This window comes from Armigeres subalbatus, chromosome 2 (assembly GCF_024139115.2).
Source record: "Armigeres subalbatus isolate Guangzhou_Male chromosome 2, GZ_Asu_2, whole genome shotgun sequence".
NCBI lineage: Eukaryota > Metazoa > Arthropoda > Insecta > Diptera > Culicidae > Armigeres > Armigeres subalbatus.
In genome coordinates, this window is record NC_085140.1 from 367,451,626 (window position 1) to 367,739,983 (window position 288,358).

The 288,358-nt window shown below is 40.6% G+C and overlaps 1 protein-coding gene and 1 long non-coding RNA gene across 9 annotated transcripts; both read right to left on the reverse strand.

Annotated features, from left to right (window-relative positions):
* Positions 1–17,499: 17,499 nt before the first annotated feature.
* LOC134213035 (serine proteinase stubble) lies at positions 17,500–223,304 on the reverse strand. 8 transcript variants are annotated; one of them, XM_062691520.1, is made up of 10 exons: positions 223,162–223,304; positions 162,335–163,356; positions 160,506–162,063; positions 126,956–127,059; positions 63,304–63,843; positions 45,939–46,050; positions 36,766–37,034; positions 35,793–35,931; positions 35,489–35,643; positions 17,500–18,683 (listed from the first exon to the last, which is right to left on the reverse strand). In XM_062691520.1, exons 3-10 carry the CDS (start codon positions 161,912–161,914, stop codon positions 18,571–18,573), a joined length of 2,841 nt encoding a protein of 946 aa, XP_062547504.1. In that variant the 5' UTR covers positions 161,915–162,063; positions 162,335–163,356; positions 223,162–223,304; the 3' UTR covers positions 17,500–18,570. The 8 variants fall into 8 exon arrangements, with proteins under 8 accessions (XP_062547504.1, XP_062547503.1, XP_062547506.1 ...); XM_062691519.1 differs by having other exon boundaries at positions 162,208–163,356; XM_062691522.1 differs by having other exon boundaries at positions 162,174–163,356.
* A 39,407-nt stretch (positions 223,305–262,711) lies between these two features.
* On the reverse strand, positions 262,712–263,383 carry LOC134217207 (uncharacterized). The gene is made up of 3 exons (XR_009980944.1): positions 263,074–263,383; positions 262,932–263,004; positions 262,712–262,868 (listed from the first exon to the last, which is right to left on the reverse strand). It is a non-coding gene; the product is annotated as an uncharacterized LOC134217207 (long non-coding RNA).
* Between the last annotated feature and the right edge of the window lie 24,975 nt (positions 263,384–288,358).

Consider the following 288,358-nt stretch of genomic DNA (forward strand, 5'->3'; position numbering starts at 1 on the left):
TTTCTTCTGGAGCCCGTAGTAGGCCCGACTTCCACAGACGATGCGCCTTCGAACTTCACGACTAATATTGTTATCTGCTGTCAGCAAGGATCCAAGGTAGACGAATTCATTGATCACCTCGAAGGTATCCCCGTCTATCGTAACACTGCTTCTCACAAGCATGTACTTTGTCTTTGACGCATTCACCACCAGTCCAACTTTTGTTGCTTCACGTTTCAGGCGGGTGTACAGTTCTGCCACCTTTGCAAATGTTCGGCCGACAATGTCCATGTCATCCGCGAAGCAAATAAATTGACTGGATCTGTTGAAAATCGTACCCCGGCTGTTACACCCGGCTCTCCGCATGACACCTTCTAGCGCAATGTTGAACAACAGGCACGAAAGTCCATCACCTTGTCTTAGTCCCCGGCGCGATTCGAACGAACTGGATTGTTCGCCCGAAATCTTCACACAGTTTTGCACACCATCCACCGTTGCTTTGATCAGTCTGGTAAGCTTCCTAGGGAAGCTGTTCTCGTCCATAATTTTCAATAGCTCTACGCGGTCTATACTGTCGTATGCAGCCTTGAAATCAACGAACAGATGGTGCGTTGGGACCTGGTATTCACGGCATTTTTGAAGGATTTGCCGTACAGTAAAGATCTGGTCCGTTGTCGAGCGGACGTCAACGAAGCCGGCTTGATAACTTCCCACGAACTCGTTCACTAATGGTGACAGACGACGGAAGATGATCTGGGATATCACTTTGTAGGCGGCATTAAGGATGGTGATCGCTCGAAAGTTCTCACACTCCAGCTTGTCGCCTTTCTTGTAGATGGGGCATATAACCCCTTCCTCCCACTCCTCCGGTAGCTGTTCGGTTTCCCAGATTCTGACTATCAGTTTGTGCAGGCAAGTGGCCAGCTTTTCCGGGCCCATCTTGATGAGCTCAGCTCCGATACCATCCTTACCAGCTGCTTTATTGGTCTCTAGCTGTTGAATGGCGAATCCACCTTTCGATCACCACACGTTCGTCCGTCAAGATGCTCCCATCCTTATCCTTTCACATTTCGGCTCTTGGAATGAAGCCTTTGCGAGATGCGTTGAGCTTCTGATATAACTTGAGTGTTTCATTAGAACCGCAGAGCTGGTCCATCTCCTCGCACTCCGCTTCATCCAGGCGGCGTTTCTTCTCCTGAAAAAGGTGGGACTGCTGTTTCCACTTCCGTCTATAACGTTCCACGTTCTGCCGGGTACCTTGCGGTTGCGCGACCGCCCGCGCTGCATCCTCCTCCTCCAGAATCTGTCTGTACTCTTTGTCGAACCAATCGTTCCGTCGACTTCGTCCCATAGATAAGACGTTGTTCCAGCAGTCCTCAAGAGGGGCCCCATCGAGCTCACCCTTTCCGGCAACGAAGTCTCGAGATGCTGCGCGTATGCAGTGGCTTCAGTCGATCTAGGTCGTACCGTGGCGGTCATCCGTACAGAACATTGTTGATGACGAATAGTTTTGGGCGCAGCTTAACCATAACAAGATAGTGGCCAGAGTCGATGTTAGTGACACGATATGTCCTGACGTTGATAATGTCGGAGAAGTGCCGTCCATCAATCAGAACGTGGTCGATTTGTGATTCTGTCTGCAGTGGTGTTGGAAGTAGGTGCTGCGAATGGCCATATTCTTGGAGGCAGCGAAATCAATTAGTCGTAGTCCGTTTCCGTTCGCACCATTGATCCCTTCCAACAAACCGCCTGCAGCGCTACGATGCCGAATCCACGGTCCTTGAGCACATCGGCGAGTATGCGTGTGCTAACGATGAAGTTGAGAGTTTTGCAGTTCCACAAACCGAGTTTCCAATCGCTAGTCCCTTTCCGTCGCGGTGGTCTTCGCCGATGGTTCCGGTCCGTACTCTCTTGTTTATTGTTTGTTGCTAATGTTTTTAAAGGCTAGCTTGCAGGGCCTGACACCAAACCCCCTAAATTTCCGGAGGACCATGGTGCACAGTTTCACTTAGAGTACCTCGCTGGCACTCGGACGATGAACAGCCGCCCCTAACATGGAGAACAGACGCTGTTGTGAGCCGATCCTGACATGGAGTGCAGACGCTCAATAAGATTTGCTCCTCCGGAGAGGAGTAAATCCCCCCTTCCCTGTCAGCATACGACCATAGTTCTAACCGAGGTTGAATACCCGATTTTCCCTAAGGTTGCTCGTATCCCCGCCAGCACCACGGGAAGGTAGGGATAGAAGTTGCTGAGTAAGAGGCTAAGGACCGCCAGTTGGGGTCTATTTTATTCCTTCAGGTACGCGAAGTACCAATGGTACGCTTTACCCAGCATTTGCCGTGCCAAATAGTTATCTACTTGTTCTTTATCGACCTTTTGTTCCTTTCGACTTTTTGTCATTTTGACCTTTTGTCTTTCAACCTTTTGTCTTTCGACCTTTTGCCATAGATTTCTGAATTTTTTACTGGGTGTGACAAGAATTTAAATTTTCAATAGTTTGCCGTAAAAAATTAAAGTTTTAATGAAATTGACAAATTGCTGGAGAGTTTCCGAGTCGATTGATATATAAATCTCCAAAATCCATCGAAAGATAAAGGCGCTAAAACGTTCAAAATAATTTCGTGACGATCCCCAATCCCCGATTTAGGTTCTGATTTGACACCTAGTACCTTCGGGTAAGACGTTATCCAACGTTAAAAATCAAATTTTCTGTGATTTTTCATATTTATTATAAACGACATACAAACTGTATCAACCTGTTGCCGCAAAGTTCTAAAACCACAGCATTTTTGCTGCAGTCAGATCAAATTCGACCAAAATTTCGCAAACACCCATTTGCTTCTAACCCCTCTTATTAAATAAAAATAAGATGTGTGAGCTTTGACATCAAGATTCTCTTTATCATGTCGTATTCGTATTTATTAACTTAATCTGGAATGCTTTTATTTTTTTTTATGCAAAGCAGATTTTAAAAATTCGATATTTGCGTGTAACTTCATTTGACACTTAGTTTCAGCTTAGTTTCAGGAGTCCGAATAGATAATTATTTAGAGCTTTTTATTGACTCCCTTCACTTGTCATAAGACGAGTAAGTGCTGTCCTAATTCCACCACTTGATTGTAACTACCTACAAATTCTTTTTTCGATTTCCACATCTGTGCCTCTACGCGCGGCTACAAAGCAAGACCAAGCTGAGGGTGACTGGGTTCGATTCCCGGTGACGGTCTAGGCAATTTTCGGATTGGAAATTGTCTCGACTTCCCTGGGCATAAAAGTATTATCGTGCTAGCCTCATGATATACGAATGCAAAAATGGTAACCTGGCTTAGAACCCTCGCAGTTAATAACTGTGGAAGTGCTTAATGAACACTAATCTGCGAGGCGGCTCTGTCCCAGTGTGGGGATGTAATGCCAATAAGAAGAAGAAGAAGAAGAAGCCTCTACGTAACACGAAAAGTCGAGTCAAGCATGAAACACTGGAGACGGGTTATTGTTACAGGTTATGAGGTTGAAATTAAAAGGGACATTGAAATATCTCGTTTTATGACAAGTTCAGGAGTTTAAATATTTAATAAGTTGTAAGTTGTAAGTTGGTAAGTTGGTGCGTTCTTCTATTTCAATATATGCCATAAATTTCCTAACAACAAATTGCAACCATGATTAGACATAAGTCTGTCGAAGAAATTGACAACTCAATCTGCTGGCTGAGCACCATCCGTCCATTACGATATTGATGGCAGTAATGATTGCACTTTTTTAATACGTGTCTGTCAATCATCAAGTTCGCCGTTTCATCTTATGTAGGATACCGAGGATTAAGTCATCATCTATCTTGTGACATGAGACACTCCGCTTGAATTCTGATTGAAAACGCAATGATGCATCTCTTCCCTCCGCCAAGGCCTAATCCAAACCGTCCACTCAGGCGAAGTGACGTTGATGGTCGACAGCATCACGGGAAGAAAAATGAGTGCTGTCTGCTTAGGAAAGTGCACCTGCAGTTTTTCCTCCTTTCATAGATCGACGCGCGGGAGTGAATAATTTCACTTTCATCCAACGTCAGACTTTTTACTGGGAGTCCGCCCGAGCAGCGAGGATAAAAGTCATAATTATAATGATTTACGCTATCTCCCACAAAAAGGGAACGTAAATAAATATTATCATCAATGGTCTGACAATCTTGACAAGCAGCGTACGATCGCTGGACAGCGGCAAGGAATTCGCTTACAATGATGTTAATATCGCTCGACATCAACCGACCAGCGCTAGTGTGGATGGACTATCGAGAGTCTTATATTTATGATCTGTTTGAATGGCTGAAGTGGCTACAAAAGATACGAGAGAAAACTGCAATTTGTAGCCAATGTAGGCTGGTCATTTTTTTTTACTTAGCACAAATTTTTCGAAGCGAAATAGATCAATGGGCGAAATTATGGAGATTGCTCTCTAGTGCCGTGCCGACCGAAAGGGGTCTAATCTCCATCATTACATGATTGACTTATTCGTGGATTTGCTTCTTTCACCGAATCTTTACGCTCGGCGATGCACCAGGCACATCACCACACTCTTACGTCAGGCTCATCTGAGGCCCCAAGCCGCCCAGACTATATGGCTATCATCATCATCATCATCTCCGCTTCTGGCACAGAATGCAAGCGTGTGGAATAAGTCGGATAAAAAGTAACATTGATGTTGATATGCGTTATTCAAGTAAGCCATATACATATTGATAAAAAGATCCAATAATTCTAATATACAAACGATGATTTAACTCGAGGAAGGACTCGATCTTCTTTACTCACTTCTGTTATTGTAACTTTCAGGAAAAAGCCCCCTTTGCGATTTTCTCTGCCAAAGGAATTTAAATCAATAAAATAAAATAAATAAAAGATTTCTTCTTCTGTTTGACAGAACATTCGTTTGAGGAAAAATATTATTTTGCTGATAATCGTTAGGAACGGGAATAAGTGGTCGATTTATTGTTCTTTTAATGTCTTTTTGTTGTACGTGCTTATATAATTTTAAAAGTTAACAATGTGCTGCTGGTGAGGCCAACAAACATTGCAAAAATCACAGGACTTACAATTTTCCATTCCGCTTTCGGTCACTGTGCAACGTGATGAGTGTGCATCAGACACAACAACCACTCGCGGCCAGTTCCGGTTACGTCCTTCCAAATTTACGAACAAAACAGCGACACCCATCCAAACAGACGAGGTGCAAACAGCTCCGGGATCGTCATCGGCACCGCCATCGACTTTTATGTCTCATTCCGTCAGCGCGCGTTTCTCGGGACCTCACGACGGTCGGCAGCAATTTGTGGTCAGTTGTTGACGAAATTAGCTGTAGGACCTGAAGTTAGGGGGCGAGGTCACCCGGCACCGACTTGGCTTAGGCTTTCGGTCGTTAAGCGCCGGCGTATAAGTGTCATAAACATAAATGGTTTCGAGAGGCGCTTAGGAACAACATGATGATCGATTTTTTAGGACCCCGTCGAGACGCATGCCCTGTACCTACTGTAGCTAGGCTCAATTTCCTGAACGATTTCGTGCAGCCAAAGTAGACGATGAAGAGAATAGGTGCCTCGGTGAGTTTGAGAGACTGCAAGCTCGGGATACGACGCAAGCGGAGGCAAGGTCGATGTCTGGTCGATCCAAGGTTGTAATTTGGTCGCTTTAGTGGATAATGCATACGACGCTGGCATAGCCTGTTGCCTACCATGGTGCTGCCCAGTGGGATTTGAGAAAGTCTCGTAGCCAACGGCAATTACGGCAAAAATTGAAATGGATAGAGTGGATTTCGAGGTGTACTGACCTGTGCTGACCTCGGTGCAAACGAACGGGGATCAGTATGGAAAGTGGAGTAATTTGTTTGGAACAGGTTTTCTTTCCTTCTGGGAAGATTCTTCGATACGAGAGTTGGGTGCTTTCGAGGAGACAGCTGCCATCATCGATGGGGTAGAACCACACTGCAATGAATTGTGGGCTTTATTATGTATTGCAAATGGTCAACCGTTAGGTGTTCTTCTTTGAGCAGCTAGTTAAAGACATTGCGCGCTGCATGGAGGTCATCACGAACATTACAACGGTAATGATCTTGTTTTTATGAGGGTTACAAGTTCGGTATGTATGTTGTTTGTTTTGTGAGCTTTTATGATCTTTAAACGAGAAGGTTAACCCTTATGCGGCCAACAAAAACACACGTCGATGGCCGATAGGTACCCGTGTCCCACTAAATTGATATTCTCATAACTTCAACAATTTTCAACCGATTTGGATAATTTTGACAGTTTTGGAAACATAAACTCATATACTTTTTGCCTATTGTCAAAGTTTACAGCATATGCCCATGGTTATAAAAGAAAACTTTGAAGTAAGGCTTAAGAGCCTACACGCGTAACCAAAGGCCATTCAGCCAGTTTCAAATATGCTACAAGCTCTTTGCGCTTCTTAGAATTGAAGGTGTTTACAGTATATGCTTCGGGTAATGCAAAAATCCCTGAAATGAAGTCTTAGTCATCCGAGAAAACCCTGGAGTAAAGCCTAAAAATCTACTCGCGTAACCAAAGGCCTATTATGCAAATTCAAACACGGTACATGCTCTTTGTGGTACTTAGCATAGAATGCGTTCACAGTATATGTTCCGAGTCATCCAAGAAATCTCAGGAGTAAAGCCGTAAGGTTTACACTCGTAACCATGGGTCTATGGACTTGTCTCAAAAGTGGTACATGCTCTTTGCGCATCTTGAAATCAAATGTGATCACTACATATGTTCTGCGCAATCGAAGAAATCTCTCGGATAAGTCCTCTGGCGCCTGCATTGCATATGTTCATGGTCATCCAAGAAAACCCTGGAAAAGGCCTTCAGGTCTACTAGGGTATCCAGAGATCTTTTAGATTGTTTCAAAACTGGTACATGCCCTTTGTGGTACATAGAATAGAACGCCTTTATTGCAAATGTTCATGGTCATCCAAGAAAACCCTGGAAAAGGCCTTAAGATCTACACGCGTAACTAAAGATCTCTCAGATTTTTTCAAAAGTGTTACATGCCCTTTGTGGTACATAGAATAGATTGCGTCCATTGCATAGGTTCATGGTCATCCAAGAAAACCCTGGAATAGGACTTTAAATCTGCATGGGTACCCAGAGATCTTTTGGCTTGTTTCAAAAGTGGTACATGCCCTTTGTGGTACATAGAATAGAATACGTCCATTGCATATGTTTATGGTCTTCCAAGAAAATGCTAAAATAGGCCTCAGGATCTTCATGTAACCTTTCGGATTGTTTCAAAGTGGCATATGCCCTTTTTGGTACATAGAATATACCGCTTTCATTGCATATGTTCATGGGTCTCCAAGAGAACAGCAAGAACTTCACGCGTAACCAGAGTTCCTTCGGCCTAGTTGAATAGTTATACATGCCATTTATAGTACGTAGAATAGAATGCACCCATTTTAAATGTTCATGATCATCCAAGAAAACCCTGAAGTAAGGCATTAGGATCTACACCAGAGATATATCAGCCTGTTTTAAATTTGGTACATGCCTTTGGGGCCCATGACTGAAATGCGTTCATGGCATATGCTAATGGTCATCCTATAAATTTATGGAGTTAGACTTCTAGGCTTACACGAATATCTAGATGGTCTTTAAGGTCACTCCTTACGGAATCCAAGTTTCAAAGTGCTCGCGTTTTCGGGGCACACCACTCGGCATGGAAGTAACGCACAACTGTCATTTTATTATTTCACGCATGCTGCGACGCAGCAAAAGCTAAATCAACAAAAATACGGTTGTGCGACGCCTGTATCGATTGGTGTGCCCAAAACGCGAGCACTTTGAAACAATTCCATGAGCCTTAATCTAATTTAATATGGTACATGATCTTTGCGATATTAGCCCGTTTTTTCCCTCACGTTCTCGGCGTGAAGTTGTATCGTTCCAATTTATTTACATTTTGCATTTCCAAAGCATAGACTTCATATTAGTGCTATCAATAAAGTTTGTATACTACCTGGAACCAACAACAACAAGACAACAATAACTACTTGGAATGCTAATATATCAAGATGAGGTTTCACATCTTGTTTATTCTTCAATAACTGTCCAGAGCTAATGCCAACAACTTGAACTACTTGAAATGCAAACATATATCAATAGCCTTCCGTTCGTGGGTTGATCTACAGATCATTCCTATATGGACTTCATAGACTACCTAGTACCATGGCAAAACAAAAACTACAGCAGACGTTCGATAACTGCAAGTCATTTTAACTGAAATTCGATAGTTGCAACAGTTTTACAGTTATCAGACCGCTAAACTTCAAACCGATGTCAGACTCAATGACAGCTGCATTGCGCTGCACATTTAGATGCACTTTTCTTGTATTTGACGTTCGATTGACAACCGTTTGACGTCTAGAAGGCGTTGCAGTTATCGAACGGCATTCGATAACTGAAAAGTAAACATTTTGCAGTTATCGAACGGCTGCTGTACTAGGAATGCGTATGTTCACTCCAGATGAGAGTTGTTGATTTTGTCACTCCCAGATTTTGTCTACCCCTGATTTTGCCTAACCCGATTTTATCACGTTTTCTACCCAATTTGCCGCAAACAATAAAGATTTTCATGAAATAACTTTCACTGCCTGTAGCTTATTATGAATCATTTATGAGTACCTGTTGATAAGTTTGTACGTCTCTTCAACAAAAATACGGATTCCATTCACGTATTCTGCCTTGCCTTCATTACGGAGCCCGACAATGAAAATAACTACTTAAAATACAAACATATACCAAGAAGGAGTCTCACAACTTGCTTATTTTCAAATAACTGCCTCTATTAAGGAGGTTGATCCATCGACCTTGACTCTATTTCATAGACTACCTGGAGCTCAAGACAACAACAAGAACTACTTGGAATACAAACATATATCAAGATGGGGTCACAAAACTTGTTTATTCTTCGACAACTGCCTCCATTACGGAGATTGATCTAGAGAACTTCGGTGGGGTTTGATCCAACGAAACCAGTACGCTAGACAGGTGCTTTCCCTACTAAACTACCCGAGCAACACAAGTCAGACTGAAAAGGTTACAGCGACTTGATTGTGACTGAATCTGGTCATTTATGAGTTGCAGTAACATATGTAGAACATGTGTGCTGCTAGGGTATGAAGGACCTCCGTCGTCCTCCGCAGCTTAGCGGGTACTGATGAAACCAAATTCACAGCACCGGGCATGTAGCCGAACTCTCGCAATGCATTCTCAAAACTAACTCTCTCATATATGTTTTTGTACAATGCCAACCAAGTAGGATGAGTATTCTGCCCATGATTTCATAGTTGACGTAACAACCAGCACCATCAATGTTGGGAAAACGCATTTTTATTAATTTTACCCGAATCATCATATCAATCAACAAAATACATGAACTAATCTGTCTAAATGGACAATATTAGTAGTTATTTTAAGGCCGCGGGGAATTGATTATTATTCCTTTGGTTGAGGTGGTCAAAATATGCATACGACAGTTTATGCGATCAAACAAACGTTTTGTGAAATGTTTGTTCCCATAACATGGCGTAAAAACCAGGCTACTACGTGTGGTTATAAAGCGGTAAAGAATAAATGAAGTTACAATGATATGGAAATGCTAATATCATCTTCCAAACTCGGACGTACATGTTCATGATAGCATTAGAGGCGAAAGTATAGAATTGATAGTTCCGTTAGGATACGGCAGGCATGAAGAATGTTTTATAGTAGTCGATTTGAAAGCGAGCGGAGGGCAATATTTGTGATGGCACATATCACACGACCTTCCTTCTGCCAAGCTCCCGTATGAAGGGAGGAAGAATATCAGTGTGGAAGCTGATATATCTCCACTGGCCAGTGGAGATATCAGCTTCAAATGAAAATCGTATAACTTCACGTAGAAGTAACACACGAAATCATTAATTTAGTGTAAATGAAGTTAGTTCCAACGATTTACTGATTGAGGAAAGGAAATCTTTTGAAAAGTTCGAGTTTCTGGGAAAGGTTTTTCGGATAGCTCTTTCCGTGAAAATTAAAATTATCTGGTAAAGATAAAATTATGTGTGGAAGAGTTCGTGTTGCAAAGAATTTCATCAGTACCGTACGGGGATTTTTGCACTATTACAGCATTAGAATGGTTCTGTTACAAGTATGCAAGCAGTTACCGTTTTCATGTATTGGCCAAAGCCCTCGTTCCAACCAAACGAGTAGACGAGGATTAAAAGTAAATCAATCGTGATTAGATTGCTTGATTTATATGTAGGATATAAAAGCACAAAATATCAGACGACAATATCCAAATTTGCTCTGAAATATCATGAGGTAATCAGTTACTAGTATTTGGAAGAAGTGATTAATATCTCGAGCTATTAGTTTGTTTTTATCCATAACACATCTTGGTATTTAAATAACACTTCGGTGCATTTTTGTTGTTGATATTTTTGTCCGCTCTTTTGAATCTTACATCAAAGTCCATATCATGTTTTATAATTCAGTCCTGCCCGGGCAAGGTAATGAAAAACATGAATAAGAATTGCATTGCAATTGTAAAAACTAACTCGGTAAATGTGCTCGAAATATACATACTAATATTATCAAGCTGAGGTACAAATAAAAAGCCATTTAACACGCACTAATTCTTATGTGTTAAGTCCTCAGTGGCAGACCTCTCCTGTCACGCTAAAAATGAAGCTAGATTTTGGCTCTGATATGCACTTTTAGAAAATACCCATAAATTACTACACTTCAGAGGAGAAATGGGGATTTAGATAAGTATGATTTCCCATACACAATTTTGATATGCTTCTAAAAAAAGTGACACAAATGGCTAATCATTGCGTTACATAATTAATGGATTTTCATTCTTCTTTTATATTATACTTCCTTTTGAATGATCGCGATTTTCGTAAATCCAAACTTTTGGCGACAATACTTGTCAAACAAACATTATTTTATTGATTCAAAAGAATGTAAACGTTTATCTCCAGAGCTACACCTCGATGGATGAAAGCTTATTTTGTCGGATTATACCGTGGATTTCACAAGAAATGCTTGCTTTAGCAGGAACTTGCATATTAATTTTTGATTACAAAATCAGTTACGCCCAAATCATAAAGTAGTCCTGAAATACGACAAAGTAAAACGAAAACCTATGTTGTGTTTAACTAGTGGATTGTGAATATCGAAAAAATATGAGACAGGTTTTTGCTCCATATTGCAGCAGGTAATGGAGGTACGTCAACTTATGCGACCAAATGATCATTTTTCCAAAAACAATTATCGCCATAACTCGAATGTTTCCGAACAAAACATGAATATTTTTTCATGGAGCATATATGTATATCCGTACGAAGAATCCATATCCGCAAAAAAGTGTGTTTTGGTCATTTTGGCTTATACGTCAACTATGTGATCATGGGCAGTTATTTAGTGTTATCTGGCTACTACACACTTGCTTCATCACCAACGGCGTTCGATGAAGTAGGGTTGTGTGAGATTGGGCCAGTCAGATCCCAATTCGACCACATAAGCGAAGAGAGATCGCCTTTCGAGTTCAGTACATTCAAAGTTAATTGCCTATGTTCCGGGTATTGAGCCACCCGGAGTGGAAATTAATTACTATGTCTGAAACTCGATTATGCATATGCACTACATGTAGTAGATTAAGTTCGGAAAAGGTATTGGAGGAAAACCGCTACCTTCCATCCCTCCCAGTTGTTCTTCAATAACTGCATCCGTTACGGAGGTTGATCCACCGACCTTGACTCTATGGAGTTCGTAGACTACCTGGAGCCCACGACAACAACAAGAGCTACATGGAATACAAACATATACCAAGAAAGGGTCACGCTACTTGTTTATTCTTCGATAACTGCCTCCATTACGGAGATTGATCCGAAGATCTTGACTGTATGGAGTTCGTAGACTACCTGGAACTCACAACAACAACAAGAAATACATGAAATACAAACATATACCAAGAAGGGGTCACGCAACTTGTTTATTCTTCAATAACTGCCTCCATTACGGAGGTTGATCCACAGACCTTGACTCTATGGAGTTCGTAGACTACCTGGAGCCCACGACAACAACAAGAACTACATGGAATACAAACATATACCAAAAAGGGGTCACGCAACTGGTTTATTCTTCGTTAACTGTCTCCATTACGGAGATTGATCCGAAGACCTTGACTGTATGGAGTTCGGAGACTACCTGGAACCAATGACATCAACAAGAACTACTTGGAATGCAAACATGTTTTAAGAAAAGGTCATTGGATGACCCGGAGCATATACTGTGAAAGCATTATATGCTAAGCACCATAAAGAGCATTTACCGTTTTAAAATTTACACGATAGACCTTTGGTTACGTTAGCAGACCATAAGATCTTATTCCAGGGATTTTTGGGTGACTTAGGCCTTACTCCAGGGTTTTGGATACCCAGAATGTATACTGTGAACACCGACTATTCTAAGAAGCGCAATGAGCATGTAATTTATTCGAAACTGGTTGATAGTCCTTCGGTTACGTGTGTAGACTCTTAAGTCTTACTTCAAAGATTTCTTGTATAACCATGGACAAAAAGCTGTAAGCCTTGACTATGGGCAAAAAAGTATATGAGTTTCTGTTTCCAAAACTGTCAAAATTATCTAAATCGGTTGAAAATTGTTAAAGTTATGAATATATCAATTTATTGGAATACGGGTACCCTGTCGGCCATCCACGTGGTATAAAAATCAGATGCCCCTCCCATGTCCCTCCTCACTGTATCAACGTGATTTTCTCAAAGATGCTACATTTTATGGAGTTTTAGATGGCACTGAGTTTCAGCTTTCAGCTATAAAAACTTATTGAAATATCACCACTTGAATTTGAAAGGAACACGGGTACCCTGTCGGCCGCATAAGGGTTAATAAGGGTTAATAGAATCCGTGATGCATTGTAGTAATCCTATTTTATATTTGGTTGAATATCTTCTCATTGACAATTACTTCGAATAAATTTGAAATGGTGGAGAGAAGAGCGATTCCGCGGTAATTGCGGGTGTCAGATTTTTTACCTTTACTCTCGGTATTAGAGATTATTCTAATTTATTATCCGTTTTCTATTATTTTTTTTGTGACATGTTGAGAAATCTCGTAATATATACGAAGTTGGTTGTGGAAATATATTTATACGCGGATATGTGGAAAGAATAATTTTGCCCGTTGTGCATATATGTTCAAGCTTATTAACGTTTGCAGATAAGTTAGAATACAGAAATTACAATATTATGGTCAAATTCATAACAAGGAAGTAAGCTCAGCTTCACCATTTATCTTTCACCATTTTTAGCTTTCACAAGCTGCCTTTATTGCCGTTTTTTGCGCCCACCCACAAAAGCTCACATCAAGAAGCAGAATAACGAAGGAAGGCAAGGAACACCAGAAAAGAAATAGTGCTCGTTTCATGCTGTGCGTAGGTATATTTTCTGGCGCAACCATGTATACATCAAACACGCTAAAAATGAGCCACTCAAAATTGAGTCGCATCCGACTTATTTTCATCAAAAACGAGACTATTCAAAAATTGTTTTTGATTTGAGCAGGGCTAACAATAGTCATTCTCGTCGTATTAAGAAAGCGAAAAAATATAGTTTTCGTCATAGCATTGCACGACGCAACACCTATTCGTTTTCTTTGCGCCGCATGCATGCGTACCGCGACAATAGTCGCGCAGCCAAAAGTTATGACTATTTTCGTCATCACTTCTTCACACAATTGATTGCACGTCATTACCCAAGTAACATTTTAAGATTTATCATGCTCTACAAGAGGTTTTCATGACCAGTTGCTAATAAAACTAGCAACTCCACCAAAACCTCTTCATAACATCATTAAGATAGCCTTCCGGCCTAATGGACTAATCTAGAAGATGTTATTAAAACCGTATTAAGAGTAGTAATAAAACTGCAAAAAAACATTGTATTGAATTTGTTGATACTCTATAAGAGGTTGGCGTGACCATCATAAGAGTAACAATAAAACTGTTTCAATGTCATATTATGGATTATGTTTATTGTCATTCCATTGTCTTTGTTTTTATTTTCTCTAGATAACAATGTGCCCTATGTAAAGCTGATGTGTGGAAAATAATGCTTCTGATTTTATTTGTAATGGTTGATGTTGAAAATGAAATATTATTTAAGTGTTTCATACAACAAAATGACATGCGCAACCAAATTTATCGTGAATATTGAGTTTGTAGAAGCTTAAAATCAACGCGCCTTTGAAATTATCGAAAAATCACATGAAAATAGGAAATTTAATAATTTTCCAAACTGCTCAAAATAATTCAATTTCAAATAGTTTGTTAAAAGTAACCATGCTTTTATAAAAAAAAACTCAGAAATTATTTAGTTCCACCAATAAATAGTGTATTCAATCGTAATTGATGTATTTTTCAATCACGGCTATGACGTTGATCATTATTTCAACATGGCGACATTCCTTTTATGAAAATAAAAATCTGGCGAAAAATAGCTCAATGGCTTTTGTGATTACCTCAATAATTCTCCTTGGTTACTTCATGACCGTTTTAAACTTGTTATAAAACTTTGTCATGGTTACACTTCCCGACAACAGATGGCCTTCGGTTCGATAACATGCAACCTAGTGGCTGAGGTGGGAAGCACTTTTTCATCCAACGGGCAACGATGCCAAATCTGTGGAAATTAAAGCTTTTGGCGGATTTTCGGATCCGTATAAGAAATCTACGAATGCTAATAATTTCCTGAAGTTAGTGAACCTACGAATATATGGAATATTACCCATTCGTATTTTTGGTGTAATTCGTAGGAATCAAATATGTGTAGGAGGTCATGTGCATGAGGAAAAATGCAAAAAATGTTTCCTTCTTCACTTTTCTAGAAACCGGAAAAATGATTCTTCGTCGCATCGGCTTTTCATGAGAAGCCGCAATCCAATTAAGTGCATATATTTAACAGCATTTCATATGCATGTGTCTCATATCCCAAATCAAAATTAAAACTAACATAAGAGTTACAGTTCAATAATTTTCAAATAACTCTGCTCATAGAACATAATTACTTTTAACAGAAATCGAATTGTTCTTGCCAACCTTTATTGGTATTATTGGATAACACCGGAAATTCTTATAACCAGGAGATTTTTTACCTGTCGCTTTCAAGTCATTTTTTTTATTTCGGAAATGAGAAGCATCTCTAGTTTATCAGAAACACATGTCACTCACATTATGTCGGTAAAAATATGCTAACCTCATTATGCGTCTTATTGCATGATTCACGTATAAGTTATACAGCAACACTGCTTTCCAAATTCAACATGGTGAATAGATCGAGTCACGTTGAGTAGTTTTAAAGCAGTGACCCAAACTGGTTTTATGACGCATTTGAAAGCAATAATAAAACTATTATTAAAACTTCAAGGGTAACAAAAGTTTAGTTTTAGAACATGGTTTATAAGGGGTTTATGGATATCTCAAGAGTGATATAAAACCATTGTTCGTTAGCATTGTTTATGACCACTATAAAACAATAGGCTTTAATTATTCCCGCAATAAAACCTTATTAAAATTCATATAAAACCCAACGGTCACAGAATTGTTACTTGGGTATAGACGAACTTGTTAAAACATAATGGCGACTCAAATAAACAAATAGTGGGAACATTGGTAACATAAATGTATCGATATAATTCATAACGCTTTCATACGTTGCTTCAAATTCATTATTACAAAAGAATAGTAAAAATCTTTGCATGGCAGCTGCCGTTTGAAGAATAACGGTATGAAGTCTTCCTTCTTCGATGTCATGACGATTTGGTTCCACGACGAAAGCCAACATGGTGTGCGTCATTGACGATGTGTAGAGTAGCAATGAAGACACTGCAACTCGTCGCTACTGTGGCATTTCGTGCTATGACGATGACTATTGTCAGCCCTGGATTTGAGTAAAGGATACGACTGATGGGAAACAACTTTATCTACCTATGTAAGTGCATTTTACATCAAACAGATTCCAAGGTTAAGCTCAATCATATTTTTATTCAAGTAACAATAGCTTCCTTCGTAGCTTAGTAGGGAAATCACCTGTCTAGCGTACTGGGGTCATGGGATCAAAGCCCACCGAAGGGGCGGTTACCCGCCAATGCCTTTTCCGAATTAAATCTATCACATGTTGTACATATGCATAATCGAGTTTCAGACATAGTAACATCTTGTACTCAAATTTTCCGTCCCGTCCCGTTCGAAGTCCCGTTTTTGATGAAAATTTATCGGATTTGACTAAGTTTTGAGTAGTTCATTTTTAGCTTGAATGCATTCAAACTCACCACGTGGTTACTACAACAGTGGGGTGCGTAAACTGGTCCCGCAGGGGAAAATTGGTAATTCTACATCTTTGCTCAAAAGGCTTACTAAAGAGCACAGGACGTTAGGATAAGAAATAAATTAAATTCAAAGTACCATATGACAGGGGTGTACCCGCCTTTCCTGCCGATGTCTTTACGGCTCCTGGTCCTATTTGATATGAAAGAGTGAAGTGAAAGTAAAAGATAGACGAAGATAGACGACCTATATATTAGCGTGGTTTAGAAAAACGATTCTACTACAAGATACTCATTTGATTCTGTCACATGTTCTAAGTGTCCTCCAAAAGCTTAAGGTGGTTTCAAATAAAACCACAAGCCGTTTCAAGTTTACATGGAAATTAGTTTGATTAAAAATTAAATTTTCCCTTGTTAGATGCAGACGAAGAAAGGACCCATATACCTACCTAAAGGAAAGCCCAAGAACTTTCACTCAATGTTTATCAAACATGATGAACAGTCTTGTAAGTCGTGGCGTATGGGTTGGTGGTGGAGTTCAGGAGACTCATACGGGACTGTCAGGTGAATTTCCAACTTTGGCCACTTGTAAAAAAACTCTTAAATAGGGGAACTGATTGGCATTTTATCTCATAGCTCCCATGTTCATCCCATCAAATCAAAACAATGAAAAGGAATTAGAGCTGTTTCTCATTTTTGTGATTTTTTTTTCAGCAATAGGCAAGTATGATATCAAAAAGAAGCGACGAGATTGGTACAGTACAGTGAGATGGAAAACGGAAAAAATCCCCTTGTTTGTTACGGGTTGTGACTTTCTAAAAATAGACAATTGAAACCAGCTTATTTTGCCAATAATGCATTGGACACCAATTCGTTGGAGTTCTTTGAATGCAATATTTTCAAAAATGGATTCGAAAAAACAGCAAGCTCGCTAAATATATACACGAAGACAGCAACCGTACAATCAAAAAAGTGATAGCTAATTTTAAATTCTTCAGATTTTTTGTGATGGCACAAAAATGCTTTTGTCAATATTCTGCAGAACAGTAAAAATACTCATTTCTTAACTCATTGTTTTATTGAATTATTCATTGGAATTTTCGGATCACACGATTTTTTAAAACGGTTCGTTTCGTTGTTTTCGTTTGTTTTCATCTTTATTACAAAATACCTATATTCATGCTGGTAACAATCTTAGGGCGTTCCCTGTCTCTACGCTAGTTGATAGCCATACGATTTTTTTTGCGTTGATTTTTTTTGTAAGTTTCAGTCACGTGGCTGTCGCAATCTATTTACTACTGTTTTTACCGCATTTTATTTAAAATCAACTAAACAGGTATACCTACATACATAAAGTTGGCTTGATAGAAGCCTTCCGGGAAGATGGTCAGAAATAATTAGACAGGTAGGGTACAGATAGCTTCATATTTACATAAAGAATAAATTTGATCATTTTCGGCACAGTTTGACTCGTGGGCTCCTCGCTCTTCTGGCCGAAGGCAAGGCCTGCACGGCTAATACTCTCAGGAAATTATGTGTAAGTAAGTGATAGAGTTCGTCTACGTTTAGTTTTGTTGGCTGTATTCTGTTGAATTACGTACAGGGCTTCAGACTAATTGAACAGTTTCACAGAAACATGTTATTAGTGTTTGTTTCATCTTTACTCATACTCAGATTCCTCGCTTGGTGGGTGCTTTGTTCAGTTTCACTATTTGTTTTTTACTTTATTGGCTATGTCACCCTGGATCCTCTCAACATCAGTACATATATCACAATCAGGTTTCGTTTCTCGCTTATAAAGTATATCTATCGTTACAGAAGCATTAGAACTCGCGTTACAGCAGGGCAGATCCGAAGGCCGGAGAAGGATTTCAGCATAAATACGTGTAGCTTTCATTTCAGTGCACTAAAGCCTTCACTTTGTTTTTCACCGGGAAATTAATAAATACATAAATATGTTTCGTTTTTGTTAAAGTTTCTCTCAAATCTTTTCAAGCTTCATAAATAGAACTAACACCGGAAAGTGAAGAGCAAGGATCAACAGCTCAACCAACTGGGCTGCTTCTCGTCGCGCTGAAATGTGTTCTGCAGTGAATGGGGTGCATTTTTCCTCTTCGTGTGACTCTTGGTGCTTCCTTCCCTTTCTGGTCATCTTCTCTTTTGTGTCTGCTTTCAAGTTTTGTCCACTAGGCGTTCCTTAGCTATTGCTGCGTCAACTGCACGATGTGCGAAATCCAGTCCACGGTATTGGCGACGCGATGATAGATACCGGGTTGACCTCGAGTGGCACAGGAATATCCCGCTGACACGATACCTAAAATTGAGAAAGTCGAATTACATCATTGCAAAGCAATTTTTTTTCTTCATCAAATAAATGCATTTTGAAATAAGCTTTTTTGACGTAGGATACGTCTTTGTTTTCAATACAAACGCTGGGGTTCATTTCACAAATTGTAAAAATGATAGGTTCCAGTAACAAATGAGTTTCAGATTTACTAACCTACATCTAATTTATGACGTAGGACTACGCCTTCGCTATTATACCATTTTAATTGTTCCACATCGAGACCGTTACGTTAGTTTTTGGCAAATTTTAACGTTAATAGCGTCCATCTGAATAAGGCGGTTTCCACAATAATTGTGGTTAATTATTAACCATCAATCCAAAGATAATAAATACACACTTCATATTCATTATTTATGAAACACGAAAAACTTGTTTCAATAACCCAAAAACTGTTGAAATGTTTAAATATGGTTGTCACCATTTGTTCACTAGGTCCAGATCAGATCCACTATCAGATTGGTCCAGACAGACAACTCCACACGCTATTGAACAAAGCTACAATAGCAACTGAGACTAAGGCATACGAAGCCAGCCTCGGGCTAAAAGTCGCTTTAATGAAGATTAAAAAACGCGGTCGATTGACCAGAAAACTTCATGGATCTTGTGCATGTGTTGAAATGTACCGATGAGTTTTGTGGATGTCGCTCTAAATAAGCTGAATCAATAATTCAAGGACACTATCACATTTAATTTAAATTGTGACAGATTTGGAAATGTCTTGTTGTAGAACTTCGAAGACAATAAAGTGGAAATGGAAACAGTTACTCTATTTCCGTAGGTCGATAGTTCGTTTGCTGTCTACTCCTCCGGGAGTAGGGACTGCTGCTGGTCATCATCGAACATGACATTACCTTAGGCTAGCAGGAAAATTTCCAACCACGACAATTAGCACACTCGACTTTAGAAGACTCCGTTACGTTTCTTCGAATGGTATCTCTCCTACTCCAGAATTCTGTATAAAAGTGCTCTGGTCATCCACAGGCTCACCATGGTACAATAGGTACAGCACATCGCGATAATTTTTTTCTTCAGTATACTTTATGAGGAACACTTTGATTTGCTTTATTAAGTGAAGAATTGAAATCATTTAAAATTTTACAGAAATGAAGGAATAAAAAATTGGATCCGCTTCAGCTTGATCACCTGTAACTAACTATACGATTACCTCGGAAGTAAATCCCAGAATCCCAAGAATGGTGACCTTCAGAGGCGAAATGAAATCCGCAACTGCAAAACCAAAGCCACTACAAACAAAATAATAGCCTTATCACGTAGAAACACATTTTAATGCAGAATTCAATACTGTTGCTTTCAATGTATCGAGTGCCTCCTGAGTCGATGTTCTGATTCCCGATACTCCAGATTTTCAATTTCTAGATTCACTAGATTCGCTAGATTCACATAAAGATGCACTAATCAACACGTTCTTTAGTTTGACAGATAAAACTTCGGATGTCCCCACTTCCGAATTCTAATTTGGTGCTACGCCGACAATAATGTGCTAAGGAACGAGCACTGTTGTAAAACGTCATTGGGGGCGGTTCAAATATGACGTCCACTACTTTTTGGGATTTCTAGACCCTCCCCCCCCCACCCTCTGTCACGCTTTTTTGTATACCTAGTACATGTACTGTCACAAAATCTTAGACCACCTCCCTCCCATAAAACCTGTGACATCATTTTTGAACGACCTCTTGGTACTATTTCCTCAAATGTTTTTTTCAGAGGCGCGATATAAAATTACGAGGAGTAACGAAGTTATGGCGCTGAGGTGTTCTGAACCTATAGCGCTATAACGTCTAACAGGATATTGCTCTTAAAATGTAGTCTAAGGAGTGTGGAAGGAAAATGTCATTCAAATGACTTTATGTCAAATGAAATGTGACATTTTGAAAACAAAAATACACTCTTAAGCCTCAGACGTTATATTTAAAGCAATGTACCTTCGATAGAACCACGCAAGTGCATTATAAATTATGAACTTACTTAGGTTTCTGAAATAAGTTTAAAACAAATAAGTCTTCAAATGACATGCAGATGACCTTTTACAACACTAGTCACAAGCAAACGAAGAAACGAGGAATTTTGGATCGCGAAATGGAAGAAACGTTTTTAATCGAAAAAATATCTAATCAAGCATTGATGGTAATTGAGCTATGACAATCCAGTACTATATCAGAAAATAGTTGGAATAAGGAAAAAGGAGTACTGGGAATCACTATGGAGTAGAACTGAATGCGGTAGAAGGTCAAGATAAAGAGCCTCTCACTCTACCGAATGGATAGTAACCAGCATGATTACGTGCGACAATCAGCATGCTTTACCTTAGTTTCGGCGAATTGCAATGCATTTGATTCGGACAATAACACCCTTGGAGAGCAAAATAGACAAAGTGTCGATCTCTCCGATTTCTGCCACAACTATCATGGGAACCACATGGCACGGCAAATGCTGGGTAAAGATACCATTGTTACTTCGCGTACCTGAAGGAATAAAATAGACCCCATCTTGCGGTCCTTAGCCTCTTACCCAGCAACTCCTATCCCTACCTCCTCGTGGTGCTGGTCGGGATACGAGCAACCGTAGGGAAGATCGGGTAACCAATCCCGGTGGGTACTATGTTCGTATGCTTACGGGGAAGGGGGGTTTGCTCCTCTCCAGAGGTGCAAATCTTACTGAGCGTCTGTTCTCCAGGTCAGGATCGGCTCACAACAGCGTCTGTTCTCCATGTTAGGGGCAGCTGATCATCGTCCGAGTGCCAGCGAGGGACTCTAAGTGAAACTGCGCTCCATGGTCCACCGGGAATAAGGAGGAATGGTGCTCCGGAAAATCAGGGGGTTTGGTGACAGGCTCTGCAAGCCAGCCTTTAAAAAACATACGCAACGAACAATCAACAAGAGAGTACGGACCGGAACCATCGGCGAAGACCACTGCGACGAAAAGGGACTAGCTATTGGAAACTCGGTTCGTGGAACTGCAAATCTCTCAACTTCATCAGCAGCACACGCATACTCGCCGATGTGCTCAAGGACATGCGGAAACACACACGAGCTGGGAACAGCTTCCATAGTGATGGGCGATATGCAAAGGCGCGTGATCGGGTGGTGGCCGATCAATTAGAGAATGTGCAGGTTGAGGATCAAATGCCGGTTCTTTATCATAATCAACGTCCATAGCCCACACTCCAGAAGCACAGATAAGGACGCATTCTACGCGCAGCTGAAACGTGAGTACGACAGTTGCCCAAGCCACGGCGTCAAAATCATCATAGGTTGGCCAAGAGGAGGAGTTTAGACCGACTATTGGGAAGTTCAGCGCTCACTGGCTGACGAACGAAAACGGCCTTCGACTAATTGATTTCGCTGCCTCCAAGAATATGACCATTCGCAACACCTACTACACCAACACAGCCTCCCGTATCGGTCCACCTGGACATCATCACTGCAGATAGAATCACAAATCGACCCCGTTCTGATCGTTCTTCTCCGACATTATCGACGTCAGAATATATCGTGGCGCTAACATCGACTCTGACCACTATCTGGTGATGGTGAAACTGCGCCCAAAACTATCCGTCATCAACAATGTTCGGTACCGACGACCGCCGCGGTACGACCTAGAGCGACTGAAGCAACCTGATGTCGCCACTGCATACGCGCAGCATCTCGAGGCAGCGTTGCCGGAAGAGGGTGAGCTCGACGGGACCCCTCTTGAGGACTGCTGGAATACAGGTAAAGCAGCCATTAACGACGCAGCGGAGAACAACGTCGAGTATGTGGAACGAAGTCGACGGAACGATTGGTTTGACGAAGAGTTCAGACAGATTCTGGAGGAGAAGGGCGCAGCGCGGGCGGTAGGTACCCGGCAGAACGTGGAACGTTATAGACGGAAGCGGAGACAGCAGACCCGCCTTTTTCAGGAGAAGAAACGCCGCCTGAAAGAAGCGGAGTGCGAGGAGATGGAACTGCTGTGCCCGCAAAGGCTTCGTGTCGCGAGCCAAAATGTGCAGGGATAAGGATGGGAGCATCTTGACGGACGAACGTGTGGTGATCTAAAGGTGAAAGCAGCACTATCCAACAGCTAAAGATCAATAAAGCAGCTGGTAAGGATGGTATCAGAGCTGAGCTCATCAAGATGGGCCCGGAAAAGCTAGCCACTTGCCTGCACAAATTGATAGTCAGAATCTGGTAAACTGAACAGCTACCGGAGGAGTGGAAGGAAGGGGTTATATGCCTCATCTACAAGAAAGGCGACAAGCTGGAGTGTGAGAACTTTCGAGCGATCACCATCCTTAATGCCGCCTACAAAGTGATATCCCAGATCATCTTCCGTCGTCTGTCACCATTAGTGAATGAGTTCGTGGGAAGTTATCAAGCCGGCTTCGTTGACGGCCGCTCGACAACGGACCAGATCTTTACTGTACGGCAAATCCTTCAAAAATGCCGTGAATACCAGGTCCCAACGCATCATCTGTTCGTTGATTTCAAGGCGGCATACGACAGTATAGACCACGTAGAGCTATGGAAAATTATGGACGAGAACAGCTTCCCTGGGAAGCTTACCAGACTGATCAAAGCAACGGTGGATGGTGTGCAAAACTGTGTGAAGATTTCGGGCGAGCACTCCAGTTCGTTCGAATCGCGCCGGTGACTAAGACAAGGTGATGAACTTCCGTGCCTGTTGTTCAATATTATGCTAGAAGGTGTCATGCGGAGATCCGGGTGTAACAGCCGGGGTACGATTTTCAACAGATCCAGGCAATTTATTTGTTTCGCGGATGACATGGACATTGTCGGCCGAACATTTGCAAAGGTGGCAGAACTGTACACCCGCCTGAAACGTGAAGCAGCAAAAGTTGGACTGGTGGTGAATGCGTCAAAGACAAAGTACATGCTTGTGGGCGGAACCGAGTGCGACAGGGCCCGCCTGGGAAGCAGTGTTACGATAGACGGGGATACCTTCGAGGTGGTCGAGGAATTCGTCTACCTCGGATCCTTGCTAACGGCTGATAACAATGTCAGTCGTGAAATACGAAGGCGCATCATCTGTGGAAGTCGGGCCTACTACGGGCTCCAGAAGAAACTGCGATCAAAAAAGATTCGCCACCGCACCAAATGTGTCATGTACAAGACGCTAATAAGACCGGTTGTCCTCTACGGACATGAAACATGGACAATGCTCGAGGAGGACTTGCAAGCACTCGGAGTATTCGAGAGACGGGTGCTTAGGACCATATTTGGCGGTGTGCAAGAAGACGGTGTGTGGCGGCGAAGAATGAACCATGAGCTCGCCCAATTCTACGGAGAACCCAGTATCCAGAATGTAACTAAAGCCGGAAGGGTACGATGGGCAGGGCATTTTGCAAGAATGCCGGACAGCAACCCTGCAAAGATGGTGTTCGCATCCGATCCGCAGCGAACGAGATGGGCAGACCAGGTGCAGAACGGCTTGGCGAGCATGGGGCGTATTCGAGTTTGGAGAGATGCGGCCTCGAACCGTGTATTGTGGCGTCAAATTGTTGATTCAGTGTTATCTGTTTAGATGTAGACTAAATAAATGAATGAATCAAGCAACAATCATACGATAACTAAAATATGAGTAGGATATAATGTGTTTGGATCCCAAAGTATTGCTTACTCCTTATCAGGCTTCGGAATTCTCACTCATATGAATAAAAACCCAGGATTGATCCAAACAGCGGAGTGCAATTTTTCCATATTCTCCTTTGAGCAAGTGTTCTCATACAATATTTTATCCGGATAGAAAGACGGGGGATAAACTCGCGAGTGCCGGCTTGCCGGATAATTTAATTTTGGGCCTCCAAATTCTCCACCTCGCCACTTTTTCAGATAAATTTTGAAAGCATATTCACAAAAATGTAGATCCGCGACAGGATTCGAACTCAAAACAATTTTAAAATGTGTAGAGTGCCCACTTTAACCACGCCACCTTACGAACCGATTGAAAGCAAATTGAAAAACTGCTGTCTTGAACCTACTACTTATCGTAGCGCATCGTCGTATGCAATCAGTTCGGAGAAGCAAAGTAAGCAGCATTTGATTTTCGAGAAACATGGGAAGAGGGATAACAATTTTTCGCACCATCGCTTGTGCCGGAGTTTATCGCATAGTAATTTATCTGGATCAAATGGATGGTGGAGCCATCTGTTGTCGCGTGAGTGAGTGAGAAATCCGAACCCTGCTCCTTATACACTAACATAAATAAAAATTAGCATTTCGAATATAAATAAAAATTAGCATTTCGCAATGGATTATGATGGCCTTTGGATTATGATAGCCTTTGGTCGCGTATTCCTTCAACTGGTACATAGTCCAGATGGTTAGTGCGTCAGTCGAGATACGCTAAGTGTGTGCAGGGTTCAGGTTCAACACCCGTCTTTGATCGATTTTTTTGTAAGGCTGCTGAGGTTGTCGAAGTATACAGCATTTCACTCCTTGATGGGAGCTTAAAATTTGATTCAATGTAGATACAAACACATAACCAGTTCTTATTTTCTCGTGACCAGGGAACTAATGCAAGGGCGTGCCGTTTACTGCAATCTGTGCATATGTCGCAAATTATGGCATTCTGTACGCGAAACTAATGCGAGATTGCGATAAAATGTTGCAATCTCTGGTTGGGTGTACAAGTGTCAGTCCCGTGATATCTATCCTCTGCCATTATGTGAACTCAGTGCTAAGTGCCTTTAACTTCCAATGGCGATTGAGCGTGTAAAGTTAAAAATAATTGCCTAACAATTGCCAATTGAGCTATGAAATGGTGAATTGACATCCGAGAAGGCGCGCCTAACATAGCTCTGATCTTCACAAGTTCCAATACAGCCAGCTAAGGGTTGTGTACTTAGCTTGTAGTGTAGGCTGGTTACTGTTGTCCTTCTGACATCAGCTAGAATGAGAGGGTTCGTCCTGTGGGATCTTCTGTGGGAACCTCTATAAAAAGCTGCATGTGTCCGCAAGCAGACCCTATCAAAGCGACCGTGTGCCGCTCAAAGCGCACTAGCCTAGTCCTGGTGTTGGGTGGGACTTTAAACGATTGTACGACAATTCCCCGAAAACCAATTCCCCGAATGCATTTTTCCCGAATGCAATTTCCCGAAAATCAATTCCCCGAATGTAACATTTCCCCGAATGTAACAAATCCCCGAATGTAACAGTTCCACGAATGTAACATTTCCCCGAATGCTTCTCCCATCTTTTTGAGTGCGGCACAAAGCGATGGTTATCTAGTAAGCCATGCGAGTAAAGGCGTATGATTGCACTTCGGCCTATGATGCTTCAGAATGGGAAGCTTTTTCGGCTTCTTGTGCATAGTGTATTTATTGAACTTGCTACACAAGACATTCATGCAACTGGCAGGCAAGAAAAACCTTTCTATAACTGTGAAAATGATAATAGAACACTAAGTTAAAAAACAGCCCAAGTTGCAATTCTTCTTTGAATGAACGCATTGGGTCGGTATAAGGCAAAGTGAGGAGATAATGCTTCCTTTAAATTAATAAGTTTTCTTGGTATGATGAACGCATCCTCGGTTCAAAGCAATGGGAATGTCTTCTTAAAATGAACGCGTATGTCCGGTATAAGACGACGGTACGAGATAATGCCTTCTTCAGATGAATACATCTCCCGGTATTAGAGGAAAAGAAGTGATATACCTTCCTCAAATGAACACATTTGCCCGGTTTAAGGTGAAGAGGATAGAATAGTCCCTTCTATAAATGAAGTCTTTTCTTCTAGAATAAAGTGAAAGAATTGCATTGTTTCTTCAAATGATCGCGTCTGCCCGATGTAATGCAAATGGAGAAGATTATGCCTTTTTTAAATAAACTCGTATATCTGTTATAAGACGTCTCGAAAGAGAATGTCTGTCCGCAATAATATAAGAAGAGTAGGTAATTCGTTTGCTAAAGGAGCGCACTTACTAGGTATAATAAAGGATTGATATGGAGCAATTATATGTTTCAAAACTGCTGCTATACTTCACCACTTATCTAAGAAAATGTCAATTTTCTGAACAGAACATTCTGGTTAAAAGGTTAAAAGGTTAAAATACTATTATTCTTCCATTTACTTCCACTATTAACTTTTTTATGTATCAACAAGCAGATACGTATTTCGTTTCCTACTTGGAAACTTCTTCAGTGTTTGTTATCGATGTAGTCGATAACAAACACTGAAGAAGTTTCCAAGTAGGAAACGAAATACGTATCTGCTTGTTGATACATAAAAAAGTTAATAGTGGAAGTAAATGGAAGAATAATAGTATTTTAACCTTGTAGCATTTCCCCTAAGACGCTCTAAAATAATTAATCATTAATCAGAACATTCTGAAAAACGGCGTTCTAAAAAAGATGTAATCCATCAAATGTCATACCGCGAAAGTTACATACCGCCTAATGCTGTATTGAGAAAATGAATTCGTTAAAATGTTTTTCGGTGAAATATTATAACCCCGAGCAACAAACCTGTTGTAAATCTTGTGCTACTAGGGACATTCAATTCGTATTGCTATAGGAGGGATCTTATATATTTTTCCTTCATTCTGGCCAAATTTGTCTGCATAAAAAAAAGATCACATTAATCCCTATTCTCATTCTCAATTACATATTTGCTTTTTTTCGAGCTAACGCCTATTTCCGAAGAAAGGACCACATATACCATTTCCTTATTTCATGAAAATGCCTTCTTTTAAAGAATGGACCACATCCCCCATTATCATATTCTGGGCAGATACATGTTATTGAAGAACAAATAATAACATTCGTTATCTGTGGAAACACCCAAAAAAAGGGACACATTTACAATTACATTATTCCGAGTAATGCATTATTTTTAAAGAAGGAATTACATTCACCATTGCCTCATTCCGGGCAAATAGATTGTTTTTGTTTACAAGGATTCACATCCACCATTGCCTTCTATTTCTTTAGAAGGTATATACAGGACAGGAGTTAATTTTTTTTAATACAATACAGCTGTTGTTCTTCTATTTTAGAATAAAAATTACTTTGGAAAACATTGTACTCTGATATTTTTATAAATTCAACAACACATCTTGGAGTATAAAGAACATCTGAAACTACCAAAGGATATCCAGCTGATAATCTCCAATAAGGCACTCTTGAACGTATCTTCAAACGCTGCTTTTATCGACGCATATAGTCGATTGCGAATATGTGTTTGCAAGAGGTACTATATTTTCGGGGAATTGTTCCATTCGGGGAAATGTTACATTCGGGGAATTGTTACATTCGGGGAAATTGCATTCGGGGAATTGTTACATTCGGGAAAATTACATTCGGGGAAATTGCATTCGGGGATTTGGTTTTCGGGGAATTGTCGTACAATCACTTTAAACAAATTGGGTTGTTGAGCAGAGAAAAATATGAGGTTTTTTATAGTTTAACATAAAGAGCATGCTTTTCTGATCTCCAACATATTTTTATTTTGCTTGTAAACCTTTTATTTTAATTTTTGTAAAGCAAACAATAAGCCATTTCAATCGGTAGAATGACAGTTGGCCCATGCAGCATAAGAACAAATGTTTAGTCCCATATAAATTTAAAATCCAAATTAAAAATTGTTCCGGGGCTCGAAAAATTCTGAAAAATTGAGGCTAGGCTCAGTTTTTTATGCAGATTCAGAATATGAAAAAAAAATATATACCCCTAAACAACCCAATTTGACCCGACTGATCGAGCGTCTGTTCACCAAGGTGGTGCGGCTCCAACAGCGTCTGTTCTGGCATCCAGCGACTAAGTATGAAATGCTAGTCTCCGGAAGCTATACCTAAGATGGCAGCCCAATCCCGGTGGCATTCTCGTGAAGAGTGCTGCACAACTGTTCCTCATCGTAATCGACGAGATTCTGGTAGCTGCGATTGACCGTGAACCAAACCGCGGACTGCTATGGCAGCCTATAACCATGGAGCACCTAAACGACTGATGACGTTGCACTTCTCACTCAACGGCGCTCTGATATGCAAAGTAAGCTCAACGACCTTACCGAGCGCTCCTCTTCGGCAGGTTTAGTCATAAACTTTTTTTAAATCTTTATTTAGATGTTTTTCAAATTAGCTTAGCTTAGCTTAGCTTAGACTGACTGTACATATCAATGATTGCTCCTCCGTTATTGATCAGAGCTGGTGCAAATTGCACTTCGATCCAAGTGAATAAAGGTTGGGGTTTACCATCTATTCTCGAAGTGCACATTTCAGCTCGCACATGTTGATCAATAACGGCGCCGGCCAAGTCCTTATAGTCAGTTGGGAAAGGAAGGGAGAGGAGTGTGTGGCAATTGTTGCTACTAGAGACCGAGAATACCTCTGCATCTCCACAATTACCAAGGGAAGGGAATTAGTTGGGTTGGTTCATCAGAAACATAGATCGGGATGCACCATGGGAAGTGATGTGACCTATGCAACTTCTATTCTACTAATTAGTTCGGATATCTTGAATATTAGCATTTCCTTACCTTGTTTAATTTATCATCCTTCGCGAGGATACACAATCAATCGCTCAAAAAGAGCGATTGTGTATTTGAGTTTCGAGTCGAGCACCCGCAATATAATTTCTTCTACGCGAGAAAAGTAGAAAAAGAGCGGGCATAAAATTGAAAATAAGGAGTAAAACACGGTTGTAAAGCCACATTTATAATTATCGAAAAGCCAATATCAATCAGCAACCATTATTGAATTTCAACTTTAAAAACAAGAATGCACAGCCAGACATATTTTGATATTATATGTTTATATGTTGTTGTGTGTGGATTATGAGTTTTAATTTAGTTTTATTTAACATTTATACCCTTCATGGATTCCATTAATGCATTAAGTAGTAATTAATTGTACAAAACCAACATATATTGCCGTTAACATAAAAGTAGAAGTGCGCTTGAACAAAACCGAAACAAAAGCAATAGAAAGTTTCTAATCGCTAAATGTGTAGCAATGACTAATGTCGAATTCGTTTTTAAACCTGGGTCAGTGCCAACCCGAACCCTGAATAAAAAACTAAATAAATACACCTAGCGGTGATGGTGCCTTTCTCGCGCAGAAAGGTAATAAATGTAGCCTTTACGCTTACACCTTGATGATGTACAAGAAAGGCAAAACAGTTACACCGTCCAATGTTATGATAGAATATTTACACTAGTAGACAACAGATGGCGCTGTTAAAAGTTTCTCGAATTTCCTATTTTCGAATTTTACTTTCGAACAATTTCATAGCACTATGAAACTGCACGATGAGCATACTTACGCCTAAATGCGTGCAACAAGAGCATCTTCATAGTACGATAAAACTGTTGTTGGGAGCAAGCCACGGATAAACTTCAAAAATGTTCATAGATGCAAGGCATTTTTATAACACATTATTGTTCTATGTGACTATGTCTCATCACTATTTTAATATTATCTTTTTTTTGCGATTCGCAATTATTATGAAATTCAATAGTGATCAACAGCGTTTTAGTCTCTATCGGTTGCAATTTGTTGCAAGAAAATCGGTTAAGAGTTACTATGTGAAAAATTGGCTAATGTTTTTTATAGCATTTTGTGCACACACATACACACACATACACACACACGGACAGACAGACATTTGTTCAGCTCGTCGAGCTGAATCGATCGGTATATAACACTATGGGTCTCCGGAACTCTTATAAAAAGTTTGTTTTCGAAGTGAAATGATAGCCTTTCGGTACAACTTTGTTGTACGAGAAAGGCAAAACATTTTCAGGTCCATCTGTCATTTGATATGTTGGTGTGCGTAGCATCGTGTTTGTTTTGATTTGAAACATATGATCCAGAACTTCCAGTGCACTAGCAGTGCATTGGCCTTGCCTAATCAGATCATGATAAATAAAAATGTTCAAGTGTGTGAACTGTTTTTGCAGATAATGGAATTTACTTTTGGGCGGCGGATATATGTATTTAATTATCTATATTCTATAATGCCGTGCACATTTTTATACAAAGAATTCCGTATCCAGTATTTTGCGCTCGATAATGGCGACCGAGTGAGTGCCGAGTTTTGACATTCAAGAGGTAGAAAATATTTACACTTTTCAATCAATGTAGGCCTTGACTCATTGAAAACATTGGCACTCATTCGGTAACTATAAACAGAGAATGTCAAATGTTTTGTAATTTGATATTCAAAGAAATGGTACCTAGTTTCCTCATTTGATTTTCTCATAATTATTTTATTTTCTAGGAATGTGAAAGCTACAAGACATCATGAAGTCTGTAATGATATGATCATTGTGTTTTTTTCGGATAAAAAATGAAATCATGACGAGGCGATATCCATCTAGTGTGAGGTTGGATTCAAAATTCTCTAGAATCAACTTCCTTTGCATTAGCCAATAGGACAATAGGACAATAGGATGCGCAACGTTCAAATAGTCGCTTCTTGTAATCCCCAAGTCCCACCTATGCACAAAAACAATCCAACATCACCTGTGCTGCAACACAGACAGATGAACTTGCAACATCTGGTTGGCTGAAAGCACTTTACTAACTTGATACTTGATGGGCTACAGGCAATTTACTGCTATTAAATAAAAGCCTTAAATAAAAACCTGAATATTATTACATTGTCTTGATTAAGAACCAAATTGCTCTTGATCATGTTCGCAGATCTGTTGCATATCCAGAGCGGAAAATATAAAATCTGTAAAACTAAGATATCTATCAAACTAAGATTTCTTGGAAAAACTTCCGGCAGAACTCCTCCAAAAACTTCCTGAAGAGCTCCTTCCAGTCCAGAGGAATTCCTCAAGGAACTTCCGGAAGAATTCTTCAAGGAACTCCCGGAGGAATTCCTCAAGGAACTACCGGGGGAATTCCTTAAAGACTTTCCGGAAGAATTCGTCAATAAACTACCAGAGGAGTTCCTGAAGGATCTTCCGGAGGAATCCCTCAAGGAACTTCCGGAGAAATTCCTCAAGGAACTTCCGGAGGAATTCCTCAAAGAACTCCAAATTAATTCCTGAAGCAACTTTTAAAGAAAATCCTGGAACAGTATTCAAAGATATTCCTAGAAGATTTTCAAAGGAATTCACCTCGAAGGGATTTCTTGGAAAAAAGATATGGAGGAATGCCTGAAAGATATCGCCAATGAATGCATACAAGAATTCAAGAAATAATGACTGGAATTAAATTCTGGAACGCACGAAGAGTTTTTGGAATAATTTCAAAAGAAATTCTGCATATTATTTAAGAAAGAATTCTATTCGGTATTCCTCAGATACATTTGTCTGACAATTCTTAGCGGATTTTGTAAACGGGATTCAAGGGGAATTTCCAAACTAATTCCATCCACCGACCTAATTTAGGACACAATCTGTGAGGAAAACCCTGAATGAACGTATGAATATCTTCCCTAACAATTATTTTTGAAACTGAATCTAGACAACAGTACCGGATAATTTTCATTTAAAACTACAAAAAATATAACGAAATTCCTGAAAACAAAATTTCAACGCGCATTTTATTTGAATAATAGACAGTTTCGTTTTACCCTTCTGCTTGTTTATGCCGCCCAGTCCCACCCACTCATATGGTTTTGACAGTTGAAGTACAGTTGTATTGGTGAACCCGGTGCGAAACCGTGAAACAAAGACAAAAAAAAAAAAAAACACAGTGCGAACCCGACAGCTTTGGGGTTGGAACTAGTGCGAACCTAGTTCCGACCTGAGCGAATAAAAAAACACATTGACAGCACTTAGGTTGGAACTGGTTCCAACTTAGGTTGGAACTTTTTAAAAACGAATTCGACATAAGATAAGCTCTTTTAGTGGAATAGCTTCACCTGTCACAAGACGAATCCAGTACCACTCCATTCAACTCCACCGCGCTGCAATTTCCACAGATACAAATACCGCACAGGAAAAGTCGTCCTCAGCGTTTTGCGCTTGAGCACGAGATACCAAGGTCAGCCCCACAGCTAAATCCGGAACACGCATCTGTAAAGACTACAACGCGGTGGAACTAAGCGGAATAGCATCAAACTCGTCTTATGACCGGTGATCACAATGTTGCTCCTGAAAAAATCTAATGTACTTATATCTATTGTATTTACTGTTTGTTCTTAAGATGCGTATGAAATTACCAAGATTACTTGTCCATAATTTTCTGATCAGTAAGCTAAACCATCCGGGTCACCACACACTTGAATAATATTGCCATCGAAACGAAGAAGGTAGTATGAAAAAAATCAAATTATTTTTAAGCAGCTCTGTTTGACGTATTTTTCACGATTTTCCCCTTATGCTAGGTGTTTTAGTTTAGAAATTTAGCTAAATGATATGTCAGGAATACGTCACAAGAGACTTAAAATTGTGAGTCAGTTTTTATTTTATTAAATAAAATCTACCGAATCTACTAAAATACTACATTAAATCGAGCATAAGACATGTTCCATTGTGAGAACCCTGAAAATGCAACAAAATACACCAAATATCGAACATCTCCACCGCTTCCACCTTCTCCCAATAGCATTCATTGGCCATTTATGCATGGATTTACTAGAATATGGAAAAAATACTCCCTTTTTCTATTCCGCGATATGAAATTTCACTATTTTTAGCTTCTATTGCACTACTTGTCACTAAAACATGAATGTATTTAAAATCAAATCAAATGTCCTATTAACAAGGCACCAGCCGAAACTATGAAAAACCGCCGATTGTTCCCGAACTGAGAAAAAAACACGGGAGCGAAAACTTGAACGTCATTATTCGCGCGCGGCACTCTGCGATCTGTCCTTTATTTAGATGTTTTTCAAATTTTAGATTAAGTTCAACACCGCTACGTCATCAACGTCAACAAAACCAAATAGTTGGATGTAGACACAGCGACCCTTCCAGCTTCACAGTAGTCGAGCAATCAGTGGATAATGTTAAAAGCTTTCAATATCTTGGTGGCCAAATGGCGTCAGACGACGATACCAAGTGGTGCTCCAAATAGGCGCACGGATCAAGAAAGCAAGGGCTGCCTTTGCAAGTTTAAGAAATATCTGGAAAAACAGGGAGATAAGTGAACGCACCAAAATACGAATTTTCAACTCTAACGTGAAATCTGTGCTGTTATACGCTAGCGAAACATGATGTGTATCAGTGGAGAACACTCAACGGCTGCAGGTGTTCATCAACAGATACCTGAGGTATATAATTCGGCCCTGGTGGCCTCACAACTGGATCTTAAACAACAAGTTCCATCGTTGTAGTCACCAAAGGCCGCTAACAACAGAAATTATTAGATTTATTTATTAGATTATTGGAACATTAGACTGGAACCCAGCGGGACATCGCAACAGAGGCAGACCCAGAGACTCATGGCGGCGAAGCCTCAATAAAGAAATAAAAGAAGTCGACCGAAATCTAACCTGGCAACAGGTTAAAGCGATAGCTGGACATCGCTCAGGATGGAGATCTTTCGAGTCGGCCCTTTGCACCACCGGAGGTGTATACACCTGTATACAGGATCCATAACTAACTAACTGTAGTTCGGCAGTGCTGGCAGAATAAACGATTTTTTGCATATGGTTTGAACATGCAATCTTTCAACGGTTATAACTTTTTTCGCAGACGTTCCAACAACGTACCTTCTTCAGCAAAGTTTTTTTTGGCATCTTTTGCGTTATACTTGAACGTACCCGAGCAACACAAGTCAGCCAAAATGGTTACAGCAACTTGATTGTGACTGAAGCTGGTCACATATCAGTTGCAGAAACCAATGAGGAATATGTGTGCTGCTAGGGTAATGTACCACTTGATTTACGATAAGCTTAAACCTCTAGAAGTAAAAATGCCAAAATATACGTTTTCCCATACTAATTTCCATGCAAATTTCAAACGCGATGCGGAAAGCGAGGAAACAATCAAAAGGGCCCAAATTCTGCACAGTTGTTTGGGACCCAGAATGGTTTTGAAAAACCATTGATTTGAAGAAAATGACCGTGATGCCCTACACCCAAAAAATCTGCATGTTGTTTCCACCTGAAAAAGTACGTAGATTTTTTTCCACCTGCAATTCACGTAACCTTTACCTGATTTGTCGATAGAATTTTCATTTTACGTGAAAATCAGGTAAGTTCTACCAGAGTTTTGGATAGAATTCACCGGACACGTAAGTTTTACCTGAATTTTCTGAAGCATTTGCAGTTACGTGTGCACGTAAAATGTACCTGAAAATTCAGGTGGAAACAACGTTTAGATTATTTGGAGTGTACTCTAATGCACACATACACTCAGACAGACAAACATATGTTGAGCTCGACGAGCTGAGTGTATTGAACATCATGGGTCTCAGAGACTTCTATAAAAAGTTCGATTTTTGAGTGAAATGATTGCCTTTCGGTACAACTTTGTTGTATGAGAAAGGCAAAACGCAAAAAAAGAGTTCATGAATTCGTGAACTGACAAGATCACTTTGCATTCTGAATCACGGTTTTGGGAACGACAGTCAGTTTTTTTTTGGAACGCTTAAATCACAATTCGGGCACACTTTTTTGCGTCTATTGGCATTTATTGATTCTTGAAAATTAAATAAATTTCCGTATATTTGCCTATAAATTTTACCTATAAATTTTTAAATTTTAATAAATAATAAAATAAAATTTAAACTGGTTCTAGTAAGAATAATAAATACGAACTTTAAATCGACGGTAGTCATATTTCAATGCTTTCATCTTCATAATCTCGTTGGTAAAGCAATAAAATAACAATAGTAAAAGGTTCAACCTCACTTACCTATCAGATACCATCGTCCGGTCTTCTCGTGCATCAGCGGCCCACCGGAGTCACCCTGGCAGGAATCCTTACCACCTCCCCGATAGCCGGCGCACAGCATCTCCGGATAGATGACCACATTGATTCCGTTCGACCGATGCCACCGCTCGCAAATTCTACGTCGGTCCATTCAATGCAAGATAAAGAAAGTTAAATGATTCCCCGTGGGCAAAACCCACCCCCATGTTTGATTGCGTAGTCTTTGTCGCACAAAAGTCTGTCTAAACTGGGCACATTGTTGTTAATCGAAGCTCACAGAACTCACCTGTTATCCAACACAGGAACGTCAACCGCCTGAAGCGTCTTTGGTCTCAGCCTCGAACCGGGATTGAGAGCACCCCAGCCGGCCGCCCAGCCGAACTTGCCTAGAAAATCTTCGTTCTTCTCCGGTAGACAGATGGGTGCTGCACGGGGACGGTGGTTTTCAGGAGGAGTGGTTGGTTGTTTTTTTTTCGTTGTTGTTTGTGGGTTGTTAGATTTGTTTTGGGAGGTATTCAACAAGACACGGGTGGTTTCGAGGAGATAGTGGTCCCGAAGGGGAAACACAAACACACCAGGTTCACACCGAGAAGAGGAAGGTTTTTAAGAAATATTCACAACAGTTTGAAAGTTTTTTTGTTTGGCGAGGTGTTGAGAATAAGTGAAATTGATGGCGGTTTTTTGTAATGCAAATAACAAGTGGAATGATGGAAAGTGCGAGAGTGAGAATGGTTATATGATTGATGAACATCGTCGTTTGAATAATATGGTGGTTTTAAGCAACATTTGTGTACAAAAATTTGGTAAATCCGTTGCGGAAATAAAGCGAACGATTGTGTCCCAGCTTCCCCCTAAGCGTTGATTTTTGATGAATTATTTAAATTAAATAAATTAAGAATTTTTGATATTTTTTGCTCAAAATTTAGGAATTTCATAACATTATTGTCTCTTCTTGCTGTCTATAGAACGTTTTCGGGTTACTTTTTACCCACAACAGTTGTAGTATTTAACTTGAACAGTCATCAAGTGGACTTACATATTCCTATAGTCTAACTGTCGTGAGCATGCGAATGATTAGAATTGTATGACTAACGGAATTATGTGTATTATTGAATACTAACGCAAATTAAATTAACCATAATGATGGAAATTTCAACAAAAATCTTGTGATACTAAACACTTCTGTCTAAATGCTTAAGATTCTGTTGATGATGTAGCAGCAAAAGAGGGGAAGCTGGGCCCTTCCGCGGGTGTCTTACCGATGTGTGGCATAAAGTGCACGGTTCGTTCCAGCGTGAGCACCGCCACGTCGAAGCGATCTGCCTGCGGGGTGAACTTGAAGTACGGATGGACGTTGATTGAGCGCACCCCGAACGTATAGGCCGGTAGCGGTTCGACGGCCGAGTTGATCACGTAGTCCCCGAGGGTCACGTGCACCTGACGCGGTGTCGCCCGGGCAACACAGTGTCCGGCGGTGACCACGTGGCGCCGCGATATCAGCGAACCCCCGCATCTGGAAAGCATAGATCTGTGTTTTAGACGTGCAAGGAGGTAGGATTTCGATTTCGTCGATGGGATCGAAATGGAAAGAGAGCAGGTGTTGGTGGCCCCATTAGAATTGTTCCCATGTCAGTCAAGTCGGGCCAAAATGGGGGTTCGGTGTATGGTCAGGGCGGAATGTATTCATCAGTGGTGATTGACAGAGGAAGGAAATGAAACAAAGAGGCGATCAAACCACCCGAATGGTGAATGAGAGTAAAATAGCAACCATACCAGGTGTCAAACGGAAAAGGGTGAACAAATCCCGATGTAAGTTAGAGCGTGATGAGTGAGGAGTTATCGTTGGATGGAAAGAAAAGGGGGGAAAGAGAATAATAAAAATCTTGTTAATGGATTAGTCTACGACGAGTTACGGAATAATTATTTGCATGTAATTGCCCGTTGCTGGCGTATGGCTTGACAGGGTCTTCGCTGACAAAATACTGACTAGTTAATCTATGTAATTGTTGACAAAACGAGATGTGAATTAAGATGATGTATGATGCTAAGGATGGAAAGGGACTTATTCTACTAATTATGTTAATTTTGCTTCTACTTGGACTAAGAATTATGGAGTACCATATGCTGCTTTTACAACTCATTGGCACTGAGAATTACACTTGATGTCCTCCTAATGCCCATACTACGTTAATTATGGTTGTTGAATAATATTTACTGGGACGGTATTATATGAGAACGATGAGTTTTATAGTAAGTTAAGATTAAGAAGTTAATTGAAATATTCGATTCCTTTCTAATTCAAATTTCAAACAAATTCACGATGCTTTGAAAAAAATATTGTTATATTCAAATTAATATAACCATTTGAACAAAAGTTATTGGAATATTAATAATATTTATCAAAACAGTGTAGAAAACTGAATCTATTACAAGTTGAACGTGGGTCGTGTTGTACAAATTTTGTCAAAGTGGAAACCTTGCGAATTTTTGAAGGGACAAACTTTTAAATTTCGGAAAAAATTAGTTTAGGAGATTCAGAAGAATTTCGCTTTGAAAATTGGAAAGGAAAATTCTATCGAATTTACGAAGGGAAATTCTTTCGAATTTTCGAAGGGAAATTCTTTCGAATTTCCGAAGGGAAATTCTTTCGAATTTCCGAAGGGAAATTCTTTCGAATCGAAGGAAATTCTTTCGATTTTCCGAAAGGAAATTCTTTCGAATTTCCGAAGGAAATTCTTTCGAATTTCCGAAGGGAAATTCTTTCGAATTTCCGAAGGGAAATTCTTTCGAATTTCCGAAGGGAAATTCTTTCGAATTTCCGAAGGGAAATTCTTTCGAATTTCCGAAGGGAAATTCTTCCGAATTTCCGAAGGGAAATTCTTCCGAATTTCCGAAGGGAAATTCTTTCGAATTTCCGAAGGGAAATTCTTTCGAATTTCCGAAGGGAAATTCTTTCGAATTTCCGAAGAGAAATTCTTTCGATTTCCGAAGGAAAATTCTTTCGAATTTGAAGGAAATTCTTCGAATTCGAAGGAAATTCTTTCGAATTTCCGAAGGAAATTCTTTCGATTTCCGAAGGAAATTCTTTCGAATTTCGAAGGAAATTCTTCGAATTTCCGAAGGAAATTCTTCGAATTTCCGAAGGAAATTCTTTCGATTTCCGAAGGAAATTCTTCGAATTTCGAAGGAAATTCTTTCTGAATTTCCGAAGGAAATTCTTTCCAAATTCCGAAGGGAATTCTTTTCGAATTCCGAAGGGAATTCTTTTCGAATTCGGAAAGGATTTTCTTCGATTTCCGAATGGAATTTATTTCAAATTACGAAGGAAATTCTTTTCGAATTCCGAATGGAATTTTTTTCGAATTCCGAAGGGAATTCTTTTCGAATTCCGAAGGGAATTCTTTTCGAATTCCGAAGGGAATTCTTTTCGAATTCGGAAGGGATTTTTTTCCGAATTCCGAAGGAAATTCTTTCCAAATTCCGAAGGGAATTTTCGATTTCGAAGGAAATTCTTTCGATTTCCGAAGGAAATTCTTTCGATTTCCGAAGGAAATTCTTTCGAATTTCCGAAGGAAATTCTTTCGATTTCGAAGGAAATTCTTCGAATTTCGAAGGAAATTTTCGATTTCCGAAGGAAATTCTTCGAATTTCCGAAGGAAATTCTTTCGATTTTCCGAAGGAAATTCTTCGAATTCCGAAGGAAATTCTTTCCAAATTCCGAAGGAAATTCTTCGAATTTCGAAGGAAATTCTTTCGAATTTCCGAAGGAAATTCTTTCGAATTCTTCCGAAGGAAATTCTTTCGAATTTCCGAAGGAAATTCTTCGATTTCCGAAGGAAATTCTATCAATTTCGAAGGAAATTCTATCGAATTTCGAAGGAAATTCTATCAATTTCGAAGGAAATTCTATCGAATTTCGAAGGAAATTCTATCGAATTTCGAAGGGAAATTCTATCGAATTTCCGAAGGAAATTCTATCGAATTTCCGAAGGAAATTCTATCGATTTCGAAGGAAATTCTATCGAATTTCGAAGGAAATTCTATCGAATTTCCGAAGGAAATTCTATCGATTTCCGAAGGAAATTCTTTCGAATTTCGAAGGAAATTCTTCGATTTCCGAAGGAAATTCTTTCGAATTTCCGAAGGAAATTCTTTCGAATTTCCGAAGGAAATTCTTTCGATTTCCGAAGGAAATTCTTTCGATTTTCCGAAGGAAATTCTTCGAAGGAAATTCTTTCGATTTCCGAAGGAAATTCTTTCGATTTCGAAGGAAATTCTTTCGAATTTCGAAGGAAATTCTTCGAATTTCCGAAGGAAATTCTTTCGATTTCGAAGGAAATTCTTTCGAATTTCCGAAGGAAATTCTTTCGATTTCGAAGGAAATTCTTTCGAATTTCGAAGGGAAATTCTTTCGAATTTCGAAGGAAATTCTTTCGATTTCGAAGGAAATTCTTCGAATTCCGAAGGAAATTCTTTCGAATTCGAAGGAAATTCTTTCAATTTCCGAAGGAAATTTTCGATTTCCGAAGGAAATTCTTTCAATTTCGAAGGAAATTCTTCGATTCCGAAGGAAATTCTTCGATTTCCGAAGGAAATTCTTTCGAATTTTCCGAAGGAAATTCTTTCGAATTTCCGAAGGAAATTCTTTCGAATTTCGAAGGGAAATTCTTCGAATTTCCGAAGGAAATTCTTTCGAATTTCCGAAGGAAATTCTATCGAATTTCGAAGGAAATTCTATCGAATTTCGAAGAAAATTCTTCCAAATTTCCGTAAGAAAATTCTTTCGAATTTCTGAAGGAAATTCTTTCGAATTTCCGAAGGAAGTTCTTTCGAATTTACGAGGGAAATTCTTTCGAATTTCCGAAGGGAAATTCTTTCGAATTTCCGAAGGGAAATTCTTTCGAATTTCCGAAGGGAAATTCTTTCGAATTGCCGAAGGGAAATTCTTTCGAATTCCCTAAGGGAAATTCTTTCGAATTTCCGAAGGGAAATTCTTTCGAATCTCCGAAGGGAAATTCTTTCAAATCTCCGAAGGGAAATTCTTTCGAATTTCCGAAAGGAAATTCTTTCGAATTCCGGAGGGAAATTCTTTCGAATTTCCGGAGGGAAATTTTTTCAAATTTCCCGAGGGAATTCTTTCGACTTTGCGGAGGGAAATTCTCTCGAATTTCCGGAGGAAAAATTCTTTACAATTTCCGAAGGGAAATTCTTTCAAACTTTCGGAGGGAAATTCTTTCGAATTTCCGGAGGGAAATTCTTTCGAATTTCCGGAGGAAAATTCTTTCGAATATCCGGAGAGAAATTCTTTCGAATGCCCGAAGGGAAATTCTTTCGCATTTCCAGAGGGAAATTCTTTCGATTTTCTGGAGGGAAATTCTTTCGATTTCGGAGGAAATTCTGAATTTCCGGAGGGAAATTCTACCAATTCCGGAGGAAATTCTACCGAATTTCCGGAGGGAAATTCTACCAATTTCGGAGGAAATTCTACCGAATTTCCGGAGGAAATTCACCAATTTCGGAGGAAATTCTACCGATTCGGAGGAAATTCTACCGATTTCCGGAGGAAATTCGATTTCGGAGGGAAATTCTACCGATTTTCCGGAGGAAATTCTACCGAATTTCCGGAGGGAAATTCTACCGAATTTCCGGAGGGAAATTCTACCGAATTTCCGGAGGGAAATTCTACCGAATTTCCGGAGGGAAATTCTACCGAATTTCCGGAGGGAAATTCTACCGAATTTCCGGAGGGAAATTCTACCGAATTTCCGGCGGAAATTCTTCCGAATTTCCGGAGGGAAATTCTTTCGAATTTCCGGAGGGAAATTCTTCCGAATTTCCGGAGGGAAATTCTTCCGAATTTCCGGAGGGAAATTCTTCCGAATTTCCAGAGGGAAATTCTTCCGAATTTCCGGAGGGAAATTCTTCCGAATTTCCGGAGGGAAATTCTTCCAAATTCCCGGAGGGAAATTCTTCCAAATTTCCGGAGGGAAATTCTTCCAAATTTCCGGAGGGAAATTCTTCCGAATTTCCGGAGGGAAATTCTTCCGAATTTCCGGAGGGAAATTCTTCCGAATTTCCGGAGGGAAATTCTTCCGAATTTCCGGAGGGAAATTCTTCCGAATTTCCGGAGGGAAATTCTTCCGAATTTCCGGAGGGAAATTCTTCCGAATTTCCGGAGGGAAATTCTTCCGAATTTCCGGAGGGAAATTCTTCCGAATTTCCGGAGGGAAATTCTTCCAAATTTCCGGAGGGAAATTCTTCCAAATTTCCGGAGGGAAATTCTTCCAAATTTCCGGAGGGAAATTCTTCCAAATTTCCGGAGGGAAATTCTTCCGGGATTCTTCCGAATTTCCGGAGGGAAATTCTTCCGAATTTCCAGAAGGAAATTCTTTCGAATTTCCCGAGGGAAATTCTTTCGAATTTCCGGAAGGAAATTCTTTTGGATTTCCGGAGGGAAATTCTTTCGAAATTCCGGAGGAATATTCTTTCGAATTTCCGGATGGAAATTCTTTCGAATTTCCGGAGGGAAATTCTTTCAAATTTCCGGAGGGAAAATCTTTCGAATTGCCGGAGGAAAATTCTTTCGAATTTCCGAACGGAAACTCTTTCGAATTTCCGGAGAGAAATTCTTCCGAATTTCCAGAGGGAAATTCTTCCGAATTTCCAGAGGGAAATTCTACCGAATTTCCGGAGGGAAATTCTTCCGAATTTCCGGAGGGAAATTCTTACAAATTCCCGGAGGGAAATTCTTCCAAATTTCCGGAGGGAAATTCTTCCGAATTTCCGGAGGGAAATTCGATTCCGGAGGAAATTCTTCGAATTTCCGGAGGAAATTCTTCCGAATTCCCGGGAGAAATTCTTCCGAATTTCGGAGGGAAATTCTTACGAATTTCGGAGGGAAATTCTTCCGAATTCCCGAGGGAAATTCTTCCGATTTCGGAGGAAATTCTTCCGAATTCGGAGGAAATTCTTCCGATTTTCCGGAGGGAAATTCTTCCGAATTTCCGGAGGAAATTCTTCCGAATTTCGGAGGAAATTCGAATTTCCGGAGGGAAATTGAATTTCCGGAGGGAATTCTTCCGATCTTCCGGAGGGAAATTCTTCCGAATTCCGGAGGGAAATTCTTCCGAATTTCCGGAGGGAAATTCTCCGAATTTCCGGAGGGAAATTCTTCCGAATTCCCGAGGGAAATTCTTCCGAATTTCCGGGGGAAATTCTTCCGAATTTCCGGGGGAAATTCTTCCGAATTTCCGGGGGAAATTCTTCCGAATTTGCGGGGGAAATTCTTCCGAATTTCCGGGGGAAATTCTTCCGAATTTCCGGGGGAAATTCTTCCGAATTTCCGGAGGAAATTCTTTTCCGGAGGAAATTCTTCCGGAGGAAATTCTTCCGAATTTCCGGAGGAAATTCTGAATTTCCGGAGGAAATTCTGAATTTCCGGAGTGAAATTCCTCCGAATTTCCGGAGTGAAATTCCTTCCGAATTTCCGGAGTGAAATTCGGAATTTCGGAGGAAATTCTTCCGAATTTCGGAGAAATTCTTCCGAATTCCGGAGGAATTCTGAATTTCCGGAGGAAATTCTTCCGAATTCCGGAGGAAATTCTTTGAATTCCGGAGGAAATTCTTCCGAATTCCGGAGGAAATTCTGAATTTCCGGAGGAAATTCTTCCGAATTCCGGAGGGAAATTCTTCCGAATTTCGGAGGAAATTCTGAATTTCCGGAGGAAATTTCGAATTTCCGGAGGAAATTCTTCCGAATTTCCGGAGGAAATTCTCCGAATCTTCCGGAGGAAATTCTGAATTCGGAGGAAATTCTTCCGAATTTCCGGAGGGAAATTCTTCCGAATTTCCGGAGGGAAATTCTTCCGAATTTCCGGAGGGAAATTCTTCCGAATTTCCGGAGGGAAATTCTTCCGAATTTCCGGAGGGAAATTCTTCCGAATTTCCGAAGGAAATTCTTCCGAATTTCGGAGGGAAATTCTTCCGAATTCCCGAGGGAAATTCTTCCGAATTCCCGAGGGAAATTTTTCCGAATTCCCGAGGGAAATTCTTCCGAATTCCCGAGGGAAATTCTTCCGAATTCCCGAGGGAAATTCTTCCGAATTCCCGAGGGAAATTCTTCCGAATTCCCGAGGGAAATTCTTCCGAATTCCCGAGGGAAATTCTTCCGAATTCCCGAGGGAAATTTTCCAAATTTCCGAATTTCGGAGGGAAATTCTTCAGTATTTCGGAGGGAAATTCTTCCGAATTTCCGAGGGAAACTTTTCCGAATTTCCGAGGAAATCTGAATTTCCGGAGGAAATTCGAATTTCGGAGGGAAATTCTTCCGAATTTCGGAGGAAATTCTTCCGAATTTCTCCGGAGGAAATCCGAATTTCCGGAGGGAAATTCTTCCGATTTCCGGAGGGAAATTCTTCCGATTCCGGAGGAAATTCGAATTCCGGAGGAAATTCTTCCGAATTCGGAGGAAATTCTTCCGAATTCCGGAGGAAATTCTTCGAATTCGAAGGAAAATCTTTCGAATTTCCGGAGGGAAATTTTTCCGAATTTCCGGAGGGAAATTCTTCCGCATTTCCGGAGGGAAATTCTTCCGCATTTCCGGAGGGTAATTCTATTTGCGGAGGGTGATTCTATCGAATTTCCGGAGGGAAATTCTTTGAAATTTGCGAAGGGAAATTCTTTCGCATTTCCGAAGGGAATTTTTTCAACTTTCCGAAGGAAATTTTTCCGACTTTCTGAGAGGATTTTTTTTTCGACTTTCCGAAGAGATTTTTTTCGAATTTCCAAAGAGAATTTTCAAGAATTTCTTAAGGAAAATTTTTCCAAATTTCCTAAGGAATTTTTTTCCGAATCTCCGAAGGGGAGATTTTCTCTATTCGAACTTCCAAAGGGTTTTTAAGTTTTTTTTCAAATTTGCGAAGGGGGTTTTAAAAGTTTTTATTTAATTAATTGCATATTATTCGGCAACTCGGCCGTACGAAAACCATTTTTTTTGTAAAATATCTTGGCTGTGCATATGCACAGCACATGTTTCGAAATGGACAAAATGATATGAAATTTGCGAAAAAGAATTCACGTGTGTTGGAGGGACTCGAACCCTCAACCTCCTACTCTCTAGATAAGCGTGATAACCCCTACACAACAAGATCACTTAAAGGTCACGCTTGCGGAAAAGCCATCAGAATCCGAGTACCAACCTCCACCGCGGTTAGCTTTCTTTTTTGAATATTGAATATCTTTCGGATGCACCGATTCACCGTCATTAGTCGTCTGATTACACGCGCCCGCACTCGTAAGGCAATCAAACTCATCAAATGCTTCAGCCAAGCAAGCCTTTGGCACAGCAGAGTGCGATTGATTCACATTCTATACCAGTCCGCCCAGCCCGTTGTTGGGGGGCATGGAGTGCGATCCTCTCTTGTATAATAAACAATGTGCACTCGCTGGAATGTGGATATACAACAGTAAAGCACATGTGGAGATTGGACAAATCAAGCATCCGAAAGATATTCAATTTGCAAAAAAGAGAGCTAACCGCGGTAGAGGTTGGTACTTGGATTCTGATGGCTTTTCCGCAAACGTGACCTTATCACGCGTATCTCGAGAGTAGGAGGTTGAGGGTTCGAGTCCCTCCAACACACGTGAATTCTTTTTCGCAAATTTCATATCAATTTGTCCATTTCGAAACATGTGCTGTGCATATGCAAGATATTTAAGTTTTTTTTGTTAGTTCTCCCGTATTTCTTTTCGCATATCTAAGTAAATTTCATTGGAAATTTGACGGGGAATTCTATCGAATTTCCACGGGAATGTCTTTTGCATTTCCAAAGTTATTCTCCTTAACTTCTCTGTGAAACTCTGCTGAATTTCAAAGGAAAAGTTCCCTTAAATATTTTGGGTTATTTATCCTATTTTCCACACGGCTTGAATGTTTTTTTGGGGACCGATGTATCAAATGAGTTTCGTGTTATTCAAAATCCTAATCCATCCACAGTAAAAGCATGAATACATCACGTTCTACAATACGAGGTCTACAGTTAGTCATTGCATAGGAAATACGTATGATACAGAATTGTACAAATTGTCTACAACATCTATTTTCTAGTTGTCAAATTTGTGTAGATAAATCTTCCAAGAAACGAAATGACTTGCACTGAGAATGTGCGTCCCAGTCTATTCTGACTTGTTCGTCAGCCGATTTTTCGGTTCCGATCCCACCTCGTCGTGGAATTCCCTGCAACACATTTTGTTCATCTCACTAAAAGTCCTGCCGTCCTCCGTCTATTGCACCGGGACGACGTGCGTGCGTCGTTTACAGTTCTGTTTCGTTACCACCTTACTGTCTTAGAGAGTTTACCGATTTCGCGGCGCGATCCTCGATTTTTGTTTTCGAGTGTCGGGTTTTTTTTTTCTTTTGCCAGTCCCACGTTACCTCGATGAGCCTATTCGAATATAGGCTTGCCAGGGGAACGAACCGAAACCGGCGTCGTCGCCGCCCACGATTCGCCGCTGGGCCGTTTGCTTCGCTAGCGAGATACCGCAGCCTGGAAATAGAGGGAAGAAAAAACGGTGGGGAATATCCGGTGTTAGAATTTCATGAATAATACTTAATTGATATTCGTCATTATAGTAACTGGAACTATGTATAATAAATAGAGGGGGGAAATAAGCAAACAAGCGAAAACACAAAACAAACATTCTGAAAAAATGGAACAATACAATGAGCTGAGAATGAACAGAAGCTGTTGAGTTTCATTTGGTTAGATGGAGTTGACAAGTGTAATGGTATATATGTGTGAGTGAGGATATTTCATGCAACAAGTGTGTTTGTTATAGTGTTACAAGTGTGGGTGTGTCAAATATAGTTAAGGTCAATTTGGTCAACTACTGAATCGAATTTACAATAAAGCCAGTTTTTTTTTGTTGTAGAATTGAATGTACATTTGTTTAAGGAGAATAATTCATATATGAACAATAGGATTAACAAGTACAAATTTGGAAATAATTGTACAATAGTAGCAATAGTTAACTAAGATATTAGAATAAATGGACTTAGTACATACCGTATTTGGGATAACTACCTCATTCAAGCATCCTTGCATTTACCTATAAATCAATCGAATTCTATAGATCAATCAATCAATTGCCTTGGGAAAGCGTAGATCTACAGACAGTGTAAACCAAATTGACTCGAAACTATTTGGTACCGGAAAGGTGAGTAAGAGTTCGTTTCCAAAAGTTTAACCGGAAGTGCAGGTAGGTAGGTGGGCAACGAACGCGCGTTGGTTACGGGTTCGACAAATCTTCCAAATTAGATTTAAGGCTGTAAGAACAAGAGTAAGTGGGTGTGTGTAGGGTTGGATTTTTAGTGGCTAGGATACCAAACGTTACGAAAGGTGGTAGTGGGGATTGTTACTCAGTACAACAGAAACAGAATCAGTGGTTTTGTGGAGGTAGACTTCGAAAATGCAGATAACCTAAAGTAAATCAAATGATTGAAGGTGTTTAATTATATTGCGAATCCGGGAAGTCAAGTCATTATTGTCCAATGGAACTTGTTTAACAGTAGGACATTGTAGAATAGAGCTTGGAATACAGCTCTTTAAAAGTTGAGAAAACCTCGTTTCGTAGGTAGTTGTCTGCTTCCTTTTACCACAGCATAAGACATCCAAAAGCTTAAAATGTTTATACGATATTTTGAGTATTAATTTAAATGAGATACAAACTGCGACAAAAAATTATTATAGGCCGATAGTAATTAGGGTCTTTTTCAAGCGTTCTGGCAATACTTCACTTCCATTTTGGGTATTCGGGAGAACCATGATCACAATAATCATTTGCACTTTCAGAACTACTACGCGTTAAAGACTCAAAGATAAAGATAGCACTATGTTGACAATGGTCATTCGTAGCGTCTAGAATACTGGAGTCGTGAGTACGAGTTCCACACCACCCAAGCAACCAGAAGTTCAGATTGTACTTAAATTTGTTGCTAACCGAACCAATTGGTTCACTTTTGGTTCACATTCACACCTAAAAATAATCCTGTAATTTTAGGTGCTGTGACACCAACATGCTCTGAGCGTCATTTTTGACGTAAAATTAGGTGGTACTTTAATTTTACATTACAACCTTATGGACAAAACAATTGATTGATCAGAACGAGAATCGAACATAAGTCCGCTGAGTGATAGCCCAGCACGCTACCACTCAGCTATCTCCGTTTCTTGAAAGAGGGATGATCGAAGTAAAACTTGTTCCACGATTTGCACTGAACAAGTATTTCACTGCATCAAGTCATTAACTGCTTGTGCGTTAGGTGCGTTGCAGCGGGTGCTGTGTTTAGGTTCCGTGACATGTAATTTTAAATCATCTGACATTGAAAAATATACGATTCTGTTTATGTCATGTGGTTTTGTGTCATTTTATTGAAATACATCACCTGTAATATTCATAATTTTTTGGTGTGCAGTTCAAAGCACCTTAACGAAACTTCAAAGTTCACTTTAGCGCTCCGCCATACAAAACATTACTTAAAATGCGAACTGATTAGCCAAAATTATTACTTCTCATTTATCATTCTTATTGCTCACTGTGGGAGGTTTAACATAAAAGAAGAAGTGATTTTTTTTAGTTAGACGTGAGAAGTAAGTAGTGAGTACACACCAAAAAATTATGAATATTACAGGTGATGTATTTCAATAAAATGACACAAAACCACATGACATAAACAGAATCGTATATTTTTCAATGTCAGATGATTTAAAATTACATGTCACGGAACCTAAACACAGCACCCGCTGCAACGCACCTAACGCACAAGCAGTTAATGACTTGATGCAGTGAAATACTTGTTCAGTGCAAATCGTGGAACAAGTTTTACTTCGATCATCCCTCTTTCAAGAACGGAGATAGCTGAGTGGTAGCGTGCTGGGCCTCACTCAGCGGACTTATGTTCGATTCTCGTTCTGATCAATTAATTTTTTGTCAATAAAGTTGTGATGTAAAATTAAAGTACCACCTAATTTTACGTCAAAATGACGCTCGTATATGTTGGTGTCACAGCACCTAAAATTACATGATTATTCTTAGGTGTGTAGAGTGAGTTGAAGAATGTGAAATGTGGTAAATTTTTATCAGGGCTTCAGTACATTCCGTCGAATGACCTTTACTCGAATCACGTTTCCCGTATGATTTTTTTGATCACCGTTGCACAATGGGAAAAAATGTCCATAACACGAATGCATTCAATATTTTGGTTCGGTATGGGCGGACTGTGCTAAAATTTTTACACAAATCGTAGAACTTTCTGGGGAATCGTGCAACGGTGGTTAAGCTCACTACACGAAACTGAAAGATCTTGGTTTACCACAATGCCCCTTATTTGTTATGTAATTTGCAGTGTTGGTAGAATCATGTTCAAAGCTCACTCACCGAATCCTCATGCCCGAGCTGACTCGCTTGCGATTCTGCAGGGAGAGCATCGCGCATGAGTTTTTCAAGCAAGATCGCATCGTTTTGCGCATTCGCCGAAAAAATGATTTCGCTCCAAAAAGTGTCAAAACCCAATCAAAGCGTAGTTTATTTTTACGTATGAATTTTTTATCCATTTCTTTATGTAAAGAAAGTTATTTCGATGTAATATGCAAATCGCGAGTCGAATCATGAACGATTCTCTGGGCCATGAGCAAGGATGTTATCGATCATTTAGTAATTTGCGTTCGACCATTTAGTAGTTTGTTAATAACTCATTCCAGAAGCAGAATTTCAAAATGTGTTGTATGGTGGACTTCTAGTGCGAAGGTTTCTCTACAATTCTGCCTAAAGGTTCGTTGTTTGAATTCCATTGGTAACGGAGTTACAACTATTGTTTCAGTAACTTAGACTAAAAGATAACGAAATTCCAACCATTTAGTTTAAGTTACTGCAATTAACGCTATAACTTTGTTATTAGTTGAATTCTAACAACGAACCCATAAGACAGAGTTGTAGAAAAACCTCCGCACTAGAAGTCCACCATACAACACATTTTGAAATTCTGGTTCTGGAATGAGTTATTGACAAATTACTAAATGATCGAACGCAAATTACTAAATGATCGATAACATCCTTGGCCATGAGTCGGGTGGGGTTTGCCTCGTGCTTGATTTGAATCGTGGATGAGATTTGAGAATTTGAGTTTTTACCAACACTGGTAATTTGTCAATAATCGACAAAACATGACCTCAAATTCTGCCAAAAATCGTGTTATATGATCTCTGTCTACAGCACGATGTTGGGAATTGAGATCTTGCTGATTTTACCCTATGTTCTCATGTTCCATAAATTGATTACTAATAACCTCACCCGGCCCTCTTTAGCCGTGCGGTAAGACGCGCGGCTACAAAGCAAGACCATGCTGAGGGTGGATGGGTTCGATTCCCGATGCCGGTCTAGACAATTTTCGGATTGGAAATTGTCTCGACTTCCCTGGGCATAAAAGTATCATCGTGTTAGCCTCATGATATACGAATGCAAAAATGGTAACTTGGCTTCGAAACCTCGCAGTTAATAACTGTGGAAGTGCTTAATGAACACTAAGCTGCGAGGCGGCTCTGTCCCAGTGTGGGGATGTAATGCCAATAAGAAGAAGAAGAACCTCACATTACTAGTCTGATTTAGAATTTTCCAGGGATTCGAGTGGAGTGGTGTTATTTTTGTTCACCGCACGACTAAAGAAGCTAAAATATTGCTCATTTTAACCCACGTTTTATTATTTTCTACTATTACCCAAAAGGCCAAGGTCTTCCGGAAAACACAACTAAAAGGGCCATTAGGGTAAAACGAGGTCTTGCAAATTCGTGCAGTGTGCTTAAACACCTTTGCACAATTCCCTAGAAAGTTCTTCGATTTGTGTCAAAATTTTAGCGCAATCCACCCATATTGAACCGAGATATTGAATTTATTCTCGTTAAGGACATTTTTTTCCCATTGTGCGTTGTGATATGATAAAACACATGTTTAAGCAACGGACATTGAAAAATGTCCATCGATAGATTCCGATAATCCGCAACAGTTATCAGTCAGCTTTCGTTTGCCAGTCTCGGAAATATTGTCGTCTCAACGTAATCCGAGCCGTTCAGAGGATTTCAATGCAGGACGTTTGGAAAAGAAAGCTGACTTATAAATTAACTGTTGATCATATGGCCATAGCTGAATTTCAAAAGGGAGTCTTGCGAACTTTCCTTTTTCGATCTTTTATTAGCGTTCATTCATCACCGATCATACCATAAGCAAATAAATCATCGAAGGGACATTTGGGCGAATGAACATTCGGTCGAATTAACATTTCGTCGAAAAGAACTGCAGCATAGAGTTTCTTATTATTCTCATTGATACTCATTCTTTTTTGCAGCACACTACGGGAATGTAACTTTAAACTACGCAGGCACCTGGCTTCATCAGCTACATTTATTTTTGACGATATCCTGTGACACTCGTTTGGTTCAGTTGTCTCCAGCAGTTCACTGACTCGTACCCCGAAAAGCTGACTATATTCCGATGATCAGAATTAAGCCAGCAAAGAACATCATCTGAGTCTGACCAAAAGAATATTTGTGTAGATTTACGTATGTGAGTCTCTATAATCTCGGTTGCAAACGGACTCCAATCACTGCCGCCTGAAGCTCCAGCCTGGGAACCGACACGTAAGTAAGACATGACAAGTAAGATAAGCAACCGCCTCAGATTTGTTTTCCGATGCATCAACGAATACGTGAAGCTGCAGAACATTGTGTACTCCGTTGCCGGTACTAAGTCGGTAACACCTGGGAACGCAGACAGTTTCCATATTCAGTAGAACTCGTACCAAGGCTGTCACTTTTCGCACTACTCGGGCTTGACACGATCATCCCATTCAACACCACTGCGCCAAATCTCCTGAAGAAGTATTTTCAGAAACATGAGAAAGTTTGCCAACAGTCTCAATGGGTCAAAAATCATCATAACAATGCTCAAGATCTACCTTTTTGTTGGTATGATCCGACCTTTAAGTGAATCGGCGTCGATTCTCGGAGAAACTTTGAAGGGTGTACACCGTTCCCATTTCACTCGAAAGGTTCATAATTTTCTCTCCAGGCTCCGCTTCTAGCTCACGCAGTACTCGCTATGAGTTAAACAGCCAATTGCGTATCTTGAAGCCAGCCGCAGCGTGTACAAAGCTGACATCTTTCACTAGCTCAACCGCATCTTCTTCCAACTCCTCACTAGACGACATATCATCTACGTTTATTTATTTATTATCAGACTAAGGCCGGAGTGGCCTGTGCTGCACATAAAAGTCTTCTCCATTCAGCTCGGTCCATGGCTACACTTCGCCAACCACGCAGTCTGCGGAGGGTCCGCAAATCGTCCTCCACCTGATCGATCCACCTTGCCCGCTGTGCACTTCGCCTTCTTGTTCCTGTCGGATCGTTGTCGAGAACCATTTTCACCGGATTACTGTCCGACATTCTGGCTACGTGCCCGGCCCACCGCAGTCTTCCGATTTTCGCGGTGTGAACGATGGATGGTTCTCCCAACAGCTGATGCAACTCGTGGTTCATTCGCCTCCTCCACGTACCGTCCGCCATCTGCCCCCCACCATAGATGGTACGCAACACTTTCCTTTCAAAAACTCCCAGTGCGCGTTGGTCCTCCACGAGCATCGTCCAGGTCTCGTGTCCGTAGAGAACTACCGGTCTTATAAGCGTTTTGTAGATAGTCAGTTTGGTACGACGGCGAACTCTATTCGGTCGGAGCGTCGTACGGAGTCCAAAGTACGTACGATTTCCAGCCACTATGCGCCTCCGAATTTCTCTGCTGGTATCGTTATCGGCGTTCACCAGTGATCCCAAGTACACGAATTCTTCAACCATCTCGATTTTGTCACCACCGATAAAAACTCGTGATGGGTGGCTTATATTGATCTCTCTTGAGCCTCTTCCTATCATGTACTTCGTCTTCGACGTGTTGATAACTAGTCCAATTTGTTTAGCTTCGCTTTTCAGTCTGATATAGGCTTCCTCCATCTTCTCAAATTTACATGCCATGATATCAATATCGTCGGCGAAACGAAATAGCTGGACGGACTTCGTAAAAATCGTACCACTCGTGTCAATCCCTGCCCTTCGTATTACTCCCTCCAAAGCGATGTTGATTGACAGACACGAAAGACCTTTCCGTAACCCTCTGCGCGTTTCGAAGGGAATCGAAAATGTCCCTGAAACTCGAACTACGCACATCACCCGATCCATCGTCGCCTTGATCAACCGTATCAGTTTATCCGGAAATCCGTTTTCGTGCATTAGCTGCCATAGCTGGTCCCGATCGATTGTATCATATGCGGCTTCGAAGTCGATAAATAGATGATGTGTGGGCACGTTGTATTCGCGGCATTTCTGCAATACCTGACGTATGGCGAACACCTGGTCTGTGGTAGAGCGTTCACCCATAAATCCCGCCTGGTACTGCCCCACGAACTCTCTTGCAATTGGTGTTAGTCGGCGGCATAAAATTTGGGAGAGTACCTTGTAGGCGGCGTTCAGCGGTAGTTGCTACAATCCAGCTTATCGCCCTTTTTGTAGATGGGACACACGACACCTTCCATCCACTCCTGCGGCAGAACCTCATCCTCCCAAACCTTGGTAATCACCCAGTGCAGCGCTCTAGCCAGTGCCTCCCCACCGTGTTTAAACAGCTCTCCTGGTAGTTGGTCAACTCCAGGGGCTTTGTTGTTTTTCAGCCGGCCGATCTCCCCCTGGATTTCCTGGAGATTCGGAGCCGGAAGTCACATGTCCTGCACGCGTGCTCCTAGGTTCATTATCATACCGCCACCGTTGTCTGCCATATCGCCATTCAGGTGCTCTTCGTAGTGCTGCCGCCACCTTTGGATCACCTCACGCTCGTTTGTAAGAAGGTTTCCGTTTATGTCCTTACATATATCGGGCTGTGGCACGTGGCCCTTACGTGAACGGTTCAACTTCTCATAGAACTTTCGTGCGTTATTAGCGCGGTACAGTTCCTCCGTCTCTTCACGGTCTCGATCTTCCTGCTGGCGCTTTTTCCTCCGGAAAATCGAGTTTTATCTGTTCCGCGCCCGTTTGTATCGTTCCTCGTTCGCCCTCGTGCGGTGTTGCAGCAATCTCGCCCATGCTGCATTCTTCTCCTCAACTAGCTGCTCACATTCGCCGTCAAACAAGTCGTTTCTCTGATCCGGAGTCACCGTGCCTAGTGCAGCGGTTGCGGTGCTTCCAATGGCGGATCGAATATCTCTCCAGCCATCTTCAAGAGATGCTGCGCCTAGCTGCTCTTCCGTTGGGAGTGCCACTTCCAGCTGCTGCGCGTAGTCTTGGGCTAGTCTACCGTCTTGTAGCCGCCCAATGTTTAGCCGCGGCGGACGACTCCGACGCGTGTTGATCACCGTCGAGAGTTTTGAGCGCAGACATACTGCAACGAGGTAGTGGTCGGATTCAATATTCGCACTGCGCATAGAACGCTTCTTTCTCGTCGTCGGATCTCCCTTCGTGTGGGCAGTGCACGTTGATGATGCTATAGTTGAAGAAACGGCCTTTTATCCTTTTAGCTTGCAAATTCTTGCGTTGATTGGCTACCACCCAATCACGCGTTGGCGCATCTTGCCCAGCTCTATGAAGCTGGTTCGTAGCTCGTTGGTGGTGCCACAGCTTTCGTAGAAGGTAGCCGCTCGATGCCCGCTTTTCCACATTTTCTGCCTTGTCCTGCAGATTTCCTGCAGCGCTACGTCATCGAAGTTGCGGGGATGTAATTCATCGTAGATTATCCTGTCGCAACCTGCGAAGCCTAGCGATTTGCAGTTCCATAATCCAAGCTTCCAATCGTGATCCTTTATTCGTCGCCTAAATCATTGCCGATTGTATCAAGTCGTATTATTTTCTGTGTCGTTCGTAATGGTTGTTTTTAAAGGCAGCTTATTGGGCCTGCGCAAACCTTTTGTCTCGTCGGAGGGCCGTCGTGTCAGGTCTGTTTAGCGTCCCACCTAACACCAGGACTTGGGCTTGTGCGCTTTGAGCGGTACACGGACGCTTTGGCGGATCCTACTTGCGGATTCATGCAGCTTTTTATAGATGTTTAACAGGGCCCACTGTCAAACCCCACCACATCCTAGGCAGGCGCCACAACTCGCAGATGGCCTGGGGAGGGATCGTCAGGCCCTTGGACATAGTCCCTGCTGCCCCCTCATCTACGTAGTGCTCTTGAATTATCGCTTCAGCCGCCCGTGGCAACTGTTCACAAAACCTTTCAGCATTATGATTTTTATCGTATTACGCACAGCTTGGCGAGCAAGTAGCTCCGAACGTCATCACCTTCATTCCTCTCGACAGCTCTTTCGTATGACCGTCTGCATGGTTTGCTCGTTTCGAATCGAGGTGCGCAATGCCACCCCAGTTTACGGTTTTGTTCACCGTCACGCCACAGGAACCTCTGACACTGTTGATCGATTTTGTTTACCATCACTTGGTGGAACATTTCTCGAATATCCCCTGTAATGGTGATCCGAAATTCGCGGAAACGGTGATCCGGACCGGCGAGTGAAAAGGAATTCAATAAAACTCCGGCCACCTTGGCAGCTGCATTCATTACTATGCGTATTTAGCCCGGCTTGTTCGGATTCACCCCCGGAAATATGGGAAGGTACCAGACACGAACGAATCTCTGTGATAATCGGCTCTCCGTCAGCTTCTCTATGTAACCACGGTGTCTACGTCGTTCTGTACACAACATGGACACATTCGCTTCCTCCCTCTCTGCTGTCTGCATGACCGAAACGAAAGTTGTGATGTGACTTGACTGGAAAATCGTTGAAGTGTTGATAGCGTCTTGTCAATTCATCCATTTCAAGAGTTTACCGAATAAAGCAAGATTGTTTACCGTGTGCACCTTCGGGATCCAATTTGCATTCGATTTTGCACTCCAGAAATTTCCAACGGCAGCTTAACGATGTTCGTTTCTGGCCGTTGGTGATCTGCTGTCCCTGTGCTGTGAACAAACTGTGTTCCATCAGCGTTGTTGATGATCTGTCGTCCAAAAAGGCGAAGGTGAAAACAAATTTTCTTCTCCCGTGAATAAGGACCGGAACGTAGACCATTATTTCATCTTCTCGGATAGTCTTAGTTCTATCTATTATTTTTCTGGTTTTTAGCCATTTTTTTCAGCAAAATCTACTAAAAAGTCATAGAATAAGCCCTCTAAACATCCTAGTATCAACCGGAGACGAGCCAGCCTCGGGCTGAAAGTCTCCTTAATAAAGACACAAAAAAAAAAAAAAAATCCTAGTATCAATGACAAAGTGGTAGGTAATAGTCTAAAGAAGCTATTCACGACTAATGCTTCTACTATGTGGAGTTAAATTGATGCATTCAGACGACATTTCTATGAAAAAGTCTTAAAAATCACAAATATCGTTTGATGCACCTCTAAATCTACATGGATTTGGCTGAAAATTGGTCAGGAGACTCCATTTAAGATACTCATTGAAATAGAGGAGTGGCACTTTGAATCTGGAATACTTTTGAAAATGGTGAACAGGTCTAATAACTACACACGATGCCTCCACAAGCGTACCAAGCCAAACACTAAAATCTGACAGTGTAATTACTAGCAATGTTAGCCCAGTCAAGCTTGATAGTTGGCGGCAATCTTTCAACAAGTTCTCGCAGCAGTGCCACGTTGCACAAGTGTTCGATAGGCCACGATAGTTGTACTCATATTCTGGACTGCAACACCAAAATCGATCAGAGTTCCAAGTTTCTCCGTCTTCGGCGCTGCCATCTCCCGAATTTTGTATTCTAGTGAGTGCACGATTATTTCTGGACGACCGAACAGTGTACGCAGCGTACTGATAACTCCTCCAAGTCCAGCTGGGTATAACACCCGACTCCTTACAACCTCGAGCGCCTTTCCTTTTAGACTTCGCTGAAGCAGAAGTAGATTCTACTAGTCGCTGAAGCCGCACATTCTTGTCGTGCTTTCATAGGTGGCAATAAATAACGGCCACTCCTTGCGATTGCCAGGGAAGAAAGGAAGCTCCTTCGCCACTGCATGACGTGCAGCAATTTGATTTTTGTCTAGCTTATTGGAAAAAGTTACTGAGGGAAGTCCATAGGGGTGACTAGGATCAAACGGATCTGCATCAACATTTAAACCATTGTTACTCCTCGATATTGGCTCTCTGGTGCTCGAGTTTCTCTCGACATAGCCTCCCCAATCGCGTAGTAAATGGATTTTTTTTAAATGTTGCAAATATTGCAACGAAAGAGACGGATTTCTGATTCTAGCGTTAAAAAATCCCTGGCAAATTACATAATTTGTAATGTAATATGAATGAGTATTTCATGTTGTTCATACCAGATTTAATATTCCACATTTGTAAAGAAGAATCATTCCTAATAATTGTACATATGTGTAATTCTAGTGCGACTTACATTTAGTGTCTCATTCAAGTTATCTAGTCCTTTAATCGGTGGTAGGTGATCTAGAGCTATAATTAAGGTATGCACTTTTCACAACAGTACATTATACACTGGAATACCTGCTTTAGATCCTGTTGCTGTTAACAGCTTTTGACTTTGCATTGAGTTTTCCGTATGGATTCATTCGATAGCTGTGTGATTTATGTTTAGTGTTAGAATAAGTACATACCATCATCTGTGTATATAAAATAACCCACCTGTTCCTACTCAACGTAGTACTAGATTAGATTTAGCTATCTTCTACCAACATGAGACCAATGCATGCCATGAAGTTCAATTAGAATAACCTATAGACTTTTTACTTGTAGGATGTTATTAGGTATAGCAATATTTTAAGTAGAATTAAGAAAAATAGGATTTTAAGTTAACTTGCGAACGCTCCTTCCTGCTGACGATTATTTGATTATTGACGATTAGACTCTGCCTTCCCTGACGTTTTGGTAATCCGACGCGTCTACTTCTGATGGTCCGTTGACACGAGCAAGGTAGTAAACCGTTTTCCGAATGTACGCAACATCATGGCGGTTGGATGTATGGTGCGAAGCAACGAGAAGTTGTCACAACGCACCACGTGTCACCTTAACTCTCAACAACCCAAATTTTTGTTTTCGCTCAAAATCACTACAGGCATACCTCGATAGTACGTACCCTCGATAGTGCGTACCCTCGATAGTACGTACCCTCGATTGTACGTACATTTTACCTCGATAGTACGTACAAAAAACAATTTTTTTTTTCTTTCAATTTTCTGTACGATTTTAGTAAAAATTTGAATATATATACTTTGATCATGGCACATGCGGGGTCCTTCATATGTTACGTAATAATTTCACAACTGATTTAAACACCATCGTAAGGTTAAAACGAATTTAGTAGCAAAACTTTGAAAAAAGCAGCGTGTCATAAATGTTTGCCAGTCTTACGTAACACATATTATACTATCACTTTGAACAATTGAAGAAACATCTGAAACAGCTGAGCGATGCGGAGCGCGTCCAAGCCCTCATAAAGCAGAATATCAGCAAGAGGAATTCTTTTATCTTGGACGCGTTTGCTCACGCACTCGCGTGAGTTTGTCACCGACGAGTGTAAGAGTGTTATCAGCAATAATTGAAATTTTATGGGTATGATTTTCTTAGAAAGCAGATTAGCTATCCACTTAGTTGAACAATTATTATGTTTATGAATTATTTTATCTATCAAGGAAATTAGATCAAGTTCTAGAACCCTTCCCCAAGCATTAGTTCATCTGATAGACCAGAAAATATTTCCCCGGGGAGTAAATTAATTCCATCATGGGAATGTTGATTCATAAAATTCAAGTTTCGGCAAGATATTTTACTATTTAATTATGTTTACATTAAGTTTAGTTCCACTATTTTTTCTTAAGAAACAAATTAGCAGCGTTATTAAAATGAGGAAAAATTTTGGTTGATAATTTCCTCTGAGACGTCTTACTGGGATTTCCGAAGAAGCTTATCCTGGAACAGTAGTTCCTCCCAAGGGTTCTTCCTGGGATATCTTGGTAGTTTGGTCGAAAATTCCATACATGATTTAACTCAATATTCTATCAAGACCTGCGCGCCGATTGAAATTTTATCGACGGTGAGGCGTGATAGACCATTTTCACCCAGTGGCAGTGGCGTGGTGGTGATTAGCGGCGGCATAAGTCGACGTGAATCAATTTCGTGTATTACAAGTCTTCCGGAATTTATCAGGATGTTCCTTATTTTCTGGGTAATTTCTTCAGCAATTCACTTAGGAATTCTCTTAGAAATTTCCATATCCCCTTTCTCAGAACTTCCACCAGAAAATCATTCAGAAAATCCCATGTAAACTCCTCCGCGCATTCTCTCTAGAGTAACTCCAGAAATTCCATCAAGATCTCTGCATTAATTACTTCGAGGTCTTTCCGGAAATTTTCATTGAATTTCTTCAGAAACTCACGTGGAAGCCCTTGATACTCACGCCCCGGGAATTCTTCCGGAAATTCCTGCAAGAACTCTCCCGGAAAATTGTTCCCGTTTTTTTCTTCGGGAATTCTCTTGGAAATTCCATGCAAAATTGGTCTGCAAATTCATCTGGCTACAAAAAATAAATTTCGTCAAAACCAGTGCTGGAAATACTCGCTTCACGAGTAAGAAAAGATTGTTCTTCTTCTTATTGGCATTACATCTTCTTATTGCATTCGTATATCATGAATGAGGCTAGCACGATGATACTTTTATGCCCAGGGAAGTCGAGACAATTTCCAATCCGAAAATTGCCTAGACCGCGCGTTTTACCGCACGGCTAAGAAGGGAAGAAAAGAGTGTTATTTACCAGAAATGCCATAGTCGCGCGAACCTACTGCCTGCATTTTTTCTAGCGCTTGATTTGTTCGCGTGTACGGGCAGAGCAATGACAAAAAGCAGGGCAGTATTTTTTTCAGGAGTAAAAATCACGATCGCGAATATTTGAGGTTACTTCGAATAAAATGTATAAATTTCACTTAACATAAACACAAAAACAATGAACAAATCTCGCGCTTAGTTTCATGGGGCGTAACTGTATTGTTCGATATCTCTTATTCGGTTTTATATTTTGTTAATAACTCAATTGTTTCAAAAGCTACAACCGTGATTATTGATTCTGGTGCAAGATACAATCATCCTTTAATTCAGTACAATAATAAAAAGAAAACATCGATGAAATTAAATCGATCTATACAGTTACGCCCCTTTGAAACTAAGCGCGAGAAATGTGATCTTGCTCGGACATCCGTGAGAATCATGTTCCGAGGTTGGTTTATGACATTTTGCAAATTAACCCGAATGACTCGCGAAGCTCCACGAACATTTTTCGGGGTTCGCTTTTCTGTTTTCTCTGCGAGTAGTAGGTAGGCAAGAAAAGGCAAAACAAGTGTTCGCGAGAATTTTGCATGGCCTACTTTTTGTTTTATGAACAAGGTTCACAGAATTCCACCACTGGTCAAAACTCTTTCGGAATTACCTACAAAAATTCCCCTAGAAATTCGTCTGGAAATTATTTAAGGGATTCTCCCGGAAGATCCTGCAGCCATTCTCAAAATTTCTACGGTACTTCAGTATTTTCCGAGAATTTTTTTCAGGATTTTGCAGCAATATCTTAAAACAACAACCCCGAAAATTCTTCGAGAAACTCTCTCACTTTTTATTCCAGAAATTCCTCCATGTATCCCCCAAAAAATCCGCCAATAATTTCCCCGGATATACTTGAAGAACTTCTTCAGAAATCTCTTTTAAAGTACCCCGAAAAGTACTTCAAGAATTATCCGGTAATTCGTTTCGGAATTCCCACAAGTTCTTTTTTTCAGGAAGAATATGAGTATCTGAAAGGATTTCCTGAAAAATTAAAGTAAAAAAAGTAATTTTTGAAAAAAATTCACGATGGATTTTTTGGTTTGAGTTTCGAAAAATTTTGATGGATTTACCTATGGATTTCCTGGAGATGTTCTCGGAAAAAATCGTAGAAGAGTATCTGAAACAAATCTAGGAGAAATTTGAAGATAAGAAATTTTTTGAATGAATTTCCTAAGGAATTTTCAGAGGAAAATATTTATGGATGTCAAAACAAATTTCAAATAAAGTTTTAAAATAATTTAAAATAAAAAGTCGAAAAAAAATTCTAGTAGAATTTCAGAGGGTGTTCTTGGAGTAATTCCTTAGTTTCCTGAAGAACAAACCCACATTTTCAGAAACAAAGTATCTTTATGTTTGGCAGAGAATGTGTTGAATAGTGGCCATGTTGCCAAAAATTATCCCACGTCGCACCTTTTGGCTAGAGATCCACGCTAGTTGCAGTTTGTGATTAAATCAACATCCAATGATTTAGATTCAAATACTTTATCGATAGACACCAGTGGTACCACAATTCATAAAAGTCGGCCCTCCAGGCCTCCTATAAAAAAATCGTGTTTGCAGTTTATAGCCTTTTCGTTACATATTGTTGTACGAGAAAGGCATAAACGATTCTACAGACGAGAAAATTAAAATCACTTTGGTAAGGAAGCGACAATGGAGCCAATAGAATCGCAACGACAGTTCTGGACAACCTTAAAGCTTTTCATTTACATAAAATCTATGGGTGGAATCCATAAAATACGTCACGTAAAAATGTTGTGATCAACCCCCATTCGTCACTTTTTGTAGTAACATGCATAATTATGCATGATGTGTAACATATCTTTGAAACGTCACGAATATCACGTAATTTATGGATGTTCCGAAGCATTAACATACAATATTTCATAAAAACAATAGCCTCAAATTTACAAGGGCGATGATTTTGCGCAATGCTACATGTAGGAACCATTTCAAGAAAAATCTGAGTCATGTTGGTCCGTTGTGTACTATATCAAATATAAATTTGCTTAGGATACAGAGCCTTCTATCGAAATTTTAGCTTCCGAACGGTTTTATAAACATTACACCACTCCCAAATAAATAGAAAGGTGAAAAAAAAAATTTTTTTTCGGTGTTTTTTTTTGCTTCGATAGTACGTACGCTTCGATAGTACGTACACTAAAACTACGGAGGTGTACGTACTATCGAGGTATGCCTGTATTTGCTTTCTCAAATCGATCTAAACACGGTTTAGGCATTAAAAATATGTAATTCGCGATTTTATCAATTTCACTCGTTGATTTTTTAGAATTTTGTTTTTCAAGTATTTTATCCAATCAAATTATTTCTTGAATCTATTAATCCTTTCTGATTTTTCAACATATTTAGTGTTGACTTATTCAATTTTCAAATTTTCGGAGTTAATGTTTTACTTGTATGGCTTTCTCAGTCTGATTGAGTCAAAACGATTAGTTTTGTTTTGCCCGACGTTTCGGCCTGCATATTTGGCCTTTTTCAGAGGTGAAACTATGGAGTTAATGATGAAGCATGGATTTCTGCACCATTCAGCTCATATCCTCCGCGAAGTATCCTAAGATTTATTGCTGATATTAGGGAATTTGCGTCTCATTCTCAGAAACTGCTGGAGCTGCTCAAAAAAGTTTTAAACTCACTTGTGCCACATAAGTGAGAAACCTTTTTTTGGAAGAAAGAGAGAAGATTGTCGAAGCTATTAGCACAAGACAGGGTAATGATGATCCAAAACAAAACGTCGAAGAGTTGAACACTTCATTCGATGGGCTGCCTATCACAAACATGTGGAATTTTTTAAAATATTGGATATCATTGGGTTGGTCAAAAAGCAATCTCAAGGTAGTGAATGATCATTCAGAGCTTACTATTAAGCTCATGCATGATTATAATAGGCATGTGAAGAAAAAATCGATTTCCATGACATGCGACTAAACACAGCATACTTTCGGAAGAAGCTACCGAACAAACAAAAGGCAACTCTACGTTATTTCGTAATTGTAATCCTGAGTGATTGCAACTACATTTTCTCCCGCACTTTTTTTTTCTTACAAAAGTCGTAGTAAATGTGTAATAAATCATATCATGTCAAACCCAAAAAGAAAATGTCATGTCTGATGACACGTTGGGGTAGCTGAAAAATGAAAGCCTATTTACTAATGAGTAGCATATCGATAGAGCTAGAGCTGATAAATATATAATGTTAACGTTCGGGATTACTGGATGAACATTATCTAACGCCTACAAAAAATGTGATCTCCGGTATGCTCGCCCAAAGTACTTTATCGCCACCCGGTGGTATCCTTATATACCCTCCTAATATATTATATGAATATTTGAGCTTTAAAATTACCCAATACCCAGCAGCTTGTTTTATCAGTTTACAGCGTTTTTATTTGGCATGCGATATAAACACTGTGCGTGCATTATGAAACAATCAAGTTTTGTGAAAATACTCGCTTTATAACAAACAACAATAAATATCGATGCTGAACCTATTCCTCTTTATAGATTATGTAATTCCAATAACTGAATACATTACCAATTGTGCTTTGCAATATGATTACTTAAGCATCAAAGTCCACAAAACCATTGTTCTTAAACCAGGAGAGCAACATAAGACATAAAATAAGATAAAGGTAAATATCGATAAGTAGGAATAACAAAAAAAATGTGAGTACAAAACAGTGTAGCGTTCGATTGTAAGGAAAATCTCTTCAACTCAACTCTCGAGCTTCCTCAGCATTACTTAAAAAATGTATTTGTGCATTGTAAGTGTGTTCAAGTGTTGCTTGTCAGTGTGTGTGTTCCTGTTTGGCTTCCGGTTAAACCCGTCCGTTAATACTTCTGTTTCCCGATTGATGTACTGTTCACTCACTGGGATCGTTCTGTATCGGACCGTAATCGTAATTTGGAAGATTTGTCAGGTCGATCGTGTTGCCGGTGTCGAGTCCGATGTTGGCCGATTTGGCTGTGCGATGGCAGCATCCTTTTAGCAGCCCGCCGCACGAGCCCTGCAGCAAACCGCCGGACATCCAGCAGAGCAGGAAGAACTCGCAGGTTCCGCCCTCGTGTTGGCACTGCATCTCCGATCGGACTCCGCCGCGGTATCCTCCAGGTCCTCCTCCGCCGTTGATGACGTTGCCGCCGCCGCCACCACCACCGCTGCCAACGCCGCCGTTGTTGCCCACGCTGCCGACGCCTCCGCTGCTACCACCTTCACCACCAACTGCATTATGAGTAGTAGTAGTAGTAGTAGTAGGACTTGCATAGGAGCTAGCTTTAGATCTAGATGCTCTTTTAGGAGGATAGATGACACGGTAGTTTGGCAGTTTGCTTACTGAGTGCGCTTTCGGTACGGGGTAGGGATTATGGATGGTAGGTGGGATTACATATGGTCTATAGATTGCGAGATCAACTAAAAACAAAAGCAGTTCATGAAATAACAAATGTGGAAAGAATAAAAAGGGGAAAATCTGGATTACAATTGGTTTCACAGGAAAAAAAATAAAGATACGAACAAAATATGTACAAAAGAAATGGAAGCAAATGATTCAGCCAAATAAGCTTGTAGCAAGCATAGAAGCATTTAGAAAATTTTGAAAAACCGAGCAAGATGATGTCAATATGATTTTTCGGAAAGTAATAAATTTCTTACGGATATGGTAGTTTTAAACTTTGATGCTCAAAGTTACTTACCTTTCGAGTAAAGTTTAATGAGCTAAGTTTTTTAATGAGACGAAACGAATATGGCAAACAAAACAAGGAATTGTGTTAAATTGCACTACATGCAGAAGAGTATTAAATTAACATAGGATGCTTCGTTTTAAATAACTGACGACCCATTCATGACCGCATATTTTATGATTAAACTTAGAACAAATATTGAATAGTTCTTCAAATAGAAAATATATACTTTCAATATCATATTTTGAAATAACAATAAACAAAGCTTGCATGGTTGCAAAAACATCCAAAATACAACATTTTTAAAAGAGTTCTTAAAGTGTCCAAAGAAAAACTTTCCAATTTTGACATTTTTAATGTACTTTTATTAAAAATTGTCAAAATTGGAAAGTTTTTCTAAAAAAAATAACAAAAAAAAAACTATTCAAATAAAAGTCACATTTGGCGCCTCCTCCTTCTGAGGACAACTGAGTTGTTTTAATGTTCCTGGTTCAGGCTTTCAGTCAGCCGAAGCGGAATCTGTTTGAAGGAGGTTTGACAGTGGGCTACGGTAAAATTCTTTGAAAATAACTGAAGCAGCTATGCACAAACGACTAGTACTGTTTGCAAAGCATGCCAGCTTGTCAATGCAAACTGGAACATAAGAATCGGTTCCATTGAGTTCTATATTACGGCTTCCTTAGTCACGACTACAACAGCAAATGAAATGACACGGATCACGCCCATGAACATAAGAAAGGCAGTCTTCACGAAAACATGAACCGCGTTTAAACAAGTGCAGTTTTCCCGTGTGCAAGTTCGTACTCAAACATGCATACTAGATCCAAACCGAGTTCATCATAAACCGAGCCAAAATCGCACCCAGTTTGAACACGAGTGTGCGCCCAAGTTCAAACACACGGGTTTGAGCATGGAAGTTTAAACCAGGCATTGCAATATCATCTGAGCACAGGATATCATCTTTGCTTGTGCAAAGATATTATCCCTAATCAAAGAGCACTCTGGAAAGATATTATCATTTGAGCATTTGATGATGATCCTGATAGCCAGCGCGGTTCGGGGTTTGTTCACGTTGCGAGGGCGTTGCTACAACAAAAGCAGTGAAAAAACTTTTCTCCATGGCGAACATTGCACTTTGTTTACTGAGCAGATAGATAACTTAGATCGATATCCCAATATATCATCAGTATCTTTGCTCAGAAGATCGAATGATGGGATAAATTGCAATGCCTGGTTTAAACATCAGTTTACACACAGCATGCTGTTAATCTGTTAATATTGGTAAAGCGATTTCTCTTCTTGAGTAGCGGTGATGGCCTAGTGGTAACTCGTTTGGCGTTCACTCAGGGCACTAGTGTTTGAATCCTTGTCTTTGGATTTTTTTTAGAAAGCGGAGGCCCATGCACAGATTGCATTAAGTCAATATAGGTCTCTGGTCACGAGAAAAAAGAACTAGGTATGTGATTGTGTCTACATAGAATCTATTTTTAACTTCCGTTGAGGAACATTGTTTTATACATACTTCGCCAACCTTATTTTGCTTACAAAAAATGTTGGCCTAAGACGACAATTGAACCTAAGCCCTCCACCAAACCTAGCGCAATTCGACTGACGCGCCAGCCATCTGGACTATACACCACACGAGAGAAGAAGTGATAGAAGACTATTGGTCGTTTGGTCGAATGACGTTTAGTCGTAAGGACACTACGTCGAATGGAACTATGGTCGTATGGACATTTAGTTGAAAGTAGATTTTAGAATTAAAAAGCCCCGTACATTTGGTCGAAGACCGTTTGGTCAAAAGAACATAAAGTAGAAAAGTGGAATAGACATACCAAATGTCCATTCAGTCGGAAGCAAATTTTCGAAAGAATAATCTTGGTAGATTTTGTTGAATGGCGTTTCGTCGAATAGTTATTGGAATGAAAGAAACTTTAGTCAATAATAACTGAAAGGATCGTAGTGTGCCGCGGTTTAAACCGCATGTCAATTTTTTTCTCGCGCGGTATTTTTTCCAGAATTTCGTGATTTTTATAATTTTTGGCTGATATTGTGTCATAATTTAAAAATTGTGTGTGTTTATAGGAAAATGTGTTTTTTTTTGTTCATTTAATAATGATAGTTTTGCGTCGGGAGTGGAGAAAGTCGATTGTTTCAACGCGATTAGATTCCGGAATTGTTGCCTTCAAAGTTTTTTAGATTATGTTTCGTCAGTGACCTGAATGGATCTGAAGAAAAAAAATCAAGCCAAATCAATACTCAAGCTAGACTAAGAAGACCATCTACATTCGACAAGGATTTGGAAGATTTTTTTCATGCCGCCTCTTGAATCTCAAGATGCAATTGATGGATTTGCAAGGTCCTAACTTAGCCTTTAAAGTGGAGCCATTTGTCGACGGAATCATGCAGAGTTGGTGATACAATTTGCGCTTTCCATGAGCGTCAAAAACGTTTCCGGATTCCATCATTTGTTCGTGCGGAAGCACTATGACCTTTTTCGCTCTTTCACTCGTCTGATGAGCTAATACTTGGTAAGATCTAACCAACTTGTAATAATTCTTTCATCAGCAGAAAACGCAAAATGGTTACATAAATGGTAACAGAAAGTAGTGACAGTTCGTGAAACTGTAAAAAGCTGAGCAGAGTAGATGCATTTGCGTGCGTTTGGACAGTTTTTTCATCTAGTACAACTGTTAAAACGCACGCGGGCGTATCTGGTTTGCTCAGCTCTTCAGTCTCTGAATAATGCTTTACATGCCACTAATATTACTACCAACACTCTCTGAGCATGGGAGACTGGTTAAACTGATTTTCATTTTTATTTTTAACATGTATCTTTACGGAATGAATATATATGATACGGTTTTGAATGGCATTTTAAAGTTCAGAAACAATTATAAAAAGTTTCTAGTTTCTAGTACTTTTTATAAGTTTTGTTTCCATAATTTTAGATTTTCTCGATACTCCATCAGTTTCAGTTTTTACTTCACATTTTCTCTTGATGGCTGATTACCCAGTACACCAACACTTTCTATTTTTCAATAACTTGGAACACAATAGGTGTTCTGCCGATACTCACATATCAGGAGCTTCAACGACATACCAAGATATGAGAAAAAACAATATGGTTCTGACATGGAATTACTATCAGTGTTGTTTCATACTAATCCAGAAAATTAATAAAAAGTTGTAAAAGCTGTTTATTATCAATTTTCGCAGCATGCAGTGTTCTATAGTATTTTATGTAGTATATTGAACTCTGCAGTGGTGTGCAATGACGTCAGGTGAAAAGGAGTTCAACGATGTTTCTTCAGAATTCTGTAGATTTGATTTCATTAGAACAAAGTTATACTTAATATATCCACGTCATAAACGCAAATTAACAAACTAAGTCTGGCTGTGCATTCTTATTTAACCTCAAATTGAGATAAAATAAGGGATGCTGTTTGACATTAGATTACTATTAATGTGCTTGAAGAGCCGTGAATGTATCCTTATTTTCGATTCAATTCAATTCCAATCCCGCGTTTTTTCTACTTTCCTTATGTTAAAGATGTGAGGACAAAGGCGCTTAATCCAAAATTCAAATCAACAATCGCTCACTTTGAGCGATTAATTGTTTATACTCGCGAAGGATGAACAATTGAACGAGATAGGGAAATGCTAATACTGTTGTATAGAAGTTACATAGGTCACATCACTTTCCATTGTGAATCCCGATCTATGTTACTAATTACCCCACCCAACTAACACAACTTCCTTCCCGTGGTTATTGTGGAGATGCAGAGGTATTCTCGGTCATTAGTAGCAACAATAACCACACATAAGCATTCATTTCCTTTCCCAACTGACTGTAAGGACTTGGCCGGCGCCGTTATTGATCAACATTTGCGAGCTGCTGAAACGTGCACTTTGAGAATAGATGGTAAATCCCAACCACTATTCATTTGGATCGAAGTGCAATTTGCACCAGTTCTGATCAATCACGGAGTAGCAACCATTGATATGTACAGTCAGTCTAAGCTAAGCTGAAAGACAAATGTTCACCATTCAGAGGTCACGTACAGTCGTGATTTATTTAGTAGGCAGAACGATTGGCCGGTCATGACATAATTTGTTCTGCTTTGTGCGGTTAGCAGAACGATCGCCCGATCAACGAAATATTGTTCTGCTTTGTGCGGGTGAGTAAATTTATTAGAAAGTGAAGATGTAGTTCGCGTCAGTAAGCAGAACGATCGGCCGGTCATCGAAAATATTGTTCTGCTTTGTGCGGTTAGCAGAGAGATCGGCTGGTCATCGACAATTTTGTTCTGCTTAGTGCGGTCGGTAATTAAAATAATTAGTGTTCGTTCGATAATGTTTTGAATTGATCAAACTACACGCTATACACGGCATAACGTTTACCAAAACGAACCCTGCCACAATACCTACCCCATATATCCAACATCCCAGTGATTTCTCGTGGAAGTGCAGATGACTCGTCGGCTTCTATCAAAGCGAGTATCATGTCAACATTTTCCTACCCATTCCTCAATTGACCTGCATTCGGACACGGCCGGCGCTGGTATTGTTTTTTTTTTGGGTCACCAGTTCTTACACATTGAAGATGATGTTAGTCCCAAACTTCATCTGTTGGTTCTCTGTGTAATTACAGCTGACCTGGCAATAACGGAGTAGCAACCGTGGGCGGTCAATCATGCTCATGCTCATGCTCATGAAAGAAACTTTAGTCAATAATAACTAAAAACTAATTGATTTATTGCAGTGTTCCAACAAGTCACATAATTATTACTTTATTATTGACCAAATAATGATGGGACCATTAAAACATATATAATAGGAAAACAGAAAACATTCCCGACAGTTTATTGGCATTGGCGAACCCATCCAACCAACTACGATGAATCTGTACCAACTGGTATTCGACTTTTGGTCGAATGATGGTTCGTCGAATGATACTTGGTCGAAAAGACATTACGTTAAAAAAATGAGGTCATATGGCTATTTGATCGAAATAAAGTTTTTAGCCAACAATTAACGAATTATGGTTGGAAGTGCATTTTAAATTGAACTAATTATTTTATGAATGATTGTGAAAGTGTAAAAAAAAGGATATCAATGTAAACAATAATAAAACCTATGCTGCATTTTACTTTTGATTAAATGTCCGTTCGACCAAATGTCCCAACGCCGACTACGATAAAGTATTGGCAAAATAACATTGATATCAAATAATTCAAGAGAGGGAATTTCCCCATATATGATATTTTGCTATTTCTGTACAGTGATCGCAGCACGACCTTGCCTCAATTAGCGAATGGCGTTCGCTAATTGGGGCGTTTCGACAAGCGTCAAAGTTGTTAACTTTTTGCATTGAACAAAGAAAAATTTTACGCGCCAAAAAGTATCGATCCCGCCAAACACGGAAACAAAACGTCAACGCGGTTATGACATCACATTTTGACGTTTAGCTGCTTTTAAATGGGTTTCGCCCCAATTAGCAAACCCCCTAAAGCGAACCAACTGAAAAAAAAACAAACAATTAGTGAATGTTAGCTGTCTGCCTATGACCGCATATTTGTAACACTCGCAGTTTTGTTCATTTTATAAAAGCTTGTGAATCGTTCAGAAAACTCAATCAACTGCATCCAATCCCACAAAAGTAAAATGGGCTTTACTGTCTTGCTTATCTGTGGTAAAGTGGAAAATCATTGATTTTATGGGAAGGATTGACAAACGATTTAAAAAACAACCAAAATGCAAATGTTACATTTATGCGATCATGGGCAGTGTTTTCAATTTTTAATTAGTCCATCAGAGTCTCCCGAAGTTTCCGTTTGCTCAGCCCGAATATCCTCATTGGCTTTCATTTTTGTTGCTTCCGCTGCTGATTGAACTTCCTCACGTTCACTAAATTCCTCCAATCAGTTCATCTATATATCTTGTGGATAATGTAAACAAATTAAATAAAAAATTCAACGAATAGCTATCCATTTTATTAAATTACCTATTACCGACCTATTATGCTAAAATTCTATTTCAACATTCGACTAAATTTTCATTCAACTAAATGTCCATTCGACCAAATGTCCCTTTGACCAAACGCCCTTTCGTACAAATGTCATTTGGCTATACCTCTTTCGTCAAAATGTCCCAAAGTGCAAAGACTTTAGACAAAGACAAAGCTGAAGCGGATATAGCTTTGTAAATCCGTGATGGTAGAAAAGTGGAAACAAACTGTTCAGTGATTTATTTAGTGTTTCAGTTTGATTTTTCAATGAAAAAAATCTAGGGTTAAGACAGGCATTTTAGTCTTTAGACACTGTTTTGCTAAACTCATCCGTACCAAATCGTAAGCTCAGGAAAACGTTCTGCGATAGTGGAGTTCTAGCAAATGAACGTTGCTTTCGTTGGTTTTAGCCCCTACGACCATGGTCGGAAATATCTGCCGTGTCCCTATATGTTCTCTTTCTCCAACGTTTCGATCCTCATTGGATCTTTTGGTTGGGAAAGAAAAAATATAGTTGTTTTTCATTAAAAATCAGGCTGAAACGCAAAAAAAATCACTGAAAAGTACACCGCAAGAAGTAGACATAATCAAAACGAAATAAAAGGCTGGAAAGGCTGGTGAGTTGTGAGAAGTAAGTGAAGAGCTGCGCCTTACTCCTTCCACATCAGCGTGACAAAGGGTTTTTTTTTCTGCAGCATACTCGATCCACCTAGCGCCGAAAAGCAAGAACGGAATGCAGAATGGTACCACTTTTGCCATGCAGGATGGCAAAATAACAAACGGACACTTTTTAGTAGACTCAAGTGAAAATAGAGGGTCAATAGACCCCAATTCAGTGTATGAACCAGAGGGAGCAAACGCTGCTAGAGGCCATGTCCACGTTGAACGTGATGCTGACAATCCCTGATGCCCTTCTACTGGAAGAGCCACATGGCTAACAAAACGGCAGTGAGTTATGTAACAAGCGTGAGACGCTAGCGTGTCCAGATAGGCCCAACCGAGAAGCAACAGACCACCGCACAGTGGCTAAAATCGTATTTTTAAAGCGTTTTATTTATAGTACCTTTATTATGCGATTTAGCGTAATAATGTCTTCTAGGCATTTTATCAGTCAGTTGTTGCCCTTTTTAGGTATTCAGCTTAATGATCAATCTCACTAAAGTTGTAGCAAAATTTCCCCTGAAAAACTTTGTCGAAGACGCCAATTATTTGCGTCTTAGGCGAAATGTTACACGGTTAAAAGACTATTGTTCATTCCACTAATTAGTGGAAGTAAATGGAAGAATAAAAGTATTTTAACCGTAGAACGCCAAGTTCGTAATTGCATTATTTTTGGAGATATTTCACATTTCATGCCAACAACCTCTTAAAATTGTTTTTTCATTAAATCTTTTCCATTATCATTTTTACATTTTTTGCATGTTCTATGAAGTTCTTGATAATATTAAAATACGCCATTTGGTGACTGTTGCGACTTTAAAACATGAAAAACAAAAAACTCAAAGGTGCAACCCAATCGGGTTGTACGCAAAGGTGACGTTGAACTACGTGACAGTACTGGTAGTTTTCGTGAGTGTCTGCTGAGATTGAGTGAGCATTACAAACCATGGTGATGTCATTCGATAATTGTATCTCGATTCGAAGCATTGGTAAATGCTACTTTTGAACTTATTTTCCTTATTCTAATAGATTACTAAGTTGAAAAGCAGGCCAAGTTCCAGTTGGAATGTAGTGCTATGGAAGAAGAAGCTTGCGATGCACTTACGAGTTTGACTGATTCACCAAAACCGATTGCTAAACTGTTAGCAAGTGTTCAGTAGTAAATAATCATACATAAATATTGTAACACACTGGAGTCAGCTTTTACGCGGAGGATATGGGCCGCGTAAATTAAAACAACGTAAAAAACCGCATAAATTCCAAAATATGTCTAAATGAATCACGTTAATCCCGAAATTCTAGTGAAAAAAATTGCATAAAAAGCGATTCGTGTAAAAATAAAACGCGTAAAAAACGACTTCAGGAATGAAGCGTTGACTCTTGCTTGATCGGATGGTCCAAGAAAATTAAAAATCCATCAAGAAACGGCTGAGATATTAACGATCAAAGTCTATCATATTTTCGTGACGTTTTCGATGTTTTGCAATCGTAAAGTGTACCTCAATATAGAAAAGACAGACGTAGTTCTACGTCAAAAGTTATAACAGTTTTTATTGATTTTTTAGGGATATTTGATATAACTGCAACTTGACAAGGGGCAAATTGTGGCAGACAATCTCATACGCATTTCAAAGTACAAGTAATTGATTATGATTTAATACTTAGCCGTGCGTCAAGATGCGCGGCTACAAAGCAAGACCATGCTGAGGGTGGCTGGGTTCGATTCCCGATGCCATGGATTGGAAATTGTCTCGACTTCCCTGGGCATAAAAGTATCATCGTGTTAGCCTCATGATATACGAATTCAAGAATGGTAACCTGGTTAAGAAACCTTGCAGTTAATAACTGTGGAAGTGCTTAATGAACCCTAAGCTGCGAGGCGGCAATGTCCCAGTGGGGGATGTAATGCCAACGAAGAAGAAGAAGAACTGTCGAGTTGTAAGCGGATGTAAGGTATGTTTAATCGAAAACCATTTCCTACTGTTCAAAGCAGAAATCAATCTTTTGTATTTTGCCATTATTATTGTGGAACTTTAAGTAGGCCTCAACATCATGGCAGATTTTTTTGATCATAACCTCATGCAAATATGCTCCCACTGGTAGGGGAAGGGGGGGCAATATGCCCTAGCTAAGCAAAAACTGCTCTATTGTCTTATTTGTAACGCTATTCATGGGTATTTTTACATTATGCATCAGTTAAATAAGATAGCTAGTTGATGCCATTCAAAAATTGTCAAAAATCTCAATCATATTGATAATATTCACATTTCAAAAAAGTAGTGATATTCTGTTGCCGGAAAACTCATGAGGCAAAACGCCTTTTAGCTGGCAGCTCCTAGGGAACAAAGTACCACGCGTCGGCGAATCAGCATTCTAGTATGGATAGTCCGTGGAGACGCAAGTACTTTGTAGGTTATTGCCACTAGGGCGTTTTGCCTCGCCAAAATGTTAGATGTTTCTTCAAAATGTGGAAATTTTCGGTTTTTCCGACCTTTCCATGCACTATTTTGAAACTTTCTTCGCCTATCCTACATAATTTAAGATCTAGTTTTGTTACGGACATCTTAATTACGGTAAATATGGGGGAAACCACAAATGGCGTTTTGCATCGGGGGGGCGTTTTGGGGCCTCTTCCCTATGCAGAATATTATAAACCGTTAATTGTTGCACAAAAAGTTGAGTTCCAAGGAGCTGATGTAACAATGCACCATGCGTCTCCATATACCTGTATTCGAATGTGATAAACATGTTCAAGACTTGTAGTCATAAATAGTAATATATCACCAAAAGTAATAAAATTACGTACTTGGCGTCTTTGACAAAGTTTTTCAAAAGAAGTTTTGCGACAACTTTTGTGGAGACACGAACCCCGTATGTTGTAAAGTGAAAAACTTATTTTTTTCATATCACTTTTAGGGACATTGATCATTGAGCGAATACCTCATCACTAGGCTAAATCATATCGAATAAGACATCACTAGGCTAAATCAGCCCTTTGCCGAACATGCTTGTGGACCAAAGGAAGGATGTAAGGAGCACACACACAGTGGAAGCCAGGGAGGAACGGAATAAACGTTCAAAGCGGCGAAATTAGCATCATTATGGCAAACAAAAATGCATGCTTCGACAGAGTTTGCCAGATTGACAATCTAGACGCAAAACGAACTCTGGTGATTACCGCTTCTGCAATTATAAGCAGAAAGTCGTCGATTGAACCCTAGGCTCGTCCTTTTCGGTGCACATATGGTGCAAGGTTAGACTTAGCCTGCGGCGAGCGCTTATATGTATGTAGGCTGACAAGTGAAGTTTTTCAAACCACATAATAACGTAGGATCAACAGTCCGCCTCTAAAATAGATTTATTTTTAGCGACTTCCCGCTGAGAACAAACACATGGGACATGCAACAGGGACACCATACTGAAGAACATCATCCAGATGATATGCCACAGGTGACTTCAACGCGTCGGCAGTGGATTGCGCCTCTCGGTTCACTAACGCTAGAGGTCATATCCTGCTAGAGTCTCTAGCGGTACTGAACGTGGGCCAAGTGTCTACGTTCAGAGGACCGAATGGCGAGTCATCCTCCACAGAAGCCTGAATGGAGGGTTCACGAAGGGTATACTGCTAGTGATTATCAGGAAATACGTTTTATGGTCAGCTATACCCCCAACAGAACCACAAGGCGGATCCGTAAAGCTGATCTAGGATGGCGTACCTCGCAGTTCGACCCAGAACTGCTGGAAGAATCACTACGGTGGGAAAGTCGGACTATAGGCCTTAGTGGTGATAAGTTATCTGATGTCCTAACACGAGCATGTGGACTATGCCAACCGGCAACCGCAAATCGGTGTACTGGTGGACGAGCACGATAGCTGGTCTTCGCAGAACCTGTCTTAGAACTAAAAGAAGGTTGCGACGTGCTAGAACCGAAGCGGACAGACTAGAAAGACGCCAGGTGCTCCATACAGCGAGCAGAGCTCTGAACTACGAACTCAAATGTAGTAAGAGAGCCTGCTTTGAAGAGCTGTGTAGGATAGCCAATATTGGAATTTAATACTCTATGGGGGATGCATACAGGATAGTGATGGCTAGGACCAACAGCACACCTCCTGAGAAATCCCCGGAGATGTTAGCCAGGATCGTTGAAGGTTTGTTCACGAAGTATGACTCATCGGACTGGCCCGCCACACCGTACGAGTCAGTGAACGTGGTATCGCTAGTGACTAACGATGAGCTTATCGCCGTTGCAAGAAAACTTAAGCAAAACAAGGCACAAGGGCCGGACTGTATTCCTAACCTGGTCCTTAAGCACGCGATTTTTGCCGCTCCAGATATGTTCAGGAGCTGTCTCCAACGTTGCCTGGACAAAGGAAACTTCCCAGATCGTTGGAAACGGCAGAAGTTGATGCTATTGCCTAAGTCTGGGATCCCCGGGAGAGCAGGTGTCAGCAGGTGTTCCATAGGGATCGATCCTTGGACCAGTACGCTTGAATTTCCCGGCTGGTGTGAAAATAGAAGGCTTTGCGGATGATGTAATGCTAGAGGTCACAGGCGACACTCTGGACAAAGTTGAATTGAAAGCTTCGTACGCGATTAGTAATGTCGAAGCATGGCTCAACTCAAGGAGGTTGGCGTCAGCACATCACAAGACTGAGGTTGTTGTAGTACATGGGTTGCAGCAAGCGAGGATAAACGTAGGGACCTGCACAGTTAACTCCGTGAGGTCATTAAAGCATCTGGGCGTGATGATCGACGATAAGCTCAATTTTACGAGCCATGTCGATTATGTATGCCAAAGGGCATACCATGTCGCCGTCGCGGATATGAAATAGCTTAGGTCTGGGGCGCCCAAACAAGGCGACTGCGATGGGATACGGACTTAGTCAGAATGCCGGACACAATAGAAATTGAGACCATTGTAGTGATTCTATACGTACAAAAAGGCGAAGTGTATCGAGCGGGTGGAAAACTGCTTGCGGACCCATCGAATGTATAAACTTTATTTAAAGCTTATAAAAACGTTGCAAATAACTATCTGGGAATTGACGACTGAAGTTTTGCTATGAAGATTGAATTTCTTTCGGCGATAGCAGTCTTAATAAGTAGCAAATACTTTGTTGCTCCTACATCCGACGTTTCGGTTAATTTATTTAACCTTCTTCAAATAACTCATCTGCGCAATATTGCAAATCAACACCATCGACAGATAGACGTCTCCTGCTTTGTATTGGTTGAAGACTTCCCTACCTGTATGGTGTTGGTTTGTGAGGGTGTACTAAATCTTCGTTAGGAAAAAATATCGTAAAAATATGTTTATGCTTCCACCACATTTACGGACAGTTTCAACTTTCAACTTTGTTTTTTCTTTAACTAGTATTCATAACGCAAGACAATTGATTTGAAATTCCTTAAACTTTTATTTTGTCAAATGGCAACACTATACTGTACTCTGCTCAAACAACTAAAAGTTAACCCAATGTACAACTGCACCGCAGCTTTTACGCACCGCTCCCATCATCGTTGTTATGTCGTGGATCATTAGACTATCTTCTTCTCTTCCATGGCTCTACATTCCAACTGGAACTTAGCCTGCTTGTCAACTTAGGATTCTATTAGCATTTCCTCTATTATTAATTGAAAGCTTTTCTATGCCCGAACTGAACTCGCTATTTTCGTATTGGCAATCCTACGCCTTTGCTCGCAACGCTTACTGGAGACCCTCAATACACTACATAACACATAATTGTACATTTATTTTTTAATATAAATTGAAATTATAATTACCACCGTCGGGGGTGAGAATGGGTCACTGTTTCAACTACATGGAATGCTTGTAGAATTTATTTAATGTATCTGAGTACCGACGTCCAGACTGAGGGCGATGACCCATTCTCACCACCAGACCCATTATCATCTTCGACGACGGTATAAAGTTTCAAAATATATTAAGATTTATTTTCCAGAACATGTATGTTTTAGCATTTAGCAGAAACAGTAATAATTAACCGTTTTCTTCAAACATGTAAGTTTGTTCAATGTGTGCTTTTACTTAGTTAAGGTTGGGTCTATGACAAATGCATTGTTCGGTTGATAAATTCAGACACAATTCCGTTTTTATTGTGACGATGAAAACTTTTTCAAGCTGTAGCTCAGTCAAATAATAGCTACTTCAGTTAATAATCAGTGCCGTCATTCGACGGGACAGTTGATAAATTTGGCCAACTAACTAAATTTTTAAATTATCCTATTCGACTATTTCTACACCATTGGGTGGGTTCAATCGGGATTGTTCAATCGGCCTGTTCTATTCTCAGGCCTTGTATCATTCGTTATACTTGGAAGTTTATTCGAATTTCATTCCGTGGCAAATTCATTCGAATCTCCTTGGGAAATTCATTCGAATTTCGTTGGGAAATTCATTTGATTTTCCTTGAGAAATTCATTTTTAGATTAATCTAAATTTCTACGGGCAATCATCCAAGTAATAAATTCGAATTTCAATGGGAAATCAATTTAAATTTTTACTGGAAATTCAGTCGAATTTTGGCGGGAGATTATTTTTTTAGAAAATTCGGTATTATTCTGTGGTTTAACTCTTAACAACTACCACTGAACAATTATAAATCTGAAACGAACTTCTGGAGAGTTTCAGGTTGCGGGTTAAATTTATTTTTACCCACGGAATTTTAATCACTTCTGCAAGTCCAAGTTCCAAAATAATATGTAAAACATTGAATTCGGTTTTTACGTGGGGAATACGTTCCGCTTCAATTTAAATCGCTTAAAAAAGAATTGCGTGAAACTTTTGTGTTACAAAGAAAATCAGATACAACGTTTTAAACATTCAACACTCCACCAACTCCACCTTCACTTATTGATTTCGTAATCAGCAAAAGCTTCCCTCATTTCACTTCATACAAGTTTTCTGCTGCACCCTCATCCTCTCAGCCGTACAATCCCCGTGAAAGGTGATCGTGACCACCATTAGCCGAACGAGGTGATCCCAAGCTACTTGAACCTGTTGCAGTAAGTGCTTGCCCGCCTCCTCAGCCGGCAGGTTAACGATTTTACATCATATCCACTTATCGCCCGCCGATCCCTTGCTGCCCAGCTGGGGGAAAAGCAGACGAAACCTTTTAGCGAATGGAGCGACAGCATGAAACACGATCCCTTTTGCCCTCTCGTGCCAGGTTCATTTTCATCGTGATGATAGTGAAATGGTGATCGGGTTTAACCCCTTTCCTCCCTGTATGCATTTTTCAGGCATTTTAGGACCTTTTATGGCTAACGAACATGAACGATGTTGCATGATCGCATTGATCACGTTCAGCAAGCCGGCTTGCGAGCAGCACGGAACCGGTTACCGCTTGTGGCCTGCGAGGGCTTCCACCGTTTACGCCGTGGAACCATCTAATGGGCAAGATCAGGTAGACGCAAACTGCATTCGACTCCAAGTCTGGCTCGAAGCCAAATTCAACGACGAGCAGAAAAGGGAAGAGAGGCCATAAATATCGGCGCAAAAGGCCAAACGAAAGTGAGAGTCTGCTGGTCCGCAATCGAACATCGCGCGGAGCAGCCCACTCATCGTGGATATGGTGAAAGAAAGTTTATGTAATATGTGATAACGGGGGTAGTACCGAATCGGGTACGGCCGGCAACCGGGTGCTACTTTTTTTTCTTCCTGTCCGAGCCACTCCGCAGACAAGACGACGCATGGTGGGGTACTGTTTTAGAGCTGGTTGGACAGAATAGTAGAGTAATTATTATAATACAAGAACAATGAAAATTACTTTCTATAATTATGAGAAGCATCTTCATACTTAGAGATTTGCGATAATATAATTAGGGAGTGCCACAAAGTACACTAAGTTTGAATTTAGAACATCCCAAAAGTCAAGTTTGGAAACTTAATGTTTTCACATATCAGAATTTTTAATCAGAATCCCAATAATTTTGACCAACTGAATTAAACAAATATCTGCCGGTGTAACGCATCGATATATTTTTTCATATGAGGTGGTGATTTATTATCGCTTGACTGCAAACTCTGCCGGGACGCGGCGTCGGCCGGCGGAGGTAGGTATTTTGTTTTGTTTTTCTTCGCCGATGTTGCCGGGGGAGTGTTGCTCTTTCGGGGGCCTTCGATTATGACTTTATGGCACACAGTGCTCATCGTCATCGGGGAGTCTCAGGCCACGCCGGTCGTCTGTAGGAGCCACAGACGCGACGAAAGGAGAAATGATAATGGTGTTAATAAGTGAGTCAATTAAATGCAGCACACGACCGCGATTTTTTTTGCCCCTTGCTCGCGGCGGCCTGGTTTGGCCATTCACGATGTTGATAGTGGTATGCTATTCCGAGTGTTGCGTCATTTTTGTTATGAACATCGTGGAGGACCTTAGGAAATGTTCGATACGAGGGAAGTGTGATTGGAGATGGTTACGTACGAGGCTTTCTTAGGAAAGGTTATGAGGTAATGTGATGAGAAAACCGGCAATGCAGTGGTATAACTAAGTGAAGGATTAATGTGATGCAATAGCTTCGGAGTGGAACGGAAGGAAAGATAATTGTAAAATTAATTTTAGACACGATAACTATCTATTTGCACCTTTAATCAATGTATTATGATAAAAAATTAAAAAACATGCGATAAAATATTGATGCTCAGAATCTATCGGTAGTGGTCGAAGTTTCCTATCAAACTAAAGTGCAAACTCCTAAAACAAGATTGCGTAACTGAGATGAACAATTTATATAGTTCATCTAAGTTTGAAAAACTTGTTTTAACTTATTTTACATAATGTATAAAAATCAATTTATTGGTCTTGGTTGATCGTCCGCGGTTGCAAATTTAGATTTTGGAACATTTATTTTTAACTTTCCGTACTGCAAAATCAATGTAACTATTTTATTTAAACCATTCTTACGATGAATAAAAAAGCATCGTATTTGTTTTGACATGACTGGAATGTCCTCTTCTAAACAAATCAAATTTCAGGACCGAATATTGCACCTCTATGTATATGAGTGAATTCTAAGGACCTTGGAAGTAGAATTCGACAACTATAGAATTAAAATCTCTCTAATAAAGATATAAAAAAATGTAAAGATATATTCATTCGAATTTCCAACGGAAATTCATTCGAATTTTCAACGGAAATTCATTCAAATTTCTAACGGAAATTTATTCGAATTTCCAACGGAAAATCATTTGAATTTCCAACGGAAATTCATTCGAATTTCCAACGGAAATTCATTTGAATTTCCAACGGAAATTCATTCCAATTTCCATGGGAAATTCATTCGAATTTCCAACAGAAATTCATACGAATTTCCAACGGAAATTTATTTGAATTTCCAACGGCAATTCATTCGAATTTCCAACGGAAATTCATTCGAATTACCAATGGAAATTCATTCGAATTTCCAACAGAAATTCATTCCAATTTCCAACAGAAATTCATTCGAATTTCCAACGGAATTCATTCGAATTTCCAACAAAAATTCATTCGAATTTCCAACGGAAATTCATTCGAATTTCCAACGGAAATTCATTCGAATTTCCATCGGAAATTCATTCGAATTTCCACCGAAACTTCATTCGAATTTCCAACGTAAATTCATTCGAATTTCCAACATAAACTTATTCGAATTTCCAACGGAAATTCATTCGAATTTCCAACGGAAAATCATTCGAATTTCCAACGGAAATTCATTCGAATTTCCAACGGAAATTCATTCGAATTTCCAACGGAAATTCATTCGAACTTCCAAAGGAAATTCATTCGAATTTCCAACGGGAATTCTTTCGAATTTTCAAAGTAAATTCATTAGAATTTCCAACATAAATTCATTCGATATTCAAATGGAAATTCATTCGAATCTCCAACGGAAATTCATTCGAATTTCAAATGGAAATTCATTCGAATTTCCAACGGAAATTCATTCGAATTTCCAACGGAAATTCATATGGATATCCAACGGAAATTCATTCGAATTTCCAAAGGAAACTCATTCAAATTTCCAACAGAAATTCATTCAAATTTCCAACGGAAATTCATTCAAGTTTCCAACGGAATTCATTCGAATTTCCAACGGAAAATCATTCGAATTTCCAACGGAAATTCATTCGAATTTCCAACGGAAATTCATTCGAATTTCCAACGGAAATTCATTCGAATTTCCAACGGAAATTCATTCATATTTCCAAAAGAAATACATTCGAATTCAACGGAAATTCATTCAATTTCCAACGGAAATTCATTCGAATTTCCAACGGAAATTCATTCAAATTCAACGGAAATTCGTTCGAATTTCCAACGGAAAATCATTCGAATTTTCAACGGAAAATCATTCGAATTTCCAACGGAAATTCATTCGAATTTCCAACGGAAATTCATTCGAACCTCCAACGGAAATTCATTCGAACTTCCAACGGAAATTCATTCGAATTTCCAAAGTAAATTCATTCGAATTTCCAACATAAATTGATTCGAATTTCAAATGGAAATTCATTCGAATTTCCAACGGAAATTCATTCGAAATTCAAATGGAAATTCATTCGAATTTCCAACGGAAATTCATTCGAATTTCCAACGGAAAATCATATGGATATCCAACGGAAATTCATTCGAATTTCCAACAGAAATTCATTCGAATTTCCAACAGAAATTCATTCAAATTTCCAACGGAAATTCATTCAAATTTCCAACGGAAATTCATTCAAGTTTCCAACGGAAATTCATTCGAATTTCCAACGGAAATTCATTCAAGTTTCCAACGAAAATTCATTCGAGATTCCAACGGAAATTCATTCGAGTTTCCAACGGAAATTCATCTGAATTTCAAGGGAAATTTATACGAATTTCCAACGGAAATTCATTCAATTTCAACGGAAATTCATTCAATTTCCAACGAAAAACATTCGAATTTCCAACGGAAATTCATTCGATTTCCAACGGAAAATCATTCGAATTTCGAACGGAAATTCATTTTAAATTTCAACAGAAATTCATTCGAATATCCAATGGAAACCCAACTCATTCGAATTTCCAACAAAAATTCATTCGAATTTCCAATGAAAATTCATTCGAATTTCCAACGGAAGTTCATTCGAATTTCCAATGAAAATTCATTCGAATTTCCAACGGAAGTTCATTCGAATTTTCAACGGAAAATCATTCAATTTCCAACGGAAATTGATTCGAATTTCCAACGGAAATTGATTCATGTTTCCAACGGAAATTCATTCGAATTTCCAACGGAAATTCATTCGAATTTCCAACGGAAATTCATTCGAATTTCCAACGGAAATTCATTCGAATTTCCAACGGAAATTCATTCGAATTTCCAACGGAAATTCATTCGAAATTCCAACGGAATTTCATTCGAATTTCCAACAAAAATTCATTCTAATTTTCAACGGAAATTCATTCGAATATCCAGAGGAAATTCATTCGAATTTCCAGAGGAAATTCATTTAAATTCATTCAAATTTTAAACGGAAATTCATTCGAATTTCCAACGGCAATTCATTCGTATATCCTAAAAAAAATAGAATTTCCAACGGAAATTCATTCGATTTTCAAAGGAAAATCATTTCAATTTCCAGCGAAAATTCATTTGAGTTTCCAACGGAAAATAATTCAAATTTCCAACAAAATTCATTCGAATTTCCAACGGAAATTCATTGGAATTTCCTAAGGAAATTCATTCGAATTTCCAAAGGAAATTCACTAATTCACTAGATTTACCAACGGAAATTCATTCGAATTTCCAACGGAAATTCATTCGAATTTCCAACGGAAATTCATTCGAATTTCCAACGGAAATTCATTCGAATTTCCAACGGAAATTCATTCGAATTTCCAACGGAAATTAATTCGAATTTCCAACGGAAATTCATTCGAATTTCCAACGGAAATTCATTCGAATTTTCAACGGAAAGTCATTAAAATATTCAACGAGAATTCATTCGAATTTCCAACGGAAATTCATTCCAATTTCCAACGGAAATTCATTTCAATTTCCAACGGAAATTTATTTCAATTTCCAAAGGAAATTCATTCCAGTTTCCAACGGAAATTCATTCGAATTTCCAACGGAAATTAATTCGAATTTCCAACGAAAATTAATTCGAATTTCCAACGGAAATTCATTCGAATTTCCAACAGAAATTCATTCGAATTTCCAACGGAAATTCATTCGAATTTCCAACGGAAATTCATTCGAATTTCCAACGCCAATTCATTCGAATTTCCAACGCCAATTCATTTAAGCTTTCAACGGAAATTCATTCGAATATCCAACGGAAATTCATTCAATTTCCAAAGGAAAATCATTTGAATTTTCAACGGAAATTCATTCGAATTTCCAACGGAAATTCATTCGAATTTCAAACGGAAATTCATTCGAATTTCCAATGAAAATTCATTCGAATTTCCAACGGAAATTCATTCGATTTTCCAACAAAAATTCATTCGAATTTCCAACGGAAATTCATTCGAAAATCTAACGGAAATTCATTCGAATTTCCAACGGAAATTCATTCGAATTTCCAACGGAAATTCATTCGAATTTCCAACGGAAATTCATTCGAATTTCCAACGGAAATTCATTCGAATTTCCAACGGAAATTCATTCGAATTTCCAACGGAAATTCATTCGAATTTCCAACGGAAATTCATTCGAATCTCCAACGGAAATTCATTCGAATTTCCAACGGAAATTCATTCGAATTTCCAACGGAAATTCATTCGAATTTCCAACGGAAATTCATTCGAATTTACAACGGAAATTCATTCGAATTTCCAACGGAAATTCATTCGAATTACCAAGGGAAATTCATTCGAATTTCCAACGGAAATTCATTCGATTTTCCAACGGAAATTCATTCGAATTTCCAACGGAAATTCATTCGAATTTCCAACGGAAATTCATTCGAATTTCCAACGGAAATTCATTCGAATTTCCAAAGGAAATTCATTCGAATTTCCAACGCAAATTCATTCGAATTTACAACGGAAATTCATTTAAGCTTTCAACGAAAATTCATTCGAATTTACAACAGGAATTCATTCGGATGTCCAACGGAAATTCATTCGAATTTCCAACGGAAATTCATTCGAATGTCCAACGGAAATGCATTCGAATTTCCAACGGAAATTCATTCGGATTTCCAACGGAAATTCATTCGAATTTACAACGGAAATTCATCTAAGCTTTCAACGAAAATTCATTCGAATTTACAACAGGAATTCATTCGGATGTCCAACGGAAATTCATCGAATGTCCAACGGAAATGCATTCGAATTTCCAACGGAAATTCATTCGAATTTCCAACGGAAATTCATTCGAATTTCCAACGGAAATTCATTCGAATTTCCAACGGAAATTCATTCGAATTTCCAACGGAAATTCATTCGAATTTCCAACGGAAATTCATTCGAATTTCCAACGGAAATTCATTCAATTTCCAACGGAAATTCATTCAATTTCCAACGGAAATTCATTCGAATTTCCAACGGAAATTCATTCGAATTTCCAACGGAAATTAATTCGAATTTCAACAGAAAATCATTTCAAATTTCCAACGCAAATTCATTCAATTTCCAACGGAAATTCATTCGAATTTCCAACGGAAATTCATTCAATTCAACGGAAATTCATTCGAATTTCCAACGGAAATTCATTCGAATTTCCAACGGAAATTCATTCGAATTTCCAACGGAAATTCATTCGAATTTCCAACGGAAATTCATTCGAATTTCCAACGGAAATTCATTCGAATTTTCAACGGAAATTCATTCGAATTTCCAACGGAAATTCATTCGATTTTCCAACGGAAATTCATTCGAATTTCCAACGGAAATTCATTCGAATTTCCAACGGAAATTCATTCGAATTTCCAACGGAAATTCATTCGAATTTCCAACGGAAATTCATTCGAATTTCCAACGGAAATTCATTCGAATTTCAGACAAAAATTCAGTCAAATTTCCAACGGAAATTCAGCCAAATTTCCAACAGAAATTCTTTCGAATTTCCAACGGAAATTCTTTCGAATTTCCAACGGAAATTCATTCGAATTTCAAACGGAAATTCATTCGAATTTCCAACGAAAATTCATTCGAATATCCAACGGAAATTCATTCAGAATTCCAACGGAAATTCATTTGAATTTCCAATGGAAATTCATTTAAATTTCCAACAGAAATTCATTCGAATTTCCAACGAATTTCCAACGGAAATTCATTCGTTTATTCAGCTTTGCTGCGTCGCAGCATGCGTGAAAAAATAAAAATGACAGTTGTACGTTGCTTCCGTGTCGAATTGTGTGCCCTTGAAAATGCGAGTACTTTGGAAATTGAATTCCGTCAGGAGTGACCTTAATGGGTAAAAATATAACTTTGAGCGCTTATAACCAGGTAAGTAATAAATCCTGTGCGTAGTTCTTAGTTTCTAAGTGGCTGTGTTTTAGGGTGAAATCAAAGCTTTTTTGATATGCTGTAATGTTTGTCTGCGACGTAAATACAGACTTTCAAATATCTGCTTTATTCAGACTTTTAAATATTATGGACTTTGAATGCCTCAAACCAGCGACATGCACTTCTAAACACATCTGGTTATGTATGAATTCCCTTCAAAATTTGTCTTGTTGTAACTAAATCATTTTATAATGGGATCCTAGGAATTGATGAGAACAAAAGAGCATACATGTTAGTAAGACTCGGATTATACACTTATTTCTGTGCCCTACAATCATTCTATGCATTATCCGCATGGGCTCCAAAAATGTAGATAGCTCTAAAGTAGAACCACACTCTTGGGCACACCTAATATTTCAAGAGCTTTCAAAGATAGATTCTAGAACATATACCGGTTTAATAACATTGTCTGAAACGTTATCACTTGTAACCAATGAAAAAAAAAATCAGGATGATTAAGGCCAAGCCTCCCGGAATCATAATTTAAATCTACTCGCGTTTTTATGGTGAAACCATTCGGCGACTATGAACACATTTTATTACCACTCCACAACAGACAGTTGCCAATAAAAGAATAAAATTCTTCAGCAAAGGCTAGTAGAACGAGAAATAAAATTGATCCTTGCAGTTACACCTCATGAGATGTGAATGGTATCAGTAAGGTCAAAATCTGTAAATTTTGGAGAAAATCATTTAGATATGTCTAAATAGTAATCTATTTAATCATAAACAGACAATCTACATTGCCCAGTCATTAATTATAACCCTACTGTCATGTAGTTTGAAAGCATATTTATTTTCCTTAATGTAATATAATTTATATTACATTAGGAATTTGCATTCGGAACGATTAATTTCAAAGCACAAAGCAACCATAAAAATTTCTACTCCCCTGGCAGATTTTCAACATTTTTCTCTGTAACTCTAACGAGCTCCAAACCGAAGGCATGAAGCCAACAAATTTACATTCGTGCCATAACTGCCGCAAATTTTAATATTCCAAATCCCCAACAATGATGATTGTGAATCTGGTCGGTTTACCATCGGATGCAACAGATTGGGGCTACAGATTAAAAAAAACCTCCCCAAACAAAAACATCCACTTCAATACTGATCTACCTCAACGATAACAGATCTCCGTTTGGAATTCAACAGCTACAACCGTTTTACGCATTCCACCCCAGGGTGTTTTCGGGGGCATTAATTATACCATCGTATCGCCCGATTTCTACATCCCTTTTCGGTTTTCAATACGCTTCGTATAGAGTAATGTGGGGCGCGTGTCGCATTGAAGTAAGTCAAGATACAAATTGGATGAAATTCAGCACAATAGCCAAAAAAATTTAAAATTACACACAAATTTAACCCCCAAATTGAAGTAATTATTCATCTGCGATAATTAAATATTTATGCTCAACTCACTGTATTATCGTTGTATTATGATTTGTCATGATGATCTCGAACTTTTACCCCTCGCCCCCCTACTAGACCGAGTCACCTGTTCACGCCAAAAACAAAAGCAAACCCAACACAGCGCGAAACATCGTCGCGTCGCCGTGCTCAAAATCTGATTGGACCCGCTGCTTATTATGCAACATCCGACCGAAATTTACGATCCGCGGTCTGTGTCTGTGGCTGCTGTTTTGGGGGTCTGCTTCGTTCGCGTCGCCACAGGTCCATGGATAATTGGACACTCATGCGGTGGCTCATTGGCATGACTTGGTTTGGATTCGTTAATGACCGACCGATGCGACCGTCCATGCATGCACCACCGTGAGTGTGTGTGTCGTTTCGTCGTCGCCCCAGAGACCCAAAGAAAAGCGCGCAGAAAAAATAATGTTGATTGTTGCTTGAGCAGGGATGAGGAGAAGGATGGTGGTGCAATGTTTTTCGTGGGGCAAGGCTATGCTTGATAATTTTGGGGGCCCGAATGATGTTTGCAGAGATTGACGTGTGTGATAATCAGCAGAATGGATTCGGTGAGCTCTCATGGAGTGTTGTCGATTTGTATGCTTGAGTAACTTAAATTCGTTTGTATTGAATAATCGGAAAATTATGCAGAAGAGCTGATAATGAGGGGAGTTTTCTGTTTTGAAGAAGAAATTAAAAGGAGACTGCGTTTTTGCAAGGCAGATTCATAGCGAGTAGCTATTCGAACACAATAAAGTTCTAAGTACATAGAAGGTATCTGTATGACATGCATGGGCTTATGTACTGCGATCAACTCACTAGCACTAACTTGTTTTTCGGGGAATCGTTATATTCAGAAATATGGTTTTTGGGAATTGTTTTATTGAAAGAATTGGTTCTCATCGTAGAAACGTTCTATGGTATTGCGGATCTTTTCAAAATTTTCCATTTTGCGGATTCCGCAAAGTTCTACCGCAGCTGTCAAAGTTCTACCGCCAGCCTGCAAATCTTCAATACACTGAAACAAAAACCTGGTAATTGGCGTTGTCATCGTAGAATGCCATGCCAAATAGCAGAGAAAAAGTATGAAGTGACAGCTGCGGTAGTTTGAAAATTGAACCGGAAAAAGGAAAGTTTTCTCTGGAACAGCAATATAATAGACCAACATTTGAAAAGGGCGTAACAGCCAAAATTTGATCTCACCAGTACTTTGTCTATGTATATAGCTATGTATGTAGATAAGGAATCCGAAGGAATAAATTTTGGCTGTTACGCCCTTTTCAAATGTTGAATCTAGATATTATCTAACGTCAATTGTGACTAACGTAGTTACGCCTACTTCGATTATGCCTAACGGCGTCTAAACGGCCATGGGGTCTTTGAAAAATCACTTTCGTAATTAGTGTTCGTGTACATCCTCCCATTACCGGGAGGATACCTTAACTTGGTATGTAACGCTTCTATGCAGCAAGAATGGAGGTCATTGTTAAAGTCTAGTAAGGTGACGGAACTGAAGATTAATCTTATCACTGATGAAAATAGGTTGTCAGAGAGCCACTCTGCGGAGCTTCAACGACGCATGGCTATAACCGGGGCAACTCCTAAATAAATTAAGGCCGTGCTTCTGAAACGAGCTTGGATCAAATCAGGTGAAGGCTATGAGAGGAGATGAAAAGTTCTCTGGCCTGGACGAGGATGAAAACTGCATCTACAAAAAGCAGAAGGGTGAGATGATTCTCGTCTTGAAGTGGGATGCTGTGCGTAAGAGTTCGGTGTATGAAAAATTGACAGAGAAGGCTAGAGTTAGTACAAAGCACTGAGAGATCAGTGTGCCGTCGAAATCCAGGATATGGCGATTCGGCTGTGAAAAGGCCGAAAATATCACCTTTTGACCACGATGTTTTGAGAAATAGAAGTTACCACATTGTTGTAAAGGAGATTCTCCAGCAAATAGATCTGCTTACTCGACACAACTGTTAAGTTGTTAGAGAGGGTCATCCTGAATAGACTAGAGAGGCTAGAGAGTTTGTAAAGAAAAAGCTAGTGGCTTATCAAGCCGATCTACTGTCGAAGCAATTCTGTTAGCCCCGGCTAATAAGCTATTACTCACTTCCTTCCTCACTGTGTTCCAGAATACCTCGGTCCGTTACTGTTCATTATCATTACAATGGAGTACTACGTTTGAATCTCCCATCCGGTATAAAATAGACGGGTACGAATACGAAACACTGAAACTTGTCTTACTGTTGAGGTTGAAATACGTATATATATATATATATATATATATATATATATATATATATATATATATATATATATATATATATATATATATATATATATAAAGATTACATCATGGTGAACTTAAATTAACTAGTTCGGACAGCTAATGGTATAGCTTTCCCTTATAATTTTCATTTCTACAGAAAGAAAAACTTTTTTAGAGGTTATCTGCTTCATTGATTATATTTGCGAGCAGTATAATCGGAGGAATCTCATCAGATGGTAGTCCAACTATGCAGGTAAATATTGCAATGATGCAAGGTACTTCAACCTAAAGGGTCATTTAACTGATAAGACCGTTTGACCAATAGACCATTGAAAAGAACGATTTTTTTACTTTTAAAAAGGACGATTGCTGTCAGCAAAATTACTCTGCGTTAAAGTTACTTTTTCAGTGAAATCACTTGGCACTTTCAATATGTTTATATTTCTATTTCCTTTCCTATTTCCTTGTGGATTACAAAGTTTGATACCCATACTGATGAGATATCTTTACGAAAGTGAACCATGTATCAGAACACCAACAAGATTATGGTTCGATCGCAAATGCCCAAATGCCAAAGACCAGGGGTGGCATTGCGCATCTCGATTCGAACGAAATTTTATCGAGTCGAGCATGTTTGGTATTACGGCTTTCGATTCGATCTGGAAAACAACTCATCCTTCGAGTATGCTCGATGAGGTACAAGAATAACGAGTTGTTTTGGCATTATGGAAACACGATAGCCCACTGGAAAACGACTCAAGTCGAATGAAAAACACTCGTCACCTTCCTAGCTTTCGAATGTTGTTCGAGAGTAGTTTCTTGCTGAAAGTTTTTATTTATTTGAAAAATCTATGGGGGAAATCTGCGTAAAAACGTGTATATTCCAAAATTGACGTAAAAATAGTTGAGTCAAATAAAAAAACGCGCACGCGTCAACGCGTCTCAAGTGCATTTAACTAAAACACATAGAAGCATCAAAGTAATTTATTTTCGAATCCTTCTTTGGCTTTAAATTATTTAGCTCAAAATTGGATCTGTGGCATAAACTCGAATAAACATAAAACTTATAATTAGTATCGTAACAATATATCAACTTACAAAACATATTGTATCGGCATAATTTTCAAATTGGTTGCAACTGCTCAATAAATAATATTGCTTTTTATAGTTATTGAGCACAATTTGCTTGTTTAAAAATTAAAACTTCCAATTCATGCCCTGAAGGATGCCTTTCCAATAGGCAACATTGCTTGAGCTTGCTGACGTTTATTCATTCTTCTCTTTCAAGCGCATGAGGAGGATAGGATTTGTTTTCATCGGGAAACGCTTCGGAAGCGCCCGTATTACAAACGCCCGAATAGACCAGCCGCTCGAAAAAAAAAACAAACTCCCGAAAAGACCATTTGCCCGAATTTACCATTGGGCCGAATGTATCAAAAGTCGAATCAATTTTTAGTCAAGTTGAGTTGTTCTCCGATTTGCATCATGTTAAACGTGAAAGCACATGGGAATTCGGTTCCTTCTGCACATACCTAGAAAAGAGTGCAATGCAATTTTTCAACTATTTCATCGTGATAGTTTTCCGCTTAGCATAGAATCAAATTTCAAAGGAAGTCATTTACTCTTCGCATTTTCTGAACTAAATCGTGTTTAAGAAGGAGTATTTAATTTATGGCATACATCATTATGTATAAAAGACATCTCTAAAAAACAACCTAAGCAACCTAAGGCATTATGCCGATAATGATCTACCTATACCAAAAGGCCTTTGTCTAATAGTAGCTTTTAGTTTTGATACTTCTTCCAATCCCGCATTTACTCACATTTTTTATTGCATTCGGTTGCATGACAAAATAGGTCAGTAGGTCAAAACTAATAAAAAGATAATTGGGACGAACCGTCCAATGCACCAAAGTCGGGGGTTTTGTGCTAGATTTTTTAATTATCGGCTGTTCTTTTAAGTTTTGCAAAATAATATTTTTTTCCTTTTCACCTGATAATAATTCAAACTAGACTGTTTCCTTTTTTAACATAGGGTGTTCTTTGGAAGTAATACATTTTTATTACTATTGGACTTTAAAGTGTTAATATTGCATTTTGAAATTTATCTCAAGATTTTTTTATGTACAGGTTATCCGACTTCGTCAATAGATGGGAATAACCAGCGCGGGAAACATACATTTTTAGTGCAAAGCGTAAACAAACGAGCATAAATTCCATACAAAAATCCAAGATGGCTGAGTTGGGGATATTGACAAGTCGGATAACCTGTACATTAGGGTGGCTCAAATTAGTATGGGAAAATCTTTTTTCAATTTTTTGATGGGCCGCCCTCTTATTCGATTCTATTTGATGCCCTGATGCTCTGGACAAAATTTCAGCCAAATCGGTCAACGTTTGGGTGGTGCTAAACTCGTTGGAAGTTTATATGCAAAAATGTATGCAGAAACATCCAAAAACAGTGAATTGCAGTTGGACGGCACAAGTTACGATGAAGAACTATGATACTCATTCAAATCTTGAAGAATTAAATACAGAATGTTATTCAGAAAACCGCGAGAAGATTAGATTTTGCCCGGCTTAATTATTAGCATTTCTCTGAAGTGGGGTTTGAGCAAATTTCGTTTCTTTTACTCCACTCCAATATAATGCTAATATCTTTGCCTAATAAACTCTAATCTTCTCGCGTTTTTCAGCATAACATTCTGTATTTAATTCTACAAGAACTGAATAAGCATCATGGTTCTTGATCGTAAATTGTGCTGTCCAACTGCAAATCACTGTTTAAGGACGGTTCTGCATATATTTTCCATATAAACTTCCAATGAGTTTAGCACCACCCAAACGTTGACCGATTTGGCTGAAATTTTGTCCAGAGCATCAGGCACCAACAGAATTGAATAAGAGGGCGGCCCATCAAAAAATTTGAAAAAGTGTTTTTGAGCCACCCTACTGTACATAAAAAATCTTGATTTAGCCTTCTTTCAAACATACACTGAAAAGAGGGAGTTAGAGAAAATGGTTCCTTCCTTATTCATCATTATGCTAAAATAAAGGAATTATTATATCTCTCTTGTTTTTCTCGTGATTTAAGAGAAGAAGCCTTATGCTAAGTATGTGGCCCAATTCCGCCGAACGAGTTATCCGTTGGCGTGCGTTGCCCGACGAGGAAAGAGGCAAATTCATGGCCTTCTATTCACTAGTTAATGTTGGCAACCGAACCGTTATACAAATGATATTTGCATATCTGTCATCAATGCACGCTGGAAGTGGATTACCCATTTTCTAAACAACTTTTACCATCAAAAGCTACAACAATCCGATACTCTTCCAGAGCATCTTTGAAAACAGCAGAAACCGATGAGAAAATAAATAATTTATTCCAAAAACAAATCATGTTAAGTCAAAACCGATAAGAACAACAAATCATTCAATCTGGCACTATGGACATTACAAGTGGAAACCGATGAGAAAACGAATCATTTGCTTCGGCGCTACTCCAGAGTTCTTTCGACATCTTAGCTCGTCTAAGTCAAACCGATGAGAAAACAAATCTCGCTTAACTTTTCAAAAGGACCTAAGTAACATTTTTTTCATGAATTAATTTGAATAGCGCAATCAACAGAACAACATGAAAGCTATTGATTGCTGTATTCAAATTAATTCATGAAAAAAATGTTACTTAGGACCTTTTGAAAAGTTAAGCGAGAAATCATTTATGCTGGCGCTCTTTCAGAGAGCCTTCAGTTTTTTAAGTCAAAACAGTTGGGAAACTACACATTTTTCAATCCGACCCTTTTCCAGAGCGTCTTCGACATCACAAACCAAAACCGATGAGCAAATCATTCAATCCGACATCTTTGACAATATTTCACCCCATAACTTAAAGACAGGGCACCCGGGTACCCACGTTTTTGGTATGATCATAACTTCGTTAGTTTTCAACCAATTTGGACGATTTCGTTTGCTATGGAATCAGAAATTCGTCCATAGTAAATAATATTGATCCATGCCACATAGAACCGATTCGGATTACCTGGTTACCGGAATTCCGGATTTACTAGACCATGTCTCAAAAATGGATAATTTGATGTTATAGAAACCAAATCTGCCCATGATCTCATAGTTGACGTAACAACCATTGCACTTTCGCACGTATTTCGAATAATTTAGGGACAAACATCGCACATTTAAAACATTCCAACCCGTAAGCACTTGAATGAGCTCTGGAACAAGCAACGTATCAATGTTGCAACGGTCGAATCACTTTAGTAAACACGTAATAAATCAAATTCGCTGAAATTTCGAATGGTTGATACGTCAAATATGAAATCATGGGCAAAAATGATGATTACTAGTATCCTGAGTTACCAGTTTCGTAGAAAATTCGATTATGACTTCACAACGTATTAGGATTAGGACCACCTGATAATTTGACTTAGGAACGGACATCCCGGAATAGGTTCTCGTGGGCTAAATTCTTTTTGAAGAAACCCTGGCAATATGGTTATCCAAATTCATGAAAATGTTTCGGAAACATGTTTTCCAAGTAGTTTTGACCGGAACGACCATCCTGGAACAGGTTCTCGTGAGGCCTAAAATGGCTACAAACTCATTTAGAAGAGACCCTGGCATCAACATTCTTGGAAGCGTTTCGGAAACATGATTTTCCACTTGTCATAAGACGAGTTTATACAATCCCATTGAATTCCACCACTTAATTGTATCTCGACAGATACGTATTTCGACCTCAACAGTAAGGCCGTCTTCAGTGTCTTGTACTTGACTCGACTCGAAGTCGAGTCAAGTACAAGACTCGAAGTCGAGTCAAGTACAAGACACTGAAGACGGCCTTACTGTTGAGGTCGAAATACGTATCTGTCGAGATACAATTAAGTGGTGGAATTCAATGGGATTGTATAAACTCGTCTTATGACAAGTGAAGACATTCCACTAAAAAGCTCAAAATAATTTTCTTATCAAAATGATTTTCCAATAAGGTGGAACCGATGCTTGGCCGAACGGACATTGGACCGAACGGACATTAGGTCGAATGACAAGTGAGGAGTGAATAGTGAGAAGTGAGCAGTGAGAAGTGAATAGTGAGAAGTGGAAGTGAAAAGTGAAATGAAAAAAAAATGAGAAAAGAGAAGTGAAAAGTGACACAGTGTTGACCTGATTCTGTCACTCCCCGATTTTGCCTACCTCTGATTTTATCACGTCCCGTTTTTCACCCATTTTATCACCATTGTTTTTGTAAATTATTCCGAAAATAACAATGATTTTCATGAAATAACTTACAGCGCCTGTGATTTATTATAAATAATTTCTGAGTACCCTGCCAAGATTTTTTAAAGCATTTTTGACAAGAAAAAACGGGTAGAAGGAGCAATCTGAGCATTGCACAATAGGATAGCCCCATATAAATGAGTGGCCAAAACTACCAAAAGGTCAATTTTAGATTTGGGCGTGTAGAATATGATGAATACACAGCTTATAACCTATATTTTTATAATCAGGGGGTTTCTATTTTTAGATTTTTTAGGGAGGGGTGGGGTCGTTCCAATTGGCCCCTCTTAGAAATGACATTTCATCGTTTTTGGGAAAACGGGCATCTTTGCCATATTTTCGTCTCAAAAGTAACATATTTATATATCGTTGCAAAGCTCCTTAACAGATCTATCCAATAAGGTTGATAATGTAATAATAGCTCCGTCCATAATTTAGTTTTTAGCATATTTTACGCAATATTTAACTAGCAAAACAGTTTGGTACCTCGCAAACCCCGCAGCAAAATATCATGCACTACACTGTTGAATTCTTAAGCTTTTCAGGACCATGAATAAAATGTTGCACAAATTCTCGTGTACTAAGCATACATAGAAGCTCTATGATCGCTCCAAAAGCATTTAAAAGAAAGCGCGAACACCCATAGTGTTGTATACCGATCGACTCACTTCAACGAATCGATGTGATGTCTGTGTGTACGTGTGTGTGAATGTCTGTATGTGTGTGAGCAAAAATGATCTTAACTCTTTTTTTTGGCACTTACCCTAAACTGATTTACTCGCAACAAGTCTCATTCGTCAGAGAATCTTGTTTGATTATTTCCTATTAAAAAATAGTTGTTAAAAGTTATGACCAAAATATAATGCACGAGAAAGGCAACATTACCGTTAGGATGATTAATCAGGTTTTTTGGTAAACAATTTTCATCTGAGTTACTCAATAATGCCACTTTAATTGAATTTGGCGACGAACACAATTTACATAACATTTTGAAAGGGAGGGTTATGTATGTCTTAACGTTGCATCTAATTCAAGAAAAAAAATCATCTATCATATAAATAGCGTTACGCAGTGAGAAGGGAAGTGGTTCAAAATTTACAATTTTGACATTACTAGATAATAGAAGCGAATTATACATTTAATCATTACGAGTTGGATGGATAATGTGTTGAATAACTCCTTGCCACAAAACCTTTTTATAATTATGAACGAAATCTTAACGAAATATCGAATAAATGAAATTCTATTCTGTTGATGTCACAATATGTCGCTTATTGAATCTGTTTTACCTTTCTTTTTTAGTTAAATAAGTCCTACTCAGTGAATTTTCAACACCAGAAGTGCTTTTTTTTGATCATTTTAGGAAATCTGCATTTCGTCCATTTGCCCGTGACACGAATATACCGTTAAGCCTTTATATGACCATAAGTATTTTATTCAGCATCATACAAGCCAAACATTTACCAATTTCCGTTGGTTTTGTAAAATATGACAAAAATTTATACTATGCCGAAAATTGGTCCTATATCCCATTGAAGCCTCAGAAAAAATATTTTGTTTTTATGATAAATACCACCATTTATTGCAGGATTCATAATGTTGGCCAAAAATGTCTCCTTTTTTTCTATTGTACAATGCAGCAAATAAGAAAGTGTGGATCTATTGCATCCACAGTCTCTTATTTGCCACATTGTTTAGAGCTCTCAGAGCACGGTTTACCTGCCGGAACGTCAAATGTGAAACAATCCAGAGGCAAGTTGACGGCCGTTATCGCTCGCTGGATAAGTATCAACATTTTTTAAATTGTTCCGGAAGCATGCTTTTATAGACCGTTCCGATAATTATAAATACACTAAGAAATAATCGGCAATAGGAATGGCCAGGGATTGAATCCTAAAGAGAAAGAGCATGTGTCTCACTTATCACCTCTGTATACATGTAGCATACCGCGAGAAACTTTTACGCCAGCTGTCATGATAGAGAACTGATTCGGGATGTTATACCCAATGATAAATTTCTTTAGAAGGCTCCAAATGTGTGGAGCACTGACTCTGATGATGCATTTCAACTTGTTCTACACAGCTGTGCAGTAACCAACACGAGAGGATCGAAAACAAAGCAAGAAGCACATTTTTCTGTGGGGCTGCCTATCCGATTCTGTTTTTTCGCACTTGTATACAAGTTTGATAAATTTGTTATCATGGCTTGTTATGATTCGGAACAGTTTTTGCCTCTCTTTTATCGTTGTTCGTTATCTATTGAGAGCGATTTCTGCAAACCCTGGGAATGCACGCTTAAAATCAATAACACAGAGATATGTTTGCTTCACACAAAACGGACCTAATGCAGAACATCACCTAGATGAGCGACAGTTACACAGCCACAAAAATAGCTCATGGGATTTTATTGAAGCTTGAATTTCAATATTTTCAACAGTATTTGATTCCTCATGAAACAAGGAATCTGTACAAACGTTTACATGTTGGATAGGACCGTTATCACGACCGTACGAGGCATTTTTGTGCCTGCGTAACTGTCGCTCATCTAGGTGTTGTTCTGCATTAGGTCCGTTTTGTGTGAAGCAAATATATCTCTGTGTTATTGATTTTAAGCGTGTGGCGCTTTATATTTCGTGAGAATGTTCCTCTTAGAGATTACATCCTACTTTTTCACGTGATATATTAGTTCCGATTTTTTTTGCTGAAAATTATAAAAATATGAAGGTTTAATTTTCGGCCAACATTTTTTGTTTGCACAAAATGAGTTATTTTTGGAACGCGTTTTTTGGTAAATTACCTAGAAAAAACGTATAACTGGTAAATCAATATAATTTTCAATACAAATACATAAAAATTTCTGTCTTGTCGCATTAACGACGAGATCTGGTTGAAAAATTATTTCAATGACCTAAACATTCCGAAAAACCTAACCAATCAGATGATTTTCAGGTACGGAATATCTTGGCTATATTCTGCCCATGATCGCATATTTGTAACACTCGCATTTTATATCATTATGTAGAAAGCATGTGAATCGTTCAGAAAGTTAAATTTACTGCAACTAATTTCACAACAATAAAATAGGCTTTACTATCTTGCTTATCTGTGGTAAGCTGGAAATGATTGAGTTTGTGGGGAGGATTGACAAACGATTTACAAAATCAACCAAAATGCAAATGTTACAAATGTGCGATCATGGGCAGTATTGCTCCAAACAGTAAAATCTGGTTGCATTAGTGAAAACGAGAGCTTGAAATAATTTTTAATGTTTTTTGAGGCTAGTCGCTGTTAATTTGATTTTTTTCTATTTCTCGTCCGATTGCAATTATTTGATTTTCAAAATCCATAATGATTGTGAAATGAGTGCCACAAACAGATCGTATGAAGTAAGTATAAATATTTATGGAAAATTTCGAGTAATAGCTGAAAACATATTGTGCAAAATCCTCAAAACAATGAGAAGTAAAAATTCTTAAAACATGAAAAATATTCGAAACATTCTCGTATAATCGATGCTATTTGGAAGTAAACAAAATTTTGGGACATATGTAACCATAAAATAATAGATTACTTACTTAAAAAAAATTGGAATTATTCAATAAACAAAGTGTATTTATTATTATCGGAAAGGTCTATCTAAGCTGATGGGCCTTGCCATCGAAACGGTAAACCAGCAAGAGTGATTAAAAATAGTCGGGCAGGGAGATTTTACTTCTCTTACTCGATATTTTCAATATAGAATAAGAACGAGCCTCCATTGAGCTAAAGAATATTACTGGTTCAGAATATCGAATCTAGAAAATTTAGGTTCCACTAAAATCTGTTTCGTTCTTGTGGGAAATCACATGACTGCTCTACTTCTTGTGGAAACATGTTTCCGAAACAATTGCTTGATTTTTTTAAATCTATGTTGCCAGGGTCCACAGTTATTCTTGTAGGATTACCAATCCGCAGATGCCAAGTTCGATTCTCGATCTAAGATGCTTTCGATTGGGAAATGTGCTCAACTCTATGGGCATAATGAATCCGTTGTGCTCTCCACATAAGACACACAGTTAAGCAATTGATCGGCATTAAAAAGCTTTTTATTGATTTACTGCGGATATACTAATCGAATTGTTGAAAAGCAGGTCAAGTTCCAGTTGTCATGTAAAACCATGGGAGAAAAAGATTATAGCCAAGGTTTCTTCTTAATGAGACGTAGTTAAGTTATTCAGTGTTGACCCGATTTTGCCACCCCTCATTTTTTTTTGACATTATTTTAGAGGTTTTCAGCTCCGGGCTAGCTCACCTCTTAACAACTCCCCGATTTTAGCACGTTTTCGACCCGATTTTGTCACCCCAAAAATATTGAAATTTTTTCGATCTTTTTATTTTCGTAAATAATACCGCCAATGGACCGTCCACAAATTACGTAATACTTAGAGGGGGTGGGGGTTGAGCGAAGTGTGACCATACCAAATGTTGTTATGTTTCATACGAAAAGTGTGACGTAGGGGGAAGGATCGTAATTAATGGATCTTCCCAAACAACAACGATTTTCATAAAATAACTTTTACCGCCTGTGGTTTACTATGAATGACTTCTTAATACAATTGAAGGAGTCTGTAAGCATTCTCCACTAGAAATAACGGGTATCGTTTACGCAATTTGCCTTTCCGAAGCCTAAACTGAACCATATTTATGAAACTAATAAAAAAATCGAAAATATTTTTTTTACATTTTTGTCACATGCCTTATTTCTTTCTTTGTTATCTTTTTATTGTTAGGTATTTATAAGTTCATCACGTATACATGCCCTATTTTATCACGGTTTTTTTAGTGTAACGAGTATGTTATTTAAAAAAGTGGACTTAATTATTCGCAAATAGTATCGAATATCCCCTCATCTCATAACTGAGGATATCGTACATCAAATATACGTATAAATTAATATGAAATTACAAGTCAGTCAGAATCTCTTTCTCTTTCGTTCTTTATGAAATTTGACGTTTACTGGCCTTGTTGTTTTCTAATTACTTTGCAGCGAAAAAGAGACAAAGCAGTCCGTGCAGTTCCCTTTTGATAGGACCATCGAGATTGGGATAGATCGAGGAATGAAAGGAAAATTGAAATGGGTACTAGATCCAAAAAAGCTCGTTGCTATGAAAAACAAATGTCATTTCTTGTGGTTGATATGTTTGTTATTGTCCAAAAATGGTATGGGGCACTGTACGGAAAAATATCTTTCTCGTTCGTTCTTCATAAATTTTGACATTTACTAGCCTTGTTGTACGTCAAACGTCAAACGTCAAAATTTATGAGGAACGAAAGAGAAAGAGATGTTTCCGTGCAGTGCCCTATAAGAAGAGTGATTCCAGAACAAAATATGAACAGAAAATATCGAGATAGAAAGATATCGAGATAGGGAAGTTATTTATCAAGATGTAGAGTGCCCAAATGTATGTAAATTGAGGGTATCGAGAAAACCATCGACATTAGAGTGATTCAAATTTTGACTTTTTTGCCCCTCGATGCTTAAACGATTGCATTTGCCATTTTAATAATCCTAAGTCAAATTACATCCAAAATTGCTAAAAAAATTAAGAAAAAAAGATATCGAGATTGGGAGGGTATCAACATGTAGAGTGCCCAAATGTATGTGAATTGAGGGGATCGAGGAAACCATCGACATAAGGCGAGATATCGAGATACAGAACATAGAGATGTAGAGAGTCGACTGTATAACGATTAGATACATAATCGGAAAATATGCACGGATTTTTTATAGGCACAATGTGATGAGTGGCAACTAAATGCTGCAATGGAGGCGCGTTGTAGTTTACTCTACTATACCGAACCGACCCACCGCCACCACATGTTGTTTCAGTTTTGTATGTGCTTGACTCGATTTAAGTCGATAGGGTCAGTACTAACTCGTCTTATAACAAGTGAAGGCATTGCACTAGAAAGCTCTGAATAGTTTTTTTTTATCAGTGATTTATTATTCATTGTCCATTCCAGACAGAATATAAAACCAATCTGCATTCATCTTGGAAAACGGCAATGATCTGTACCTAATGATCTGTCTATTTCCAAAGAAATCACTTGATTGCAATTTTAATACGAAATTCCTTATTCCGTGTGCCAGCAACTAGCACAAAAGATTTCTATTCTTCGGATAATCACTCAAAATGAACTACCAGACAACTTCAAACACACATTTTAATTTCACGCTAATCTTCAGCAGAACAATCGACCGTGCCACACCGTCATCGAACGGTTGCTTCCTCCTGACATGCACTAACCGACCGCGAACCGTGGTGACACACAAACCCACATTTCGCTGGAATTAGTCAATCGTATGCCATGCCATCCGATGACGACGACGGTTGCCTTTCTCTTGTTGGGTCTTTGATGGAAACATCTCACACGCTTGCACAAAACATTCGTCTTGTTATCGCTGTCTCCGCGCACTTTCGGGGTCGAAATTCGAAATCCATGTCAATATCATCGTACTCCCGCAACCCGCCGTGTCGCGTCGATGGCACCTGTCACGTAGCAGTTTACAGTTGCGGAACGGCACACACAAACCGTGCGTCGAATTATTTTCCGCACTCGAGCAGAATATTTCTAATCAAAATGTTGTTTTTACATTGCTTATTCATTTGGCTGAATTTACATCAGTTAGTCATTTTTAACTCAAGACCAGAAAATAACATTTTTACAATTCTTATGGCTTTTCATTAAATAAACATTTCCAATCAAAGTTTATTTTGCCTAATATTTTGATTTGTTGTGCTGATGTTTCACATGCTATTTTAGGACTGCAAACCAAACGACAAGCAATCGGTGGTAAATATTCGCATTCGTCACTTTCTTCGATATTCGCAATCATTAGCATCTTCGAACGTCGTCCTACAGCCAATATGGCAAGTGATAATTTTCCGCAAGCTCATTTACCAATCGACATTTCACACGTAAGTTAGTTATCTTATGTAACTATTTTCCTGTTTGCTGGAGCAAGAAAAGCAGCTGCTCTTAGCGTGTGAAAACTTCCAGCTTCGTTTGGGTTGGCAGCAGCTCTTTCTTACACCGACCAGAAGGGTGATCTTTCGGAACGAATCTCGATAATTGTGGCTATTTAAGAGGGATTGCATTTTGAGGTTTCGGTTTCATGCTCTGAAAACTTTTCCATGGGCCCATCTACGGACTCTATTCAAGGGGATGGGCAGAAGTTGTTTGGCGTTTGTGGTTGTCAGCAGCTTAATACGACTTTCTCTTTGGTTAGATTTAGTTATGAGGTAGTTGGATCGTAGGGTTCAAAATTCATTATTCAAAAATTATGAAAATGATATATTTTAATAGTATCTCTTGATTTTTCCGAAAATCTTAAATCTTAGTTATCTACATACAATTATTTTACATAATTTATTTACATACAATTTTTTTTATCACTCTTAAGAAATAACCTCTTTCACTTTCAAATAAAATTTTATACATATACAAGAATACAAATTTAGATAAACTGCAGGTATTTTAACTATTTTGATTCAGTCCACTTACCTAAAATGGAAACCTTATCGTAGTATTCCGTTTTAATAAGCTCTATCGTAAATTTTTGAGTGAAAACGAAGGACTATGTTGAAGTTTGGGCAAAATAATATCTTCATCATTACCGCCTCTTCTACACAGACAAATACAAAATGTTTTAGGGGAAATCGCCAAATGTTAACTTTTGCCTAGTGTTGAACACGCATGAAGAATTCGCGGGTGTTCAATCAAAGGTATTTGCCTATTTTTCGGGTATTGAATCACCCGACGTGGACATTGATTAACAATGTTCTGAAAACTCAGATGTAAATGCAGTGGGTTCTGTTTTTACACGATTCACATTTTCCTAATTTTGCACTCATCCTAAATGTTTAACACATATCAATTAGGGGAAATGACGGCTTTGGCAGGTTTTGTTCTATTATTGTCAGGGGGTTTTCTATAACTAATTATGCTCAAATTTAGCCTAAACATTATTTGCATATCAAAGAATATTGTGGCCAAATTTCATAAAGTTTGGTCAACAAAAACCCCCCTGACAATAATAGAACAAACCTGCCATTTCCCCTACCATGTGATTTTTCTTTGAATTATTTAGGATTTTTTTAAACATGTTGCAAAGACTTTGGTGGCAAATTGAAGTGACACGATCAAAATTACGAGCAAAAAAAACGTGTAAAAACAGAATCCTGTACATGTACATAATGTGAAAGATTTTGATTTGAAAAAGGTATTGGAGGTAACTGATTTGCAGGTAATATTCCGTCGGCATTCGCAACTTCGCAAATCGACTCCGATGGAGGTCCTTCGTAGCTTAGTTTGTTAAAAGCACTGAGGGTCGTGGGTTCGAGTCCTATGGAAGGAAAGTGGTTACCTCCAAAACATTTTTAAATCAAAATCTTTCACATTATGTACATATTCACATCTGAGGTTTCAGAACATTATAAAAATATGTTACTTAGTTTTGCCTACAGGTGCTCAAATAATCTGATGACAAAATATCCAAAAATTTAACATCATTTTATACCAGTGGAAAACTCATCAATGATCTTTGACTCTTTCCCGTTCGGACGATGACTCGTTCGAACCAGCCATCAATTCATTATTTTCCAATCTGACGAAGAGGTATGACGGACAGCCACACAAGCTGATGGCAAGCTGCTCATGAGTGTCATTGATTGCTCAGCACTATTGCCGCAATGGAATTCGTACGTACCTGAAAGACCTCTTCAACAACGTATGAAAGTATTCGAGTCAATTCGAACAAACAGCTTGCGCTTCATCGAGTTCTTGGACATGCATGGCTTCGAGTTACTAGTTGACATGATTCGTCATCGGCTTCTCGATTTTTTTTCCGTAACGCTGGCCGCTTCAAATTAGTTGAATTTTTATTCATTTGGACATGTATCATCTAGACCTGTGCGCCGATTGAAATTTTATCGGCGGCGGCGTGATAGATCATTTCCAGCCAGCGACGGCGGCGTGGCGGCGGCGACGGCGGCGCAGTGGCGTGGGTCGGCGTGGGCTAATTTTATGCATAAAATTCTGCGGAATTCTTTGGAAGCTTCTGGGAGTTTCCTCGTAAGTCCTTCCAGTAATTCCTCCGAAAGTTCCACTTGGAATTCCTCCGGAAATTCCTCCAAGAATTCGCCAGGAAGTTCCTCCACGAATTCCTTAGGAAGTTCCTCCAGGAATTTCTTAGGAAGTTCCTCCATGAATTCCTAAATGAATTCCTCCGGAAGTTCCTCCATGAATTCATCTGGAAGTTCCTTCATGAATTCGTCCTGAAGTTCCTCCATGAATTCCTCCGGAAGTTCCTACAGGAATTCCTCCCAAAGTTTCTCCCGTAATTCCTCCAGAAGTTCCTCCTGGAATTTCTCCAGAAGTTCCTCCCGGAATTCCTTCAGAAGTTCCTCCTGGAATTCCTCCGGAAGATCCTCCCGGATTTTTTCCCGAAGTTCCTCCCGGATTTCCTCCCGGATTTCCTCCCGGAATTCCTCCGGAAGTGTCTCCGGAATTCCTCCCAGAATTCCTTTGGAAGTTCCTCTCGGAATTCCTCCGGAAGTTCCTCCGGAAGTTAGAGGTGTGCGCCGGTCCGATATTCGTCGGCGGCAGCGTTTGTCAGAATTTTGGTCGGCGGCGGCGGCGCTTTCGGCGTCACGCCGAAAGCCATTTTAGTCGGCGGCGGCTGCGTGAATCAGTGCGGCAATTTTTTACGTTTTTCTAAGGTTTTTTGCATTTTTTCGGGATATTTCAAAGACATTAAAAGAAGAATCTTTTGAATTTCGCATGTAAAATCTAATGAACTTCTCCAGAATAATCAACAAGTTTTGCCTTTCTCGTACATCAAAGTTGTACCGAAAGGCTATCATTTCACTCCAAAATCGAACTTTTTATAGAAGTCTTGTAGACCCATGATGTTATATACCTATCGACTCAGCTCGTCGAAATGAACAAATGTCTGTCTGTCCGTGTGTATGTGTGTGTGTGTGCACACGAAAACCGAAAAACATTTGCCACTTTTTCATTAGTAATTCTTAACCGATTTTTTCGCAACAAGTTGCATTCGACAGAGGACAAAGCCTCGATCATTGCGTTTAAAAGTTATTAAGAAAATGGAATCGAACTATATAAGCGCCATATACGGTTGGTGTTCGGTTGACTAAATGCGAGAAAGGCAGTATCACCACTCGGCGTATTAAGTTGGTTTTTTTTTTCCAATATTTGAAAAATATTTTCAAGAAATCTTTGGAATTACCAACAGAAGCTCTTCCCAAATAAAATTGTTTGAAATTTCAGCAGAAAATTACAGTATATTTTAAAGAATTTTCGCGGGAGACTCTGAGGAGTTTTCAAGGAGTTTTCACTGGAAATTGTCCGTAAGTTTAACGGAAACTTCTTTAGAATTTCCGCGGAGGAATGTCTCAACGAAATTATTGGATTTCTACGGAAAATTCTTTGTATACAGTAGACGTTCGATAACTGAAAGTCATTTAACTGCAACGCTTTTAACTGCATTTCGATAGTTACATCAGTTTTGCAGCTATCGGACAGCTGAGCTTCAACACGATGTCAAAATCGATGATAGCTGCATAGCGCTAAACAATTAGATGTACTCTATTCTGACGTCGCCTGACAGTTGTTTGCCGTCTAGGGTGCGTCGCAGCTATTGAACGCCATTCGCTTGGTTTGGCCGAATAGGTCATCAGCCCAAAAATGCTGTTCGGCCGAAATTGTCGTTTGACAGAATGGAACATTTGTCCGAAAATATCGTTTAGGCCAACAGGTTATACGGCCAAATGTCAATAACTGAACGGGTAATTTAATCCAAAATATCCATCCGTTTGGCCTAATGACATTTACGTTGAAAAGGCCTATTCTCAAACGACCGTTGAACGAAATTTCGTAACCTCTCTACTTTTTAAGTCGATACTGGCCTTTAAGCCAGTATCTAACCAAATCCCATTAAGCCGAATTGAACGTTTATCTGAAAGTCAAAAATGGTTTGACCATAGAGTAGAGTGGGGCAAGAGTACGCACTTAGTTTTCAATCGATCATGTGGCCCTTATGAAGCAAGCTTCTGTATATCAAATCAGTGTCGATGATTCATATACTCCTCCTTTATGTTACCCAGTGGAAAAAATATTGAAATTATTGAGATTCGTTTTAGTAGAACCCTTTTTGCAAGACAAGTTAAAAACGCACTCTTACCCCACCGGTGGGGTAAAAGTGCGCATCGGGTGGGGTAAGAGTACGCATTTATCCAATCATGTGCTTTAAGTAAATATTAACACAAATAAGAGTTAATAACATTTAATTGATGTTTAATGAGCATATATTAGGGAATGTTTAAAGATTACGTAACTCTTAAAGGGGAGGGGGTGCTAAAAATGTGCACTTTCATACGAAAAACCTTTGCTTTTTATAAATACAAAAAAACTACAAAAGTAAAAATATATATCAGGTTTCGCGTGGCGTATACAAAGGCATTTTCCTTAAAGAAAGTCCACCAATCACGTAACGTAAAATTTGGCTATTTCATTACCCCTCCCTCCGTATCTTACACTATTTGTATGAATCCTCTAAAAATTATATGGATCGTCACACATCTCACAACCCCTCCCAGCTAAACGTTGTGTAATTTATGAATGTTTCTTTTGATTAAATGAAATTATCATTTAGATGAAATTGTGTTTTCGTACTATGTTTAGGTGTACAACAAGTCCTAATACAATTTCATTATTTCGCTTCAGTGCTTTGTTCGCTAAGTGCTTTCTAACACCGAATTACTTCAACTTATCCTAAAAACTTGTGATAATTTCAAATTCTGTCCCTTTTCTCTTAGTTGTGGATCTTTACGCTTTGGAAGAAGTCTAATTTCGGCCGGAGATACCGGTTTGACATCATAACTTGAAAATTCATATGCGTACTCTTGCCCCACCGATTCCTGCGTACTTTTACCCCACAGTCCCAAAAATTATTCAAGTAATGGTTTTGACTTCTTGGAAAACCAACCGGATTGGTGTTCTGTACCATAAAGTACGCTATACAATAGGTTATCGAAATGGTATAATGTTCACCTGATTGAATGTATATATGGTAATAAAACACTAGTTGCGGAAATCCAATTATTTTTAGCAAAACGACCAAAAAGTTATCTAACTCCATATCTCCCTTGTTGTTTATTCAAATCGTTTACAATTACACATGATAATAGTTGGCCCGAATACCTGTCAAACAGATGCAGTGCTGCTAGTTTATCTTTTTTATTACTTCAAAAAATAGAAAACGTACTCTTACCCCACGCGCACTCTTGCCCCACTCTACTCTAAATGTTTATAGTTTGACCGAAAACGACATACAGCAGAAATGGACATTCAGCCAACTGGTAATTTGGCCGAAAAAAAAGGTTTAACCGAATAGATCATTTGACCGAAAATGCTATCTGTTAGGAATGCTAATTTTGCCCGAAAATGTCCTTTCTGCAAAACAACCCTTCTGGCTGAACGGCATTTTACGTCATTTGACCTATTCGGATAAACGTCTTTTTGGCAAAATGATTAATTCAGCCGAACGACACTTTTCTAAGAAGGTTGCAGAAAGTACATTTTTGGGCCAAATGGCATTTTGGGTCAAATGATCAATATTCAGCCAAATGACCTGTTAGGGTAAACAACTTTTTACAAGTCCGGCCAATTTTTTTTGACTGTACATTGCTTTCGGCCAAACTACATTTTTGGTCAAACCAGTTTTGACCTGATAACAGTTTCCGTGAAACGTTTAGTTTTGCTAAATGGTACCTGGTTAGATGTCTTTTGGCCAGGCCAGTATCGACTTAAAAATAGAGAGGCCACGGAATTTTGTTAAATGGCCAATAGACAAAAAGACGATTTCACCAAACAAATTCTCCCTGCGAAAAAAATCATTCTAATAAAGGATAAAAAAATAACCGTCTTAATTGGGAAAGTCAACGTTAAAGCATATCTTTTACCAGTCACAATTTGCTGTGTGAATTTCAAAAAATACTCAACAGAAACTCAAAAGGAGCTTTCCGTGGATATTCCGAATATTTTCCTGTAGAAATTTGGACCAACTTCCCGTTAAAACTCTGAAGAGATTCTCATGTAAACCCCAAACAATTTTCCTTGGTAAATCCAAAGAGTTCTCCAAACTTGAAAGTAGTTTCCATGGAAAATCTGAAAATAATTTTCAAATGAATATTCTGGAAATTTTCCAGGCGAAATTGGCGAAATTCGAAAGATTCTCCCGTTATTGTCTTGAAAATATTCAAAATGACCAATTCAGCCGAACGACACTTTCGACCGAATGTCCGTTTCGGCCAAATGGCCTTTTCGACCAAACGACTATTTCGGCCGAAGGACATATTCACGATTTTTTTCAAGAACTGTTCGACCAAATGACATTCTCGGCCAAATAACTTTAGGCTAGATATCCTAGCAAAGCCTTAAAACATAATGAGATCATATAGAAAACATAGTTTGATTTTGACATCAAATTGATTCATAATTTGTTTCCAAATATGCAGGGTTCGTATCGCTCACTCAATCTCAGGAGCACAGGATGCTCCCTCACGAAAATTTTCGGGGAGAAATCGCTTTTCGGGAAAGAAAAACAGCCTGGAGAGTGATAATAATTTTTCGCTCACTTCGATTGCCGCCAAACGTTGGTTTGCTCTTTTTCTTTCATATTCGAGTCTTTTCGTGGCATCTTCAATGCAAATGGTAGTAGCTTATGTAGAACAAAAAAACTAATGCTTTCATGCAGATAGCGTGGTGGTGTGGCTAGAGTAAGCGCATCCCTGCGGCTATTATTGTTACTATTCTGGGTTCGAATCCCGGCGCGGCCATACAATTTTGTAATTGTTCTGCGATAATTCTCGCGAAAAGTGAGTGAGTGGGAAAAAGTGATGAAACGAAAAAGGATTTTCATCTAATGGCCAAGATTTTCGTTTATCATCTAAGGGTAATTGTAGAGAAAAATTGATAGGTGAAAGATGATCCTCAACATAAACAACGAAAAAAGATTCTCCCTTGGCCCGAGAAACGCTTGCTTTGGTCTCATTGAAACGAAAAGTTGAAACCCTGCAAATATGTATAAATCATCTTGATTGATTACATATTTTGATCTCATTTTGCTGTAGATTACTAAATTGAATGTTATGACATCAAACTGTGTACTTATTTTGTTATCGGAAACCAATATCAAAATTAGTTTTCGATCGACAGCAAGAATAGTTTTTGATTGGATGTCACAGTAAGATATTTCTGCTTTTATCATCATTATTATTATTTTGTTATTTTGACCGTTAAAACGACCAAAACAGATATCAAATTAAGTAAGCATAATCGACGATTTCACAACATCAAAACAAGTTATCGATTTGCTCTTAAGGTTTGCTCGGGTAGGCTTCTACCAAATAGTCTTTTCGGTTAAACGACATATTCGGCCTAAGAACTTTCAGCCTTGTGGCTTTCTGCCGAACGACTCTTTTCTGTTCAACAATTCAATTTTAATTAGATTTTTTTGGATTTCAACGGGAATTTCTTCGCAATTTTCACGCTTAGTTTTAACGGAGTGCTCTTCAAAATTTTAACAAGATATTGTACGAAATTTTCATGGAAATAATTGGTATATTAACGAAAAATCTCTAGAGTTTCAACGTGATGTTGTAGAGATCTAACAGGAAATTTTTTTAAAATTGCACTGAACCTTTGGAGTTTCCACTGAAGCGGCGTGACAAATTTTAAACGGCGGCGCGCCGATGCAAAAATGTCGGCGGCGGCGGTGTGCCAGAAACTGTCGGCGGCGGCGGCGTGCCAGAAACTGTCGGCGGCGGCGCACACCTCTACTCAGGGGAAATTCTTCGACATTTCCTCGGGAAACAGACTATTCTCAGGAAATTCTTTGATATTTGATCGGGTAGTTCCTCGGAATTTTCTTGAAAAATTCTTAAGAATTTCCTCGGAAAATTCTTCGGCATTTCCTCAGAAATTTCTTCGGCATTTCCTTGGGAGAATTTCTTCGAAAATTTCTCAAGAAATTCTTGGGCATTTCCTTAGGAAGCTCCTCGGAAGACCTTCAGGAAATTCTTCGGCATTTCCTCTGGAAATTCTTCGGAATTTCCTCAGAAAATTCTTCGCAATTTATTCGGGAAATTCTTCGGAACTTCCTCGGAAAATTGTTTGAATTTTCCTCAGGAAATTCTTCGGCATTCTCATGTAAATCCCAAACTATTTTCCTTGGTAAATCCAAAGAGCTCATCTTGGTAATTCCTAAGAGTTCTCGAAACTTGAAAGTAGTTTCCGTGGGAAATCTGAAAATAATTTTCAAATGAATATTCTGGAAATTTTCCATCAAAATTTTGAGACGAAATTCAAAAGATTCTCCCATTATTGTCTTGAAAATATTCAAAATGACCAATTCAGCCGAACGACACTTTCGACCAAATGTCCGTTTCGGCCAAATGGCACACTTCAGACTATTCTCGTGACATTCTTCGATATTTGCTCCGATAGTTCTTTGAAGTTTTCTTGGAAAATTCATAGGAATTTCCTCGAAATTTTTTTCGGAATTTCTTGGGTAAATTCTTCAGAATTTCCTCGGCAAATTCTTCGAAATTTTCGCTGGAAATTTTCCGGAATTTCCTCGAAAAATTCATCGGCATTTCCTCAGGAATCTTTACGACATTTCCTCGGGAGAAATTTTTCTGAAATTTCTCAAGAAATTCTTGGGCATTTCCTCGGGAAATTAATCGAAATTTCTACGGGAAATCCTCGTCACTTTCTCGGGAAATTCTTAGGAATTTCCTCGGAAAATTCTTCGGAATTTCCTTGGTAAATTCTTCGGAATTTCCTTGTAAAATTCTTCTGAATTTCCTCGGGAAATTCTTCGGAATTTCCCTAGAGTATTCCGAAGAGTTTCCCGAATGAATGCCGAAAAATTTCCTGAGAAATTTCCGAAGAATTTCCCCCGAGGAAATTCCGATGAATTTGCCGAGGAAATGCTGAAGAAATTCCCGAGGAAATTCCAAAGAATTTCCCTCGGAAATTCCGAAGAATTTGCCGTGGAAATTCCAAACAATTTTCTGAGGAAATTCCTATGAATTTTCCAACAAAATTCCAAAGAATTTTCCGAGAAGATTACAAAGAACTATCTGAGGATATATCGAAGAATTTCCCAAGAATAGTCTGAAGAGTTTCCCGATGAAATGCCGAAGAATTTCCTGAGGATATTCCCGAGAAATTTGCTGAGAATTTACGAAGAATTTCCCGAGAAAATGTCGAAGAATTTGCCGAGGAAATTCCGAAGAATTTTCCGAGAAAAATCCGAGGAATTACCCAAGGAAATTACGAAGAATTTCCCGAGAATATTCCAAAGAGTTTCCCGAGAAAATGCTGAAGAATCTTCCAAGGATATTTTGAAGAATTTTCTGAGGAAATTCCGAAGAAATTCCTGTGGAAATTACGAAGAATTTCCTGAGGAAATTTCGAAGAATTTCCCAAGGAAATTCTGAAGATTTACCCGTTGAAATTCCGTAGATTCTCCCGAGGAATTTACTTATTTTGCAAAAGTGTGAAATGTTTTGGTTTCGAAGCTGAAAAACAAATGTTTCGGACCGGAAGGCGGACGGTAAAATGTCCCTCAACGGACTTGAAGCAATAGAAGAATAGATCACCCTATATACAGCATCGAGCCCGATGCTTTATTGTACGCGCCATAGGTATCGATATGCTGCTCATTAGTAATAAGCTTTCAATAACCCTGACGTGTCATCATACATGATTTGGTTTTGAATAAACTCCTCTGATACTACTACTACTAATGTGAACTTTGGTTAATACAATAATAGTAGTTGAAAAAAAGTCGGGAGAATAATAATATTTTTTATTTATTATTCAGGATGGGAAAATTGGTCTGCTGCATGCATTGAGCGTTAACTAGAATCGAACCTCTCATGGTTGCCCTGCCGGCACCTTATGTTGGAGATCGTCCTAGGAAGCATGTATAACTCAGTTATGGAACCTACAGCTACAACCGGACCTGATGTAACAATTGTTCAAATATTTCAAAGCAAGTAATAGCTTTTTGATAAGAATACATAGGAAGTACCACTCACATATGATTTGCCACCTTTTTTGAGAAATAGTGTTTCTATGATTGTGAGTTTTGTGAAAAATCAATCCTTGTAAGTAATTTATCAGATCAGAAGAATAGTTTTATATGAGGATGTTTCTGACTATTTTGTTTATTTCTGATTGTGATTTTTTTACTCCATTAGGAAAAAAATACAAGAGGGTGCTCGCGCTAAGAATTAAGTAAAGAGCGAAGTATTGTGTAAAACTTTTGCTGGTAGATTGGTAGAAGAAATATGCACATGCATGCATAAGATCATGAAGTAAGAAACGGAAATGGGATATATCTAATTTAATTTCCACATAGTTCCTTCCTTATTGAATACGCTAATACCAGCGTCAGGGCAGCCCAACACCCAGTAATAGTGGCATGTTTACGAAGCACTAATTGAGCCTAAAGTAATGATTCAACTTCACATACATCCATGCCAATTTACGCAATTATTCATTCATCACTGCAACGCCGCAAATCACGTGTTTGTCCGTCCAACCGTCCAGGCCTATAATAATTTATGGGGAACGAAACGCCATAATGAACTAATTTTCCCACTTCCTTGTGTCGGGGTCCTAACTGATGGACAGTGTGCACTCCTTACATGACCTTTCCCATTTGCTTGCCACTTCAAGATCTGTTTGCAAAGATGAAAATGGAGTGAAAGTTGTGCATCATAATATCGTATTACCCAAGTGCGTGTGACCGTTACTTGTTTTTAGGGTAGGCTCAATCATTTTTAGCTTTTTCTAGCTCATTTTTGATTTGACCATTTACTAGTGAACTCTCAACGTGTAGTGTCGCTGTATACCACGAAAAGTGCCTAACACGGCCACACTCTGTTCAACATTGAATTGAAGAAAATTATTTTGAGCTTTTTAGTGGAATGTCTTCACTTGTCATAAGACGAGTTTGTACCATCCAATTTAATTCCACCACTTGATTGTACCTTGACAGAAACGTATTTCGACATTAACAGTAAGTACTTGACTCGACACTGAAGACGACCTTACTGTTGTGGTAGAAATACGTATCTGTCAATTTACAATCAAGTGGTGGAATTAAATGGGATGGTACAAACTCGTCTTATGACAAGTGATTGAATTGAAAATGGTCCTCACTTTAAATATTAAATGAGTTCTATTTCAGATATTTATTTTATGATATACTCTGTTTTTCTAAATCCTTGCAAAATTCAATATAGAAGAATTGAGAAAATTGCTAGAAATGTGGAACACCCTAGAGGACTGTAACGCCACCGGCTTCTTGTTGTCATCGCCGATGACAACGTCATACCCGGACCCGTTTGTCTTCTCCACGCAGCAGCTGACGGGACGTGACGACGGTGTATGGGCCCAACTTAAACGTAGGTACTGCCTACGGACGGAGAAAGAAGGCCACTCTACGATTATGTCACTATCGGCTCGCGGACAAAACCGTGCAATCGCCTCGTAATGTACGCCGAAACACTCGCACGCACTCGGAAACGAACAGCGAAATGCATCGAGCGCGCGTGTCCGGCCAGTTACGAATTGCCCCGCAGGCTAGCGACGTCGCGACCGAGTGGCAACTCCGTCAACATTTTTGGCATTTATGTCATGACAGGCATAGGGGAGGATGGTTTAATTTGAACCCTGTATCTGTATATTCTGTTTGGATTCGCGAAGCAACGATAAAGTTGCAGAATTTTAACACAATCAACAAGTACCTAATCAATTATTCAATCATTTTTTTATTGGCTGCTACGAATGATTTCACGCATTAATATCTAATTCCATTTCAGACCATTTTCTCATTTAATATTACGTATGAGCACGTCTTGGCCGTCGGATCCGAAAAAAGGCCAACTTCCCCGACCGCGCTCATGTGTTATTGTTGCGCGAAAGGGAAGCAATTATCTCCGCAGCTTATTTCCTCATGCTTTGGCTGTAATGATGCTGGCGGGGTGAAAGAAACCCCCACTACCAACCGACCAGCTGATGTTGTAATAATCCACTGACCTATTGTTGAATTTGTGGCTTTCGCTGAAGTTTGTTGATGATACACACATGTTTTTGGACAGTGGAGCATGGTTTTGGTGTCGTCATATATGTAGGTTGCGCCATTGATGGTCGGTTCGAATGTACATAACTTTGTAGCGGGGAAATGGATGCCCATTCAAAGAAATATTACATTAGAGTGAGGTGTGATTTTTTCCGCCCGATGATTACAGCTATCGTGACCAAAGGAAGCTTGATTAAGTCAGTTTTCAACATCTATTAGTGGACTAAAGTGCGTCTACTTAAATCTAGAGTTTGTCCATTGTTGAATTTCAATGTTTTTAAAAATGTTGGCTAACCAACTTGAACCGGACCCCTACATGTATACTGTATGTTCCCATTCTCTTCTCACTGGCCATATATTCGTCTAACCACGAAAGAAAGAAAAACACCACCAATCTTGTCGCCCTTTTTTCAAACATGCTTGCGCAATGAAATGCATATAGAAGCTTTGAGATGAAGTCCAGGAGCGGGGTAAACCTACCACTCCGAAAAAAATCTTACTGAGTTTTTTAATACGTCGAGCCAGATTTGCGGCTTCTCATCGGAAGCAAACATGCTGAGATTGAGAAAATGCCTATCCGGCAAGGCCTTGGAAGTGGTAAGATATTGTCTATTGCCGAATGTCGATGCCATGATAACCATAAATTGGTGACTCCATCTACAGTCGCGATTCGCTGGTTGGGCCACGACCTCGGCCCAACTAACGAATTCGGTTTTTAGTTGGGCCAACTGACAGCCATTTGAACACGTGTATTTCGACTTGAACATCACAAATGATGTCCAGTGACGCCCAATCCCGTTTTCCGTGTTTACATTGAATTTTGACGTACGGTTGCTTTTTAGTTGGGCCATGGCCCAACCAGCGGAGGCCCAACTAAAAAGTGACCCAAGTATTAAAATCCCAACCAGCGAATCCCGACTGTACAACGTATCTTTTCGGTTGGAACAGGTAGATCGCGAGTTCTAGAGATTAGATTATGGACATATTTTGCCTCCCAGCCTAAAATGACCTAAATTTTTCAATTAGTGATTGTCATTTGTATGCATGTTCACTGAAAAGGCACGCTTTGGTTGGAAATAATTATAAAGCCACTCCGCTTGTATAGAGCCCGATATAAAAATTGGCTTTATACTTCAAACTGAAACGTGCCTTCTCAGCAAGCAGGCATACAAGTAACCATCACTAATTGAAAATTTAAGTAATTTCAGGCTTGGTTGAAAAATAAGCCCTTATTAAAAACAGCGATGGTGTTAAAATTATTTCCGGGGGTTTATTGAACACATCTCTAGCCGATGAGCTTGAAGTGAAAGGCACCAGGACTCCCTTGTTCGGTGGTTCCACGAGTATGAAGGAACTCCAATCTGACGGGACTCTTTTTAGTGTCGTTGTGGAATGGGATCGTTACAAACCGCAGTGATCAAATGCCAGTTCCGACATGACAACCAAGCAGCCAACATGTGTCAACTGCGAGAATGCACACACTTCGACCAGTCGAACATGCTTCAAGCGAGCCGAATTCAATGGTCGCCGAAAAATGACAGCCAGCCAAAGCAACAAAAGAAGAAGCCACCTTTCATAGTCCTGGACATCGTATTTTCTCCAATTCCCACTCCAAGAGCACGTGCCCCAAACCTCCAACCCGGAGGGCAAAACAATGGAAACTCGATACAAGGCGGATCGAACAAATCTCCACCCGTCTTCTGGAGAAGCCATCCCAGCTCCAAACCACCGATCCCGTCAACCGATGGTTTGGAAGCTCTTTGACTTCATGCAACAATATTAAATCGACGTTGCGTTTTTAACGGAGACGCATCTCACACCACTAGTCAACGTCAGCCTTCCCAACCGCGCAATAACCAGGCGCGACCCAACCAACAAGGGGCGTTGTCATTGCCGTCAAAAGAGGATTACACTTCAGGATGCTAACTGACTTCGCTCAATGGTCCCATACCAATGATCGCCATGTATGTAAAATGATGACATCACAGTGTCATCATTTTCCGAGTCAAATGACCTGCAAAAGCTGACTCTTCAAAATGGTGAGTTTATTCTTGCCGGGGTCCCTTTGCGCGACATCCGATTTGGGGGAATCAGAAGCCGGTCAACAACCTCCAGGCGAGACATTACATGGTAATTCATCCGAATTCGCCTACTTTCTACTCATCACGTGGTATCGGATCCACTCTCAACATCGTTCTCACAAACATGGCGAACGATTACTCAATACTCCGTGCTATCATCGAGTTGTACTCTGATCACTCTTGGTGGTGTTTGAGGTGTACCAAACCATTGAGCTGAGGCAGCTGTCTCGATATGGAGGAAACTGGCCGATCCTTCAGCGGTTCGTGGAAGATCGAGTGGATAAGAATCCTGCACTTGAGTCGACCGAAGACAACGACTGAGTGCTCCATGCCCTCTCTGAAGATATCGGCGAAGCAGAATAACGTTTCATCTCCACAACCTTGACAACATGTAAATTAACTACCTCTACAGCGAAACTATAAGAGAACAATTTCCCTTAGAAATAATATCCGAAGTCAGTTCCAAAGAACGCAAAATCCGTTCGAAAAATCCTTTATAAAAAGCTCAACAAAATCATTGCTATTTGTTTAACCAAAATTAGAAATAGGCAATTTGCCAAAAACCTTAGGAACATTCCTAATTACTCTAGGCCCTTCTGGCGATTAACAAAGGTGCTCAAAAACAAGCCAAAACCCATCGTTCTCCTCAGGGTAGCAAACGATTGAAAGTGTCCTCCAATTTTCTACTATACGCCTAGCGAGCTTCCGGATGAACACATAATCACGCTGCATGAACTGGTGAACACAATCCAGCCCACCAAAAACATGAAAGCCCCGGGATTCGACGGCCTCTTCAGCATTGTCCTGAAGAAGCTCACGCCAAAAGCGCTCAAACGTTTTCAACTGTTGCCTTAAGCTCGGCTACTTTTCAACTGCTTGAAAGCGTTCTAAAGTGGTGCCAATATTGAAGCCGGGGAAAGACCCCACTCTTCCGTCAAGCTATCGATCGAGTCTGCTTTCTTCGATCAGTAAGCTGTATGAAAAATTGGTCTATGCCACATGCTACCAACTTGAACGATATGCTCCTGAAAGAGCGATTTGGTTTCCATAGAAGGCATTCGACGGTGGATCAACTAAAACGGGATCGAATATGATCAACCAGGCCAATCAGTCTCGAAAACTACGACAATGGACATTGAAAAGGCGTTTGATAACGATGGATTGGTGCACAAACTCATCCATTTTGGATTCCTTCCTACCTGGAAAAATCTCAAACTACCTCGATGGTAGGACATCTCAAGTCTGCATTGTCAATGCATTTTCGGATCCGTATGCGGTTACGCCTGGGTAGCATCCTGGGACCACTTTTATACAACTTCTTCCGACATTCCACCTCTTCCAGAAGGTGCTTCTCTATTGCAATTTTCCGACGACTCGGCAATAAGCTTCAAAGGACGTGTAATCCGTACTCTTGTATCCAAGCTCCAAAAGGGTCTAGATGCCTGCATAAAGTACCTCAGCGATTGGAAAATCTGTGTGAATGCGGCCAAAACGCAAACCATTGTTTTCCCGCTACGTAACACCGATCCACTCAAACTTGCGTCGAAGGTAAGGATCTCAAAAACAGAAACTGACTGGTCATCCCAAGCACGTTAACTCGGCTTAAATTTTTACCCATAAATGTGTACAATAATTGTTCGCATCGCAGAATGGCAAAAATGCAAAATTATACCAGACAACGGCTCAAGAACTTGTAAAACTAAGTATGAATAACAAAAATGGTGATCACTTGAAATGTTTAAAGTTGAATGAAAAACAAAAGATTTTAATAAAAATAAATTAATTGTAAAGAAAATGTAAAACATGTTAGGAAGTCAACACATCATGTAAACTATCATAACGTCAAGGATTGTCATTGAACGACAACGTTGGGCTACAAGACTCAAAAGCAACGCAAGCAGTACAGGGGTTTCTGTAACCTGTATGCAACTAAATTTGGCCACATTGGAGCTGAAGCAATCAACTCGGTCAATATTGTGCTGCTAGGGAATGACTCTGAGACGAGGGAATTGCTAAGATCGGCGCATGAAGTATGATCTGTCTCTGGCTAAAGCCATTCGATCCAAGATTGACGACAACGTGGCGAAGTCGATTATATTCGGAAACTGTATGATCAAGAGCTTTCAATTCCCAAATCTTGTACTTGGTACTTGCGAATGCTCCCAGTCTGGAACCCGAACAAACTGGGCAAACAATATTAGTATAGGATGCGGTAGCTAATGCATTCGGAATATTCCTAATCTTCGTATGGCGAAACCTTAGCAGCACACATATTTCATATAGGTCACTGCAACTTCAAATCGCAGAAACCATTTTTGTCTGTTTTATTCTACTCGGGAAGGGCCCAGACCATTTGACATCGCTGCTTACAGTGGCCATTAAATTCCGTGAATACAAGGTAGCTATTTAGATATTCGGAACATGTATGTACCATCAAGCACTCGTGCGGAAAGACTGCCATTATTGTCAGTGTTTCTTTTGGAAATAACAAGAGTCACATCCAGGGCCTAGCGCCAATATTATGAAAGTATTGTCATTCGGAGCAAACTGCTCGCCCAGCATAGCGCAACACGACAAAAACTTACAAGAACTAACGTTGACAGGAAAAGACTTGAGCATCAACCAAGTGAATATGACTTAAATTGTTCTTGATATGTGGTGGGATACAAATTTAGACTGTTTCATGTTAAAGCTCTCCCCGACAATACGATTTGGAACTTTTGAAGGGAGTTCGGCGTCCATTTGGAAATTACATCAGAAACTCCTGCAAGATTTTTTTTTTCAGGGATATATGAAGAAGGAATCCCTTCGATATTTTATCCTTGAGTTCCTTTGAAAATCCGGACAGTAGTAAAACTAAACACTATTTTGAATCTGGAATTAGGACTTCATGCCAAAAAGAAAAAAAACCAAAAATATCGTGATTGTAGTCGATCCATCATCATACTTCTTCGAATATTCTTAAGAACTCCTTAGGAATTTAATTTGCTTTGATTTTTTCCCAGGTGATACTTCATGCATTTATCCAAAAGTTCGCTCGGAACGTCCTCCACACATTTTTTCGGAAAAAAATTCCCTCAGGAATTAATTTGGTTAGTTATCCAGAAGTTCTTTCAGGCATACTTTAAAAAATTCCTCCAGTTGTTCCATCGTAGATTTCTTAAAGTAATACATTGGAGATTGCTCCAGTGATTCATTACTAAATTCCTCAAGGAATTTCTTCAAGAATGCTCCGCAAATAAATCTATTATTCTATTATTACCTCTAGAAATTTCTTTGGAAACTCCTTCGCAATTTCAGGAATGTACGAAGAGTTCTTGGGGAAATTGCCTTAATATCGAAAATATCTTAAGGAGTTCCTTTGGAAATTCTGATTTCTTGCTGGAAATTCCGGAGCAATTATTGAAGAAATTTTCGAGGGAATGGAATTTCTGATGATATCCGAAGGAATTCCTGAAATAATTTTCCAAGAATTTTTTTTTGGAAAATACCCTGAGGTATTTCCTAAAGAATTATTTAAATTATTCACGAAAAAATGTCAGGAAATAATTCCTATGGTATTCTTGAGAACATCCGAAGAATTCTGGTCAGTAGTAATACTCGGTTTTGTATCTGGAATTGCTTTCTAGAAACTGACTATCCACAATTATAGGCTATCCATTATCACACAGGAATTGTAGATTTTTGGGAAAAAAATCTAAAAAAAATCCTAGTGGCCTTTAAAAAATTACAGATGATAAAATGCTCTTAAATGTTGTAATACTTGATTTATAACAAGACTAATTAACGCCTCCATTTATAGTTATTACTACGGACGCCAAACTATAAATGAACCAATTATGCTCTGGTGGTGCCCAACCATTACCAGAGCTCTAGCGCCACCAGTCACTGATGCCTTGTCGTCCATTTCATAATGTGTTTGAAGGTTCTACTTGAAATTTGAAGATCCAGAAGCTCCATTAACAGTACAATGAAAAAATAAATTTCCCCATGCTAATTTGCATGCAAACTTGAAACGGCTTGTGCTGAATCAGTTTTAATCCAAATGAACTCAAATTTTCAGAGGACGCTCAGAACGTGATACAGATAAACGCTGTGGAGCAAAATTGATTTTCTCAACCACCCTAATAGACATTCAGTTCCATGTTTTTATGGACGCCACTGAGAATGGGTCTGCCGTCACTGGATATCTATGGCCCCAGAGAGAAGGACTGGTCGAATGCTCACTAGTAGCCGCCAAAGCACGAGTTGCGTCTCTGATTTATTTTTTTTAATTCGGTCTGCAATATCATCATCGGCGTTAGATTAATTGACAACATCCTGCAATCACTCTCGGTCAAGGTATTCAAGCAATGTTTGTGGACAGATTCGATAGATATCTTGGCTGAATTCAGACCAGATTTGTGGCCCATCGCATCAGCGAGATCCTAGAAATCTACAAACTTTGACAAATAGAGTTGGATTCCAACAAAAAACAACATGGCCGACAACGGAACTAGATGGAAGCAGACGATCAACTTAAGCTCTTACACTTACTGGACCAGAATTTCTTTTGAGAAAAACGGAAACCTAGCAGGAATGGTATTACTGAAGAGGAGCTTCGCGCACATCTACTGGCGCACGTTCTTGAACAAACATGGAATTCTTGGAATACGCGAACGTAATATTTCTTGTTGCACTTTCTACTGGCACTACAACCACACAAGGAACACATTACGAAATTGATAGTGTCGGACTTCCACTGCAGGTTTCTACACCACTAATAACGCTACTACGATGAACGAGGTTCGACAACGTTTTCATGTTACCCGACTGAAAGCAGTATACCGATCTGTTCGTAAGGAATGTCAGCAATGTCGTATTGAGCGGACCGAATTGTCACCACCTATAATGGCAGATCTACCACCATCACATCTTGCTGCATTCACTCTTCCGTTCGGCTAGTAGAATGTTTCGGACCGTTTTTCGGCACAGCTGGTCGCCGTACCGAGAAGAGATAGGGCGTATTGAGAACATGCCTGACGATTCGCGACATTTGCACAGAGATTGATCACACTTTGAACACCAATTCATGCGTTATGGCAATACGCAATATTAAGGTATGGATGGAGTTCCCGTAACCATCTATAGTGACCAAAGGACAAACTTTCAAGGTGCCAGTAAGGAAGTTCAGCAAGAAATGTACAACCAACAGGATAGTTTGGCAGCCGTGTTCACTACATCCAAAACCGAATGGGTTTGAAATGCGCACGCTTACTCACGGGGTACAGCCGTTTGGCAGAAAACCATCCGGCTGAATTCCACTTGGCCGAAGGCCACTAGGCCAGAAGTCATTTGGCCGAAACCCATTCAGCCGAACAGATCATTTGGTCGAACAGGTAATTTGGCCGAATAGATCAGTTGGCCGAATAGGTCAGTTGGTCGGATAAGTCATCAAGCCGAATAGGTCATTTAGCCGAATATGATTGAGCCGAATAGGTCATTTGGCCGAACAAGTATAAATATTCGGTCGAATGACCCGTTCGGTCAAATGACTTTCGGCCAGATGGGTTTCGGCCTAATGGTTTGTTCGGCCTAGTAGCATTCGGCCAAATCTTCATATGGGTGGAGCGTGAGGACGAATGACCCGCACAGTCAAGCAAAACTTTAAAAAGTTGCAGTCTAACAGATTCTCGAGCGACGAGGACCTGAGGAATTCTATGATGGAGGTGGAAAATATAATTAATTCACGACCACTCACAGAAATGACTCTAGACGATGATCGATCACCCGTGTTAACCCCCAACCACTTCTTGGTTTGATCGCAAGCTTGGTTCTTGGTTCGCTTGGTTCGAAGGCGAGCCATCCCAGGGCTAAAAACCTCTTAAATAAAATCATTAATAATAAAGGACTCAAGCCACGAATACTCTTTGACGATACTCCAGATACTCAGCCCTGAAGTTTGGTCAGCAACATTCTCAGGTCAAGGCCAACAAATATTGATAGAATTGGATTCGTGATTATCTTCCAACTATAATAAGATGGAGCAAGCGGTTCACCAACGTGAACCCACCTTAGTCAACGACATCGTGGTAATAGTAGACCCCAACCTGTGTCATTACGGGCAGCAGGGACTATGTCCAAGGGCTTGACGATCCCTCCCCAGGCCATCTGCGAGTTGTGGGGCTTGGCTAGGATGTGGTGGGGTTTGACAGTGGGCCCTGTTAAACCTCTATAAAAAGCTGCATGTATCCGCAAGTAGGCTCCACCAAAGCGACCGTGTGCCGCTCAAAGCGCACAAGCCCAAGTCCTGGTGTTAGGTGGGACGCTAAACAGCCCTGACACGACGGCCCTCCGACGAGACAGGAGGTTTGCGCAGGCCCAATAAGCCGCCTAGAAAACCAATCATTACGAACAATATAAGAGATAATGCGACTCGATATAATCGGCAAAGACCTAGGCGACGAATACAGGATCACGATTGGAAGCTTGGAACATGGAATTGCAAGTCGCTAGGTTTCGCAGGTTGCGACAGGATGATCTACGATGAATTACATCCCCGCAACTTCGACGTCGTGGCGCTGCAGGAGATTTGCTGGACAGGACAGAAAGTGTGGAAAAGCGGGCATCGAGCGGCTACCTTCTACCAAAGCTGTGGCACCACCAACGAGCTGGGAACCGGCTTCATAGTGCTGGGTAAGATGCGCCAACGCGTGATTGGGTGGCAGCCAATCAACGCAAGGATGTGCAAGCTGAGGATTAAAGGCCGTTTCTTCAACTATAGCATCATCAACGTGCACTGCCCACACGAAGGGAGACCTGACGACGAGAAAGAAGCGTTCTATGCACAGCTGGAGCAGACATACGATGGATGCTCACTGCGGGACGTCAAAATCGTCATCGGCGACATGAACGCTCAGGTAGGAGATAAGGAAATGTATAGACCGGTCATCGGACCGGATAGTCTGCACACCGTATCGAATGACAACGGCCAACGATGCATAAACTTTGCAGCCTCCCGCGGAATGGTAGTCCGAAGCACCTTCTTTCCCCGCAAAAATATCCACAAGGCCACATGGAGATCACCTAACCAAGAAACGGAAAACCAAATCGACCACGTTCTAATCGACGGTAAATTCTTCTCCGACATCACGAAAGTCCGCACTTACCGCAGTGCGAATATTGAATCCGACCACTACCTCGTTGCAGTATGCCTGCGCTCAAAACTCTCGACGGTGTACAACACGCGTCGAAGTCGGACGCCGCGGCTTAACATTGGGCGGCTACAAGACGGTAGACTAGCCCAAGAATACGCGCAGCAGCTGGAAGTGGCACTTCCAACGGAAGAGCAGCTAGGCGCTGCATCTCTTGAAGATGGCTGGAGAGATATTCGATCCGCCATTGGTAGCACCGCAACTGCTGCACTTGGCACGGTGCCCCGGATCAGAGAAACGACTGGTATGACGGCGAATGTGAGCAGTTAGTGGAAGAGAAGAATGCAGCATGGGCGAGATTGCTGCAACACCGCACGAGGGCGAACGAGGCACGATATAAACAGGCGCGGAACAGACAAAACTCGATTTTCCGGAGGAAAAAGCGCCAGCAGGAAGATCGAGACCGTGAAGAAACGGAGCAACTGTACCGCGCTAATAACACACGAAAGTTCTATGAGAAGTTAAACCGTTCACGTAAGGGCCACGTGCCACAGCCCGATATGTGTAGGGACATAAACGGGAACCTTCTTACGAACGAGCGTGAGGTGATCCAAAGGTGGCGGCAGCACTACGAAGAACACCTGAATGGCGATGTGGCAGACGAAGATGGCGGTATGGTGGTGGACCTGGGGGAACGCGCGCAGGACATAATTCTACCGGCTCCGGATCTCCAAGAAATCCAGGAGAAGATTGGCCGGCTGAAGAACAACAGTTGGTTGACCAACTACCAGGAGAGCTATTTAAACACGGTGGTGATGCACTGGCTAGAGCGCTGCACTGGGTCATTACCAAGATTTGGGAGGAGGAAGTTTTGCCGCAGGAGTGGATGGAAGGTGTCGTGTGTCCCATCTACAAAAAGGGCGATAAGCTGGATTGTAGCAACTACCGCGCAATCACATTGCTGAACGCCGCCTACAAGGTACTCTCCCAAATTTTATGCCGTCGACTAGCACCAACTGCAAGGGAGTTCGTGGGGCAGTACCAGGCGGGTTTTATGGGCGAACGCTCCACCACGGACCAGGTGTTTGCCATTCGCCAAGTACTGCAGAAATGCCGCGAATACAACGTGCCCACACATCATCTATTCATCGACTTCAAAGCCGCATATGATACAATCGATCGGGACCAGCTATGGCAGCTAATGCACGAACACGGTTTTCCGGATAAACTGACACGGTTGATCAAAGCGACGATGGATCGGGTGATGTGCGTAGTTCGAGTTTCAGGGGCATTCTCGAGTTCTTTCGAAACCCGCAGAGGGTTACGGCAAGGTGATGGTCTTTCGTGTCTGCTATTCAACATCGCTTTGGAAGGTGTAATACGAAGAGCAGGGATTAACACGAGTGGTACAATTTTCAATAAGTCCGTCCAGCTATTTGGTTTCGCTGACGACATAGATATTATGGCACGTAACTTTGAGAAGATGGAGGAAGCCTACATCAGACTGAAGAGGGAAGCTAAGCGGATCGGACTAGTCATCAACACGTCGAAGACGAAGTACATGATAGGAAGAGGTTCAAGAGAAGACAATGTGAGCCACCCACCGCGAGTTTGCATCGGTGGTGACGAAATCGAGGTGGTAGAAGAATTTGTGTACTTGGGCTCACTGGTGACTGCCGAAAATGACACCAGCAGAGAAATTCGGAGACGCATAGTGGCTGGAAATCGTACGTACTTTGGACTCCGCAAGACGCTCCGATCGAATAGAGTTCGCCGCCGTACCAAACTGACAATCTACAAAACGCTAATTAGACCGGTAGTCCTCTACGGACACGAGACCTGGACGATGCTCGTGGAGGACCAACGCGCACTTGGAGTTTTCGAAAGGAAAGTGCTGCGTACCATCTATGGTGGGGTGCAGATGGCGGACGGTACGTGGAGGAGGCGAATGAACCACGAATTGCATCAGCTGTTGGGAGAACCATCCATCGTTCACACCGCGACTGCGATGGGCGTTCGGACGACTGCGATGGGCCGGGCACGTAGCCAGAATGTCGGACAGTAACCCGGTGAAAATGGTTCTCGACAACGATCCGACGGGCACAAGAAGGCGAGGTGCGCAGCGGGCAAGGTGGATCGATCAGGTGGAAGATGACTTGCGGACCCTCCGTAGACTGCGTGGTTGGCGACGTGTAGCCATGGACCGAGCCGAATGGAGAAGACTTTTATATACCGCACAGGCCACTTCGGCCTTAGTCTGAATAAATAATAATAACCTATGTCATAACCAGTTGCCAAGGGGATGCATCATTGGAGTGACAAAATCAGCGAACGGCCAAGTAAGAAGTATTTTTGAATAGAAATCCAAGGGAGGAATTTTTGATCGTTATGCTTGAAAGCTTGCAGTGCTCAAAGTTGGCGTTTCAAAGACTATACTTTCGGAAAATCCTTCATATACTCAAGGGAGGACCTACCGAACAGTAAGCCCCTCGGTTGATTGATCGATCAACGCACGCCCGTGCCTATCAGTAGGATCTTCGCTCTGATAGATACAACAGCCGAACGAGAGATAACAGAGATGAAATAGAACAACAGAAAAAAGAATGCACAAATGCACCTAAATATTGTTACTAAAATCTATCCAATTTTTTATATAATAAATTCTTTAAAATTGATAATCCGTGCTTAATCTAGATACCTTAAAAGCGAGTGACTTTCAGATTGACTAAACTCAATAACTAACTTGTCATAAGACGAATTCGTACTATTCCACTTGCAACCGAATCCATTGTTGTCCAAATTTATAGGAGGTACTGGTTAGGAATATTTCAAGCAGTCTCCTAAATTTAAGATTGAAGTTTATCACCAAAAGTAAGCCCCAATATTAAATTACTTCTGTTGAATACATATAGAGTAACGGTATGCAATAACACACATTTTCCTGGCGAAACGAAACGAAACTAAATTTTAAATGTCCATGTTAGTTCGAAACGAAAGGAAGCAAAATATAAATTATTTCCGTAACTTCGAAACGATACGAAATCAAAGTCCTATTTGACCCTCAAAAACAATCGGATTTTTGAGTAAACTGAACGTAGAGAAGTGTACAGAATTTCAATAAATATTGGTTTTTGTCATGCCAAATATAATTAATGTCTTAACATCAATTACAAAGTAATTGTCTATAGAATTACGACTACGTCGGTATGTGCAATTAACTTGCACTGACTAAACTCAACGAACCGAAGGAGCAGACTTTAAAGTCTTGCATTTGTAACGAATTATGCAACGCTGTTGCCGATGCTAAGCCCAGTGGTTTGTAACTGTGGATTAAAACAGCATAAAGTTTGCAACCTTAATGCAATGCGGAGCAGACAGTTTTGTCCGAATGCCGTAATATGAGCGCGCATAAATCTCACAAAGGCATTAGGCATTATGCATCCTCGCCCAATGTCTTGATTTAAACTGTTTTGATCAGCGCGCAGAAATCAGCTTGCCGTTGCATTCTTCTTTAAGATGCACTAATTCAGTAAATGAGTCTGACGTAAGTTTCTTGTACGTAGGGTACCTATGAGGAAATTTGATACAAATTATGCATTTTCCAGTCATTATTAGAAATGTTACAAGTTACACCTTACTTAGCACACTTAACTAATCGAATTATATGATGGAGATCGAACCTAATTATAATAATACGAGAGCAGAGACAGTCAGTAGCATTGCCAATTTGACCACATTAAACGTCGGCGGTTTTCTATTAATTCTCAAAAAGCGCGGAAACATAAAACACAAACACCCTGAAACATAAGAGCTAATTGATTAAAAGACTTCACTTTTTCCCCTGCTCTTTGTTTCAAAACCGAACGAATCAGTATAATCCTATTAGCTGGAGTATAGAAGCATAACAATAAAAGATGAAATTTCATGACTGCTGAGCAACTCAAAAATATGGGATGAAAACAAGAAAAACCATAAAACGGTTACACGGTCTCAGCCTATTATAAATGGTTTGAATTGAGCGTAGCGAAATAAAAAACAAATGCAAAAAAAATACGATTCGAAACGAAAGTGAAAAACGCGGTGGAGTGGTGAAATGCCAAACAACAGCAACCACAAATGTGAGGAATATGGCATGGCTCAATACAGACGAAATAAAAAATAATGAAATCAAAAAATCAGTAACGAAAAAAAACAACTGTTGAGGTATCCAATATGGTAATGGGTGTGTGTGTGTGTGGTTGGTTGGAGTACACGAGTGGGAAAGCAGCAAACCACCTACTTACCTCGATCTTTGCCATTCGATGGCTCGTCGGTGATGTCATCCTGGCTGAACTCGTTCCGCACATCCTGGATTGCTGCCAGTTCGTTCAAGCCGAAGTTTTGATCCCTGGAACGGAGACAGAGGAAAAAAAATGTGAATCAGCACCGAGTGAAAGGTAGAAGAGATTGAGAGCGTAATAAATTTGGGTAATTTGCGGTTTGATGTGAGAGCGCCGAAGGTGGGTGGTTTCTTGTTGACATGGTTGCTTGATGATTGACCTCATTACGAAAAAGAAATCGTGACAAACTGTTCGTGGGTTCGAGGCTCCCTAGAATCTGTTTGGGAGTATACTGTCGTCAATCGCAATTCAGTCCCATCTGTATATGTCAGGCTACGCAGTTTGACATTCTTAAGAAAAATTGACGAAATCGATTGAAAATTTAAAAAATTCCATTGGTACATGAGTTTTAATTGAATTAACTGAAAGCGATGATTTTAGTTGGTCTCTCATTTTTGTCAGACATAGTTTATGGAAATTGAATAGATTTCAATAAATAGCTTCATCACGATTGCTGATAAGTACGTAAACGTAAGTTCGAAAAAAAAAATCGATTTCGTCACCACCAATTCAAACACGTGGTGGGTGGCTCACATTGTCTTCTCTTGAACCTCTTCCTATCATGAACTTCGTCTTCGACGTGTTGATGACTAGTCCGATCCGCTTGGCTTCCCTCTTCAGTCTGATGAAAGTTACGTGCCATAATATCTATGTCGTCGGCGAAGCCAAATAGCTGGACGGACTTATTGAAAATTGTACCACTCGTGTTAATCCCTGCTCTTCGTATAACTGCTTCCAAAGCGATGTTGAATAGCAGACACGAAAGACCATCACCTTGCCGTAAACCTCTGCGGGTTTCGAAGTGACTCGAGAATGCCCCTGAAACTCGAACTACGCACATCATCCGATCCATAGTCGCTTTGATCAACCGTGTCAGTTTATCCGGAAATCCGTGTTCGTGCATTAGCTGCCATAGCTGGTCCCGATCGATTGTATCATATGCGTGCTCGTGCGGCAAAACTTCCTCCCAAATCTTGGTAATGACCCAGTGCAGAGCTCTAGCCAGTGCCTCATCACCGTGTTTAAATAGCTCTCCTGGTAGTTGGTCAACCCCAGGGGCTTTGTTGTTCTTCGGCCGGTAAATCTCCTCCTGGATTTCCTGGAGATCCGGAGCCGGTAAAATTATGTCCTGCGCGCATTCCCCCAGGTCCATCCCCATACCGCCATCATCGTCTGCCACATCGCCATTCAGGTGTTCTTTGTAGTGCTGCCGCCACCTTTGGATCACCTCACGCTCGTTCGTTAAAAGGTTCCCGTTTATGTCCTTTCACATATCAGGCTGTGGCACGTGGCCCTTACGTGAACAGTTTAAATTATCATAGAACTTTCGTGTGTTATTAGCACGATACAGTTGCTCCGTCTCTTCACGCTCGATCCTCCTGCTGGTGCTTTTTCCTCCGGAAAATCGAGTTTTATCTATTCCTCGCCCGTTTATATCGTGCCTCGTTCGCCCTCGTGCGGTGTTGCAGCAATCTCGCCCATGCTGAATGCTTCTCTTCCACTAACTGCTCACATTCGCCGTCATACCAGTCGTTTCTCTGATCCGGGGGCACCATGACAAGTGCAGCGGTTGCAGTGCTACCAATGGCGGATCGAATATCTCTCCAGCCATCTTCAAGAGATGTTGCGCCTAGCTGCTCTTACATTGGGAGTTAAGCTTCCAGCTGCTGCGCGTATTCTTGGGCTAGTCTACCGTCTTGTAGCCGCCCAATGTTAAGCCGCGGCGTCCGACTTCGACGCGTGTTGTACACCGTCGAGAGTTTTGAGCGCAGGCATACTGCAACGAGGTAGTGGTCGGATTCAATATTCGCACTGCGGTAAGTGCGGGCGGTCGTGATGTCGTAGAAGAATTTACCGTCGATTAGAACGTGGTCGATTTGTTTTTCCGTTTCTTGGTTAGGTGATCTCCATGTGGCTTGTGGATATTTTTTGAAGTGATAAACAGAATGTGTTGTCGAGATCAGTTTGAGCTAAAGTGTTAGTTCCACTCATGGGTACCTATGTGATGTTAGTTTAAATTGATAGTTTCTCACAAGTCATAAGCAGCACAAATCAGTCTACAATGGTTGCAGTATTTTTAATTTGATCAAATCTGGTCAGAGGCCGTCTATAAACCACGTATACTTTTAAGACTAGAGTGTTTCCCTTTTCACTAGAGTGTTTCCCCCGGCCCACAATTTAGCAATACTTCCGGAGGGTATGCTGGAGAACGCGCACACTTAGGCATTAGAAAAAAAACACAAAATCTCCTCACCAGACTCCTATTGATTGCAAGGCGTGACAGTAACCTAACGGTATCTGCGGTACTAACTCACGCGTGGGAAAACCACCCCGGCAACAACCACCGCGCATGAATCGCAAACACCTCTATATTTGCATTTAATAAGGTCCCCGCAGCTACGTAATAACAACGTTACAGCAGGCTCTACTGCAGCCTTTGATTGTGTTCAAGGTGCCACCACCGCTGCTGCTTCGACATGATCTGTTGAGCTGCCGTGTTCACCATATTCCAAATAACTTCATCTCGGCACATTCTCTCAACGAAGTTGTTCAGGGTTGTGTCCATGCCGCTGGCAAAGCAGCATGTCATTTCGCTCAACATCGAATCGCGAATATGCAAACATCACATGCTCCGCCGACACTTCCACGCTCATGCATTCCAGGCACTCCCAAACCTATGCAAGAACTTTTTAAAACAGTCCTGTTCAGACAACACCTTTTTTTCTTGAGCAAGGGTAAACTAAAATCTACCAACAGACACCCGAAGAGGTTAACTCAGGCAATGTGGGGATGGGATCACCCGACCCACTAAAACCAAAACCCTTTCGCCAGTCCGTATCCCCCGGCCGGCAATTGAGCAATACATCAGGGGAGGACTATTGAGAACGCTCACGCCTCAAACGCACTCGACGTTATAACGCAACATCGACTTCAAGGGTGGTAACCTCACCACCCGTCGATTGCAAGCTATGATAGTAGGCCACTCCGGCCTTAGTCTGGTAATAAATAAATAATCTCCGGTTTGGCAATCCTATGCCTTTGCTCACAAGGTTAACTGGAGAACCCAGCTATCGTTATTAAATGCATTCCCCACTAGAAGAGCATAACAGAAACTGAACACAATATTAACATATTGTGATATTTCTAACTTTTTTTTTTTTTTTTAGCTTTAATAATGTGTTTTTGCCTTTCTCGTACAACAAAGTTGTACCGAAAGGCTATCATTTCACTCCAAAATCGAACTTTTTATAGATGTCTTTGAGACCCATGATGTTATATACCAATCAACTCGGCTCATCAAACTGAACCAATGTCTGTCTGTCCGTGTGTATGTGTGTGTGTACACGAAAACCGAAAACATTAGCCACTTTTTCATATAGTAATTTTTAACCGATTTTCTCGCAACAAGTTGCATTCGACAGGGGACAAAGCCTTGTTGATCACTATTGAATTTGATAACGATCGACCATTGCGTTAAAAAGTTATTAAGAAAATGGAATGGAATCGAATAAGCGCCATATAAGGTTGGTGTCTTGGCTAAATGCGAGAAAGGCAGTATCACCACTCGGTGAATTAAGTTGGGTTTTTTAATTCTAGGATTAAGTTCAACACAGGGATGAAAGGGAACTGGAGGAGTTCCCTTTGCGGGCCAACCTTGGGTCCCGCCGATGGTGATTTAGTAGTGCAGAATATAAGAGAGGGTCGACCGGAGGGGCCGCCCTGCGTGCCAGCCAAGGGCATCGCCATTTGTTATTAACCTATTTAATCCTAACATTTTAAAATTTTGTCGTAAAGTGAAATAATAAAAACGTATGCACAGATGAAGACAATTAAAATAAAATAGAGACACTTAAGATGATGGTACACAATCCGAGTTGGATACGGGTGATCGACGTGGATAGGGTCATTTTGGTCCTGGTCAGACCTGTGGGGGTTGACTTCCTACTTTGCCTTCCTTAAATATGCATTCCCCTGGTTCCTGTAGATCCGTGCTATGATGTTCTGCTGTGATGTTACTGATGCGCTGTTCTCCGGTGGTAATGTTTTGCCCCTGAAGGGTTGAAGTTGCAGTTGAGGCCTTGTCCGTTAAGTCCTCGCCAATATTTGCCAATTTGACAGAGATCCTTTTATTTTTCGACCTTTCTTCGATGAAAGGATCAGAACGCCACTTGTTGAGTGTGACGATATTCAGAATCCGAAAAATTCGGAGGGAGCCTGAAAAATGCTCGAAGGCTTTTTATCGATGTCCTTCAATAAAGGAGTGGACAAAAATTCGAATGCGAATTGGCATGGCATGTCTGTTGGTTTGGCGAGGTACAGTTACAGATAGGGAAGGTCGAAGCCCCCCCAGCCGAAACAATATTTCTAACTTATTTTGATACAATTTTGTTCTTAGTGGCCATTATCTTTCAAATGTTGTAACAGGATTTTATCATAATATGATTTAAAAAATGCTTAACACCGAATTGCCCAACAGTAGGCAATTAAAATAGATGTAGCAAAGTCTTCCAGCCATATAGATATCACAACGCTGATATAATTTGCAAAGGTTGCCTTATTTGTAATGTTGTTAGTTTCATGTTCTCGAAAAATATTCTTGTTCAAACAAAAACAAAAGTTTTGTATTGTTGATCACAATCTGGAGACCTATCACGAACTGTAAAAATCTGCAACTGCACAGAAACAATATTTTTGTATCTGATTCTGTTATAAATTTCTAACAAAATATGTTATTTTTATGATAAAATTGTAACAAAATTTGATAGTTTTTTAGTTTAAAGTAGTGTAATTTAGTGTGAAAAAGTTTAGATATTTTAACAACGTCCTGCACCAAGTTTCTAACAAATTTTGTTATAAAAATTTAGAATAACATAATAACATAGGTTGATATAATTTTGATATGACCTTCTAATCGGGTTTTCACATCTAATGTGGGGTGATTCAAATATGACGTCCACTACTTTTTGGGATTTCTAGACCCCCCCTCTGTCACACTTTTTTGTATACCTAGTACATGTACTGTCACAAAATCTTAGACCCCCTCCCCCCTAAAACGTGTGACATCATTTTTGAACGACCCCGTAATCAAATGCACAGTACTTTATGCCTCTCCTATTCGATCCACGCGCTATATTAGCCGTGTCCGTTACCGTTTGAATTCCTTCGATGGTAGATCGGCTTTACGGAATCCATTCTGGTTGCTTGGTAAGCCATCAGCACATTCCGTATGGACAGAAGGATCTCCCAAGATTTCCCAGGCTTAGGCAATAGCACCAACTTCTACCGTTTCCAGCGATCTGGGAAGTTTCCAGGAAACATTGGAGGCAGCTCCTGATCATATATGAAGCGACGAGAATCGCGTGCTTAAGGACCAGGACAGTTAAGGACCAGGGTTCCCGACTAGAAGGTAATATCAAAATTATATCAACATATGTTATTATGTTATACTAAATTTTTATAACAAAATTTGTTAGAAACATGGTGCAGGATGTTGTTAAAATATCAAAATTTCTATAAAAAAATGCACTACTGGAAACAAAAAACTAGCAAATTCTGTTACAATTTTATCATAAAAATAACATATTCTGTTAGAAATTTATAACAGAATCAGATACAAAATATATTGTTTCTGTGCTGTTGGAATTTTTACAGGTCGTGGTAGGTCTCCAGATTGTGATCAACAATCATATTTTTTTGTTTTTGTCTGAACAAGAATATTTTTCGAGACATGAAATTAACAACATTACAAATAAGGCAACCTTCTCAAATTATATCATCGTTGTGATATCTATGGATGGGAGACTTTGCTACATCTATTTTAATTGCCTATTTTAATAATAATCTATTTTAATTGTTGGGCAATTCGGTGTTAAGTATTTTTCAAATCATATTTTGATATAATCCTGTTACAACATTTGAAAGATAATGGCTACTCAGAACAAAATTGTATCAAAATAAGTTATAAATATCACAATATGTTAAAATTGTGTTCAATTTTTGTTATGCTCTTCTAGTCGGGTTGTTATCGTTAATCAACGATTCATGCCGTTAACGTTATTTTTTAATCAAGGGCGTTGCGTTGAATTTTCTGCAAACAAACGTCAACGTAAACGAAGTAGGTACGTTGAATCAACATCAACGCCAACGATAATCACATCGATGATTTTCAATCATGAGTGAAACATTTGTAGGTATATCGCTACTAAGAAAGTGTTTTTAGCATAAAAACTAAGCTATTGGCGATCATCAAGGTAAAAGTTATGAAATTCATGAATTTGAAGTAGTGCAAAACTACTACGAGCTACGTTTACGTTGTCGTTAAGCAGAGGCTTCAACGCACGAACGAAGTTTGCGTTGAACGTTAAAGTCAACGATTCAACGTTCACCTTCCATTTTTGATTAACGCTAACAACCATGATTTAGACCTGGTGCCTAATTCAGCTTAAGTTTTCTTGCAGCGGCAATAAACTCATCGTTAGTCATTAGCCACGTCCACTAACTCGTACGTAGTGTATCATACTTCGGTAAAAAAAAACTTCGACGATCCTGGCTAACATATCCGGGGATTTCTCAGGACGTGTGTTATTAGTCGTAGCCACCACTATCTTGTATGTATTCCGCATGGAGTATCGTTGGCCATCCCACACAGCTCTTCAAAACAGGCTCCATGATCACATTTTTTACCAACGCGATAGTAAAAATTGCGGGACAAATTGTGGTAGACAAGCTTATCCGCCTAACAAAGTAGAAATTAATTGACTTTAATACCTTAACTGTCGAGTTTTGAGCGAATGTAAAGTATGCTAAATCAAAAACTATTCCCCAACGCTCAAAGCCTTAACCTCAGGCCAGGTTGTTTTTGATCTTAACGTGATGCAAATGGCTCTCACTGCACTGATATGCCGAATATTATAGTTGGTGAAACGAATCTGTGTCAAAATGTAGAAGGTCAAAGGGTCGAAGAACAAAAGATCTAAACGAAAGAAGATCCAAAGGACAAGTCGAAGGGACAGACAATGCACCATGCGTCTCCATATGCCTGTATGATGACATGTTGAAAAAGCTTGTCGGCATAAAAAGTAATAAATCTCCAAAAGTAGGGGAAGAGGCCTTAAAATGCATCTCACTTTTCGGCGAGGCAATGACTGCGACTGGTATGACGGCGAATGTGAGCAGTTAGTAGAGGAGAAGAATGCAGCATGGGCGAGATTGCTGCAACACCGCACGAGGGCGAACGAGGCACGATGCAAACGGGCGCGGAACAGACAAAACTCCATTTTCCGGAGGAAAAAGTGCCAGCAGGAAGATCGAGACCGTGAAGAGACGGAGGAACTGCACCGCGCTAATAACGCACGAAAGTTCTATTAGAAGTTGAACCGTTCACGTAAGGGATTACCAAGGTTTGGGAGGATGAGGTTCTGCCGCAGGAGTTGATGGTAGGTGTCGGGCGATAAGCTGGATTGTAGCAACTACCGCGCAATCACATTGCTGAACGCTGCCTACAAGGTACTCTCCCAAATTTTATGCCGCCGACTAACACCAATTGCAAGAGAGTTCGTAGGGCAGTACCAGGCGGGATTTATGGGTGAACGCTCTACCACAGACCAGGTGTTCACCGTACGTCAGGTATTGCAGAAATGCCGCGAATACAACGTGCCCACACATCATATATTCATCGACTTCTAAGCCGCATATGATACAATCGATCGGGACCAGCTATGGCAGCTAATGCACGAAAACGGATTTCCGGATAAACTGATACGGTTGATCAAGGCGACGATGGATCAGGTGATATGCGTAGTTCGAGTTTCAGGGGCATTCTCGAGTCCCTTCGAAACGTGTAGAGGGTTACAAGGCAAGGTGATGGTCTTTCGTGTCTGCTATTCAACATCGCTTTGGAGGGAGTAATACGAAGGGCAGGGATTGACACGAGTGGTACGATTTTCAAGAGAGGTCAATGTAAGCCACCCACCACGAGTTTCTATCGGTGGTGACGAAATCGAGGTGGTTGAAGAATTTGTGTACTTGGACTCACTGGTGATCGCCGATAACGATGCCAGCAGAGATATTCGGAGACGCATAGTGGCTGGAAATCGTGCGTACTGTGGACTCCGCAAGACGCAACGATCGAATAGAGTTCGCCGCCGTACCAAACTGACTATCTACAAACGCTTATTAGACCGGTAGTTCTCTACGGACACGAGACCTGGACGATGCTCGTGGAGGACCAACGCGCACTTGGAGTTTCCGAAAGGAAAGTGTTGCGTACCATCTATGGTGGGGTGGAGATGGCGGACGGTACGTGGAGGAGGCGAAAGAACCACGAGTTGCATCAGCTGTTAGGAGAACCATTATAAAAGAGATTATAAAAGACTGCAACGCCGTTAGAAGTAGTTCCGGTAAATAAAAACTATTTTGAAAAATTTCTGATGGAGTTATTGAAAAAATTTGAGAAGAAATGCCTAGTGGAATGTCCAAAAGAATCTCCAGAGGAATTCCTCGAAGATGTTAGGATGGAACCCAGGGATAAGTTTCCTAAGGAATTCTAGTGGGTATTTCCAAAAGAATTTCTTGAAGAATTTCGATGCAGTTCCCGAAGTAACTCCATGAGAAATTTACGAAAGAATTCATAAAGGAATTTCCGAGTCAATTCCTGGGGGAACTTCATAAGCAACATCTGGAGTAATTTCCAAAGAAATTCCCGTAAGAAACTGAAAAGGATTTTTTGGAGAAATATACGACGGAACTTCTGGAGATATTTCTGATGAGGTTATTAAAGAAAATTTCGAAGAAATGCCTTTAACCCTTAAAGGCGCAAGGCGATTTTTTTAGAAATCGTCGGAAATATTTTTACCGTAAATAACCATGGAAATCATGAACAATAAAAGTATTTTCGGTTTGTTGTTTTAAAACAACATTGCGCATTTAAGGGTTAATTACAGAGTAATAATGTCAAAAGGTATTTCTGTATAGATTCCTGTAAGGCTTTATGAAGGAGTCCATGGATGGGTTTCCTATGAAATTTCAGGAGGTATTTGCCAAGCAAGGAATTTCAGAAAGAATTCCTTGAAGAATAGCTATTCGAAGAGTTTCCGAAAGAATTTCCATCGCAATTCCTGAGGGAAGCTCATAACCAACATTTGGAGAAATCTCCGAATAAATTCCTGGAGGATTTTATTGTAAGAAATTCCGAAGAAATTCCTAGAGAAATTTCAGAAGTAACTTTTTAGGAACTTAATAAAGGATTCCTGGAGAAATTCTATGGCAAACTATGAGGTAAGTTCATAAGCAACATCTGGGGGAATTTCCGAAAGGTTTTTGTAAGGAATTCCCGAAGGATTTTCTTGAGATATTCTCAATTAAATTTCAGAAACAATTTCAGAAGGAATTCGAGGAGGAATTTTCAAAGATTTTTTTGGAGAAACTTCCGAAGTAACTTCTTTGAGGAACTTCCTTAAGAAATTCTGAACAAATTTTCGAGGAAATTCCTGAAGGAAGATAATAAAACCAACATATCGAGCTGGCTCGGCAAATGCTGGGTAAAGCGTACCATTGGTACTTCGCGTACCTGAAGGAATAAAATAGACCCCAACTCGCGGTTCTTAGCCTCTTTCCCAGCAACTCCTATCTCTACCTCCCCGTCGTGATGGCCGGGATATGAGCAACCTTAGGGAAGATCGGGTAACCAACCCCGGTGGTAACTATAGTCGTATGCTGACAGGGAAGGGGGGTTTGCTTCTCTCCGGAGGTGCAAATCTTACTGAGCGTCTGTTCTCCATGTTAGGGGCGGCTGATCATCGTACGAGTGCCAGCGAGGGACTCTAAGTGAAACTGTGCACCATGGTCCACCGGGAATAAGGAGGAATGGTCCTCCGGAAATTTAGGGGGTTTGGTGTCAGGCCCTGCAAGCCAGCCTTAAAAAACATAAGCAACGAACAATCAACAAGAGAGTAAGGACGATGCTCGTGGAGCCATCGGCGAAGACCACTACGACGAAAAGGGACTAGCGATTGGAAACTCGGTTCGGGGAACTGCAAATCTCTCAACTTCATCGGGAGCACACGCATTATCGCCAATGTGCTCGAGGACCGTGGATTCGGCATCGTAGCGCTGCAGGAGATTGCGAACGGATCAATGGTGCGAACGTTTAGAGGTAATCATTCCATCTACCAGAGCTGTGGCAACACACACGAGCTGGGAACAGCGTTCATAGTGATATGCAAAGGGGTGTGATCGGGTGGTGGCTGATCAATGAAAGAATGTGCAGGTTGAGGATCAAAGGCCGGTTCTTCAACTTCAGCATAACCAACGTTCATAGCCCACACTCCGGAAGCACTGATGATGATAAGGACGCATTCTACGCGCAGCTGGAACGTGAGTACGATAGCTGCCCAAGCCACGACGTCAAAATCATAAGGGTATGCGATAAGACACTTTTCCTAACGAAACGAAACGAAACGAAATTTCAAATGTCTGTGTTGATTCGAAACAAAACGAAACGAAATATATATTTACTTTCGAAGCTTCGAAACGATACGAAATCAACGTCCATTTAATTCGAATTTTTTCGAAACGAAACGAAATTTTTTTTTTTTCCGCGAAATTTTTATTGAATTGATTTTACATTATGTACGCAATTCTGATTTCATTTTCTCAAAGTCAAATAACTGCTTTGCGACCAATAGAATTATAGTAACAGAAGAAGCAGTCTGTGATAAATCACCGTGTTCCCGTTTACCATTGGCGATAGGGCAATACCCCAGCATTTGTGCCGCTTTCAAAGGAATTCACCGTGGAGTCCGAATCTGATCAATTTTATATTAGTTCAGCTTTATATCAGTAAGTATTTATATAAAAGTATGGGAATTGTGTTTTTTTTCCTAATTTAAATTCTATTTAAACCCTTATTTCATTGAAGACTTATGTGATTATGCTGAAGCATACTTCATATTCATTTATCAGCGTGGTTTTATGGTATTGACCTAATTCAAAACCAGAATATAACTAGACCAACATTTGACTAAATTTATTCCTTCTGATTATTTGTCCACATATATAGCTATATACATGGACGAGGATTCAGAAGGAATAAATTTTGGCTGTTCCGCCCTTTTCAAATGTTGGTCTAGATAAGAATATAGTCTGCGCAGATAGAGAATTGTTATTAGCATACATTTGCTCGCAAGATGAATCCTCTGTTCATTTTTAAAATGCATAAAGATATGTCTTTCAGATTGCATTTCAGATATGTGATCGCAAAGTTTTTACGGCAGCAGTTGCCAGGTATGAAGAAATATTTTTTCTTTTTTCATACAAAAAGTTGTACCAAAAGGCTACCATTTCCTTCCAAATTCAACCTTTTTATAAAAGGCTCGGAAACCCATAGTCTTATAAACAATCCACTCGATGAACCAAGCTATTGTCTTTTTTGTCCTTGTATATGTGTTTGTGCATATGAGGTATGCAAAAATTGTTGTCGAATTTTCATCCTCAACCGACTTCAATTGAGTAAGAAACAGCTGCTCGAGCGATATGAGCCTGTTACGCCCTTACAGTCAATTTAGGATTAGGAGAGGAGAATTACTTTGATACTCATTATTATAAGATTTTAAGAGGAATGCTCTGTATCTCCGTAAGCGCCACGGGAAAGGAATCTTTGGTTTGTTGAAAAGGTAATTCATGTGAAGCCACCTTGGTAAGCGATTAAATATTTATTGTAAACGAAGTTATTTTGAAAACTCGAAGACAAAAACCGTGGTTCAAATCAATCCAACACAAAATCACCCTTGAGCGGTGCTTAGTCATGCGCTTGAATCTGGCTTGAGCCATAAGAGGTGAAGAAGTTGGCCTTTACTAAAAAAGAGGCGCTCTAAAAATACTTCATAAGGGCCTCAGGAATCAACGCCACGACTTTGCCTCTTTGACAAAGTTGTACTGATCTGATTCATATTTGATTACATTTACACTCTGACCCTGACGTCTTAAATATTGAGTCGGATCACTTTTGAAAAAATGGGATAGAATAGTAAAAGATATTTTTCGTTTTCTGTTGGACATTTCTAACAAAACACCGAAGACGTTTTATAGAAGAAAACTGAATACGTATTTGTCGACTCAGAATGGGATTTTGTAGTAGGCGGTAATAGAACAATTTGTATAACATTAGGTTTTGAAAATAGCTTTATGATTTTGTCAGCGGCGCAGCCAAAATTTTTGATAATACACGACCTAGAAGACAGTATGGTTTGAGTCTAAATTTGTTTCGAAATTCCGCGGAATTCCGTTAAATTTCGTTATGAGCTAGTTTTTTGAAGCGAAATTTTTGTGATTTTACGAAACGAAACGAAATCAATAAAGCAGATTTCGCCATGCTTAAATTCCGCGAAACTCCGCGGAATTTCGTTTCGAACCACCTGAAACGAAATTTTTCGAAATACCGCATATGCTTACCAAATCATCATAGGAGATTTGAACGCTCAGGTTGGCCAAGAGGAGGAGTTTAGACCGACTATTGGAAAGCTCAGCGCCCACCGGCTGACGAACGAAAATGGCCTACGACTAATTGATTTCGCCGCCTCCAAGAATATGGCCATTCGCAGCACCTACTTCCAACACAACCTTCTGATCGTTACACCTGGAGATCACCACTGCAGACAGCATCACAAATCGACCACGTTCTGATTGGACGGCACTTCTACAACATTATCGACGTCAGGGCATATTGTCGCGCTAACATCGATTCTGACCTCTATTTGGTGATGGTTAAACTGCGCCAAAAACTATCCGTCATCAACAATGTTCGGTACCGACACCCGCTGCGGTACGACTTAGATCGACTGGAGCAACCTGATGTCGCCACTGCATAGGCGCAGCATCTCGAGGCAGTGTTGCCGAACGAGGGTGTGCTCGATGGGGCCCTTGTTGAGGACTGCTGGAACACAGTCAAAGCAGCCATTAACGACGCAGCGGAGAACAACGTCGGGTATGTGGGACGAAGTCGACGGAACGATTGATTCGACGAAGAGTTTAGACAGATTCTGGAGGAGATGGACGAAGCGCGGGCGGTCGCGTTGTAGCAAGGTACCCGGCAGAACGTGGAACGTTATAGACGGAAGCGGAGACAGCAAACCCGCCTTTATAAGGAGAAGAAACGCCGCCTGGAAGAAGCGGAGTGCGAGGAGATGGAACAGCTGTGCAGTTCTCAAGAAACACGCAAGCTCTATCAGAAGCTCAACGCATCCCGTAAAGGCTTCGAGCCGCGAGCCGAAATGTGCCGGGATAAGGATGGGAGCATCTTGACGGACGAACGTGTGGTGATCGAAAGGTGGAATCAGCACTACGAGGAACATTTAAATGGCGGTGAGAGTACAGGCAGTGAAATTCAAGGCAGCGGAGGATATGACTACCTCAGTTTAGCGGACGATGGAAACCATCCTGCCCCCACCTTTGGGTAAGTTGAAGATGCCATTCAACAACTAAAGAACAATAAAGCAACTGGTATGGATGGTATCGGAACATAGCTCATCAAGATGGGCCCGGAAAAGCTAGACACTTGCCTGCACAAATTGATAGTCAGAATCTGGGAAGCTACCATGGAAGAAAGAGGTTATAGCCCCATCTACAAGAAAAGCGACAAGCTGGAGTGTGATAACTTTCGAGCGATCACCATCCTTAATGCCGCCTACAAATTGATATCCCAGATCATCTTCCGTCGTCTGTCACCATTAGTGAATGAGTTCGTGGGAAGTTAGCAAGCAGGCTTCGTTGACGGCCGCTCGGCAATGGACCAGATCTTTACTGTACGGCAAATCCTTCAAAAATGCCGTGAATACCAGGTCCCAACGCACCATCTGATTTCAAGGCGGCATACGACAGTATAGACCGCGTAGAGCTATGGGAAATTATGGATGAGAACAGCTTCCCTGGGAAGCTTACCAGACTGATCACAGCAACGATGGATGGTGTGCAAAACTGTGTGAAGATTTCTGACGAACAGTCCACTTCGTTCGAATCACGCAGGGGACTAAGACAAGGTGATGGATTTTCGTGGCTGTTGTTCAACAATGCGCTAGAAGCAGGTATCCGGCAGGTACGAGACGGCGTGGAGCGCAGCGAGCAAGATGGGCAGACCAGGTGCAAAACGACTTGGCGAGCGTGGGGCGTATTCGAGGATGGAGAGATGCGGCCTCAAACCGTGTATTGTGGCGTCAAATTGTTGATTCAGTGTTATCTGTTTAGATGTAGACTAAATGAATGAAATGAATGTCGGGCAGGTTTCATAAGAATGTCTGGAAAAAATCACGAAGAAAATTGAAAAGATAATTCCAAATGGAATGTTTCGAAGAAAAAAAGTCTTGAAAGAGAATCCCATTCAGCAGAGTGGCTAGTGAGTCGGGAAATCGTGAAATGCGTGAAATATGCGGTAATTGAAAGTCCATGTGGGAAATGCGGGAAAAGGTATGAAATTTCTTGAAATTATACAAAAAATCGGGATAAAAGTCACGAGGTGTTCATTTTATTATTTCAAGTAGGGGAACGGTTCGGCACATCATCTCATAGCTCCCATGTTCATCCCATCAAAAACAAAGCAATAAGGAGGTATTTGATTTGTTTCTGATTTTTGTGATTTTTTTCAGCAGTGAGCACATATGTTAGCAAAAAGAAGCGACGAGATTGATGCTGTATTTCTTTGATTTGCGTTAAGAATAATATATATTCGATGAGATGTAAAACGGAACAGTTCCCCTATAACAGCTGTTCTCAACCTGGGGTACATGTACCTCTGGGGGTACCTTCGTTAGCCGCAGGGGGTACCTTGACAAAAATGTGTAACGGCGGATGTATTGCAATTCCAATAAAAACTTATTGATAAAGTAACGATGTGACTGACTTGAGGTAAGCGACAGTATAAATTTAATCCTTATTGGAAAGTTTCACGGATTAACAAAAACTTCAGAAAATTTCTTAGAGAGCCATATATCCCGTTAAGTTTTCAGATCCGTTTTCATATATTTTATGAGTTACGGTTATTTCCATTTACAGCGAAACAAATAGAGGGTACCTCAATAAAGACAAAACTTCGAAGGGATACCTCTTAAGAAAAAAGTTGAGAACCCCTGCCCTATAATGAAAATGATACTGTTACCAGAGCACTGCTGAGGAAACCTAGACTCAAACTAGGATAGTGTTCGAAAATTTACAAAGAAACTGTATCATTACTGATTTGACTGCAAGAAGCCTTAAAAAATGACCTTAAATTAATCTAATAATTGACTGAAAGAATAAAATTCGATAAATTTTTCTTAGCATTTTTAGAATACGTAATGATCATTCACGTTTTTTTGCAAAACTTGAATATAAGTTTTTAATTGGAATCTTCTAAATTACATCGGAAATTAAATAAAAAAATATCAAAAGAAAGTCGGGAAATATGCGGGAATTTTAAAATGTAACTTAAGCGGTCACCCTGAAGTTACTGAAGAAATTTTCGAATGGAATAATTTATTGTTACAGAATAACTGTTTTAGCTACTGACACCAAATTATCACTTTATCGATTACGACAAAATGGCTGGTGCTTAACTATTTAGTACCTTCATCGGGGTGAGAATGGGTCATAGATCTTATCGACAGCCTGGAGGTCGGAAAATCATTGAAGTATGTCTCATGATTTTTGGTTATCTTACTTTCAGATACATTTAGTCTATCATACAGGCATTCTAAATAGTCGATGCAGTGAAAAAAAATTCAAAAAACGCTCTAGAAAATGAAAAACTGAAAGTGAGTCGAAGGTTTTGTTACCGCACTAGTGATACTTCAGAGGATTCAAAATAAAATTTTGAAAAATGATTCTGAAGTTGCCTCTATGGTATAGTAAATACCAATGAGCTTCATAGAATTTCTAATATTGAGACATTGCAACAAATGTTAAACAAAATAATTCCCAATTGTAGACAAAAATCGTTGCAATCTTCTATTGCAACGATTAGCTCCTTGTACCCTTTGTATAAATAAGGTTTAGTTTAGTTAAAGTTGAAAACAGTTTAATCCAAAAATTTAATTCAACCAGAGGAGAAATACTAACTGCCAGTAGCAATTGAAATGTATTAATAATAACTAAAAATGTAACATAGCTAATAAGGATGATAGTGTTAAGAAAACACGGAACACCCAATATAAGAGATGAATGCATGTATTAGATAAATTAGCAAATAAAATTAGTTAAAAAAAACGCTCAAGTGATAAATTAAGGCTTCATTTTAAATTCAATCATATACCACTACGAAGTAGAGAATTTATCTTTTCCATAATCAGAAACCCAGAAATCTTTATCTTAGTCTTTCATAAATCCTGTAAGCTTCCGGAAAGATAGAAAGCCGAAATCCCGAGAAACGCCTCAAGGATACCAGAATCTAAAAAACATAACTTGACTCAGACCAACTTCGAACCAATAGCATCGCGAACGAGAGGCCCTAACTATAACCACATGTCTATACACTTTCGCACTAGATGTCCACCATACAACACATTTTGAAATTCAGCTTTTGGTATGAGTTATTGACAAATTACTAAATGATCGATAACATCCTTGCTATACACGTTTCGTTATACAAGGAGAAAAATGTGCGCGATACACGGTGCTCTTTTTCAATCACACCTTAATTGAAATTTGATTGAACTCCTCTGAGTTCAAATAGTAAAGAACAAGGCCAGTAAAGACTTAGAAGAATTTTCCTTAGCAACCCGCGCGTGCAGTGCCCTATGGCCGCCTTGCTGCTTTTAGCACTTCCACAGTTATTAACAGCGAGGTTTCTAAGCCAAGTTACCTTTTTTGCATTCGTATATCCTTGGATTATCACGATGATAATTTTATGCCCGGGTAGTCGAGACAATTTCCAAGCCTAGACCATCACCGGGAATCGAACCGAGCGTCCCTCAGCATGGTCTTGCTTTATAGCCGTGCATCTTAGGGCCGATGCCCACGTAGCGGTTTTTCAACGCCACGTGCACGCAGCGTTAAAATAACGCTGGTGTGCATCGGCGTGGTGACGCTGCGTTACCGCTTTTTTCCGGTGCACACCTGCGTCTTTTTGACGCCACGTGCACTCTGCGTTGAAATGACGCTACGTGGGCATCGAGCCTTATACCGCTAGGCTGATGGGGGTATTCTTGTGCTGTGCGGTTGTATTTCCTCTTTGCTGGAGGAAGTTTTCAATACTACCCAAAGCTATTTTAATTTCAACAGTACTTCTTAGTGCGAACTTGCGCCGCGCCTGCCTACGTGCACGGAGGGGGATGCAGCGAGCACGCACAGAAGAGGAGCGTATTGAACGACAGGTGGCGTTCGTGGCTGCTAGAGCCGCTCTGAAGACTGAGATTAGATTAAGCAAAAAAGCCTGCTTCGAGGGCCTGTGTCAAAGTGCCAACGCGAATCCAAGGGGTGACGCCTATACTGCCGCTAACCGCAAGTCAGACTTATATGGATATGGCGTCCATATACAGATAAGTCTGACTTGCGGTTAGCGGCAGTATAGGGTCGTAATGGCCATGACACGTGGGGCGATGGCCCCCACAGAGCGGCGTCCAGAGATGCTGGAGAGGATCTACGCGGGGCTCTTCCCACGACATGACCCAAGTCCCTGGCCTCCCTTTGTGAAGCTGCCAGGGGCCAGGGTGGCCGACGAAGGAAGAGAAACTGTGGCGGAACTTGCGGGGATTGCACAGTCCCTTAGTGTAGGTAAGGCACCAGGAACGGATGGTATTCCGAACCTGGCCATCAAAGCGACCGTTGCTGAGGCTACCGAGATGTTCAGATCTGTCATGCAGAGATGCCTGGACGAGGGAGTCTTCCCTGAAGCATGAAAAAGGCAGATCTTGGTCCTATTGCCAAAGGCAGGAAAACCACCGGGAGATCCGTTGGCATATAGACCAATATGTCTGCTTGATACGGCGGGGAAGGTGCTCGAGAAGATCATCCTCAACAGGTTGTTGATACGCACGGAAGGTGCGGATGGTCTATCGAGTAACCAGTTTGGCTTCCGAAAGGGGTAAGTCGACCGTAGACGCTATCTTGATCACCAAATCCGCGGAGATACCTGTCCAGCGTAAAAGGAGGGGAGTTCGCTATTGTGCAGTAGTGACTCTCGACGTGAGGAATACATTCAATAGTGCCAGTTGGGCAACTATTGCAGATGCACTCCTGCGTCTTGGAATTCCCGAATACCTGTACAAGATTCTCGGAAGCTACTTCCAGAATAGAGTACTGGTATACGACACGGAGGCGGGTCGGAAGTGCGTTGACATAACCTCAGGGGTTTCGCAAGGTTCCATACTGTGTCCGGTGTTATGGAACGTCATGAACGACAGTGTCTTGAGGTTGAAGTTCCCGGTGGTCGTGGTAATCGTTGGCTTTGCTGACGATATTACGCTGGAGGTCGACGGCGAATCGATCGAAGAGGTGGAGCTGACTGCAGCCCACACGATCGCAATTGTAGAGGAGTGAATAAGTTCCAGGAAGTTAGAACTGGCTCACCACAAGACTGAGGTGGTTTTTGTTAACAACCGAAAGTCGGAGCAACAAGCGGTGATAAGGGCAGGCAACTGCGCGGTCACCTCTGAACGCTCCATCAAACTCTTGGGGGTAATGATTGACGATAAGCTCACCTTTGGTAGCCACGACAATTACGCCTGCAAGCGTGCCACCACAGCTATAGTGGCATTGTCCCGGATGATGTCCAATAGGTCTGCGGTTTATGCAGGCAAGCGCAAGCTTCTGGCTGGTGTCGCTCTGACCATACTGAGGTATGGGGGGGCAGCTTGGGGCACGGCCCTGCGTATTAACTGCTACAGAACGAAGTTCGAAAGTCCGTATAGACTCATGTGCTTAAGAGTTGCGAGCGCGTATCATACCATGTCGCACGATGCACTTTGCATCATCACCGGTATGATGCCTATTGACATCGTTATCGGTGAAGACATAGAGTGTTTCGAAATGCGCGGCACGAGAGGCATCCGTAGGACTGTCAAGTTGGCTCAATGGTCAAATGGCAGCGTGCGTGTTACAGTTCCACTAAGGGTAGATGGACACATAGGTTGATACCGGAGATAGGTACGTGGGTCAAGAGGCGCCATGGGGAAAACACATTCCACCTGACCCAGGTCCTTACAGGGCATGGTTGCTTCAGACAGTATCTACACCTGTGTTGTGTTGATTTTTTATATTCGGTTTTTGGCTCGGATTTAAGTCGCTTTTTACCTGTGTTGTGTTGATATTTTATAGTCGGTTTTTGTATCTGGATGTGATTGATTAACTTTTCTAGCCCTGCACAGTGTAAGTTTTCGTGTATCGGTAGAGGTAGCGGTGGATAATATTGAGAATAATATCGCGTTGTTACACACTAAAAAAATATCAAATTCACATGTGATCTAATCATTATTGTAAATGTTCTGTGATTTAACCTTCCTAGTGCATTGGAGTCAATTTCGACCCAAGCACACCCAAAACACCGCTGTAACTTTGTAACGCAACGAGATAAAAATCTGAAAAATTCTGACTTTTCCTAACTTTTGGAAATAAGGATTCCCTGAGAAAATCGACTTCCAGCGACATCTAGGAGAGGCGCCACAAAAAAAGTGACACATTGTGCATTGGGGTCCATTTGGACCCAAGATTTCATCTCGATCACAAAAACTCAAATTTCAACCGATTTTCGATCTTTAGGCACCAAACGAAAGCTGTAGGTTCCAATAACAAGCCCACGGGGTGATTCATCCAAATTGACCACTCTAGTCCCCGGGGAACCTGTGCTAAAGAGGTATTGTTTCAGCTTCTCAATTTGGCACCAAATTATCGAGTTTCGTGTTATGAAACATAAAATTGCTTGCAAATATGTGCTCTGATGATCCCAACTGTATTTGCTATATTGTATATGCCATTTCTGGGCAAATTTATCCCTCGAGCGGTCATCGGAAAGCCCTCTGGAAGATCCGGAACTACCGTAAAATTGGCCAATTCTAAAAGTTCATCCCAGAGCTTCGCGATTTTTTGATAACCATTCATTCTAGCAAATTGTGGGCGCAATCAATAGTTAAAGCCTTCTGTGACCTCCAAATGCCTCAGAAATGGTTCTTCGGAAGATCTGGAACATCCGTAAAATGGCCAATTCCAAAAGTTCATCCCAGAGCTTCGTGATTTTTCGTAAGCATCCATTCATCCAAATTATACGTGAAATAAATAGTGAAAGTCTTCAGTGACCCCTAAATGTCTCAGAAACGGTCCTTCGATAGATCAGGAACATCCGTAAAAATGGACAATTCCAAAAGTTCGTCCCAGAGCTTTGTATTTTTTTCATAATAATATATTCTGGCGAATTATGGATGCAATCAATAATGAAAATCTTCTGTGAGTCTTCTGTGGTCTACAAATGTCGTAGAAACAATCCTTCGGAAGATCTGAAACATTCGTAAAAGTGGACAATTCCAAAACTTCAGCACAGTGATTTTTTTTCGTAACCTTTCATTCTGGCAAATTAATAGGGAAAGTCTTCTGTGACCTCCAAGTTCTTAAGAAACGGTCCTCCGGAAGATCCAGTTCATTCGTAAAAGTGCTCAATTCCAAAATAATATCTCAGAGCATCGCATTTTTTTCGTAACCACCTATCCTGGCGAATTGTGTTTGCAATCAATAATAAAAGTTTTCGGTACTGTACGGTAATGGTACTCCGGAAGATCCGGAACATCCGTGAATGTGGCCAATTCGAAAAAGAATTCACGGAGGAACTTCCGAACACTTCGTTGAGAATTTCTGGAGGAACTTCCGGAAGAAGTTCGGTGGAGCTCCCGGAGCAGCTCCCCGAGGAATTACTTGATGAACTTCTGGAGAGTCTTGCGGAAGAACTCTCAGAGTTCTGAGAAGAACTTCTAGAGGAATACCTTTAGGAACTTTCCGAGGGATTACTTGATGAACTTCCGAAGGGATTACCGGAGGAACTTCTAAACAAACTTTCGGAGAAAGTTCTTGAATAACTTCCAGAGGAGCTTCTGGAGAAGCTTCGGAGGAATTCAACGAGGAACGCCGCCACGCCGCCATCGCTGGCTAATGATGATCTGTTACGCTAACTGTTGGAAATAGCCTCTTTTACGGATGCTCCGGATTTTACGAAGGAATTTTTATTATTGATAAGAAAATTATTTTGAGCTATCAGTGGAATGTCATTACTTGTCATCAGACGAGTTTGTACAATTCCATTTGATTCCATCAATTGATTTGATTCTACTATGTGTTTTGAAGATACGTATTTCGATCTTAACAGTAAGGCCGTCTTCAGTATCTCGTACTTGACTCGACTTTTATTATTGTGATTGCATATCACGGAGGATTTCGCTATTGATTGCGTACATAATTCACCCATATTAATGAAAGCGAAAATTAGAAAAGCTGTGGGATGAACTTTTGGAATTGACCATTTTCACTGATATTCCTGATCTCCCGGAGGACGGTTTTGTGCACATTCAGACGTCCTAGAAAATTCCAACTAGGGGAGACTGGGTTGACTTGATCCCATTCTCTGATTTCCGATGTATCACAACCAAGAATAAATAAACATACGCGATTTCCACACAGACTCTCTAAGAATTATCGAAATTTAATTTTTACATACCTTCTCGGCTACTTCGACATAAAACATTATTTTTAACCAACCACTGCCGAACAAATTACGCCGAATTTGGGCCTCTCAACCGAATGATGGCTGTTTACAATCAACACTGCGAAACTATTGACTTAACAATGTCTTGGCATAACAACAGACAACATTTTCAAAGAACAAACATTACAATTTCAGCAATAAAAATTCAAAATCAAAATTATACATCACTTTACTAAAAAAAGTTTATTTAATCATACTATAGCATTACAAAACAAACATGTATATAGACTAACGCAAAATGAACTCCCCCAAGAAATTATGACGTTTGAGTGGGTCGTATAATGAACGCAAAACGAATTTTTGTTTGAGAAGACGACCCGCTCAAATGTAAAAATTCATTGGGTAGTGAATTTGATGAACCCCTACACAGGTCTATGTATATGTGCTAGTTTACGTTGGTTGATGAAATAAAATAAATAAACTAATGGGGGATCAAGTGTCCTCATATTGAGGCAATAACTTCAAACTTTGATGGAATGTTGACATTGTCATCAGTACATTAAGCATATTTATGGCTTTGTGCTGTGAAAAAACGAAAGCATTTCGTCATTATTATGAAAAGTTGTTCAAATTTTGCGTGGCCAAACAAATCTTTGGGAAAGTCAAAACACACAAACCGGCCTGCAGAATAAATAAGGTTTGTGAATCCAGAAAACAACTCACCACATAAAGGTCATTTGTCTAGAGGATCTTTACTTAAAAATACGCTAGAACAAAACTTCTTTAGTTCTCGATAAAACAGGGGGTGATCAAGTCTCCCGGGAATCAAGTCTCTCCACCTTCCCTTATTGATTGCACAATCACTTCTCCGCTATGGATGTTTTCGAAATAAAATGTGGAGCTCTGGGAGAAACTTCTAGAATTCATACTTTTAGCGGATGTCCCAAATTTCCCGGAGAATCGGAGCCGTTAACAATGTGCATGTTAATGTCTCAAAAATCGAATGTGATTAACTTTTGGTAGGTCACAGAGGACTTTCACTATTTACTCCATATATGATTCACCATTACTACGTGAATGCTAACAAAAGTGCTCAAGTCTGGGATCAAATTTTAGGATTAACCTATTTACGGATGTTTCGGGCTTCTTAAGGACCGTATTGTGGTCATTTCGGGCCACAATAGACTTTCACTATTGATTGCATAATCCATTCGATGATATAAACAGTTTCGAAAATTTAAGATGAACTTTTGGAATTGGCCACTTTTACGAATGTTTCGGATTTCCCGGAGGGCCGTTTGTGGTCATCTCAGAAGACTTAAACAATTTATTGCGTACACAATTTGCCCGCATGAATGGTTACGAATTAAATAGCAATGCTCTGGAATGATTTTGTGGTATCTGCTCTTTACGGGAGCATTTCGGGAGCATTCGGTTATGAATGAATTGCGAAGCTCTGAGATGTATTTTTGAAATTGGCCACTTTTACGTATGGTCCGGATCTTTCGGATGACCGTTTCGGGAGCTTTTTGGGATTACTGAAAACTTTCACTACTGATTGCATCCACTATTCTCAGCATGGATGATTACGAAATAATGCGAATCTCTGGGATTATATTTTGGAATTGACCATTTTCACGGATGTTCCAAAAAAATCACAAATTTCTGGGATTCACTTTTAGAATTGGCCATTTTACGGATGTTCCGGATCTTCCGAAGGACCGTTTTTGGGACATTTTGGGGTCATAGAAGACTTTAACTGTTTGTTGCATCCACAATTTGCCAGAATGAATGGTTGTCAAAAAATCGCTAAGCACTAGGATAAACTTTCGGATTTGGCCGTTCTACGCATGTTCCGGATCTTCCGGAGGACCGATTTCTGAAACATTTAGAGGTCACAGAAGACTTTAGCTATTGATTGCCCCCACTATCTGCCAGAATGAATGGTTATCAAAAAATCGCGAAGCTCTAGGATGAACTTTTAGAATTGGCCACTTTTACGGATGACCCGGATCTTCCGGAGGACCGTTTCTGGGAGATTTGGAGGTCACAGAAGACTTTACCTATTGATTGCATCCACAATTTGCCAGAATGAATCATTACGAAAAAATCGCGAAGCTCTGGGATAAACTTTTGGAATTGGCCGTTTTACGGATGTTCCGGATCTTCCGGAGGACCGTTTTTGGGACATGTGGAGCTCACAGGAGACATTTAACTATTGATTGCACCCACAATTTGCCAGAATGAATCATTACGAAAAAATCGCAAAGCTCTGGGATGAACTTTTAGAATTGGCCAATTTTACGGAAGTTCCGGATTTTTCAGAGGGCTTTCCGATGACCGCTCGAGGGATAAATTTGCCAGAAATGGCATATACAATATAGCAAATACAGTTGGGATCATCAGAGCACATATTTGCAAGCAATTTTATGTTTCATAACACGAAACTCGATAATTTGGTGCGAAATTGAGAAGCTCAAACAATACCTCTTTAGCACAGGTTCCCCGGGGACTAGAGTGGTCAATTTGGATGAATCACCCCGTGGGCTTGTTATTGGAACCTACAGCTTTCGTTTGGTGCCTAAAGATCGAAAATCGGTTGAAATTTGAATTTTTGTGATCGAGATGAAATCTTGGGTCCGGTGCTTGGTGGCCTTGTGTCACTGCTTCTGCCTCCTAAGCAGGAGATTAAGGGTTTGATCCCTGGCCCTTTCCAATTTCCTATTAGATAATTTCGTTAATCATATAACTCAATCTCTTTGCAAATCAAATTCTCATTGCTAGCAATTATGATTCTAAATATAGAAGTGTTATAAAAAGCTGCCTGTTACTTAGTAGCAGTAAATAAAATGTAAAAATAGATTGGTATTCATTTGTACCCGCATACGAATGCTATATACGGTCGCTATGCTCGTGCAGGCCTCATACAAGTAAGAATGTGTGAGGTTGATGTGCGGGTAGCGATGGTGTGGTAGACGTGTGCGTGGTATTAGAATCCAATGGCATTCAAATTCTAATTGTAAAAAAATTAATCCCATTAGAATTCACTTTAATACTTTCTCATTGCTCTAGTACTTCTAATTCTCATTCATATATTCCTATCCAGAGCATTAGTGATTAATCATAGATTTAATCATGATTAATGAATAATGGGTTATTTAATCATTATTCATTAATCATAATCATACAAAAAATATGATTTAATCATTAATCATTAATCGTTAATCATAGATTTTTACATTCAATCATTAATAACTAATCATATTCATAATTGTTTAGAGTTTATTCATTAATCATCAATTTTAATCATAGCATACATCGCTTTTATTCATTAATCTTTAATCATAATCATATAATTTTTATACCTTTCAATAACCCAATTTGGAAGAAAGGTTACATGACTATTGATCATTATGTAAATCATTCAATTCAATTATTCATAATAATTAATCATTAATCATATCGATCGTTAATCATTAATCATACACATGTAGTGTCAACATTTAATCACGATCAGTAATCGTTAATCATACTCCAAACGTTTTATTCATTGATCATAATCGTTAATCATTGTGAAAAAATATTTTGATCGTTAATCATAATCATTTATCATTGTCAAAAATGAATAAATCATTAATCATAATCTTTAATCATAGAGTTGAATGATTTAATCATTACCAATTTAATCATTCATTGGAAGCTTTATTCATTAACGCTCTGTCCTATCCCATAGATCGCATCACTTACCAAAGTGAATCCAGATAATATATCCCTTCATACTAACACAATATCCTATCCTAAGACTATCGTGGAGATGCAGAGGTATACTCGATCTCTAGTAGCAACGAGAGTTGAACCAATAATCCTTGATGACCGTAAGGACGTGGCCGGCGTCGTAATTGACTTAGTAAAATGCATTGAATTTCCGAAATTTGCACATTGAGAATGATAGCTAAACCCAAGCTCCATTCAATTGGTTCCCTGTGCAATTTCGCAAGTTCTAATCAATCACGGAGTAGCAACTACGAATTGTACGGTTATACTGCTCATGCTCATGCTCGTGATGAAATCTTGGGTCCAAATGGACCCCAATGCATAATGTGTAACTTTTTTCTAATGCATTGGGAAGGTTAATTGAGAGAATGCAGAAATTTTATGCGCCTTCTAATGTATATTTGGAATCCGATTCTCAACCCACATTGAACAACTGCATTGCATTCAACTTAATTTTATATCCCGAAATACGTAAGTTTACATGATTTCTGATTATTTTTCTGCTTCAGTGCAACCTTGAATGCTGCTGCTGCTTCAGTCATTTTTCATAGCAGTGGTTGTATTTTGGTGGCGTTAAAAAAGTTTCACTGTACATTTGCGGATTGCTGCGACATTTCGGGACATAATTTTCATAGGTTTAATACTGTTTATCAATTTTATTGGTATTCATTTCCCGATATATGTCGGGTTAGACAAAGACTCAGCATTGAAGAAAAAATATTTCTAGGGTTCCAGTATCTTGAGCGCTAACAAACATTCGATATATTATTATCGGATTTGAATTACATGTTTTCATTTCTTGTATCATAAGCAAATGTTGTAGGTACCGTCAACTGGGGGGAAGATGATCATTGAGGTGAAGATGATCATTTAATGTGTCAGTCAAAAGTGTCAAATTTTTTTATGAAACGGTAGTCAACAATATTCTCCGTTCAAGTAATGTTACCGCTAAGTAGAAATCCGAGTTTTTCGATTATAATCATGAAAATGTATTTTGTGGAAGAAAGAGAGAGATAGTCATGAATGACGCTATTTTCGTTTCAAATATTGACTACGTAGACTTCTTTACGTAGTAAATTCAACATTCATACAAATAACCTAGTGTATTTTGACTACTAGGTCATAATGATTTTAGTAGAGCTGTCTTGATCAACTTCACCCCAAACCAGATTACTCAAAAAATGTGTGATAATTTAATTTATTCTAATAAATGCGAATGCATTTCAGAAAACTAAAGTTGTTGATTATTGCAACGTATAGCAGTACATGTTTTGAAAATATTTGTTTGGATTTAAAATGTAAACACACATTTTTATTGCATGTTTTGTCTTAAAAATGATCATCTTCCCCCCAGTTGACGGTACGCATAATAATGCGTAAGGTCACTCCTGACAGAATCCAAGTTATTGTCATAAGACGAGTTTTTACAACCTCATTGAACTCCACCACTTAATTGTATCTTGACAGATACGTATTTCAACCTCAACAGTAAGGCCGTCTTCAGTGTCTCGTACTTGACTCGACTTGAAGAAAATGATAGCAGCTTAAACTTGTCGCTTGTTGCGCTTAATGCTTAGGTATAAACTTGAAGAGCCAGGAGCTACCATTGTACACATGTATATCAGTTGTAACATTGACATTCACAGATATAACTTGGTATGAAAATTCGCTTTTAGATATTTACAGAAAAAAAACTCAAAGGTGCAGCCCAATCGGGTTGTACGCAAAGGTGACGTATGACTACGTAGCTATACGAAATGGAGGGTATTTTTCATCATAATTTGTGTAAATTTATTAGCATTGTGCAAACTGCTCGGAGGTCAACCGAATCAAGAAACTGAAGGTAGCTCCCAGTTGGATGAACCAGCCGTGGAAAAGGAACGACTCATCGGCCGCATCGCCACTGAAGGCATTCGTCTATCTTTCAGTGGATATCATCAGAATCCTAGAAGACATTATGCTCACAAATGTCCGGACGAAAGGAAAAAATACGCAGAATCGGAGGTGGCGCGAAACAAAACCAAATATATTAATTTGCAACGTTCAACGACTTCCGCCCGCGATGGAAGCGTACATGCATCGTTTTCTATAGCGCTGGTGGCAACGTGAGCAGGACTTCAAGAATAAATTACAAACAGTCCTTTTCAGGACTTAAACTATTTATCCAAGAAGAGGTTTTGACCGCTAGGAAAATTGTTTACCCAGACAAACAGACTGTTCGGCTGTTTAAACGACAATGACGATTTTGGAAAGATTTGTTTTTAATAATGCGCCATTTGAAAAACTAAGGCAGCTAAACGACATTTTTTCACTAAGGTGGCGTCTTCATCGATTTGGCCGTCGTCGACGGAAAGTGAAATTTTCTGCCAAGATTCTTTGGTTTTTGTTTCGTTAGTCATTAGAAATGAAATCGATTTTTCGGGTTACCATCGTTTGGCGACGACAGAAAGTTGCCCTTTGGTAGCACAACCACAAGCGCACTTCGGAGGGAGATGATGCAATGAGTTTGTTCAAATGGATGGCGTCAGTAGCAGTCAAATGGAATTTCCTCACAAGATTTTGATTATGTTTTGTAGTTGAGGATTGAAAAGCTCCATTATTTGAAAAATATCGGTTCTTTACAGTACCATTATTTTACACAAGGGTAGTTTAATCCGGGATGCAAGAATGTTCATCAAAGTCCAAAATTAATAGTTTGGCGTTAACAGAAGGTTTTTCTTCGATAGCAGAATGAAAAGCGCGCGTCGGTGAGTGACAACGCAACAAATTTGTTCGAATGAATGGAATCGCTTACAGCAACCGAACTATCACGCCAAACGCCAATTCCACCGAAGCAGTCCATTTTTGCAATCAGCCTTTTCTGTTCAGAAGATGCTGGTCCTGAGAAGGACCAATTTTGTGTCCCAAATGCACGTTTCCAATAACTAACTGCAACCCAATGCTTGTCGAAACGTTAGGGTTAGAATTCCACTTCGTGTTGTTATTGTTCGACGACCACTCGATGAGTTTTCGCTAAGACGCCACCATTTGGAATAAATTTTCAGCATCGCCACTGCATCGCACGGGATCGAAACAGACGTCATTTTTGTAATCAACTCTTTCTTCACATAAAATGCTGGTTTGTTGAGGTTGAATGACGACCAGCAATGCAGACTTCCAACACCAATTCGATGATTTTCCTTTGAAAATACTATCAGAGCGCCTTCGTGCTGCTGTGTTCGCTCCGCTGCGTCGGCTCTGCGTAAAATCTTATTTAACCGCTCTCTGCGAAATCCCTATCAAAATGGCTCGCGCGCTAGAAAGCAGCTTTCTTGTATTCAATAAATTAAGCCCGTTAGCTCCGCCCCTTTGTGGTCTGGTATAGGTGTAAATATAATGTGCACTCATAACGATTAATGAAGGGGCGGGGCTAATGAAATTACTTCATTAGATATAAGAAAGCTGGTTATCGACGCGTGAGCCATTTGATCGGGACTCCGCAGACAACTGCGGATGACAAATTTTAAGAACCTTATGAAATTTTCTCGCAAGATTCTGAATTTTGTTATGAGATGTTGTTTATCTAAGATGCGTATTGTTGCGAGGAATGACAACAGAAATTTGACTCAAGACGAAGTTTCTCCATACTACAAAACATTATCTTTCGGCATCTGTCTGTCCGAGCGACGTTCACCGATGGGTGGTTGCTGTAGAAAGTTTCCACTGAGGTGGCGTCTTCATTGATTTTATACAAAAGGCACCACTTTATACAAAGAAGGTTGATCCGAAATAAACTTTCTTCAAAGTGCAAAGCTCAATCGTAAATAGCAAATTTGATGGCGCGTCGGAGGGAGATGATGTAGTGAATTTTAATGGATGGAATCACTAACAGCAACCAAGCTACCACGCCAAACCCGATGCCACGGAAACAGTCCTTTTTCGCAATTAACTCTTTCTTTTCGTAAAATATTGGTCCTGAGAAGAACCAATTTTCTTTTCCCAATTCCCATTCAAATAACTAACTGCATCCAATCGCTTGTCGACACCTTGCGCTGCAACTGTCCGACAGCCACTTGATGATTTTTCGCTAAGCCTCCAAAGGTTGAAATAAATTTACAGCATTGCAACACTGCCACCCACTTCGTGCTGCTGTGTCCGCTCCGCTGCATCGAATGTCGAACCGCTCTCTGTGGAATCCCGATCAAAATGGCTCGCGCTCGCCGAACAGCAGCTTTCTTATATTTAATAAATTAAGTCCGTTAGCCCCGCCCCTTTGTGAGCTGATATGGTTGTAAATATAATGTGCACTCATAACGATTAATGAAGGGGCGGGACTAATGAAATTACTTCATTAGATATAAGAAAGCTGCTTTTCGGCGCGCGAGCCATTTCGATCGGGTTTCCCCAGACAACGGACCGTTCGGAGAATAATAAATTCTAAGAATCCTATGAAACTTTTTAACAAGATTGTTGCGAGGAATGACAACAGAAGTTTGACTCAAGACAAAGTTTCTTCATATTACAAAACATTTTCTTTCGGCATCTGTCTGTCCGAGCGACGTTCACCGATGGGTGGTTGCTGTAGATAGTTTCCACTGAGATGGCGTCTTCATTGATTTTATACAAAAGAAGGTTGATCCGACTATCCGAAATAAACTTTCTTCAATCTTAAATAACGAATTGGATAGCGCGTCGGAGGGAGATGATGTAGTGAATTTTAATGGATGGAATCACTAACAGCAACCAAACTACCACGCCAAACCCGATGCCACCGAAACAGTCTTTTTTCGCAATTAACTCTTTCTTTTCATAAAATGTTGGTCCTGAGAAGAATCAATTTTTTTCCCAATGTTCCTTTCCAACTAACTGACACCACAATTTGTAATAAATTTTCAGCATCGGCACTGGCGGTGCGGGATCGCCACAGTGCTATTTTTATGGTCAACCTTTTCTTCATATGAAATTCTGGTTCGTTGAGGTTGAATGATCTGCAGCAACACATCGAGGACCACCACCAATGCGATTGATTTTCTTTGAAAATGTTATTAGCGCCTCCGTGATGCTGTGTTCGCTCCGCTGCGATCGCTTTGATGCGTCTGCTCTGCGTGAAACCTTGTTCAAACTGAGGATTAGATCCAAATCCGCAAGTGATTGATTTTTGATGTCTGTGCTAGTGATGCATGAACGTGATTGGTTAGTTTACCTATTTCTAAACTTTTCATCAATTATCGATAATAAATAGTTGAAAATCAGTATTTACAAGTAAATACAAAGAAGCGTTGACTCATCCTTGATCGAATGGTCCAAAAAAAAATGAAAATCCATCGAGAAACGGCTTAGATATTAAAGTTTAAAGTCTATCATATTTTCGTGACGGTCCCCGATTTTCGCAATCGTAAAGTGTACCCCAATATAGAAAACACAGACGTAGTCCTACGTCAAAATATGGTTGCACGAATATGTTATCCATAATGCCACTGCCAGATAGTGGAAGTTAGATTGTAATAAAATAGCACAAATACGCTATTCCCGTCCGCAGCGTTTACTACTCTGGCGCATCTCAACGGAATGGTTTGGTTTTTGGTAACTTTCTGACTCAAATCCCAAATATGACTCATATTCCGAACACTGGCGTTTTAGCGCCCTAAAACTAAAACTGTTATTGATTTTCCGCACTGAGGATAAAGATAACAAACGAATTCAAACTCCTGTGGAGAAAATTACACGAATGGGCATTTAAAAGCTAAAGTTCGGAATATGAGTCTTGTTCGGAATTTGAGTCAAAACGGTACATGGCTAGTATTTGTTGATTTCTAGTTGGCGCAACCGGGTTTTATCGACATGCGCTTCTTTGTCGAACTCAACAATACGACTACTTATCCCTTCTCTGCCAACTATTCCTCGTCACTCCAAATAACAGAAGGCGGAAATTCTGCCAAAGGTCCAAGGCTCGTATTCTTCCACCAGTGATGACTCGATGCTCTGACTACCAGGGTTTCGACTTTTCGTTTCAATGAGACCAAAGCAAGCGTTTTTCGGGCCAAGGGAAAATCTTGTTTCGTTGTTTATGTTGAGGATCATCTTTCACCCATCAATCTTTTCTCTAGAATTAGCATTGGAAGATGAACGAAAATCTTGCCTATTAGATGAAAATCCTTTTTCGTTTCATTACTTTTACCTCTCACTCGCTTTTCGCGAGAATTATCGCAGAACAATTACAAAATTGTATGGCCGCGCCGGGATTCGAACCCAGAATAGTAACAATAATAGCTGTGAGGATGCGCTTTCTTTAGCCACACCACCACGCTATCTGTATGAAAGCGTTAAGTTATTTGTTCCACATAAGCTACTACCATTTGCATTGATGATGCCACGAAAAGACTCGAATATGAAAGAAAAAGAGCAAACCAACGTTTAGCGGCAATCGAAGTGAGCGAAAAATTATTATCACTCTCCAGGCTATTTTTCTTTCCCGAAAAGCGATTTCTCCCTGAAAACTTCCGTGAGGGAAAATCATGTGCTCCTGAGATTGAGTGAGCATTACGAACCCTGCTGACTACCATTGGACAGAGGCACCTGTTTGTCCGTAGAGATTCTTTGCAAGGTCCAGGGCCGATGCGTATCGTCTCGCATCTGTCGTGAAATCGCTAAATCGTGGTACACGCATTCACCAGTATACACCCCCAGCAACAAACATATTGCACATCGATCACAGTAACTTATATATGCCCGAATTCTCTCACAATATGGTTACTGCAACAAGATTGGCTCAACGTGTGCTGCTTGTGATATCATAATCATGTAACGCTAGTGAGTTATTTTTATTTCAGAATAGCATTATTTAATAATCATACTCCACTATTTCCACCTAAATATTACTACAAATAAACTAGAATAGTGGTCGAAAATTTGGAATGAAACTGAATCCCTACTAATTTTACTCTAAGTCGAATGCAACAGTTGGAATTGCGAAAAGCATTATAAAACTGAATTATAAGTGACCTTTTTGAACGATTTTGTTATCCGACCTCCAGACTGTCGGTGAGGGCTCGGACGTCACCCCTGACTACGGTATCCAACATTTTTTTATATTTTAAGTTATGGTAATTTTGTTCTAAATCAGTGACATAAGTAATCGAATGAATTATCTTAAAATATGACTACATTCCTCAATGCACCAAACTGTTCTACGTAGTTTACGTTGGGCGGTCGTGTCTTGTACTTAACCCTTCAGATTTTTATGAAACAAACATATCATGCAAGGACCGCAAAGAGCAAGTTGTATATTTGAAACAGGTTGATAGACTTTTGCTTACAGAATTCCAAGAGTCCCTTTACTTGGTATTCATTGACTACGGAAAAGCTTTCGACCATCTCAATCACGAGAATATGTGGGGCGCCATAAGACGCAATGGGGTTCCTGAGAAAATCATCGGCCTCATCGAGGTACAGTACGGGGACTTCTCGTGTGAAGTTCCGCACAATGGGGTCTTGTCCGACCCGGGACGTAGCTGGTATCAGGCAAAGATGTAGTTATTCTATCACTGTTACTGTTCCTCATCGTAATCGACGAGATTCTGGTAGGTGCGATTGACCATGAAATAAACCGCGGGCTGCTATGGTAGCCTATAACCATGGAGCACCTTAACGACTTCAATTTGGCAAAAGCCTAATTTTGAAAAACTAATCTTGTTTTATATTTTTAAAATGAGTGAGATTTATACAGTAGTTTAGAATTGGCACTCATACGCACACATATATGCAAATAAAGTATCTATTAGTGTCTCAAAACATTTGCTATCTAACTTCCACTGAAGAAATTTTTGAAATTCTTTTAAATTTTTACGTTTTTGCTTTCTAGGGAAGATTTTCTGTTACATGATTCTATACGTTCCTCAATAAAAATAAATTCGTTTCAAAGATTTATTGATAGATTAATACGTAACATACCTGCGTATCGCATACAAAATGAAATTATAGATACTTCCGAAAGAAGTGTAAAAAAACTCATTTTAAAGTTTATGATTTCGATTTTTATCAAAGAATTCAACTCACCTGAAAACAACATTATCCACGCCGAACCCGGACGGACCGGAAAGATCGCCCTGCGGGAACACAACCCTCGGTGAGCGCGACGACTTCCACGGCGGCTGATAGATCTTCTGGCTCGGCTCGGTGTACAGCTTCGATGGGAAGTAGGGCATGTTCGGTTGGTAGGGGCTGCTGACGAAGTAGTTCGGATCGTACGCTCGGTAGCGTTTCCCGTCCCCGTAGTCGATGTAGGGACGCTGAACCGCCGTTATGGGACCGTTCACGTCGCCAAACTTGGTCACGTCATCGCGAAATGGTTGCTTGACGTTGACCACTCCGGGAAACTCGACCAGCCGGCTTGCCCGAACAACGGATTCAGCCGGTCTCAGGTCGAGGGGGGTGGGTGATGGGCGCGGGAAGTCACGAAAGTACCGAGTGGCATACATATTGCGGGAAATTTCACTCTGATCGGATTCTTGGGTCGGGGCAGCCGTTGGAGACCGCTGCTGCCGGGTGTCGTACGGATCGGAATCATCGTAGTCCTCGGCAGTGTGCACCGGCTGATGATAGACGCCTAGGTTTTCAGCGAATGCAAAGTTGTCTTCGCTGTAACCCTGGGGAGTGAATGGGTTGGCTACTTTGTACGGACCGGGAGGAAATTGTATTCCGGATCTACGGGCTCCCAATGTGTTAAGATCAGATTGAGAACTGTTGGTTTCATGGGTGATGGCAGGTTCATTTTCGGGGTTGTCGGAAGGGAAGACGACATTGTGAGGTTCATCATTGTAGGTAGCCGTGGGGGGTTTCGCATTTTGAACGGGGGTTAGCACAGGGGGTGATTTTGGTTCTTGATAAAAGTACCCAATCGGAATCAGTTTGTAGCGCATAGAACGGGATTTTGATACATTTTGAAGACCGATTATGTAAGGATCTGCATCTTGGTAAAGTCCAAGTGCCTCGGGTAGAGGATCAGCGTTTGATTGGGGTTGAGACGGATCGGGTTGTACTAACCGCACGCCTGGCTGTTGGGAGCCATCGTCTGAACGACGGTTTTGGAAAGCTTTGGCTCTCCGCTGTTGGGAAACTAATGGTTGCTGTAAAGGCACCTGGTATGGCTGCGCTTGTAATGGTCCAGCAAATCTAAATGCTCCAAAAGTGTTTCGCAGCTGACGGCTATTTGCAGTTCGACTGTCAATGTATCGAACATTGTCTACGTTGGAGAATGTTTCATGAGGCACAAGTAGGTTACGCGAGGTTATCGTTCGACTACCCCAAGGTTCGATCTGTTCTATCCGTAGACCAAGATCAGGATTGGTGAAGGTTCGCACCTGACCCTTGAGTTTGTTGCTCTTGCTGTTTGGTGATTCAATGGCATGGGCGAGTAATATTCCGGCGACTATCGTTAGGAGTCTCCATTTGGTGGGACCTAACATTTTACTTCATAAGGGATGGTTGGAAAATTGCGGACTTCGAGTCCCCAAGAGCGCTAAGGTGCGGCTGGATGACGTAGACGAATTTGCAGAAACAAGGAACCGACGTTTCACAATTGCTTCCTAGCCACTTCATCAATAAACTTCAAGAGCTGAGGGGAAAGAGACAAAGAAGGAAGTGAAACGAAATCTTTAGGATTTTAAAACCTTCTTAGAAAACAGTTTAAGGGACTATAAATCTGCAAACTGAAAGGAAACCCACGAGAGGGAACTACCGCAACATAACGAGACTTAACTAGATGCGTGCTGCCCGCGTTGATAGTAATAGTGACACATGAAAGCGTGCAAACAACTCCGAGCACTTTAGATCATTCACCCACGGCTTTTTTTCTTCTTATTTTGCACCCAGGAATTAATCGTTACCTTGGTTCGCTCTCTCACTGGCACTGGCCTCACTCTTTATCATTATCATACACTAGAGGCATGGGAAAAGCATGTTTTCGAGGTTGATACGTATTTCCACACTTTATTAAATAATTTTAAACTCTTTCCGCGCACTCTTTAGTTAGCTTCTTTTTTTCTTCTTAATTCGTTTTGCTTCTGGTTTGGTTTTCTTCTTTTTTCACCCTGGCTGGGCTTGGTGCACCCCTTCACGTGGTTTTTCTTCTTCTCGGGCGGGGGAATTAAAATTCAATTCACTTTCTTTTTCATATTTTTATTTGTAATTTCACTCGTTTTTCTTCTGGGGTTGCTCGCGCACTTCGGCGTCGTTCGTTGGCCGGCCGTCCTATGTTATGATTACCATCACTTGCTATAATTTTTTCCCCGGCGCTTGTCTGATTATGTGTTCACTGTGTTTTGTGTTTTGCCTACGGTTTCTGCGGTCGATACGATTTGGTCCCAACTATGGTCGGTTGTAGGAGTTCGAGGCTTCGGTTGGCAGCCGAACGACGTGACAACCGTTTCTAAATGCTGCACGGTTCAGGAACTGTCCGCTGTCCGCTCACGCCTAACCGGAGTCCGTTGGGGCAGGCTGGGCCGTTTGTGTTCGATCACCGAATGGAGTTTTTCCACCCCGCACGATCTCACTTGTTGGTACTGGTCTGCCTCGCCGTCTCGGTCAATGTTGAACAAGAAGTATTTATCGCGGCAGCTTAGAAATATGCATGACACAGCTGGATCATGGTCCGTGACTGAGGAAAAGTTGGTCCGGAACAAGACTGAAGTACAAGCGCTTTACACTCCTTGATGGATGGTAAGTGAACGGCGTAAGCCTGAAGGGTCTGGTCTTGTTATGTTGGCAAATGGACACTTTTCCTACTTCCTATTTTTTTTCTTCAAAGCGGTTTAGTAAATCGAAGCGAGGGAAACAGACAGGTGCACTTTTCTGACCAAGTGGTGGAAACTGCGCGCGTGCCGGGAGATGGCGGGATGGAATGATGTTCCTGTTGATAGAAACGAAGAGAAAGAGGTATTTTTATTCAACTGACTAGGAAAATGGGTGAGTCTCTATTAGAAATATCCACATTTGAAAAATATTGTTTATTTCTAGAAAGCAACTATACATGACTGCAGTCGGATCACCCGAATTATGCTTTCTCAGGAATCCCGCAGTCGCCAAAAAGATAAAGTATACATTATATTGTCGTATTTTTGGTATTAGGAATGTATATTTTATATATACGTCGGTTGATGAAATTAATAAATAAAGAAATAAATAAATAAATTAATTAATTAATTAAATGGTGTAAATAAAAGCAGAACAGTGAGAACTATTTTTAATTCTTTCTTGCTTTTTATTTCTAAAATTCACTATCCCAACTTGAAAACATATAGCCGTACGGTGTGACCATATTATGCGAGAAAGTCGTTCGCGGCCTGGAATGAGGTAAGAGTGGATGGTCTTCCAATTACTTCCATCAAGATTTTTTACCGTTAGCTGTTAGATAAACCAGCTATGCATTATTTTGACTTTGTAGGGTAGTTTTATTTTGCATGGTAGGATATGCAGGAAAACATGCCCATTGCGAATTACTTCATTTTATTAGGGAAAGGAAACTTATTCTTTTCAGTTGGCAGAATATGTCATTTGGTCAAATAGGTCATTTGACGTCTCGCTTCTCAATTTTCAGTTCTCACTTGTCACAGCGAAAAGTGAGAAATGAGAGGTTAGAAATGATAAGTAAAAAGTGACGCGTCTCCCTTCTTACTTCGTTCTTCCCACTTTTCATAGTGGGAAATGAGAAATTTTGAGTGAGACTTGTGACGTCTCACTTCTCACACCTCACTTCTCTTTTCTTATTGTGAAAAGTGTGAAGTGCGAAGTGAGTAGTGAGACATCTTACTTCTCACCTCTAGTGAAGAGTGAAGTGAGAAGAGAGACGCATCTTCCTAACTCATCATTTCTTACTCCTCATTTTTCACTTTTCGCAGTAAAAAGGAAGAAATGATGATTGAGAAGTGAGTCGTCAATGACCTATTTGGCCAAATGACATATTCTGCCAAATAACCAATTGGGCAAAATTACCTACTCGGCCAAAAGGCCTACCCGGTAACCACAGATCGTATATGAAGTATACATTTAATCGCATATATTAAAGCTTATATATCGCACTGATTCAGAAAGTGAAAGTTTGTTTTTTGTCCGGTCGTGTTTCTCCAGTAAGCGGATGGGCCGGTCGTCAAAATTTGTTTTTGCTTTGTGCGGAAGGCAAAACGATCGGCCGGTGGCCGTGGTTTTGTTCTGATTTGCGCGGATCAGTAAATGAATCAGAAAGTGAAAGTTTCAGACAGCGAGATTGTTTCCCGTCCCATAGATCTCATCACTTACCGAAGTGAATCCAGATAAATTATCTTTTGTAATTAAAACGAAATCCTATCCCAAGACAATCGTGGAGATGCAGAGGTGTATTCGGTCTCTTGTAGCAACGAGAGTAGGACTAACAATCCCTTCCTTCCTATATGACCGTAAGGACGTGGTCGGTGCCGTTATTTACTTTAGATATTTGAGCTCCCGAAACGTGTAAATTGAGAATGGGTAGCTAGTCCCAAGCCCCATTTATTGTGTTCTCTGTACAATTTTTGCAAGTTCTAGTCAATCACGGAGTAGCAACTACGAATTGTGCGGTCTAATGCTCATGCTCATGCTCAATATTAAAGCTTATATATCGCACTCGTATATGATTACACTGGGGTCGCTTTTTACGCGGTTTTTTACGTGTTTTTTTTACGCAGGTTGCTTTTTCCACGACTTTTTTTACGCGGTTTTTGGGATGTACGCAGATGTTCAAAAAAACTTAATATTTACGCGATTTTTTTTTTGAAATTCTTGAAATTACGTGAAAATTATTAAAAGTTGATTTTTGATCGATTGTTGCAAAAGTCGTTTTTTACGCGGATTTTGAATTCTACGCGGTTTTTGAAAAAAGTCTTTTTCAAGGGAAAACACTTTGAGTAATTGATGGAGGTACGATGCTGGGTCATTAGAGCGAAGGCCGTCATTCCCGGAAGGTCATTTGGCCACAGCCATTAGGCCGAAAGAGAAGTGAGAAGGGAGAAGTGATAAATGAGAAATGAGAAGTAATATGTGAGATTTGAGAAGTGAGAAGCAAGAAGGGAAAAGTGAGAAGGGAGAAGTAAGAAGTGAGAAGTAAGATGTAAGAGATGTCAAGTGAGAATTAAGAAGTGATATGTGAGAAGTGAGAAATAATATGTGAGATGTGAGAAGTGAGAAATTAGAAGTAATATGTGAGATGTTAGAAGCATGAAGGGAGAAGTGAGGAGTGTAAAGAGAGAAGCGAGAAGTGAGAACCCGAGTAGACGACAATAGCTCAATAATAGCAAATGTTGATAAGATAGCAAAATGAGATATGGACATGATTGATATAAGAGATAAAAGATCAGACGACAATATCAATATTTTGCACTAAAATATCATAAGGATATCAATATATGTTATTTGTAATAAGTGATCGATATCAAGTGCCATTAGTTTGTTCTTATCCATAGCATATCTTGATATTTAAATGATATTTCGGTGCAAATTTTTGATATTGTTGCCTGTTCTTTTATCTCTTATATCAATCAAATCCATATCATGTTTTGTTATTCTGTTCATGGCTTCTGCCCGGGAAGTAAGAAGGGAGAAATGGGAAGTGACAAGCGAGGGGCGAGAAGTGAATAGTAAGAAGTGAGTAATGAAATAGAGATGTAAGAAGGAAGAAGGGAGAAGTGTAAAGGGATAAGTGAGAAGGGAGAAGTGAGAAGTGGGAAGTGAGAAGTGAGAAATTAGATTGAGAAGTAACAAATGAGAAATTTGATACGATAAGTGAGATTTAAGATGTGAGAAACGAGAAGTAAGAAGTACGAAGTAAAAAATGAGAAGTTTGAAGTAGGTGGTGTAAAGCGAGAAGTGAGGAGTAAGAAGTGTATAGTGAGAAGTAAGAACTGAGAAAACGGTAGCGAGAAGTGAGGTTTGAGATTTTGAAAGTGTAAAGCAAGGAATGATATGCGCGTAGTGAGAAGTAAAAATGAGCAGTGGAAAATGATTTTTGAATAGTGAAAAGTGAGAAGTAAATAGTGAGAAGTGAGATGTGAGGAGTCAGAAGTGAGAAATGAGAAGTGATATGTGAGTAATATGTGAGATGTGAGATGTAAGAAGTTAGAAATAAGGTAGAAATGAGAAATAAGAAGTGAGAAGTAGACCTGTGCGCCGAAGTATTTGAGAACGGTGGCGGCGTAAGGCCATTTTTACACCGGCGGCGGCGGCGTCACGCCGTAAGCAATATTCGGCGGCGGCGGCGGCGTGAATCGGCGTGAAGAACTTTGAGCATACTACTACTTATAGTGCTTGTATAATGGAGTGAATGTATCTGAGGCCTAGAAGACTAAAATATAAGAGCCCTTTTTGAACGATTTTGCTCTACGACCTACAAGCTGCCGGTGAGAGCGATGACCCATTCTCAAATTACGCTGCAAGCATATGATGCTTTTTATGAATTTAAGATTGTTTTGTACAATTCCTAGCTATAGTCAGACTGATGGGGTGAACATCCTAATAGCTATTTTAGGATTTTCGGAAATTCTTTCACGGAGCCTTTGGGAATTGGGAATTCGAAAACTTACCCATGAAAAATCTTCCAAGAATTTCTACAGGAGTACCTACCGACACTGTTATAGGAATACATTCAAAAATCCCTTTAGAAGAAAACCTTTGGAATTTGATTTAGGATTTATTTTAAATTCTTCGGGAATTTCTAATAAAAATTCTTCCAGTCATTCCTCTAAGAATTTATTCGGTAACTCTAAAAAGTTATTTTTCGTATTTTTTCGAAATGTTTCTCTGGAATTTATTTGGAACTTTCTCCAGGAATTCTTTCCGAATTTCCTATAGGAATTCCTTCGGACATTCCTCCGGAAATTCCTTTAGCAACTCTTCCATAAATTCCTGTAGAATGAAGATCTTCGAAAATTTCCTTTAAGAATTCTCTGGGGGAATATCTTCTGAAATTCTTTTGAAAAACCTTCGGAAATTTCGTTTATAAATTCCTTATTTTTCAATCCATCGTTTAAGTGTTTTTTGATTGAAAATAAGTTTAACACTCAAATACCTTTTTTTTCGAAAATTCCTTTAAAAATTTCTCCAAATCAGAATTCGTTCCGGAATTATTCCTGCAGGAATTTTGTATGGTTCACTGAAAAAAAAATCCTAAGAAAGTTCTATAGGGTTCCGGTGGGTTTCCTGAAGGAATCTTTAGATGAATGTCCAAATTAATTCCTGGTGACTTTTTCAAAAAGATTTTCAAAAAAAATCCTGGAGGAATTTCTGACTCATTTCTTGAAAAACCGTTAAAAAAAAAACCGGAAAAGATTTTCGAACAGAATTTTAAAATGAATTACTGAAGGAATATCCTAAGGAATTCTGAATGAAACTTACAAAGGAATTTTGAATGGATTTTGCAAACAAGTAGCTATTAGAATATAAATAAAAATTTCTATATTTCTCCAAGAAAAACAAACTCAATTTTGACTCTAGAATCAAGACTACATGCTAAAAAAACTCCCAAAATATCGAAATTGCGGATATAGACCGTTCCGATAATTATAATTACACTAAGAAAAAGTCACCAATTGAAATACCGTTTGTTATTCAATAAAAATGTCGATACCTCCTATAAATTACATCCTACTCTTTCACGTGATGTATGAGTTCCGAAGTTTTCGCTTAAAATTAGGAAAATATGAAGCTTTGATTTTTGACCAATTTTTTTTTTTGCAGGATGGGTTATTTTTGGAACGTGTTTTTTGGTAAATTACCTAGAAAAGAAAGTAGAATATAATTTTCAATACAGACGCATAATCATGTCTGTCTTTCCGCAATAACGACGAGATCTGGCTGGAAAATAATTTAAATGACCTGAAAATTTCGAAAAACCACAAAAAATATTTCGAAAAATGAATAATTATCATTAGTAAGGATATCGCTTTAGAATCAGACGATTTTCACGTACGGTTTATCTTGGAGTTTCATCTGAACACTAATGACACAGACCACATTGCTCCAAAAACTAAAAAAAAATGGTTGCATTGGTGAAAACGAGAGCTCGAAATAATTTTTAGTGTTTTTTAGGGCTAATCGCTATAAATTTGAAATTGTTCCAATTCTCGTCCGATAGCAATTACAGTCAAACCTCCATGAGTCGATATTGAAGGGACCATCGACTCATGGAAATATCGAGATGTGGAATAGAAAATCCCTGGGAAGCTGTTTGAAGGGACCATCACAGTAACCCAGAAAATATTTTTCAACATAGCAAAATTTGCTTCCATGAGTCGATATCGAGTCATAGAACATCGACTCATGGAGGTTTGACTGTATTTAAATTTTAAAATCTATAATGCTTGTTAAATGAGTAAAAAACAGATAGAATGGATTAAGTAGTAATATTGATGAACATTTTTAAGTAATAAGTAAGAAAAACACGTTGTGCAAAATCCTCGAAACATTGCGAAAGAAAAATTATAGAACTTATAGAATTTAGAACATTCTGGAAAACTCGATGCTGTATGAAATTAAATAGAATGTTAGGCTATATGTAACCATAAAACAGTAAATTACTTGAATTTTTTTGAATCATTCAATAAACAAAAAGTATTTATAATTATCGGAACGGTCTATATTTGGATTTTCTCAAGAATTTCTTGGGAATTTACTGCATGAGTTCTTTTGAAAATTTCAAAGAATTTTTTTCGTAAATATATTTAGGAATTATTTCAGTAAGTCATCAAGAAACTCATTTTAGTAAACCTTCAAAAATTCCGTGAGAAATTCGATCGGGAATTACTCTTCCTTAAAAAACTTCCACAAATGGAACCAGGTTTTTCTTTAAAATTTCCCTCGGGAATTGCTTCAGAACTTTTTAGGACCATAGGAAATTTCTTAAAGAATTCTTCTGGAAATTCCTTCAAAATTTCTTCTAAGATTAATTCTGACAAATCCATCAGGACTTTCTTTTTTTTTTATTGTCTTTATTAATGAGGTTTTCTTCAGAAGTTCTTTTAAAACATTTAAAAAAATTCTACCCGTGTAGATGGGTACATTCCCCCTCGATTGTAATGGCTGTTACGCGCCCTTCCTTAAAGAAGCCATCTCTCGGAAAGCTCAAAAAAGATTGCGAATCTATTTACTAGTCTGTTGGATTACACTGTTGAAAGGAGACTCTCTGTATCCCGCGGGCTTCGCGTAAGTGTCTCTGCTTACGGGTCTGCCACTTCCGATTTCGCCCTTCATACAGCAGTGCATTGAAAGCAGAATGGTGATTAAACTCGACTGTACTATTTGGTGGAACCGTATGCAGAGCAAGACTCAAGCCAGGATGGTGGATAACTGCATAAATACATAGGTAACTGTACCAGTTTTGGCCATGTTCCTTCCAATTTCTCCCATAACTCCGAAAATGAAACAGCTTTTCAGGGATTTTTCAGGGTTGCCCAAATTATGCACTAAGGTGGCCAAAACCGGTACACTTGCCCTACATACTTTTAAAAATGCCTACACAATTTCAGCAATTTCACTGGAACTTTTCCATGTATTCCATAAGATATTCAATTTCCTCGGAAATTCATCTAGTAACTCCTTCAGAATTTCTTCCGCCATTTCCTTCCAAAATTCTAGGATGAATTTTCATATATCAGATAAAATTTCCTCCAAAAGGAATTACTTCGGAATTTTCTTCAGGGGTTCCGTCAGAAAATCCTCCAGAAATTACAAAGGAGATAGATCCAGAAATTCTTCAAGACTCTAAGAATTTTCTTTATATGTTCCTGCAGAACTTCCTCCAGAACTTCCTTCGTAGATTATTTCAAGAAAACCAAGAAAATTTATATGGGAATTGTTTATCAAAATAAAGTATTTTATTAGTCTGTTGGATTACACTGTTGAAAGGAGATTACCTCTATCCCGCGGGCTTCGCGCAAGTGTCTCTGCTCTGCCTTGGTAATTCATCTAGTAATTCCTTCGGAACTTTCTCCGCCATTTCCTTTCAAAATTCTAAGACGCATTTTAGGATATTTCGAATTGCTAGAGCCATTTCCAAAGGCACTCCTAAAGAAATTACCGACATTTTTAAATTTCTTGAATAATTTCTTTGCTCATTCTTCCAAGAATTCCTTCAAAATTTTCTCAAGGGACTCCTTCAGAAAATCCTCCTGAAATACGGGGATAACTCCAGAAAGTCCTAAAGACTAAGAATTTTCTTCATGTATTTCTTCAGAACTTCCTCAAGGACTTACTTCGGAAATTATTTCAGGAAAACAAAGCAATTTATTTGAAACTTTTTCATCAATATAAATTGAAACCATTTCTGGCAATTTAAGTACAAGGAGGAGTGAAGTAAATGTTCAATTTGGTGGGTCACATGCCCCATCGTGCTGTAGCTTTTGCATCGTATATCACGAAGCTATCACAATTATACTCCATGCCCAGGGAAGTTTGGAAAAATTCTACCAGACTGGGAATCCAAATCCAACATTCATAGTGTTGACTTGTAGCCAAGAATATAAGCACTAGACCAATTAAGATATGTTAAATTCAAACCTTCAAAAAGATTATGAACCACCCAATGCGACCAGAATGAGGTTATTCCACATGAAGTTACATATGAGATCAGATGTTCATCGCTACGCTTGTTGATTTGTAGGTCTGTAGCCAAGAAGATGACCTTAGATGACCTAACATTTAACATGCTAATGCGGGTAAAAGTGACAGAGATAGTAAACAAATCTGCTAAAGTTATAATAGCTATTTAATTAATGCCTCATAGGTAGCCTTGGTTTTGCAGATGCAAAAGAACTGCATATTGTGATTTTTGTGTTGGCCAATTATCGGCGTGAAATACGAAATTCGGCGGCGTATGGCGCGCCGCCGACACCTTAACCGGCGTCGGCGTATGCCAAAAAGTGTCGGCGGCGGCGGCGCACAGGTCTAGTGAGAAGTAAGAAGCAAGAAGTGGGAAGCGAGAAGTAAGAAGTAAGAAGTGAGAAGCGGGAAATAAGAAATGAGAGACGAGAAGTGAATAGTGAGAAGTGAGAAATGAGATAAAGATGTGAGAAGTGAAGGTAAGAAGGGTGAAGTTAGAAGAGAGAAGTGGGGAGTGTGAAGTGATAAGTGAGAAGTGAGAAGTAAGAAGTGAGACGTAACACTGTAGATTTCTTTGACGTGGTGTGTTACGGGGTAAGATCTACCAAAAAGAGCCCTAGCTTAATCCACTTTTCGAGCTAGGGCAATAAGGGGTAATTAGGGATTCATCGTATTTAGTTCTCGCTATCAACAGCAGTGTTTCAAGTATAGCAACATTAACTTTACCCTGCAGATAGTTGAAAGACTCGACGACGAACGGATAAGTGCAATCAACGTTAGCGACAACATCAACGATCTATGGGAGTCGATCCATGGAGCGGTGAGCACAACAGCACGAGAAGTGGTAGGCACTGCACTGAGGCGACCCAGGACGGGTTGGTTCGATGTGGAGTGTCAGAGAGTGATAGACGAGAAGAACGTTGCCAGAAGCCGGATGTTGGTGTCGGGTACCCGATCGAATAGAGATCGGTACAAGGAAGCAAGAGCAGTTGAAAAACGAACCCACCGCAGCAAGAAGCAAGAATTTGAAGAACAAGTGAATAGCGAGGCGCAGGAAAAATATGGAGCATAACGATATGCGGAGGTTTTATGAGTCTGCCAATGGCGTGCGGAGAAAGACAGCGCCATCTCCCGTCATGTGCAACGACCAACAAGGGAATTTGCTGACAGAAGTGGCTGCCAGGTGGAAGCAACACTTTGAGACTTTGTTGAATAGTGGAAGTGACGGTGCATCGGTGAGCAGAACAAATATTAGCGACGATGAACAAGCTGTGGAGTCACCTACACTAGATGAGGTTAAAAAAGCTCTTAAAGAGCTGAATAACAATAAGGCTGCGGGGAAGGACCAGCTCCTGGCTGAACTTGTCAAACATGGCAGTAAGCAGCTTTATGAAGTTCTGCAACATATAATGTTCAAAAATGAGAAGACGAGGAACTGCCTGCTAGCTGGTTGGACGGCCTCTTTTGCCCTCACTTGCCCTCACAACTTGCAGACACATCATCTGTTTATTGATTTCAAGGCGGCGTACGATTCAGTGAAACGGAATGAATTATGGCAAAATATGCTTGAACATGGTTTACGGCTGATTCGTATAACATTGGATGGATCGAGTGTGCGGGTTGTGGATGAAATTTCGACGTCATTTGTTACCTTATATGGATTAAAGCAGGGTGATGCACTTTCGAATCTACTGTTCAATATAGCGCTCGAGGGAGCGATTAGGAGAGCTAGTGTGCAAAGAAGCGGTACAACTATCACAAAACTGCATATTCTCCTGGGATTTGCGGACGATATCGATATTATCGGAATTGATCGCCGTGCCGTGAAAGAGGCTTTTGTGCCTTTTAAGAGGGAGACAGCGAGGATTGAACTCACGATCAATACCAGCAAAACGAAGTATATGGTCGCTGGAAATCAACGTGGACTAATGGTACTGGATAGTGAAAAGTTAGAAGTGGTAGAAGAACTTGTGTATCTTGGAACATTAGTGACGTGCGATAATGATTTTACCCGCGAGGTGAAGAGGCGTATTGCAGCTGCAAATAGGGCTTATTACGGACTTCGTAACCAGCTTAAGTCCCGTAGTCTGTAAACGAAAACAAAACTCGCGCTGTATACTACTATGATTTTTCCGGTGGCTTTATACGGCCATGAAACATGGACGTTAAAGGAGGCTGATCGAAGAGCTTTCGGAGTGTTTGACCGTAAGGTGCTGCGGACAATACTCGGCGGTAAACAGGAGAACGGTATCTGGCGGCGCCGTATGAATCACGAATTGTACCAGGTGTATAAAGGGCTGGATATTATTAAGCTTATTCAACACGGCAGACTACGGCGGGCTGGTCACGTTGTTCGTATGCCGGAAGAACGTCAAACGAAGATAATATTTAGTAGAGAACCCGGAAGAGGCCACAGACTTCGTGGAAGGCCGCGTACACGATGGCTTTTTGCAGTTGAAGAGGACTTGAGGGCGCTCAATGTTCAGGGCGACTGGAAGCGATTGGCCCAGGATCGAGTTTAGTGGAGAAGGATACTCCATTCGGGGTAGCTTCTTTGGTTTTGTTTCTGTTAGTATTTGATTTTGTTTTTGTTAATCATTGGAAATGAAATCATTTATTTCCGGTCTACCATTTTATACAAAAGAAGGATGATCCGAAATAAATTTTCTTCAAATTGCAAAACTTAATTGTTTGGGATAACAGAAAGTTATTCTTGGGTAGCAGAATCACAGGCGCGCGTCGGAGGTAGATGAGGCAATCAATTTGTTCTAATACATGAAATCACTTACAGCAACCAAACCACTGATGCCGACGATCACCATCAATGCGATGGTTTTTCGTGGAAAATGCTACCAGCGCCATCGTGTTGATCTGCGTGAAATCTTGTTTGAACTGATGATTGGATCCAAACCCGCAAGTTGCTTGATTTTGTTTGTGCTTGCGATGCATGCACGTGATTGGTTGTTTTGCTGTTTTTAAATTGTTTACAATTTTCAATAATAAATAGTTGAAAATCTATATTTTTAGAACAATAGAATGAAGCGTTGGCTCATCCTTGATCGAATGGTTAAAAAAAATTGGAAATTCATCGAGAATTGGCTGAAATGTTAACGTTCAAAGTCTATCAAATATTCGTGACGGTCTGCGATTTTCCCAAACGTAAAGTGTACCCCAAAAAAAAAGAAAAGACAAACGTAGTCTTACGTCAGAAGGCTTCAAATTAGCTGAAAAACACAAAAGCTGCTGGGAAGGTCAAGATCCCGAGAAAGCTTCTCAAACTTAGAAGTGAGCAGCTGCTTCAATCGATCCCTCATATTATTAAAAAAAAATTCATGGGAGATGAATGAAGTTGAGGGAGTTGAATGGCCTCATTTGTCCAATCTATAAGAAAAGCACAGACAAGAGTGTGCCAATTACAGAAGGATCAACAATATGAACTCAGCGCAAAATTCTATCGAGTATTCTGTTTAACAGACTAAGACCGCTGGAAGAGATCTTCGTCCGCAAATACTTGGCAAGTTTTCGTGAGGGCTGATCAATGACTGATCAAATGCCTAACCTGCGGATGAGGAACGGTGCTATCGTCACACGGTCTCATATGCTCCTGGGCTTTGTGGGTGACACCGACTTTATTGGAATCAATCGCAGGGCAGAAGTGGAGGCTTTCGTCTCACTGAAGAGGCTTGACTATTCACTCTACCAAGACAAAGTTGCGGGTAGAGATAAAAGTAGACCTAGTGATGATGGTGCTGAGGCAGTGCTTGATGGGAATGAGTTTGAAAATGTTGAAAAATTTGTTTATCTTGAACGCTTGTAACATATGACAATGACGTTTCGTTGAAATGAAAAGACGTATTGCCGGCGCGCCGCCGATGAATTTTGGGCGCGCCATTGAAATAATTCAAATGCCGTAGCGGGGGAGTAGTTCTGAGAGTTCATACTCCACACCCCAATTCGTTAGAAGAAAAATTACGTTCAAACCCTTATAGATTTGAAAAATTTCGGCAGAGGTGCTGAAAATGTACACTCAAACCTCTTTTTATTAGGAAAATTATTTTGAGCTTTTTAGTGGAATGTCTTCACTTGTCATAAGACGAGTTTGTACAATCCCATTTAACTCCACCACTTCATTGTACCTTGACAGATACGTATTTCGACCTCAACAGTAAGGCCGTCTTCAGTGTCTCGTACTTGACTCGACTTCGTTTTTTCGACCTCTTTTTATGTCACTTTGTGGTTAGGATGCAAACATAATTTCTGTTAAGATTTCTTGTTGAGGGCATATTCAATTTGGTTCTGTTGAATACAAAGCACATTATCCATTTTGAAAAAGCGATAAAAGCAGTTTGGATACGCCTGCAGACCTTCATATCTAGACTTCAGGGAATTCTCGGATGAAGTTGTTGAACTTGGTTATGTGAAATTTACTCAAAGCAATAGACTTTTTGAATTTAATTTATGGAATTTTGATTTGCTCTTTTGTGGAAAGTCCAATTAAACTCTATGGATCACAGTCAGCACTAACGAATAAAAAAGCAAGCAGCTTTCAAGAAGCTCAAGGCCTATACTTCAGGCAATTATTGTATGGACTGGGATGCATATTTTTTCCGATCCGTTGCGCTTAATATTTTACTTGCTCAAGAGATGCTTAGAAAATGAAAAGATTCTGGATCATTGTATTTGAACGACGAAGGACACAAAGTCGGGCAGAAACATAATTTTTAGTTGCTTAATCGAACTCAATACAGAAGTCCCTCCCCTCTCCAACAACAAAATTTTCTCTTTACACCACTAATTTGTCAGATATGCTATCGTTTTTAAAGAAATCTGATTTTGTAACTGATGACAGACATGATATAATGTGCCATCAAATGGTTCGATACGGTGATCAGCATATCATTTATGGCAATGACAAAACCATAAGAGAGCAAGAAATATTTTTGAGCATCTTTTTACATAACTGGTACCAAACCAGGAAATCCTCCAGGTACATTTTTTGCTAACCCTTCCTAGGAAAAATTTCTTCTCCCGGAATACTGGAAAATCCATTTCTGGGATTCCGAAATTTTGGAAACTCCCCCACCAGTGATTCTTTCTGCAGAAGTCCTGGGGATTCAAGACTCCTCCTAGAATTCGGGAGTTCCCAAACTTAGAATTTTGAGGAATTGCTCCGTTAAGAATGTTGGACTCTTTAATTCTGAGAAAATCTCCTCCCAAAATTTTTGCCAAATTCCTTCTTTAGCAATTCTGGGAAACTCGTATTTCAAGAATACAGGGTTATACTTTCTCTAGAAGTTCTTGAGAATTCCTACCCAGGAGTTCTGATCATTTATAGCTTTAGAAATTATTGGGAATTCTTCCTCCAAGGATTTCAGGACTTTGTCCCCCTTGCAGACTGTTATTTTTCTTTAATTTTAAACAATTTCTCTAGTGTCCTACTAGGACAGCGGTTCTCAACCTGGGGTACATGTATAGCACGAAATACATAATGGCGGATGAATTACAATTTCAATCAAAACTTTTTCGATTAAGTTTTGATAATTTTGTATTTTTTTAAATTTCCTTTGTCTTGTGCATAATATGCATGCTCTATTGAATCCTGCCCTCTACAACCAGTACAATGAATGAAGGGCTGTGGGAAAAAAGATCAAAAGGACAAAACCTCGAATGAACAAATTTTAAAAATCTTCTTTGCAATCTACCAGGTCAAAACAGAATGTTGAATAATATGTTAAGAATATTATTCTTAACTAAAATCTAGAGTCTACAGATTCGAAAGCATCCATTTGAGATTCATGGAGACATTTTCCCGAAAAGCTCAGTTGTTTCGCTGCAAGAGAATTGTAAGCATCCTTCTACGCTTCTCGGAAGCCTCATTTTAAGAGGCTCGAAAACTTTCTTTTAAGAGGCTCGGAAATCAAGCTTTCTTTTTTTTTTGTTTCTTCTAAAAGCCTAGGATCTTTTCAAGGGGCTCGGAGAGGATTATTCAACAGGCTCGAAAGCCTCCTTTTAAAAGGTTCGGAAGCCTACTTTCAAAAGGCTCGAAAGCCTCAGTTCAAAAGGCTCGAAATCCTCCTTTCGAGAGGCTCGGAAGCCTACTTTCAAAACGCTCGGAAGCCTCCCTTGATGGGGTTTAGAAGCCTTCTTTCGAGCCTCTTGGCCTCCTTTCTAGAGACTCAGAAGTCTTCTTTTCTACTTTAAACTTTTTTTCTTCCTTCTTTTAAAAGGCTCGGAAAGCTCTTTTCAAAGGCCTTGGAAGGTTCCTCTCAAGAGGCTCGAAGCCCCCCCTAAAGAGGCTCGGAATTCTTCGTTCAAGAGGCTTGGAAGCCTCCTTTCGAGTGGTTCGGAAGCCTTCTTTCAAAAGGCTTGAAGCCTTCCTTTGTAAGGCTCGGAATTCTTTTTCTAGAGGCTTGGAAACGCCCCCCGGAAGACTACCTAATAGCACAAATCTTACTGCTTTGGTTGTAACAGCACTTATGTGACTCGATTTAGTCGTATATGAGTTAAAGAAATTCCTGTATGACAAGTGTGATACTCGGGATCTTTCAAAAAACTCGAAAGCCTCCTTTTAAGAGGCTTAAAAGCCTTTTTTCAACAAGCTTGGAATCCTTCCTTTAAAAGGCTCGGAAGACTCTTTTGAAAAGGCTCAGAAGGCTCCTTTCAAAAGGCTCGAACGCCTCCTTTCGAGTGGTTCTCAAGCCTCCTTTAAAAAGGCTGAAAGCCTTCCTTTAAGAGGCTAAAATTTTTACTTCAAGAAGCTTTGAAGTGTCCATTCAAAAAACTCAAATGCCTCATTTTAAGTGGGTAAAAAGCCGCCATTCAAGAGGCTCGGAAGGCTCAAAAGTGTTTATTCAAGAAACTCCGAAGCCTCTTTTCAGGGGACTCAAAAGCTCCATTCAATAGTCTCGGAAGCCTCCTTTCTTCTTCTTCTTCATTGGCATTACATCCCCCACTGGGACAGAGCCGCCTCGCAGCTTAGTGTTCATTAAGCACTTCCACAGTTATTAACTGCGAGGTTTCTAAGCCAAGTTACCATTTTTGCATTCGTATATCATGAGGCTAGCACGATGATACTTTTATGCCCAGGGAAGTCCCCTTTCAAGAGGCTCTGAAGCCTCCTTTCAAGAGGCTCTGAAGCCTCCTTTCAAGAGGCTCGGAAGCCTCCTTTCAAGAGGCTCGGAAGCCTCCTTTCAAGAGGCTCGGAAGCCTCCTTTCAAGAGGCTCGGAAGCCTCCTTTCAAGAGGCTCGGAAGCCTCCTTTCAAGAGGCTCGGAAGCAAGCCTCCTTTCAAGAGGCTCGGAAGCCTCCTTTCAAGAGGCCCGGAAGCCTCCTTTCAAGAGGCCTGGAAGCCTCCTTTCAAGAGGCCCGGAAGCCTCCTTTCAAGAGGCCTGGAAGCCTCCTTTCAAGAGGCCTGGAAGCCTCCTTTCAAGAGGCTCGGAAGCCTCCATTCAAGAGGCTCGGAAGCCTCCATTTAAGAGGCTCAGAAGCCTCCTTTCAAGAGGCTCGGAAGCCTCCTTTCAAGAGGCCTGGAAGCCTCCTTCAAGAGGCCTCAGAAGCCTCCTTTCAAGAGGCTCAGAGCCTCCTTTCAAGAGGCTCAGAAGCCTCCTTTCAAGAGGCTCAGAAGCCTCCTTTCAAGAGGCTCAGAGCCTCCTTTCAAGAGGCCTGGAAGCCTCCTTTCAAGAGGCTCGGAAGCCTCCTTTCAAGAGGCTCAGAGCCTCCTTTCAAGAGGCCTCAGAGCCTCCTTCAAGAGGCCTCAGGAAGCCTCCTTTCAAGAGGCTCAAGCCTCCTTTCAAGAGGCCCAAGCCTCCTTGCAAGAGGGCTCAGAAGCCTCCTTCAAGAGGCTCAAGCCTCCTTTCAAGAGGCTCAGAGCCTCCTTTCAAGAGGCTCAGAAGCCTCCTTTCAAGAGGCTCAGGAAGCCTCCTTTCAAGAGGCTCGGAAGCCTCCTTTCAAGAGGCTCAGCCTCCTTTCAAGAGAGGCTCAAGCCTCCTTTCAAGAGGCCAGGAAAGCCTCCTTCAAGAGGCTCGAAGCCTCCTTTCAAGAGGCTCAAGCCTCCTTTCAAGAGGCCCGGAAGCCTCCTTTCAAGAGGCTCAAGCCTCCTTCAAGAGGCTCGGAAGCCTCCTTTCAAGAGGCTCAGAAGCCTCCTTTCAAGAGGCTCGGAAGCCTCCTTTCAAGAGGCTCAGAAGCCTCCTTCAAGAGGCTCGGAAGCCTCCTTCAAGAGGCTCAGAAGCCTCCTTTCAAGAGGCTCAGAAGCCTCCTTTCAAGAGGCTCAGGCCTCCTTTCAAGAGGCTCAGCCTCCTTCAAGAGGCTCAGAAGCCTCCTTTCAAGAGGCCCGGAAGCCTCCTTTCAAGAGGCTCAGGAAGCCTCCTTTCAAGAGGCTCGGAAGCCTCCTTTCAAGAGGCTCAGGCCTCCTTTCAAGAGGCTCAGAAGCCTCCTTTCAAGAGGCCTCAGAAGCCTCCTTCAAGAGGCTCAGAAGCCTCCTTCAAGAGGCCTCAGAAGCCTCCTTTCAAGAGGCCTCAAGCCTCCTTTCAAGAGGCCCGGAAGCCTCCTTTCAAGAGGCTCAGAAGCCTCCTTCAAGAGGCCTGGAAGCCTCCTTTCAAGAGGCTCGGAAGCCTCCTTTCAAGAGGCTCAAGCCTCCTTTCAAGAGGCCCGGAAGCCTCCTTTCAAGAGGCCTCAGACGCCTCCTTCAAGAGGCTCAGGAAGCCTCCTTTCAAGAGGCTCAGAAGCCTCCTTTCAAGAGGCCTGGAAGTCTCCTTCCAAGAGGCTCGGAAGCCTCCTTTCAAGAGGCTCAGAAGCCTCCTTTCAAGAGGCTCAGGAAGCCTCCTTTCAAGAGGCTCGGAAGCCTCCTTTCAAGAGGCTCAGAAGCCTCCTTTCAAGAGGCCTGGAAGCCTCCTTTCAAGAGGCTCAAGTCTCCTTCCAAGAGGCCTGAAGCCTCCTTTCAAGAGGCCCGGAAGCCTCCTTTCAAGAGGCTCAGAGTCTCCTTCCAAGAGGCTCAGAAGCCTCCTTTCAAGAGGCTCAGGCCTCCTTTCAAGAGCTCAGAAGCCTCCTTTCAAGAGGCTCAGAAGCCTCCTTTCAAGAGGCTCAGAAGCCTCCTTTCAAGAGGCCTGGAAGCCTCCTTTCAAGAGGCTCAGAAGCCTCCTTTCAAGAGGCTCAGAAGCCTCCTTTCAAGAGGCTCAGAAGCCTCCTTTCAAGAGGCCTGGAAGCCTCCTTCAAGAGGCTCAGAAGCCTCCTTCAAGAGGCTCAGAGCCTCCTTTCAAGAGGCCCGGAAGCCTCCTTTCAAGAGGCCTCAGAAGCCTCCTTTCAAGAGGCCTGGAAGCCTCCTTTCAAGAGGCTCAAGCCTCCTTTCAAGAGGCTCAGAAGCCTCCTTTCAAGAGGCTCAGAAGTCCTCCTTTCAAGAGGCCCCAGCCTCCTTCAAGAGGCTCGGAAGCCTCCTTTCAAGAGGCTCAAGCCTCCTTTCAAGAGGCCTGGAAGCCTCCTTTCAAGAGGCCTCAGAAGCCTCCTTTCAAGAGGCTCAGCCCTCCTTTCAAGAGGCCCGGAAGCCTCCTTCAAGAGGCCCGGAAGCCTCCTTCAAGAGGCTCAGAGCCTCCTTTCAAGAGGCCTGGAAGCCTCCTTCAAGAGGCTCAGGAAGCCTCCTTTCAAGAGGCTCGGAAGCCTCCTTTCAAGAGGCTCAGGAAGCCTCCTTTCAAGAGGCTCAAGCCTCCTTTCAAGAGGCTCAAGCCTCCTTTCAAGAGGCTCAGAAGCCTCCTTTCAAGAGGCTCAAGCCTCCTTTCAAGAGGCCTGGAAGCCTCCTTTCAAGAGGCTCGGAAGCCTCCTTCAAGAGGCTCAGGAAGCCTCCTTTCAAGAGGCTCAGGAAGCCTCCTTTCAAGAGGCCTCAGAAGCCTCCTTTCAAGAGGCCTCAGGAAGCCTCCTTTCAAGAGGTCTGGAAGCCTCCTTTCAAGAGGCTCAGGAAGCCTCCTTTCAAGAGGCCTGGAAGTCTCCTTTCAAGAGGCTCAGCCTCCTTTCAAGAGGCTCAGGAAGCCTCCTTTCAAGAGGCTCAGGAAGCCTCCTTTCAAGAGGCCTGGAACCCTCATTTCAAGATGCCTGGAAGCCTCTCTTCAAGAGGCTCGGAAGCCTCCTTTCAAGAGGCTCGGAAGCCTCCTTTCAAGAGGCTCGGAAGCCTCCTTTCAAGAGGCTCGGAAGCCTCCTTTCAAGAGGCTTGGAAGCCTCCTTTCAAAAGGCTCGGAAGCCTCCTTTCAAGAGGCTCGGAAGCCTCCTTTCAAGAGGCTCAGAAGTCTCCTTTCAAGAGGCTCGGAAGCCTCCTTTCAAGAGGCTCGGAAGCCTCCTTTCACGCCGCCGCCGGTTCAAAGTGGATCGGCGTACAGGTCTAATCGCTGCTACAAATAAGGCCTTCTACGGATTATGTAATCAGTTTAGTTCCCACAACATGTAGAGGGGAACAAAAATTTGCTTTGTATAAAACTAAATATGTTAGATTATGTGTGAAGGCTTGAAAGCCAAATATCCAGAAAATGTTTGAAAGACCTTTAACATGTGATGACAACATATTATTATTATCTTGTATCATATTTATAAGTGTTTGAAGATCCATGAGTTGTGTAAAAACGTCTAATTTAAGCATTTTTTTCACGTCCCCCAATAATTATAATCCATCCTTATTTTGCAGATAATCATCCGATTATATTTTGGAAATCAAATATCGATTCAATTTCATTTGCTGTGTCTTTCTGTATCGGATACTATCTTTCACTTTTCTCCAATCATAATGCAAAAAAAAATATTGTAGGTTAATGTAAACTTTTACATATTAATTGATCAGTTTTCGGATTTCGGATACAGAATGATTTCCTTTCCTTCGCTTTACCTCCACCAGAAATTCGCAGGAAGCTTATGCACGTCGATTTGCATATATCACAATCCACAGCAGTACCTACCGGTGCCGATTTTATTACCACCCTGCAATGCTGAAAAAGAAAGTTATAATAAGTTGCTGGTGGCGCCCGGTGGTAGTTTCCATCAGCTCGATCCCCATCAACTGAACTGGTTGGTCAATGCGTGTGCTGGTTTATTATGTAGGTATTTACGGGTAAAGTAAGATATTCCGTGAAAGCTGAGAGTACTTGAGTTCAATACGGAAGCCGTTGTGATGATGACATTTATGATAAGCCGATTAATTTCTGCTCCCAGTCGCGTTTTTTTTTATTTCCTATCTGATGGTGTTCGGATACAGGAAATTGAGCTGAGAGGCAAACTGAAGTAGTACAAAAAGAACCGAAGCAACATTGTTGACATAGATATACTATAAGCTTGAACGACAAAGAGCAAAAGGTAAAAAATATATGCAAATAACGAATTGGTTATGCGGGTTTCCATCACAAAACGGAACAGAAAGCTTAATGCTGCTTTGATTTTTTTAAACAAAAGTTACAATCCAAAAAGTCAATTCTATTTTGAACTGATCGTTCTAATCGCACTTAATTCACAATCTTAGCATGTAGTACTTGGAAGAATTCTTAAATCAAGTTGTGTTGGTTAATTTCAAATTGTTCCGCTCCGACCGTCTCACTACGGGAATATGTGTGGCGCCCTGAGACGCAAGAAAGGTCCTAAGAAAATCATCGATGTCACCAAAGGCCCATCATAAATGAAAATCGGGAGTGGAAATGAAACAGAGGAAGAAACGATTTTTTAAACAAACGTCAGATTGGAACCCAGAGATATCTTGCACCATTCGGTACCCTACGTTCAATAAATTAAGTACGCCATTGCTCGAAGTTGATTCAAATTTTAACAAAAAATAGCTCGACATATTCCAGCTCCTGGAATGAAATATTGGCAATAAATGATTGGAGCTACCCGTTATTGTCGTTAAATTGATTTATTTCTTAGATAGCGGACAATGGCCTGATCCGGCGTATCACAACTCGGCGTAAAAATTTTGGAATTATTATGTACTAGCGGACCCGACGAACTTCGTTTCGCCTAAAATTGATTATTCTTTGATTAGATCTCGAGTTATGCAGACAATTCTATTTCATTTGTATGAGAGCCCCCCTTTCCAGAAGGGGGAGGGGTTTCAAACCACCACAGAAACATAACTTCTCTTCCAAAACCTCCACATGCCAGATTTGGTTCCATTCGCTTGATGAGTTTTCGAGTTATGCAAACATTTGTGTCTCATTTGTATGGGAGCCCCCCTTTCCAAAGCGGGGAGGAGTCTCGAACCATTTTAGGAACCTTCCCCGACCCCAAAAATCTCTGCATACAAATTTTCACGCCGATCGGTGCAATAGTTTCTATAAGGTTCAGACAGACAGAAATTCATTTTTATGTATATAGATATAGATATCAATTTTGTTGTTTCCATTCAATATATGTAAAAGGCATCAACACATTGAACATGATTCATCTGGGTTTATCTATACTCATCCGAATGCAAAACTATCATCGAATTTCCACAAATCATTGAAACCAGAACCACACCATCCGCCAAGGTCACTGAACTGTTTGTTACGCATTTTCGTCGCTTCTAAACCCTCCCCCGATCAGCTGTCCATCATACGCCCAGCGCGTCACGCACCGGTTCCGACCAGTCATATCGCTGCCAAGCGATTACGACATACGGCCCCTTGCTTTGGCTCACGCAATCATAATTATTAGCAGCTGGTCCACGGCACTGACTGACTGGTCCAACTAGATTTAGTGGCCGGTCGATGAACATGTTGGCGCGGCATCAGCAAGCCAGCCAGCCAGCCAACAGCGCCTTATAAGTGTAGTAGCAAGTCATGATGCGCACCGCACTCGGAAGAAAGAAAAGAGGATAATTTCACTTTTGATTTTCTGCGTGGCCCCTTCTCCTCTACCGCTTCTTGCGTAGGTTGGGTTTCGTTTCTGTTTCAACCTTCAGTTTTGCCGTCTCGGCCGCAGGTACTTTGGTGCCCTCAAGCAACAACGCATCTGGCCGCCCGCCGACGTATCGTTCGTGTTGTCGGTGCTTGTCGATTTGTACCAACCAGCTACCGGAGTTACGCGAAGTTGGATTGTTTTGGATTGGGACTCGAGAGATGATTGAGTAGGAAAAATTGATCAGTAGCGGTCTTGCTAGTAGCTGAGACTTACGCCCTTCATTTCTATGGTTCGAATTCAAATGGATTAAGTATCCATCATCGAATTTGAAGTTTCGTTGCGTGATGCATAGAAAAGACACACACAAGAATAATTACGTAAAAGTCTTGAAATCATAAGTGCTAAATTAATAAAATTAATAGTTAATTGTTTATTTCAAATCATAATCTAATTTTCATCATTAATCCGGTTGAAGTTGAAAATATCGATTAGACACAGTTCTTGGAATGACTATTTTTAATTACTCATTCACGTTTCCATTTAAGAATCACAATCTAACAAAGCCCCCAAAAGAGCACAATAGACATTGACCAGTTTCACACGATTTCAGTAACTCTTGTCAAAGGACAAACCATATTTCATAACCGAAAAGTAGCAGCCTAAAAGCTTCCTCAACTTACCCAATAAGGTTCCCCCGGTTTGACAGTCCAGGCAGCTATGAAAAGCCAATTAACGTTTCGCCGTATTTTTTGCTTTTCGTTACTGTCACGGTCATTCCCAGCAGCAGCAAAGAAGTGACACGTTAATTTTCACAAACTAAGTTAAATGGTCACCGCTCGTAACAAAACTGCCACTGAAACGACTTCATTGTATGCACATTATCCCCAGCAAAGTCACACGGAGCCATCAACCGACCCGCGCGGTTCAACTGTAAGTGCGTTTAGGTTTTCTACCGAAAATAGAAATTATCTGTCTGCTACAGTTTTTCCCATCACTCGAACAGCCAATGCCGCCGTTGCGTTGATGGCAAAGGCTCGAATAGGCTGGGCCTTTGCTTCATTGGGCGCTCAATTACTCAGTGCGTGAGTAGCTGTTTAATACAATGGCATGCAGTGTAAGTCGTGGACCGGCCACTGTTAATGAAAACATTTTCACAGCAAATTTTTGCATATATAATTCATACGATGGTGCAGTCAGTTTTGACAAACACAACACGGCCAACGAATGACGTGGATTTGAACTTGGACTTTGTAGAGCATGGACGTCTTAGAGAGCTTGATGATTAATAGGATTTTACCGTTAGCTATTTGACCTTACCATCTGAAATGATAAAAATTCAAATTTTGGAATGGATTGTTGCTCATTGTTGTGTACAGTCAAGTATGTTGATCGAATAACTCTGAAGGTTGATACTGATGCTGATCTACTGCTGTTTTCGGTTTACATGTGCAATTTTATCGAACATATTGTATTTTTGTATTCCGCATATCAACTGTATAAAATACGAAAAAATATACTCTTGAAATTATTGCAAATTCATTCACTGTACGGGGAAGGGTCGTGTGCCACTTGACCTATTGACCTATTCGGCCAAACGACCTGTACGGCCAATTGACTTTCGGCTATATGGGTTTCGGCCTAATGGTTTGATCGACCTAGTGGCATTCAGCCAAATGGCTTTCGGCCAAACGACCCTTTCCTTCACTGTGCGTCACCTCCGACAATTTATTATCGTAGCGCCGCTATACAAAATAAGTTACGTTTCCAGTTAACCACGACAATTCTATGCAATAGAAACTAAGCTCTAAATTCCAATTATATTCCGCACGAATTCTGGAAAAGTGCAGAGGTATTCTCGGCATGCAGTAGGCGAGTGGCTGCATCATTATTTCCTTCCCATCTCTAAATGTGCAGAGAAAAAATGGCCAGCGTCGTAGCTGACCATTCAAAACCATTGAGGTTGGAAGGCAAATACCATGCTCTCATCCCGCAATTAGATTGCTCTGGTTAACTACGAAGTGCACGGTCATCGTGATGCTCATACGCGTATAGAGAATGGCTCTGAAGCTTGAACAAGAATTTCCCCTGAAGGCCGGTGCTGATTAATTATTCTGGTATTTAAGTTCACTTTGAAGAGCAGATAAATCGTTCGACTCAAAATTTCCGATAAAAAGCACGCTTGCTGAACTTAGGTTGAACTTGTCCTCATGTTCTTAAAGTCTGTCAGTCATTCGATAAAGTTAGTTAAACGTTCCCCCTAACAAACGAGACGCGACTTTCGCTGTCGCTAAGTGACTGTCGTCGCGATTTTATCGCTGGGTCGCTGCATGGAAGATACCATAGACGCTTCCATACCAATAGCGCGATAGACAACTGCAGTGACTCAGACACAATCGCGTCGCGTGTGTTTGAAGGAACCTTAATTCGATAAATCGTTTTGTCTTTTGCTATTATACTCGTCTACTAGAATATCTTCACCCGCCATAGAATGAGTTAGTACTTTTCCATTTAATTGCACAACGTTGTATTTTTTTTTTACAAATACTTATTTCGATACCAAGTAATTTCGATTCATAAGGTGAGACGAGAACTATTCTTAACTTTTTTGGTTAGTTATAAACAAAATTCCATTTGAAGATAATGTGGGAAATTTCAAGAATTTAAATTAGAAATAAATGCAACTTCCAACTTTCAGTGTAAATTGCTTTGGAAGCTAAAACTATTTTTCGTGTTTTGCCGCCATTCTCCTTTGGAGAATTTTTCGTACATTTTCTATTTTTCGACGGAAGAGAATAAAAATCAGAAGCTGATCATCTGTGGAAAATTTCGGTCATGAAGTCAGTTCTCTTGAAAGATTATTTTATGTCGACAGTCAGGGCCGGATTTATGGGGGGGCCGGGGGGGCCGTGGCCCCGGGCCCCCACAAATCTTATGTACCAAAACCAACCTTTTTTGTACATTTTGGGGCCCCCACATACCGTCGGCCCCGGGGCCCCCCTCCGGCTAAATCCGGTCCTGTCGACAATACAAGCAGGGCTATACTACCCGGACTGTTTACAAATCTTCCGGAAACACAAACCAAGTGTAACGATACGTGGAATGAAACCGCGCGAAACGAAAATCGATGCTCGCCTGGTACCAAGCTACCAGGCTCATCAAAAGTAATTCCAGACATCGTTAACCTTGCGCCTCCATCTAATTGAGTGACCGCGTAGTAGGAGTGGAGCAATAGTGGAGTGGAGTGGAGAAATTTAACACAGTGAATCGAAATCGTGTGTGTAGTGAGATAGAATAATAGTTTTTTAACTAGTTGGGGAAGGAGGGGCAATATGCCCTAGCTAAGCAAAGACTGCCTTTATATCTTAGATGTAACGAATTTGATGGGTATTTTTATCTCATGCAACAGGTAAACAATTTAGCTAGCTAATGCCAATTAAAAATTGTAGAAAATCTCAATCATATTGATAATATCTACATTTCAAAGAAGTGGTGATATTTCGTTCCCGGAAAACTTATGAGGCAAAACGCCTTCTAGCTGGCAGCTCTTGGGGAACAACGCACGACGCGTCGACGAATCAGTATTCTGGTATGGAGAATGCATGGAGACGCGTAGTACATTGTGGGTTAGTCTCCCTAGGGCGTTTTGCTCGCCGAAATGTTAGATGTTCCATCAAAATGTGGAAAATTTCAGTTTTTCCAATTTTCCTATCTTTTATTTTGACACTTTTTTAGCCTAACCTATATAAATTTTGGTCTAGTTTTATTACGGCCATGCCAAATACGGTAAATATGCGGGAATACCCAAAAGGCGTTTTGCCCCGGGGGGCGTTTTGGGGCCTCTTCCCCTTCGTTTATTATTGTCAGTCGCGTCGTGTATGACACTTTGCGGAGCCGCAATTCTTTAGTATGATATCATCTTATCTTTAACAGTTAGTAGACAAAAATAGACAAAATTTCTTACGGCGAATCAAAGCTAGAAATTTGCAGTGCTGGATTTTTTGCTGGTGCTGGAAGATGGACAGAGTTGGGACATATATTTGAGGTGTTGGTGCGTAAGAAATTATCTTCCGGATGGTCAAAACTTTGCGGTACACAGAACAAAAAACAAAGACAAAGACGAGGAAAAAAAGCATGAATGACCTGTATATAAACCTGCATCCTCCAAAATACCTCTTAGGGCGATGCCATGCTTACACGTCGAGCGATGCGGAACGCGTCCAGAGCAAAATATCAGCAAGATGAATTATTTTGCCTTGGGCGCGTTTGCACACACACACACACATGTCAATATGTTATCAGCCTAACATTCCTGTAGGGTGTTTACCTCCTTCCACAAGGGTACCCAATACTCGCTTTGTAGAAGCGGCATTTTCCATGCAATACTAAACTATGTGGTCGATGTCGTCATAACCGATACCGCACCTTCATGAATTGCTGTCGACCAGGTTTATTCTGTAATGATATGCCTTTACTGAATAGAGATTGAACATAAGTCTCGACATCACGTGGATGAAGCATCGACTGAAGTCCTCACCTCTGAACCACGCTCGCGTAGAAACTTGAGGAACTAAGGAGAATAGCCATCGTCCAAGTTTATTGCGTGACCAATTCATTCGCAATTTTCGCACAGTATTCTGACGGACTAATGGGAAAAACTTGTTGTTCGAGATATTTCTATCACAAACTTCACATTCTTATGCGTTCACCGTTGCTAGCGAATGCTAGGATGGGACCTTGACTGAATTTTCGACCTAATCACGCATCTGCTCTCTTATGTTTGTGATAAAGTAAGATGCGTGCTTAACAGGCTTCATCGACCGGAGTGCCTCGATGGAACTAAGACTATCCGAAGTTATTTTTTTTATTTGACCAAAAAGTTTATTTCCCTTAGAGGCCTTTGGACAAAACGAATAGAGCTGAGATGGGAGAAGCTACACATCTAACTTCTCACTCCACAGTTTTAACAAATTACTTTATATACTTTATTTTTGTGAATTTTGATACAGGGATCAGTTCTTCACTTGAACATCTTACTTCGCACTTCTAGCTTTTCACAGTGAGAAGAGATAAATGGTAATTGAGGAGTTAAACGTCTGATTTCTCACTTCTGCCATTTCAGAGTAGCCATCGGGAGAGTAAGGACAGTGCGTGTGTTATTCGTTTCGGATGGAAGAAAATATATCTATTTGATATTCTGTGTATCATGCGCTTGTATTGCGATTTGGTCCGGTCGAGACAAGTGCGATCTTCTATAGCTTGCAGTGACCATCGGGAAAGTAAAGACAGTACGTGTGTTATTCGTCGCGGACGGAAGAAAAAATATCTATTTCATATTTGGTGAATTATGCGCTTGTATTGCGCTTTGCTCTGGTCAAGTAAGGGCAAGGAAGTACAGAATCCCGGGCAGAAACCATGAACAGAATAACAAAACTTGATATGGACTTGATTGATATAAGAGATAAAAGAACAGGCAACAATATCAAAAATTTGCACCGAAATATCATTTAAATATCAAAATATGCTATGGATAAGAACCAACTAATGGCACTTGATATCGATCACTTATTACAAATAACATATCTTGATATCCTTATGATATTTTAGTGCAAAATATTGATATTGTCGTCTGATCTTTTATCTCTTATATCAATCATGTCCATATCTCATTTTGCTATCTTATCAACATTTGATATTATTGAGCTATTTTCGACTACTCGGAATGCTGCACGTCGGTTCGGTCGTTCAAAACGCGATCCTTCACAGTTTGCATATGCCATCGGGCATGTATGGTGACTATTGTCCATGCTGGGTTCGAAGACACGTCGAACGATCTGGTAACGTTGTACTTAGTGGGATCGAGAAGTAAATCAATTGATATTCGTTTGATCGTGTTACTGCTCGGGTAGTAGCGGTAGGTAGCACAGCATGCTAGTTTGTTCTGCTTTGTGCGGCCGAATCTACCAACTAACTGAAGTCTACCAACTATCTGATAATTCTTCCTGTGGTTTTTGAGGAGACGCAGAGGTAAACACGGTCTTCAAATAGCAAAAACCACCTACTAATATTCCTTCTCTCTTCCTAACTGACTACAAGGACGTGGCCTGCGCCATTATTGATCATTTGAATATTCGAGTCACTGAAACTTGCACACTGAGAATGCTTGAACAATCCCAGTCAATCATTTAATTGATTCTTTGTGCAATTTCACCGATTCTGGTCATTCAAGGAGAAGCAGCCATAGATATGTGTAGTGAGTCAAAGCTAAGCTAAGCTAAGTTGATTCCTCACGTCTGCCATTTCATTTCTCACTTCTTACTTCTTTCTTCTCACTTCTCAATTATCATTAATCACTTCACACTTTTCACATCCACTATTAAAGTCCAAACGACATTTTCTACCGTATGACCCGATTGACGGTGGTAGACCAGTTCGGCCAAAGCACAATTTTAGCTGTTTGTCCCGTGAAATCAAATGATATTTTTGACCAAATGTCCCTTTCTGGAAAATGACATTTCGGCTCAACTTATCCAACCAAACGACTTTTTCGGTCAAACAACATTTTGGCTAAATGGTATCTTCGATAACATGAGTTTCAGGCAAACGATATACAGTCAACTCTCTTTGTCTCGATGTTCCATATTTCAATATCTCTCCCTATGTAGATGGTTTTCTCGGTTCCTTCAACCAACGTATATTTTTACTTAATACATCTATCCTATCCTATCTCGATGTTTCCTGATCAAATTATGTTTAGGATTTACACTCCCAATCTTGATATTTTGATTTCTAGTTGACTAAACCATCTTTGGACTATACCAAACATATCAACAACAAGAAATTGCATTTATTTTGTTGTCGTTTTTTATAGCAACGAACTTTTATTCATTTCAAGATTTCTTCCATTCCTCGATCTCTTCGTATCGCGATAGTCCCTGCAATATCGAGATGTGGAGAATCGACTGTATTTGTATTTATACAACCTTTGAAGGACTTTCGACCAAGCGGCTCTTATCCGTGAGGCACAATGTATTATATTCGTCTTGCGAAAAAGGTAAGCTCAGGTGGAAAAGTAGTGTGTAAAAAGTATTGAGTTTCGATTTCATTTAGGAGAGTGAAGAAGATATTGCTATTGAATTGTGCGATCAAGAAGTCATCGCAGCACGAATAGTTACAAAAAACTATCGAAGAAAGGCTGTCAAGGTTCTGCTGTCATCCTTACCTTCAACCATGCATTTTTTTCTTGAAACGTGAAAATAGCAAAGAAAACCGCTAGCATTTAAATAGTCGAACGTGCGATTACAACGCTATCACAAAGCAAACAAGCTTTATACTGGCTTTATAGAACCCCATTATCCGAGAATGCGAAATAGTGGTAAGAGTTACCTGGGAAGTTTGCTACGAATTAAAACACGTTTCTTATACCCGAACTTTTTTTCGTGCTTCGAATATGGTCATCTTTGAACAAATTGTAAAAAGTTTTAACTGTTCTCTCTGTCTATTTATTCGCACCTAAATTGACATCGAAACCCGCTCAAAAAGCCATAAAATTGAAAACAGAATTAGCGAACTACTTGAACAAATTCAAAATATAAATGAGAAAATCAAAAAATTAGAAGCGAATTTGAGAAAAATCAAAAAAAAATCCTGGTCTTGAACTTCAACACGGAGATGTCAACGTATCGCATGAAGTGTGGGGAAGCTTTGAATCAAACCTTCGTGCGAGATTATTGCTGGAGTGGGTAGGGGATTATCAGAGGCGCATCCACGTTTCAAGTCGAGGGTAGGACAAACAGGAGAAATGTCGATTTGGATGACAGTCCTGGTGTTGAGAAATCGATGCCCATTTTACATATAAACAATTCTAAGTAAATATAAAAATTAATTCGCCAATATTTTCTACAAGACGGATGGTAACATATTAGCCTTGGAAATTAACTAAATATTTCATTTTACGACGCTACTTCAAGACGTAAAAATGAAAACTATTTTCACCCAAACGCGCTATCAATGCGTATTTAAAAACGATAACGCGTGCGGTCAAAGTGTTCCATTTGATAAACGAAAGCACACTCCATCGCGTACACTGGGTTGCTTTTTACGTTCTAACCGGATTTTGGAATTTACGTGGATTTTTCGCCAAGTTTTTTACGCGGTTTGTGGGTGTTACGCGTTTTTTACGCAACTTCAACTTAACGCTCCAACGGCTTGTAAAGAATCACGCTTTTTCGACAGAAACGACGCGTTCTAGAAGTGCATGACCCATACACACTTAATTTTTTCGCCGAATTCTCAGCATAGTTTCAGCAAACATGATTTTACTGAGATCTCAGAGATCGTAGCAAGCTGCGAAAGAAGAATGTCGCAGATTTTTAACGTTCCGTCTGATTCTCGAATTTTCTTTAAATAAAAAAAATATTACTAATTATTAGTGCCCCTGTCAGTACCTTACAATAAAAACCGTGCAAATGAGAACATTGATGGATCGAGAATATTCAGATGGTTCGTAATTCAGGCATATCAAGTTTTCAAGAGCGGTTTCAGGCGATAGTCGTGTGGATGAGTTCGTGTTTAGATTCGTAGCTCCATCGAAATAACGTTTTATCTAACAAGATCGATCTCAAAACTCATCATTATGTATCGATGTAGCGGTGATAATTTGAGAATTTACTGTAAGTCAGGGACTCCAAAGGCTCAAGGTATAGCCCCGCGCGCAAGGTAGGTGGATTCTTTTTTTAGTTCTGATATACACACACAAAGTGATTAATTCGGGTATAACATGATGCGAATCACTTGTCATAAGACGAGTTAATACAATCCCATTGAATTCCACCACTAAGTGGTGGAATTCAATGGGATTGTATTAACTCGTCTTATGACAAGTGAAGACATTCCACTAAAAAGCTCAAAATAATTTTCTTATCAACATGACGCGAATGTTATCAAATGCCCAATATAACTGCCATGATGGACACATCAAACGAGGCGATGCGCACATTCCAAGCAATAAAAAACAAAGTTGTTATAAAAATCTGGCAAATCCAATTACAGCTACCCGTCACGTTGTGCAAGTACATGTTTGTTAGAGACAAAGTATTGCATATGGTGCTCTATCCTGTTCTTAAACGGTATCACTCAAACAATGTTTTGCATAGAATCTGTTTGAAAAGTTATAACTATTCCATATTACACCATTCTTCAGTACTTTCTTCCAAACAGATTTTTTTTATAAATATTGTCTACCGTTACAGAATGGGTAATGCAATAAGGTAAAGTTCATGGAAAATTAGCGTTTGGAATAATCTTATCATTAGTGTAATGAAATAATGAAGAATATATTGTTAACACAAATTGTATTCAACGCATTTTAACAATTGGTAGTTTAGAAAATTAGGCGAGTATAATTATATAATATTATCAGACCTACCAGACAGCAGGGATGAGAAAAAACAAATTTTCAAAAAATCGAGATTGATGAGTACTCACGCGATCACACATTTAAATTATCAAATGATGAAAACTCGCCAGCGAGTGCGTATCGTTAAAAAATCGTATCTGGATTTCAAGCATTTACCGTTACTTTTTGAACGCATTTTTCTATCTACCACAAAACCACAACGCCAAACAAAAGATTTAACGAGACTGTTGACATTTAGCTAGTTTACTAATGTCGAATTCGTTTTTAAACCTGGGTCAGTGCCAAACCGAACCCTGAATAAAAACCCAGATTAATCCACCTAGCAGTGATGATGCCTTTTTCGTGCATTATAAAATATATTGAAAGAATCACATTAGAAAGGTCAAAAAGCTCTTTAGGGGAATAGATCACATTTTTCGATCATTTTGCATGTTTTGCATTAGTTAAAATGCATCGCCACCATTTTCGGAAAAAATATTTTGTTTGGTTTTGAATTTTTCGAGTCAATTTTCAATAGCAAACAATAGGACCACATTCCCCATCGAATGCAACTTGTTGCGAGTAAATCGGATAATGCTAAAGTGTGTCTACAAAATTGGTACATAAACACACATACACACATACAGACATCACTTCAGTTCGTCGAGCTGAGTTGATCGGTATATAACACTATGGGTCTCCGGGCCGTCTATCAAAAGTTTTTTTTTTGAAGCAATCATATAGCCTTTCGGTACAACTTTGTTGTGCGAGAAAGGCAAAAACATTTCCAGTTCCATCTGTCATTGGATATGTTGGTGTGCGTAGCATCGTGTTTGTTTTGATTCGAAACATATGATCCACACAGCAAATAATTTTGAACGACGTGTAAAATTGCAGCTGGTCACAACAAACGAATAAACATTCGATATTCAATCAAATTTGATTGAATGTTACAAGCAAGCACAGTTTAAATTCATTTTGATTTGAAAGAACAGTAATATCAATTGAATTTTACGTTTATTTGCATGCTCCAAATATGTGCATTTAAATTCATTCAAAATCACAACATATTTTTATCTGTGCAGTACATCCAGTGCACTGGCAGTGCGTTGGCCTTGACTAATCAGACCATGATAAATAAATATGTTTAAATGCGTAAACTGATTTTTGCGGATGGTGGAATTTACTTTTGGGTGGATATAAATAGAGGGACTGCTCCTGGAATTCATCTCATGGCTCCGATATTCATCCCATCAAAAACAAAGCAATGGAATGCAATTTGGTTTGTTTACTATTTTTGTAATTTTTTTCAGCAGTGAGCACGCATGTTGACAAAAGGAGGCGACGAAATTGGTGCTTTGGTTTCTTTGTTTCCCGATGAGATGAATATATGTTCAGTGAGATGGATATCGGAACAGTTCACCTCTTTAATTATATTCAATAATCCCGTGCACATTTTTGTACTATATAGAATTTTTGTACCGTATAGAATTCATGTAAAAGAGATTTTCTATTCTACACAAATTCATCTATTTCTGCAAAAGTTTTTTTTTCGGAGGACACTCAGAAGCATGTAATAAAAATTCTACAGGACTCGCTAATTTTTTTCCTCGCTACCTCTCCTGATAAAGGTAGACTCACACCTCGGGAAAATTTCTTGTTGTATTTGCCCCGTGCATTTTCAATTTTCAAGAATCTCCCGGAGGAATTGCTCAAGGTACTTCCGGGGAAACTTATGTACGAAACTTGCTGAGCAATTCCTGGAGGAAACTTCGAGTAAGTTCCTGTATTCCAGTAAGATTTCCTGAAAGAATTATAGTAGGAATTTCCAAATTATTTCCTGGAGCAACTTCCAGAGACAATCCTAGAACAGTATTCAAAGATATTCCTAGAATAATTTCTAAAGGAATTCATCTCGAAAGGATCCCTTGGAAAAAATATGGAGGAATGCCTGAAAGATATCGCCAAAAATTCAAGAAAGAATTACTGGAAGAAGTTCTGAAGTAATTTTTGGCAGAATTCTCGAAGACAATCCTGAAACGCAGGAAAGAGTTTTTGGAAGAATTTCAAAAGAAATTCTGCATAAGAAATAATTCTATTCGGTATTACTCAAATATATTTTTCTGACAATTTTAGCGGATTTTGTGAACAAGTTTCAAGGGGAATTCCCAAACTACATAATTGCAGATAGACAGTTTTCCTAATTTAGGACACAATCAGTAAGGAAAACCTTAATTAACTTACGAATAACTTCCCTAAAAAATATTTTTAAACTGAATCTAGACAACAGTACTAGATTAATTTCGTTTGAAACTACAATAACAAATATCACAAAATTATCGAAAAAAAACAGATTTTCAACACGCATTTTATTTTAATTAACAGACAGTTTCGTTTCTCCTTTCTGCTTGTTTATTCCACCCAGTCCCACCCACCCGCGTGGTTTTGACAATTGAAGTACAGTTGTATTGGTGAACCCGGTGCGAACCCGACAGCTTTGGGGTTGGAACTAGTGCGAACCTAGTTCCAACCTGAGCGAATAAAAAAACACTTTGACAGCACTTAGGTTGGAACTTTTTAAAAACGACATAAGGTTTATTTTTAAATGATAATTCTGTATTTATTATCGTTTGATACCATCATTTATCGTTTGATATCTGAAAATTTTTCACGTGAAAACTGCAATCATTATCGTCTGAGAATGATTCAGCACAACACTGCCAGACAGTATTGCAACTAAAATAATTACCTAAATGATATGTTCTCAACAGAATCATGGGTAGGACAATGCCTTGACTGTCCCACCCAGGAAAATTCGTGCGTAGGACATGTCCTACTTATCCTACCCACTCCCGGCGCCACTGGGGATTATTGTAACTAATGTGACTGGTCTCAAGGTCTAAACTATAACCCACTGGAATCCCTGCTCATGTTACATCTGCAGCTACTGTTAACACGCAAGCTGGGACAAAGGAGAAGCATCCATAATGAAGTCAATCGAAACCAGGTTCAGAATGGAATAGCCCATCGTTAAAGATGGAGATGTCAACGACGTTAGCTGGTCGGTCATCCTAGGGGGGAAATTTGACAGTACATCATAATAGATGTTAATCCTTTACATTAGTCGAGTTTACTCTATCAAGCACCTAAGAAGCAGCAGAAACGAATCAAACTTTTCACAGAACGCATTCACTGCAGCAGCCCAGCAGCAGCAAATATTCTGAGCGCCTGTAGTTAGCAGGAAATAGATAGCAGAAAAAGCTTATCCAGCTAAAAGCCTGTCGTTGCTACAAAGAATTAGAGTCTTGCCGATTTATGCCTATCAATTATGGTTCCAAAAAAAATTTCAATCGCTGAAAATCATCCCACAGACAGAGTTACTACTAGAAAACTATTCGGTGCTGTTTTGTACTTTGTAGAAAATTCCTCTTGAATTAACTCTTTTGAATAAAATTTTGGTTTTGAAAAGGTTCGATTTATCTTTAATAATGCGTGTTTCTATCAATAAGAGCCGCGAAAGGAAAATCTGAACCTTGCAAAAAAAAAATGTCGCTTGAATCGTTCACTACAGACGCAATCGATGCAAATACATTTTCCACAGCGAACAGTTTTACTTGTGTGCTGCTGGAGTTAACGGCAGAAATTGGTTTCCACTGGAACCGCTATCGAACCTTCTTTTTGCAGTCAGTTGCTTCAACTGTCACTACAAACGCCACCGATGCTAATAAATTTAATGTAGGATCCACAGATGATAAACGCCACTAATCATTGAACGCCTTTGATACAGATAGTTTACCGGTGGGGTCGCTACCTACCGACGGAAGCATTACGATTGAATTTTCAGAAGTTGTCACTGTGCTGCCGTTTCTGTTCGTTTTAAAATCAGGATCAAACTGAGGATTATAACTAATCCTGTTAGTTGTATTAATTTGACCTAAACTGATGGCAAATTCTTAAACTGCTGAACTGATGGCAAATTGTGATTACTCGTCCTCCAGACACTTTATCAGGGTCAGGGTTGGATACCGATCGGGCATGCAGAAGACACTATTCTTACTGGTTACAGTATTTAATCTTTTGCTCGGGTACTTACAATATTCTGTGTATATGGTTTGGTAGCCTGGCCAAGGATTGCGGTGGGGAAAGATAAGATGACGTTGATTTGTTTGCTTATGGCATGATCGGTGATGAACGAATGCTAATGAAAGATCGACAGAGGAAAGTATGCAACGCAATACTGAAACTACTTTTGAAAATTGTATTGTAGTCAGTCCTGGAGTCATCAAATGGAGTCGAGGAGAAGTTGGAATGCAAACCAAACTAAATGTTAAACTGTTAAACTTCCAATATAAGCAGCGTGGATCCGAAAGCAGGACCAAAGCCATAGTAATCCGACCAAAGCATCATATCCCAGGCCTAATGTGAGGGGCTCTGAACCTGGTACGAAGTTTCCCTGGCCCGGATCCATCATGAAACATGCGTTCATATGATACAATTTTTCGAATTTCAGAGACGCTCTTGAGTTCCTTCAAAATGCACAGAGGGTTAGGGTGTTGGTCCTTTTGCGTCGATTAACATGAGTCGTTCGAATTTCACAAGATCTGTGGTACTTGGCAGAAAAGGGAGTTCATATGAATTACACAGAACATTGATTAGTTATTGGTTGAATGTTTACGAGCTTGGTTGTGTACATGCGCAGGGAGCATAAAAATCGTCAATTTTGACGTGACGTACTTATCGAATCATTCCTAATGGGAAACAATGGAACAAGATCCTTCGTCGTATGCTAAAACCCACTGGATATCGATTTTGAATGCATGAATATGATACCTAAGGACCATACCATTTTTAAAATATGTATCGTTAACAAAATAAACCCATGAATCACAATCTTATAGCATAAAGATGTGTGATGAAGCCCTAATGAAATGTTGTGTCTAGTCAAAAGACTGTCACCGGCACCAGCAGGGCATGTTACTATTGTTTTTTTTTTTATTTGAACTCATCAGTTTTATAATGCGTTCCAAGAGTTACAAGACGGATGATGGTGGGTATGCTTACAAATGCACTCCATTTTTTTCCACGTGGTCGTTGATCATCGAGTTGAACTCGTCGATCATGATGCGAAGGTATCATCAGAGGGATGTAATTCGAATGCGTTCAGACGATCGTGCGATTACAGGTGCGCGCGCTCGGAAAGATGATGGATGCGAAAGCATTCGTGCGCAGGGTAGTGGCCGTCGCGTCGTCGCGGAGGTGCATTTGATAATACTAGACCCCAAACAGGCTCTGTTGTTATGCTGCCGTTGCTATCTTCTCGTATTTCCAGTTGTGGAACGCGGCGGTAGGAGAAGGTAGACAGTGGAAATAACTATGCTAAGCCGATGAGATAACATACGTGTGTCTTGATTGTTGATGACAGTGGCGGCGGAGCAGGCAGTGGTTGGGCGTTGGTGTAGCCGTAGTTGAGTTCGTTATCCGCCTTGGGCGATTAACTGTTTTACGATGCGATGATTTGATGTTTGGGCAGAAATTTGTGTTCGGCTGCAGCGCGGAATGGCGGGAAAGGAAGAGTTGGAAATTATTGGAAGTAACGTGAGTCAATGTTCTTCGATTTTTATCGGGAAGCTTCGTATTTGTAAATCTTCTTCTATCTTCTTCTATCTATATATATAAAAACCAATCTATGTATGTATGTTCGCTAACTACTTCTGAACCACTTGGCCGATTTCAACCAAATTTGGTACAGACATTCTCTATCCTCAGAGGAAGTTAACAAAGGGGTGGGATGGTCATGTAGAAAAGGGGAGGGGTGGTGGGAGGGTTTTGTTCAGAAAACGAACAATTCTGTGTAACTTTCAACTCCCAGGACCGATTTCAACCAAATTTGGTACAGACATTCTCTATCCTCAGAGGAAGTTAACAAAGGGGTGGGATGGTCATGTAGAAAAGGGGAGGGGTGGTGGGAGGGTTTTGTTCAGAAAACGAACAATTCTGTGTAACTTTCAACTCCCAGGACCGATTTCAACCAAATTTGGTACAGACATTCTCTATCCTCAGAGGAAGTTAACAAAGGGGTGGGATGGTCATGTAGAAAAGGGGAGGGGTGGTGGGAGGGTTTTGTTCAGAAAACGAACAATTCTGTGTAACTTTCAACTCCCAGGACCGATTTCAACCAAATTTGGTACAGACATTCTCTATCCTCAGAGGAAGTTAACAAAGGGGTGGGATGGTCATGTAGAAAAGGGGAGGGTGGTGGGAGGGTTTTGTTCAGAAAACGAACAATTCTGTGTAACTTTCAACCCCAGGACCGATTTCAACCAAATTTGGTACAGACATTCTCTATCCTCAGAGGAAGTTAACAAAGGGGTGGGATGGTCATGTAGAAAGGGGAGGGGTGGTGGGAGGGTTTTGTTCAGAAAACGAACAATTCTGTGTAACTTTCAACTCCCAGGACCGATTTCAACCAAATTTGGTACAGACATTCTCTATCCTCAGAGGAAGTTAACAAAGGGGTGGGATGGTCATGTAGAAAAGGGGGAGGGGTGGTGGGAGGGGTTTTGTTCAGAAAACGAACAATTCTGTGTAACTTTCAACTCCCAGGACCGATTTCAACCAAATTTGGTACAGACATTCTCTATCCTCAGAGGAAGTTAACAAAGGGGTGGGATGGTCATGTAGAAAAGGGGAGGGGTGGTGGGAGGGTTTTGTTCAGAAAACGAACAATTCTGTGTAACTTTCAACTCCCAGGACCGATTTCAACCAAATTTGGTACAGACATTCTCTATCCTCAGAGGAAGTTCACAAAGGGGTGGGGTGGTCATGTAGAAAAGGGGAGGGTGGTGGGAGGGGTTTTGTTCAGAAAACGAACAATTCTGTGTAACTTTCAACTCCCAGGACCGATTTCAACCAAATTTTGTACACATATTCACTACGAGGAGGTAATCATATGGGAGGGATTTGGGAAAGGGGAGGGTCTGGAGGGAGGGTTTTGTTTAGAAAACGGGCAATTCAAAGTAAATCATGAACCCCTGTACCGATTTCAACCAAATTTGGTACACACATTCTACATCATAAGGAAAAGATAACAAAGGGATGGGATGGTCATTGGAAAAAGGGAGGGTATAGGGGAGGTGTTGTCTTTGGAAAACGAGCAACTCAGTGTAACTCCCAACCCCAGGACCGATTTCAATCAAATTTTGTACACATATTCACTATGAGGAGCCGATCGTACGGGAGGGAAATTTGGATAAGGGGGTAGGGGTCTGAAGGAGGGTATTGTTCAGAAAACGGGCAATTTAGTGTAACTTCTGAACCCCTGTACCGATTTCAACCAAATTTGGTACACACATTTTCTATCCCTAGGAGAAGATAACAAAGGGGTGAAATGGCCGTTGAGAAAAGAGGAAGGGTAAAGGGAAAGCGGTTGTCTTTAGAAAACGGGCAATTCAGTGTAACTCCTGACCTCCAGGACCAATTCTAAGCAGATTAAATGATTAAATCATTCAACTCTATGATTAAAGATTATGATTAATGAATTATAATTTTTGAAAATGATGACTGATAATGATTAATGATTAAATTCATTTTTGACAATAATTAACGATTATGAATAATAGATGAAAAAACCGTTGGATTATGATTAACGATTACCGATCGTGATTAAATGTTGACACACTATGTGTATGGTTAATGATTAACGATCGATATGATTAATGATTGATGATTATGAATGATCAAATTGCATAGTGATCCATAATCGAGTAACCTTTATTCCAAATTTTAAAAGGTATGATAATTATATGATAATGATTCAAGATTAATAAATAAAAGCAAGGTATGCAATGATCCAATGTTCCAGCATAACTTCTGTACCCTTGCCCGATTTCAACCAAATTTGGAACAAACATTCTTTTTCTTAAGAAGGCGAAGATGACAGGGATCGATCAACTCAACACTTCATCGAAATCATGGTTTGCCCAGAGAAAAGCAATGATTAAAGTGTTTCCTTCTGGACGGTAAATGTGATCATTTCTTTAAAAATAGACGTTTTTCCGGAATAAGGCATCGGTGTATGTTTTTCCTTCTTTAGAAATAGACGTTTGCCCGGAATAAAGCGATTTTGGGTTTGATCCCATTTTCAAAATCAGTCAATGTTTTCAAATGTAATCTACCTTCGAGTCAAATGATGAAGTATCAATAACCAAATACAATTATCCTTTTGACCTATTCCAATTCCGATGGTGAAAAAACTGCGAATTAAACTGGCAACTCCGAGCAAGGCCGGGTACATAAAGCTAGTAATCTATGTTAAATATCATTACAATAGGTATAACATTATATTATGACATTGAGTCCCGGTCATTTTATATGGTTTCCATCTTCCTCTTGTTGTTATTTTCCAAGAAACCGAAAACATGCAACAGCCATTAACTCATGAACGAAAAGCGGTTGACTAATAACTTCTCTTGAAAAAGGCCAAATACATTCTGCCGAAACGTTGGGTAATTCTAACAATCCATAAAATAAATATAATTTCTGTGGGTAATCAACAACAACAAGATGCCAGATATAGATAAAAGTGTTAATAGAAATTTCCCATTCAACTTTTGTTCGACTAGCTTATTCTTTATTTGTTTAAAATTCAACACTGCATTTGATTCTCAACGCAAAACAGTTAACATCATGGGGCACGTTGATAATAATAACTTATCAATGTTGAGTAAGTCTAACGAGTTCTTTATACGAATGCCAACTAATCACAACGCCTGTAAAACTCTTTGTTGCACAGATTTCCGTTCAAAATATTTGTTTTCAATGTCATTTGCATATCAAAACAAGCAACCTCTTTATCTGCCAACCATGTCCGACTGGAATTCACTTTCCGCCAGTTATTATATTTTGCTTGCATGTCGTCCCGCTGAACATAATGAAAAGTCTGTCTGTCTGTCTATCCAATTATTGACAATTATTTGAACTGTTCACCTGACGATGGCAGTTATTAATTTGTTTCTGCAATCGAGGCCACGAGTCGTCTGACTATCGACTCACAAATAAAACTCTAAGCCTCGTTGGGCTTTGTTTATTTTCAGACTCACCACACAAGCTTGTGTGTGACGGGTTTCATAAGAGCTCGGTATGCAAACATCCGACTGATAATGATATGTGCAAGAGACTTCAACGCCGCAGTGAAAAGTGACGACGAACTGGCCCAGCCCGGCTGAACTTTTAATCATCATTGCACCGCCGTCGCTTGATTCGGTTGTGGTCATCTGTTAGTTAGACAATATCCGCTAGGTCCAATGTTTGATCACCTGTACTAATCATATACTGGCTATTTATTGGACACAAGGTCGAACGCGGCACGGCTGTTGACCGGGCATGAAATTGTTGGTTGTTCCTAATGATGGGCTCTTGTGCGAATTTCTTAATCTATGAATCGATGAACAAAGGTTTAGTAGGGCCGATGTAGACCTTCAAAGTTCAAATGATGGTTTGTTTCAACATACATAATAATTGATTTAAAAAAGTGTTGGAGAATTCTATGAATCATATCTCGTGATCCAATATATGATCAATAGAACACCAACTCACAGGTGTGATCAATGTTGCTACAAATTAGTTAAACGATCGTGGAAAAAAGTGCTAATTTGTGCAGCGGATTTCAAGTTGTTCAAACATGTTTAAATCCGTCACACAATCCCACTATACAAAGGGATTCCTTTGTCAGAAACACTTACTGATGGGCGGGCTTAATGACAGCAGCACCATTTCGCGGCGACCTTGTGGTTAAGCTTTCCATTGGCCTCCAGCACGCAACCCGCAGGAGGTGAAGAAAAGTAAGTACGATTGAATGACTGATTATATGACAGGGCAGGGGTACACGCCATCACACGCCATGACACTGTCGTCATTCGCGCTTGCCAATTTAACATTTCGCCACAAGATCTGTTTTGTGTTCAGTGAAAACATGATTTTGCGGATCTTGCGGTTAATCGTAGAGCTGCTGTTGTCGGTTGGAAGTGAATGTGCGGGTGAGTGATTGAATGGTAGAGCAGAGTGCATCGAGTAACTGCCGCAACTATAGATGCAGCTCACCAAAGGTGATCCTATCTTGCGCCCACAATCGTCGACGACTGAGCAGCAGCAGCAGAAGTGCTGTAAAATCGTTGATTGAAGAATGGAAAGTTGCTTCGGCCGACAGGAGTAAAAGCAAACCAGCGCAGCGCGCTGACAGTTTACGGTTTTATGAGCGGCGGTAGTGATCTCAATTTGCCGGCACTGCGGGAGGGACTTCTGGCTTGGGAAATTTCACCAGGATGCAGATTTTGCTTGGGAACTGACTGAGCAAAAAAACTGCTGACGAATAATGAGGACACAATTTTCAAATCATGAATTTATTTTGATTCCAAATCCATACTTGAATCAAAATAAATATAAATTTGAAATCTAATTAAAATATAAAAAATCATAATAAAATTTCCATTTTGTAATATGAAAAGCAAAATGAACATGAAATATAAAAAACCAAAATTCAAATCCGAGTGCGAAGAAAGATTCAGATTAAAACACAATTTCAGCCAAATTCAGATTCAAATTCAAATACTAATTCAAGTTCCAAATCAATTTCAAAACCAAATCTAAACACAGCTCCTTTTCTGAATTTAATTCCAAATCAAAATCCAAATTGAAACCAAAATACAGATCCCAATTCAAAAACAAATTTCAGTCCCAATTATCTTCGGCCGAGTTGCCGAATAATATGCAATTAATTGTTTCGAAATGCAGTTTCAAATTCAAATTTCATTCCAAATTAGCATAATTAAATCTGAATGTCAATTTAATTTGATATTGAATTTCCAAAATCCAAAATCAAAATCCAAAATCAAAATTCAAAGTCAAATCCAGATTCAATCCTGAATTAAAATTTTATTATCCATACAAGTTCAATCTCACATTGCAACCCGATTCCGAGTTTACATCGAAACAAAATCTTAAATCCAAATTAAAACTCAAATTCAATTCCAAATCTTGATTGAATGTTGCATTCAAATTGTTATTGAATCCCATATTCATACTCAAAATCAATTTTATTTTTCAAATTAAGTGTCAAATTCAATCCCAAAAAACATTCAAATCGAATTAAAATAAATATTTAAATTAAAATTCCAATTCCAAATCCTTCCATATTCAAAAGTTCATTTCATTTATTTAGTTTACATTTAAACAGATGTAAAATGAATCAACAATTTGATGCCACAATACAAGGCTCGAGGCCGTATCTCTCCATCCTCGAATGCGCCCCACGCTCGCCAAGTCTTTTTGTACCTGGTCTGCCCACCACGCTCGCTGTCTCGTACCTGCCGGATCGGAAGCGAACACCATCGTCGCAGGGTTGCTGTCCGGCATTATTGCACCATGTCCTGTCCATCGTACCCTTTCGGCTTTAGCTACCTACCGTCTTCTTGCACCCCGCCAAAGATGGTCCTAAGTACCCATCTCTCGAATACTGGAGTGCTTGCAGGTCCTCCTCGAGCATTGTCCACTACCGGTCTTATAAGCGTCTTGTACATGACACATTTGGTGCGCTGACGAATCTTTTTTGACCGCAGTTCCTTCTGGAGCCCTTAGTAGGCGCGACTTTCACAGATGATATTCGAAGATAAATCAATCAAAATTCAAATCCAAATTCAAGTAAAACATCAAATTAAAATTTTTGACCCAAATTCAATCTCAAATGCTTACGCACAATGAGTGTCAAATTCAGCACGCAACTTGAATCCGATTTAAAAATCAAAATGAATTCAAATTCAAATTCGAATTGAATGTCAAGTGCAAATCAAAATCCAAACCAAATAAAAAACAAATCAGAAATCAACTTCTTTACTCCAAAGTAAAACCCAAATTCAATGCGGGCTAGTTAGTCAAAATAGATCTCGAATCTATCAAATCTATCAATCCAAATCAAATATCCATTCTACCTTAGATTTACACCCAAAATTAATCAAAATTCAAACTTGAATTAAAATTCTATTCAAAACAACATTACCAATTCAAAGTAACAATGTTATATTCGGATTTTCAATCCCAAACAAAAAACAGTTTCAAATGAAATCTAAAATTTCAAAACGAATTGAAATCCAAATTCGCATTTGCAAGGTGAGATAAAATCATTTAACATTTCAAAAGGGCGTAACTGCTTTTGTAAACAAAAGCTTCTCACGTCGCTGGTGGGTTAATTTGAGCCGACCTACGCAATCCAATACCACTAATGGAAGAATCGAATCCTCTTCTTTCATTTAATGGTGCTGGATTGCGTGGGTGAGCACTAATTAGCCCACCATAGACGTGAGAATTTCTTGTTTACAAAAGCAGTTACGCTCTTTTGGGATGTTGGTGCCGAAATGTCAAATTGAAACCAAAACCACAGATAACAGATATTTAAGCTAGAATAAATTTTATTGAAAATCTTGTGTAAACTTTTGTAGTAATACGAGGCATTCCACGGGGCATGTCAGTCGATCCTGAGCGACCATTTCGAAAATATTTGAAACTCTGCACAGTTTTTCAATTTCATCTAAATCGTCATTTTCGATATCAAATCTTCATATTGAGTCACGACTAACTTTTCAAAAGGGTGTATGTGAAAATGGTTCAAAATATTTAAAAAGCTGCACAGCAAAAACGGAATGTTCGATTGTTATGATTTTTTCAGCAAAGTTAGACAACTAAATGGTGATTCTTAAGAAAATGTGCACAGTAAAAAAAATTTGTTTTGCCTTTAAAAATATCATTTTGTCACAAAAACTCAAATATCTCAAAACCCTATCTTTTTTTCGAACGTAATTTTTTTAGGGAAAACGGTCCATTATATTAGCTATCTACCATAAAAATTTGGTGATGGTAAACTAATAAACAAAAAAGTTATGACATTTCAAACATTTCACAATTTTCACATTTAGTAAAAAAAAAATTTTTTCTGTTTAAGTTATTTCGAGAATTGCAGTTTGATGCAGATTTTATTGTTAAGGGACGTGATTTAAACAAGTTGTTTTCATGATATTTTGATTTAATTATTCATAGCATCTATAAGAAACTTAGACACGATCCAGTGTTGTGATCAAAAGTATTGATAGTGTCATAATTTTCATTGCACGTGACTGGCGAAAAATTCTTTTAATAGTGTTGAAACCTGTTGATAATAACGTTGATAGAAACATATCAGAAATGTTATTTTTAAGACAAAAGCTGCAAAATCAAAGATTTATATACACGTGTACGTCTATAGTTTACCTGCAAAAAATTTACCTCTTAGAGAATAGACTTTATGATCGGGAGGAAGCGGGTAACTTCAACAACAACAAATGCATGATAGGTACATACCATGACAATGCCCAAGAAAAAGCAAAAAATTTACTACCACTATAACCATAATGTTTGTTAAAGATCTTATAGTAATTTTTTTCTTCAGTCAAGCAAATGACACCAAACTAGTCAGTAAAAACTTAAAAGTGATTTTGTTTATTGAAATATTACGAACAACATGAGTAGCCGCTTTCTCAACTGTTGTAGGCCGTTTGATGGAAAAAAGTGTTCAAAAGAGTTACGAAATCTCACCGAAAGCACCATAGATAAACTGAAAGCGACTGGTTATGCTCCAATGTCCACATTGAATACAAATTTACGCATTTGCACGTCCTGCCGTCTAAACGTTGACAAAAGAGCAATCTGTATATCATCGGTTGAGCAGAGCGCAGGAAGTTCGAAAACGCAAGCAACTGAGGAATTGCCAGATGTATCGACAACAACTGAGGAATTACCAGAAGTATTAAGTGCTGAGAGCCTTGCCACCGTACCATCAGCGAAATCTGTTTCAACAAATCAATCGGAAGATGAGTGTATCCAAAAGGTCAACATCGAACGCTTTAACGAGGGCATAGCTGGGATAAAAGTGACTCTGATTAAATGGAGTAAGATGGACTACGTTTATTACCCGGAGAAAAATACCGTGAAATAAACGAAGCTGTACGAAGAAACCTCTTCAAATTAGGACCTGATGATGTGGAAAATACAGACTACGATGAGGTAATTATAAATATGAAGGAAAGGTTCTCGAATGCAGCCACGACAAGGAAAGAAAAATTATTGATTTTGTCGATGCTGCCAAGTTCGTGGTCTATTCAGGATGCCATTGATGAGTTCAAAACCAATAGAAATACAGTAAAAGAGGCAAAACAATTGAAGAATAACTGTCTTTCAACCAAAAATACTAGGTCTAGTACTGCATTAACAGATGAGACAAAAGAAATAGTAGTTCAATATTTTGAAGATGATGAAGTAAGCCGAGCTATGCCTGGTCAAAAGATTATGTATCAGTAAAAAAGATGGAAAGCGTCAAGCAATCCAAAAACGATTAATGATGACGACTTTGAAAGAAGCGTACACACGCTTCAAGGAAATTCACGATAATATTAAAATAGGTTTTCCTCATTTGCAAGCCTTCGGCCAAGGCAATGTAAGCTTCTTTCCACTTCAGGAAAACATAATGTGTGTGTGCACAACCCATGAGAATATTAATCTTATTTTACATAGTTTGAAAAGAATCAATTTAACAAAGGATATTAAAATGTTAACTGGTAGTCTTTTGTGTGAAAATACAACATCAAATTGCTATCTACGATCTTGTTCGGATTGTCCAGATTCTTCATCATTGGAAAATACTTTATTCGCTGAGTTTGAAGAAAAATATATTGATCAGTTATCATTTGAGCAATGGGTGACCACGGATAGGTGTGACATAGAAACTATTGTAAAACCTGTAGATGAGTTTGTGTCATATTTTTGCTTGAAATTAGAAAGTTTAATCCCTCACGATTTCATTAAAACAGAACAATCCAGCTTTTAAAAAATACGAAAAATACATTACAAAATGGTGAATTTTAGTCATTTGTGATTTTTCTGAAAATTACAGCTTTGTATTGCAAGATGAAGTGCAGTCCCATCACTGGAACGTACAACAAGCTACAATTCATCCATTCGTTATTTATTTTAATGGAAGTACGCAAATTGAACACTTAAGTTTTATTATAATTTCCGAAGATTTAAGACACGATTCAGTATCCGTAAACTTGTTCATTGAAAAATGATTAACTTTTACGCGTTGATAAGCATAAAGAAGTCAAAAAGATATATTTCATGTCTGATGGAGCAGCGTCGCAGTACAAAAATCGTAAGAATTTTTCGAGCCTATGTCAATTTAAATCAATGTACGGAATTGATGCAGAATGGCATTTTTTGCTACATCACATGGCAAAGGTCCTTGTGATGCTATTGGAGGAACAATAAAGCGCATGGCCACAAGAGCAAGTTTAGCCAAAGAACGTGAGCATCCAATTAAAACTGCGAAAGAACTTTTTGATTGGGCAAATCGTAGAAAAGAAAAAGATTTAACCAAATTATCATTTTGTTTTACTACTACTGAAGAGTACGAAATAAAGGCTTCAGAGCTCAGCGAGCAATGTACTAACGCGAAACCGATCCCAGGAACCCAAACATTTCACTGTTTCATTCCATTGTCGGAAAATAAAATTAAAGCCAAACTATACTCAAACTGTGCTGATAATAATTCAAAAGTGTTCGATATTTTAAAAATTTGAATAAAATAAATAAAAAATAAGTATTAATAAACTGTTTTCATGATATCATAACCCATACCAAAATTCAAACCCAAAACTCTTAGAGTTTCTATAACAACATTGTGTAAAACTGCCACATTTAATTTAATACTTAGGATAATATTAATTCATTTTATTTATTTATACATATAATATTTATACATATAATATACATAATATCGATGAATACATAAATATGGAATATCATACAAACAACTTGTTTAACTCACGCAAGGCCCTTAACAATAAAAATCAGCATCAAACTGCGATTCTTGAAAAAAAAATAAACGGAAATTTTTTTGTTTATTATATGTGAAAATTGTGAAATGTTTGAAATGTCATAACTTTTTGTTTATTAGTTTACCATCACCAAATTTTTATGGTAGATAGCTAATATAATGGACCGTTTTCCCTAAAAAATTACGTTCGAAAAAGATAGGGTTTTGAGATATTTGAGTTTTGTGACAAAAATGATATTTTAAAGGCAAAAAATTTTTTTTTACTGTGCGCATTTTCTTAAGAATCACCATTTAGTTGTCTAACTTTGCTGAAAAATCATAACAATCGAACATTCCGTTTTTGCTGTGCAGCTTTTTAAATATTTTTGAACCATTTTCACATACACCCTTTTGAAAAGTTAGTCGTGACTCAATATGAAGATTTGATATCGAAAATGACGATTTAGATGAAATTGAAAAACTGTGCAAAGTTTCAACTCAATAGAAAATCATGAATAAAAATTTTCTTAAATTTTGATGCTGTTGCTTGGAATCGCTCACGTACGTTGACTCACTACTGCCATCTACTCAACTGATTGAGGAAGTGCGACCGTATATGCAATTGATTAGCAGCCGTCGAACGCAGCCAATACGTTTGACAATCGTTCCGCATAGAAATGATCGTTGCGCCATCTACAAATGATTGCCAATTGCATTCCAAACGTTTAATGCATTTGAATGAACGGTTGCTAATGTTTGCACACAATTTTATCTTTAAATGTAGACTATAATTCCATTTGGAATTCAAATAGAAAAATCGAAAATCCGACACAAATTCAAATCAGTATTCAGTGACAGATTCAATGTACAATTAGAAACATAAATCAATTCAAATGATGACCCAAAGCAAATCCAAGCCTTTGGGTTTGAATTCAGAGTGTTGAGATTGGGTTTAAATTTGAATTTTGATCTGATGAATTTGTAATACAATGTGTATTTATTTCGAATTTGAGTACGAATTGAATTTGTATTTTTATTTGGAATTAAACAAAATACTAATTTCAAATTAAAATTCAATCCCAAAGTCTAATTGTAATGTCAATCCAAATTTAAGCCTAAATTCATATACATTTCCAGTATCAAATTGAATCCACAATTAAAATGCGAATTGAATTTTGAATTGAAGTCTAGATGAAATCTGAAAGTTGAATCCAAGTTTTCATCAAAATTTAAACAAAAACATGGTATTGGGGGCTGGCCTAGGAATAGGCTACTAAAGTCGGTCCGAATGTTTTGGCAATGAATGCAACAAAAACTTGCCAAAACTTTGGGCCAGATCTCAAACATTTGTTCTAAAAAACTCCATAGGCTGAATACCCGAAATCTTACAAATAGTTGAATTCGAATTTAAAGCCAAACAGAATCTCAAATCAAAATAGTGAGAACGAAATGTGCCGTGCTCGCAAGTTGACCTTTTTTTCCTACCGTCATTTTTTCATGATTTAATCATGGCCTCATATTAAACGAGCTTTTGCCTTACGCAATGATTTTGTTGTAGCCGCTGTATTGCATTTGCATTCCTTTTGGGCCCGAGTTGTGCAAATTTGTTGTAACTATAGTGATTGCTGTGCTGGAAATGTGTAGATGGTGAACAATGAAATCGTCCGTATGATTATCACGGACTCCGTCAAGTGTAGGCCTTCTGGAAATCAGCTGGACAGCAGAAACGGCCACACAGCGCTCAAATGGCAGAGATGGATTAAAAGTCAAGCACATTCGGAAATATATATTTATTACGATTCAATTAAAGATTTATGAAATTAAATAGGTGCGAGCTGTATTGAGAAATTCGGAAGTTTTTTTTCATAACTCTATTATACTATTGATAATTATGGCATGAACAAGCTTATTGTAAGTGAAAATAGCCTCGGACCTAAAAGTCTGCAATTGGACACTGAATCTACAATAGAACACTTTCTAACTCCAGATTTTACGTAAATAACCATTGGAATTATTAACATTAAACGTATTTTCGGTTTGTTGTTTCAAAACAACATTGCGCATTTGAAGGTTAAATCATAAATTATCCCTAATTCATATCCGAGCTCAAGTCTAAATTCAAACTCAGTCCCGGATACAAACCCGGTGCCAAATTCAATTTAAAATCAAAATTCAATCCCCATGTCTAATCGGAATGTCAATCCAAACTCAATTCTAAATTTATGTTCACTTCCTGTGCCAAATTGAATCTACAATTAAAACACGAATTGAATTCCAGTTTGTGCTTTTTACATCGAATTTGATATCAAGTCTGAGAGTCTGAGCCTCTAGTTCATGTGCAAATTCAGCCGCAAATTATGAAGAAAGGCTATTGGGCCGAAAGTCAGTTGGACGACAGCCATTTGCCTGAAAATTATCCGAAAATGTCATTTGGCCGAACAAATCATTAGGCTGCCAAAAACTCGCCGAATAGGTAATGTGGTCATTTGGATGAAAGGGTCATCTGACCGAAAATGTCATTTGGCCAAATGGGTTATACGGCAGAAAAGTCGATCGGCTGAATTGGTCATTTGGCAATCGTACAATCGTAAATGTGAAAAGTGTGAAGGAACTAATGATAATTGAGAAATGAGAAGTGAGAAATAAGAAGTGCGATGTGAAAAGCAACTAAGGAGGAGTGAGAAATAAGGCATCTCATTTCTTACCTCTCACACCTCATTTCTCATTTCTCACTGAGAAAAGTTCAAAATTAGAAGTGCGAAGTGAGAAGTGGGAAAAGAATAAGTTAGGGACGAGAAGCGAGACGTCTCACTGTCATTGATCACTCACATTTCCTACCTCGCACTTCTCACTTTCCACAGTGAGAAGCAATGACGAATGAGACGTCTCACATTTCTAGCTTCTAATTCCTCCTTGTTCACTTCTCACTCATCATTTCTCACTAGCACTTCTCACTTAAGATTCGTTTCAATTATCATAAATCACTCTACACTTTTCATATTTTCTATTGGTCGACATTTTTGACCATATAACCGGTTCAGCAAACTTCAATTACGGTCGATCAAATGCACCTTTCTGCTGAACGACCATTCAGGCCAAGCCGCATTTTCGGCCGAATGATTTGTTCAGCCAAATGGCCACCTTGACCGTATGTCCCTTTTTGCTGTATGTCGCTTTCGGCCAAACCGTTTTCGGACTTAAAACTGTTACAGCCAAGCGCGTCCAATTCGGCCAAATGGAAATCGGCCAAATGGAAATCGGCCAAGTGACGTTCAAGCAAACGACTTTCGGTCGAATTATTTTCAGTACAACGACCCTTCTTTCCTAATAAGAACTAATACACCAAACAAGTTTCAAATAATATAACAAATCCATATTTAAATAATAACCCAATTTAAAATTCAAGTTCACTGCATTGTTCGAACCCGAATTCATTCTCATTTACAGATCCAAAATCAAATATAAATTGAAAAGTAAATTCCAATCCCAATAAAATTAAACCCAAATTCAATCCCACATTCAAAATCAAATTCACATCAAAACTAAAACCTTTATTCAAATCCATTTTCAATTCAAAATAAAAATCCGATTTCGAATCCACATACAGTTCTTAATTTTAATCTGAATGAAATCCACAACCCAAATTGAAATCTAAATTCAAATCCTATTTCAAATGGTAGCAAAATAAAATTTCCATGAAGAATTAGGAATTTTCCATTAAAAAATGGAAATTGCCAATAATGAAATCAGGGTATGAAAAATAAATAAATATCAAAGTTTTTCACAAACAACGCAAAATTTCCATAAATAATTAGGAGTTTTCTACAAAACAAATAAAAATTAGTATTTTTAAAAGCAGTTTTTTTATAATTGCAAAGAAGATTTTTCCATAAAGAAATCAAAATGTTCCACGAAAAAAAATCCATATATATAAAACTCAATGTTTGTATGTTTGTATGTATGTTTGTATGTATGTTCCAGCATAACTTCTGAACCCATTGATAGATTTCAACCAAATTTGGAACACACATTCTTTATCTTAAGGAGACGACGATAGGGGGGTTAAGCATGCTCTTTGTGAAGGGGGAGGGTGTGGAGGGAGGGGAATTGCTTAGTTATCGATCAACTCAGTGCAACTTCTGAACCCCTTGGCCGATTTCAACCAAATTTGGAACACACATTCCTTATCTTGAGGAGACGACGATAGGGGGTTTAAGCATGCTATTTGAAATAGGGGGAGGGTGTGGGGGGAGGGGTATTTCTTATTTATCGATCAACTCAGTGCAACTTCTGAACCCCTTGGCCGATTTCAATCAAATTTTGAACACACATCCCTTATCTTACGGAGACGACGAAGAAATGATTTGGGATGCTTTTTTGCAAAAGGGGGAGGGTGTAGGGGGAGGTGTATTTCTTAGTAATCGATCAACTTAGTGTAACTTCTGAGCCCCTTGGCCGATTTCAACCAAATTTGGAACACACATTCCTTATCTTAAGGAGATGACGATAGAAGGATTAGGGATGCTTTTTTCAAAAGGGGGAGGGTGTGCGGGAGGGGTATTTATTAGTAATCGATCAACTCAGAGCAACTTCTGAACCCCTTGGCCGATTTCAACCAAATTTGGAACATACATACTTTATCTCATGGAGACGACGATAGAAGGGTTAGAGATGCTGGAAAAGGGGGAGGGTGTGAGAGGGGAGTATTGTTTAGATATCGATCATTTAGATATCGGCATAACTTCTGAACCCGTTTACCAATGTATACCAAATTTGGAACCCATATTTTCTGTCTAAGGAAGACTATATCAGACTGGGTAGGAGTGTCATAGCTAAATGAGACAGAGGGTATATTTATTAAACGAACAGTTTAGTATACCTTTTCATCGCATGGATCAATTCAAACCAAATTTGTAAACACGTATTCTCTACCCAAAGGAAACTATTATAGAGAGGCTGGGAGGGACTTTTGGAATGCGGGAGGTTATTGGGGTTGGGTATTGTTTAGAAAACGACTTAAATTAAAATTCCGCTTATTTAGTTCATCCGAGGTTCTTTGACATTGTACAATGCTCCAAAAAAAATTGCCCGAGTTCCTAAAAAACGAATCCTTGACAATAACATTTTCCCGGTAATAACATTTCAAAAAATGACTTTAACGAAAATGATTTTTCCCGAAAATGATACTTCCCGATACACATATCCCAGAACATGACATTTCCCTGAAAATGACATATTTCTGAGTGAAGTAGGCCGTTAACATAACACTATTTGGCCTAAGGTCATTCGACGTGAAGGGCATTTGGGATATTTATGAACAGCATCAGAAAAATCTTTCATAGGAATCATGCATTTGCTGGGTAAAAAGCAACGATAATTGTAACCCTTAATCGGAATCATGGTTTGCCCAGTGAAAAGCAATAATTAATGTTTTTCTTCTGGATGGTGGATGTGATTGCTTCTTTAAGAGTAGGCATTTGATTTGCCCGGAATAAGGCAAAGGTGGGTGTGATCCCTTCTTTAAAAATATGCGTTTGTCCGGATTAAGGCATCGGTGGATGTTTTTCCATCTTAAGAAATAAACGTTTGCCAGGAATAAGGCTATTCAAACCCACGATCCCTTCTTCGAAATCAGTCAATGTTTCCAAAAGCCTTCTTTTAATCAAATGATGAAGTATCAATAAGTCAACACAATCACCCTGTTAACCAATTGGTTTTATCATTTTACGATTGTGAAAAAACTGCGAACCAAACTGGCAATTCCGAGCAAGGCCGGGTACATAAAGCTAGTAATGTTCATAAATTAATTAACATTAGGCAAAACAATCACAAAACATTCCACAAATATTCCATAAATATTTTTTCCATAAAAATCAAAATTTTCCACAAAATAATCAATAAGAAAATTTGAATAAAAAATACAGTAAAGCAATAAAATTGATATAATTTTCCATTTTGCTTTTTTCTATTTCTTTATGAACATTTTCATATTTTTTATTCTACTTTATAAATTTTTTCGTGGACAGTTTTTAATCTTTTTGAAAAAAAATGTTTTGTAGTAAATTTTGTAATTGTTCATTGCTATTTATTTCTGGAAATTTTGTATTTTCTTGGAACAATTCTTCTTTTATTATTGCAATTTTGTTTTTAAAAGTAGTGCTAATTTATTTTTGTTTTGTGGAAAATTCCTAATTGTTTATGGAAACTTTGCATTTTTGTAATAATTTATAATTTATTTGTTGTTTATACCCCAATTTTTTTATTTACAATTCCCTAATTTATTTTATGGTAAATTTATATTTTTAGGGAAGTCTATATCTTAGTATTGCAAACTTATATTTAAAAACAGATTCAAATACGAATTCAATGGCAATAATAAATTTGAATTATTCTGAATAAAAATCTAAATTTAATCTCGAGTACAAATCTTAATAAATAAAGATTGAAATTCTAAATCATTCCCAAATATATTCCCATTTAAAATACAAATTATGTCCACAACCACACCACAAACGATAAAATCGAAAAATAGATTCAAATCTAAATTAAAACCTGAATGTTAATCTAAATTCTTTCGAATTGAAAACTGATTAAAATCTCGATTTCTGTCCAAAATTAAAATACGAAGTTCAGTCACAGAATTTAATTCGAATTCAAATCAAACTATAATGTCTATTCAATGTTTCAAATCCAAATCTAATCCAAACTAAAACCCAGATTTTCAGATCCAGATTCAGATTCAAATCCAAATATGAAATAAAGCAAATTTAAATCTGAATTCAAATCCAATTGATTAAAAATATTAACATCCGAATTTAAATCCAAATTCAGTCAGAAATTGAAACTCGTATTTCGACTAAAATGTCAAGTCAATATCCCAAATTTGAATCCAAATTCAAAAATAGTTAAAAATTGAAACCCGAATTCAAATCCATCCAAGCTGAATCTCGAGGTCAAAACAAATTTCGACTGAAATGTCACATCTCTGTCCCAAATTCAAATCCATATCCCAATTTCAAATCCAAATTTAAGAACAGATTCAAATCCAAATTGAATCACAAATTGAAATCTGAGTTCAATTCTCAGTTAAAATCCAATTTCCGTTCAAATTTGAAATCCAAAATCAAAATCAAATTCAGTAACAAATCGAACAAACGAACCCAAATCAAAATTCAATTTAAATGTCAAATCCACAACCCAAACTTTAATGCATTTCTCAAAAGTGAATTTCAAACCAAATTAGGGTTTTAGTACCGGGAATACCGGTACCGGAATTCCCGGGAGTACCGACCAATTTTCGGTACCGAAATACCGGTACTGGATTAATGAAAGTACCGATATTTTCGGTACAAAGCAAAAACTTTGGGTAAAACTTCCGGTGGTTAAAACCACATTATTTGAATGCAGCAGCTAGTAAGAAAGATATTTTTTTTTACTAAAATTTCCAACACCTGACAATAGAGGTAATAAAATATAGAGGACGATTGTCACTGCGGTTCCCTTTGTTATCATTCCCAAACATGTTGGGTACCTATCTGTCAAAACGTACTGATTTTTCCTTCGTTGACATTTAGTGCCCTATCCTTGCCAGCAAAAGATGTTTCGACAGCGACAATCAATTTGGACAAACGTCAGGCGTCCGATGACGTACCTCAAGACAATCAAACCGCAACGACATCGTCACATCCCAAAAAAATCGTCACACTTCATCAGTATTTTTCCAAATCGTCCCCGCTTGAGGCAAGAGTGTTCCTGTAAGTTCGATTACTGCACCAGGATTCGTAAAGATGTAAAGACAAGACAACGACTCAGAAAAGTTGAAAGGAAAATACTTGTCGATGCTTCATGATTCACAAGCAAAAGTTCGCCCTACTTCTGTAGACCCAGAAAGAGCGTTCTCTGTTTCTGGAAGCTTCGCTACTAAAATGCGATCCTGTACGTCTGACGAAACATTGAATATGCTGTGCGTTCTGAAATCCCATTTCAAGGATAAGGACAAGCCCCAAGACAAGTGTTGAATACATACAAAGCAATGAATAAAGTTTGAAAAGTTACCAATAGTTACCTGACTTTTTATTTATTTAAATGATTTTCGAAAAAATCGCCCAGTACCGGTATTTTCCAGGTACTCCCGGTACTGAGGGTTCAGTACCGTAGTACCAGGACTCGCCAAGAAGGGTCAGTACTAAAACCCTAAACCAAATTAAAACTTCTTTTTTTGGAAAGGTGATTAATTTTGATACACATAGTTAAGTTTGCCATTTTAAGATGTTTTTATGAAATACTAGTCGACCCTGCAGACGTTGTCCTGCATAGTAGGCGAGAATGTGCGTTCCGAACTGCCCATGCAAAGTTCGCATAGAAATCACAATTTTAGTTTTTCACGATTTGCTCAACTTTACTCGTAATTTTCGCATTAGGAAGTATCATATAAACCCGTCGGAAACTATAACGAATGTTTCTGCTGAAGAAATGAAAAAAATCCATCCAGCCGTTTTCGAGTTATGCGGATACGAACACAGACCATTTCATTTTTATATATAAGAAGATAAGACTAGTCGATCCGGCAGACGCTGTCCTGCATAGTATGCAAAAATATGCGTTGTGAAGTTACCAAGTGTAAAATCCATACGGATCTTAATTTTAGCTTATCACGATTTACTCAACCTTACTCGTGAAACGCGTCGGAAACGATAACGAACATATTTGCCGAAGGAATGAAGAAAATCCATTCAGCCGTTTTCGAGTTATGCGAATACGAACACTGACCATTTCATTTTTATTATATAGAAGATATATATAGAGATTGTGGAAAAAGATTCGGCTGCCGGTGGGACTTGAACCCACACTGTTCCATTAAGTACATGGACGTATTACCCATTGTACAACAGCTGTTCTTGCGAGAAGTTTTCCATAACCAGCTAATAACGATGGGATATCAGTCAAAGTAAAAATCTGATTCCCTCACAAGTCATCAATCAAGAAAATTTAAACTAAAACTGATTTAAATCCAAATGAATTTGTAATTGATGTCAATTTAGAGTTCAATCCAAACTTAATTACGAATTCAAAGCCAGTGTCGGTAACAAATTGATACGCGAATTCAAATCAAAATTCGACTAAAATATCAAACCCGTATCCATAATTCGAGTCCTTTCCCAAAAGTTGAATTTAATTTTCAATCCATTTTTATAAACAGAATCAAGTCCAAATTCAATTTCAAATTGAAATTTTTAAGCCAGAATTCAATCAGTCCCAAAATGATACTCGAATTCAAACAAAATTTAAAAAATTTTAAAACCATATATCAAACAAAAATCCATAAATTTCCAAATTCAAAACTAAATTTAAATTCGAGTTCATTCTCAAAATTCAAATACTACCTAGGCATTGTTATGTTGTTATACTGCCGCTAACCGCAAGTCAGACTTATCTGGATATGGGTGCCATGTACAGATAAGTCTGACTTGCGGTTAGCGGCAGTATAATTTTGATATGAAATAAAATTGGCCGAAGACAAAAATTATAACACACGTTGTTTTAAATAACAACAATTGATAGACTTGAGTTATGATTTTGTTATGCATTCCTGATCGGGTAGCTATCAATTCCCCGACACGAAATCAATCGTTGGGATGCAGAGATGATTCTGGTCCCTGATAAGTACACTGCCGCTAACCGCAAGTCGAGCACATCTGAATTTTTGGCAATTTTGAGTAATTATCATGTATCACTTTATTTTCACATGTACTATGCGTTATGCTATTCCACGCGAGAAGTTTGTTCTAGAAAAGTGGAATACAATACCAAATCAAATTGTCCCATATGGCAAAGTAACCGTAAGTTAGTCACATCGAGTAAAAGTATACTCCCTTCGTAAAATGTCATACAAACTGTTCATATTTGTTCAATACATGTGCTCAGAACACCTCTCAAATACAAAAACAAATCATTTCGAAAGAAAAATGCGGAAGAAAATTGTGTACACATTTAAGTTTATGTTGTGGTTGGAAGTTAGGTTGAATTTGAAGATGAATGAAGATTGATGGATAGTGGAATATACGTTGCACTAAGTACGCTATCCATCGTTTCACTTTTTTTCACAATATAACGTGTTGAAACTTGATTTTTATTTATTTATTAACACCGTCTTCAATAAAACAATCGTACAGTTTGAACTTAAAAATTAATTCTACTTATTCTATTTATATTCTATGAATTACATCCTGCAAGCTATTATCATGAACCACAGAAATTCAAAGCCACTAATTTCAAGAAATGATCATTAACTTTCAGAAATCCTCAGAAATGTATATGGATCGAATTGCAAATTACTTAGAAATCTTATGATCGTTCAAGAATGCTCTAAGGTTCAATGTCTTATTTCGGACAATTAGGGATGGAATTAGGAAATTAGGGATGATTATAGTTTTACAATGGACCTCTAACAATTTATCTAAACTTGGTAGAATTTATAACTAAGACTTTTTATAAACTTGATATTAATCATACTAGCAGATTTCAACAATCTTTATCTTCTACAGAAAGTCATATAGAATTTCAAACATTCTTTCGAGAACCCAGAAATATTTTAAAAAGAAACCATTGCGTACTTCCTGGAAATGTTTAATAACCTTACGGAAAACCATAAAACCATCAAATAAGGATGTTTTGGATCATTTAGTAATCAGTAATCTGTGTTCGTTCGATCATTTAGTAGTTTGTCTATAACTTGTTACAAAGGCTTAATTTCATAATGTGTTGTATGGTGGACTTCTAGTGTAATGGTTTTTCTTCAACTCTGCCTAACAAGTCGATGTTCGAATTCCACTATTGAAGTAGTTAAAGTACTAATTGCTGTACTTATACCAAATGATAACAAAATTTCCAATCATTTAGTATAAGTTACTGTTACTAACGCTGTAGCTCTGTAAATAGTGAAATTTAAACAACGAACTGTTAGGCAGAGTTGTAGATAAAACTTGGCGCTAGAAGACCACCTTATAACAGATTCTGAAATTAAGCCTCTGTAATGAGTTATTGACAAACTACTAAATGATCGAACGCAGATTACTAAATGATTTTACACATTTAATTTCTTGGAAAGCCTAAGCCACATTCTTGGATTAAAAATACTTAGAAATTTTCTTGGATAAAAAATCCTTCTGAACTGTCAGAAGACTTTTTGGAAAAGAATACTTTCTTTAAAATTCCGGATACCTTCACGATTATCAGTTTATCCTTAATTTAATTTTGAAATAATTAATTTTAATAAATTTGTTAGTAGTAAAACTGGAAAAGTTTTTGTTCAAAGGTGTGTAGCATATATGTTTTCCTTCAAGCGGGAAATGAAATACTTGCATAATGTTGCGGAAAGAAATACTTCACCTGTCATAAGACGAGTTTATACAATCTAAGACTAAGTCGAGTCAAGTACGAGACACTGAAGACAGCCTTACTTTTGAGGTCGAAATACGTATCTGTCAAGATACAATTAAGTGGTGGAATTCAATGGGATTGTATAAACTCGTCTTATGACAGGTGAAAACATTCCACTAAAAAGCTCAAAATAATTTTCTTATCTAGAAATACTTGTTGAGTTTTGATATCGAAACTACATTACCGATTTTATATTATGCCTAGGACTACCATCACGATATCACGAAAATCTGTGATGTGAGCTTTCAAAGCATCTAAGTGTTTCAAAATGTTTAGTTTGCATGCTTCACCATGTTTGTTATTAGAGCATTATATTTTTTACAAATTTGAGTTTTGCTCGACGGAATGTGACTGACTTGCGGTTACTTTTCTCATTGAGATGAAAAGTAATCGCAAGTCAGTCACATTGCGATTTCCAACACGGCAAGTGAGTTTTTCACTTTGTAGCCACTGTGATTCATTAAATATTCAAACAATCTTTGGTGCGTTACGTTTAGAGCTGATCAAAATTTCTTATAACACAATTTTTGAAGAGAAAAATTACAAAAACTTTGCAAGCAGTTTTCTCATTTGCACGTTTTTCAAGATAAGCTCGACTTGCGGTTAGCGGCAGTACAATACTCGCTCTACCAATCCTTTTCTTTCGTAGTTACTGGCCATAACCACTGGTCAGTGTCGTCATTAAATTAAGAATCATGGGGATTCCGAATTTGTTAATTAGACCCTATATTTACTTCAAATCACGTAGCTGCCAATCCCAGTTGAATTAAAAAATCGAATTGAGATTGAAATACTGTAAAAGCTAACTATTTTCAGTGAGTACTCGATCGACCTAACTTCTTATATCTAGACTAACATTTGAAAAGGGCGTAACAGACAAAATTTATTCCTTATGATTCTTTGTCCACATATATAGCTATATACGCAGACGAAGAATCAGAAGGAATAATTTTTGGCTGTTACGCCCTTTTCAAATGTTGGTCTAGATATGTCTTGTTGAATATGTTTTATTATTTAAATTTGGGACATTAAAACTTCATCTAATGTACATAAGTATTAAGCTGTACAAATTCGTAGGTGGAACGAGTCTTGACTATGCTATAAGAGTAGCATCAGTTCCAACCGTAACGTAACATATATCGAATTGGGACTACATAATCACTATCCCCCATCTCTTATGAGGAAGGGAAGGATGGTTGATTGGACACCGATTTGAGTGAGATGCAGAAAAGTCTACGACCTGCCATAGCTGTGGTTGAACCTACGACCTTCTGCCAATAAGGCGAAAACGGTATCCACTGCACCACAGAGCTCGTCTTCATTTAGTCTTCATCTAATATACAGTTCATAAAATGACTATATATTAAGAACCAAACATAGTATTCCACGCTTTTTGAAATTTTTGAAGAACTCTCCCCATAGTGAATTTCTGGATCCTCACTGTATAAAACACTAGGCACGAAAATTCTCGCAAAGGGTTAACCCCGAAGGGCTATGATGAACTCAGCTTAGAATAAATTTCTTCTGGTTCGTAGACACGCATCAAGATTTTCGATTGTGTCTATGGTGTTGGTACAATCATTCTCAAATTTCAATAATCGAGTCCTCGAAGTTTTCTATGCAAAATCGCATCATTTCACTTATTTCCCAATGAATCTCTACAAAAATTGTGAATCAAAGCGCAATTTATTATTGGCACATTCCAGAATATTTCTAGACGAAGTACTTCATTTCACTTTTTTAACAACGGAGAACACAAATATAAATCATGATTCGAACGAATCGTGCACATTTTTTTGGGAGATGAATCCGACGTTTTCCAACTCACGATTGATTAGTTCTGAGATTTTGAGCTCTTCCCAACACTGGTCGATGATCCTTCGGACGATATCCTGAGAAGCAGATTCAATTGCTGAGGACTTAATCGTTTTTGCTCTATTCCATAACGATCAATCCAAGAAACCGTTTCAAACGACTAAGCGTTTGCATTTTTCAGCTCATCACTTTGTATACATTTCATGCAATCGGCTTATCATAAATTATTCAATCACTCACGGTTTCAAGAAACTCCTCGGGTAGACTACGCTTCCTTCATGTCATCCTAAGTAGTGGCTTCGTCCTTCACTTGTTTCGACATAGTATTATTACACAGCACTGGTGATTTTCTTATCTTGAAAACATAAAAACTCTTCTCGAATTATATCGATGAACAACACGTCCAACAGTTCTGAAGCAAAAGAGTATTTCAATCCATTCAACGATTTTCATTCATGTTAGTCACTCCAACATCGATCCAATTTTCACAGTCCTTTTGCACTTAGCAATATTTCTAACAAATTTCACTTGTGCTGATCAGTAATTTATGTTTCTACTGCGATTGAATCAAATAAGTTTTCCCAGTCACCAAGTCCTCGATCCGCAGGACATTTGTTCACCAAACAAAAATAATTCAAACCCTGAACCCTTGTAGCTTTTTTCCCACGATCCACCAAAACATCCCGTTCACCAACAAATTCCCACCAAGAACCAGAAACCGTTCCCGATCCTTACTCGATAAACTCCGGAGGTTCCGCGATCGTAGGCAAAAACGCTTGCTAAACGCTTGTATGATTCGGACTTCTTAGCACATCACCGTAGGGGAACTCGACACAAACTGAACGATAAAACATAAAACAACGCAGGTAATCAGACCCCTCAGCCAGTCGTCAGCACGGGGGTCGGAGCGGGCGCGGCAACTCTAGAGGCCCCCCTTTTCCAAGCGAGGGGTCTTTGGATGTGGTCGAACAAGAGAGCCTCCGCTGCGCTGCTGAAGAGAGTGTGTTGGGTAACGCACGCGCGCGCATACAGTTCCGTGGCTGAAGAAGTCGCGAGCGGGAGAGAGAGCGAAAGACTCGAGCGAAAAAAGCCAAATTGGTGGGTTTTGAAGCCAAGCGCGCGCGGTGCTGCAAGCAGAAGAAAACAAACACAAGAAATGAGGAAAAAAGCGATCGCGGACTCGATCGCGTGGTCGGAACTTACGGTTGGGTTTGGAGAGGTTCGCTGGGCAGAGTGATGCGAAGAAAGACGGACCAAGTTGGATTGCGGGGGAAGTGCATGAATTATGTTGCCTTTTCTCACTCTCTCTTTCACTTGGCACGGTGGGATCGCTCAGTGTGGTAAGCTTGGTAGCAAAATTTTTACAAATTTACAAATTTTGTAATAGAACGTACGTTTTTGATTATTCTAATGTTAAATGCTTTTGATTTAAACGATAGGAACCCGCCCATGAGAATACTTTTATACACTTGAAAGTCGTTGAAACATGCTTTCTTAGCATCGCATTCAATTATGAAGAAGTTTCAATAATGTTATACATCTGAGTCATATCATGTATGATACATGACTGATCAGTCTGATGAGATTCATCTCAAGCTTGATTGCTTCTTTCATTTGCCGGTTTTGCAGTTCTTTATCATCGCAATCCATTCCAGTCTATAAGCAAATAATCATATCTTCTGGGTACATTCTACCGTAGTGAGTGCCTTTATAACGTGTAACAACAAACAAAATCCTTGATCGAGATTTGACCAAATAAAAAAGAAGATACTCCAAATACAGTGACTGGTAGAATAATTAGTACTACAATTGGCTGTTTTAATAAAAATCCTAGTTCGTACACCTAAATCTGTTTTTTCGTGATACAAGACAAAAACGAAACCTGAGAAATAACCACATGGCGTGTTCGATAAATCATACAATTTTGGCGAGGCTTGTAGTCCGATCAACATGATGATCCCTGTGCCGTTCGTCCATCGTAACATTACGTGCAAATATAATAAACCGTTCACGAAAGCGAAAGAATGGATTTAGCTCACTTTTTTATATATATTTTGCTCATAAAAAGAAAGACTGTTATTACTGCCTACCAAGCACACCATCAAACCGGCGCCAATACACATCCGCGGGAAGGGAAAAATCGCTCGAATTCAAATGATTGAACTTCGGTCGGATAGCTGCTGCTGCTCGCCCGGTGTTGGGTTGTTTGTACCGAGGGGGAGCAATACATGCATACCTGCACAGAGCCCCAGATGGACTGCTGCAATGCGGAATTTGCGGATTTTTTTCGTGCCGATTGGCACGAATAATGAGGGGCGCCCACACACACGAAACGAGATGCTGCCAGCCATGCGAAATGGTGTGGCAGTCGTGTGGGTGGCCAAACAACCGAATAGCGGAAGTGTTCCCCGATGCTTTTGTGCCGCCAGTGAAGCGTGCAGCGGATTGGACTTTCTTGGATCGTAACTGCTTGAATGGAAAGAAAAAGTGTCATCCAAATTTGGAGTCAAGTTTAGTGAGCATACTTTAAAAAGTGAATTCACAGACATGTTTCTGGTGACATGGCAGATTTATCTATCCAGGACTGCCCGGACTGAAAATATAGCAATAGCAAAAAGTTATCAATAGGCTGGGCAATTTGAACATCGAACCCAAGCATGAGCTTTGAAGACATATTGGTTCAGTTTCTACTAGAGCTCATTAGGCCCGATGCCCACGTACCGTCTATTCAACGCAACGTGCACGCAGAGTTGAAAAGACTGTTATTAAAGGCTTTCAAAAATGAAAATTTTTGTGAAAACTACAATTCTCGATTGATTTATACTTTCGATTTTCACTGGTTTCGAGTAGACCTGCGCAACGATTAAAATTGTATCGGCGACGGCATGATGGATATCTTTCAGCCAGCGGCGGCGGCGTGGCAGCGTCACGCCATCAGTAGTCGGCTGCGGCGGCGAGGCAGCTTTGCGATGGAATTCGGCCTTGTTCCAATTTTATGCATAACAAGATCCTCCAGGAATGCCTCCGGAAGTTCCTCCAGGAATTCCTCCGGAAGTTCCTCCAGGAATTCCTCCGGAAGTTCCTCCAGGAATGCCTCCGGAAGTTCCTCCAGGAATTCCTCCGGAAGTTCCTCCAGGAAGTCCTCCGGAAGTTCCTCCAGGAATTCCTCCGGAAGTTCCTCCAGGAATTCCTCCGGAAGTTCCTCCAGGAATTCCTCCGGAAGTTCCTCCAGGAATTCCTCCGGAAGTTCCTCCAGGAATTCCTCCGGAAGTTCCTCCAGGAATTCCTCCGGAAGTTCCTCCAGGAATTCCTCCGAAAGTTCCTCCAGGAATTCCTCCGGAAGTTCCTCCAGGAATTCCTCCGGAAGTTCCTCCAGGAATTCCTCGGAAGTTCCTCCAGGAATTCCTCCGGAAGTTCCTCCAGGAATTCCTCCGGAAGTTCCTCCAGGAATTCCTCCGGAAGTTCCTCCAGGAATTCATCCGGAAGTTCCTCCAGGAATTCCTCCGGAAGTTCCTCCAGGAATTCCTCCGGAAGTTCCTCCAGGAATTCCTCCGGAAGTTCCTCCAGGAATTCCTCCGGAAGTTCCTCCAGGAATTCCTCCGGAAGTTCCTCCAGGAATTCCTCCGGAAGTTCCTCCAGGAATTCCTCCGGAAGTTCCTCCAGGAATTCCTCCGGAAGTTCCTCCAGGAATTCCTCCGGAAGTTCCTCCAGGAATTCCTCCGGAAGTTCCTCCAGGAATTCCTCCGGAAGTTCCTCCAGGAATTCCTCCGGAAGTTCCTCCAGGAATTCCTCCGGAAGTTCCTCCAGGAATTCCTCCGGAAGTTCCTCCAGGAATTCCTTCGGAAGTTCCTCCAGGAATTCCTCCGGAAGTTCCTCCAGGAATTCCTCCGGAAGTTCCTCCAGGAATTCCTCCGGAAGTTCCTCCAGGAATTCCTCCGGAAGTTCCTCTAGGAATTCCTCCGGAAGTTCCTCTAGGAATTCCTCCGGAAGTTCCTCCAGGAATTCCTCCGGAAGTTCCTCCAGGAATTCCTCCGGAAGTTCCTCCAGGAATTCCTCCGGAAGTTCCTCCAGGAATTCCTCCGGAAGTTCCTCCAGGAATTCCCCCGGAAGTTCCTCCAGGAGTTCCTCCGGAAGTTCCTCCAGGAATTCCTCCGGAAGTTCCTCCAGGAATTCCTCCGGAAGTTCCTCCAGGAATTCCTCCGGAAGTTCCTCCAGGAATTCCTCCGGAAGTTCCTCCAGGAATTCCTCCGGAAGTTCCTCCAGGAATTCCTCCGGAAGTTCCTCCAGGAATTCCTCCGGAAGTTCCTCCAGGAATTCCTCCGGAAGTTCCTCCAGGAATTCCTCCGGAAGTTCCTCCAGGAATTCCTCCGGAAGTTCCTCCATGAATTCTTCTAAAAGTTCTTCCAGGAATTCCTTCAGAAGCTCTTCCAGCAATTTTTACTGAAGCTCTTCCAGGAATTTTCCCGGAAGTTCTTCCAGGAGTTTCTGCGGTAGTTTATCCAGCAGCTCCTCCAGAAGATCTTCCAGGAATTCCTCCGCAAGCTTCTTCAGGAATTTCACAGCAGGTTCCTCTAGGAATTCCTCCTTAAGTTCTTCCAGTAATTCTTCTGAAAGTTCTTGTAGGAATTCCTTTAGAAGTTCCTCCAACATTTTCTCAGGAAGCTCTTCCAGGAATTTCTCCGAAAGTTCCTACAGGAAATTTTTCGTAGGATCCTTCAGGAGTTTCTCCGGAAGTTTATTCAAGAATTCCTACGGAAGTTCCACCAGGATATTCTCCTTAAGTTCCTCGAAGAACTCTTCCGGAAGTTTCTGCAAGAATTCCTCCGGAAGGTCTACTAGCAGTTTTTTCGGAAGCTCTTCTCGGAATTTCTCTGGAAGTTATTCCAGGATTTCCCCCGGAAGCGTGATCAGATTTTTTTTCCATAACTTCTTCTTGAAAGGTTCGTCCAGAAATTACTCCAGAAATCTTTCAGAAGCTCCGCCAGGAATTTCACAATAAGCTACTCCAGAAATCCAAATTATTAAATATAATTTCATTCGCTTATTTCACTGATACAAGAACTTATCATAAATTACTTCGAGAACTCTCCTGAAATTCACATGGAATTTCTCTTTACTTACAATGGATTTTTTTTTCAATTTTGCTTCTACGAGATCCTCCAGGCTCGCAAAAAAAATCATCCCTGATTTTCCGCGGAATTTACGTCAAGAATTCTTCTTGATATTCCAGGAAGTTCCATGATATTCCTTGGAAAATTCCATGAATAGCGCTGGGGTATTCTTCTTTCAGAAAAAAATCAGAATGAAATTTTTGTAGGAAAACCCTAAAATTTGAGGTATTTTTAAAGAAATTTTATGAGGAACGGAAAAATCTAGCTGAGTTTCTAAACAAAATTTACATTTAATTGCATATCATTCGGCAGCTCGGCCGTACGAAAATTTTTTTTTGTTAAATATCTTGGCTGTGCATATGCACTGCACATGTTTCGAAATGGACAAATTGATATGAAATTTGCAAAAAAGGATCCACGTGTCTTGTAGGGACTCGAACCTTCAACCTCCTACTCTCAAGATAGGCGTGATAACCCCTACACAACAAGACCACTTAAAGGTCCCGTTTGCGGAAAAGCCATCAGAATCCGAGTACCGAGTATTGAAACCAAGTGGCCCAGGAGTCCTAAAAATGTCCTATCCGCATTGGTTTGTAAAATCATTAAGTCTGAGGTGTCACACGACCTATTTTGACTCAATTTAGAACATGTCCATTCCGTACATCTCTTGGGTTGTGGTAAAATATTTAGCGACAGATGGAGTCTGATTGAAACACGTTTATTTGATAGTTTTTAAAAATATAATAGAAACTTTTCTTTACATTCTGGTGGATGTTCGTTTTTGAAAGCTTAAATATTTTCAAGAGCTTTTTTGTTTGGTGTCTTAGATGCAATTACGATGCAATTTCAAGATGATGTCATTGTTCCAAGAAATGACAAGAAAATATCTCAGAAGCACTACAGCTTCCACTATAGATATAAATTCCTCTCCAAATCCTTATTTAACGGAAGAAATCAATCTGAAGCTCTAAAACTTAATACACTACATCACATCCAAACGTCTCAAGCTAATTATTTCTTAAAACCAAGAGAAGGCTAACTACACATCGAAGTAATAAGTTACTCGCAGCGACCCAAAAAAAGACCAAATCCGGTTCAACTGGGTCGGTTTCTGCCAAGAGCCCAACCGTGTGACTCATCATTTAGCAGCTTTGACTGGCTCGGCTTGTCATGATTCTTCGAAACCAAAAGACCTCGACGCCGTCGCAAGCGTGGAACCGGAGATGGGAAATTTTCACTTTTCGGATCTCACCTTGAATGCGGCTGGCCCGGCTGTCTGTGGGTTCGCATATTTCGTGCCTCCAAGGACGTTCACAAAGCCATGAGCACCGAAATTCATGCTTCGACAGTGACAAATGACTGCGGCCGCACCATCTTCTCGGCAACGACGACGTCGACCGCTGCAAAATCCTACATGATGCGAACAATTACTACATCCGCCATCCGAAACCATCACCAACCATCACTGATCCACTGCATCTTCGTCATCGTGCCACAGAGAGCCGTTGTCGAGGCTGATGGATTTCCTGAGGCAAACATCATCGTAAGCTCGGCAGCAGAAACGGAATCAAAACAAACTGAACCGAACGGAGCCACACGGCCCCGGGGGCTATTGGTTTATGATGTGTATCCGAATTTGGAGTCTGTCTGCGGTTAGATAAGCCGCCAGTCTGCCAATGCAACACGGATGACCGACGGCGGACAAACGGTTGGCCAGATGCGGCGATGAAGACACGATGACGTGAAGTCGGGCGAGATTTTATTTATTTTGATGCATTTAACTGCCACTTTTTTTTTTGGGGCACATGTTGGTCGACGAGTCTCGCCAGTCAGTTATCCAATTGAATCTAATTTTGAAGCCCGACAGATAATGGCGACGGAGAAAGGTTTTGCACTCGAATGTGATGCTGGTATTCACCAACGGTGGATACAATTCCTTTCACACTATACTGAGTGTCTTGTTATTGGGCCAGTTTGCCTTTCTCTGTTGGTTGGTTTGATGGCGGATTAAAAAAAAATGCGACCTTTAGACAAATTTCGAATGAAAGAGTACTTGCGATTGCTTAGAAAATGAGTGAACGTCAATACACCAACATGTCGCATTAACAATAATTACACCCGGAACTGAGAAACTCCACAGATTTCCGGACGTTTGTACGAGTGAATGTAGATGTTCAAAAGTAAAATAAAAATAATTTTAAATCAAATCCTTCAAATCATTCAATCTCATCAATTTTTGTAGGACTTTAAAGGGTTTAACTTTCCGCTAACTATTTAACCAGGTAAAGTTTGGGGTAGTAAAATAGAAAATGTGACAAAATCAAAAAGAAAATTATTTTAATTTTTCTAATTTGAATCAAAAATTTGAATCAATTCATGTTTCGGAAAGGCAGAATGCGTGAACGGAACCCCAGTCATTCCTTGTCAAAAAGGATTACAAAATTATTGACAGGTACTCAGAAATGATTCAGAGTAAACAACTGAAATGAAAATCTTGCGGTATTATTTACAAAAATAAAAAGGACAATTAAAAAGTTGAAAATTGTTAGGGATGACAAAATCAGGTCGAAAACCTGATAAAATCGGGACGAGATAAAATCGGGTCAATATCGTATAAAGAAATGTCTTTGGAAAGCTTTATTTTCGATGGCATTGAAAAACTTTCAAAATCATTAGAAAGGTTGAAGCAAAAAATAAATATATTTTTTTTCCGAATAAGGCCAAATTTCCTTAAACATCAGAGAATTTTCTGGAAGCAAAGAAGTAACTAGCAAATTTTGAATATAAAAACTGAAGGCCGTTAAACTGAAAACCATTCCCAGGTAACCATTTGCACTATATTTCACTTTTTCGGCTATATTGGGCTATTAAGGAGCCAGTTCAAAACTTATTAGTTTTGTACCAGCGTTATAGTCGGACGTAGGTCAAAAAAACTTGCTGGGCACATGGCTGCGCGGATTTTGCCAAGCTGCAGTAATTAAAACTGAGTGTGTAGGTCGAATGGTCAATAGGCCAAATGAGAAATGAGAAACCGCGCATGAGCCACCGAATACAAGATAGATATTTTATTTCTTTCCCGACGACTAAAACATGCACTGCACTTACTTGTTCGATGGCTCTTACTTGATCAAATGATAAAAAAAGAAAATCCAACAAGGAACGTCGTTAAAAGTCTATCATATTATCGTGACGCTCTTCGATGTTTGCAATCGCAAAGCGCTTTGTACCACTACTAAGGCTTGATCGCGACAATATCTGGACACATAACTTTAAGAATAAAAATAAACTGCTGTTGGTTTATTTCGGTACGTTTTTCACTTCAAATGGCTTCATTCCTTATCGATGCTTCGATGTATGCACGAAACTTGGTGACATTTGAATTTTCTAAGAAATAATACGTGCCGAAAGATCTGGCATCCTAAGTAGAATTCGTTTTTGAGCTCGTATCCTTCTGGTGGCTCTTAAAATCCGTTTTTGTTCCACTCTCTGACGTTTTAGATATTTTCAAATAAGCATCGACAAATTTTAAAACGCTTTGAGCAGTGTTCACATGAAAACAAAATGTTTTTAGTCAGTTTCTGGATCGAGAGACCCGAATTTCAATTGCGACTGCACACAATTCTTTCCAAGCCTGCAATACCTTCGACTCCATTTTTCATTACGTACTTGTAACACTTATAAGAAATATATTTTCAGAAAGTACAGACACACATTCATCAATCTACGAAATATTTCACTCGTTGATGAGCAATTTCAAAAGTTATACGTGTTTAAAGTTGTCCAGATTTTGTCGCGTACAAGCCTTAGTATACCACTGTATACAAAACACAGACATAGTTCTATGTCAAAAACTATAGAGCAATTCAGAAGAACATACAGGAAAAAAAAACTATTGACACTTAGACAGCAATTCAGTTATTTCTCGAGAAACTTCATAAGATTTTTTCGGCAAACCCCAAGAAAACGCCACCAAAGTTTCGTTATAAGAGGAATAATAAATCACCACACCGATTAATCCGCCGCTGATAATTTGGTAAATCGCTACAAGAACAAAATAGTCTGTATTTGAATCATTTGAAATTACGTGAAAACCGTAACTAGACATAGTAGAAAAGAATATGAAAATAAGTATTGCACCCTACTGTTTAATTCCTAAATTCAATAAAGTTCTAACCCTGAGTATTCTGAACAAACAGGTTTCAACTGTGCGGCTTGTGACTGTCCAATGATGATGAAGAATCACAAACGGTTTTTGGTTTCCATTGTCAGCAGTGGTTTCATTTGCGTCTGTGTTGGCATCATGGTGCCAACGTCAACTGGATGAATGGCTGATGTTCAAAAGCAGCAAAGAGCAAAGGCGTGCAGATTTTCCCAAGTAAAGACTTGGCATGATTACAGGAGTGACTTTGAGGAGACTGCTTCTGCTGAAAACAGGCTGGCTGCTTCCGAAAATAATCGAAATACTGCAGAAGCTGTATGGGAGACCGGAGTCATTAGTACGCAAAGACGCGCTTTCGAAAGCGGACAGGTTATCGGGATTTATCCGCTTTGGTTTGGTAGTTCAAAAGCTTTCCGACCATTTGAAATCTACAGGGTTACCCACGTTAAATTCGCTGAAGTCCTTAAATCGATGCGGGCGGCCGAAAAGCTGGGTTAGGATTTTCGAAGCGTCAGATGCACCAAGACCGGTAAAATTATCTTGGTTCTGAAACGCGGAGTGCAGACAAGTGGGACTGAAGAAACTGACCAAGAGGTAAGGTCTTTGGGGGTGGAAGTGACCCTCCAGTGTAAGCAACTGGACGAGGTCACGAACGCGGACAACGTCGTCCCTGCCGTCAGAGACCAGTGTTGTACAGAGGTCGAGAAGACCTCTGTACGCTTAAGAGGCGGCCCCTTTGGCACGCAGGTAGCCTACCTTAGGTTACCGGTTGCGGAAGCCAAAAAGGTAATGAAGCGAGGGAAGTTGAAGATCGGCTGGTCAGTACCGTGGGGCATCTAAATTCGTACACTTAAGCACCTCAGTATGTGAAAAAGGGGTCTGTAAAATTTAAAACGAATGCAAATGAAACACTTGTCGTAAGACGAGTTTGTACAATCCCATTTAATTCCACCACTTAATTGTACCTTGACAGATACGTGTTTCGACCTCAACAGTAAGGTCGTCTTCAGTGTCTCGTACTTGACTCGACTTTACTGTTACTGTTTACTGTTGAGGTCGAAATACGTATCTGTCAAGGTACAATTAAGTGGTGGAAATAAATGGAATTGTACAAACTCGTCTTACGACAAGTGAAGACATTCCACTAAAAAGCACAAAATAATTTTTCTTAGCAAATGACAGGAGCACAAAGGTCTCTATTTTCAAAATGTTGCGCATTTACACATTAGGGGCCGTACACTAATTAAGCATTTTTTCTGGGTTATTCAACCCTCTCTCCCTTCATGTAAGATTTTCCCCATACAAGGACGAGGGTTACACCCATACTGCCGTAATCTAAAAAAGTGACGTATATGCCATTTTTCAAAATTGGTGTTAACGAGTACTACTCATCGAGCTCTTTAACAGAAAAATGGAAAACATCTTCTTCTTCTTCTTATTGGCATTACATCCCCACACTGGGACAGAGCCGCCTCGCAGCTTAGTGTTCATTAAGCACTTCAACAGTTATTAACTGCGAGGTTTCTAAGCCAGGTTACCATTTTTGCATTCGTATATCATGAGGCTAACACGATGATACTTTTATGCCCAGGGAAGTCGAGACAATTTCCAATCTGAAAATTGCCTAGACCGGCACCAGGAATCGAACCCAGCCACCCTCAGCATGGTCTTGCTTTGTAGCCGCGCGTCTTACCGCACGGCTAAGGAGGGCCCCAAAATGGAAAACATGCATGTTGTAAAATGGCTGTTACGTCACTTTTCCAGATTACGGCAGCATAGTAATCATCTAGCAATTCGCTTTAAGATCAACTATGGCGTGCAACATCCGAGGTCCGGGTATTTCTGTCAGGTCCGTGGGTGGAGGACCAATCACTTCGACAGCGAAGTTTTCACCGCGACCCTGGGACTGGAAGCCAACACTGAAGGTCTCAGCGGGGATGCGTTGGTAGATGTCCTACCACGTGCGTGCGACGCCACCATGCCGAGGAAACCCCTGCCGATAAATGGCAGACGCCCTGTATACTGGTGGAGTGCCGAAATTGCGGCCCTTTGATCAACATGTCTCAAGGCTAGATGAGGTATGCAACGTGCCCGCACCGAGGATGAAAGAGCGGACCGCTATGAAGTGTTTTGAGCTGCAAAACTGGCCTTAAACAAAGCCATCAAGTGCAGTAAACGAGCGTGTTGCGACAACCTATGCGAGAAACCAACGCGAATCCGTGGGGTTACGCATACAGGATAGTGATGACCAAGATCACATGCAGCTCTTCACCCCCCGACCGAGCGGACCCCGGATAGGTTGCCGAGGATTATCGAGAAACTCTTCCCGTCCCGATCTAGAAGTCGCTGGCCTCCTGCACCGCAAAGCAATATGGGTGTGGCCGAAATGGTGGCTCCGGTGACGAACGATTGCGGTGGCCAAATTCCTGGTAACGAATAAAGCGCCAGAGCCTGATGGAGTTCCGAACAGCGTTCTCAAGGCAGCAGTCATAGCGAAATCGAACATGTTCAGACAAGCTATGCAGATATGCCTTGATGAGTGTAGATTCCTCGAAAGATGAAAAAGGTAGAAATTGCTGTTATTGCCGAAGGCCGGGAAGTCGCCGGGTGACCCATCAGCGTATATACCCATCTGTTTTATAGACACGACGGGCATGTTGTTAGAACAATCAGTTCGGTTTTCGCAAGTGTAAGTCCACGTTGGACGCTATTAGCTCGGTGGTAAAAAACCGGCAAGATAGCGATCCAACGGAAATGGTGAGGTATTCGATACTGTGCGTCAGTGACACTTGATCTGAAGAACGCATTCAACATCGCAAGCTGGGATGCCATCGCGATCTCGTTACTCTGGCTTAGCCTGCCTGGAAACTACTCGGTGAATACATTCGCGTTTCTAGACGAGGATTTATGGCCGATGAAGAAATACATATCAAACAGGTGAAAATTTGTGGTGTGACAGTCTGTCTGAAGTTTCCGCGCTCCACCGAATTCACTAGCTGTGTTTGAAATAATGGAGTAGAACATCCATCTCTGAGGTCTTCCCGTGTCAAACGTTCTGCAAACCACTCCGTCGGCACCATAGTTGAGGCACGGTGATCAACCAGGAACTGCATACGTTAGTGGAATCTGATCCCTTGTTTCCCGAATCAGAAAAGATACGATTCATGCGGCCAAAGGGTGTGGGTGAGTAAGTGCTAGGGATCGTGTTGAATCCGGCATGTAACAAAGTTCTCCAAGAGTCCAAGGGACGATCTAGTGTTTATCCTGCAGGGGTAGCTGCTCACAAAGAAGAACGAGATGAAAACCTGTTATTTTAAGACAACTAACGGAGTGAATGCGAGTGGTATCAGCAGTTTGCTCGTTTTGCCCTTCTCGTATACTAAGTATACGTAAAGGCTATAGGTTCCAAAACCGAATTTTTGATAGAAGGCGCGGAAACCCAGAGCGTTATGCATATACCAAACCAGGGACGGAAATCTTCGTTTTACTATCAGTTGCATCGATGCTCAGTAGGCAGCTTCGTCATTGATTCGTGTTTGTTTTGATCAGACGCTCGGCGATGCAGGCACGACCATCTCGCAGCATGCTGTCAAACTTTCATACCAAATTTACCGCTGATCTTCAATAGCCGATTAATAATCAAGCGTAAAAATGAATACCTACCTGGACTGAAATGAATATTTTGAATTACTGTTGATTTGCACCGATAAATGATGATTATTTTACTTTATATACTAAACAGTTGCATATATTTTAGGAATCAGACTCCAAAATGGTGAATCCATGCACCGCAGTATGAAATGATATTCATATTTTTTGATTTCAAATTGAATATCAATGTGCCAAGCTGAAGATTCATTTTGACACCGCACAAAACAACGCTGACACCGAAAGTCGACGCTTGCTGCTGTTCGTGCACATGCCGTCCTATTCATTCGCAAATTCAAATTCGGGAAGGAGTAGCAACTTGATTGTGTGTTGGATATCAGCTGTTTGAGTGTAGTTGAAATGACTTTTTCTGTCCCTGTACCAAACGACTCAGCTCGACGAATTGAGGTGTGTATGTATAAACATGTGAGACACAGTTTTTTGTACTTTGCCTTATTGCATTAGATGCGGAATCCGCTATTAAAAATTGGCCCAATCGGCCATTGCGTTCCTGAGTTATTACAAAAACATTGTTTTTTGGTGAAGGGTTGTTTGGCCGAAACCCATTTGGCTGAATGCCACTCAGCCGAACAAACCATTAGGCCGAAACCTATATAGCCAAAAGCCATTGGGCCGAAAGGGTCATTTGGCCAAACGGTTGGTTGGCCGAAAGGGTCGTTTGGCCGAAAGCGTCATTTGGCCGAAAGGTTCGTTTGGTCGAAAGGGTCATTTGGCCGAAAGGGTCGTTTGGCCGAAAGGGTCATTTGGCCGAAAGGGCCATTTGGTCGAAGGGGCCATTTGGCCGAAAGAGTCATTTGGCCGAAAGGGTCATTTGGCCGGAAGGATGTCTCACTTCTCACTCCTCATTTCTCACTTATCGCTGTAAAAAGTGAGTAGGGAGACGTCTTACAGTACTCATTTCGCCTTACACACTTTTCACAGTGAGAAGTGAGAAATGAGGAGTAAGAAGAGAGATGTCTCGGTCAAACGACCCTTTCGGCCAAACGAACCTTTCGACCTAATGACCCTTTCGGCCAAATTACCTTTTCGCCCAAACGACCCTTTCGGCCAAACGACCCCTTCGGCCAAATGACCCATTCGGCCTATTGACCTTTTCGCCCAAACGACCCTTTCGGCCAAACGACCCCTTCGGCCAAATGACCCTTTCGGCCAAATGGCCCATTCGACCAAATGACCTTTGGCCCAATGGTTTGTTCGGCCAAATGACCTTTGGCCCAATGGTTTGTTCGGCCAAATGGTATATTCGGCCAAAAAACTTTCGGCCTAGTGGCATTCGGCCAAATTGCTTTAGGTAGAATGGGTTTCGACCAAACGACCGCCCCGGTTTTTTTTTCCATTTGTCCCTAGAAAAAAAATCAATTTTTTTTCCAAAATCTGCTGCAATGAATGCTTCAATGCAAATAAATGTGAATTAATGAAAATAACTGAAACGATCTCCCTAAAGTAGGGACGTTTCGATACTTCCGATATATCGGAATATCGATATTTTTGTTTCGATATCCGATATTTTTGTATCGATATTTTGCTTTCAATATATCGGTCATATCGATATTTTTGCTTTCGATATCGATATATTGAATCAGAACAAAGTAACACAAAAATATCTATTGCATTGTATTATGTTGAAAAAAAAAACTTGAAAATGGATCTGAAATGCCGTATTTACAATGATTAAGGGCAATCCTCATGGAATTCAAATTTAGAAGTACTCGCGTTTTCAAGGGCACACTACGCAATACGGCGTGGCGCTAATGGTGTGATGTGGCCCGTACCATTACAAGTAGTTTTGGCAACATCTGTCATGGCGCTATAGTACTTGAATCCTTACGCGAATTCAATTATATATTTGACATGTTCTTATAATAAATTAGAAAAAATAACTTTTTGCCTTTCTCGTACAACTAAGTTGTACCGAAAGGCTATCATTTCACTCCAAATTCGAACTTTTGATAGAAGTCCCGGAGACTCATAGTGTTATATACTAATAGATGCAGCTCGATGAGCTGAACAAATGTCTGGCTGTCCGTGTGTGTGTGTGTGTGTGTGTGTGTGTATGTGTGTGTGTGTGTGTGTGTGTGTGTGTGTGTGTGTGTGTGTGTGTGTGTGTGTGTGTGTGTGTGTGTGTGTGTGTGTGTGCGTGCGTGTGTGTTTTTTTATTAGGGGTTAAAGACCATCAAAAATCTGCGCGACAGACACCTCGAGCATCCACACTATGCTCGAAGGCGAACAGGGATGGGCTCCTCCCGACCTGCTAAAAATGTGCCTCCCGAATAAACCGGGTCCCTTATCCTTCTTGCCTCGAACCCCGCCGGGACCACGGGATGCTGCGACTACTGGGGGGGGGATGTGGCGTGCTGTGCTCATGCACTTCTTCTAAAATTCCAGCCCCTAGCTTATGCTAGTTCGCCGACTGGCTTGCTGAGATCCACTGCTACCTTGTCTCGATCCTTCGACGGTCGTGCCGCGCACTTCCTCACTCGCATCCTCCTGTCTCCCCACGGAGCGGCGTCGACGGTGGTCCACCAGTTCCGCTGAAGGAAACTTGCGCACTGATGGTGCCCCGACTACCGGCGGCTATCGCAGGGGACGCTTTCGCGCATTGCGCCGTCTTCGTCTTCAGGTTGCAGAGGTGGTCCGACAGTTCCGGTGGTGGATGACGTCCGCACTGGCGGTGCCCTACATACCCGAAGCACTTCCTTCTTCTTTCTTCTTTCTTCAGCAGGTTGGCAATTCAAGTGCCGAGGTCGGTCCAACGATTCCGGTTGGCAGAAGACTTCCGGTTCGCTGGCGCCCCGACGACCCGAAACCAAACACTGCTCACTGTGCTGGATTTCGCTCCAAACCGACGCTTATTTGCTGGTCCCTTCTCCATTGACGCTGCAGCTCTGACAGTATTTGCGTCACGACTCTGCTTACTGCATTCCACGTACCCTCATCTCGACACATTCGCTCTGCGATGTTGTCCGCCCGTAGGGCAGGCATTCCTCTACGTACTTCCGCAAACCTTGGGCAATCGAATACCACGTGTTCTGGAGTCTCCTCTATGTTGATACACGCCGGGCAGGATGGCGATGACGCATGGCCACACCGATGCAGATAGTGACGGAAACAGCCATGTCCGGAAAGGAACTGTGTGAGGTAAAAGTTCACCTCTCCATGCTCCCTATACACCCACGTCGACACATTGGGGATGAGCCGGTGGGTCCACCTTCCATTATCCGCATTGTCCCACTCCTGCTGCCACTTCACCATAGAGTCCAGTCTCACCGTCTTCCTCACATTTCTGGTATCTCTCCGTTGGTAACACTCGATATCCTCTGCTAGGGTTATGCAGATTGGAATCATCCCTGCGATAACGCAAACTGCCTCCGAGGAAATGGTTCGGTACGCACTCGCGATTCGTACGGCCATTAGGCGAAACACGCTGTTCAACTTTCTGCGGTTACGTTTCGACTTGAGCGCAGCTTCCCAGGCTGGAACTCCGTACCCCAGTATCGAGGATAATATCGCTGCCAGAAGACGTCTACTGCTGTTTTTCGGACCACAAACGTTCGACATGATCCTTGCAAACGCACTGACCATTTTAGATGCCTTTTCGCAGGAATAGTCTACATGGGTGTTGAAATTCAACCGGTCGTCGATCATCACTCCTAGATGCCTCAAAGCCCGCACGGACGGTATGTTGTGCCCTCCTATGGTAAGCTGGATCCGCTGGATCTCGCGGCAGTTGCTAACCAGCATCACTTCTGTTTTGTGGTGAGCAAGCTGCAGTTTGACTCTATTCATCCAGTTTTCAACTGCGTCGGTCGTCTCCGCCACCAGCATTTCTACCTCTTCCAGCGACTCTCCGGTTATCGTTAGAACGACATCATCCGCGAATCCGAAAATCTTCACGCCTTTGGGCAACTTCAGTTTTAGAACTCCGTTATACATAATGTTCCACAGCGTCGGGCCTAGAATGGAACCTTGCGGAACACCTGCGGTAACCCTAATCGACTTCTGCCCCGAATTCATATCGTTAACCAGAATCCGGTTCTGGAAGTAACTTTCAATGATTCTACACAAGTAGTCAGGAACCCGCATACCGTGCAGCGCTGCGGCGATAGCCTCCCAGCTGGCACTGTTAAAAGCGTTTTGACGTCAATGGTTACTACAGCGCAGAATCGATTGCCGCGCCTCTTCTTCTTGGCCGCTTTCTCTGAAACTTCAATGACCGTCCTGATTGCGTCCACCGTCGATCTGCCTTTTCGGAATCCGAACTGCATTTCCGATAAGCCGGTCTCGCCTTCAGTGAACTGCGTCAGCCGATTAAGGATAATCCTTTCCAGAAGCTTCCCCAGTGTATCCAGCAGGCATATGGGCCTATACGATGCTGGATTCCCCGGCGATTTCCCTGGTTTCGGCAGCAGCACTAGTTTCTGGATCTTCCACCTATCCGGAAAGTTACCATCTGCTAGGCATTTATGCAGCACTATCCTGAACAAATCTGGAAACGCGAGTATCGCAGTTTTTAGAGCCACGTTTGAAATTCCATCCAGACCCAAAGCTTTCTTCATCTTCAGACCTTTCGCCACTGATGACAGCTCGTCGTTGGAGACTTGCATACCTGCAATGGCTACTCCGTCTTCATCTACGTACGGTGTAGGCGGCCACATCGTAGAATCATGCTGTGGGAAGAGACCATCAACGATGATCTTCAGCTTGTCCGGACACATTTCCGCTGGCGTCGCTGGACCCCTGATCCTCGCTGTTACGACCCGGTAAGCGTTGCCCCAAGGATCAGTGTCACCTTCCCGGCACAACTCCTTGAAGCAGTTGGATTGGCTGACTTTAATCTCCCGTTTTAAGGCTGATCTTGCTTTACGGAAGATTATCTTACGCTCCTCTCTGACTGTTTCAGACCTTGCTCTCTGAAAGTGTCTTCTGGCTCTGAGACACGCAGCACGAAGGCTAGCAAGAGTATCGTTCCACCAGTAATTTAGCCGCCGGCTTTTCAATTAAATTTTTTCAATAAAGGTATGTTTATTTATTTGCTTTGATTTTACATCTAGTGTACATTGTAAGTGTTTGGCCACGGCCCTTCATCTTTGTTATTAGTTTTTTTTTATTATTATTATTTTGAAAAGGAAGTAATTTGAAAATTCTCTAGTATGACATGGAAGCCTATTGCAGGCATTAGTTCATTTTGAAAAATTTGATAACCTAACTACTATGTACACTAATATTTACAATAAAAATTTGATAACCTAGATTGGAACTAGCGCCCTAATTGGAGCCTGATCCGAATGCAAGCAACGGACCCTAAACTTTTCTTTACACTCACCAAAGCGTTCATGTAAGGTTTTTATCCCGGCCAGACGGTGGACCTCGGATGTTCTTGTCCTGGGAGGGTGTTGAGGATCATCCTCAGGAATTTGTTTTGGACCCGTTGAAGTTTGAGGTGGTGGGTTTTAGCGCAGCTCTCCCAGACCGGCATGCCATATTCGATCACAGGGAGGATGATTTGCTTGTAGACAGCAAGCTTATTTTTCAGGGACAATGACGACCGGCGGTTGATCAAAGGGTACAGTAGTTTCAACAAGACGTTACACTTTGTCACCGTTTTGTCAACCTGTTGCCTGAAAATAAGCTTGCTGTCGAGGGTCAAGCCAAGGTAGCCGGCCTCATTGGCCCATTCCACAGTCGTGCCATTGAGGATGATTTTACAGTCCCCAGGCGGAACAAGTTTAGGGATTTGGAGTGGGGAAAATGATGACCTGGGTCTTCGCCGCGTTGATACAGATCTTCCAGCTGGTGAGGTACTCTGTCAGGGCATCCAGGCCTCGTTGGAGTTTTGCCACTAGCGCTCTGATCACTCTACCGTTGTAGACGATGGATGTGTCATCTGCGAACAGAGACAGAATGCCGCCTTCTGAAGGTTCTGGCATGTAGGAGGTGAACATGTTAAACAGCAGGAGCCTTAAGATACTGCCCTGGGAGACGCCTGCGACGATGTTGTACGCATTCCAACTCGCTCCACTGATTGAGACACGGAATGTCCTTGCCGACAGGTACCTAATTATTGATGATTTTCACAAAGTAGCTGGGAAGATTTTAGCGTTGTAGTTTGTACACCAGACCATCATGCCATACATTGTCAAATGCCTTCTCGACATCGAGTAAGGCCATGGCGGATGTTTTCGAGACAAACTTGTTCCGTCTGAGGATGTTGGTAACTCGGGTCAGTTGGTGTACAGTTGACCGACCACGTCGGAAACCAAACTGTTCCTCGAGCAAGATGTTGAGATTTTCGGCAGACTCAAGTAACCGATGATGAATAGCTTTTTCGAATAGCTTGGATAACCCTGAGAGAAGGCTGATGGGTCGATAACTTTTGGGGGAGGAAGGATCCTTCCCAGGCTTCCGGATGGGGATGACTTTCGCTGACTTCCAGGACGATGGGAAGTAGCTGAGCCGGAGACACTGATTAAAGATCAGCGAGAGGTGCTCAAAGAACGGAGCACTCATGTGTTTGAGCTCGAGATTCAGGATGCTGTCGAAGCCTGGGGCCTTCATATTCTTCGATGATTTGATATAGGCCGTCAATTCGCCAGCTGAGATCTCCAACTCCTCCGAGAAGTCGTTGGGAATCAAATGGATGTTGTTAGCATGCTCGTTGACGGCTGCTTCGTGTGGACTGACGATGTTCTGCCCAAGATTGTGTGAGCTGACGAAGTGACGACCTATTTCAGCGACCTTCTCTGCAGGAGTTATCAAGCGATCCTTAGAGCCATTATTGTCTAGTGGGATCAAAGGTGGAATGGGCCGAGGCTTGGATTTTAGAATTTTGGTCATTTTCCAGAACGGCTTAGCATAATCTGGGAGAGTGCGGATCTTATTCGAGAAGTCGTTATTTTTGAGGTCCACCATTCTGGCCTTGATAATTTTTGTGATTCGATTGCAGCGTGCCTTAAGCTCAGGCAGTCCTGTACGCTGGAACTGCCTGCGAGTGACATTCCGCAATCGAATCAAATCTTTGGTGAGTGTATCGATGTTTAAGGAGTTGCTTACCTGCCGAGCCTTCGGGACATGCTGCTCCCGGGCCACCGAGATTGCCTCTTCGATGGCGCACAGCTGGCGGTCGATACTTTCTGGCGTCTCCGGACGCACCTCATAATCGACGAAGTTGTCGACGCACTGCTGGAACCGCTGCCAGTTCACTCGATGGTAGTTTCGCCTTGTTATCTCGTGCCGATTTACTGAAGATCCAACCTCAGCCACCACCGGATAGTGGTCCGAGCTCAGTTCTTGGAAGACGACCGGCTGGGAAACGTGATCGTACATGTTCGTGATGTAGATGTCGAGCGTAGCATGGGCCCCGGACCGTGCCAACCGGGTAGGGCTGTCAGGGCTCAGGATGGTGTAGTGGCCCTCTAGTTCGTCGTTGGACCAGACGACTCCGTTCCGGTTGGAGACGGTGTTTCCCCACGATTGGTGCTTTGCGTTCAGGTCTCCGGCGATGATGAACTGCCCCTGCTGCCGAGTGAGCTTGACTATGTCCCTTCGTAGCTCAGCCGACGAGCCATCGTCGACTTTGGCTTGTGTGGGACAGTAAGCCACGATGAGAGTGACGACTCCGACAGAAGTGGTGACTTCCACTCCAACGGCTTCGATGAGTTTGAGCTTGAAGTCCGGCAGCAGGCGGCAGGCGATGTTGCTTCGCAAGGCGATTGCCACTCCTCCCCCTCTGGAGCTTGTTCGATCGAACCTCACCAGCCTAAAACCCGGAATTGTTGCACTTACCTCGGGCTTCAGGTGGGTTTCGGTGATGAAAGCCGCATCAATCTCCTTCTCCTGAAGGAAATCGCTGAGCTCGATGATTTTGCTCTTTAGTGAGCAAGCGTTCCAATTGACCAGACCCACCCTAGCAGCCATTTTCAATGACGAACATGCCCAGGGTGAAGATCTGGTCGAAGCGAGTTTTGCAACCGCGAAGTCGCGTTGCCAGTTGGGTGAAAATCGGAACTAGCTGCTCCGATGTGTAGAGCGGTGGGTCGCCCTCGGCCGGAAGGGGCTCATTATCCTGACGACGGAATCCAGGGGGAGGAAGCGGGGGCCAATCGCTGGTGGATGATGTTGGAGCTTGAACTGATGCTGCAGCAGCCGCCAGCCGTTTGTGTGGCTGCAAAGGTGGAAGAATTGGTATCGCTCGCCGGGGAGCCGGGATGGCCGGAAAGTTCACCTCGTTGAGAGCAGGAACTCGGTTCTTTTTCGGCAGGGACCTGGTGGAGGCCTTCTTCCTGATTTCCAAAAACGCCGCCCGCTTTGGACAGTCCTTGGTTGTAGCCCGATGCTTGTCGCCACCGCCGGCTTTTCCTTGGCTCCAGTCTCCTTGGCATCGTCGCATCGCATGCCCTCGCAAGAGTTTCTGTCAGCTCGTCTGCATCGAGATTTGTAGCGCCGCTGTCCGCTCGGAGTGCTTCGATAAAAAGATCTTTGTCGAAGTCCTTCGCCTTCCATTTTCGCCCGCTATTCCTAATCTCTCGCCGTACCGTCTGCATTCGTGTTCCAACACAATACCGGATCGCCTGATGATCACTATGTGTATAGTCCTCACTAACTCTCCAGTTCATGTTCCTTGCCAGCGACGGACTGCAGAACGTGACGTCGATGATGGACTCCCTGCCATCTCTGCGAAATGTACTAACAGTACCTTCGTTGCACAGCCTGACGTCCAGCTTTGCCAACGACTGCAGCAATTTGTAACATCTGGGGTTAGTCAGCCTGCTTCCCCACTCCACTGCCCAAGCGTTGAATTCGCCTCCGATGATTACCGGTTTTCGGCCGATCAGCTTCTCCGTGAGTGAGTCCAGCATCCGATTATACTGCTCCAAAGTCCATCTTGGGGGTGCGTAGCAGCTACACACGAAGATCCCGTTTATTTTGGAGATAACGAAACCTTCGCTTGAGCTGTCTACCACTTCTTGAATAGGGAATTTGCCCATCACTTGGATAGCTGCAATCCCCGATGAATCCGCCACCCAGTTGCCGTTGTCAGGAGGGATCCGATACGGTTCAGCAATAATTGCCACGTCACACATTGCTTCTGTTGTCGACTGCCACAACAGTTGCTGTGCGGTGTCGCAATGATTGAGATTCAACTGGATGATCTCCATTAATCCCGGCCCGCCATCGCCTTCTGGTCGTTTCCGTCCTCCGGTTTGCAGAGCAGGCATCTTGGTTGCTTCGTGCAGTCCCTAGCAACGTGTCCTTCTTCACCACATTTCCTACATAGACCGGATCTATCCGGGCCTTTGCAGTTTCGCGCCTGGTGGCCAAACGCCATGCATTTGAAGCATCGCTCCATCTGCTTGGTGACTCGTGGGGCGAATCTCAACGATCCGACCAACCGACCATCCTACTTTTACCTTGCCCGCCTCCACCATTTGGTTGGCAGCCTCTGCTGGTAGTCGTATCGCTGCTACTTGTGTGCCACCGTACGCTCTCCTCAGTCGAACCGTCATTTGCACTTCCCCCAGCTTGCATTGTGAGACCAGTGCATCCCTCAGTTCGTCTTCCGTCGTGATCTCGTCCAGGTCTCTGCACTCGACCACTGCTTCCTGCGTTAGAGCTCTTACGTTACCGTCACTGCCCAATGAATTGGCAATGAGCTCCCGGAAGGCCGAGCTCTTGATCGTGGGATCCTTCTTCAGCTCGAACAGCAACTCCCTTCTGGGTACGCCTAGTTCTCACCACTTTCTCACCCAAGTCTTTTAGCTCCGGGTCCTCTCTCACTTTCTTCAGGATCGCTGCGTACGACGTTTTATCGCTCGCTTCTACGATCAGGGCATCACCTTTAACTCTCTCCCGAGGAGAACGACGTTTTTCTTGTTTCTTCTGTTCCTTCCTCTTTTCCACATTCTCCTTCTGCTGCTTCCTCTTCTCCCGCTGGTTTTCCACGGTCTGCCACTCACCATCCTTGACACGTTCCTTCAGAACGCTGGCAAAGTCTTGCACGTTCCGTTGCTTTTTCGTGCCTTCCTGCTCTCCAGGCGAATCCCTTCCTCGTTTTTCCGTGCGAGTGGTTCGGGGACTTTTGGGTGCCTGCTGTGTCTCAACTGCTGTATGCTCCGCCGCATCTGTCAGCACCTTTTCAGCTGCTTCGGCTTTCTTTTTCAGCGCGATCTGTTCGTGTTCGGCTGCTTTTACGGCGGACTTAATGCTTGTCACTAGAAGCTTGATCTTCGTGTGAACATTGTGCTTGTCCTTCACGAAGTCATAAAGCTCTTTGACTCGCTTCCGCACCTCCATCAGGTTGGACCTCCCGAATTGTAGCTCCTCCTGAGTAGCACTACTTTCCGATTTTTGGGTGGACACCCTATTCCCGGATCCTAGCTCCTGTTGGCCTGCCTGGTACTCAGCAGTCTTGGCCGTACTACTGGTACTCGCTACTGCTGCCTGCGACATCACTGGAGATCGCTGCAGCTTCCCACTCTTTGCGAAAACATTCGCCCCGCCTGCTCCTTCGTTGTTTGTAGAATTTGTTTCCATGTTAAAGGGTCCCCTCCGGGCCGTTATCTCTACCTGTTGTAGATAGTCGCCTCTTATGATCCCATGGGTGCCTTTGTAAACAGTGAGGTCCATGCAAGGGTTGACTCCGGTGCCTTATAACACCGTGTTCAGAGCCGGATCGGTGTAAATCAGGAATGGTGCATCTGAACCTACTACCCACCGGTATAGGTGACAGGTTTTGAGCGTTACCGGAGGCCTGCCAGGTTGTTTATCGGGACGGAGGCAGACGAACCATTAGCCTGCTTGCCATTTCAAGAAGATGTCACTCTTTTTTACTCAGGAAACAGAATAGCTCGACTGTCAGCCCATATACGCCTAGTCCTATCCATAAACCGAGAATCGTCCAATGTCGTTTGCCGTGACCAGTATACCATAATCAGGATCTTACTGGTATGAATCCTGATGTGCCGGTTGGCACTCCTCTTGGGCTTGTGTGCTTTGAGCGGCGCACGGTCGCTGTGATAGAGCCTGCTGTGTGTGTGGGCCTGTGTGTGTGTGTGTGTTTTTTTTTCTTCTTCCTAAACAATGGAGGGGGAATCTGCTCAACAGACATCCTGGGTTGACCAGGAAGTGCTGGGTTAGGGGCCACCTCCAATGAGGGAGGCAGGACTGCATCTCCGACCAGCTAAACCGTTTCCATTGCCACCAAGCCCATCGTCCCTTCGGTACAACCAGAAAGTAATGCTTCAAAGGGGGCCAGTGCATAACGCACCCTCGAGGTTAGCTGCGTGTCCTTGCAGCATCGAACATCGTGACTCGCTTTTTTAGAAGAACACCATGGTATCGTGCCAGCGCATTGCCGGCTTTCCAGGTGGCCTTACCACGCCCTATGTCCTCGGAAGGTGGGCAGGGTCGACTTCGCGCCTGCTTCCCTCTGCACGACTGGTATCAAGAATGATGATGCCGCGTGCACCCCAAATTGACCTTTCTGCGATAGGGCCTATTCGCCAGCACACAGAGGGACTTGCCGACGCGGTGCCTACGCCTGCCCCAGCCTTGACGAGGACCCCTTTCCGTCCTCGGGCTCGGAACCCGCCCGGTTGACCGACGCCGCGAAAGCGACGATACCATGTTGTTCTTCACGCGGCCACTTGTTCAATAAAAGGATCGAGTTCGACCACAGGGCACCGGTATGACCCATGAAGCCGACTCTGAACCCTTGGACCACCTCTTATTTGCGCCTGAACTAGCCATTCCTCGAGTCCACGCGCCACCTTCTGTGTAGCTCCGAGACGATTTGGACGATAGCCGATAAAACGGCGTTCCAGCCAACTTCATCCGGACTAGGTTGTCCGGGGTAGTGTCCAGACCACATATGGCAAGCATGTGGTCACGCATTGTGCGAAAACGCGGGCACACGAACAACACGTATTCCGCCGTTTCCTCTAAACCTGCGCACACCGGACACTCGGGCGAGGCCGAGTGTCGGAACCCATGTAGATATTGTCTTAAGCAATCATGGCCTGTAAGGACCTGGGTCAGGTGGAAAGTGATTTCCCCATGGCGCCTATTGACCCACGTACCTATCTCCGGTATCAACCTATGTGTCCATCTACCCTTAGTAGAACTGTCCCACGCACGCTGCCATTTGACCATTGAGGCCAACCTGACAGTCCTACGGATGCCTCTCGTGCCGCGCATTTCGAAGCACTCTATGTCTTCACCGATAACTATGTGTGTGTGTGTGTGTGTGTGTGTGTGTGTGTGTGTGTGTGTGTGTGTGTGTGTGTGTGTGTGTGTGTGTGTGTGTGTGTGTGTGTGTGTGTGTGTGTGTGTGTGTGTGTGTGTGTGTGTGTGTGTGTGTGTGTGTGTGTGTGTGTGTGTGTGTGTGTGTGTGTGTGTGTGTGTGTGTGTGTGTGTGTGTGTGTGTGTGTGTGTGTGTGTGTGTGTGTGTGTGTGTGTGTGTGTGTGTGTGTGTGTGTGTGTGTGTGTGTTTTTTTTTTTTTGCAAGGGTTAAAGGCCATCAAAAATCTGCGCGACAGACACCTCGAGCATCCACACTATGCTCGAAGGCGAACAGGGATGGGCTCCTCCTGACCTGCTAAAAATGTGCCTCCCGGATAAACCGGGTCCCTTATCCTCCTTGCCTCGATCCCCAGGGACCACTGGATGCTGCGACTACTTCAGGGAGCTTTGCTTATGCACTTCTTCTAAAATTCCGGCCCCTAAGCTTAGGCTAGTTCGCCGACTGGCTTGCTGAGATCCACTGCTACGTCTCGATCCCTCGGCGGTTGTGCCGCAAACTTCCTCACTCGAATCCTCCTGACTTCCCCCGGCGTCGAGGGTGGTCCACCAGTTCCGGTGAAGGAAACTTCCGCTCTGATGGTGCCCCGACTACCGGCGGCTATCGCAGGGGACGCTTTCGCGCATTGCGCCGACTTCGTCTTCGGGTTGCAGAGGTGGTCCGACAGTTCCGGTGGTGGATAACGTCCGCACTGGCGGTGCCCTACATACCCGAAGCACTTCCTTCTTCTTTCTTCTTTCTTCAGCAGGTTGACGGTTCGAGTGCCGAGGTCGGTCCGACGATTCCGGTTGGCAGAAGACTTCCGGTTCGCTGGCGCTCCGACGACTCGAGACCCAACACTGCTCACAGTGCTGGATTTTGCTCCAAACCGACGCTTAGTTGCTGGTCCCTTCTCCATCGACGCTGCAGCTCTGACATTATTTGTGTCACGACTCTGGTTACCGCATGCCACGTACCTTCATCGCGACACATTCGCTCTGCGATGTTGTCCGCCCTTATGGCAGGCATTCTCCTACGTGCCTCCGCAAACCTCGGGCAGTCGAATATCACGTGCTCTGGAGTCTCCTCTACGTCGATACACGCCGGGCAGAATGGCGATGACGCATGGCCACACCGGTGCAAATATTGGCGGAAACAACCGTGTCCGGACAGGAACTGTGTGAGGTAAAAGTTCACCTCACCATGCTCCCTGTTCACCCACGTCGACACATTGGGGATGAGCCGATGGGTCCACCTTCCATTATCCGCATTGTCCCACTCCTGCTGCCACTTCACCATAGAGTCCAGTCTCACCGCCTTCCTCACATTTCTGGTATCCCTCCGTTGGTAGCACTCGATGTCCTCTGCTAGGGTTATGCAGACTGGAATCATCCCTGCGATAACGCAAACTGCCTCCGACGAAATAGTTCGGTACGCACTCGCGACTCGAATGGCCATTAGACGAAACACGCTATTCAGCTTCCTCCGGTTACGTTTCGTCTTGAGCACAGCTCCCCAGGCTGGAACTTCGTACCTTAGTATCGAAGATGATACTGTCGTCAGAAGAAGCCTATTTCTGCCTTTCGGACCGCCAACGTTCGGCATGATCCTTGCTTACGTACTGATCATTATAGCCGCCTTTTCGCAGGAATAGTCCACGTGGGTGTTGAAGTCATGGGTGTCATCAATCATCACATCTAGATGTCTCAGAGTCCGCACCGACGGGATGTCGTGCCCTACGATGGTAATCTGCATCCGCTGGATTACTTTGCAGTTGCTAACTAGCATCACTTCACTTTGTGCGCCAGCTGCAGCTTGACTCCATTCATACATCTGCGTCGGTCGCCTCCGCCACCAGCATTTTCACCTTCCCCTTCCCCAGGCTCACCGGTTATCGTTAGGACAACATAATCCGCGAATCCATAAATCTTTATACCTTTGGGCAACTTCAGTGTCAGCGTTGTACATCACATTCCATAACGTCGGGCCTAGTATGGACCCTTGTGGAACGCCCGCCGTAACCCTGACCGACTTCTGCCCCGAGTTCGTGTCGTAAACCAGAATCCGGTTCAGGAAGTAGCTCCTAAGGATCTTACACAGGAAGTCGGGGATTCGCATTCCATGCAGCGCTGCGGCGATGGCCTCCCAGCTGGCACTATTGAACGCGTTTTTGACGTCAATCGTCACTACCGCGCAGAACCGATTGCCGCTCCTCTTCTTCTTGGACGCCCTCTCTGCATCTTCAATGACTGTCCTGATTGCATCCACAGTCGATCTGCCTTTGCGGAATCCGAACTGTTTTTCCGATAAGCCAGTCTCACCCTCCGTGAACTGTGTAAGCCTATTAAGGATAACCCTTTCCAGAAGCTTCCCCAGTGTATCCAGCAGACATATGGGCCTATACGATGCTGGATTCCCCGGCAGTTTTCCTGGTTTCGGCAGCAGCACCAGTTTCTGGATCTTCCACGTGTCCGGAAAATTACCGTCTACTAAACACTTCTGCAGCACCATCCTGAACAGATCCGGGAACGCCAAAATCGCGGATTTTAGAGCCACATTTGGAATTCCATCCGGACCCGGAGCTTTTTCAACTTCAAACCTTTCGCCACTGATAATAGCTCGTCATTGGTGACTTGCATACCTGCAGCGGTTACTCGGTCTTCATCTTCGTACGGCGTACGCGGCCACGTCGTAGAACCATGCTGCGGGAAAAGACCGTCCACGATGATCTTCAGCTTGTCTGGACACATTTCGGCTGGCGTCGCTGGACCCCTGATCTTCTTTGTCACAACTCGATAAGCGTTACCCCAAGGATCAGCGTCAGCTTCCTGGCACAACTCCTTGAAGCAGTTAGACTTGCTGATTTGGATCGCCCGTTTGAATGCCGCTCTAGCTTCACGGAAAACTATCTTTCGCTCCTCTCTGACCATTTCAGACCGTGCCCTCTGAACGTGTCTCCTAGCTCTGAGACAGGCAGCGCGAAGGTTAGCAAGATTTTCGTTCCACCAGTAACTTGGCCGTCGGCTATTCGTTGGCTCCAATTTCCTCGGCATCGTCGCATCGCAAGCCCTCGCTAGCGTTTCCGTCAGTTGGTCTGCGTCAAGGTTTGTAGCGTCGCTGTTCACTCGAAGTGCTTCGATAAAAGATCCTTATCGAAGTCCTTCGTCTTCCATCTTCGCCAACTAGACCTTGTCTCCCGTCGTACCGTCGGCGTTCGCGTTCCAACACTATATCGGATCGCCTGGTGATCGCTATGGGTATATTCTTCACAAACTCTCCAGTTCATGTTCCTCGCCATCGACGGACTGCAGAACGTGACATCGATGATGGACTCCCTGCCATCTCTGCGGAATGTACTAACGGTACCTTCGTTGCACAATCCTACTTCCAGCTTAGCCAGCGCCTCCAGCAAACTGTAACCTCTGGCGTTAGTCAGTCTGCTTCCCCAATCCACTGCCCAAGCATTGAAATCGCCTCCGATGATCACTGGATTTCGGCCGATCAGCTTCTCCGTGAGTGAGTCCAGCATCCGGTTATACTGCTCCAAAGTCCACCTTGGGGGTGCGTAACAGCTACAGACAAAGATCCCGTTAATTTTGGCGATTACGAAACCCTCGCTTGAACTGTCTACCACCTCTTGGATAGGAAATCTGCCCATCACTTGGATAGCCGCAATCCCCGTACCATCCGCCACCCAGTTGCCGTTGTCAGAAGGAATCCGGTACAGCTCAGCAATAATTGCCACGTCGCACATTGCTTCTGTTGTCGACTGCCACAACAGCTGCTGTGCGGTGTCGCAATGGTTGAGATTCAACTGGATGATCTCCATTAATCTCGGCCCGCCATCGCCTTCTTGTAGGCAGGGCATTGAAAGCCACCCGTCATGTGGTCGTTTCCATCCTCCGGTTTGCAGAGCAGGCATCTTGGTTGCTTCGTGCAGTCCCTAGCAACGTGTCCTTCTCCACCACATTTCCTACAAAGACCGGATCTGTCTGGGCCACTGCAGTTTCGCGCCTGGTGTCCAAATGCCATACATTTGAAGCATCGCTCCATCTGTTTGGTGATTCGAGGGTGAGTCTCAACGGACACATAGACCATCCGACCTTCACCTTGGCCACCTCCACCATTTTGTTGGCGGCATCTACCGGTAGTCGTATCGCTGCTATTTGTGTACCACCGTACGCTTTCCTCAACCGAATGGTCATCTGAACTTCGCCCAGCATGCATTGTGAGATCAGTGCATCCCTCAGTTCGTCTATCGTGGTGATCTCGTCCAGGTCTCTGCATTCGACCACGGCCTCCTGCGTTAAAGCCCTTACGTTTCCTTCACTACCTAAGGAATTGGAAATGAGCTCCTGGAAGGCCGAGCTCTTAACCGTGGGATCCTTCTTCAGCTCCAACAGCAATTTCCCCTTCTGAGTACGCCTAGTCCTCACAACTTTTCACCCAAGTCCTTGAGCACCGGGTCTTCTCTCACCTTCCGTAATATCGCTGCGTATGTCGTCTTGTCGCTCACTTCGACTATCAAGGCGTCCCCTTGACCCGCTCACGAGAAGAGCGATGTTTTCTTTCTTCTTCTGCTCCTTCTTCTTTTCCACGTACTCCTTCTGCTTCTTTCTCTTCTCTCGCTGACTTTCCACGGTTTGCCAATCACCGTTCTTGACGCCTTCCTTCAGTACGCTAGCACTATCTTGCACGTTCCGCTGCTTCTTCAGGGATTTCCTGCTCTCCTGGAGAGTCCCTGCATCGCTTCTCCGTGCGAGTATTTCGGGAGCTCATTGGTGTTTGCAGTGTCTCGACTGTTGTATGCTCCGCTGCATCTTTCAGTGCTTTTTCAGCTGCTTCCGCTCTTCTTTTGAGCGCGTTCTGTTCGTGCTCAGCAGATTTAACGGCGGACTTGATGCTCGTCACTAGAAGCTTGATCTTCGTGTGAACATTGTGCTTGTCCTTCACGAAGTCATAGAGCTCGTTGACTCGCTTCCGCACCTCCATCAGGTTGGACCTCCCAAATTGTAGATCCTCCTGAATAGCACTACTTTCCGATTTTGGGGTGGACACCCTATTTCCGGATCCTAGCTCCTGTTGGCCTGCCTGGTTCTCAGCAGCCTTGGCCATACTGCTGGTACTTGCTACTGCTGCCTGCGCCATCACTGGAGATCGCTGCAGCCTCCCACTCTTTGCGAAAACATTCGCACCGCCTGCTCCTTCGTTGATTGTAGAATTTGTTTCCATGTAAAGGGTCCCCCTCCGGGCCGTTATCTCTTCCTGTTGTAGATAGTCGCCTCTTGTGATCCCATGGGTGCCTTTGTAACAGTGAGGTCCATGCAAGGGTTGACTCCGGTGCCTTATAACACCGTGTTCAGAGCCGGATCGGCGTAAATCAGGAATGGTGCATCTGAACCTACTACCCACCGGTATAGGTGACAAGTGTTGAGCGTTACCGGAGGCCTGCCAGGTTGTTTACCGGGACGGAGGCAGACGAACCATTAGCCTGCTTGCCATTTCAAAAAGATGTCACTCTTTTTTACTCAGGAAACAGAATAGCTCGACTGTCAGCCCATATACGCCTAATCCTATCCAAAAACCGAGAATCGTCCAATGTCGTTTGCCGTGACCAGTATACCATAATCAGGATCTTACTGGCATCAATCCTGATGTGCCGGTTGGCACACCTGTTGGGCTTGTGTGTGTGTGTGTGTGTGTGTGTGTGTGTGTGTGTGTGTCTATGTGCGTGTGTGCACAAAATGCCATAAAAAACATTAGCCAAATTTTCACATAGAAACTCTTAACCGATTTTCTTGCAACAAGTTGCATCTGACAGAGACTAAAACGCTGTTGATCACTATTGAATTTCATAATAATAGCGAATTGCAAAAAAATAGATAATATTAAAATAGTGATGAGATTGTATAGTCACATAGAACAATAATGTACTATGAGCAGGGTTTCGACTTTTCGTTTCAATGAGACCAAAGCAAGCGTTTTTCGGGCCAAGGGAAATGATGATCTTGTTTCGTTGTTTATGTTGATGATCATCTTTCACCCATCAATCTTTTCTCTAGAATTAGCATTGGAAGATGAACGAAAATCTCGCCTATTAGATGAAAATCCTTTTTCGTTTCATTACTTTCACCTCTCACTCACTTTTCGCGAGAATTATCGGAGAGCAATTACAAAATTGTATGGCCCAGAATAGTAACAATAATAGCTGTGGGGATGCGCTTACTCTAGCCACACCACCACGTTATCTGTATGAAAGCGTTAAGTTATTTGTTCCACATAAGCTACTACCATTTGCCTTGATGATGCCACGAAAAGACTCGAAAATGAAAGAAAACGAGCAAACCAACGTTTAGCGGCAATCGAAGTGAGCGAAAAATTGTTATCACTCTCCAGGCTGTTTTTCTTTCCCGAAAAGCGATTTCTCCCCGAAAACTTGCGTGAGGGAAAATCATGTGCTCCTGAGATTGAGTGAGCATTACGAACCCTGACTATGAGAAATGCCTTGCATCTATGAATATTTTTAAAGTTTATCCGTGGCTTGCTCCCATTACAAGTTTCATCGTACTATAAAGATGCTCGTGTTGCGCGCATTTAGGCGTAAGTATGCTCTTCGTTCAGTTTCATAGTACTATGAAATTGTCCGAAAGTCAAAATTCGAGCATAGGAAATTCGAGAAACTTGTGGCAGCGCCATCTGTCGTCTACTAGTATAAATTTTCTATCATAACATTAGACGGTGCAACTGTTTTGCCTTTCTTGTACATCATCGAGGTGTAAGCGTAAAGGCTACATTTATAACCTTTTTGCGCGAGAAAGGCACCATCGCTGCTAGGTGGACTAATCTGGGTTTTTTGTTTGAGTTTGACACTTCGATGGTTATTTTCCCATCGTGGTTAAAAATTTTCTCCGAAGCCAACCCATTTGAGTTTTGACAGATTGATAGTTATCCGGAACGAAATGGATTTGGCGCCAATTTTCTCGCAAACAAAGTTTAACTATCGAACTGTCAAATCTAACCATGCTCCGGAGCAGGGTTATTTTTAACCACGGCGAAATAACCATCGAACTGTCGAATTTTAACTTAAAGTTGAGCGAGTTGGTGGAATGGTTCTCAGCCTAAGAATCAGAATAACCCGAGAAGAAATACAAGAAAATTGTCAGTGGAATTTCAGAAAATTTCCTCAAATTTCAGTTTCTCAGCCTCCACTTCCGATTGAAACTACGACGAACGCCGCCGCCGATGTGTGTTAGACTGGCACACTCTAGGAGCAAATTAAGTAAGAGAAAAAATTACGTTTCTAATAATCATTGTAAAAGAGTAATAAAATACGATAGTAATTAAATAACTACAACAAATATATCCTAAATAATCTCATTTCAGAAATATCATGATTTTTCGATATACAGTCGGAATTCGCTGGTTGGGATTTCAATACTTGGGTCACTTTTTAGTTGGGCCTCCGCTGGTTGGGCCATGGCCCAACTAAAAAGCAACCATACGTCAAAATTCAATGTAAACACGGAAAACGGGATTGGGCATCACTGGACATCATTTGTGATGTTCAAGTCGAAATACACGTGCTCAAATGGCTGTCAGTTGGCCCAACTAAAAAACCGAATTCGTTAGTTGGGCCGAGGTCGTGGCCCAACCAGCGAATCGCGACTGTATCGATATTTTCATTCCAATATATCGGTGATATAGATACTTTGATTCGATTATCGTATCGAATCAAATATCGATTTGTGAAGTATAGGAACGTCCCTACCCTAAAGTACAATTTAACTTATGTGCTTTTCTTGATACTCTTATGTGTTTCGTTATAATTGCAAGAGAAAGACATCATCACCGCTAGGTAAATTATTCTGGTTATTTTTCATTATCTAGCCGTTTCTTTCCATTACTAATGCAAACAGCAGTTGTTGCGGCACCAGACAACACCATACGAACAGTGGGTGAAAAGTGCGGTGGATGAAGTTTGGTAGGTGAATTCAGCGCACTTCTCTTGGACTGCTGTCAACATTGATAAACGAAATTAATCAAAACAAAACATAATCGTTAGATGGTGAATGGTGATAAATTGATATTATTGTAGTTTAAAGTATGTTATTCGAGAAACGGAGAATCCTAAATTAATTAGTAGTGAAAAGTAAGTTGCAGACTAATGTGAACAGAGAAAAGTGTTAATTGAATATATAATTTACAGTAATTGAGCTAATACAGTTAGAGGCCAGAGTAGAAAGTGTCGGATAGCGGGAAAAGTAGTGAAAAACTATTCATGTAAGAAATTATTAACAAGTTTATATTTGAACTATAGATAATATAAATTATTTCAGTTTTGAGCTGCAATACCAAAAGCTGCTACAAAAACGTAGTTTTCTCGAGATCCGAACATTCTCAAAAATGAATAAAGGATCGAATTCGCGCCTTTCCGACCTGAATGAGACGGCCTACAACTGCGGTAAATGCCACCGGCCGGACGAAGATGAGAGCCAGATGGTATTCTGTGACAACTGCCAGGTGTGGTTCCATTTCGGCTGCCAAGGAGTGACGTCAGCAGTACAGGAGGACAACGATTGGATTTGCAACGACTGCGCTGGTGGTGCAAACGGGGCGACTGCCATCGGAGTCGAAGAAAAAGAGTTGCTGGAAGCAGAAATGGAAATAGCTCTTGAGCGAGAGCGCCTTGCTGCTTTGATAGAGAGGAAGAAGAAGGAGAGGGAAGCGATGTGGCAGTTAGAGAAGCAGGAAATAGAGGCTAAGGCTGTAGCAGAAGAATAATTTAATAAAAAGAAGAAAGTAAAACAGGAGAAGTTTCAGCGCCGGATAGATAAGGCTCTCGCGGAACGTGTTCTATTGGAAAAAGAACAAAGTACGATACAGCTGTGCAGGAAGACGTCAACTTCAATGATATCTAGGGAAAGTTGGCAAAAACGCTTAATCGTCAAAAGTCAACACGAATACAGCTGACGCAGAAAATGTGAAGGTTAAAGATACCGATTCGTCGTCGGATAGCGATAGTGATGGGGATATCAGCGAAAATTATGACGTGTCAGAAATAGTGCCAACGAAGGCACAGCTGTCAGCACGACAATTCTTGGCTCGTCCGTTACCGACATTCACCGGGAAATCGGAAGAGTGGTCCATTTTCATTAGTAGCTACGAAACGACCACAAAAGCGTGTGGTTTCTCCAATCTGGAAAACCTGGTACGACTGCAGGAATGTCTAAAGGGAGCCGCATTTGAAGCAGTAGCATCGCGACTGCTATTACCGCAGTTTGTTCAAAGGTAATTCAAGAGCTTCGTGAACAGTTTGGTCAACCTGAGCAAATCTTGGAGACGTTGTTGGTGAAGGTGAGATCCGCGGATCCCCGGTAGCTGAAAAACCGGCATCTTTTATAACTTTTGGTCGACTAGTTCAACAGCTCTGCGACCATATGGAAGCAACGCATTTGGTGGAACACCTTGTGAATCCATTATTGATTAGCGAGTTGGCGAAGAAACTCCCACCAAGCACGACGATGGACTGGATCCGTTACAAGCGAAGCGAATTGGGCAAAACAGGAAGAGTGACGCTGCGAACTATGGCAAAATTTCTTGCAGAGATAGTTTCTGTAGCGATGGAGGCAGTCAATCTCATTGGTGGACAAGTTAGCAGTAGTCGTGCATCAAATACAGAGTGCAATCGACAGCAAAGCCAGTTGCAACAGCCGACTATGTTTGGAGGCAATCACAACAAGAACGAGAGAGTAGTACGAGATAACGGAAATCGAATTCGAGTTCCTTGTAATATGTGGTGGAACAGATCACAGATTGCGCAACTGTGAGGAGTTTTACAAACTGGATCCGTCACAGCGATTAAAAGCGGTTCCGATATGGAAGCGTTGTAGTAGCTGTCTCAATGCTCACAGAGATTCGGAGTATAAAATGAACATGAAGGGCATGGTGACAAACTGCCAAGAGAAGCATAACACATTGCTACATCAGCCGTACACATATCCCACATGTAATGTACACATCAGCATAGATCAATCACCAATGATCTTCCGTGTAATTCCTGTGGTAATTGCATAATGTATCGAAGGCGCTGAGTATACTAGCTGGACGAAAGATCATCCTATACAATAATCGAAAGTTCTGTAACAGAGAAGTTAGGATGTGATGGACTTACACGACCACTAAGCTTATCGTGAAAAGCGGGTATGACAAGGCTAGAGAAGGCATCAAAGACAGTTGACCTGACTGTGTCAAGAGTGGATTCTACCGAAAAAGTTGTAATAGGATCTGCACATACGGTGAAACAACTAGGTTTACCGAAACAATCCATGCGGTTTGCTGAAATGACATAAAAGTTTCGTCATCCACGAGATTTTGTAGTATCAGATAATCCACTGAAGACGCCACGTATATTGATTGGACTAGAGCATTTACATCTGTTTGCTCCAATAGAGTCTCGTATCGGGAATCCAGGAGAACCAATAGGAGTGAGGACCACTCTTGGATGGACAATTTATGGTCCACAGGAGAAAATACCACTTGAGCCAAGACTTGAGCCTTCGTCTACATCGAAGCTGTGTGAGAACCATAGGATCGAGAGGAAATGGCGAGATCATACTCATAGGAAGATGGACGAGGCTATGAAGCTAATTGACAATGGCCAAGTAATCCATTCTCTCATGGACAACCAGTTGACTGTGCTGTCCGGAGAAAGGCACATAGAGGAAAATAAAACGTGGCAAAGAAAATCTGCATTCTACCGGAAGATCGGACAAACGTCGATTCATAGGAAACGTAAGAGCTGGACTTTCAGATTGGGCGCTAAGGTGAAAGAAGAAGCAGATTACAGAATCCGACATAAAACAGCTGGTGACAAGCAGTGCAAGAAGTCATTATCCAAGATTGTGGTGCCTGAGTTTTATGACGAAACATCTGGCTTTGTAAGCCCTTTGCCAGAGTTACGGAAGGGGCTGTTGCGGCACCAGACAACACCATACGAACAGTGGGTGAAAAGTGCGGTGGATGAAGTTTGGTAGGTGAATTCAGCGCACTTCTCTTGGACTGCTGTCAACATTGATAAACGAAATTAATCAAAACAAAACATAATCGTTAGATGGTGAATGGTGATAAATTGATATTATTGTGGTTGAAAGTATGTTATTCGAGAAACGGAGAATCCTAAATTAATTAGTAGTGAAAAGTAAGTTGCAGACTAATGTGAACAGAGAAAAGTGTTAATTGAATATATAATTTACAGTAATTGAGCTAATACAGTTAGAGGCCAGAGTAGAAAGTGTCGGATAGCGGGAAAAGTAGTGAAAAACTATTCATGTAAGAAATTATTAACAAGTTTATATTTGAACTATAGATAATATAAATTATTTCAGTTTTGAGCTGCAATACCAAAAGCTGCTACAAAAACGTAGTTTTCTCTTCTTTAGTAATCGCTCACGCGGCGGTGGTGTCTTGATAGCTGTTTCCAACGCGCTTGCTTCATGTCAAATCGCCGTTGGTCGATTTACTTCAATTGAAGCGGTCTGGGTAAAAGTGAGTCTCCCAACAAGGAATGCTTTCATTGGAGCATTGTATATTCCTCCGGACGGAAGGAATGATAGTTGTATAATTCAACAACATCTTGATGCCATTGCATATGCTTCTTCTTTGACTGACCTGGTGGATGTATTTCTCTTGCTTGGTGACTTCAATCAATCTGGGCTTATTTGGCTGCAATCTGGGCATAGGTATGCATTTCCTGATCCGGATAATTCGACAACTACTCCTGCCAGCCGTCTACTCATCGATGGAACTGCTTTCCTTGGACTAAGCCAGATTAGTTTGATATCAAATTTCCAAAATCACTTCCTCGATTTGGTGTTTGTTAGCGAAAATTTACTACCTGACTGTGCGGTCGACGAGGCACCGGATGCCATAGTTCCGCTCGATAATTATCATCCTGCTCTGGTGATATCTATCGCGAACAGTGATCTTGTCAGATTCGATGATAGCTCGAATGCTGACTGTTTGAATTTTCGCAAGACAGATTTTGAACTACTCCGGCGCAAATTATCCCTATTTGACTGGAATGCTTTGAATGACTTGGATATTGACACAGCGGTTGGCCGTTTTAACTGTTTCCTCAGTGACTGTGTATTTGCCTCCGTACCGAAGCGCCAACCTCCAAGAAAACCACCATGGACTAATGCTACGCTACGCAACCTCAAACGGGAACGTGCTAGGACTCTTCGTGCCCTGACTAACCGACGTTGTGCTATCACTAAACGAAATTTCTCAATCGCTAGTAATTGTTATCGCCGCTATAACAAGCATCTTTACAAGCAGTATGTGTGTCGCATGCAGCATAATCTTCGCCGTCATCCCAAAGGGATTCTGGTCGTTCGTCAATACAAAGAGGAAAGAAAACGGACTACCGTCAAGAGTGTTTCTTGACAATGATGTTGCCTTGAATGTCGAGGACAAATGTAATCTCTTCGCCAAACACTTTTCGACCGTCTTCTCTAATTCTTTGCCATCTCAAGCTGACATCGCAAGAGCAGCGAGAGATGTACCTAACAATGTCATCAGCATGGATGTTTTTACCGTTGAAACTGATATGGTTGTCTCGGCGATAAATAGGATAAAATCGTCCTTTTCAGCAGGCCCTAGTGTTATACCATCAGCGGTTCTGAAAAAGTGTTCCGATATCTTGGCTATCCCTCTGTGCATGCTTTTCAACTTATCACTCCGTCAGCAAAAGTTTCCTACTCAATGGAAGTGCTCTACCATGTTTCCGGTGTACAAGAAAGGAGACAAATGCGACGTGAGAAACTACCGAGGCATTACTTCTCTTGGCGTGGAATCAAAAGTGTTCGAGTCACTGATCTACGAAAAACTGTTTGTCTACATCAGTTCGTATCAACATGGCTTCTTTCCGGGTCGATCCGTAGAAACGAATCTTGTCAGTTTTACATCATATTGTATGGATAATATGCGCAAAAAGCTCCAAGTCGATGCCGTGTATACTGATCTACAAGCAGCATTTGATAAAGTGAATCACGACATACTGCTTGCAAAACTTGAAAAATGGGATGCTCTACAACATTCTGCAACTGGCTTCGATCATATCTAGTGCAACGTCAAGTGACCGTCATCATTGGAGATCACTCATCCCATTGTTTTTCGAACGGCTCCGGAGTCCCCAAGGAAGCACGCTGGGTCCATTGCTGTTTTCGCTCTTCGTGAATGACGTAACTTTTATCCTGCAGCGTGGAGGCCTGCTGTTGATGTTTGCAGACGATCTCAAATTATACATCGTTATTCGAAATCTGGCGGACTGCCAAGAATTGCAGAAGCTCCTGGATTTATTCAAATGTTGGTGTGAGCGTAATATGATGGTCCTGGCTGTTTCAAAGTGTTACGTAATAAGCTTTCATCGCACTGCCGAAACCGTGGTTTTCGATTATAGTATCGCAGGAACAACTTTACAACGTGTGGATCATGTTAAAGATCTAGGCGTCGTGTTGGATGACAGGCTAACTTTCAGACGCCATTTTTCAACTACGATCGACAAAGCGAATCGCCAGCTTGGTTTTATTTTAAAATCTCAAATGAATTCCGCGATCCTTTATGCTACAAAGCCTTGTACTGCTCATTGGTACGCTCTCAACTCGAATTTGCTTCTGCTGTCTGGAATCCATATCAAGCTGTTTGGACTGCTCGGTTCGAAGCTGTGCAACGCAAGTTCGTACGATATGCCCTGCGCCATCTCCCATGGACGGACCCGCTGAATTTACCACCGTATGCTGATCGCTGTAGTCTGCTGGGGCTAGATGCTCTTGATAAGCGGAGAAACGTGGCGCAAGCCGTTTTCATCGCCAAACTTCTGTTATCCGAGTACGACGTGCCAGATTTGTTGGAAAAAATTCCATTGTATGCACCCTCACGATCCCTTCGACCTCGAGATTTGCTCTTTGAAGAAAGGCATAACACTAATTATGCTGCCAATAGCTGCTTTGTCGCTATGATCCGCCATTTCAACGAGGTGTCGGACCAATTCGACTTCAACATCAGTTCATCCGCGTTTCGTCAACGGCTAAACAGATTTTTTATCAACTGACCTTTAGTTTTAAGTTTTCATGTAGACGACACAGTCAGATGAAATAAGCAAAATAAATAAAATAAAATAAAATAGATCCGAACAGCAGTAGCTTTTGAGGAACAAATTACCTAGCTTAGATGTAGATAACAAAGTGATGTGACTAGAATGAGCACAGTACTACGGTATGATTGTTAATACACCCGATTCTGTTTTCAAACGAATTTTTTACACGGCCGTGTAAAAAAATCCCATACAAAATTTTTGCCGAAAAATCATAAAACTTTTTTTACACGGATTTTCAAATTTTGAACTGAAAACTTTTTTCACACGGAACGCATCCCCCGGGTAAAAAAAGAATCTAGTGCAGTCTAGGTTCGAATCTCGTCCCGGTAATGCATTTTTCAGAATTAACTATAACTTTTCCGAAAAATACGTGAGTGGCAGGGCTCGTCTCGCTTAATCTCAGGAGCACAGGATGCTCTAATATAAGTGTGGGTGGAAACAACAAGTGCGGCCGAATCTAATCTTTACCCCATAGAAACATTTTTCACCACGTTTTAACACTTCAAACCTTACTAGGGTAAGGCGGTATAATATGCCCCCTAAGGCAACTCCTTGATAACTTTTTACTTTTCAACGCAATTTATGCAAACTTTGCGTTATTTGGTAGTCCAGGAAGTCGCAAATGCATTGCCCGTGAGTAGCCATGTAAAAATATTAAGTCCATTTAATCAGGTTTGAAATACATTGCAATAGTTTCCATATAATTTGGAAGCGACGGATGCAAGCTCGCCGCGCTTGTGTCCAGTTGGTAAGGGCATATCGCCCTGCCTACACTGGGGCGTTTTGACCAGTTAAAAATTTATTTTTGAAAAACGTTACTGTTCCCAAACTGGCAACAAACAGAAGACAATACTTCCGCAAATTTGAACAGATCCTTCATTGGTTTCTAGGATACGTTAAATTTTCCCTGTGGGGTTGAAAGCATTCATTGCGTTACATTACATGTTTTATGTACTTAATTATTGTCTTTAACAATATCTTAAATGCTGGTTTTATCTACTCACGTTTAGTGTCTCTCACAATGTCCCGTTATATCCGGAAAGCGGTCCTGTACGGTAAGTATATGATGTCTGTCTGATGTATTTTATGTAATTTTTTGAAGACTTTCAATAATATTTAGAAATAAGAGTTCATTACCTTAGTGTAGTAAGCCTGCAGGAATGTAGTAGGGATAAATCATACACTGCGTTCACAATCTGCGATAACCGTTCTGTGATTGAAATTTAGTATTATTAATCTTAAGCCGTAATAATATCACTTGCTTTCAAACTCTTTTTACCTTCAATTTACACGAACTATTCTCACATATGCTACCTCTGTGAACTAACCGTACTATCTACAATCAATTAGGATACTTCTAAGTAATAGACTTAAGTTTAGAATCTAGAATTCAAATCGACTTCAAGACTGCCTAAACAGATATTTATAATAAACAATCGATGCCTGTTCATTCACAAATCTCCAGTTTGTTTTGTTCCGTTTTCTGCGGTTCCCTAAAGCATAACTACTGAGCGTACAGTGACGCCGATTATTGATGGGGGCATGGTATTACACGGAAATCTAATAACTTTTGGATTTATATTTTTTGAACTGTCATACATACGTTACTGTTACTCGATGACAAAGGCGCGTACGCAAATGGCGTAACAGTTACATTTATGAAGATGGAAGCAATTTTATATAATTTTAACCACTGAGAAAAGTTATTTTGTTGCCTAACTGAGTGTTGCAGTGCAAGTTTTGCGGACAGTTTGCTAGCGTCGCTCCAGAATGTTGAGCAAACAAACATTGAAAGTTACATAAAAACTGTAACTTTTTGTATTTTTCTGTTATTTTTATTATGTAATACAAAAATACTCCCATATTCACATAGGATTATGGTTTTACAAATATTTATAGGTACCAACTAATTTTGACCCTTAGTTAATTCAAGTTAGTTAATTCAATTGTTTACAAAAGCAGATAAGTCGTTTTGAAAATTTTGTCTTGAATTATAGTTTTCTAGAAATCAAAGGGGGGCGTTTTGGCCAGGTGGGGCGCATTATGCCGTCTTACCCTATTGTTCCCCCCGCTTTTGCAGTCCAATCACATCGATGACAATATTCGTCCATCTTTTCCGTCGTCGGTTTGGTTTGCTTTGGACGTTACGTATTGCTGTTCCAGAGAAAACTATTCTCTTTCCGGTTTAATTTTCAAACTTCCACCAGAGTCTATTATATATAGAGTTACGCAAAGAGTGAAGCCAAATCTACCTACTGAACTGTCAAACCGTCTACCTATCGAGCAAAGTAAACAAATGCTTGTTGGAAAGGCGGAAGTATTGTTATCGCCTGATGATTATTATGGCGAATTAAAACTCATGAATTGAAATGTATTATATTTGTTCTAGAAACAGCTTCAAAAAACTTCAATACACCCTCCAATAAAGTTGCAACAAGAAACTCACGTGTTTGCACTCTGTAGGTGACTTTGGTTATCGAATTAAAAAGCTTTAGAAGTGATCACTCCCGTGAAGTCACTTGAAGGGTTGAACAAAAATGAAAGTTTTCAACATAATAACAAGAGCATCATTCAGAATAAGAGTAAGAAGATCCTCTTTGCGCAACTCTATATATAATAGACTCTGACTTCCACAACTGCCTTTTCTCTCCTGTCATTCTACGATGACAATGCCAAATATAAGATTTTTTTGTTTCAATGTATTGAAAATTTTCAAGCTGTATAATTATGACAGCTGCGTAAGAACTTTGTGGCATCCACAAAATAGAAAATTTTGAAAAGCATCTGCGATAAAACTTCAAAGTTTTGTGATGGCGAAAAAATTTAGCCCCATCGCGGTAGAGGCAGTCAAATTTACCGCGAATCCACCAGAAAAAAAAAACAGATTATACACCTGCCACAGGAACATTTAAATAAAATCGGATAGAATATTTTCACGACCTACTTCGATCCGCCGTCGATGAGCCTGTTGCTCAAAAAGTTATTTCGGTTATTTAAGTCGATTATTTTTTATCCACCATTATTGTTTGGTATCACAGCGAATGTAAGCAGTTAGAGAAGAATACAGCATGGGCGAGAACAAGATCTTCATATGTGAGGTCAAATGACTTGGTTAGTAGATGGAAATAACCAGCGCGAAAGACAAACGTTTTCCAGTTCCAGATCTCCTGGAAATCCTGGAGGAGATTGGCCGGCTGAAAATCAGTAGCCGGACTGTAGCAATCACATTGCTGAACGCCGCCTGGGAAGTACTCTCCCAAATTTTATGCCGTCGACTAGCATAATTTGCATGCGACTTTTTTTTTGTTGAGAGCTGAACAATGCTCGTGGAGGACCAACGCGCAGTTGGAATTTTCAAGAGGAAGTGCTGCGTATCATCTATGGTTGGGGTGCAGATGGCACACGGCTTGTGGAGGAGCCACTATTTGCATCAGCTGTTAGTAGAATCATCCATCGTTCACACCGCGAAATCGGACGAAAGCGGTGAGTCGGGAAAGAAGCCAAAATGTATTCCGGTAAAAATGGTTCTCTACAACGATCCGACGGGCACAAGAAGGCGAGGTGCTCAGCGAGCGGTGGATCGATCAGGTGGAGGACGAACCAGAGACCCTCCTTAGACTGCCATGGGCCGAGCTGAATGGAGAAGACTTTTATGTACAACAAAGGCTATTCCGACCTTAGTCTTAATAAATAAATATGTTATTCAAAATTTCCATTGAAAAGAAGAATTTCCCTTGGAAATCTTCTGAATTTCGAATGTATTGACCACCGGGATAACTATCGAAAAAAGTTTATGGATCTTATGACGATTGTAGTGTGCCGAATATTTTACTGATGTATTATCAATTCTACTGTTATTGAATGAAAGCTGATCCTTTTCTCAAACGGGAGAAAATAGAGCAAATAAAATAAAAGTACTTAGTAAAAATGCATGCATCACCTATCGAAGTTGACAAGACGCTTATTGACAAGCTGGTAAAATTTATTAACACAGGTTTTCTCATCCCTCTTACCATCACCGCTGGTATTATGCAATCGTAAGCGGTTCGAACGAATCAGTCAAATCAACAACGCATTCACCTGAGATATGTTCCTTCGTGTGTTAGTTGGTCGACTATTAGCTATATTGCAATCAGATTCCACGCAGACGTGCACGAGTGTTGAAGAAAGTAAAAGTCTCCTCCACCTCTTATGTGATGTGATGTGATGTGACGTGAAATGTATAGCCAGGCATAGGGCCAAAGTGTGTTGCGATAGCGAAGCGAACCATCCGAGCTGAATCGAGACATTCAGTTTGCACCAACCCAGTTCCGTCACGTTGCAACTGGAAGCTGGTCTTTGATGATGATGTTTGATGCTTGATATCGCTACTGTTGCCTGTTGCCAGCACCGCGTTCAAAACGCACTCGGCACGGCGCGGTTCGACTCAGCGAGCCATCATGTCCGATCGGATTTATGATTTAAACGATCCGGTCATAATTGTGATAATTGCAGGCAGACATGACGAGTCGCTGGATGATTGCGTTACGACGAGCGACGGCTCGATGCCGTGGGGCAGCAGAAAGCCGATAGCACCACTTACTGACGGATACGGTGGATGAGTTTTGGCTATTTGGCGTAATACTTTGTAACGGATGCCAGTAGGAAGCAGGTAGCGCGAACGGATTTCCGCGGTTTGGCGATTTGCAAAGGTGCGATTTGCGAATGTAGTACAACAGTCAGTCAACTGTGGCAGGAAAAAGCATGTTAAGCAAATGAGCAAATGTTAAGAAAATTATCAAAGCAGCTGACTTATTTGGGGCTTTGGCCAGGCATTGCAAGTTATCCCATCATTCGATCTTCTGAGCAAAGATACTGATGATATGCTGGGATATCGATCTTAGTTATCTATCTGCTCAGTAAACAAAGTGAAATGTTCGCCATGGAGAAAAGTTTTTTCACTGCTTTTGTTGTAGCAACGCCCTCGCAACGTGAACAAATCCCGAACCGCGCTCGCTATCAGGATCATCATCAAATGCTCAAATGATAATATCTTTCCAGAGTGCTCTTTGATTAGGGATAATATCTTTGCACCAGCAAAGATGATATCCTGTGCCCAGATGATATTGCAATGCCTGGTTTTGGCTAATTTCCTTTTATTACTCAAGGAGCTCTTATGTTCAAATTTCATTGTTATATGAGGAGGCCCATATACAGATGTGCTCGACTTGCGGTTAGCGGCAGTATAATTGTCTTTAATTTTGTGACTTGTTATATGAAATATATATGGATAAGAGCTTCTTCTTCTTTTTCGTGGCTGTGAGTTTCCACTGACGTCAGAGCAGTAAAAGTCGCATACGCCATCTCCTGTTTAACAACACTAAACTTTGGCTTTCCAATAAGGTCAACATCCAGTGGTCGTACACTCCGTGTTTATCAATGGGACAGGAACTGAACTGGGACTGCAATGGAATTGGATTGGACCAGGACTGGACAGGACACGTTTAACAATCATCATGACATCACCGTGGTGGGAATAAGTAATTCACCGTAGATTAAAAACATCCAAGCCATCGAAGTTGTCGTCAGTCCTTCGCAAAAACTACTTCAAACGAAAAACACTCATCTATCTATCCAGCGGCTTGAACGTTCACAACAATTTTTCGATACATTCCGCCATTGTCAAACATTATTCAACCAGCCGCCTCATAATTACGAAACACCTCTCGATTAATAAAAAAGGAAGTAACGCGAACAAACACTCGACCTTTCCGTGCACTACTCGAACAAATAGCAATTCCGTCATCCGATGGGTGTCATGTCTACCGAAAATTTCACTTTCGCACCATCACCCGCAGCCACAGACATGATCGAGATGGGCCATTATTCAGATGCCCTCTCCAGGTCACAGGGTCTTACGTTATTGCTGCTCGGCGTTTTGCTACCTTCGACAGGCGCAGATACATCATTTCTCGGACAACCTCCAAAAATAAAAATAAAAATAAACGACAACAATGCAATGGTCAGATCCGACCGCCTCTCACTGCCCTCCGCGGTTTTCGTCGGTCAACGTCACGCAGCGAGCTGAAGATTATGTGAAGTGGCGGTTAATTCATTTTTATTGCCGTCATTATCTGACCTTACGAAAATATCCGCAAGTCGCACACCTGGAACAGGGGGATTTTCGTTCCGTTAGAGCAACTGAATGTATTTATCTTGCGAGTAATCGAAACTTTCTTACGCTCTGCATACTAAGGCGAGCTTTAGATCCAACACAAAGCGATTCGATTTAAAATCTTTTATTTCCGGCTTTTCAGCTGGAGTGCCCACATAACACCGAATTCAAATTCTGCATCCTGAGCACTTATCTCTTTTAAGATCCGTAATCGTTTTCAGATCTGCAGAGATACGGAAGTCTGAAGTCCTCGCTGTCGACCACTCAGTGCAATTGGATGTTGCGACTGCATTCAGCCCCTTGTAGCTGGTCATGTGTTTGACTTGGCGGGGTAGCGAGCGACACATTTCCCAATGATATGCAGCGATCAAGTTTGGCCGAGTGCTGCTGCTGGGGTACGGTTGGAAATTATTGCGTGGATTTACGATCCCTGAGTGGCAGTGGCGCCAGCCCGGTCAGCGAGGAGATAATTAAATTTACGAAAATTACATACGCCGTCAGTTCTCGGTGTAATTCGGATGGAAAGGATCGACAAGAGGCGTTCGTTCCAAGGCCCTAGGACCGTGGAGAAAGGTTGACGTGAACTTAAGTTTGTTTGCTGGAAGCTGTGTGATTGCAGTCGGGTAGATCGGGGTGATAGTTGCAATAAATTTTTGAAATTGCGTGATTATCAACTGCGATAAAGGTTTTTTTTTTTTTCTTTATTATAGAGACTTTCAGCCCTAGGCTGGCTCATCTCTGAAAGATTATTATTATAGTAATTCATATAAAAACAGTACAAATCAAATTATTTTTCTTAGATCTAGTATTGTAGACTTTCCACTCTGATTTGGAAAAGTTTCCGTCGCTATATTCTAGCTCATCTGGGCAGCTCTGATCTTCACATGTTCTTTTACATTTCTTGTTCTATTGCGTCCGTTCCATTCGTTTCGTTTGTTCCAGTTGACAATCTTCTCTTTGCCGTTGCGGTGCCGTATTCATGCTCGTTGGTGTTATTTCCGTTCTCGCTATTGCCGTCACCGTCGTCGTTGTCGCCTTCACTTGGATCGGCTCCTGCCGATAGGTCATCTGTTTTGTTTTGCTCATCGTCGTTGTTCTGTCTATCGGTTGAGTTTGACGCTTCTCGGTTTTGATTTGAATTTTCTTCGCTTGACACTGTTGATGCAACGAGTAACGAGTGTGGACTCGTTTTCAATTACAATACGAGATGGTATTTGCTTCTCTTGCCTCAGTCGTATCACTCGAACGCCGTTCAGGATGCCAGGAAGAAGTTTTTCCATACCTCGTTGTGTATGGATATAATTTTGCCATACTGTTTCATGTGTCGCAAGATTGTAGTGTTGGACATTTGAGGTGGCAGATCATGCAACCTCACGATAGCGATAGGGCCATCCATGTACACGGGGATGTAGTAGTGCACATCGAGATGCACGAATGAATGTCGAAGGTGGTGTTGCTTCTGCAGCCGAAGTGCTTCGCTTTCATCGATCACTTCAACAAACACGCAGTTTTAATGTTATGGAGTTGAATGTTTTCTACATCATCCATGTTTAGTTTGAGTTTAGTATCAAAAAACCTTTTCACTATCTCGAGACTAGGTCGCGTTGGTAGGCCACTGAAGTCCACAACAAGAGTGTTTCTTCTGTATGACATATTGCGTCGAGTGCAAATGTTCTTCAAAGGTTCGAATGCAAAGGTACTGGCTATCGGAATAGACGTCTACCGCGCGCGAGAAGCGATTGTCAACTGCGATAAAGGTGGGATATTCATTGAAGCATGTTATTCATGTGAAAGTGAAGTATTCATGACTCTTTCAAATATATGATTGATTTGTGTGTGTTTTTTAGCGAGACCATTGCGCGAAGCATCAGCTTTGTGATGATACTGAAATCAGTGATGAACGATTTTCCAATGAGTAAAGGTTTTTTAATTGCCCCGAACCTGGAGGAAATGTTAATCTTTCAAGAATTAATGGACTGCTCGCTAAATGCAAATCATAAATCATATAATGTAATTACTGTATACGAATCATAAAAATAATCTTTGATACAAACGACAGCCTGTCGTGGCATTTGGATTATATATAATTATAACTTGTTCAGCGTTTGTTTGTTTATTAGAATTAATTTTCAATTGAAATATATTCTTGAATGATCCTCCAATTTTTTAAATTGAATTGTCAATTTTGATAGTTAAAGTATCCATCCAGGTTTGCAGATTCATCAAAAATCATGAATTGAAAAACACTCAAGAAGAGTTCCATCAGGAATACCTCCGGAAGCGCCTTAAAAACTTCCTTCGGAAGTTTCATCAAGACTTCCTCCAGAAGTTCCTTCCGGAAATAGGGGTGCTGCCCAAATGGTTCTCTACACTATTATTAATACAAGAATATTATTAATCAAGAAATTTCAACACTTTTCGTACAGTGCATGTCATTTTGAAGTTTCCGACACTCAGTCTGCTTATTTTCCTCCCCTTATCCTATTTGACTGTGAGGACGTGGCCGGCATGGTTATAAGTCTCGAATAAAAGAAACTCTGAAGCATGTGCAGTGAGAATAGCTTTCTAGTCTAGTAAAAGTTATCAAGTAACCTCTGATTTTCAACTATTTTTGAAATGTCACTGTTCCTCATAAACTCATTTTTTCTTGGCAGTATGCCAAGATGTTGATGGGAGCAGCTCCTCCTATTCGGTTTTGATTCCAATGACTTGGTCATTTGTTACCCAAAAAGAATTCCTGTGCAAGGATCGGATTCACTGAACGATCACAGCTCACTGTGTCTAGACGCGATTTTCAATTCTCAGGCTTGTTATCGGTGCTGTTTCTATCGTACAGGGGATGGACAAAATAATTAGGATAGGCAAATTTTGGGTAAAATTAGATGTGTTGTAACTACCTTAGTTATCATCCGATTATGACAATTCAGGCATGCCTGAACTAGAAAATTAATGCAGTTTGATGGTATGTTCATGAAACCGACTATGGCCACCAGATTCCGGAGATATTCCGGGTTTTTCGGAGGTAGGTTCAAAACCGTAAATTTGAGGTGGATATTAGGAAAAGTTGTGGTTAAAAATTAAATAATATTATTAACCACAAATGAAGTAGGGCTCTTGCTGATTGGAGCCATATATTCAGATTTGGAATCGGACCAGAATCAAGTGAGACATGGCCATTTCTTTAAAATCGGTTCCGATCGATACTTATCAAAGGGGTCAGGCCACAACTTCATTTGAATCTCGCTTTTTGATAGATGGTCCACTATGATTTAGTTCTAGAAGGCCTCTAATGTGTCAAGAATGAAAAACCAATTGAATAAACGGATCCTGGAGTCGCTGGGATGTCCCCGGGGAACCTGTGAAAGGGGACATTAAAGTTTTAGCACCAAAACCAGTCATTCGAATGCACTTATTTCATGGTTTCCGATCAGGAAGCGAAGTATGAATATAAAATGGTCCATTGACGGCTCTGACCGCTTCCAGGATCTACGGATTGGCCCCGCGAACCTGTGGAAGGGGACATTTTAGTTTAACCAAAAAAAAACAGTCGTTCGACGGCTCTTTTTTCATGGTTTTCGATCAGGAAGCAAATTATGAATAAAAAATGGTCAATTTACGGTTCTGACCGCTTCCAGGACCTACGGGTTGGCCCCGGGGAACCTGTGGAAGGGGACATTTGGTTCCACCACCAAAACCAGTCGTTCGAAGGCTCTTTTTCGTCGTTTTTGATCAGAAAGTGAAGTATGAATATAAAATGGCTCATTTACGGTTCTGACCGCTTCCAAGACCTACAGATTAACCCTGGAGAACGTGTAGAAGGGGACCTTTTAGTTTTTAGCACCAACAACGGTCATTCGACGGCTCTTTTTCCATAGTTTTCGATCAGAAAGCGAAGTATGAGTATAAAATGGTCAATTTACGGTTCTGACCGTTTCCAGGACCTACGGATTGGCCCGGGGGAACCTGTGGAAAGGGACATTTTAGTTTTACCACCAAAACCAGTCATTCGAAGGCTCTTTTTTCATGGTTTCCGATCAGGAAGCGAAATATGAATATAAAATGGTCCATTGACGGCTCTGACCGCTTCCAGGATTTACAGATTGGCCCCAGGGAACCTGTGGAAGGGGACATTTTAGTTTACCACCAAAACCAGTCGTTCGACGGCTCTTTTTCATGGTTTTCGATCAGGAAGCGAAGTATGAATATAGAATGGTCCATATAATGGATATAATAAAATGGACCTACTGGTTGCCTCCGAGGAACCTGTGGAAGAGGACATTTTATTTTTAGCACCAAAACCAGTCATTCGACGGCTCTTTTTTCATGGTTTTCGATCAGGAAGCAAAGTATGAATATAAAATGGTCCATTGTCGGCTCTGACCTTTTCCAGGGTCTACGGATTGGCCCCGGGGAACCTGTGGAAGGGGACATTTTAGTTTTAGCACCAAAACTAGTCATTCGACGGCACTTTTTTTTCATGGTTTTCGATCAGGAAGCGAATTGTGAATTTAAAATGGTCCATTGACGGCTCTGTCCGCTTCCAAGACCCACGGATTGCTCCTGGAGAATTTGTGTAAGGGGACATTTTATTTTAAGCATCGTAACCTGTCATTCGACGGCTCTTTTCTACTGGTTTCGATTAGGAATTGAGAAATAAATATAAAAGGGACCATTGAGGGCTCTGACCGCTTTCTATACCTACAGATTGGTCCGGGAAACCTGTGTAAGGGGACATTATAGTTTTAGCACCAAAACTAGTCATACAACGGCTCTTTTTTCATGGCTTTGGATCAGGAAGCGAAGTATGAAGTAGGCAGGTTCCCCGTGAGCTATCCGTAGGTCCAGAAAACGGTCAGAGCCGTCAATGGTCCATTTCTTGTTCATACTTCACATTCTGATTGAAATCCATGAAAAAAGAGCCGTACAATAATTGGTTTTTGTGCTAAAACTAAAATGTCCACTTCCAATGTTCCCCGGGGGCAATCCGTAAGTCCTGGAAGCGGTCAGATCCATTAATGGACCAATTTATACTCATATATCGCTTTCAGATAAAAAATCACGAAAAAAGCCGTCGAGTTATTGGTTTTGGTGCTGAACTTAAATGTTCCATTCCACTGGTTTTTCGGGTGGAATCTGTAGGTCCTGAGCGGGCAGAGTCATCAATGGTCAATTTTATATTCATACTTTGCTTATATTAAAGAAGAGCTGTCGAATGATTGATTTTGGTGTAAACTAAATTGTCCCCTTCCATAGGTTCCCCGAGGGCAATCAGTAGGTCCTGGAAGCGGTCAAAGCTGTCAATGGTCTTTTTATATTTATACTTTGCTTAATGATCGAAAACCTATAAAAGAGCCGTCGAATAACTGATTTTAGAGCTAAAACTTATATGTTCCCTCCACAGGTTCTTCGGGGGCAATCCTTGGGTCCTGGAAGCTGTCAGAGCCGTCAATGATCCATTTTATTTTCGTACTTCGCTTTCTGATCGATAACCATGTATGAAGAGCTGTCGAATAACAGGTTTTGGTGCTAAAACTAAAATGTCACCTTCCACAGGCTCCTCCGGGCCAAAACGTAGGTCCTGGAAGCGGTCAGAATCGTCAATTGATCATTTTATATTCATACTCGCTTCCTGATCGAAAACCTTGAAAAAGAGCCGTCGAACGACTGGTTTTGGTGGTAAAACTAAAGTGTCCCCTTTCACAGGTTCCCGGGGCCAATGCGTAGATCCTGAAAGCGGTCAGAGCCGACAATGTACCATTTTATATTCATATTACGCTTCCTGATCGAAAACCATGAAAAAAGAGCCGTCGAACGACTGGTTTTGGTGGTAAAATTAAAATGTCCCCTTCCACAGGTTCCTCGGGGCCAATCCGTAGGTCCTGGAAGCGGTCAAAACCGTCAATCGACCATTTTATATTCATACTTCGCTTCCTGATCGAAAACCATGAAAAAAGAGCCTTCGAATGACTGGTTTTGGTGGTAAAACTAAAATGTCCCCTTCCACAGATTCCCAGGACCAATCCGTAGGTCCTGGAAGCGGTCAGAACCGTAAAATTGACCATTTTATATTCATACTTCGCTTCCTGATCGAAAACCATGAAAAAAGAGCCGTCGAACGACTGGTTTTGGTGGTAAAACTAAAATGTCCCCTTCCACAGGTTCCCCGGGGCCAATCCGTAGATCCTGGAAGCGGTCAGAGCCGTCAATGGACCATTTTATATTCATACTTCGCTTCCTGATCGAAAACCATGAAAAAAGAGCCGTCGAATGACTGATTTTGGTGCTAAAACTTAAATGTCCCCATTCACAGGTTCCCCGGGGACATCCCAGCGACTCCAGGATCCGTTTATTCAATTGGATTTTCATTCTTGACACATTAGAGGCCTTCTAGAATAAAATCATAGTGGACCATCTATCAAAAAGCGAGATTCAAATGAAGTTGTGGCCTGACCCCTTTGATAAGTATCGATCGGAACCGATTTTAAAGAAATGGCCATATCTCACTTGATTCTGGTCCGATTCTAAATCTGAATATATATGGCTCCAATCAGCAAGAGCCCTACTTCATTTGTGGTTACTAATATTATTCAATTTTTAATCACAACTTCTCCTAATATCCGCCTCAAATTTACGGTTTTGAACATGCCTCCGAAAACCCCGGAATATCTCCGGAATCCGGTGGCCATAGTCAGTTCCATGGACATACCGTCAAACTGCATTAATTTTCTAGTTCAGGCATGCCTGAATTGTCAAAATCGGATGATAACTAAGATAGTTACAACACATCTAATTTTACCCAAAATTTGCCTATCCTAATTATTTTGTCCATCCCCTGTAGGTGGCTATTGTGTGAAATGTATGCCTCTGTTTTATCGTCTAACATTATAAAATAAGAGCGAATTTTGCAACTCCTGGTCACACCAGTTTAAAAGTTAATTAATATCTGCTTGCAAGGCACATAAATGTCTTGTAATAGTTTGTTCGTGCAAGGTACGCAGAGAAATATTTACATACATAAATGCGTACTGTCCAACAATTGTCGACTATCCACAAACACTAAGTTCATCGAAATTAATTTATTGGCTTTTTCGGTGATAATTATACTACTCAAAGCGAAAGGGAGTAGATGAAAGTAATGAAGATACAGATTCGATTGACACCGCAAGCGAGCGGCAAGTGTGAAATGAATAGAAACTGAAGATTAGCAGAGGGCCATATGAGAGAACAAACATTGTTGAAATCGCTGTTATTCTGCCTAACGTCCACCCAGGAACGGCTTGGATAGTGACGTGGTGATCACTGTACCAAGACAGGCAAAATAACAGCGATTTCAACCTGCTAAAGTGCTGTTCGGCAAGCGTAAACAGTTCTATTGATTCGTGGCATATTTTCAGAGATTCATACAAGAGCGCGCTAAATCTCTTCACGCATAACTCTCGCAAGCTCATACTTCGCCCAAATTGAATCTTATTCGAACTGTATTTCATCAATTTTTCGCCAATTGGATTCTATAATTAGGAAAGCTTTGATCACCGCGTGACTTTATCGAAATTAATTTTCGCTTTGAGTAGTATAATTATCACCGAAAAAAGCCAATAAATTAATTTCGATAAAGTCACGCGGTGATCAAAGCTTTCCTAATTATAAAATACTAAGTTGAGGAACATTCCTTACGATTTGTGAAAATTAAATCCATTTGACGGACGTTGACGTTAACGTTCTTTACAAATATCTGTATCACATGATTTCTATTAGAAGCTTAACGCTTCGTATCGCCAGCCCAAATGAGGATAATGATGAAATTATTCCGACGGATGGATGTGAGATGACTGCAGGATGTAATCAACACCGCCTCCAAATCAAGAGAACTGATAATATTTGAACTGCTGATTCATAATAGATAAAAGAAGCACGCATTTGAAATTTAAATCCTTGAAATTCCTACCTCACGAGCAGCACAGCCAAATGCATAATAATTTTATAATAATCTGTAACGGTAAAAGATCACAACACAAATTATCACATCAAGTCGACAGCAGCTAACCATTTCGAACTCACGCAACACCACCCATTGCGTGATTTTTATCGCCCAAAGTAAAGACCCTTCATAACCACCATCAACACACAAGTTCAACCGTCTCTGCCGGGGTATAATGGCAGCTCCTCCAGCTTATTTTGTTACCATCCATCCATCCACTAGCCGAGCTACCGCACCTTGCTAAGCCCCAGCTAAGACGATGATCGAAATCGAAAGGCCTCTCCAAGCCATGCTTCCCATTTCCTCCACCCCCACGTGCACCATTTCATTATTGCGTACGAGTGCTCTCGAAAGTGAAATGTGCACCAACACATCAATAGCCGCCCTGCTACCGCCATCATTGCATTGTAGCGGCGTTCGTTCGTCGCTATTCACGTTTTCTGCGCCGTCTTTCGGGGGCCGCCGCCCGCCCGGTGGTGGACGGTTAGTTCCATTCCGCGTTGCTGCCTCACTCAACAGCACACAACCAAGGTTTAGTTCAAGTTTGCCGGATCGAGCCGAGCACCGTATCAAGCCTTTGCGTGATTGAGGGCGTAAGTATCCAGAGCACAAATGACAAGTAGAATGATTATTGTTGTTGTTCAAACAATGCGAACTTTGAGATGTTAAGACAAGCGTAATCAGACTAGCTGCTTATCTTTTTCAAATTAGGCCTTATCAAGGCAAAAGCTTGATCTTTCCGAGCGGAGAGCTCACGAAGCTTGAAGTGGGTGGGTGGGATGCGTAAATTGTTTAGGTATATTGTCTTTCCTCCTTATGGTGGTGTGTGAGGAAATAGCTACGAATACTTTCTCAGGTTACACAATTAGTTTGTAGAGTAGCTTCAGTGATATTATTTTTGTAGCACGATAAGCTGAAACGAGTGATTAGAGTATGTATGAAGAAAATAGGCACCTCTGACAGACAAAGAAAGATGACAAAGCCAAGGTCAATACGTGAGGATACATAATTAAAATTAGACAAAGCTTCATACATCACTATTTTTTTAAATTTCAGAATGCTTTGAATATGATAGGAATCATATTTTGAATCTTGTCACAAAACTTCAGGAATATAAAATCTCGTATGTTGATAGCGAAGTTTTTACGACATTCTACTTAAGTCGTTCTGGCATTGATATCAACTGAGATTAGATTAAGATCTAGATTTAATATCGAGAATTAAGGTTCCGTGAGGAAAACTGAATCGAATCGGAAGTGCACATCTTGATGGCAAGCCGCATTTGCTGCAATCGAACTGATCACGTGGTTCCAGTCAGTGTTTCACGAAGGAACAGTTCAAATACGAGATGATGAAAAACAACGCGATACTGACAACAACTGTTTACTGACTTCTACGGAGGCTCCAGAGTCTCGGTTACTACCAGTAACCATCGTGCCACGGTCTGTCTGCTGCAGCGATGCGATGGTCTCAGCTGCAACCTCTTTAGCGTGAAAGAAAGTGAAAACGAGATTTTATTTTCGAAGAAGAAATGATACACATTTGAGGCGGAGTGCTCCGCTTGCAAAGGCGATTGGCTGGGGGAAGAAGGAAAACAGGTATTCTAACGGTAAATTTTCGGTGTGACGAATGGGCCGAAGCATGGGAATGAAGTTCTGGGAAGATTCCAACGGAAGAGCGGACGATGAACTTTGTGGTCATCTTATCGGATGCAACGGATGTCTAAGTCTATAATTATATGTAGTTAATGGAATTTTGATCAGAACCACTCCACAGTTATAGGTTGGGTGAGGATGTTCTACTAGCCTTTCGGTATTCCGTCATACTTCGATTCTTTACAGATTTAAAGTGTAAATCATAAGATAGTTTTCCTTTTTATAAAATAAATCTTCAAACTTCTTTGTTCACTTCATGAATGGTTAAGAACAAAACGTACATTATGGGGTAAAAAACCCCTACTTGTTTAAAAGGTCGGAGAGAAATCTTTTGTGTAATTAACATCCTTTCCTGATATGTCATTATCTATCTCTCACCCAACCGGGGGCGTTGGTTAAGTAGTACCCCTGGTGTCCTTCTTGCTGTGAAGTATGTACTACAATAAGGATTCACTTCTGAAGCATGAAAGTATCTAAGGTCAAGACGTTACCAACTCAAGCTCTAACCGGATACTGCAAAACCTCTTTTTGCGCCCCAAAACGGAGGAGCGTAAATTGAATCATGTAAAAAAAGGATGTAAAAAGAAAGAGCCTTTTTTTAGAATTTTGAACGCAAAAAGAGGAAGCGCTATTTAGAATTTAGAGTTTGATATTTAACTTACTTTTAGTCTTAAGATGTGTCTTTCACCTATCTTGGTACTATGATCATTCAAATTGTTTTCGTTGTCATGGTTGTCCAATTGTTTGAGTGCTGAAGCCTTAAGATTCTGGTGATTAAGTTCTCGGTTCGCCAAGAAATAAAGAAGTGATAAGTGGTGCAGAACTTTGATGACACACAGTAAGACGTTCATAATCATTTTAAAGTATTTAAAGTTTCCCGAGAACCTCCTGGAGCTTGGACCTGTGTTTAGTGATGCATAGAATAGAATGCGTTCATCTCATAGGTTCATGGTCATTCAAGAAAACACTGAAGTAAGGCATTAAGATCTACATGCTCAGCCATAGATATAGCAGCCTGTTTTAAATTTGGAACTTGTCCTTTGTTGTCCATAGAATAAAATGCGTTCATGGCATATGCTAATGGCCATTCTAGAAATTCATGAAGTAATACTTATAGGCTTACACGAGCAACTAAAATGTCTTCAAACTATTTTTAATATAGTATATGATCTTTGCGATATTGGTCCGATTTTTTCCCTTACCTTCTCGGCTTGAAGTGGTCTCGTTCCAATTTATTCACATTTTGCATTTACAAAACATAAACTGTTTCGTATTAGTGATATGAATGAAGTTTGTATACTACCTGGAACACATGACAACAAGAACTACTTGGAATGCAAGTATATCAAGATGAGATTACACATGTTGTTTATACTTAAATAACTGCCTGAAGCAAATGACAACAACTTGAGCTACTTGGAATGCAAACATATACCAATAGCCTCCCGTTCGGGGTTGATATGCAGATCATTACTGTATGGAGTTCATAGACTACTTAGTACCATGGTAACAAAAACACTACTTGGAATGCATACATTCACTCAGATGACGTTGCACAACTTGTTATTGCTTCCATTAACGGCTCCATCACGGAGCTTGATCAGCAGGGCTTGGGTATATAAAGTTCGTTGGCTACATGGAACCAATGACAACAATAAGAACTACTCGGAATGCAATCATATAGCAAGAAGCGGTCACATAATTTGTCTATTCTTCAACTACTGCCTACTGCTGCCATACGGAAGTTGATCTGCAGACCTTGACTCTACGGAGCTCGTAGGATACTTCAAACCCATGACAATAACAAGCACTACATGGAATACAAACATTTACAGTATTTACTCGATTTTGTCACTCCCCGATTTTGTCTACTCCTGATTTTGTCTACTCCGATTTTATCTCGTTTTCAACCCGATTTTATCAGCCCAACAATTTTTCAAATTTTTGGCCGTTTTAATTTTTTTAAATAATACCGCAAACAACAACGATTTTCATGAAATTGTAAGCCTCTTTGATAAGAAATTACCCACGACAACAAAAAGAACTACCTACAATACAAACATATGCAAAGAAGGGGTCACACAACTTGTTTATTTTCAAATAACTGCCTCCATTAAGGAGGTTGATCCACCGACCTTGACTCTATGGAGTTCGTAGACTAGCTGGAACCAATACAAACATTTACCAAGAAGGGGTCACACGACTTGTTTGTTCTTCAAAAACTTTTTTTTTTATTATCTTTATTAAAGAGATTTTCAGCCCTAGGCTGGCTCATCTCTTGCAAATGAATTCTTCAAAAACTGTTTACGGAGGTTGATCCACAAACCTTGACTCTATAGAGTTTGTAGACTACCTGGATCCCATGGCAACATCAAGAACTGATGGACTGTACGGTCGATCATGGTACAGGCGAATTCGAGTACGTTTCTGTGGTAGAGTGCGCCACGAGAGTTTGGGAGAATAGTCGATAGAAGCGATTGTTTACATTCAAAATCAAATTCTCCCCATCTAATTGATTTTACTTTTTATTATATGGTCACATGTTTTCAATTAGCAGTGGTTTCTTATAGTCTTCTAGTAGCTGTTGTAGACAAATTCCACTTAAATAAACCGTAAATAAAAATCCGGAAGATCATAACCAATATAGTGCGTCGGAGGCACTGCAAGAGATGTGCAATTTTATTAGAAAAATCATATACAAGCACTAACCGGATGAAAGCCCATTCTAAAGCAAAACAAAATTTTCTTTTATTTTGCGAATATTTCAACTATGAAAAGTGAAAGAATCATGCAGAAAACAAGAAAAAAAGTACTCCACTTTTTTCGTGGTTCTTATGATGACCACCAGATGTCAGAATGATCGATGGGCTTTATCGAATTCGCCTATTGTTTATATTCTTATGATATTTTCATAATAAATAGCCAACTTTGAGCGTGCTTACAGCGGCACACTAGGAGTTAACTTTCGGAAATCAGTATGGCGAAAGGCATCTAAGGTTTAATATCTCGAAAATAATCACCTTAATCGAAAATATGTTTGTTAGGCGTAGTAGAGGACACCTTCCTACATATTTGGTACCAAATGGAGTTTCGTGAAAAGTTCCTGCTGTTGAGAACACCTGCGTTAGATGTCTTTCGCCATACAAACTTCAGGTGGTTAACTCATGCTGGATAATTTTACATATACGTTAGCGCCTGGATACGGCAGCGGTGGCAACCACTGTATCTGATTCATTATCACGACAATTATTCATGTTAATCAATACTTAATATCTTAAATTTTAATTACTATTTTGATTTACAGGTTCTGAATCATGGCGGACTGGGAAGGAACACCAGGTTCTCCGGACATGGAGGAAGAGTACCATTTCGATAATTGAGCAGAAGACTCTTTAGATACTTTCGATATTCACTCCTCGGATGATGCGTCCAACCGTAATGATTTGATCGTGTTTGGAAGGAGGTTATATGAATTTTGCATAAGATTTTCCATATATTCATTGAGTGTGAGAAATCGTGCAATATGGAACACCGTTATGTAACATTTTTATTGAACCAAGTGAACAGGATCATGCTGCCGCTGGCGCTGCTAGCGCACAGGCCATTTTTGAATTGATAGAGGATCAAAAAAAAGCTTCACGGTGAGTAGACTTTCTGGGCCAATAATGCAATCCAGAGTGCTTCTGCTTATAAAAGATATTCTACGAAGCAATACCTCCATAGACTTTGGCAGGTTTATTTGCTGCGAAAGAAAGTTTTCGCATAAATGCTATCAAACGCGAGTTGGAAACGGCCAATAATGTCAATGACAGTTATCATGAAGACATTGTCGCGTTGCGTAAAGCTTTCGACACACTAGGAGTAGACTGCCGTAATCTGGCAAAGTGATGTATACGCCGTTTTCCAAAAATGGTGTTAACGAGTAGTACTCATCGTACTCTTTAACAGAAAAATTGAAAACATGTGTGTTGTAAAATGGCGCATACGTCACTTTTTCAGATTACGGCCGTAGAGGTGTGCGCCGGTTCAAAAATCGGCGGCGGCGGCGTTTGTCAGTCTTTTGGTCGGCGGCGGCAGTGTTTTCGGCGTTACGCCGCAATCCATTTTAGCCGGCGTGGGGGCCTGCATTTTTTCAGGATGTTTTCAAGACATCAAAGGAAGAATCTTTTGAATTTCGGCAGAAAAATCTGAAGAGCTTCTCCCGAATATTCTCTGCCCTTCTCTAAAATATTAATTTGAAAATTATTTTCGGGCAACTATTATGAAATTTTGAGAAGTCTTTGGAGTTTCCAAGGAAGCACTTTGGAATTTCTAAGAAAAATTGTTTCAATTTTCTACAGGAAAATGTTCGGAAAATCCACGGAAAGTTTCTGAGTATTCTTTAAAATTTACACAGAAAAATCTTCAAATTTTTCGCGGGAGATTGTTCAAAATGTGGACATCAACATAAAAATTAGATTTCAACAGCAAATTGTTCGAAATTTTCTTAGCAAATTCATTGGAATATGCATGGGATTTTTAAATTTTATATGGGAAATTATTCGGAATTTTCACGGTGAATTAAGAAACCAAAAAACCCAAATAATTCAGAACTGAACGTGATTTATTATTATTTTTTACTGGAAACCGTTTGGTATTTCAACGAAAAAATAGGATTTTTGAAGGAATTTCTCTGCATTATTACAGAGAATTCTTTGTATTGTCCATATAAAGTTCTTTGGAAAATTTATGGAAAATTATTAATTAAGAATAAGGGTCGTTTGTCCGAAAATCATTTGGTCGAATAATACGTTAAGTGGAAAACTATAAAGCCGAATTGTATTTGACTGAAATGAACCGTTTAGACAAAACAACGGTTATACAACGGAAAAAAGTTTGGCTAAAAATTTCATTTTGCCAAAGCAACATACGACTGAATTGGTAATTTGGCCGAAGAGCACTTTTCTGTAACACGGCGTTTGGCTGAAATGGAAGTTTGGCCGAATAGGTTGTAAGGCCGAAAATTTCGCTCGGCCGAAATGGTTCCTTAACAGAAAGGGCCATTTGGTACAACGGCGAAATGTTGATTGTCCATTTCAGCTAAATAAAAATTGTCGACCTAATGGTTTGTTCGGCCAAATGACATATTCGGTCAAACCCTTTCTGCAAAACATACATTTCAGCCAAACGGCATTTTATGCCAAATAACATATTCAACAAAACGGCTTTTTTTTGGCAAAATGGTCAATTCAGCCGAACGACAATTGCCAAATGACCAAATAAGGACTGTTCAGTTTATTGATAGGACACTTTTACATGACGATATAAAACAGACAGATTGGTCAATTTTAATGGAGTTTGCTTATATTATAATACACTGTCAATCGACTGTATTTTTTGAAAAGAGATAAAACAGTTTAAATGGCGCCTTTTGTGCATCAAAGTAAGCTTGTTATGAACAACAACGGAGAACCACCAAAATATCAATCAAATGAAACGTGATACTTTGCCAGCAGTCAAAGAAACGTGGTCAATCATCACGGACTGGAGTAACAGTTTTCCAGCAGACTTGCCAAGCAGCATGATAATTTCCACAGATTCCATCAGCATCCGAGAAGAATTCTCATTGGAATCTCTAAAGAATTTCTAACAGAACCATCGAAGTATTCCAACCGGAATCTAGAAGAATTCACATTGGATTCCTTTCGGTATCGTTAAGTAATAGTCTTGGAAATATGTGGAGGATACCCTTCATAATCCATAGAGGATTTGCTTCAGAATCTTTCGTTAATTTGCTTCTGAATTCTTCCGGAGTCGTTTAAAGATTTGTTTCGAAATCGTTCGAAGAATTGCTTCGGAATTCCTTGACGGTTTGTTTCAGAATACTCCGACGATTTGCTTCAGAAACCCTTGATCTTGAATATTTATTTCGAAGTTTCTCGCCCCGGAATCTTTTGATGATTTGCTTAAACATACTTTAAGGACTCCCTTCGGAATCGCTGGAGAATTCTTTACAGAATCTCTGGAGGATTGATTCGAAGTTCCTCGACGATTTATTTCGGGATTCCTCGACATATTGCTTCGGAATCCTTCGACGATTTTCTTCTACATCCCTGGAACATTGCCTACGAAATCCTTGAACATTTACGTTGGAATTTCTGGAGGATTTCTGACGGAATCTCTAGAAGATTCTCATTGGAATCCCTGAAATATTTCCGTCGGCTTCACTGGAACATTTCCGTTCAAATTTCTGGAATATTCCTGGAAGTCGAAATTCCTAGAAAGATGGAGTATATGAATAAGATTCTCATTGGAATCCCTGCTGGATTGCCTTCAGAATTCCTGGAGGCTCCCTTCAATATGCTTGAAAGTTTCTCGTCGAAATCTTTGGAGATTCCCGTCGGAATCTCTCTTGAACAATCCCGTCGGAATCTCTGGAGGAATGTTGCATTTTTTTTCATTTGAGATAGATATAATATTTATGAAATATGCATAAATTTCCCCTGCCTACCGGTGGGAACCTGACGGCGACCCGTCACATATTGTCCTTTCAGTGTGCGGGACTAAGCCGAGCGCTACTACACTTATACACAAGGCCATACGCTATCAATTTGAGTCGTTGTAACAATCAAGTAAATAAACATACTTCGATACAATGCATACAAAATACAAAATACAATCGATACAAAAAAAATGGATGAGTGTGATTGATCCGCAATTGCCTTAGGTGATTGAACCGTATTTATCACAATAGCTCAATGAGGTTGTAAAATGTTCGAGAATTTTTGAATCTTTAACTATTTTGTAACACTCATTTGAGTGTTATAATGAAAAACCAACATCAGAACAGTAGTTACATGACTACATTTTGCTGATATAGCTTGGGTAAGTGCTCAAACAGTGTATTCTAGGCGCCCCGTAATAAATTAAATAGTTTGGTGAACATGGCATCAAAAATTTCCAAAGGCAAGTACATCTATCGCTTCACGACTTATCGAACTATGCAATGTGGCACGGTAACATGGAATCTGATTGTTCCCCGCAGAAACATAATTTATTGGCAAGAATCATCATGTGAAGTAAATTAGACTACAATTTTGGTACAGATTTATCAAATTAAAGCGAGTTCAGTGCGTGTTGGCTCTTGTTTCGGACGGCAGAACGATCGCGCGATTTGCCGAAATTTTGTGTTTTGCATTGCGCGGCCGGTAATAAAGTTAATTAGTTCAGTGCGTGTTGGCTCTTGTTTCGGACAGCAGAACGATCGCGCGATTTGCCGAAATTTTGTGTTTTGTTTTGTTTTTCCTTAGGACGGTTCGTAAGTAAATTGATGAATATATTTTATTACTTTACAGCATATACTGTTATTGACAAACGCTCTATATTGTCGAATAGAGCTCCCTATTATTTACCTTTCCCACTAACACAAATTTTCCTTCCCGAGACATCTATGTAGATTAGGGTGGTTCAAAAAATCGATTTTGCTCCACAGTGCTTATCTGATTCTTTATCATGTTCTGATTATCCTCTGAAAAATTGAGCTCATTTCGATTAAAACTGATTTAGCACAAGCCGTTTGCATGCAAATTAGTATGGGAAAATTTATTTTTTCATTGTACTGTTAATGACGCTTGCCTATTATGCGCAGGTTAAAAGAAAACCTACATAGCTAAAAGGAATACTCAACAGCTTTCACCCAACGAAAACCGCATGTTGATTAACCGCCCCAGTAATTAGTAATCGATTTTAAGACAGGTTGTGAATCTTTAGTCATGATCGTTAAACTTCTTTGAGGGCATCACTGAAATGTGCAGTGCAACATAGTAGCCTGAATTTGTGTGTGCAATCTTTCGCCACGAGCAGCAATGTTGCCTGTTGAGGAGTTATGCAATTAGCTCCAGAAAATCACGGTATAGATTAAATTCGATTACTAATTATTGGAACGATTAATTGAGATGCGGTTTTCACTGAGTGAAAGCTGTTGAGTATTCCTTTTAGCTATATAGGTTTTCTTTTAACCTGCGCTTGATGGGGAAGCGTCATTAACAGTATAATAAAAAAATAAATTTCCGCATACTAATTTGCATGCAAACTTGAAACGGCTTGTGGTAAATCAGTTTTAATCCAAATGAGCTCAAATTTTCAGAGGACACTCAGAACATGGTAAAGAATTAGATGAGCGCTGTGGAGCAAAATCAATTTTTTGAACCACCCTAATGAAGGTAGTATGGGTTCCCTGCATCTTCACTAGTAGATGTTGAACTAACATTCCTTCCCTTCCTTCCGTGATTGTAAGGACGTGGCCAGGTGTACAACTGCTACTGTATAGGAAAGGTACTAATCCCAAGTACCAATTTGCGACAATATACAGTAGATTGCTCAATTCAAGCTCTGTCTGGTGAGGGGGCGGATGTCGCGGGAGAGGGTTTTCTTCGTCGACTTCCCCTCATTTGAATGAAAGTGACAGGCAGGGAGTTTCTTTGCAGTTTATCACCTAAGAATGCAAGTTCGCATTGTTTTCTTTCGTTCTGAGGTGATAAACCACAGCGAGATCTGCTGCTTGTCACTTTTGTTTAAGGGAGGGGTCGGCGGGAGAGTCTTCTCTTGCGACATTCGCCCTTATTCCGGATGGAGCTTGAATTGAGCATTGTATAGCCACCCACGATTTGTACAATCACATATGCTATCTTATGCTATGCTAGATTTATCAAATTAAAGCCCATTTTTCGTCATTGCAAAAAAAAAGCGTGTGCAACTCGTTGCAAAACTCGATTTTTTCTGCACTCGTAGTATTTATACCACTCGGCAAGCCTCGTTGAATAAACGTACAACTCGTGCTGAAAAAATCATCTTTTTGCAACTTGTTGCACAAACTACGATTTTAACATCATCACATAAAACAAAACAAATGATTATTGCTATACGGTTTTATTTTAAGCACATTATGAGTGTTCAAGACCGAAGCCTGAGAAAAAAAATATACCTATACGTTAATATAAACTACTCAAAATTGACTCAAATCCTTTGTCAAATTATTGTCATTGAAAGACGGGACTACCCAAAATGTGAGTAAAAGAAACCACTCAAACAAAATGATGGTTTCGTGGAAGTTAAGCATGGCCTTCCATCATTTCCAACTAGAGTTTCCATCCAGGACACTCCGGGACAAAATCCAGGATTTAGGAAAATTCAGGATTTCCAGATTCAGGATATTATTTTTGAAATCCCGAAAATCCCGGGATACCCGGGACAAAAAATACTCATTTCCGGTTCGCAAACAGTGTAATTTTTCTTCTTAAAAAACTTATTTGTTTTGAACGCGTAACCCAACTTAGGTGATAAACTCATATCATATTTTTATACCTCCCGTCAGACATGATTTTTTTTCCAAGTTCGTTTAATTGGTAGGCTCAGGCATGTATACGGAGCCAAAGTTTTTTGTGATGCACAATCGATATCATCTTATTATTAAATTAGTAAAAGAGGAACAGACATGAAAATATCGGAGACACTCACGAAATATTATATTCCCTATACAACTCAATGAAGGGCTACCGTGTAAAAAAAATCCGTGAAAAAACAAAATCAGGTGTACAAGATCAGCTACATCTATTTGGCGACTGCTTTCTACCCATTTCCTGTCTTGTTCCAATTCATGTCCTTCCAATCGACGTTCGTATAACAAACGCAAGTACAAGTGGTCAGACCCCGATGCTCTGCCTAATATTTTGGTGTATCGCTTCGATCAAAATCAACTCTGGTCCACAGATTGCAATCAATTTGTTCAATTCTCGGCTTTTGTGAAAATTCTATAGGGTAAGACGGTATAATGCGCCCCACCTGGCCAAAACGCCCCTCTTTGATTTCTAGAAAACTATAACTAATTAAGGGTCAAAATCAGTTGGTACCTCTAAGTATTTGTAAACCCATCATACTATGTGAATGTGGAAGTATTTTTGTATTACACAATGAAAATAATAGCAAAATACAAAAAGTTACAGTTTTGATGTAACTTTTAATGTTTGTTTGCTCAATATTCTGGAGTGACTCTGGCATACTGTCCGCAAAACTTGCACTGGAACACTCAGTTGGGCAACAAAATTACTTTTCTCAGTGGTTAATATAATATAAAATTGCTTCCATCTTCAAAATTGTAACGATTTTCGAAAACATGTTTCACTGGCCAAAACGCCCCAGTGTAGGCAGGACGATATGCCCTTACCAACTGGACACAAGCGCAGCGAGCCTGCAGCAGTTGCTTCCAAATTGTATGGAAAATATTGAAATGTAATTCACACCTGCTTGAATGGACCTATGTTGGTTTTTTAATGTCAAGCGCATAAGGATTTGTAGCCTTTTTATTATGGGATTGATAAAATACTAATGAAGGGCTATTAAACGTCTTTGGTTGAGGTGGGGCGTATTGCCCAGGTACTTTTTAAAATTATTTTTTTCACGAATTTTCAAAAAAGCTTTATTAGGTGCTATCTGTAATATTTTTATATGACTACTCACGGGCAATGCATTTGCGACTTCCCGGACTACCAAATAATACAAAGTTTGCATAAATTGCGTTGAAAAGTAAAAAGTTATCAAGGAGTTGCCTTAGGGGGGGCATATTATACCGTCTTACCCTAGAAACTTTAATCGCGTAATCTATTAACCCCATTATCGTTAAATTATCGAGTTAATTTACATTAAATCATCGAACTCCGATAATAATTGAGTTGATTCATCTTTATCGCAACAAGCGATTACGTTGAACACAATTAACTTTATCGGCGATAACGATAAATTA

Bases quoted from the DNA above. Each gene is read 5' to 3' on its own strand.
- LOC134213035 (XM_062691520.1), bottom strand. From the start codon at position 161,914: ATGTTAGGTCCCACCAAATGGAGACTCCTAACGATAGTCGCCGGAATA. The intron at 127,060-160,505 runs GTGAGTTGAATT...TCTCCGTTCCAG, and splicing joins GTGGATAATGTTGTTTTCAG to GGATCAAAACTTCGGCTTGA. The intron at 35,644-35,792 runs GTGAGTTCTGTG...GGACCGACGTAG, and splicing joins GTTCCTGTGTTGGATAACAG to AATTTGCGAGCGGTGGCATC.